This window comes from Pseudorca crassidens, chromosome 2 (assembly GCF_039906515.1).
Source record: "Pseudorca crassidens isolate mPseCra1 chromosome 2, mPseCra1.hap1, whole genome shotgun sequence".
NCBI classification, from domain to species: Eukaryota; Metazoa; Chordata; class Mammalia; order Artiodactyla; family Delphinidae; genus Pseudorca; species Pseudorca crassidens.
The window spans coordinates 73,352,211-73,558,832 of NC_090297.1; the positions used below are offsets into that span (position 1 = coordinate 73,352,211).

General features: G+C 36.5%; 1 protein-coding gene and 1 long non-coding RNA gene across 10 annotated transcripts; both read left to right on the forward strand.

Moving 5' to 3' along the window:
- The first annotated feature begins 33,637 nt into the window (after positions 1 to 33,637).
- On the forward strand, positions 33,638 to 47,281 carry LOC137210855 (uncharacterized). The gene is made up of 3 exons (XR_010936749.1): positions 33,638 to 34,195; positions 41,570 to 41,644; positions 46,858 to 47,281. It is a non-coding gene; the product is annotated as an uncharacterized lncRNA (long non-coding RNA).
- A 15,531-nt stretch (positions 47,282 to 62,812) lies between these two features.
- Positions 62,813 to 205,928, forward strand: PRKACB (protein kinase cAMP-activated catalytic subunit beta). 9 transcript variants are annotated; one of them, XM_067726707.1, is made up of 12 exons: positions 62,813 to 63,139; positions 151,164 to 151,187; positions 152,867 to 152,890; positions 157,143 to 157,204; positions 159,260 to 159,388; positions 171,307 to 171,405; positions 172,437 to 172,519; positions 175,235 to 175,361; positions 176,711 to 176,806; positions 180,394 to 180,516; positions 197,649 to 197,813; positions 203,691 to 205,928. In XM_067726707.1, exons 1-12 carry the CDS (start codon positions 63,094 to 63,096, stop codon positions 203,814 to 203,816), a joined length of 1,104 nt encoding a protein of 367 aa, XP_067582808.1. In that variant the 5' UTR covers positions 62,813 to 63,093; the 3' UTR covers positions 203,817 to 205,928. The 9 variants fall into 9 exon arrangements, with proteins under 9 accessions (XP_067582808.1, XP_067582811.1, XP_067582807.1 ...); XM_067726708.1 differs by lacking the exon at positions 62,813 to 63,139 and adding an exon at positions 142,568 to 142,674; XM_067726709.1 differs by lacking the exon at positions 62,813 to 63,139 and adding an exon at positions 142,936 to 143,268.
- The last annotated feature ends 694 nt before the right edge of the window (positions 205,929 to 206,622 follow it).

The window sequence follows — 206,622 nt, forward strand, 5'->3', positions numbered from 1 at the left end:
CTCCGGATGTGCAGGCTCAGCGGCCATGGCTCACGGACGCAGCCACTGCACGGCATATGGGATCTTCCCAGACCGGAGCACGAACCCGTGCCCCCTGCATCGGCAGGCGGACTCTCAACCACTGCGCCACCAGGGAAGCCCTCTCTGCCTATTTTGCTTACCTCTTCCCAGGGCACCCCACCCGTGCCATTGCTCCTCATTCTTTCCACAATTCAAAACCAACCAAAAAGCGAAAGTATTTTTGTACCCTGTATAATGAAATATTTGTGAATCATAAAGAGTTTTTCAAGTGTGTGCAATTATTGAGGAGAACTTTTTGCCTGTCAGATAAGTTTTTCAGATAAAGTTTTGGTGTTTTTTTTGTTGGTTTGGTTTGGTTTGGTTTGGTTTTGGTTTTTCTTTCTTTCTTTTTTCTTTTTTTTTTATTTGCCACACCATGTGGCTTGAGGGATCTTAGTTCCCCAGCCTGGGCCCTCAGCAGTGAAAGCAGAGTCCCAACCACTGGACCACCAGGGAATTCCCCCACATAAGTTTAACATTGTGTTTGAGGTGTGAAGAAGAAAAGGGTTTCCGTTCTCCAGCAGTGAGCCTTAGTGTCAACCTTTATTTTAAGAAAAATAATGGGGCTTCCCTGGTGGCACAGTGGTTGAGAGTCCGCCTGCCGATGCAGGGGACACGGGTTCGTGCCCCGGTCTGGGAAGTTCCCACATGCCACGGAGCGGCTGGGCCCGTGAGCCGTGGCCGCTGAGCCTGTGCGTCCGGAGCCTGTGCTCCACAACGGAAGAGGCCACAACAGTGAGAGGCCCGTGTACTGCAAAAAAAAAAAAAGAAAGAAAAAGAAGGAAAAAGTACACAATTTTTTGTTTCATGAGCACATCAGTGCTTTGCCTTTGGCCGCAGCTGTGGCTTTCTTGCTATTTTCAGACTTGGGAAAGGAGGAAGCTGTTGTAACTGCTGATCCTGTGAGAATGTGAAACTGGATAATATATGAAATGTAAAATAAAAAAAGCATCCAAAGGTAAAAAAAAGAGAAAGAGAGAGAAAGCTTCACTTCCAAGGCCCAGCTGCACAGGGCTTGCCAAAGAATAAGGCTGGAACAGGACAACAGAGAGTTGTTGGAATGTAGGCAGAGACTGACAGGTGAGGGAGGAGCAGAAACATCAAGAGAAACCCTCCAGCACTCAATCTCTCATTGCAAGCACAAGAGAGTAGTAGCCCAACTGCTAAAAGAATCTGAAGGCTGTGGTGCACAGAAGACAACAAAAGCAAAACAATACCTAAGCCCAATTCAATTCCTGACTATGTTGACTCAACCCCACACTAATGGTCTGACAGAAGAAAAGGTATTCCCATATCCAGGACTAAATACTATTTACCTTAGTCTCTACTGTCCTACACATGATATTCAGCAGTCAATACAAAATTATAAGACAAACAAGCAAGAAAAAACAACCCACTGAGAGGAGATAAAACAATCAACAAAAATAGACTCAGAGATGACCCAGATGTTGCAACTATCAGACAGAATCTTTAGAATAATTATGCTTAATATACTAAAGGATCAAATGTAAAAGTTGGAGAACGTACAAAAATCAATGAGGAATTTCAGCAGAAAAATAGACCAAGTGCCTTCTAAATTTTTGAAGAAATTATATTGTTAAAGAGATTATGAACTCTGACTAAAACAACATTTAACTATTTGAGATTTAACACAACCTTCAGGCTCCCAAACTTGCAACCAGAAAAAAGGAGCAGTGAAAGCTGGACAGGGCTGTCCTGAAGGATTTGCTTAAGGATTGGATGTGGGATGTGAGAGAAAGAGGGGAGTCCTGACTAATCTGATATATAGGATGGAGATGCGTCAAGTGATCTGCAGAAGTGTACTGAAGTAGAAGGTCTGGTGATGGTGTGGGCAGGGTTTGGGGCGTGGCAACAAGGAGTTCCATTTTATTTTTTTATTATTATTATTATTATTTTTTTTTTTTTTTTCTGTATGCGGGCCTCTCGCTGTTGTGGCCTCTCCCGTGCGGAGCACAGGCTCCGGACGCACAGGCTCAGCGGCCATGGCTCACGGGCCCAGCCGCTCCGCGGCATGTAGGATCTTCCCGGACCGGGGCACGAACCCGTGTCCCCTGCATCGGCAGGCGGACTCTCAACCACTGCGCCACCAGGGAAGCCCAGGAGTTCCATTTTAGACACATTAAGCTTGATTTGTTTATCAAACATCCGAAGTGGAGAAGTCAAGTAGAAAGTTGGATGTCTGAGTTTGGAACTGGGGAAATATATCTGGGCTTGAGAAGTAAAATTGGGAGTTCAAAATATATAGATGAGATTTAAAGCCATAAGTCTAGCTGAGGGTACTGTGAGAGGGGATATTCATTGAAACAGAAAAGGCCCAAGGACTGAGCCCTAAGACATTCCAAACTTAAGAGGTTGAGAAGAAGAGGACCCAGCAAAGAAGGCTGATCCATTATCCCTAGACACACCTGATTGTATGAGTGGATTGTATTAATACTGACAGACTGACAATTATCACTGAGCCATGTTTGACTGGTCACCTTGAAGATCCGGAAATACGATTCTTTTTAATGAATAGTCATAATATTCTTTTACTTGCACCATATTTTTGAGCTTTTTGGGGGGCAAGGCTAAACAATTTGGTAGGAAAAATGTCATTTTCTGTTCATATAGTATTTTTTAAAAGGTACATCGTAGTTAGTTTTTAAACAAGTTGCTTTTAGCCAGCCAGATGTCATGCCATTGTATAAATCTATGAATGTAACAAATGACGTAAGAAAAGTATAAATTAAAAGTTTTACAATATTTATACTTATACTGGAACTACTCCAAATGGTACTAAAAAAGGTAAATTTGCAAATAAAATGAAACTATGGCTTTTCATACTGAGAACTTCAATGTTTTTCAGGGTTTTGTTTTTTTTCAATATGAAGTTTGGCCATATTTTTATGCACTTTTATGATTTTTTCAGTTATGAAGTGTGACATATTTCTGTGTAATAACCATGTTTTCTAGTTTCTGTATTTTGATGTTTGACATCTGAGGTCTTGCTGAACCAGAGGGACTACCCCTCCCAGAGATAGTTAATTTCTAGAGCTAGCAAGCAACTCACCAGCCAGCGTGTCTTTCACATGCAAACTAACCCATCCAGAGCCCACACCCCTAACCCCTTCCTCTAATGGGCTCTCACACTCAGGGCCACTATTACCCTGCCCTATCATCCCAGGGCCAGGGACCAGACAACCAGCCCCTGTCCCCCACAGCCTGCTGAAATTCTTGAAACTAGCCTATCCCAAACCTGCTCAGCCCGCCTCACCTGTTCCTTCCCTCAGAAACCACAATAAAGGTTCTTGCCTGCATTTTACCCTCTGCCTTTTATTCCCTGTGTGGCCCTGTGGCACGTGCTGTGCCTTCTCTCTCTAGGGATCAGTGAGCGTAAAGCTCCTTCATGACAACCATTTCTGTGTCTGCATCTTACCATACAGGAGTAAAGCAAATCCCGTGTGCCTGATTGAAACATTCTGCATTTCACCTCACAGCAGGACCTTTACTATATAGCAACACCCTAAAACAAAACACCAAAAAGCAAACAAAGAAAACTAGCTCAGAAAGGGCAAAATCCTCCCAATTCTTGTTTTCCGTAATGTCTGGCTGACTTCTTCCTCTAGGGAACAAGCAATACATTGTCATCTCTGGTTTGCTGCAGGGAGTGTTAACTAGGAAAACAAAGCTTCATCATGCAGCATAACTGAAGATCTCAAAATATAAGGTTTTCAGGAGATAGAAGTTTGGTTGCTTTTCCCTTTTTCTTTCAGCAAATTTGTTATTCATCTTTGAGATGGTTCAGAGCTTTGCTCTGGTACTAACATACTTTCCAGTTTTCTGATAATTCTGTGCAGCCACTTTATTTTTACCCCTCTTAAGTAGATCTCAAATTAATGCCGGTTGAGTCTTATTGAATTGCTCCTTTGACATCCTTTTATTGAAGTCATTAATGGAGGGATTAATGACATTTTTCTACGGGGAAAGGGATATGGAGAGCTTTTGCCCTTAGCTCATCTCTTGTGAGATGGGATTACAGGCAGCTTGAATGTTTATCTTTTGTGAGTGGGTTTTTCATGATGACAGGACTTACAGGCTATTCTTTTTTTCATGTCCTTACGTTCTGGCATAACTCACTGGAGCAATTTGCCCCAACATCATGCGTGGAGACACCCTAAGGCCCCAGAAGGTTTGACTGCCATGTCTGAAGATCACTCTGGTGTGTCCTTCCAGGGCCTCTGCCCCTTCTACCTCAGAGTTGCTGAAACCACGTGGTGCATATCCATAGCTGGAGCATTCCCGAGTGTTCTTGCCATGCCACGCCATGCTCTGACTTGTGTTCAGTGAAATGCCAGGAGTTAGAATCATCAAATTATGCTGGTTTCAGAGCGGTTTGGGTTGAAAACTTTATGAAGTGATAGATCAGAAATAGCAATATTACTAATAATATTAATAACATTATCATTCGGAAGTTCAGAAAGAGATTGTCTGAAAGTAGCCAAGAAGGGGGTGCTATTGTTCATACTGGGCTGAAGACAGAATAAAATTCATCAACACATTAGTTTTTATTTTATTATTAATTTTATAATACAGATTTATTATTAATTTAAAGAGTTCTCTGCTAAGTGGTTGGGACCTTCCGTGGAGAGGATATGACCAAAAGAATACTCAAATCATTGAGAAAATATAGAGTGCAACTTTTTTTTCCTATGAAGTGGCTGATGTATGTAAATGATAACGGTTATCTGTTTCTAATCAGTTTAGATTCTGAATTAGGTGCTGGGCTGATGTCAGCCCCTTTGTCATTTTGAACATTAAGACACTAATTCTGGAGTGAATCATAGCTCCTCCCAAACTTAATCATATTCTGCTGTATGATTATCATACCATATCATGTCATATCATGTTATGCCATACGAGCCAAAGCTGATAGACATTTTAGGCAACTGAGGCTTTTTCAGAGTAACGAAGGGTAGGCTGTCAAGGAGGCTAGAGACATCATGAAGAAGGGCTGGAAATATATAGCTGCAGGCACCTCATTGTCTTACAAACAGGAATGTCTGCCTGCAGAGGTGTGGGAGCAGCTGGGAGAGTGTGCTGTTGGCTGACTTGGGTGGAATACAACATTCTCTGATCTAGTTATAACTGAGCCAAAAAAGCTTTCTCTTGCCTCTCATTGAAGTCTTTGTGTCATTCCTTTTTAAGTTTGTTCTGTTTTGCCAACTCATATTCTTTGGATCACTGTCAGAAATTAAACATGTCATGACTGACCATAGGTTTATATTTGTGTTCAAATTATATCAAGTGTACATCTTGCTGGAACAGCAATTGGGTGGCTGCAGGTCCATGTCCCTCAGGCTGGGCTCTGGAACATATGCTGGAGCTCCCCCAAGGGAAGCTTGAGCAGAGAGACATGGGAGCAAGAGCTCAGGGAAGCTTTATGAAGCCCCATCTTGGATGTTTCTGATAAACCACAGAATGCTTGCCAGTTTGCAAATTTAAAAATTTCTCATGCCCCTCAGGACTGCTTTACTGATAACAGGGTTCTTGGGGACAGCTGGGAGATTGATATCAATGCTTGACTAGACCCAAAGACACACAATACTCTTCATTAATGGCAATTATAATGGTAGTTAGTATAATGATTGTGCTAGGCTCACCAGTATCTCATTCAATCCTCCTAACAATCTCATGAAGTAGGTACTATCATCATCCCCATTTGATGGTTAAGAAAACTGGTTTAGAAAAGTTACCCAAGATGACACAGTGTGTGGCAGAGCTGGGATTCAACCCAGGTGTACATGACCTCTGAGCTCTACTTCCACACAAAGGAAATGGTCATTTATTCCCCAAAAGTCAACCTCAAAATTTACGTCTTTTGCTTTATAACATCACTGTCTCCTACGCTGATTATCCTAAGCCCACTAATTATACACTGCCAAAGCCTTCTCTACTTCTCCCTCAGAACACTCATCATGCATGTTATTACCTTTTTTTTTTTGATATCTACCTTTCCTGAACTCTGTAGGGGACAGGACCATGTCTGATTTACTCCCCACTCTATCTCTAGCACTTAGCAGACACTCAATAAAAGTTTTTTGAATATTTTTAAACTCTCATGATTTTGGAATTTTCATTTTAAAACATATTCAAATATATGATGCATACACTCTCTCCAAAAGAGTCTGCCTTTACATATGTTCCTCAAGAGCTGAATATGCTAAAACAAAAATTTAACTCCATGTGGATAGAATCCCTCTTATAACATACGTATTTGTAGAATCACAGAACATGGCCCTTAGGAAACCAGTTAGTTCTATTCTTTCATTTAAAGATTAGGACCCAAACTGATTATGTGACTAAAGTCACAAAGTTATGCATAGCAGAGCTAGAACCAGAAGCCTGACTTCTAGGTTAGTGACCTTTTGAAGTCCACCTGTCATTAATTCAATTGGCAGCTTTACATTTATGGAAATATAAATGCAGGGGTTTCTTGATTGCAGGGGAAAAAATCTGGTCAGTGGAGTTTCAGAGGTCCTAGTATCATGTGTACATTTAGAAAACTTGGGAGATGAAAGAAGTATCAGAATAATACTAGCTGAATCCTCTGATATATTTAATACATTCGATGTCAAAACATAGTGAAGAAAAGACCAGGTGCTTGGATGGGAGTGTCTGTAATAAGCCAACCAAAGAAACATGGCCTTCTTTGTGAATAGAAAAGTGCTTTTTCTCATTTTAACTTTGCATTTATCTCCCCTGCAGCTTCCGCACTATGGCCATCATTGCATTATGCAGCTTGAAACCTTTCCTACACACCCAGTATACCTGATGTGGGAGCAGACTTCATGCCTTGTCCGGACAAAAAAATAAGGGTCCTGTTGGTGCTGGTACCAAGGCAAATATCCTGTGGTCTGATTTCTGAGGACTGAGAGAGCCATAACCCTCACAAAGAATGTGAATCTTTAAAAACGTACTTGAGAATCCCCTACCTTCACTCACAATGTATTCATTCACTCAAAAAGTGAAATAGCCTTGAATGTGTGAAATTCAAGCAATATATATATGCACAATATGGAAGTGTGATGACTTCTGTACCCAGAGAATTAAAACTCAATTATAGTCACATTTTAGACACCATCTTTAATGGTACATTTTAATCATTTAACCTTTTTAAAGTGTGTTCTTTTCTTTTATAGTTGATTGGCACTGTACCAGGCATTTTATTTCATGTATTACACTAACTTGCTATAAATGATGAAGAGACTCAAACATTCAGTGGCTGAAACAAAATGGAAACTAGTAGTCTCCCATGTAAGAGGCTGGAGGTAGCTGGGCTATTAGTGGTTTTGCTCCACAAGGCCATCCAAGTCCTTCGGGTTCTTTATCTTTGTTTCCCTTGTTTACATGGTTGACAGTCACTCAATTCTCATGAGAAAAGGAACAAGAAAGTGAAGGGCAAGGAGCTTCCTCTCAAGCATGTGACCTGGAGACTGCACTTCCCACTCATACTCATATCGTTGACCAGATGGTCACATGGCCAAAACTTGCCACAGAGTGGATTGGGATATACAGTCTTTGGCTGAGTCTAAAGTTAGGGAGTTCTATGACTAAGAGAAAGAAGGGGAGAATGAATATTGAGGGATAAATAGAAATCATCATTTTATGTATCCAGAGTAAATGGATACAAACATATTTTTCCAGTTTGACTTTTCCCTTTTGATTTTTTTATGTACCTCAAGAAATCTTAATAGACTTTGTCAAGACTTCAATTGGCCATCTGTCCTTCATCATCCTCATTGTCACATCACAAAAGTAATAGCTTTTGTTGCTTACAATGGGGTGGGCAATCAGTATTAGGGTGATATTAAGGCATTACAGTTAAGTACTCTGTGATTCATCACTAAAGTATTGGGGTTTATTGTCATAGTTGATCCAAAATTTTAAAAATTTACTGCCTACTTTCTATGTAGTTTCCTTTTCTGTTAAGCAAATCACTAATCCTTAAATGTGTCACCATTCCTCCCTAGTGGATGTGTAACATCTATACTAATTCTGAGTACTGAGAACCTGGAGTTGGGTGAAGGCTCCAGCTCTAAGGCATCTAGTAAGGAACTAAAGAGAGAAGAAAAGTCTTCAAAGATAAACATTTGTGAGGTCAACCCGAACTGACACAGTGGCAAGATGAAAGTAAAAGTTTTTAACATTTAGAAAGCATTTATTAGAATATCCATTTTGAAGCAAGACTAGAGACGTTCATGCTCCGTTGTCCATGTGGCCTATCCATTCCAGCAATAAAATGGCAGTCTAGATGGCAGACTGGTCTATCTTAACATGTCCACAAGTCTCAAAAGTGCCTTAAAGGGTCTCTGAAAGCTGGCACTGGTCACAGTGTGTAACTTCTCACAATAGTTCTATGATCGGAGTATTATTATCAGCTAAATTTTACAGAAAAGGAAATGGAGGCTGGCAAGATAAAATAACTTGTTCAAGGTCACAGATCTAAGAAGTAGCAACAAGGGCTTAACCCTAAGCCTGAATTTTTATACTTGCCCAGCTGCACCAAGCCCCAAATTTGGCAATTGTCAGAGTCCTTCTCATTCAGCCTTCTCATCCATCAGTCACCAAGACCTAATCTTTTTTTTCTCTATAATAGTTTTCCATTTGTTCTCATTTTTCTATTACTACTACTCTGGCCTAGTTTCAGGGTACTTCACTTATAGCCAACATTACTCTAATTATAATAATTACTCAGCCTTGTCTCAAATGTTTTTCCATTTCCAATCCACCCTCCATATTTTTGTCGGAATAGTTTTGATCCTGTCTCTTCCCTGCTTAAAAGTCTCCCTTAGCTCTTTATAGCCTCCAGAGTAAGTCCAGACTATTAGTTTGACATAAAAACACTTTGGATATCTTCTGTTTTCTTATCTCTTTCATTCTGGTCTAATTCCAACACCAGCTCCTCCACTCAGCTGCACAGTCCCCACATGAAACAGAGTCATATCTGCCATGACCCAAACAGTTCTCGTCATGGACTTACAGAGAATTCTTGATCTCTGTGATTAATTATTCAAAATTTTATTTTTAAAGTACAAAGGCTTTATCAACTACATGTAGGTAGCCATGAATATTAATATTTCTGAAAGGCAATGATGGAATAAATGGAGATGATTTCTTCCTGCAACTCTGCAAGTATACCTTCTATAAATGCCTGGGAGTTCCATTTTCTCTTTCTGCAGTGAAATCCATCATAGGTTTTTAGATTACTCTGCCTTTGAAGGAAAAAGCACTTCCAAAATATATGCTATACAAAAAAGGTTTTTCTTACTCCCTAGAGATCATTTATTTCATTGTGTGGGATTGTCAAATGTCAAACCATGACTACAAGATTTGATGTAGTATATTTAAATATAGCTAAATTATTTCCTCCCTTTCAGGGCCATCTTTCCTTCCCTTTTGATGGCAGGCTTAGCCAAATGTCTTGCTGTGACCAAAGAAATGGAATGGAAGTGGTGATATCAGCTCCAAGAAGTTTTAATAGCCTCCATGTGGTTCCATAATTCCAGCAATGTCTAGATACAGGCTTCTTTTTCAGCCTGGACTCCAAGAGTAGAGTGGTCTAGACTTCAGTCAATCTTCAGCTAACATGTAAAGAGAGTAAGAAAGAAATCTTTATTATAGTAAGCCACCACGATTTGGGGATTGTTTGTAACTGCAGCATATCTTAGCCAAAGTGAACTGATACCTTGGGGCTTTGACATTTTCCTGCTCCATACTCCACCATGTGGATTATTTACACACTCCCATCCATAATCATTTAAGCATCTTGGGTTGGCTTCCATACATATGCATATATCTTCAAAGCTCAAGGAGGAGGACATTGATTCTTAAAAGTCTCAGGTTTGGGAAGGACCCTAATGTCATTTGGTCTGATTCCCTATACAGTTGGCCCTCAATATCTGCAGATTCAACCAAGCTCAGCTCTAAAATATCCCCCCAAAAAATTCCAGAAAGTTTCAAAAAGCAAAACTTGAATTTCTGCACAGTGGCAAGTATTTATACAGCATTTACATTATATTAGGTATTATAAGTAATCTAGAGATGATTTCAATTATATGAGAGGATGTGAGTAGGTTATCTGTAAATACTACACCATTTTATGAGACTTGAGCATCCCCGAATATTGGTATCCACGGGGATCCTGGAACCAACCTCCCTCAGATACCAAGGGACAATTGGATAACACTTGCATATTCTATTTGATATCTGTGACAAACTTCTGCTTAACCAACTGTAGTGGTGAGAAACTCACTCCTTCACAAGGCAGCCCACTTCATTTAAGACAGCTTTACATGTTAGAAAATTCTTTCTTACTTTTAGTGGAATTTAATTTTCCTTTAACTTCATATAGCCAGTGGTTCTAATTCTACTCTCTGTGGCCGCTCCCATCTCTCTCTTCCTCTGCTCTCCTCCTCATGATCCATGAAAAAATAGTTGAGGGCTTCCCTGGTGGCACAGTGGTTGAGAGTCCGCCTGCCAATGCAGGGGACACGGGTTCGTGTCCCGGTCCAGGAAGATCCCACATGCCGCGGAGCGGCTGGGCCCGTGAGCCATGGCCACTGGGCCTGCGCGTCCGGAGCCTGTGCTCCACAATGGGAGAGGCCACAACAGTGAGAGGCCTGCGTACCGCAAAAAAAAAAAAAAAAAAAAAAAAAATAGTTGATAACCTGGACTTCATTAAAATTAAAAACTTCTGCTCTGCAAAAGACAAACTTAAGAGGATGAGAAGACAAGCCACAGACTGAAAGAAAATAACTGCAAAAGACACATCTGATAAGGGACTGTTATCCAAAATATACAAAAACAAAAAACCCACAACTCTTAAACCTCAACAATAAGCAAGCAAACAACCTGATTTAAAAATGGGCCAGGGACTTCCCTGGTGGTGCAGTGGTTAAGAATCCACCTGCCGGGCTTCCCTGGTGGCGCAGTGGTTGAGAGTCCGCCTGCCGATGCAGGGGACACGGTTTGTGCCCCGATCCGGGAAGATCCCACATGCTGCGGAGCGGCTAGGCCCGTGAGCCATGGCTGCTGAGCCTGCATGTCCGGAGCCTGTGCTCCGCAACGGGAGAGGCCACAACAGTGAGAGGCCCGCGTACCGCAAAAAAAAACCACCAAAAAACAAAACAAAACAAAAAAAACAAAAAAAGAATCCACCTGCCAATGCAGGGGACATGGGTTCGAGCCCTGGTCCAGGAAGATCCCACACTCCCCGGAGCAACTAAGCCTGTGCGCCACAACTACTGAGCCCACGTGCCACAACTACTGAAGCCCGTGTGCCTAGAGCCCGTGCTCCACAACGAGAAGCCACTGCAATGAGAAGCCCGCACACCACAGCAAAGAGCAGCCCCCGCTCGCTGCAACTAGAGAAAGCCCACACACAGCAAGGAAGACCCAGCACAGCCAAAAATATCAATCAATAAATAAATAATAACTTTTTTAAAAAAGTAATTTAAAAATGGTACAAAGACCTTAACAGACACCTCACCAAAGATGATACGCAGATGGCAAATAAGCATAGGAAAAGATGCTCCACATTATATGTCATCGGGAAAGTGCAAATTAAAACAACAATAAGATACCACTCCATATCTATTAAAATGGCCAAAATCCAGAACAGTGACAACACCAAGTGCTGATGAGGACGTGACGCAGCAGGAACTCTCATTCATTGCTGGTGGAAATGTCAAGTGGTACAGCCACTTGAGAACAGTTGGCTGTTTCTTACAAAACTAAGCATACTCTTACCATACAATGCAGCAATCACACTGCTTGATATTTACCCAAAGGAGATGAAAACTTATGCCCACACAAAAACTTGCACGTAGATGTTTATAACAGCCTTATTCATAATTGCCAAAATATGGCAGCAACCAATATGTCCTTCAGTACGTGAGTGGATAAATAAACTGTGTTACATTCAGACAATAGGGTATTATTCAGCACTAAACAAAAATGAGTTATCCAGTCATAAAAAGACATGGAAGAACTTTAAATGCATACTACTAAGTGAAAGAAGCCAATCTAAAAAGGCTACATATTGCATGACATTCTGGAAAAGGCAAAACTATGGAGACAGTAAAAAAAAAAGTCATTGACTGCCAGTGGTTGCAGTTGAGAGAGAGATGAATAGGCAAAGCACAGAGGATTTTTAGGGCAGTAAAAATACTCTGTACGGTACGATAATGATGGATATGTGTTGTTATACATTTATCCAAATACATAGAATGACAACACTAATGTAAACTCTGGACTTTGATTGATAATGATGTGTCAATGTTGGTTCATTGATTGTAATAAATGTCCCATTCTGGTGGGGAATGTCGAAAATGGGGGAGGTTATGCATATGGTGAGGGGGGCGGAGATATACAGGAATGTCTGTACCTTCCTCTTAATTTTGCTGTGAACTTAAAATGGTTCTAAAAACATAAATCTTTAATTAAAATAATATTTTATTCGAGACTCAATTCCCACATCTATAATATTTACCACAAAGGATTGCTGACAGCTTATTTCTTCTTCTTCTGGTATGCGCATAAGTGTGTGTAGGCAGCACAGGTAGAGGGTAGGGAACGGTGGGGTTGGGAAAGAAAGGACTATGGTCAGGTAAATTAAAATAAGTAGGGTTACTAGTGGCTTCCTTATTATTCAGTTTTCTGAAGCAGGTAAGAAGGCTAGGCAGGTCCCCACCTCCCCTCCCCCGATAATCTATTGTAATAACTTTGAAAAGAATTGGTGTTTTAAGAATCTATGCTAGTGAATTAAAGTTTTATTTTATGCCTTTCCACTGAAATATGCCATGCTCTGATAGTGGTTGACAAAATATTAAATGAAATTAAATGGAATAACTTAACAGGGTTTATAACAATTTTGGTTAAAAGCTTTTAAATAAACTGAGGAATAAGGAAAAAATGGAGAGGAATACTTTGCTTGATTTGAATGGTTAGCCCAGAAAAGAAATGGTCATAACCAAGCAAATATAGGGATTCCCCAGGGCAAAGGAAGTAATCCAGATGAAAGTGGAGCAACAGGCAGGGATGTGGACTATCATGGACTAAATATCCATGTGTCCCTCAAAATTCATATACTGATGCCATAACTCCCAGTCCCCCAGTGTGTCTGTGGGGCCTCTAAGGAAGTAATAAAGGTAAAATGAAGTTGTAAGGGTAGGGCCCTGATCCAATAGAATTAGTGTCTTTATAAGAAAAGATACCAGAGCTCGCTCTCGTGCACTCTCCCCCTCTCCCTCTCCCTCTCCCTCTCCCTCTCCCTCTCCCTCTCCCTCTCCCTCCCTCTCTCTCTCTCTCTCTCTGCACATGCACCAAGGAAAAGCCATGTGAAGACATTGTGAGAAGCTGGCTATCTGCCAGCGAGGAAGAGGGCCTTTTTGCCAGAGACCAAATTGGCATTAACCTTGATTTTGGACTTCTAGCCTCCAGAACTGTGAGAAAATATATTTTTGTTGTTTTAAGTCACCCAGACTCTTGAATTTTGTTATGGCAGCCCAAGCACACTAATACACCAGGTAATAGGCAAGTGGTAGCAGCAAGAGCTAAAAGTGTACATTATAAGGCAAGCAACCAATATCAGAAAAGTGCAGCTCCACTTTAAAAATTCAGTGCCAGGAGTGACCATTGGGATAAAGCAGACACCTGGAATTTTAGTATAAGACTCCTGGGTAGGGAGCCATGAAAATCTGCATGGTCGGAGGGATATTGTTTTTATTGTATTATTAAGTATTCTATAAATATTTACAACAATAACAATTGTAAATATTTATAGAATACTTACTATGTGCCAGAGGTTTATATGTGTAGCAGTGTCATATGTGTACAGATGAGCAGCAGTGTAACCACTTTTATTTCTTTGTAACTGAAATTAACTCACTCATGTTTCCCCTGCAACTCCCACTTACGTCAGTCCAGAGGAAAACACTCAATCTTGTCACTAAGTAGCATAACACATTGGTTCCCTGACTTGTAGAGTGAGAGCCATTATGGTAGGAAATGCCAAGTAGCAGCTACTAGAACTGCCTCTACCTAGGAAAATAGTAAACCAAAAGCAATAATATATTCTTGGGGTAATTGCAGAGATTAGTGCCACCATCGTGGCAGGCATCGTGAAGGATGCAGGGGTGGTGATTCCCACACGTCTGCATTCAACTTGCTTATTTGGCCTGTGAGGGGACAGACAGATCTCAGAGAATGACAGTGGATTATTGTAAGCTTAACCAGGTAGTGACTCCAATGGCAGCTGCTGTACCAGATGTGGTTTTATTGCTTGAGCAAACTAACACACCCCCTGGTAACTGATATGCGGTTATTGATCTGGCAAATGCTTTTTCTCCACCCCTGTCAATAAGGCCCACCAGAAACAGTTTGCTTTCGGTCGTCAAGGCCAGCAATACACCTTCATTGTCCTACCTCAGAGGTATATCAACTCTCTGGCAGTATATCATCCTTTAGTTCACTGGGATCTTGATAGCTTTTCTCTTCCAAATGATAACACATTGGTCCATGACATTGATGACATTATGTTGATCGAACCTAGTAAGCAAGAAGTAGCAATTACTCTAGAATTATTGGTAAGACATTAGTATGCCAGAGGGTGGGAAACAAATTTGATAAAAGTTCAGGAGTCTCCGATCTCACTGAAATTTCTAAGGGTTCAGTGGCGTGGGGCATGTCAAGACATTCTCTTCTAAGAGGAAGAAAAACTTGTTACATCTGGTTCTTCCCACAACCAAAAAAGAGTCACAATGCCTAGTGGGCCTCTGATTTTTGGAAGCAATATATTCCTCATTTGAATGTGTTACTCTGGCCCATTTACTGTGCCACCCAAAAAGCTGCTAGATCAGAGTTCTCTGAATGGGAAAAATATGGGGAGGTGTTTGTGTATTTGTGTCCCATGTGAATGCTCGCTATAGGATGACTTCAGCAGAGGAGGATTTTAGTAATCAGGTGAATAGGATGACTCATTCTGTGGCTATCAGTCAGCCTCTTTCCCCAGCCATCCCTGCATCACCCAATGGGCTTATGAACAAGGTGGCCATGATGACAGGGATAAAGGTTATGCATGGGATCAGCAACATGGACTTCCACTCACTAAGGCTCACCTGGCTACAACCATTGCTGAGTGCTCAATCTACCAGCAGCAGAGTCTAACACTGAGCCCTCAGTATGGCACAATTCCCCAGGGTGATCAGTCAGCTCCCTGGTGGCAGGTTGATTACATTGGACTGCATCCATCATTTTATTCTTATTGGCATAGATACTCTGGATACAGATTTGCCTTCCCTGCACATAACATGTCTGCCAAAACTACTATCCATAGACTTACAGAATGCCTTACCCACACAGTATTGCTTCTACTCAAGGAACTTACTTCATAGCAAAAGAAGAGTTGCAATGGGCCCATTCTCATGGAATTCACTGGTTTTATCATGATCCCCACCATCCTGAAGCAGCTGGTTTGATGGAACAGTGGAATGGCCTTTTGAAAATTCAGTTATGGTACAAGCTAGGTGGCAATACCTTGCAAGGCTGGGGCAAGGTTCTCCAGAAGACTGTGTATGCTCTGAATCAGCATCCAATATATGGTACTGTTTCTCCCATAGCAAGGATTTATAGATTCAGGAATCAAGGCACAGAAATGGGAGTAATAATGGCACCACCCTTTATTACCCCTAGTGACCCACTAGACAAAATTTGTGCCTCCTGTTCCCAGGACCTTGTGTTTTGCTGGCCTAGAGGTCTTCATTCCAAAGAAAGGAATGTTTTCACCAAGAGACACACAATAATTCCATTGAACTGAAAGCTAAGACTGCTGCCCAACATCCTTGGACTCCTCATGCTGCTGAATCAACAAGCAAAGAAGGGAGTTACTGTGCTGGCTGGTGTAACTGATCCTGACTACCAAGGGGAAATTGGACTGTAACTCCACAGTATAGGTAAGGAAGAGTATGTCTGGAATACAAGGGATCTCTTAAGATGTCTTTTAGTATTAGCATGTCCTGTGATTAAGGTCAATGGAAAACTACAACAATCCAATCCAGGTAAGACTACTAACAGTCCAGACCCTTCAGGAAGGAAAGTTTAGGTCACTCCACTGGGTAAAGAACCATGAAATGCTGAGGTGCTTTCTGAAGACTGTGGGAATACAGAATGGATAGTAGAAGAAAGTAGATGTAAATACCAACTGTGACCATGTGACCAGTTAAAGAAATGAGGACTGTAGTTATTACGAGTATTCCTCCTTATTTTGTTATAAGTATGTTTCTGCAAGTATGTATTTATCTATATATATACATATATATAAAGCAAGTATCTCTGTTTTTTTCCCTCTCTTATTCCCTTATCTTGTAACATAAGATGCACTGACTTATTATCACAGTATTTAAGTATTATTAATCTTACATCATAGTATTTAGGTTATGGGATATCAAGGATGAAAGTAAATATCACTTAAAAACATTAGCTCCTTTTCTGAGAAAGGGTTTTAGTGCATTTTCAGTTGTAGGCAGAATAGTTGTGTCATGTTAGGTGAAATTATGACCTTGAGTTGTCTTTACTTGGAGATTAAGTATAACTTAAGGAGGTGTGTATGGATGCCAAGTTGACAAAGGATGGACCTGTGATGCTTAATTTTATGTGTCAACTTTACTGGGCTAGGGATTCTCAGGTAGTTGTTAAAACGTGATTCCTGGGGCTTCATTGCTGGCACAGTGGTTAAGAATCTGCCTGCCAATGCAGGGGACACGGGTTCGAGCCCTGGTCTGGGAAGATTCCCACATGCCGCGGAGCAACTAAGCCCGTGCGTCAAAACTACTGAACCTGTGCTCTAGAGCCCACGTGCCAAAACTACAGAAGCCCGCGCTCCTAGAGCCCGTGCTCTGAAACAAGAGAAGCCACAGCAATGAGAAGCCTGTGCACCTCAACAAAAAGTAGCCCTCTCTTGCTGCAACTAGAGAAAGCTCGCATGCAGCAACGAAGACCCAACAGAGACAAAAATAAATAAATACAATTAAAAAAAAAAAAGAAGTGATTTCTGGGTATGTATGTGAAGGTGTTTCTAGATGAGATTAACATTTAAATTGGTAGACAGAGTAAGGAGATTGCCTTCCCCAACGTGGGTGGGCCTCATCCAATCTGTTGGAGGCCTGAGTACAACAAAGGCAAGGGATGGGAAATTTTGTTCTAAGTACATAACTGTATGAACTAGGACATCAATCTTCCCCTGCTTTTGAACTGGGACCTATACCATGGCTGTCCAGGTATCAGGCCTTTGAACTCAGAATGGAATGATAACACCAGCTTTCCTGTGTTTCCAGCTTGTAGACAGCAGATTGAGGAACTTCTCAGCCTCCATAATTATGTGAGCCAATTTATTATAATAAATCTTTTTATTTAAAAATGTATATATGTGTGTATGTGCATGCGCATGCTCAGTTTCTCTGGAGAATCTTGACTATTTGGGGCAATTTTCTTCAGGATCTAAATTGAGTCATTTTCGTTTTGTTTTTTTTTTTAACATCTTTATTGGAGTATAATTGCTTGACAGTGTTTAGTTTCTGCTGTATAACAAAGTAAATCAGCTATTTGCATACGTATATCCCCATATCCCCTCCCTCTCGCTTCTCCCTCCCACCCTCTTTATCCCACCCCTCTAGGTGGTCGCAAAGCACAGAGCTGATCTCCCTGTGTCATGCAGCTGCTTCCCACTAGCTATCTATTTTACATTTGGTAGTGTATATATGTCAGTACTACTCTCTCACTTCGTCCCAGATGACCCTGCCCCCTCCCTGTGTCCTCAAGTCCATCGTCTATGTCTGTGTCTTTATTCCTGTCCTGCCCTTAGGTTCATCAGAACCGTTTTTTGTGGTTTTTTTTAGATTCCATATATATGTGTTCGTATACTGTATTTGTTTTTCTCTTTCTGACTTCACTCAATATGACAGACCCTAGGTTCATCCACCTCATTACAAATAACTCAATTTCGTTTCTTTTCACGGTTGAGTAATATTCTATTGTATATATGTGCCACATGTTTTTTATCTTCTTTATCCATTCATCTATCAATGGACACTGAGGTTGCTTCCATGTCCTGGCTGTTGTAAATAGTGCTGCAATGAACATTGTGGTATATGACTCTTTTTGAATTATGGTTTTCTCAGGGTATATGCCTAGTAGTGGGCTTGCTGTGTCATATGGTAGTTCTATTTTTAGTTTTTTAAAGACCCTCCATACTGTTCTCCATAGTGGCTGTATCAATTTACATTCCCACCAAAAGAGCAAGAGGGTTCCCTTTATTCCACACCCTCTCCAGCATTTATTGTTTGTACATTTTTTGATGAAGGCTATTCTGACTGGAGTGAGGTCATACCTCATTGTGGTTTTGATTTGCATTTCTCTAATCATTAGTGATGTTGAGCATCTTTTCATGTGGTGGTTGGCAATCTGTATATGTTCTTTGGAGAAATGTCTATTTAGGTCTTCTGCCAACTTTTGGATTGGGTTTTTAGATTCTTTGATACTAAGCTGCATGAGCTGCTTGTATATTTTGGAGATTAATCCTTTGTCAGCTGCTTCATTTGAAAATATTTTCTCCCATTCTGAGGGTTGTCTTTTCGCCTTTTTTATGGTGTTCTTTGCTGTGCAAAAGCTCTTAAGTTTCATTAGGTCCCATTTGTTTATTTTTCTTTTTATTTCTATTTCTCTAGGAGGTGGGTCAAAAAGGATCTTGCTGTGATTTATGTCATAGACTGTTCTGCCTGTGTTTTCCTCTAAGAGTTTTATAGTGTCTGGCCTTATATTAACGTATTTAATCCATTTTGAGTTTTTTTTGTGTATGGTGTTAGGGAGTGTTCTAATTTCATACTTTTACATGTAACTGTCAAGTTTTCCCAGCACCACTTATTGAAGACTCTGTCTTGTTTCCACTGTATATTCTTGCATCCTTTATCAAAGATAAGGTGACCATAGGTGCGTGGGTTTATCTCTGGCCTTTCTATCCCATTCCATTGATCTATATTTTTGTTTTTGTGCCAGTATCATACTGTCTTAATTACTGTAGCTTTGTAGTATAGTCTGAAGTCAGGGAGCCTGATTCCTCCAGCTCTGTTTTTCGTTCTCAAGATTGCTTTCTCTATTCGGTGCTTTTGTGTTTCCTTACAAATTGTGAAATTTTTTGTTCTACTTCTGTGAAAATTGCCAGTGGTAGTTTGATAGGGATTGCATTGAATCTGTTGATTGCTTTGGGTAGTAGAGTCATTTTCACAATGTTGATTCTTCCAATCCAAGAACATGGTATATCTCTCCATCTATTTGTATCATCTTTAATTTCTTTCATCAGTGTCTTACAATTTTCTGCATACAGGTCTTTTGTCTCCTTAGGTAGGTTTATTCCTAGATATTTTATTCTTTTTGTTGCAGTGGTAAATAGGAGTGTTTTCTTGATTTCACTTTCAGATTTTTCATCATTAGTGTACAGGAATGCCAGAGATGTCTGCACGTTAATTTTTTATCCTGATACATTACCAAATTCATTGATTAACTCTAGTAGTTTTCTGGTAGCATCTTTAGGATTCTCTATGTGCAGTATCATGTCTTCTGCAAACAGTGACAGCTTTACGTCTTCTTTTCTGACTTGGATTCCTTTTATTTCTTTTTCGTCTCTGATTGCTGTGGCTAAAATTACCAAAACTATGTTGAGTAATAGTGATGAGAGTGGGCAACCTTGACTTGTTCCTGATTAGTGGAAATGGTTTCAGTTTTTCACCATTGAGGGCAATTTTGGCTGTGGGTTTGTCATATATGGCCTTTATTATGTTGAAGAAAGTTCTCTTTATGCCTACTTTCTGCAGGGTTTTTATCATAAATGGGTGTTGAATTTTGTCGAAAGCTTTCTCTGCATCTATTGAGATGATCATATGGTTTTTCTCCTTCAATTTGTTAATATGGTGTATCACATTGATTGATTTGCATATATTGTAGAATCCTTGAATTCCTGGGATAAAGCCCACTTGATCATGGTGTATGATCCTTTTAATGTGCTGTTGGATTCTGTTTGCTAGTATTTTGTTGAGGATCTTTGCATCTATGTTCATCAGTGATATTGGCCTGTAGTTTTCTTTCTTTGTGACATCTTTGTCTGGTTTTGGTATCAGGGTGATGGTGGCCTCGTAGAATGAGTTTGGGAGTGTTCCTTCCTCTGCTATATTTTGGAAGAGTTTGAGAAGGATAGGTGTTAGCTCTTCTCTAATTGTTTGATAGAATTCGCCTGTGAAGCCATGTGGTCTGGGGCTTTCGTATGTTGGAAGATTTTTAATCACAGTTTCAACTTCAGTGCTTGTGATTGGTCTGTTCATATTTTCCATTTCTTCCTAGTTCAGTATCAGAAGGTTGTGCATGTCTAAGAATTTGTCCATTTCTTCCAGGTTGTCCATTTTATTGGTATAGAGTTGCTTGTAGTAATCTCTCATGATCCTTTGTATTTCTGCAGTGTCAGTTGTTACTTCTCCTTTTTCATTTCTAATTCTATTGATTTGAGTCCTCTCCCTTTTTTTCTTGATGAGTTTGGCTAATGGTTTATCAACTTTGTTTATCTTCTCAAAGAACCAGCTTTTTGTTTTATTGAACTTTGCTATCGTTTCCTTCCATTTTTTTCATTTATTTCTGATCTGATCTTTATGATTTCTTTCCTTCTGCTAACTTTGGGGTTTTATTGTTCATCTTTCTTAATTGCTTTAGGTGTAAGGTTAGATTGTTTATTTGAGATCCTTCTTGTTTCTTACGGAAGAATTTTATTGCTATAAACTTCCCTCTTAGAACTGCTTTTGCAGCATACCATAGGTTTTTGGTCATCGTGATTTCATTGTCGTTTGTTTCTAGGTATTTTTTGATTTCCCCTTTGATTTCTTCACTGATATCTTGGTTATTAAGTAGTGTATTGTTTAGCCTCCATGTGTTTCTATTTCTTACAGATCTTTTCCTGTAATTGATAGCTAGTCTCATAGCATTGTGGTGGGAAAAGATACAATTTCAATTTTCTTAAATTTACCAAGGCTTGATTTGTGACCTAAGATATGCTCTATCCTGGAGAATGTTCCATGAGCACTTGAGAAGAAAGTGTATTCTGTTGTTTTTGTATGGAATGTCCTGTAATTATCAATTAAGTCCACCTTGTTTAATGTATCATTTAAAGCTTGTGTTTCCTTATTTATTTTCATTTTGGATGATCTGTCCATTGGTGAAAGTGGGGTGTTAAAGTTCCCTACTATGAATGTGTTACTGTTGATTTCCCCTTTTATGGCTCTTAGTATTTGCCTTATGTATTGAGGTGCTCCTAGTTTGGGTGCATAAATATTTACAATTGTTATATCTTCTTCTTGGATCAATCCCTTGACCATTATGTAGTGTTCTTCTTTGTGTCTTGTAATAGTCGTTATTTTAAAGTCTATTTTGTGTGATATGAGAATTGTTACTCCAGCTTTCTTTTGATATCCATTTACATGGAATCTCATTTTCCATCCCCTCACTTTTAGTCTGTATGTGTCCCTAGGTCTGAAGTGGGTCTCTTGTAGACAGCATATATATGGGTCTTGTTTTTGTGTCCATTAAGCCAGTCTATGTCTTTTGGTTGCAGCATTTAATCCATTTACATTTAAGGTAATTATCGATATGTATGTTCCTATTACCATTTTCTTAATTGTTTTGGGTTTGTTATCGTAGGTCTTTTCCTTCTCTTGTGTTTCCTGCCTAGAGAAGTTCCTTTAGCATTTGCTGTAAAGCTGTTTTGGTGGTGCTGAATTCTCTTAACTTTTGCTTGTCTGTAAAGGTTTTAATTTCTCCATGGAATCTGAATGAGATCCTTGCTGGGTACAGTAATCTTGGTTGTAGGTTTTTCCCTTTCATCACTTTAAATATGTCCTGCCACTCCCTTCTGGCTTGCAGAGTTTCTGCTGAAAGATCAGCTGTTAACATTATGGGGATTCCCTTGTATGTTATTTGTTGATTTTCCTTTTAATATTTTCTCTTTGTATTTAATTTTTTACAGCTTGATTAATATGTGTCTTGGCGTGTTTCTCCTTGGATTTATCCTGTATGGCACTCACTGTGCTTCCTGGACTTGACTATTTCATTTCCCATATTAGGGAAGTTTTCAAGTATAATCTCTTCAAATGTTTTCTCAGTCCTTTTCTTTTTCTCTTCTTCTTCTGAGACCACTATAATTCTAATGTTGGTGCGTTTAATGTTGTCCCAGAGGTCTCTGAGACTGTCTTCAATTCTTTTCATTGTTTTTTATTTATTCTGCTCTGCAGTAGTTATTTCCACTATTTTATCTTCCAGGTCACTTATCCATTCTTCTGCCTCAGTTATTCTGCTATTGATCCTTTCTAGAGAATTTTTAATTTCATTTATTGTGTTGTTCATCATTGTTTGTTTGTTCTTTAGTTCTTCTGGGTCCTTGTTAAACATTTCTTGTATTTTCTCTATTCTATTTCCAAGATTTTGGGTGATCTTTACTATCATTATTCTGAATTCTTTTTCAGGTAGACTGCCTATTTCCTCTTCATTTGTTAGGTCTGATGTGTTTTTGCCTTGCTCCTTCATCTGTTGTGTGTTTTTCTATCTTCTCATTTTGCTTAACTTACTCTGTTTGGGGTCTCCTTTTTGCAGGCTGCAGGTTCGTAGTTCCTGTTGTTTTTGGTGTCTGTCCCCAGTGGTTAAGGTTGGTTCAGTGGGTTGTGTAGCCTTCCTGGTGGAAGGGACTAGTGCCTGTATTCTGGTGGATGAGTCTGTATCCTGTCTTTCTGGTGGGCAGGTCCACGTCTGGTGGTGTGTTTGGGGTTTCTGTGGCATTTTTATGATTTTAGGCAGCCTCTCTGCTAATGGATGGGTTTGTGTTCCTGTCTTGCTAGTTGTTTGGCATAGGGTGTCCAGCACTGTAGCTTGCTGGTTGTTGAGTGAAGCTGGAGCTTGGTGTTGAGATGGAGATCTCTGGGAGATTTTCGACATTTGATATTATGTGAAGCTGGGAGATCTCTTGTGGACCAGTGTCCTTAACTTGGTTCTCTCACCTCAGAGGCACAGCCCTGATGCCTGGCTGGAGCACCAAGAGCCTTTCATCCACACTGCTCAGAATAAAAGGGAGAAAAGTAAGAAAAGAAAGAAAGAAAGAAAGAAAGAAAGAAAGAAAGAAAGAAAGAAAGAAAGAAAGAAAGAAAGGGAAAGAAAGAAAGATAAAATAAAATATAATAAAGTAAAATAAAATAAAGTTATTAAAGTAAAAAATGATTATTAAGAATTTTTTTTTTTTTTTTTTTGCGGTACACAGGCCTCTCACTGTTGTGGCCTCTCTCCCATTGTGGAGCACAGGCTCCGTGCGCGGGCTCAGCGGCCATGGCTCACGGGCCCAGCCACTCCGTGGCATGTGGGATCCTCCCGGACCAGGGCCCGAACCCGTGTCCCCTGCATCGGCAGGCGGACTCTCAACCGCTGCGCCACCAGAGAAGCCCAAGAAAAATTTTTTTAAAGTAATGAAAAAAAAATTTTTAATGGACAGACAGATCCCTAGAACAAATGGTAAAATCAAAGCTGTACAGACAAAATCACACACAGAAGCATACACATACACACTTGCAAAAAGAGAAAAAGGGAAAAAAATATACATATCTTTGCTCCCCAAATCCACCTCCTCAGTTTGGGATGATTCGTTGTCTATTCAGGTATTCCACAGATGCAGGGTACATCAAGTTGATTGCGGAGACTTAATCCTCTGCTCCTGAGGCTGCTGGGAGAGACTTTCCCTTCTCTTCTTTGTTCGCACAGCTCCCGGGGTTCAGCTTTTGATTTGGCCCCACCTCTGCGTGTAGGTCGCCTGAGGGCATCTGTTCTTTGCTCAGACAGGACGGGGTTAAAGGAGCAGCTGATTCGGAGGCTCTGGCTCACTAAGGCCGGGGGGAGGGCAGGGTACGGATGCTGGGGAGCCTGCGGCAGCAGAGGCCAGCATGACATTGCACCAGCCTGAGGTGCGCTGTGTGTTCTTCCGGGGAAGTTGTTCCTGGATCACGGGACCCTGGCAGTGGCGGGCTGCACAGGCTCCCGGGAGGGGAGGTGTGGAGAGTGACCTGTGCTTGCACACAGGCTTCTTGGTGGCTGCAGCAGCAGCCTTAGCATCTCATGCCCGTCTCTGGGGTCCATGCTGATAGCTGCGGCTCGCGCCCGTCTCTGGAGCTCCTTTAAGCGGCGCTGTTAATCTCCTCCCCTCGCGTACGAGGAAACAAAGAGGCAAGAAAAAGTCTCTTGCCTCTTCGGCAGCTCCAGACATTTTCCCGGACTCCCTGCCGGCTAGCCGTGGTGCACTAGCCCCCTTCAGGCTGTGTTCACGCAGCCAAACCCAGTCCTCTCCTTGGGATCTGAACAAAGCCTGAGCCTCAGCTCCCAGCCCCCGCCCGCCCCGGCAGGGGAGCAGACAAGCCTCTCGGGCTGGTGGGCACCGATCCTCTGTGCAGGAATCTCTCCGCTTTGCCCTCTGCACCCCTGTTGCTGTGCTCTCCTCTGCTGCTCCGAAGCTTTCCCGCTCCGCCACCTGTAGTCTCAGCCCGCGAAGCGGCTTCCTAGTGTGTGGAAACCTTTCCTCCTTCCCAGCTCCCTCCCACTGGCGCAGGTCCCGGCCCTATTCTTTTGTCTCTGTTTTTTCTTTTTTCTTTTGCCCTACCCAGGTATGTGGGGGAGTTTCTTGCCTTTTGGGAGGTCTGAGGTCTTCTGCCAGCGTCCAGCAGGTGTTCTGTAGGAACTGTTCCACATGTAGATGTATTTCTGATGTATTTGTAGAGAGGAAGGTGATCTCTGCGTCTTACTCTTCCGCCATCTTGAAACTCCTCACCCCTAGTTTGCCATCTTGACTCTGCCCCCACAAGTCGTTTTCAAATTCAAACTTCCATCTTGCTTTTCATTCCTCTAAAGGATTTTCTCCTTATTTCTCCCTTTAGTAGGGTCTGGATACATAGGGACTTAAACCCTGAATCTACCAAATTCTAGCCATATGACCATACATTTTCTGCATTTTATTGCCTCATCTTTAAAATAGAGATAATAACACCACCAATCTCATAGGTTGTTACTAGAATTAAATTAGATAGGGAACGTGAATGCTAAAAACAGGTTCTAACACATAGTAAATTATCAGTAAGTATTATCCATTATCACTGTAGTGGAAGAGGGGCTTCTGGTTCTCTTGATGCCCTCTGGTCCTTACTCGTCTCCCCTACTAATAATGTAGCTTGTTGTTTGATGTCTGGGATTGAGTAGGACTGGATGATTACCCCAGGCATCACTCTGGCTCTCACAGGCTTGCTAATTCTTTGAGGCTCAGCTGAATCCTCCATCTGGACCCCTTTTGGGGTGGTCTACCTGTAGGTTCTGCTACAGAGTTCCCTTGCCTCCTGCTGTAGTGACTCCCTTTAGATATACTGACTTTTTTATTGTCATTTATTTTCTGTGCTTCCTCTAAGGGGCTAGTACTGTACTCTCTATTTTGCCCTACTCAACATTTATCTTTTATAATATCTATGCTCTAGTCCTGCAGGCTCTAGCTTTGATGATCCAAGCCAAATCTTTTTAGAAATCAAAACAAACAACTTTCCTCTGAAGTCCTAGCCCTTGCAAATCAAAAGCTCTTTGGTTTCAGACTGTGTGCCTGCTGAGTGTTTAAAAAATTCCACTTAACATCTCTACAAACGTCTTTGTTGTAGAATTTTATCTGCTTTACCCTGAGGCAATGAATATTAGTCGAGTTGGTGGAGAATTTAGGAACAAAGAAAATAATTTCAAGGAAAGAAGAAAAATTCCCAAATAATAGAAATGTGGTAAATGTGATGAACTGATCTGACATGGAAGATACACCATGTACATGCTTTCAACATGTAAAAACACTGCAAAAAATATATTTTTAATTTTTTTAGTGAACTCAAAGTTAAGAAAAGGAAAATCCAAAGTGCCAGAAGTAAGCAGGAAATCAGTTCGAATCGTGAGTAATAGCTTATAAGCTTATCAGAACTGAATATAGTCCTTAAAGGCAGAGAGCTGGAAATTTAATGTTTGTGTGAGGAGGCAAATCCAGGTCATGGGTGCCATGCATGGGTGACAACAGAGTTGAGGGAGCTACACAAAGCTGGGGGAAACTATACTGCCTTCTCTAAGGACTTCCCAGTGTTTTAGGGTAAAACAAAACAAACATTCATATGGAACAGACATATGGAACCAAGTGAAAAACTCAGAAACAGATGCATGAATATATGGAACCTTGGTAAGTGACAAGGGGGGAATAAGAAATCATTGGTGAAATGATGGATCTTTAAATAAATGTTGCTGAAAAAAATTGCTAGTCACATGAAAAAATTCTATATTTACCTACTCCATATACTCAAAATATAGTAAATTCACTAAGGGATAAAATCCCTTAAAATACTTGAAAGAAAACATGAAAATAACACGAGGTGTTTCTTAGTCTGAACACCTAAGGCTGAGGCTGAGGATTTTCGATTTTGTCCTGTAGGCTGAGGGAGACATTGGAGTGTTTCAAGCATAGGAATGACGTGACCCATACAGAAGATTGATGGACCTCAGAGAATGACAGTGGATTATTGTGAACTTAATCAGATGTTAGCTTCAACTGCAGCTCCTATTCCATATGAAGTTTGTTGCTGGTGCAAATCGACATATCCCTGATGCCTTGCATGCAAGCTGTTCATCCAGCTTATGTTTTTATTCTCTAAACCTACTACGAAAATGATCAGAAATAGTTTCTTTTTAACTACTAGGGCCAACAAGGTTCCTACCTCAAGGTTATAGCAATTCTTCAACCCATGCCAAGATCTGGTCCTCAAGGACCTTGACTGCTCCTGCATTCCATAGGATGTTACTATGGTCAATTTCGTTGATGATATCATGATGATTCGCCTGGTATGCAGGAAGTAGAAACTCTTCTAGACATTTTGGTAAGATGCATGAATGTCTGGTGGTAAGAAATAAAGTCACAAGAGACTTCCCTGGTGGCACAGTAGTTAAGAATCCGCCTGCCAATGCAGGGAACATGGGTTTGAGCCCTGGTCCGGGAAGATCCCACGTGCCATGGAGCAATTAAGCCCGTGCACCAGAACTACTGAGCCTGTGCTCTAGAGCCCACGAGCCACAACTACTGAGCTCACGAGCCACAACTACTGAAGCCCACATGCCTAGAGCCTGTGTTTCACAACAAGAGAAGCCACCACAATGAAAGCCCACGCATCGCAACAAAGAGTAGCCTCCACTTTCCACAACTAGAGAAAGCCTGAGCAGCAACGAAGACCCAATGCGGCCAAAAATAAATTAAATAAATAAATTTATTTTTAAAAAAGAAATTAAGTCACAAAACCTCAGAGGCCTGACACCTCAGTAAATTTCTAGGGTTCCAACGTTCAAGGCACATTAAGCTACCCCTTCCAAAGGGGTAAAGAACAAATTGCTATATCTGGCCCCTTTACTACTAATAAAGAAGCATAACAATTAGTGGGTCTCTTTGGATTTTGGAGGTAATACATATATTCATTTGGGTATACTATTCTGAAGTATTTACTGTGTAATTGGAAAAGTTGCCAGTTTTGATGAAGTGTAGAAGAAATAAAGGCTCTGACATGGGCCAGGCTGCCATGCAAGCTGCTCTGCCACTTGGGTCATATGACCCAGCAGACATGATACTTAAAGTGTATGTGGCAGACAGGGATGCTGCATGGAGGCTTTGACAGGTGTCTATAAATGAGTTACAGGGCAGACATTTAAGGTGTTTGAGCAAAGCTATGCCACTCTCAGCACATAACTATACTTCTTCTAAGAAAGACCATCCAGTTTGTTACTGAGCCCTGGTAAAGATAGAATACTGACTTACCCTGGGCCATAAAGTAACATGCAACCTGAGCTGCCCATCATGAACTGAGTGTTGTCTAATCCACTAAGTCATAATATTGGGTATGCACAATTGTGCTCTATTGTAAAATAGAAGTGGTGTATATGAAGCTGGACTTGAGAAGGTCCTGTAGGTACAAATAAGTTGCGTGAGCAAGTAGCCCAGGTTCCCAAGGTCCCTCTTGTTGCTACAGTTCCTCCTTCTTACGGAGTGTTTTCCATTGCCAGTTAACTTAGGGGAAAAAGGGTTTAATTTTACATTCAGTTCTGCGTTGATATCTGACACCGCAAAAGTGAACTGTGGATGACTTAGCACTACAGATCCACTCTGGAGTGGTCTTGAAGGGAAATCCTTCCAGTGGGTGGGACTTCAACCAATCTATCTGGTTTTTTATTTTTCCTGGAATACCAAAGGTAGAAATCTACTCTAAGTCATGGACAAAAGCTAATAATTTGGCTGGATTGTCAGAGAATTGGTAGGAACACAGCTGGAAAACTGGTGACAAAGAGATCTGGAGAAAAGGTCCATGGATAGTTGTTTCTGGAAGCAAAGATATTTGTGTCCCAGATAGATGCTTATCAAAGAACAAGCTCAACAGAAAGAGCTGTTAATTATCAAGTGCACAAGATGACCAATTCTACAGACATCAGTCAACCTCTTTCCCTAACTACCTCATCCTTGCCCAATGCAATCATGACAAACTGTCCAAATGGAGGTTATGTATTTGCTTAGTAATACAGACTTCTAAGCACTAAGGCTGAGCTGGCTACGTAATCTACTAAACATATGGGACCATTCCACAGGGAAATCAGAGAACCTCCTGACTGATTACATTGCCTATTTCTGTCATGGAAGATAGATCACTTTGTTCTCATTGTGATAGACACTTACTCTGGCTGTGGACTTGCTTTCCCTGCCTACAGTGCATCTGCCAAAGTCATCACCAGTGAACTTAGAAAACGTCTTGTTCACCATCATTATATTCCACACAACATTGCTTCTCACCGAGCAGTTCACTTTAGAGCAAATGAAATGTGGCAATGGGCCACATCGAATCACCCTGAAGTAGTCAGCCTGATAGAATGGTGGGATAGCCTTTTGAAGACTCAGTTAAAAGGACAACACCTTGCAAGGCTTGGGTAATGATCTGTAGGATGCAGTGTATATTCTAAATCAGTGACCAGTATATGATGCTCCTCCTCCCATTTCCAAGAATTTATACATCTGGGAATAACTGGTTGAAATGGGAATGTTTCTTCTCAGTATTGCCTCTAATCAGGGCCAGAATTAAGATGAGATGAGTGAAGCACTCACTGATGGTGCAAAATTTAACTAGGTGCTGAAAATGTAATAATCAGTGTCAACAATATTTTAATGTAATATTTTAAAATCAAAACAAAAATCATGATAAATGATAACACAAAAATTTTAAAAATAACATCTTTGTTTGCCTTATGACTGTTATGATGCAAAGGGAGCAGCCATTTCCCATCAGATTAGAGTTCCTAGTCCATAAGGTCATCACACCTCTACCAGGCAGAGTTACAAGGTTGAGAAGGGCATCTGAACAGATTAGACAACCTGGGGCTACGTATATAGTCACGTTTTTAAATTATTTTAATTGTTGCATATTTTTCTTTTTCACACAGGCACTTCCCTTTGTGATACTCTATGAAAAGTTTTGCTTCCTGTGTCCATGACTTTGGGCTCTGCTGGTCTAGCGTTCCTAGTTCTTAAGGATGGCATATCTCCATCCAGACACAGCAATAGTTCCATTAAAGTAGAAGTTGAGATTGCTACCTGCCTGTTTGAGGTTTATTAAACCTGTGAATCAACAAAGAAGAGAGTTAAATGTATTACTGGAGTGATTGATCCTGACTATCAAGGGGACACTGATACTGTACAATGAGGTAAGGAAGAGCATGTCTGGAATGCAGGAGATCACTGCGAGCAACTCAAAAAACTTTCATGTACTGTGATATAAGTCAAAGAAAAAAAATACTGATACACACTACAATATGGATGATCCTCAAAAATATTATGCTACTTAAAAGAAGCCAAATGCAAAAGATCACATACTGTACAATTTCATTTATATGAAATGTCCAGAAAAGGCAAATCTACAGAGTCAGAAAGTAGATTAGTTGCTTCCTGGCTGTGAGGGTGGGAATGGGGATTATTTTCCAAGGAGCTCGAGGGATCTCTTTGGGGTGATGGAAATGTTCTAAAACTGAAGAGTGATGATGGTTAAACAAATCTGAAAATTTACCCAAAATCACTGAAATGTGTTAAATGAGTGAAAATTATAGACATGTAAATTAAACTTCAACAAAGCTTTTTAAAAATAATTCAGTGGAAAACTACAACAACCCAATATAGGCAGGGCTCCTAATGACTCACACCCCTCAGGAATGAAAATTTGAGTCACCCAGCAAAGAAGGAACCATGAGCTGCCAAGCTACTTACTGAGGGCAAATAGGTAGCAAAAGGAGATGCTACACAGCTACAACTACATGACTAGTTGTAGAAAGAAACAGTATAAAAATTATGAGTATTTGGTCCTTGAGTTTGATATGAACATGTTTGTGTATATAGTAACCAATCTTTCCCCCTCATCCATTTCTCTCTTATCTAACATAGGATGTGTTAATAATAGTCTGATATCTTAGAATTTAAGTTATCAACTATCAAAAGCATATGTGATTCAGCTAGAAGAGAAATGTACATGATCTATAAAAATATATACGGGGAATTTGTATCCTCTTTGGAGAGAGGGTTTGCATGATTTTGGTTATGTAAGAGATATTTGCATCATGTTAGATGGATGCTTGATTTTGCTGTCATCTGTACTTGACCATGAAGTAGAGTTCAAGTAGAGTTTTAAAGAAGTGTGTACAAATACCAAGTTGACAGGAGGTGAACTGTGATGGCTTTTTACTGTTTCAGCTTGGCCAAGCTGGGTTGTTTCCCATAATTCCCTTTCCTGTGTAGTCCCATGTTAGGGTTGGTCACAAAGAAATTTGCTCAAAATTTATATGGCAGAAACATTTTAAAGCTGCCATTTTTGTGTTCTAAAATTTGGTATAGGGTGCCAGGCAGTATGGCAGCTCACACTTGTTGTTGCTGATCTTCTAGTTAACCTTGTTGTTTGGGATACCACCAGGGCTCACAGCTTCTCCAGCTCCCCCCAGATCTCTTCTTAGTGTTCAGGGCTAGGTATGTATGAAAGTCCACAGTAAAGAACACCATCTTCTCCAGTAGGTCCCTCACACCACTGAGGTTCCAGGTATCCTCATGGAATCCAGTTTGTTTTCATGGGTTCCCTTCATCATTGCAAGATGTAGCTTGTCCTTGCTCCCCTCGTCTCCCTACCCCACCCCCAACATTCTCATCCAGCTCTCTTCAACTGCCAGCCCAGCTAACCTACAGTGACTTTGCCCCAACACCAGGTACAAAGGCCACCTAGTCTGGCATAGATATCTTGACTAGCTTCTGCATTTGTGTAAGGTCCATATGATCTACATAATAAATTCCTTATTCTAGGTAGCTCATAGTGGCTTTTCTTCTCTGAATGAACCTGGCTGATTACAGAAACTACAGCAACAATGCTGGCAAAATGTAACCAACATTTTTATTTAGCATTTACTTTGCATCATATGCTATGCTAAGTACTTTGCATGATTTATCCCATTTTAATCTTTTCAGCAATATCATAAAATAGGCACTAATTTCTCCCATTTTATGATGAGGGAAATGAGGGTTAGACAGTTGACGGAATAGAAATGCAGAGCATCTGATCCAGTACAAAGACTGGCCTTTAAAGCAGTGTCTGTGTCTTTGTCTCCAGAGTTCCAGCTCTAAACCTATGCTCCACTCATCTGAACATTTCTCTCGTCATTTTCTCCTTTTTAGTAGACTTGAATTACTTCTGAAATTTCCAGAACTAGACAGAGCCTATGATTGTGTGCCTTTAAAGACTTATTTTGAAGAATACTTTACCTAGCCTTCCAGATATTATCAAGCTTCTTTAGGTCCTGGCCCACGGCTACCCCATGGTCATCCATCTGCTACCCCAGAAATGTAGTTGTTCCAAACTACCATCTTAAAAGGATGCATGAACTAAAAATTCATGAACCTGACCTCAATCTCTTTATTTCACAAAATATTTTTATACAGTTATTGAGTCTATGGAGGAAATTACACATAATGCCCTTTCTAAAGACAGAATGCTTTTCTCTAATTGAATTATAATTTTCCAGATATGTTAGTATATTCACACTTTTCCTTGCCTTGGTATTGCTAGAGAAACATTTATTCAGATCCTCTTATTTAAAGTCCAGAAATTGTTATTTTTCTATTTTTCCCAATTATTTTGGCCACTTTCATTCTCTAAAGGTAAAAATTGAAACTTTTGGTAGTTTTAGAAGAACAAGAAAAATTATACAAGTTACTTACATGCTCTGTCAACTTATTTCTCTAAAACTAGAAAAAAATGAACTTAGAATTCAGAAATTAGACCTAGAGAGTCCAAGAAATCACAAAACTCCCACTGTGGATCATCTTTCTTATAAACATTATATGTCTTTAATTGAAGAGAACTCTTGAGCTTGTTAAGCCCAAAGAATATATGAATTTTATTTCATTCAGAAACTATTTTTCATCATTAAAGCAAAGCCTTTGAGAGTATTATGAAAATGCGTGTTGTTATAAATTAGCTAATGTGATACTGCAAAGGGAACTTCAAATGCATTGTGTCCTAGTTAACTTTAACCAGTATCTACATTAACTAAAGCCAAAAACCAAAACTTTCTTGCCCTTATAATTGTTCTCAAAACCTAGTATCACACACACACGCGCGCACACATTCCGTGGAGGATGACTAAATCAATCTTCATTCTTATTTTTAAGCTTCAGAGAAAAGGTTATTTTAAAAATACACCAGGGGACGGGCAGGGAAGATGGCGGAAGAGTAAGACGCAGAGATGACCTTCCTCCCCACAGATACACCAGAAATACATCTACACGTGGAACAACTCCTACAGAACACCCACTGAACGCTGGCAGAAGACCTCAGACCTCCCAAAAGGCAAGAAACTCCCCCACGTACCTGGGTAGGGCAAAAGAAAAGAGAATAAACAGAGACAAAAGGGTAGGGACGGGACCTGCACCAGTGGGAGGGAGCTGTGAAGGAGGAAAGGATTCCACACACTAGAAGCCCCTTCGCGGGCGGAGACTGCGGGTGGCGGAGGGGGAAAGCTTTGGAGCCGCGGAGGAGAGCACAGCCACAGGGGTGCAGAGGACAAAGCGGAGAGATTTCCGCACAGAGGATCGGTGCCGACAGGCACTCACCAGCCGGAGAGGCTTGTCTGCTCCCCCGCCGGGGCGGGCGGGGGCTGGGAGCTGAGGCTCGGGCTTCGGTCTGAGCGCAGGGAGAGGAATGGGGTTGGCGGCGTGAACACAGCCTGAAGGGGCTAGTGCGTGACAGCTAGCCGGCAGGCAGTCCGGGAAAAGGTCTGGACCTGCCGAAGAGGCAAAAGACTTTTTCTTCCCTCCTGGTGCGCGAGGAGAGGGGATTAAGAGCGCTGCTTCAAGGAGCTACAGAGACGGGCGCGAGCTGCGGCTAAAAGCGCGGACCCCAGAGACGGGCATGAGACGCTAAGGCTGCTGCTGCCGCCACCAAGAAGCCTGGGTGCGAGCACGGGTCACTATCCACAACCCCCTTCCGGGGAGCCTGTACAGCCCGCCACTGCCAGGGTCCCATGATCCACGGGCAACTTCCCCGGGAGAACGCACGGCGCGCCTCAGGCTGGTGCAATGTCTCGCTGGCCTCTGCTGCTGCAGGCTCGCCCCGCATCTGCACCCTGCCCTCCCCCCGGCCTGAGTGAGCCAGAGTCCCCAAAGCAGCTGCTCCTTTAACCCCGTCGTGTCTGAGCGAAGAACAGACGCCCTCCGGCGACCTACACACAGAGTCGGGGCCAAATCCAAAGCTGAGCCCCGGGAGCTGTGAGAACAAAGAAGAGAAAGGGAAATCTCTCCCAGCAGCTTCAGAAGCAGCAGATTAAAGTTCCACAATCAACTTGATGTACCCTGCATCTGTGGAATACCTGAAGACAACGAATCATCGCAAACTGAGTAGGTGGACTTTGAGAGCAAGATTTATTTTTTTTTCCCCTTTTCCTCTTTTTGAGAGTCTGTATGTGTATGCTTCTGTGTGAGACTTTGTCTGTATAGCTTTCCTTCCACCATTTGTCCTAGGGTTCTATCCGTCCGTTTTGTTTGTTTCTTTAAAAAAATATTTTTTCTTAATAATTATTTTTTATTAGAATAACTATTTTATTTTCTCTTACTTTATTTTATCTTCTTTCTTTCTTTCTTTCCTTCCTTCCCTGCTTCCTTCCTTCCTTCCCTCCTTTCTTCCTTCCTTCCTTCCTACCTTCCTCTCTCTCTCCCTCCCTCCCTCCCTCCATCCCTTCTTTATTTCTTTCTTTCTTCTATTTATTTCCCCTTTTATTCTGAGCCATGTGGATGAAAGGCTCTGGGTGCTGCAGCTAGGAGTCAGTGCTGCATCTCTGAGGTGGGAGAGCCAACTTCAGGACACTGGTCCACAAGAGACCTCCCAGCTTCACATAATATCAAATGGCAAAAATCTCCCAGAGATCTCCATCTCAACACCAGCACCCAGCTTTACTCAATGACCAGAAAGCTACAGTGCTGGACACCCTATGCCAAACAACTACAAGACAGGAACACAGCCCCACCCATTAGCAGAGAGGCTGCCTAAAATCATAATAAGTCCACAGACACCCCAAAGCACACCACCAGACGTGGACCTGCCCACCAGAAACACAAGATCCAGCCTCATCCACCAGAACACAGGCACTAGTACCCTCCACCAGGAAGCCTACACAACCCACTGAACCAACTTTAGCCACTGGGGACAGACACCAAAAACAACAGGAACTACGAACCTGCAGCCTGCAAAAAGGAGACCCCAAACACAGTAAGTTGAGCAAAATGAGAAGATAGAAAAACACACAGCAGATGAAGGAGCAAGATAAAAACCCAGCAGACCTAACAAATGAAGAGGAAATAGGCTGTCTACCTGAAAAAGAATTCAGAATAATGATAGTAAAGATGATCCAAAATCTTGGAAATAGAATATAGAAAATGCAAGAAACATTCAACAAGAACCTAGAGGAACTAAAGATGAAACAAGCAACGATGAACAACACAATAAATGAAATCAAAAATACTCTAGATGGGATCAATAGCAGAATAACTGAGGCAGAAGAACGGATAAGTGACCGGGAAGATAAAATAGTGGAAATAACTACTGCAGAGCAGAATAAAGAAAAAAGAATGAAAAGAACTGAGGACGGTCTCAGAGACCTCTGGAACAACATTAAACGTGCCAACGTTCGAATTATAGGGGTTCCAGAAGAAGAAGAGAAAAAGAAAGGGACTGAGAAAATATTTGAAGAGATTATAGGTGAAAAATTCCCTAATATGGGAAAGGAAATAGTTAATCAAGTCCAGAAAGCACAGAGAGTGCCATACAGGATAAATCCAAGGAGAAACATGCCAAGACACATATTAATCAAGCTGTCAAAAATTAAATACAAGTAAAACATATTAAAAGCAGCAAGGGAAAAACAACAAATAACACACAAGGGAATCCCCATAAGGTTAACAGCTGATCTTTTAGCAGAAACCCTGCAAGCCAGAAGGGACTGGCAGGACATATTTAAAGTGATGAAGGAGAAAAAACTACAACCAAGATTACTGTACCCAGCAAGGATCTCATTCAGATTTAATGGAGAAATTAAAACCTTTATAGACAAGCAAAAACTGAGAGCACCACCAAACTAGCTTTACAACAAATGCTAAAGGAACTTCTCTAGGCAAGAAACACAAGAGAAGGAAAAAACCTACAATAACAAACCCAAAAAAATTAAGAAAATGGGAATAGGAACATACATATCGATAATTACCATAAATGTAAATGGAATAAATGCTCCCACCAAAAGACACAGACTGGCTGAATGGATACAGAAACAAGACACATATATATGCTGTCTACAAGAGACCCACTTCAGACCTAGAGACACATACAGACTGAAAGTAAGGGGATGGAAAAGGATATTCCATGCAAAAGGATATCAAAAGAAAGCTGGAGTAACAATTCTCATATCACACAAAATAGACTTTAAAATAACGACTATTACAAGACACAAAGAAGAACACTACATAGTGATCAAGGGATTGATCCAAGAAGAAGATGTAACAATTGTAAATATTTATGCACCCAACATAGGAGCACCTCAATACATAAAGCAAATACTAACAGCCATAAAAGGTGAAATCAACAGTAACACATTCATAGTAGGGGACATTAACATCCCACTTTCACCAATGGACAGATCATCTAAAATGAAAATAAATAAGGAAACACAACCTTTAAATGATACATAAGATGTATGTAAGTCCATACATAAGATGGACTTAATTGTTATTTATAGAACATTCCATCCGAAAACAACAGAATACACATTTTTCTCAAGTGCTCATGGAACATTATGCAGGATAGATCATATCTTGGGTCACAAATCAAGCCTTGGTAAATTTAAGAAAATTGAAATTGCATCAAGTATCTTTTCTGACCACAATGCTATGAGACTAGATATCAATTACAGGAAAAGATCTGTAAAAAATAGAAACACATGGAGGCTAAACAATACACTACTTAATAACGAAGTGATCACTGAAGAAATCAAACAGGAAATAAAAAAATACCTAGAAATAAATGACAATGGAGACACAATGACCCAAAACCTATGGGATGCAGCAAAAGCAGTTCTAAGAGGGAAGTTTATAGCAATACAATCCTACCTTAAGAAACAGGAAACATCTCAAATAAACAACCTAACCTTGCACGTAAAGCAATTAGAGAAAGAAGAACAAAAAAATCCAAAGTTAGCAGAAGGAAAGAAATCATAAAACTCAGATCAGAAATAAATGAAAAAAATGAAGGAAACGATAGCAAAGATCAATAAAACAAAAAGCTGGTTTTTTGAGGAGATAAACAAAATTGATAAACCATTAGCCAGACTTATCAAGAAAAAAAGGAGAAGACTCAAGTCAATAGAAATGAAAAAGGAGAAGTAACAACTGACACTGCAGAAATACAAAGGATCATGAGAGATTACTACAAGCAACTCTATGCCAATAAAATGGACAACCTGGAAGAAATGGACAAATTCTTAGAAATGCACAACCTGCCAAGACTGAATCAGGAAGAAATAGAAAATATGAACAGACCAATCACAACCACTGAAATTGAAACTGTGATTAAAAATCTTCCAACAAACAAAAGCCCCAGACCACATGGCTTCACAGGCTAATTCTATCAAACATTTAGAGAAGAGCTAACACCTATCCTTCTCAAACTCTTCCAAAATACAGCAGAGGGTGGTACACTCCTAAACTCATTCTACGAGGGCCACCATCACCCTGATACCAAAACCAGACAAGGATATCACAAAGAAAGAAAACTACAGGCCAATATCACTGATGAACATAGATGCAAAAATCCTCAACAAACTACTAGCAAATGGAATCCAACAGCACATTAAAAGGATCATACACCATGATCAAGTGGGGTTTATTCCAGAAATGCAAGGATTCTTTAATATACGCAAATCAATCAACGTGATACACCATATTAACAAATTGAAGCAGAAAACCCATATGATCATCTCAATAGATGCAGAGAAAGCTTTTGACAAAATTCAACACCCATTTATGATAAAAACCCTGCAGAAAGTAGGCATAAAGGGAACTTTCCTCAACATAATAAAGGCTATATATGACAAACCACAGCCAACATCGTCCTCAATGGTGAAAAACTGAAACCATTTCCACTAAGATCAGGAACAAGACAAGGTTGCCCACTCTCACCACTCTTATTCAACATAGTTTTGGAAGTTTTAGCCACGACAATCAGAGAAGAAAAGGAAATAAAAGGAATCCAAATCAGATAAGAAGAAGTAAAGCTGTCACTCTTTGCAGATGACATGATACTATACATAAGGAATCCTAAAGATGCTACCAGAAAACTACTAATCAATGAATTTGGTAAAGTAACAGGATACAAAATTAATGCACAGAAATCTCTGGCATTACTATACACTAATAATGAAAAATCTGAAAGCGAAATCAAGAAAACACTCCTATTTACCATTGCAACGAAAACAATAAAATATCTAGGAATAAACCTCCCTAAGGAGACAAAAGACTTCTATGCAGAAAATTATAAGACACTGATGAAAGAAATTAAAGATGATAGAAATAGATGGAGAGATATACCATGTCCTTGGATTGGAAGAGTCAACATTGCGAAAATGACTCTACTGCCCAAAGCAATCTACAGATTCAATGCAATCCCTATCAAACTACCAGTGACATTTTTCACAGAACTAGAACAAAAAATTTTCACAATTTGTATGGAAACAGAAAAGACCCCGAATAGCCAAAGCAATCTTGAGAAGGAAAAACGGAACTGGAGGAATCAGGCTCCCTGACTTCAGACTGTACTACAAAGCTACAGTAATCAAGACAGTATGGTACTGGCACAGAAAGAGAAATATAGATCAATGGAACAGGATAGAAAGCCCAGAGATAAACCCACGCATATATGGTCACCTTATCTTTGATAAAGGAGGCAGGAATGTACGGTGGAGAAAGGACAGTCTCTTCAATAAGTGGTGCTGGGAAAACTGGACAGGTACATATAAAAGTCTGAGATTAGATCACTCCCTAACATCATACACAAAAATAAGCTCAAAATGGATTAAAGACCTAAATGTAAGGCCAGAAACTATCAAACTCTTAGAGGAAAACATAGGAAGAACACTCTATGACATAAATCACAGCAAGATCCTTTTTGACCCACCTCCTAGAGAAATGGAAATAAAAAGAAAAATAAACAAATGGGACCTAATGAAACTTAAAAGCTTTTGCACAGCAAAGGAAACCATAAACAAGATGAAAAGACAACCCTCAGAATGGGAGAAAATATTTGCAAGTGAAGCAACTGACAAATGATTAATCTTCAAAATTTACAAGCAGCTCATGCAGCTCAATAACAAAAAAACAAACAGCCTAATCCAAAAATGGGCAGACCTGAATAGACATTTCTCCAAAGAAGATATACAGACTGCCAGCAAATACATGAAAGGATGCTCAACATCATGAATCATTAGAGAAATGCAAATCAAAACTACAATGAGATATCATCTCACACCAGTCAGAACGGCCATCATCAAAAAATCTACAAACAATAAATGCCGGAGAGGGTGTGGAGAAAAGGGAACACTCTTGCGCTGCTGGTGGGAATGTGAATTGGTACAGCCACTATGGAGAACAGTATGGACGTTCCTTAAAAAACTACAAATAGAACTACCATATGACCTAGCATCCTACTACTGGGCATATACCCTGAGAAAACCATAATTCAAAAAGAGTCATGTACCAATATGTTCATTGCAGCTCTATTTACAATAGCCAGGTGATGGAAACAACCTAAGTGTCCATCATCGGATGAATGGATAAAGAAGATGTGGCACATATATACAATGGAATATTACTCAGCCATAAAAAGAAACAAAATTGAGCTATTTGTAACGAGGTGGATGGACCTAGAGTCTCTCATACAGAATGAAGTAAGTCAGAAAGAGAAAGACAAATACCGTATGCTAACACATATATGTGGAATTTAAGGGAAAAAAATGTCATGAAGAGCCTAGGGGTAAGACAGGAATAAAGACACAGACCTACTAGAGAATGGACTTGAGGATATGGGGAGGGGGAACGGTAAGCTGTGACAAAGCGAGAGAGCGGCATGAACATATATACACTACCAAACGTAAAATAGGTATCTAGTGAGAAGCAGCCGCATAGCACAGGGAGATCAGCTCAGTGCTTTGTGACCACCTAGAGGGGTGGGATAGGGAGGGTGGGAGGGAGGCAGACTCAAGAGGGAAGAGATATGGGAACATATGTATATGTATAACTGATTCACTTTGTTATAAAGCAGAAACAAACACACCATTGTAAAGCAATTATACTCCAATAAAGATGTAAAAAAAAAAAAAAAGTACACCAGGGCATAAGTTCAGGAAAGACATTGTATTGATTGCTCACTATCATATTATGTGTGTTCCCCCACTGAGACTATATACGAGGCTTCTCAGTTCATCAGAAATGCAGTACTAATCAAAAGAAATAGGGCTTCCCTGGTGCTGCAGTGGTTGGGGGTCTGCCTGCCGATGCAGGGGACGCGGGTTCGTGCCCCGGTCCGGGAGGATCCCACATGCCATGGAGTGGCTGTGTCCATGGGCCATGGCCACTGAGCCTGCGCATCCGGATCCTGTGCTCCGCAACGGGAGAGGCCTCAACAGTGAGAGGCCCGTGTACCGCAAAAAAAAAAAAAAAAAGAAAAAAAAAAGAAATAGATACATGGGATTAAATCAACTACAAATGTTTCTTGGTGTTTCTGATTTACTTTACTAAATTGGAAGCCTCAGAAAGATAGTACAGTCTCTGGACCAACCTAACCTGCCAATTATAGTATGAATCATATTCCTAAAGGAGAAGCTTTATCATTGTGTTCCTCTTTTCAGATGCCATAAAAAGCTCTCCAAATACTAGTTCATGTCAATTAAAAGACCTAATAAAAGCCTTATAGGCCCTCTAGAATTGAATCCCACACAACTTACTTTCTTCTGTATTCTAGCCTATGTTTTGCACTCCAGTCCCAGATATGTTTGCTTATCAACTGTTCAGGCTGTTCCCACCACTGAAAGTTCTCCCCTAACCCCGCCCCCTTATGTAACCATGTACCCAGTCATTTCAAAAACATCACTCTTGAATCTTCTTCTCTGTGGTGCACCAAAGACTAATATTCCTGTGCAGGCTGAAATGAGGCTATGGAGTTTGAAGTTGTTTTTATAATCAGAGAGAAAAATAGTAGAGGTAATTAAGCAAGGGAGTAACATAATATGCTTATAAATTTCCTGTCTTATACTACAGTATAGTAGCGTGACAAGTAAAAGACATTTTTGAGAAAAGTGATTTAAATTCTGAGCTAAAGTAAATAAATAAGAATTTGGTCTAAGACCATAAGAAAAGATCGTTTAAGCAATCTTACTGGGAATGTAAGGCAAACTCTGTATTTAACTATATTACCAATTTTCTTATTATGACTGGTTATTTCTTAATATAATATCTACTAACATTCTAGCAGTATTTATCAAAGTAAATTTTGACTGAATCACAATGAAAGTATTGAAAGAGGAGTCAGTGGAATAGTATTGGCATGAGAATTTAATCTCAGTAAGTTCCCTGGATGAGTAATATATATCAAGTTTAGGTGTAGGTCTTTGGAAGGTTTATATTCTTCTAAAAAATTTACTATTTGCCTTTTCTTGTCCCTATTCTACTTGGCAGGTGTCATGCTGGTCCTGATCCAGCCTCTTTTGAGGAAGTATTGTTCAACGAAAAAGACATTACTCCATCGTTAAGGTCAGTACTTGCCTCCTCTTGAGGAATCAGGAAGCAGGACATAAACCTTCTTTTTATTTCCTAGGGAGTACAGCAGATGATGAAGAAAAAAAAAGAGGAGAGAGGAAAGAGAGAGCTACAGGGAGGGAGAAATTTTGGTCTGTTGACAGAATTTGAGGGTGAGACATTAATTTTGGGTGCAGCATGGACTGAGATGTCTCCCTAAATATCTTCTAGACAAGTGTTTCAGGGAACTCGTGCCAGGTTCTTAGGTGTAATGATAAAAGTCCTGTAAGAGACCTGTACATTAGGGGCAATTATAGCTCTAACCTTTCACCTGAGCTCCAGACTCCCATATACAGTTGTCTCCTTGACAACTTGACATAGGGTGTTTAATGGTCATTTCTAAACTTAATGTGTCCAAAATGAAACTCTTGATTTCCACTCTCCTCAATGCCCTCCAGCACTTCCCCCTCCCCCTCACTTCCCTTGCCTTAATACATAACAAATTTTACTCTTTTGAGTTGCACTGTCTAAAAAAGCTGTGTGTCTTCCTTGGTTCCATTCTTCCTCTCACATCATACAACCAATTCATCAGCAAATCCTATCATTGATTTCTTGTTTCATACTATTGTGATTGGAAGAGATACTTGGTATAAATTCACTCTGCTTAAATTTGTTAAGACTTGTTTTGTGATCAATTATATGATCTGTCCTGGAGAATGTTCCATGTATACTTGAGAAGAATGTGCATCTGCTGCTGTTGGATGGAATGTTCTATTTTGTCTGTCAGGACCATTTGGTCTTACATACGGTTCAATTTCACCATTTCATTGTTGATTTTCTGTCTGGATGAGCTATCCATTGTTTAAAGTGGCGTATTAAAGTCCCTTATAATTAGTGTATTGTTGTCTAATTCTCCCTTCAAATTTGTTAGTATCTGCTTAATATATTTAAGTTTTCCTATGTTGGGTGCATATATGTTTACAATTGTTTTATCTTCTTGATAAATTGACCCTGTTATCATTATGTAATGACCTTCTTTGTCTCTAGTTACTGTTTTTGGCTTAAAGTCTATTTTGTCTGATAAAATTATAGCTTCCCCTGCTTTCTTTTGGTTTTACCTCCACGGAATACCTTATTCTATCCCTTCACTTTTAACCTATGTGTGTCCTTAAAGCTGAAGTGAGTCTCTTGTAGGCAGCATATAGTTTGGTCTTGGTTTTTTTTTAATCCATCCATCCACTCTATGCCTTCTGATTGGAGAATTCAATCCACTTACATTTAGAGTAATTACTGGTAGGTAGAACTTCTTAATGCCATCTTATTAATTATTTTTTGGCTGTTTTCAAGTTTCCTTATTCCTTTTTTTCCTCTCTTGCCGCCTTTGTGAATTGATGATTGTCAAAGCTTACATAAAACATCTTATATATATAACAGCTTATTTTACACTGATAACAACTTAATTTCAACCACATACAAAAGCTGTACCTTTTTACCTCCTCCTTTTCTGTTTTTGATGTCACAATTAACCACATTTTATATTGTATATTGATTAACAAATTGTGTAGCTATAGTTATTTTTAATCCTCTTGTATTTAACCTTACACTAGAGTTAACACACCACCATATTACAACATTAGATTATTCTGAATTTGACTATATACTTACCTTTATGAGTGTGTTGCATACTTTCAAATGTTTTATGTTACTAATAAGCAACCTTTCATTTCACCTTGAAAAACTCCTTTCACCATTTTTTACCTCTTCCTTCTCAGTTGCCAGCTTTCTTCTTCTTTTTTTTTTTAATTTTAATAATTGAAGTATAGTTGATTCACAATATTTTATTAGTTTCAGGTGTACCGCATAGTGATTCAATATTTTTATAGATTATGTTCCATTTAAAGTTATTGTATAATATTGGCTATATTCCCTGTGCTGTATATTATATCCTTGTAGTTTATTTATTTTATACATAGTAGTTTGTGCCTGTTAACCCCTCACCCTTCTCTTGTCCCTCCTCCCTACCCTATCCCTACTGGTATCCACTAGTTTGTTCTCTATATCTGTCAGTCTATTTCTGTTTTGATATATCCATTCATCTGTTTGTATTTTAGATTCCCCACATAAGTGATAACAGTATTTGTCTTTTTCTGTCTGACTTATTTCACTTAGCATTATACCCTCCAGGTCCATCCATGTTGTTGCAAATGGTAAAAATTTATTCTTTTTTACAGCTGAGTAATATTCCATTATATATATATATATATATATATATATATATATATATATAATGGAATGTATATATGTATATACACACACCGTATCTTGACAATTGTAAATAATGCTTCTATGAACATTGAGGTGCATGTATGTATTTGGGTGAATGTGTAAGGTACTGGCACAAAAACAGACACATACATCAATGGATCAGAATAGAGAGGCCAGAAATAAATCTATACACTTATGGTAAAGTAATCTATGACAAAGGAAGCAAGAATATACAATGGGGAAAAGACAGTCTCTTCAACAGTGGTGCTGAGAAAACTGGACAGCTATATGTAAAGAATGAAAATAGAATATTTTCCAACACCATATACAAAAATGAACTAAAAATGGATTCAAGACCTAAATATAAGACCAGAAAACCATAAAACTCTTAGAAGAAAACATACACAGAACAATCTTTGACATAAATCATAGGAATATTTTTTGGATCTGTTTCCTAAGGCAAAGGAAACAAAAGAAAAAATAAACAAATGGGACCTAATTAAACTTAAAAACTTTTGTACAGCAAAGGAAACCATCAATAAAACACAAAGACAACCTAATGAATGGGACAAAATATTTGCAAACAATATGACTGATAAGGGGTTAATATTCAAAATATATAAACAGCTCATAAAACACAATACCAAAAAAAAAAAACCCACTAAACAATCCTATTAAAAATGGGCACAAGGCCTGAACAGATATTTTCTGAAGAAGATATATAGATGGCCAACAATCACATGGAAAATACTCAACATCAGTAATCATCTGCAAACCAAAAACACAATGAGATACCACCTCACACCTGTCAGAATGACTATCATCAAAAAGACCACAAATAACAACTGTTGGCAAGGATGTGGAGAAAAGGGAACCCTAGCACACTGTTGGTTGGAAAGTGAATTGGTGCAGCCAGTTTTGGAAAGAGTGTGGAGGTTCCTTAACAAACTAAAAATACTGCTATATCCAGCAATTACACTCCTGGGTATATATCTGAAGAAAATAAAAACACTAAAATTCGAAAAGATACAGGCACCCCAATATTCATAACAGCATTATTTACAATATCCAAGATATGGAAGCAATCTAAGTGTCTATCAAGAGATGAATGGATAAAGAAGATGTGACATATATATATATATGTACACACACACACACACACACACACACACACACACACACACACGCACACTGGAATATTACTCTGCCATAAAAAAGAATGAAATTTTGCCAATTGCAACAATATGGATGGGCCTAGAGGGTATTATGCTTACTGAAATTTGTCAGACAGAAAAAGACAAATGCTGTATGTTATCACTTATGTGTGGGATCTAAAAAATAAACAGATGAGTGGATATAACAAAAACAGAAAGACACTGACAGATATAGAGAACAATATACCAGTGGGGACAGGGTAGTGGTAGGGGCAGAATAAGGATGAGGGGTTAAAAAGCACAAACTACTATGTATAAAATAAATAAGCAACAGGATATACTGTACAGCACAGGGAATATAGTCAATATTTTATAATAGCTTTAAATGGAGTATAATCTATTGAAATATTGAACCACTATGCTCTACACCTGAAACTAATATAATATTGTAAATCAACTATACTTCAATTTTTAACAATTAAAAAATAAATAAGCTTTCTGCCCCCTTTTTCTCTTCTCCCTCGGGAAGTCCAATGATTTGAAAATTGGCCATTTTGATGGTATACTATAGATTACACAGACTTTCATTATTTTATTTTCCCTCTTACTAAACAATTTAAAAAGTCTTATCTTCAATTTCAATGATTCTTTCTTCTGCTTGATCAAGTCTGTTCTTGATGCTGTCTATTGCATTTTTTATTTCATTCATTGAATTTTTCAGCTCCAGAATTTCTGTTTTGTTCTCTTTTTATGACTTACATCTCTTTGTTAAATTTCTTATTTTGTTGATGTACTGTTTTCGTGATTTTGTTGAATTGTCTTTCTGTGTTTTCTTGTAGCTCATTGAGTTTCCCTCAGACTATTTTGAATTTTTTATTGGGTAAATCATAGATCTATGTGTCTTTGGGTTCAGTTACTGGAAGACTACTGTGATCCTTTTGTGGTTATGTTTTCTTGATTTTTCATGTTCCTTAGAATTTTGTGTTGCTGTCTTTGCATACGAATAGCAGTCACCTCTTCCAGTCTTTACTAACTGCTTTTGGGTGAGAATTACCTTCCATCAGCCCTGCTAGAAATTTTGAGGCTTTCTCAGACCTTCTGTGGTTACACCTGCTCCCTCTTGTGGCAGAATTCTTAACCTGTATGCCTTCTCTCAATCCTGCAGTGCACCAGGTGGAGTGCCTGACAGCCTCTCTTTGTTTCTCCAAAACTGGTGTTACAGCTTAAGTTTGTGGTCTCTTCCTGACCCAAAGATTCGGGCCTGCTTTCTGTGCATGCTCACTAGCCATCCTCTAAAGCTTGTTTTTGCTCACCACCTTTGGGATCATGTACAGTGTGCTGGCTGCAGAGTGGAGAGGGTGTGTGGGAAAAGCACAGGATGTGTTAGGGTTGCCCGTGGCCCAGTCAGGGGTATCCACAAGTGGTGCTTCCTCAGTGTTTTGTGGGCAGGCTTCTTGATGGAGTCTATATTTAGTTAATAGGATCAGTGTCAGTTTAATGCCCTACAAACATTCTCTGTGTGACTTTCCCAGATTCTTCCTGTCCCCTAGTCATGGAGCTCTTCATTTAGTTTTGTAGATGGGCTGAGGGAGAAATGAGCCTCTTTGGAAGAATCCACACAGCTGGGGAAGCTGGGTTCTCACTCACATGCTCTCCTTTTCCCCCATGGGAGAAACCACGGGCCAAGTAAGAGTTCTCTTAACCCTAAATTGTGCCTCCCTTGGGGGAGGAGTGACTTTGGTAAAATCAAACTGTTCCTCTTACCCACACCAATGCATCCAAACTCAAAACTCGTATTTTTTTCTCCAGTGGCATGTTGGATCTTCTCCTCTGGAAACCTGGACTTCAGCAAAGTCTCTCTCATCCATGGGTGATTGCCTGAGTCAATGTTCCCCTGGGGCTTCCAGACTGGTTGAGAGGGGCTAGAGCTAGTATGTGGGTCACATCAGTGTCCACAGCTGGAACCAAGGTCCCTCTGCCTATATTATCTGATGCATGGGTGGGTGAGATTCCTCCTGTGTGTGCTGGCCCAGGACTGTGGTGCTGGACCCCCAGCTCCCACAAAGTCACTTTTATTCAACAAATTCAAATGAATATTTGTTGGTGGTGGTGGTGGGGAAACAGCATGTTGAACTCTCAGCCAACTGCCCTATAACTTATGCCTGAATGAAGCTTATCTAATACACATTTTCTCCATAAAGCCCATCACACCTTTCTTGCACTTAGGAACACTTTTAACCCCCTGAGATCTGAGGAGAATTCCCACCCCTCCCACCCCCACCCCCCGCCTGCCTACTTTTTAACAACATTCTGGGTGGGGAGGGGAAGCAGGCTCTCAGGAGATTTTCCTATCCTGATTGAATCACCTACCCCCAGGGTCATGACTCAGCTTATCCTGACTCAGACACTATCACCAGTACTGAAGTCTGAAATAATGACAACTTCAATTTTTTTACCAATTCCATTCTGCAATCCAACACTCTTCCCATGAAGGGACTGGAGGGTGGAATATCAGGAAACCTCATTAAGAGAGATGGTTACAGAAGAAAATGATTTTAAATGGTACTAATATTTTTTAAGCTCAAATCATACCACTGCCCCCAAACTGGGACAAATTAAATAACCCAAACAAGTGGTCATGGTGCAAGTCAAAGGGAACTGATGCTGTCTCCTTTGTTGTGTGTGTGTGTTGGGGGTGGGGGACAGAAATGACCACAGTGGTCTTATGCTGTCATGATGCTGACATAACTCTACCTTGGCTTTAAATAAAAATAAAAGGAACATTTTTCCTTTTCACCAAGAACTTTATGGAACAACCTATTCACACTTTTGTTCCACTACCTTTTGCCATTTTTCAGGCAGCTTCATAATTTCATCTTCCCAACTTTTTATCTTTTTGAGAAAAGAACTCTTCCAGGTGCCTTTTACAGTCTTCCAGGTAACTGAAATTTTTTTGCATTAAGAGAATTTTGTAAAGATCTAAATAAATGGAAATCCGAAGGTGCAAAGTCTGGTGAATACGGCAGATGAATCAGAACCTCCCAGCCAAACTGTAATAGTTTTTGCCTGGTCAACAAAGAAACATGTGGTCTTGCGGTATCCTGATGGAAGATTATGCGCTTTCTGTTGACTAATTCCGGGTGCTTTTCATCGAGTGCGGCTTTCAGTTGGTCTAATTGGAAGCAATACTTGTTAGAATTAATCGTTTGGTTTTCCGAAAGGAGCTCATCATAGAGGACTCCCTTCCAATCCCACCATATACATAACATCACCTTCTTTGGATGAAGACCAGCCTTTGGTGTAGTTGGTGGTGGTTCATTTCGCTTGCCCCACAATCTCTTCCATTCCACATTATTGTACAGTATCCACTTTTCATGGCCCATCACAATTTGTTTTTGAAACGGAACATTTTCATTACATTTAGGTAGAGAATTGCATGTGGAAATATGGTCAAGAAGGGTTTTTTTGCTTCTTACGTGGAACCCAAACATCAAAGTGATTCACATAACCAAGCTGGTGCAAATGATTTTCAGCGCTTGATTTGGATATTTTGAGTATGCCGGCTATCTCCCACGCGGCGTAACGTAGATTGTTCTCAGTTAATATCTTAATTCGATCACTATCAACTTCAACTGGTCTACCCAGTTGAGCATCGTCCAGAGAGAGATCTCCAGCACGAAACTTCGCAAACCACTTTTGACATGTTTGATTAGTCACAGCACCTTCTCCATACACTGCACAAGTCTTTTTTTAAATCTCAGTTGCATTTTTACATTTTTTGAAATAATAAAGCAGAATATGCTGAAAATGTTGCTTTTTTTCTTCCATCTTCAATATTAAAATGGTTACACAAAAATTCACCAGTTTTGATGTCTTTTTTTAAATGCATGCTGATATGACAGCTGTCACATACAATCTAACAAAATTATTTTGAATGAAGTTAAAGACAACTAAGTGCAACTAGAGGAAAAAAACGAACGAAGCTTTTGGCCAACCCAATAGTTTTTTAATCCTGTTACTCTTACATTCAAATGTCTCACATGCATCCTTTCTTTTCTCTTCCACTGCTGCTACACCACTCAATGATTTCATGTCATTCTTCTATTACAGCAGCTACCTTACAAGTCTGTTTGCTGACAGTCTATTGATCATCCAATATATCCAACACACTGCTATCAAAGTTAGCTTACTAATAAAATGTGGATTATATCACTCCTTTCTTTAAATATCTTCAGTGTTTATTGCGTAGTGAACGAAGTCCACATTTCTTAAAAGGCATGCAAGGTTTCTCCAAATGAGCATGATCTTAGTCTGAAACTACAATTCATTCACTTATGAATAAGCACCTACGTTTTTTTCAGACATCACTCTGGATACAGTAGATATAGTGATGCCAAAGTAGCTTATATTCCAGTGGGAAGGTTGCAACTCTTACAACTCCTTCCATAGCATCTGATTTTGATCTAAGGACAGTCATACAAGCCCCTGCTCCGAGTTTCCTGTTCTTAGTTTTCAATGATTTTCCCCACTTAAGAACAAAATCCAATGCTAAATTCTCTATGCGGTTGATCATTTAACAACACTTTTCTTATGTTTCCTCAGTGATTTATTTACATTATAGTACAAAGTTAATGAGTCTTGCTTTACATAATTACTTACTTGCTTAAGCAATTGCTTAATGTGTCTTTTTTGCCTTAAACAAAAACTTCTTGAGGGCAGGGCACAGGTGTTATTCACCTTTGTAAGCCCATCATGCTTTGCATATAGTAAGGACTCATTAAATTTGTTGGAATCATATTTGTTGAATGATTGTTATTGAAACATAAATGCAAGAAAACATAGAATGTTATTGGGTCATTGTGCCTATTATACAAGTTATCCTAGGTGCTTTTCATAGGTGCTTTAATTTAATCCATATAACTTCACACTTTAGGAAACTAAGGCAAAGGGGAATAAAGTAATTTATGTGAAGGTCTTAGATAGCGGCCGTACCAAAAGACGTACTCAGATTTTTCTGACTACAAAGCTCAAACTCTTTCTACTTTACTACATACCACTCTGGTTTGTCGCTATCAATAATATGAATATATTTTTAATTTAGTGGGCCAGATTCACCTTGGTCACAGATGGGCTTCAGTTGGAAAAGCTGAGATTTCATGAAAGTTCATGCCCCATTTGTTTGGTGATTTCATAAAGAAGAAAAAGTTTTGTAAATTTGAGTGTTATTTTTTGATCAAGTTACTCTCTAAAAATGCATAGTGCCAAACTGAAAGAGCAGAAATTTAGTCATAGTTTTGACAAAACACACTGGTAAAATCCGAATATCCCAAACATATACTTTTCTGAGTGTATTACATATTAAGAAAGGAAAAAAAGTTGTTGGTTTTGTTCTCCCCTCCAGGTTTTCCTTAATGTTTTCAGTTTGTATTCTAGTCCCTATCCAAGAGATAAGCTACAACTCCACTCTGGTACAAGTTCATTTTTGTTGACTCTGAGCAGGTTACTTAACCACAGTCAACTATTTTAGTCACCTCATCTGTAAGGGAATACCCAAAAAGGTGAATATCAAACTTCAGATAATAAATTTATGAACCAAGGGATTAGGATTATGCTCAACTGGAAAACTTTGCACTGTACTAGAATGATATGAACAATTATCATATTTGTAATTTATTAACTATAAAATAACTTCCTCACTTTGGAAGTACTATTCTGCCCTTTGATACTTAATGTGGTATCATTAGGTTCAGGACATATAATACTGTATAATAATGAAATATTAGACTGTGTGGATTACTAGTTATTCAAAATAATCATAATTTTATGATGGTTAAATAAATTCTCATTTGCACTTACTTGATGTAAAATACAATATAAAAACAAAATGACCTGGTCATATTTTCCAACGATTATCAATTTCAGTTTACCTGTCCTGGTGATTGTAAAGGAAAAACAAGTGTTTTTGACATACATTGTTTTTGAGGGTGTTTACTTTTTAAAAGGACTTGGAAATCTAGTATAAGTAAAAACTACAAAATAAATAGGAATAACAATTTACTAATTTTTCCCCCCTTTCTCACTCCTTTCTGAAAAGGTGACTCTAGGAAGAATACAGGGCTGAGACCCTTTGTTCCTAAGGCTCAGTTTTCTCATCTGCAAAATGTGGATAATAAAACCTAATCCTAATGAGACTGAGATTACACTTGTTTTGTTAGACCTGCGCGGTCTCCTAGGAGTTTCGACTCGCCCAGGAAACAACAAGAGTCGGAAGTCGATGCAAAACGCAAGAGGTTTATTGAAGGCCGGTGCACCGGGGTTCCTTGGTCCTCATGCAGGAGGTCGAAGAAGAAACCCTTTTGGGCGCGAATATGTCAGTTTTATAGGTTCCCACTTCCCCGTATGTAAATTATAGATTTGGTTGTGTTCTCCTGCTGATTGGTCCCGGCTTAGGCTCGGACCAGAGAGGGAACTTGTCCCCAGCTGCCTGATTGGTCTTTGACAGACACCTTTTTTACATTTTGTTATCTCCCTCCTTCTCCCCAGCTGCCTGATTGGTCTTTGACAGACACCTTTTTTACATTTTGTTATCTCCCTCCTTCTCCCCAGCTGCCTGATTGGTCTTTGACAGACACCTTTTTTACATTTTGTTATCTCCCTCCTTCTCGGAAGGGGGCCGGACATCCTGGAAATTCACCCATTGTCTAAGAAGCCCCTATTGTCTGGAGAGTTCTTAATCATTAGCTGGAACAATGTCCCTCGAGTCCCACATTCCCCCCTTTTTCTTGTGACTATTGATTCCAATCATGGAATCTCAACCTTCTGTTCGTAAACTTTGGTACTGTTGTCTTAACATTAGAACTTGTACAGTACTGATACGTTCTCTAATAAATGCTATCAAGCGATTTAGAACACATGGTCCAAAAGTTAAAATCAACAATAAAACAATAAGAGGTCCCAACAGAGTAGAGATTAAGGTGGTAAACCAGGGGGACTTATCAAACCATGATTAAAACCATCCTTTTTCGTTTTCTCTCTCCTTTTGCCTTTTATCTAAGCGTTCCCTTAGTTTATCCATGGTTTTGGTAATGGTTCCTGAATGATCAATATAAAAGCAACATTCTTCTTTTAGAGCGGCGCATAATCCCCCTTCTTTAAGAAACAGCAAATCTAGGCCTCTTCTATTCTGCAACACCATTTCTGAAAGTGAGGTGAGTGATTCCTTTAGTTGAGTTATGGAACTTTCTAATGCTCGAAGGTCGATGTCTACAGCCTGTCTTAAACTTGCATAATACTGGGGTTGTTGTATGAGGGCTGTGGTTCCTGTTCCTATCCCGGCAGATATTCCTAGTCCTAGAAGGACAGCCAATGTGAGGGTTACAGGCTCTCTCTTCCTTCTCGTTTTTCCCTCGTATTCATCTAAGAAGGACGAATCTGAATGATAGATAAGTCTAGGAACTAATTGCACTAGCACACAAAAATCAGCTGAATTGTTGAGAACCTCTAGAGAGACACAAGGGGTTAGCCCCGTGTTACATGCCCACCATCCATCTTGGGGAGGTACAAGATATCCCGAGCCTGAAGGGAGGCTGAAATCATGACAAAGGTGTCGATGGGACTGGGGAGGTGTTCCTATACAAGTACCATTTCCAGAAACCGAAGACAGAGTTAATTTACTGTTCCCTTTCTGTTTCCATCGACAATGGTCCGGGGAGCTGACATTAGTATAATTAGAACTATATCCTATAGCATCATAATAAGGGGGAGGGGCAGCATAACAGAGCCAACATGATTTTGTAGCCTCCGGGTTTGTAGCATTAAGGACCGTAAAGGCTGCCTGCACCAAAGAAAGCATCCTATCCTGAGGAGTCCCAGGCTTAACTGTGGGTTCTTTGGATCCAGAGGTTTCATTAGTCTCATTCTTTGTTGACGTAGTTGGAGGGGCCGGGGGAAGCAAAGGGGGGCCAAGTACGGGATTTGGGCCTATTGATATAGGAGCAGGAGTCTCAATCTTTAGCTTAAGGGTCATTAATATTCCCAAATCATATCCATTCTTGTAAAATCTAATGCCCCATGAGTGGCCATTTACCCATTTTTTATCTCTTTTTCCAGGATTACTAAAGGAAATTTTGAGGGGGTGGCACCATCCTGAACATTCGGGGGCGACGGGTCGTGGACCCCTGTAAGAAGTATGAGTGTAGTTGGCTGTTACTGTAATAAAATCCCAAGTTGAGGTGGGTCTCCAATAAGTATCTCCTGTGGTTTCACATCCCCAGTTTTGGCAATATAAATTTTCAGTTCCCCCACATTTATAATTCAGGGATCGGGGGCGATGGAACCCAGGGCATACATAGAAGGAGAGGGTTCTGAGCCAACTTCTTCGGACCTGGTTTTTACAACCCTCTCCGGAGTAATCAGCTTTAGTTAGAAGTTGGGACGGAGCATTATGCTGATCATAATAACTCTCTAGATCCCAATAGGGAGCTCCTATGGCCAGTTTACAGACATCAGGAAAAAGGTCTGGCCACCAGGTCCAGGGAGGGGCAGTATGGCTAATGGACCAGGTTATATCTCCAGTTAGAGAAATTACCTGCCAAGTTAGACGTTGGGGCAGGTGAGGGCTAAAATCACTTACAGTCAGTAAAGGCAGTAAAACCAAAATTATAAGTCTTAGGTTCGTAGACGCTTGAGTTTGAGCGGGTTGTCTGTTCTTTGGGCCTGCCATCCTGATGATGCCGCCGCTGGTGCAGCTTTCACGTGTGAAGCATGGATCCAGGCAGCGATGCCGTCCACTTTTATGGCCGTTGGGGTGGTTAGGAGGACGGTGTATGGTCCTTTCCATCGAGGTTCCAACGTCTGGGTTCGATGCCGACGGACGTATACGGAGTCTCCGACTTGGAAAGGATGAGTTTCTCCCAGTGTTCCCGGTTGGTAGGCCTCGGCGAGTTGGGACCATATCTCCTTTTGGACCAGTTGGAGTCCCAATAGCCTAGCATACAAGTCAGTGTTATTTTGACAGTCTGGTTTTATTTCTTCTCCTAAGGTGAGAAGGGGAGGTGGGGCCCCGTATAGCACCTCAAAAGGAGTAAGATGGTACCGGGAAGGTGTATTCCTAACCCGGAACAGGGCTAAAGGACGGAGCACCGTCCAATCTGTACCGCCAGTCTCCAAGGACAATTTGGTTAGGGTCTCTTTTAGAGTTCTATTCATTCTTTCTACCTGACCTGAACTCTGGGGTCTATATGCACAATGTAATTTCCAATCAGTCCCCAAATATCTGGCCACATCCTGACTTACCTGGGCGACGAAGGCTGGACCATTATCAGACCCTATTACCTTTGGTGCTCCAAATCGAGGAAAAATTTCTTCTAAAATCTTCTTGGCTACTACAGCAGCTGTTTCTTTCTTTGTTGGGAAAGCCTCTATCCATCCTGAAAAAGTGTCTACAAAAACTAAATGGTATTTATTACCGCACCTTCCAGGACGCACTTCGGTAAAGTCCACCTCCCAGTAAGTTCCTGGGCGGTCCCCCCTGAGTCTCTTTCCAGTTTCAAGTTTCCCTTTGTGAGCATTTACCTGTTGACATGGGACGCATTCCTGCACAATTTGTTCAGCTAATTTTGTCATTCCAGGGGTTTCGTACCCAGCTTTTTGTAACAAGGCTACCATCTTTTTAGTCCCCAAATGTGTCCATCTGTGCATCTGTTGTAACATGGATTCTGCTTGCTGAGGGGACAAAGTTCCTTTTGTTGTGGCCGGGATGATTTCTTCGTCGCGGCCTGGTTTTTCAGGAACTTTATCTGACAGTCCTAGAATGACTTCTCCCGATGCTATTTCTCGGGCCACTTGGTCAGCCATATTATTTCCCCTAATTATTGGGGTATTTCCTTTTTGATGTCCAGGGCAGTGGATGATACTGACTTTAGTAGGAAGCATAAGTGCAGTCAACAAAGCCATGATTTCGTCTTTGTTTTTAATTTCTTTGCCACCTGAAGTTAGTAGCCCTCTCTGTTGGTAAATGGCACCGTGGATATGAGCGGTAGCAAACGCATATCTACTGTCTGTGTAGATGTTTACTTTTTTATTCTCTGCCATCTCTAATGCCCTCGTCAGGGCAATTAATTCAGCTCGTTGGGCTGAGGTCCCTTGTGGTAGCGCCGCTGCCCATATGACTTGTTTTCCGTCTACCACGGCTGCCCCAGTTCGACGCTTACCTTCCTCCAGGAAACTGCTCCCATCCGTGAACCAGGTGAAATCAGCATCAGGGAGGGGCAGGTCCATCAGATCTGGCCTACTGCCGTGTGCTGCGGCCAGTACTTCCTGACAATCATGTATGATGGTGGAGCCTTCCAAGTCAGGATCAGGTAGCAAGGTGGCTGGATTGAGTCCTGTGGCTGGAGCAAACTTGATGCGATCTGAGTTTAGCAACAGGGTTTGGTAATGGGTCATCCTGGCATTAGTTAGCCACCTATCCGGTGGTTGACGGACTACATTTTCCAGGGCATGAGGAGCTGTTATCGTTAGATTTTGTCCTAAAGTTAGTTTGTCAGCATCTTTGACTAGAACAGCCACTGCAGCGATTATCTTTAAACAGGTGGGCCATCCTGATGCCACAGGGTCCAATTTTTTTGACAAATAAGCATCTGGGCGATTCCAGGGACCCAATTTCTGAGTCAATACTCCTTTTGCAATGCCCTTATTTTCGGCCACATATAAATGAAAAGGTTTGGTTACATCTGGCAGTCCTAGGGCTGGAGCTGAAAGTAAAGCTCGTTTGATTTGGTCAAAAGCCCGTTGTTCCTTATCGCCCCAAACGAAAGGAGTGCTGTTTTTGGTTAGGGGGTACAATGGGGCTGCCAGCTCAGCAAACCCTGGAATCCATAGCCTACAGAATCCGGCCGTCCCCAAAAATTCTCTAACCTGCCTGGCGTTTTTGGGAGCCGGAATTTGGGCCACCGTATCCTTTCTGCTCTCCGTGAGCCATCTTTGCCCCCCTTTTAATAGATACCCCATGTAACTGACCTGTTGTTGGCATATTTGTGCTTTCTTGGCTGAGGCTCTATATCCCAGGGTTCCAAGTTCCGTTAACAGTTTTTCAGTACCCTTGATACAATCTTCTTGGGTCTCAGCAGCTAATAAAATATCATCAACGTATTGGAGTAATGTTACCTGGGGATTTGATTCTCTATATAATGCCAAATCCTGATGGAGGGCTTCATCAAAGATGGTCGGGGAGTTCTTAAATCCCTGAGGTAGCCGTGTCCATGTCAGCTGACCAGACATTCCCGATGTTGGATCTTTCCATTCGAAGGCAAAGTAGGGTTGGCTCAGGGGAGAGAGTCTTAAACAAAAAAAAGCATCTTTAAGGTCCAAAACAGTATACCACGTATGTTGAGGTGGAAGAGTGCTCAGGAGGTTGTAAGGGTTTGGAACTGTGGGGTGGAGGTCTGCCACCCGTTTGTTTACCTCTCGTAGATCCTGCACCGGCCGATAATCATTTGTTCCTGGTTTCTTTACCGGCAGGAGAGGGGTGTTCCATGCTGATTGACATCTTATTAAGATGCCCAAGTCTAGTAGCCTCTGTATATGGGGACGGATACCGTCTTTGGCTTCTCTACTCATGGGGTATTGACGGACCGTTATTGGGGTGGCAGTTGCCTTGAGTTCCACTAGCACCGGGGGCCGATTTTTGGCCATCCCCATTCCGGCAGTTTCTGCCCAGGCTTGAGGGAACCGAGTTACCCAATCTGTAACATTAACTCGTGAGGATGAAGGCTGCTCGTATAATTTATATTCATCTTCTAATTTCATAGTCAATATTTGAAGTAACCTTCCTTTATTATCAGTTATGGTGGGACCTTCTGGCTGAAAGTGGATTTGAGCCCCTACTTTGGAGAGTAAATCTCTTCCCAGCAAAGGATAGGGGCATTCCGGAATAATCAAAAATGAATGGGTTACTCGTCCAATCCCAAGATCTACTGTCCTTCGTGTGGTCCATGAATATTGTTTATTCCCAGTGGCTCCTTGTACCCATGACCTTTTAGCTGAGATAGGACCTTTTGAGTGGAGAAGGACGGAGTGCTGGGCTCCGGTATCTACCAAAAATTGAACAGGTTCCCCCTCCACTTTAAGAGTTACCCGGGGCTCGGGGAGAGGGTTCGAGCCCTGACTTTCCTAGTCTTCTTCTTCCAAGGTTAAGATTTTGTTTCTGGTTGGCCTTCCTCCATTCTTTTTCTTAGGGCATTCTCTCGCCCAATGTCCTTTTTCTTTACAGTAGGCACATTGGTCCTTGTCTAATGGTCGCCTTCTGTCTGCCGTTCGCCCTTCCTGCCCATTTCTATCCCCTATATTTCTTCCTCCAACCACAGTGGCCAGTATCTTACTTAAATTCCTCTCTTGTCTCTTATCTCGTCTTCTTTCACGGGCTGCCTGCTCTTTCTGCTTTCTTTCTTCCTTCTCTTCCTCTGTTTCTCTTTTGTTATATACTTTATCTGCCTCTTTTACTAACTCCTGAAGCGAAAATCCCTGCAAGCCATCTAGCCTCTGTAATTTCTTCCTAATATCAGGGGCCGCTTGATCAATGAAAGCCATTGCTACAGTAGCCCTATGTTCCTCCGAAGTTGGATCATAAGGGGTAAAGCGTCTAAAGGCTTCCATTAAACGTTCCAGGAACACAGTTGGCGATTCCTGGGGCCCCTGAGTTACTTCCCTTACCTTAGCCAAATTAGTGGGCCGTCTGGCCGCTCCATGGAGACCCGCCACCAGAGCCTGGCGATACATTTTCAGGCGCTCCCTACCTTCCGGGGCATTGAAATCCCAGTTTGGCCTGACGAGTGGGAAACCAACATCAATCTCATTAGGCAGCTGGGTAGGTTGCCCATTGGCGCCTAATACATTTTTTCTGGCTTCTAAAAGAACCCGTTGCCTCTCCTCAGTCGTTAGGAGAGTCTGAAGCAGCTGCTGACAATCATCCCATGTGGGCTGGTGGGAGAAAACAAGAGATTCTATTAAAGCGGTAAGGGCCTGTGGATTTTCGGAAAAAGTTGGGTTATGCATTTTCCAATTATAAAGATCTGCAGAGGAAAAGGGCCAATATTGGAGAGGTCTATTCCCTTGGCCGTCGGGGGGGCCATACTCTCTAAGAGGTAGGGCAGTGGAGTCCGGGGAGATAGCCCTCCGGCTCCTAGTGCCCGCTGAGGGACCCCTTTCTTCTTCCATCATGGATGGTTCCCTTTGTGCCGAGGGCAGTGGAGCTGGGGGTCCTCTAGGTGGTAGGGGATTTGGGGCCGGAGGATAAGGGGGTGGGGAATCCAAAAGAAGCAAATCGGACTGTGGGTCAGGATAAATCGCCTTCGGTGGATCCGGGGCGTCAGGTAGCTTTTCCGTGTTGGGGTTTTTCTTTAAGGCTAATATCTCCGACGCTGCTGATGTGTGCGCGGACGTACCTGTTGAGGAAACAAAGGGCCGGACCCACGGAGGTGGGGAGAGAATTAAATCTTCCCAGACCAAGACATATGGTACTTGGTCTGGGTGTCCGTGGGGATCTATATTAAATATTTTAGACTTCAGCAGCTTAATCTTGTCTAATAAAAAGGATCCTTCGGGGGGCCATCCTATCTGAAATGTTGGCCATTCAGAGGCACACAAAGTCTGCCACTTTCCTTTCTTCACCTCTACCGAAAAATTATGGGCTCTGGCCCGAACTTCGGTCCAATGGCTTAGGGTAAGGGAAAGAGGAGTCGTCACAGTTTGTCCCATTGTCGTCCGTCAGAGAAGAAGAATAGACCACAATACAGAAACAGTTAAAACTCCATGAAACACATATACGCATGGGCCACCGCGAGCTCGCTTCAAAACCGAAACTTCTTCAGATGGCAGTTATCACCAAGGGAACTGCCGAAACCGAGTGAAGGGGAGACAGAGTTTGCCTCTCCTTCCAGATGAGCCACCAGGGCGTCCCCTAGGGCTCATGGACGCCGGCTATTAGCACGTCTGCCTAGCCAGAGGTCCGATACAGATTCCATAATAAGCCGATTCTTACGGCTTTCCTCCGATAATGGCCCACAAAGAACAAGGGACAAACAGACAATCAAGCTCGAGCTTACCTGGTACCTCCAACTCCCGATGTTCTTGTGGTCCGGGGCGAGTGGAATCCCGGACGAGCCCCCAAATGTTAGACCTGCGCGGTCTCCTAGGAGTTTCGACTCGCCCAGGAAACAACAAGAGTCGGAAGTCGATGCAAAACGCAAGAGGTTTATTGAAGGCCGGTGCACCGGGGTTCCTTGGTCCTCATGCAGGAGGTCGAAGAAGAAACCCTTTTGGGCGCAAATATGTCAGTTTTATAGGTTCCCACTTCCCCGTATGTAAATTATAGATTTGGTTGTGTTCTCCTGCTGATTGGTCCCGGCTTAGGCTCGGACCAGAGAGGGAACTTGTCCCCAGCTGCCTGATTGGTCTTTGACAGACACCTTTTTTACATTTTGTTATCTCCCTCCTTCTCCCCAGCTGCCTGATTGGTCTTTGACAGACACCTTTTTTACATTTTGTTATCTCCCTCCTTCTCCCCAGCTGCCTGATTGGTCTTTGACAGACACCTTTTTTACATTTTGTTATCTCCCTCCTTCTCCCCAGCTGCCTGATTGGTCTTTGACAGACACCTTTTTTACATTTTGTTATCTCCCTCCTTCTCGGAAGGGGGCCGGACATCCTGGAAATTCACCCATTGTCTAAGAAGCCCCTATTGTCTGGAGAGTTCTTAATCATTAGCTGGAACAATGTCCCTCGAGTCCCACAGTTTCACACATTAATGGTATATAACCTAGTGCTCTGTCACTTACAATTTGAGTGAACTTGGCCTAGTTACTTCACTTCTTTGAACTTTTTTCTCATTTGTAAAGTGTGGCTAATATAATCTGTCTTGCTCATGCAGGTTTGTTGTGGGATCAGATAAACAACGGCATGTGAAAGTGTTTTTATAAAGTACTAGAAAATGTAAGGATAATTCTTTCCAAAGCAACTACCACTGGTCCAATTTTTCCTGCTACATAGTGTTGTATGTTCTTAGATACAATATTATACAGAGGGGAACTCAAAGTCTTTTCTCCGTTATCACTTCCTTTTTTCTGCATCTGCTTTCCTAGGGAAACAAGATTTAGTTCTACCTTTGTGCTTGTCCAGGTTATAGAAAAGGCATTAGTGGCAAAGGATAGCAGTTGCCCCATTCTAGCTCCAGTTATTCAAGAATAACTGTACAGTTAATGAAATTTCTGCCCTTTCTAGGTGTAAATAAACAATTCTTGAAATATAGTCTTTTAGATGCTATATAAACAATGGATTCCTAAAGAGAACTCTTCTCTAATAATGAAAAAGCAACTTGTATATAATTACAGCTAGATGATTGTGAATGTTTACTAATTGAAAACGATTCATGAAACTATACTCTTGAAGTATAGTCTTCCTAGAATCAGAGCAGCAGTGTAAATTAATATAAAAAAAACAGAAATAGGGACTTCCCTGGTGGCGCAGTGGTTGAGAGTCCGGCTGCTGATGCAGGGGACGTGGGTTTGTGCCCCGGTCCGGGAGGATCCCGTGTGCTGCGGAGCGGCTGGGCCCGTGGGCCATGGCCGCTGGGCCTGCGCGTCTGGAGCCTGTGCTCTGCAACGGAATAGGCCGCAGCAGTGAGAGGCTAGTGTACCGCAAAAAAAAAAAAAAAAAACAGAAATAATAGTATACAGAATAAAAACCAAGATATTTCCAATTGTTGATGATATTTTCCTTTCTTAACAATTAATTTAATTTCTTAAACAATGAATGATAAAGTTAAATTGAGAGAGAAATTTGTAAAGCTGAATTTTTTATTAACTTTCTAGGATGTAGTTATAATGCATCTTAATTCTGTAATCCCTGTCAACTGTCTCTTCTGCAAATTAATCATTTACAAAACAGATGGCTACCCTCTTGTTAGAGACCTAGAATTCAAAATTATATTAAGGATAGAGACAAATTATGCATATAACCACTCTTTTATTATTAAAGCTGGTCTCTAAAAAGGAATACATTTCAAAACTTACCCCAATGAGGGCAGTATGAGTCTCCCAGGATTCTAGAAAGATTCCATCCAGAATAAAGTATATCAAAAAGATTTTTTTTATTTCATATATGGCTTAATGCTATTTATTGAAATTCCTATGTATGTAGGGCAAAATATCACATCCACAACACAAAACTAAATGTGATTGGAAGGATGTGACATTGTTGGAACATTGTTGCATGCTGACACAATACCTCACAGCTAGTTCAAATCCTTCCTTCTCTACAATTTTTATATTACTTGGATTTAATGGAAACCCAGAAAACAATAATGAATTTCCCCAAGAAATAAACTCATTATGCATCCATCTTTTCAAGTCAAGGTATTTTTAAATGGAGAGAAAGCAATTTACCATAACATCTACATAACATTATGGACAAAAAGTCAGACTTTAGAGCCCAACTACCTAGGTTCAAATCCTGCTTCAAAGAGGTAATAGCTGTGTAATCTAGGGTAAATTGCTTAACTTCTTTGTGCCTCAGTTTGTTCATAAGTGAAATAATGAGAGTAAAACTCCATATCTCATAGGGTTCTTGAGGATCGAATGAGTTGCTACCTGCATGGTAGTACTTGGAATACAGTATACATGATATAAACCTTTGTTAAATTAATTTAACAGAAATAGTGATAAGAAACAGCAGGAAGAACTTACTGAGAAACTTCTACAGTTACCACTCTGTTTTTGTCAGTAATGAAAGCTACTTCAAAAAAAATTCTGAGAGATTTCCTCTGCTTACTTTCAAGTCATCAACTATCCATTAAATACCTACTGTGCCTGGTGTCTTGGGGACACAAAATAAATTTAGTAGTCTCTGCCCCTCGGGAAGTTACAGTTTTTCTACACTAAATTTAGAATAAATGCTCACGACGCAAAATTCAAAGAAACATGCAACAAAAAATACTAGAATGCCGCAAAAAATTAACCTGGTAAGTAAAACTATTCACAAATTCAAGATGTATGTTAAGAAAAACGCAGTTACCAATTGGGAATGCATTTATTTTGACATCTACACAGAGAGCTGCTAAATACAATGATTCACATCAACAGACATTCTGTAGACATTCTGTAGAATGTAGAATCAACAGACATTCTGTAGAAATAGTAATACTTTCCTTTCTCTCTGGGGTATTTGACAAAACCTGAGGGCGATCCCGCAAAACCAGAGAATGAAAACTGCAGTGGGAACATCAAAGGTCTTGTGACTGGTGCCTAAGAACCAGGATGACAACGTGGTGGGCTCGGTGAACACCTGGATCTGTGAGGCAAAGACAGGCTCGGAACCACGATCAGGATTAGGGACGAACTTGTTCCCTCGGCTGATACTGACCAGTCCGCAAAACCCAGTGGCGCGAACCAGGGGACTCCCCTCGCGTGCGACCTCCAGGGCGTGGGGGAGGCCAGGCTGAGAGACGACAGGTTACTCAAAGCTAACGGTCCCCACGCCGCCTCCCAGATCTTGAGGATGGGCATCCGAGACCAAGTCCGTGCCACCACGTCCCGGCTCGGTGGGCCGCTGAGGTGCCAGCCGAGGTTACCCGAGTCCGCTGCCCCCGGCTCGGCCCCCCTCAGTCCGCCGCCCTTGTACCCGGCCGACACGTCACTTCCGGCGCGCGCGCCCGCTGGTGAAGAGGGACAGGGTCGGGGCCCCGGCGCGCTGCTGCCGGGGGGCGCGCAGGGGGGGCGGGGCTGGGTAAGGGGGAGTGTCTGCCAGCCACAGCCGCCGCCGCCGCCACCGTTGCTGCCGTTGATATCGCTGCTGCCGCCGGGGCTGAGGAGTTTGCTGAAGCCTTGGCCTCAGAACCGGCCCAGTCTTCCCGCCCGCACTTCGGCCGCCAGCGCCGAGAGCACTGACCGCGCTGACCGGTGCAGAAGCAGGAGTTGCCTCAGTCTGTGGAGCGGCGGGGACGGCCCCGGCTCCTCTTCCCCTCCCTGACCCCTTCCTTTCATCGTCTCAGTCATGGGGAACGCGGCGACCGCCAAGAAAGGCAGCGAGGTGGAGAGCGGTGAGTCAAGGGCTGGGTCTGGGGGCCCGCCGGGCGGGCCGGAACGGGGCACCGAGCGCCCCTCCGGGTCGGAGCCCGGAGGCCGCTGACACGGTCCAGGCCTCGCAGCGGCCGCCGGGAGCCACTCTAGGGGACCCTGGGGACCCGCTCCCTTCCTCTTCCACCCCCTCCCCCCAGCTCCGGCGCGAGGGCTGAGCGCCGAGGGCCGGATGGAGAGGGCGAGGGAGGAGAGCGGTCCCTGCAATTCCGTCTTTCACTAGAGCGCGCGCCGGGGGTGGGGTGGGGGGGTCTCCCATGCTTAGATGCTTCCCCAAATATGGTCCGGATAAAGAAGTCTCTTGGACCATCCCAGCCCTCGCTCCCCCCCCAAAAACGCGGGCCCCCTCTTTGGGAGCCACAGGTAGTGTTGTGAGCAGAGTTGGCTCTTTTCCCTCCATCACTTGGGTCCATCCCAACCTTATCATCAGGTGAGGGGCTGCGGGTCTGGTCCTCCGCAGGTGAGGTTAATCCTAAGTGGGCAACTACGTTTTAGAGATCCTCCGTCTTTTCAGATTAGGAGTGGAAAATATAATAAGAGTAAACAAAAACTTTTCCCATTATAGAAAAAAAGCAAGGCAGGTTTGCCTTTTCTTGAGACATGCAAGAATTTGCTACAATGTCTATAAAACTTAAAGGTCACTCTGAATTGAAGTGCTTCCAGAATACGGTGGATTTCTTCTGAGAGCTGAAAGTGCAGGCACTCTACACTTTACACCAAACAGTAAAAAGTCATGAATTTCTGTATGGCTATATGGTTTTATTTATTTATTTATCTATCAATCAATCCGTCAGTCAGTCTGGATGGTTTTTGCCTTTGCCAGGTTCAACTCAGATTTGATGATTCAGGATGAACAGAAAACAAATAGTATTCGTTGTGTGACCGGGAGTAAATGACATCTCAGCACTTGAGGGAATGCCTGATGAATTTATTACAGTTTGTGTAAATATCTTTTAATGCTTCTATGTTTTTACTACGTTTTAGGTTAATTTCATAATTTAGCATGAAGGAAATAGCTTTTTTCGGTATCAGTAAAGCAGAATCGATTGGGAAATATCTAGTCATTCATTTTGTTTAATGTGAATAGTTAGATCAGATTATGTGGTTTGTGTTTCACCAATAAAGTTTTGGTGTTAATTTTCAGGAGCTCCAGAAAAGTTTAATGTCTTTAATATGTGATATGGAGATTTTAAAAAACCAATATAGAGGTAGAATTTTAGTGTTTTTTTTTCTTTAATTGCACAAATGTAGTAACTAACTGTACAAAAAGTATTAATGCGGAAAGTAAAGAATTACTTGTGCCTTTCATCATTTTCCTTTTTAATTTAAAGCTAAAGATAAAACATGTGCTAATTGTATTACAAAGAGTGTGCTTGGTAATGGAATCATATCAGTAATTTTTATTAACAAGTGCTGGCCTGTACAGTGTTTATATTTTTAACAGTGATAGTAGACTCTTTTGTGATTTATATATTTCCATTATTAAGTTACCAAACTAATTCTCCCCTAGACAGTATTAATTTGAAGCTCGTAGCTATGGGATAATCTTGGAATATTTACAGGAAACAGAAAGGAAACTTTAGATGTTTATCAGAATATCTTGAAATTATTCCTATGAATAAATTCTTTCCTAAGCTTTAACTGTTAGTGATAGCCTAGTTCTTAAGTATGTTAGCCAGCTTTTTATATAAGTTTATTTATGGAAACTGAAGGTCATTATAGTAGTTTGAATAAATGTTGTGAAGTGATAAAAGAAAATAGCAAGCTATGTCTCATTGGGACAGTCATTGCAAGTGTCACATGTTGATCAGTTTGTAATTTCATTTGGAGCAATGGTATCAGGTGCATGTTGCTGCTGTTCTACTGTGGCGAACAAAGAAATTTTATCAATATATCTTAAAACTTAATGAAAGAACAACTTTTACCATCATATACGTAACTGTTCTGTATAGTTTTTAAAAACTACTTTTGAAAATATATACCTTTCAAAATTTGAATGTAGTTATTTAAACTTCAGCTGATACATAAAAGCATAAACTTTTAGAAATATAAGTGATTCTAGAGATCAGCCTGTGTAATCATTCCATTTCAAAGCCAAAGTGCCTGACCTCTGAATAAGCTGGAGCTGAGATCATGCTATTGGTGATATCAGAGTAAGGAATAGAATCTGATGCCCTGACTCAATACTGTATCACTAAATAATCAATTAATACGAATATTTTCAAAATATCTACAAAGTGTATTAGTTTCATATGGAGACTCTGTAAGTAAAGCTCAAGAAATTTTACTATCTAGTGTGAGAGAGAAAATGTACATATAAAAGTTAAGTGAAAAGCAAAATATGACAAGTGCTAACATTATGGAAAATGAACTTAAAACTCTGAAAACTACCAATAGGAAAATGTTTGATTTGAAATGATGATATAAAAATATCAGGCCAGTTAGGATTTGAGGTTTGGCCCTTGCCTCATACAGGTGACTCTGGAGCTTAGTTCTAAAAATATTCCAGAAGAATGAAGCTGGGCATAAAAATATTTGAGAACGGTCTTAGTTAGCTTTGACCATCTGGTGCTTATGTTGTACTCTATTGAAATCTATCCCCCTACACTTAGAATAAAACATTTTCTGGGGTAAGACTTGAAAGCTGGGGAGATTTCATTTTCATCTCCACAGTTTCTGGAGATCACATTAAGTTGGGTACCTATTATTCTACTGTAGTGAACTAGGAAATTGTATTGATATGTCTTAAAACTTAATGAAAGAGCAACTGTTACTTTTACATACCTGTTCTGTGTATTTTTAAAAATTACTCTAGTAAAAAATATGTGTCTCAAAATCTGACTGTAGTTATTTAAACTTCAGCTAATATGCAGAAGTATAAATTTTAGAAAAATAAGTGAGTGTACAATTCTCTGAGAAATTTTAAACTTGTCATTCAAAATTGTTTTACTTATCCTGTCTCCCACTTTTTACTTTACTCACAGCCCCCAACATAAAAACAGATGCCACCTATTTTAGCCTAGGAGGGGTTTTTTGTTTGTTTATTTCATTAAAAAACAAACAAACATTAGATGTCCTCTACCCCCCACCACATGTTGCTTGGGGCTTTATGTTACACTCTTAGCGCCAAGGTGTTGAGACCTATGGGTAAAGTGTTGGTAGAGATTTGAATGCAGATTCTCCCATGACTGCAAGTGGTAGAGCCACCTGTAAGCCAGTGTTCATATAATGAGTTTTGAATGTTTTCCAGAGTCTCTCTGTCTTAAGAACTTTTGAAGATGAATGGAAGTTAAAGAAAGTCACCAGTAGACTAGTTTCAACCAAAATGCAAGTTTCATAAAAACTAGCATTTTTTTAAAGGCTTACTGTGTGCCAGGTTCTCTAGTACTTTGCATTCATAATTTCACTTAATCTTTTCAACTGTATGATATAGTTTAGTTATTTCTCCATTTTATAGATGAGAAAAAGGAGGCTTAGAGAGCTTAAATGACTTGTCTAAGGTTGCACAGCTAGTAAGTCAGGGAGTAACGTTTGAACTTAGGCAGGTTAACCCCAGAACCTGAAATCCTAACCACTGTGCAAACAGCCTCTGTATCCAATGGAAAATCTGATTCTAAGATACACAGAATAGCTTATACTTCATTTTAATCTGTTTATTATTATAGAAAATTTTGGTGGTTTCCAATAGTATCTTTATTTGGATATAGTAGATATCTTAAATGAAAGAGTTAATTTTTCCTTGTACTGTCTTCTAGATTCAATTTCTGTAAATTGAGGATGAAGGATTAAATTACCTTGAAAGTCTTTTCAGATTCAATGTGGTATAATTTCAAATTAAGCCATAGAAAATTAATTTTATATACTTAAAGCATTCATTAATATTTGTGTTTAATCCTTTTTTTCTCATTTGTAAATGTACTTTCCCTTTCTATGAAATAGCCAATTGAAAAATTACTTTTGAACTTATATTGCCATTTTAAAAGTACTTGGAAATTTGCATTTTACCATGGTTTACAATAGCACTATCCAATCAAACTTGCTGCTGTGATGGAAATGTTTATATTGTCTCATGTGGTAGCCACTAGCTACATGCAGCTATTGAGCACTTGAAATGTAACCTGGGCAACTGATAAACTGAATTTTTAACCTACATGTGGCAGTTAGTGTTTGGTATATTGGACACCACACGTTTAGAGCATAGCTGTCTTTACATGTAATAAAAACGCCAACCCATCTTTCCATCATCTTGGTAATTTGTGGATCCTCACAAGTTTGTACAGATGAACAAAATGCTGTATTTGTCTTTTTTCATACTAGAAATTAACTTATTTCTTCAGTATTTCCTCTGAATAAGCATTTATACACCTAGTGAACAGATTATTATAGTTTAGTAATTTGTGTATAATCTGTAAAGTTAGGTACAAAGTTAATTTCCTTATTGGACTCTACTACAATTAGAATTTATTAGTTTTTAATACTGAATCCCAGTGAATACATTTTTATTGAAAATTTTTATAGATTTAAATGTTGACTAGGAACAAGTTCAGTGATCTCATATCTTATGTCTTTAAACTTTTCAATTATCATATTTTTTTAAAAGAAAATCAGCAACAGATATTTATTCCATTTTAATAGATTGCCAGAAGAATTTTGGAGTAGTCTTCCTTAGGTTAAAAAATAAAGAAAAAAAAGTGAAAATAAACAGCCACACTATTTGGATGATAAATACATATTATCTCATACAGTTCCATGATTCTCTGATTCATTTTGTGCAGATCATCTACTGTGTAAAATTACCCTCCTGCTCAGGAACCATTTTTCCCATTCTCCTGGCCAGTGTCCTCTACTTAGGATATAAACAGATTGTTGCTTTTCATTGCCAGCAGCAGGATAATTAGAGGCATGAAAGCCAGTTTAGAGAAGTAAGCCATGGCTGAGTGGCAGAAGCAGCAGATGAAAAGATACTAGGTAAGCCAACATAGCTATTAAGATTCTTTCAGATAGTAAGGAGTTGACCATAAGTCATTTTGATATTCCATTAAATTAATAAAATAATTAGTATAATTTACAAAATTGTCTATATATCTATGTGATAATAAATGTTAGTACACATGTGTCCACATTTCCTCAAGGGAATAAATCTTAAGTTTTTAACGGAAAAAAACTATGTTAAATAGGAAAATGTGGAACTTATAGGAGGTAAATATACCTAGGTCAGTACCATATTATTTGGAGTATTTTATCTTAATTTAAAAAATATTCCTCAAGAGTCCCTGTATTGTTCTTTTCTTTGTTCATTTGTTCATTCATTCTACATATTGAGTTCCTAATATGTGACAGACTTTATGCAAGTCTATGGGAATAAAGGCTGAATCGGATACAGTATCTGCTCCAAAGTACCTGTGTTTCAGAAGGGGGAGACAGACATGTCAACAACTTAATGAAAAACAAAAAACAAAACAAAACAAAAAAAAACTGTTACAAATGCTTTTGTAAAAGTTCACTGGGGGAACCAATAGAAAGTATGGTCATTTCCACAGAGGTGGGGGGAAGTGAAGTTCAAAAAGGACTGCAAAGACGAGGTGAGCCCGGAGTTGAACATTGAAAATCGTAAATGTTCAACAGCAGGATCACAGGAGGAAGTATGTTCTGAGTAGAGAGAGCACACAGAGTGAGCAAAGATACAGAGGGGTGAAACAGCATGACATACTCAGGGACGAAAGTAAGTTGTCCATTATGACTAAATGATAGAGGATGGGGTTCGTGGTAGGGAAGAGGGGAGATTGTACAATGAAAGATGAGACTGAAGAAATGGACAGAGACCGTGAAAAGAGTTTGAATTTTATCCTATGGACATTAGGGAGCTACTGTGAAATAAGAGAAAGATATGATAAAATTTGGGTTTTAGAGAGATTACTTTGGTGGTAATGTGAAGATGTCACCATGGAACAAGTGAAGTGTTTGGAGGCAGGAAGATCAATTAGAAGGCTCCCTCTCTCAAGTGAGGGACTTTGAGGGTCTGAATCAAGGTGGTAGAGGTAGGGATACAGGAATGATCTGAAATGTGAGAAATTTGGAAACTAAAAATAAGCAGACTGTACTGTACTGAGTGCATGTTGGGAATGAGGAAAAGGAGGAATTGGGAATAACTCCCAAGTTTTTAGCTTCTGTGTCTTGGTGGCTGGGTTGTAATGCCAGTAATGGAGTTAGGAAATGGATATAAGGGGAGGAACAGATTTGGGGGGGCATATTGAACTCAGGGTGCCTATGGCATTTCTGAAAAATGATTTCTGATTGGTTGTTTTATGTGTGGATTGTCTATAATTCTCCCAGCTGTGAGGGAAAGAATGACCTTGGATGGTCAAAGGATCTTTTCCAAATTTCATCCTCATTTTGCTCCCCTTTTAAGGCCAGCTGTTTAGAAGCTATAAAACTATATATGACATCTGACATGACTTCTATAAATTAAGAACTGTAGCCACTAAAAATTTAGCTTCTTTGTTTTGAAAAAAGTAAAAGCCAAAGCACTGATGAGAACAGCGTAACTTTTAAAGAAACAAAATAATTTAAAGTCAGATAAAATGTTACTTTTATAATTAAAGTAAGCATCCTATATGCTGTTGAGTTTTGTAGAGTCATGTGGAATAGTGGAAAAAACATGTAAAATATAGTACCAACATATATTGTACTAAGTAAATATCAATATTCTTCCCTTAGCGTTCTTTAAAATTGATATTAAAAAGTTAAAGTGTGACTTAATAGTAGGAATATGAACTTAGAATAAGAAAAATCTAAATTCTCTTTTCTAATTCTTTCCATTAGTTTGCTTTAGACAAGTGTTTTAATACCTCCAAGCTGTACTATAAAATTGAGAAGGATGAATTTGATAAAGAGGCTGTGGCCTTTTCCAGGTTTATAATTCAATTTTTCCCATATATTTATTAAAAGAAAGAAGGTATATTTTAAAAGTAGCAAGACAGGAATAAATTATAGAGGAGTCTTACGGAATTATGTGGGTAGAGAAATGGCAAATGATCCTCAGTGTGAGCAAATACAAGGTAATTTATTTAGGGGAAATTTTTGATCTGTACTTAAATAACGATAGCCTCTGAGTTTTGGCCTAAGAAACAAATTTTGGAATCACTGTATTGATCTTTGAAGATATTTTCATGTTCTGCTGTAGGTAAAGGGACCACTTAAATGTTGGTCATCAAGGGAGTGTATTAGAAACAAAACATAAAACAGTCTACTCTTAGTGTAAAATCCTTAACGTATTATGTGTAGTTATGATGTTTTGTTTATAGCAGAACTGGAGAAAGTTAAGATCAGGGCGGCTAATGGGAGTAAGTGAATTGGTCTATTGTATGAAGATAAACTTAAAACAAAAAAACAAACAAAAAATACCCCCCAGAACTCTTCATTCTAGAAAGATTAGGGCTACACGATTGAAGTGTATAAACCAAATAGTATAGACAGAGAAAATCTGGCATTATTCACCTACATTTAGAACACTAGAACTCATGGGCTATTCCTCAAAACTTATAAAAGCTAGTTGTAGAGCAAATAAAAGGAAGTACAGTGAAACCTTCATAAACTTGGCTTAGATAATAAATATATTTAACTGATTATTTATGTTTAAAGGTAGAAACATTTGTGCTTACAAATTCAGCTAGTATTTTTATCAACTTAAAAATTGCTGGAAAGTGTTGATGCGCTTTTATTCTTTTTATAGGTTTTGTAACCCTTTCAGCCCCTTACAGCTTCAAAAAGACTCATCAGTATTAGTAGACCTCTTTCTTGATAATATTGAGGTTTACTACCATAATGCAAAAAATAAATTATTTCCCCTGATATGGAGGTATAGCTTAAAAGTTGCTTAAATATAGAGGTATAACTTAACTTGCTTAATTAGAGATGGAGGTATAGCTTAAATTTTTATATTTCAATCCATTATAATTCATCTATTCATTTTTTTTTAATTTCTGGGGGGGCGTGTAGGAGATACAGAGTTGTCTTCATGTAGCTCATAGTCTAGTGGAAGCTTTAGACAAGTAAATGCATAATCATGAGAATTTTGTAGGAAGTATATTATAGAGTATTTCCTGCAGTAACAATTTGGTTTTTTACTTTTTGGTTATAATAGATTCAGTAATGTTCTGTATCTATGTGGATAATTTTCTGAATCAAATTCGGGACTACTTGGGACTTCCCCGGTGGTCCAGTGGTTAAGACTCTGCGCTTCCACTGCAGGGAGCACGGGTTTGATCCCTGGTCAGGGAACTAAGATCCCACATACTGAGTGGCGTGGCCAGAAAAAAAAAAGGGGGACTCCTTTAAAGAGAGAAATGAACTAATTGACAGTTCACAATAAAGGATAATTCAGTAGCACATTTGACATTAGGGCTGCCTTATAAAATCCAATGTAAATGCCATATCTTTAGCTGATTTGCTGTTACAGGTATAAAGTCCCAGGCTTTATGGCTATGGTTTAAGATTGTATTCCCTGTTGCCTACTATTCATTTAATGTTAACTTTTCAATGACTTCTGAAATTTTTGTTTTCTAGTAAAACAACTGTTGAATCTAAACCTATGAGTCCTTGGCAAGTCTGTATTCTCCATCTGGACTTTGACTCAGAAACAAAGATACTGTCTTGAGATCTCATTATTTTAAGGTTCTACTTAATGGGTATTCAATTTCCACTTATTCAAGTAGAAGACCATATAGCATCAGCAGACCGTTGTGGTATGTGAGCCACAAAATTGAAAGAAACTGTTTATACAGATATTACTTAGCTTCTTTTATAAGAGCCAATTCTGCTAATTTAGCTCCTCCAGTCCTAGCTCAGCTAGGATCCTGTCCTAGCTCAGCTCCCTAGATGTATAGAAGCCATGAAAGGTTAAACTGGGGAAGAATATGAATCTCTCTTTAGGCTGTAGTCTTGAGGTTACTAAATAAGCTATAGTTCAACTGATAGAATGATGCAGAGACAGAATAGTCATTTGTTTGTCATTCATTCAATCCTTAAGTTATTCTCAATCAGTACTTAGTACGTGCCTACCTTGTACCAGGCATTGTGCTAGTCCATAAATGCAAATATGAGGATAAATGTAAGACTTAGTTCCTATCCTTAAGCTAGGAGACAGATACATTCAGATATTTATGATAAAAATGTACAATGATACACAGGTGCCTGAGATTGATACTAGGGTGAAAATACAACATAGGAGTTTATATGGGAATAAGTATAGAATTTCTGAGATCATCTTGGGAAATAGACTGTAACTGACTGAAATAGAAATTGGTTTTGAGTCCATTTTGGAGATGTTTACATCTGTAACTCTAGCACTTATACTAGCATTGATTTCTCAGCTGTTTCTCCTACTACACATTGTGATATGTAAGGGCAGAGACAATATCTACCTTGTTTAGGTAGATATCCCCCAAACACAGTTCCCAGCTCATAGTGGAAGCTAAAACTATGGATAATTAAATGGATAAAAAACCTCAAGCTTCTTTTAGAAATGTTTACCCTCCCCCCTCCCCAGTTAGCAGGTACTTTCTCTGTAATATATTGACTATTTGGGTCTAGTAGTTGACTTATTTGATAAGAGGGTACCTCTTTCCCTCTCTTCTTAGCACATAGTAGTTTATTCGACATTTATATGTCAAAATTATATCACTTTTAATTGGTAGGGAGAGATTGGTCTCAGGCTTCAGCTAGGAAGACATTAGATTAGGAAAAACTGTTATGCTCCCAACCTCTTAAAAAAACTCTCCTCGTTTGAGGCCTGAATGTTTGTGTATCCCCCAGATTCATATGTTGAATCCTGACTCCCAAGTTGATGATATTTGAAGGTGGGATCTTTGGGAGGTGGTTATGTCATGAGGGCAGAGCCTCATGAATGGGATTATAAAAAAGGCTGAGAGAGCTCCCTTGCCCCTTCAGCTGTGAGGTTAACAGTGAGAATACGGCTGTCAATGAGGAAGTGGGCTGGTACCAGACACCAAATCTGCCGGCACCAGATCTTGAATTTCCAGCTTTCAGAACTGTAAGAAATAAATTTCTTTTATTTATAAGCCACCCAGTCTATGGTATTTTGTTATAGCAGCCCAAACAGACCAAGACAAGACCTATACCATTCAGCTGTATCACCATGTTCCTCGTCTATGTTGCTGTCATTTACCAATCTCTGGCTCACTTACTTTCATTCATCAAAAACTTTGGGTCACAAAGTTTCTCTATACTGTAAGCCCTGTATTCATCCTTGATGGCTTTAACTTCTGCTTGATGACTCATCCATTATCATTGCATCTCAATTCCTTGACCACATTATCGTTATCCCCTTCTCTTCACTTCAGTTCAGATAGCCAGTCTCACCAGCAACCTTGTCATACTCATTAACTGCGCAAGAATCACTATTGTAGGCATGTCATTCTCTGATTACAGTGTCCTCTCCTTATTGTTTGCTTTTTAAATATTCCCATTATGATCATTCTTCATTAGAACCTCTCGCTTCATTTTTTCTTAACCAGTTTAGATTACGTGGTCCCTGAAATCCTTTGCACTTTTCTCTTTTTATCACATCCTTCCTTACAGAAGTCCAGTTGATAAACTTAACTTGCACTTTCTTAGTGCTTTTAGCCAGGAGCTAAGCACTGCTGGAGAAAGCCACATGGAAGGGGCACTATAAATTCAACCTCAAATGGGCTGTCAACATGACTTGACAGTTGAACCACATTTCTCTGATTAACTCTGTTTCCCATTCATTACAATTTCTATTTCATTCTCTTCTTTACACTTCTGAAATCCCCATTATGTCTCTCATTCTAAGCAATGGTCTTGCCTCGTATTTCGCAAAGAAAATAAAAGGTATCAGACAAGAACCCCTTCAACTTCTTATATCAAACATCCAGATGTCCTATATTTTAACTTTATCTTGTTATTCTGTTATAATAGAGGAGTTGTCTATTCCATTTATCTATTGTTAAATCACATCTCTCGTTTAGTGGCTTAAAGCAATGACAACATTTATTTTGCTTAGGAAAGGGCACTTTGGTCAGAGTTCTACAAGGACATCTCATCTCTGCTCTGTTTGACAACAACTAGCTCAGCTCAAAGGTTGGGGCCTAGAATCGCTTAAAGACTTGCTCATTCACATGTCTCCTTGTGCTGGCTGTAGGTGGTTGGAACCTCAGCTGGGATTTTCAGCTGGAATATCTACAGGTGGCCTTTACACGTGGCTTGGGCTTTCTTATAATATGGTGGTTGAGTTCCAAGGGAGAGGGAGAAGAGCCAGGTGGAAGCTGTATCCCCTTTTATGACCTAGCCTTAGAAGTCAAGCAATGTCACTTCTTCTGCATTCTGTTCGTTAGAAGTGAGTCACTGAGATGAGTCCATATTTGAAGAAGGTGTATTAGATTGCACCCTTTGATGGAAGGAGTTCAAAGAATTTTTGACATATTTTAAAAACCCACCACGTCACACATCTTTCTCTGCAAGGCAAACCCGTCTACCATTACTTTGGATCCCATCCTCTCTTGCTTTCCCAGGAACCTTATGCAATTGTGTATTTTTCTTTTTTTATATTCAACCTGTCTTCTCATTTGTTTTAACAATGTGCACCCCTTTTTCTTTAACTTTCTGTTTTGCTTTTTGACTACATTTTCTTCCCTTTTTCATCTCTCACCTAAAGTAAACTGGTCTATGACTTACTGTACACGTGGCCATTTCAGTTGCCTTCGGTGGCTAGGCAGGTAATTAAAATCTGTGTTGGATAAAACGTGAAGCCAGGATTAAAAAAAAAAGAGAAAGTGTTCTTTTTTTCCTCTTCTTGCTGTATTATAGTTACTTACAGTCATGACGCAGAGAATGTAACCTACACTTAATGCAGTTCAGCTTTTAGAATACAACACGTTTGAAAACTTGGTCTGCCGGTAAGTAAATCAGTATGTAACAACATAAAAACATAAAAAAGTCTTAAAATGAGAGAGGGGCAAGTGGCTAAAAGTTTGTGCAAGGAGGTGATCATAATGCTTGGCCTTGGGATTTATGCTTTTAAGGAGGAAAAAGGATATAAGGATATGAAGTAGAGTGAAAAGAATTGGAGACCTTGATAAGGTCTGAAGATTGTTGGAGTTGAGATATTAAAGTGAGTGAGCTAAAAAGATAGATAGATGGTCGTCAGAGAGAGGATAGAATGAAATGGGTCTAGGGTATAATCTTTCAAGTAAGTGTCTAAGATAGGGTAGTGTGTAAATGTATATATTAAGTGGATATAGATACTAAACTAGAAAGGTTGGAGTATATACATACTAAATAAACATGTATATTAAATGAACTACAATAGCCTAGTTTTATTTGTAGTGTTAAATATAAGAGATATAGGGCTTCCCTGGTGGCGCAGTGGTTGAGAGTCCGCCTGCCGATGCAGGGGACACGGGTTCGTACCCCGGTCTGGGAAGATCCCACATGCCGCAGAGCGGCTAGGCCTGTGAGCCATGGCCGCTGAGCCTGCACGTCCGGAGCCTGTGCTCCGCAACGGGAGAGGCCACAACAGTGAGAGGCCTGCGTACCACAAAAAAAAAAAAAAAAAAAAAAAAAAAATTAGAATTTAACAATATAATTTTCAGATAAAAAGGCAAATATTAAATGTATTTTAGTGGCATGAGTTTTCAATTAATAGTGATAGCCAAAGACCAAGTGGGATCATGTTGGTTTATATATTCTGTAGATTAAAATATACTTCAGTTTAAATATGTATCTCTTCTTGAATTTAAAAATATTCATACTTGCATAGTTAAATGGGAATGTGTTCTTATTCTCTGTGGAACTATAGCTTTTATTAACAGCTGATTTAAATTTATCTAATTGAGAAAGGAATTGAATTATTCCCCTCCCCCTTTTAAAAAATCAATTACCTGAAAAGCCTTTGAGAATTTAGAAGCTAGCTACTTAGGTGATCAGAGGTTACTTGCCTGGACACTTAATATTATTAACCTGGTGTCTGGATCACACTGAGATCTAGAAAGTAATAAAAGTGTTCTCAAAGAAATAATAATAGATGTTACAGCGTATTTATATCAGTTCACACAGGTACTTTCAAAATCTTTCCTAATCTGCAAAATGGAGATAGTGCTGAGTTATGAGATTTAGGAATCGTATATGATGTGTTTCTCATGGCATCTAGAAGATGGTCAATAAATATAGCTATAGTTTTTAAGGGAAATCCTTAATCACTTTGTGTATAGATTGGGCACATTTTTTAACAGGTTGTCTGAATTGCAAGTTAATGGACAACTAGAAACAGCAAATTAATCTACTGGAGTAATGTTATATTAGATTATAAGGAGCTGACATATTCATAACCTCAGGATCATCAAGAATAAAAAGATATAAAAATACAGTGGGAAATTTTAGCGTTATCCACCAAAACTTTAAAAATTGCATAAAGCAGCTTATATCGTTTATTTCTCACCATAACCCTATTAGTAAATACTATTATTATCATCACTTTTTTTTTAGTATGAAAATTAAGGCTTAGAGAAGTTTAACAAGGTCACACAGTTAAATGGCAGAGCTTTGTGCAATGCAAACTTAGTCAATTTGTTCTAGGCCTTCTACTCATAATCACTAGTTATTCTGCTCTCCTAACATGGTAATGATAATTTTCTTTAAAAATTGTATATTTGAAACTGTCCTAGAATCCAAAGAGCCCTTAGAAGATCTGTCTACCTACCATATCACTTTTTAGACTATTACTTAGCTTTTCCTTTGTGCCAGGTACTGTTGTTGGTGCTATATGTATAATAACCCACTTAATCTTCACAACCCTTTGACATAGGAACTATGATTGCTCTTATTTTATACAAGAGGAAATTTAGGCACAAAGAGGCTAAGTAATTTGTCCAAAGCCACATGGTTAGTAAGTAGTCAGGCTGGGATTTGAACCCAGGCAGTGTGACTCTAGAGTCTGTGTTCTTAACCACTATGCCATATTGGCTGCTTTTCTAAAAAATCTGTAAATGTTTTACTTTATTTACTTATCTCTTGCATAATAATCTTACCAGTGGTAGAAAACTCAGTACTCTATCAGCCAGGGTTACACCAGACAAACAGAATCAATAGGCTATATATTAAGAGATATATTGCAAGGAATTGACTTATTGATTATGGGGGCTGGCTAGGCAAGTCCAAAATCCATGGGGCAGGCCGTCAGGAAGGGCAGGCTGGAACTCTCAGGCACAGGCTGAAGCTAAAGTCCACAGGCTGACTTCAGGGAAGCTTCAGTTCTGCTCTTCAAGGGCTTTCAGTTGATCGAATCAGACCCACCCAGATTATCTAGGATAATCTTCTTTACTTGAAGTGACCTGATTGTGGACTTTTCATCACATCTACCAAATACCTTCACAGCAACACCTAGATTAGTGTTTGATTGAATAACTGGAGACTATACCCTAGCCAAGTTTACACATAAAACTGATCATCACAGACATTGTTTTTTTTCTTTTTTAACCCTGGGGTGGTGGGTGGGGGGAGCTTTTCATTTTCCTAAGCCAGAAATGGAACTTTCTATTCAACCTTCATTTATTTATTAATCACTCTGGTACCTCCTCAACACCATCCACCCCCCACCGCGATTACCACAGCCAAAAAAGATTTCAAGTGTTTTGTGATAGAAGGCATATACATAAATCATATTGTCTTTAAAGTAAAATTTTTAAAATAAACAGGACCCTCAAAATAAAGTAGATTAAGATTGAACCAGAAAACTGATGGTGAGGCTAGTTATTATATTTGAGCATAAAATTTAGCACTTTTTACATGGCAAGGGAGTATACAGTATAGAACCTCTTCCGAATTCACTGAAATTCTAACAGAAGTTTAGCATTGAATTCTAACAGGAATTTAATCTATATAAATATAAGGAGCATTGGCCTACATAATTCACAAGAGAACTATTGTTTGATAAAAGAGATAACTCTCTTTAGATTACTAGGTGCAAGAAGAAGGGTTTCAGAAAGCTGCCTGCAGTTATTATTATTATTTTTGGGCAATTTTTATTTGTATCTTGACCATTTTATCCTCTTTTGATAAATACGATTTAAAATGCCATAAGATCCTTTACTAAGAAGAGGATTTAAAGTGCTACATCATAGACCTTCAACTAGACTAAAAAGGCTTATAAGAATCTTGAGTGTGTGTCTTACAGACCCTGTCAATTAGACAGTTGGGGTTTCTAGAAATGAGGACTTTGTCCTGTAACACAGCAGTCCCCAACCTTTTTTGGCACCAGGGACCGGTTTCATGGAAGATAGTTTTTCCACAGATGGAGCAGTGGGGGGAGGTTGTGGGGGGGATGGTTCAGGTGGTAACGCGAGTGATGGGGAGCGGGAGATGAAGCTTCGCTCGCTCGCCCGCTGCTCACCTCCTGCTGTGCGTCCAGGTTCCTAACAGGCCTTGGATTGGTACTGGTCTGCAGCCTGGGGGTTGGGAACCCCTGCTATAGCAGCCTTACATGAGGCCCAAGGTAGAGAATGGCCTTTCAGAGAGAAATGTGAACATGGCTTTTGTCTATTGGAGTTGATTATAATATGATAACATGAAATCTAGGGTTTTAAAAGGAAAGGGGCAGAGAGAAGTCATAATGAAAAGAAGTCTCTGCGCCCTCAACCTCCTGTGGAAAGGAAGCAGGCTGAGAAGCTACTCAGCTCTAAACATAGGCCATTTGTTATGGAAAATGAAGGATGACTCAGGATGCAGCCAAGAAGCCAGAGAGTAGAGCTAAGAGATATGGAGAACCACTTCCAGGACTAGTCAAGGAACTGGTGACTTGTGCCTAACTGGATTTCAGACTTGCTATTGACTAATGACTGTTACGTACCTCTTGTTTTCTCCCTTTTTGGATGGTAGTGTCCCTTGCAATTTTCCTGTTCCTTGCTTCACCATTGTATATTGGGTTTGTATTGGGCAGATAGCTTGCATCTTCACAGGTCGTCAAATTAGAGGAATCATACCTGAGGAGCTGCAGACAAGAAACTGGATTTGAGGAGCCTTCTCTCCATCTGCACCTGATTTAGACTAGGTCCTGGACTCTGAGCTGATGTTGTAATGGGACTTTGGGGGGGCCTTGGGAGGGGTTAAGTGTATTTTGAAAATGGAGAAGTGTAAATAATATGTGGCCAGAGGATACTGTGACAGAGTAACGATGGCTGCAAATTTTTAACCACACTTTCCATCCAGAGGCATAGTTGATTTCTTCACTCCCTTTAATCTGGGCTAGACATATGATTGTTTAAGCAATAAATATGGTGGATGTGATGCTGGGTCAATTCCAGGCTTATGCTTTTAGAAGATTTAATAGCCTGTGCTCTTATAGAAACCAGCTGCTGTGTAAGAAGCCTGACTATTTTGAGACCAGCATGCCCAACTAGCCACTTGGAAAGAGAAAGAGAGAAAAGTGACCGAGAGAGAAAGGGTGGGGGGGGGAGACAGAGACAGAGGGACAGAGGGAGTTAGAGATAGGCCATATGGAGTAGCACCTAGGCACTAGACAAGTGAGTGACGCTTTCTTAGCCCTTTCAGTCAGCCCAGGCTTCAACTGAAGCCAGATGAGTGAGTGACTCAGCCAGCAGTGAGAAGTGAGACACCAGACGTATGACTTCAGCTGGGCTGTTCCAGCTATCCTCCAGCTGTTTGAGTCACCCAGCTCAGACCCCAGACCCCAGATAAGCAGTTCCTACTGTACCTTGACCAAATTCTTGAACCACAGAATTGTGAGCAAAATATGCTCACAATTAACACTAAGTTTTGGTGTTTGTTACATAGTGATAGACAACTGAAACACATGCGAAGGAACTGAAATACAGAAAAGTTCTATCACCTGTCCAAGTTCAATCACATTTTAAACTGCCTATGTCCCTGTTCTTTCCAGAGGACCCCCTGGAACCTCTTTTCCATTATTAGCAAACCTGTCCGCACCTACAGGTTTTCCATGTAATGTACATTTTTTCCCTACTACCTCACATTGATAGTTGGACAGTTATGGTTAGCATACCTCCTTGATTTAATTCTAGAGTAATGATAGAATCTGAGATACAGCTGGGTACTATTCCTTAGTTTAAAATATCTCAAGTGGGATCTTCTCCTCTGAGTGTTTCATAAAAGAAATCCCTCACGCAAAAGCATTTAGTTATTAGCAAAGTACAACTGACTGAAAATTGCTTAAAGGAAATTCAGGATCATTTATATAATATACCAAAAGGTAAACAATTTAGTACTCATGAGACATTAAAGTTTTTCTCAAATGTCCTTCTGATTGTACTCTTGATTAGAGGTCTTCTTTCTTGACCATTCACTAGAACAGAATGCTACCCTGATCACTTCTCCCTTCTGGATATTTTTCTCTGGAACATCTAATTCCTTCCCACCACCTCATTATTCAGAGAAACTTCTTGCTTTCACAGAAAACCCAGGCACTGACACTTGCTTTTTTTTTTTTTTAACCTGGAGTGAGTGTATTCAACCATTTCTTTCAACAAATGAATTTTCATAATAACAATTATGGGAAATTTTCTACTCACCATTACTTATATATAATAAAAAGAAAAGAAAAATCTCAACCAGAATCCCACCATTCACAGATAACCAGTTAGCATTTTTTTCTTCAATATATCCTTTTTAAAAATATATGGGTTAGTTTTAACAAAAATGGGATTATAATAATATTGGGTTGGCCAAAACGTTCGTTTGGTTTTTCCATAAGATGGCTCTAGTAGCGTTTATTTGTCTTTAACTTCATTCAAAACAATTTTGTTAGATTGTATTGTGACAGCTGTCATATCAGTGTGTGTTTATAGAAAAACCATCAAAATTGGTGAATTTTTGTGTAGCCATTTTAATACTGAAGATGGAAGAAAGAACATTTTCGGCATATTATGCTTTAGTTTTCAAGAAAGGTAAAAACGCAACTGAAATGCAAAAAAAGATTTGTGCCGCATATGGAGAAGTTGCCGTGACTAATCAAACGTCTCAAAAGTAGTTTGCGTGCTGGAGATTTATCGCTGGACGATGCTCCACGGTTGGGTAGACCAGTTGAAGTTGATAGTGATCAAATCGAGACATTAATTGAGAACAATCAATGTCATACCACGCGGGAGATAGCCGACATACTCAAAATATCCAAATCAAGCGCTGAAAATCATTTGCACCAGCTTGGTTATGTTAATCACTTTGATGTTTGGGTTCCACATAAGTTAAGTGAAAAAAACCTTCTTGACCGTATTTCCACATGCGATTCTCTACTTATACATAATGAAAATGTTCTGTTTTAAAAACAAATTGTGATGGGCCATGAAAAGTGGATACTGTACAATAACGTGGAACGGAAGAGATCGTGGGGCAAGTGAAATGAACCACCACCAACCACACCAAAGGCTGGTCTTCACCCAAAGAAGGTGATGTTATGTATATGATGGGATTGGAAGGGAGTCCCCTATTATGAGCTCCTTCCAGAAAACCAAACAATTAATTCCAACAGGTACTGTTCTCAATTAGACCAATTGAAAGCAGCACTCGATGAAAAGCGTCTGGAATTAGTTAACAGAGAACGCATAATCTTCCATCTGGATACTGCAAGGCCACATGTTTCTTTGATGACTAAACAAAAACTATTACAGCTTGGCTGGGAAGCTCTGATTCATCCGCCGTATTCACCAGACATTGCACCTTTGGATTTCCATTTATTTTGGTCTTTACAAAATTCTCTTAATGGAGAAAATTTCAATTCCCTGGAAGACTGTAAAAGGCACCTGGAACAGTTCTTTGGTCAAAAAGATTAAAAGTTTTGGGAAGATGGAATTATGAAGTTGCCTGAAAAATGGCAGAAGGTAGTGGAACAAAAGGGTGAATATGTTGTTCAATAAAGTTCTTGGTAAAAATGAAAAATGTGTCTCTTATTTTTACTTAAAGCTGAAGGAAGTTTTTGGCCAACCCAATAATAGTATGGTACTTACCACGTGCCAGTCACTATTATAAGTGCTTTAACCTGGTTTATTTTATTTGATCCACCTCACTACCCAGTGTAGTCTGTACTTTTGTTAACACCATTTACAGGTGAAGAAACTGAAGCAGTTAAGTAATTTGCCCAACAGCACATAACTGGGATTCAAACTTAGGTAGGCTTGATTTTAGAGCCTGCAATTTTAACCATTACCCTAATCTGCCATCTAAGTATACATTCTTATACTTTGTTTTGTATTTTTTCATTTTTACAGCACGAATTTTTCCATGCAGTCAGATGTTATTCTGTAGGGAATATTTTTTTAACATTCAGTTTGTTAAGTTTATTGAAATAATAACATGTATAGAACTAATTTTTTTAACTCTCCACTTCAATAGTAACCATTCTTCCTACTTCCAATAGCGTTAATTAGTTTTGCTTGTTTTATAAATGTTATCATACAGTAGGTACTCTTTTGTGTCTGATTCATCCCTATGGTTGAGTATAGTTAGAAATTGTTCTCTTGGCTGTATTGTATTCCATTGTTTGAGTATATCATAATTTATCCATTCTGTTGTTGGTATATGTTAAGTTTCCATTTGGGGGCTATTATAAATGGTGCTGCTATAAACATTCTGGTACATGTATTCTGGTGAAAATATGTATGAATTTCTGTTGAGTATATATCTAGTTGTGGACATTCAGCTTTAATAGATACAGTCGATAGTTTTCTGAAGTTGTACCAATTTGCGTTACTGTCAGCATCATATGAGAGTTCTCATTGTTCCACAATCCCAACAACTTCTGGTTTTTCCTTCCTTGTTTGCTTTAGCAAAATACTAGTGTTCCATTGTATGATTATTTACTGTCTTTAAAAAGGCAGCTCCTGTTGTTGGGCATTTAGGTTGTTTTCATTCTTTTTTTGAAAAGTGTTGAGACTAGTATTCTTGTAGATTTATTTTTTTAGACTTCTGGTACATGTTTTCCATGCACATAATAGTACAAATAACATGAGTGTTTGTTTCACTGAAACATTATAAGAATGAGTTATTGTAAGTTTCACAGCTTTAGTTAATCAGCATGAAATAGCATCTCATATTTTTAATTAATTTTATTTCTAGCAAAAATTGAACATTATGTTTATTGGCAATTTTTATATTTTTAATAAGTAACCTGTTCTCATCCTGTGCTCATATTTCACCTGAAATATTTGTGAGTGTCTTTATTATCATTATTAACCCTTCTCTGGCTATATGTTATAAACTTTTACTATTTATCTTTCAGTTTTGCAAAACTTTAAGTTTTTATGTAATCAAATGTATATTTTACAGTTTTTGTCTTTGATATCATGCTTTAAAAGATCTGCTCATAGTTTCAACTATTCCATTCCATTCTCTTCTTCCCCTTTGTGTATATATATGTGTATGTGTACATATATGCATATATTTGTACTGTATACATACATATATATGTTCAAGTTTTACCATTTGAAAAATAATATGAAAATGTAAACTTTCTCCCTCTATGTCATGTCATCTTCTTTTTCTCAGATCTCTTTTAAAACTAAACTTCTTAATTAATAGGCTAATTTCACAGCTTCTACTTTCTTTCTGTTTATACCTCAAATCCTAAGGTTGATTTCTGTTCCTACCTGCTTTGGTAAGCGTCATCAATAATCCTGTTTGTGACCTTTTTTCTTTAGTTTCTCTCCTCCGTAATGTTTCCCCAAGTGAGTCATCCACTCAGTTACCTCAGATACTGCCACTTCCTATTACTTCTTTGTGACCAACACATATCTCTCTTCAGTTCTCCAGGCATATTTAATTTTTACTGGGTGTGTTACCTGGAAAGTCAAATTGAGGAAATTGTCTTTTCCCTAAGTCTGTATCCCCTATTTAGGTGAAAATGGGGAACTTTCTTAGTCATGTAAGCCAGAAATCTGGGAGTCTTTCTAGATTCTTTCATTTTCCTTATCCCCTACCTCTCATTGGTGACTGCATCTTATCAGTGATTTGTCCCCTCATTTCTACTTCTGCTGCTTCTGTCTTAGTCAGTTCTTTATCATCCCTTTCCAGGATATCTAAAATATTTGCTTAACCAATCCCCTTACCTATGTTTTCTTAGCTATCTCCCAAAACTGATCTGGTTGCTCCCTGCTTAAAATCATTTTTTTGTCCTCCATTGAATGCCGTATAGAATCTGTTCTTAGCATGGCATATAAGGCCTGTCATGATTTGGCCCCTGTAACTTATTTGATTTCCTTCCTATCACTCCTTATAGTGCGTTTTAAGACACAATAAGACACTGTTATTAACTATGATTGCTTTGGCATTTGTTAATGACTTTAACACCCAAAGCTGTAGTGTTCAGAAGTATGCCCCAAACACAAAATGAATCTTTCTGTATTGCTAGCTAATGTTTATTAAGATATTACAAATAAACATTTTAATTAGTTTGAGCAAAACAAATCAATCTACTATGGGAAAAATGTATTGGATTAATTCAAAACTAAATCAAAATAATTTTGTCTGTTTTTTGCTTGAGATTATCTATATTAATATTTCCCATTAGTATGGATTATTGAAGAGTTACTGTACCTGATCTCTTCTTCCATTATTGATTTTATATAAACTTCTCAAAGGAATTAACCAAGGATATAAATAGTACCCATACATAATTACCAAGTTCTTGATAATGAAAAAAAATTGGTAAGTATACCTTTTTTTAAGCTATAATTTCTGAAATTCACCCTGCTACTTTTCTTTTGTAAGACCTTTACGCCTACTCTTTCCTGTCTGGAAATCTTTTTATCTCTTTTCGTTTCACCTAATTAACCCTTTATCACATCCCTCATATTTCATTTCAATTATTATGCTTTTAGGAAGGTGTTCTCTGATCTTCCCACATTAGATTAAGGTCTCCTGTTATATATTTTCATAGAATCATGCCATTTTTTTATAGTACAGTCTTTCTCACTGAATTATAATATCTGTTTTTGCTATTAACTGAAGTCTAGCACACAGTACTGTGCTTGGCACATAGTAGGGACTCAGGAAATACTTGGTGAATAGATAAATACAGTTGCTTGATAGGCAAAGAGGATAGATTGGAAATATTTTTTCTGAGAGATGCTTGTTTTAAATATAGCCATAACAACCTTGATATATCTAAAATACTATAAAAAGAAAAAATCTAATCCTATAGAATGATGTGCCAACTGGTGCTTTTAACTTTTATTTTGTATTTATTCCTAATATAAGATTGGGAAGATAGCCATCAAAATACTTCTGCTAGGTAGCAAAGAAGACTAATTATGTTCCTGGAAATAACTACAACTATATACTTTCAACTTCAGGCCTGGTTTACATGTTATATTAGAAGCAATGTCTTAACAAGAAACTAATATTGCAAGCGGTCTTGTGAATTTGACTCAAAACAGAAGATCAAATGGAGATTTATTTTGGAGAATTGAGAATATAGTGGTGTAGCAATGAATATCCATTGGTGGCATTGCCATGAAGGTGAGTGTCCATTTCACAACAGACAGTGTCTTAAGTGCATTGCTTCTCAACTGTGGCTTACCTCCTTTGGTTCCTCCCTTAACCTGGTTTTCAAGTCTTCCTAACCATTCTATATTATACCCATTTCATGAATTCCTTTTCTTCTTAAAATAACTAATATCCGTTTTGTTGTTGTGGTTTTTTTTTTTTTTTTTAACAACAACCTGACTAGTACATGTCCTAAAGGGGAATCTAATTCACATGTCCTCCCAGGAAAGGCAGCTACAGGTCTTATTTGTATGCATATTTCATAGGGCTCCCAGGGGAACAATGAAAAGTACTCTTAGGATGGATAGTTAAGCCCTTAAGCACAGGAATCAAGGATCATAGAACTGTAATTGATAGTTGGGAGTAATGTTTTTGCATAGAAGAATTCTGAAAGATAGTGCTCCAAAATTTCTTAAAAAGATTGACAGGAAATATTTTCAGTGCAGAAAACTGACAGGATTAATATCCAGAATAAAAAACACTTTAAAAGTCAACAAAAAGACAAAAAATGAGAATGGAGAGAAAAATACAGTAAAGGATGTGAATAGGTAAATTACTGAAGATGAGATTCAGATGATCAGTTGACATATGAAGAGATATTTGATATCATTAGTAATCAGTGAAATTTAAAATAAGATGTCGTTTTTCATTTACCAGATTAGCAGAGCTGAACAAACCACACGTGTGTATTATGTATTGCAAGCATGTTGAGTGTAAATTGGGATAGCTCCTCCTGAGATGATTTGGCTGTATCTATTAAAACTGAAACTGCGTATAAACAGCAACTCAGGAATTCCTCATTTTGGTATCTTCTGAATAGAAACACACGTGCAAAAACAAGTATGTATTTTTTTTCAAAAACGACAACTATTGTTAACGGTGTGAAAAAATTGGACCCTCATACATTGCTGGTAGAAATGTAAAATGGTGTAGACACTTTAGAAGCTGTCAGTTTCTCAAAACGTTAAGCACCAAATTACCATAACCAGCAGTTTTTACTCTTAGAAATCTGTCCAATAGACTTAACAACATATGTCTACACCACTTGTACACAAGTACTCATAGCAGCATTGTTTATAATAGCCATAAAGTGGAAACAACTGGTGAAACAGAATGTGGTGTATCTGTACAATGGAATATTATTCAGCAATAAAAATTAGCAAAGTATTGATACATGCTACAACATAGATAAACTACAAAAACATTATGCCAAGTGGAAGAAGTGAGACAGGAAAGATTGCATATTGTATAATTTCATTTATGTGAAAATGACAAAATCTGTAGAAACAGAAAGTAGAATAGTGGTTGCTCAGGGCACATAGTGGGAATGGAGAATGACTGCAAATGGGCATGAGGTTCCTTTTGGGGTGATGGATACTCTAAAATTAAGTAGTGGAGATGATTGTGCAACTATAAATTCACTTTAAAAATGCCACCGAGGGCAGAATCAAGATGGCAGACTAGGAGTAGCAGCATTCATGTCTCTGCACAACTAGGGCCCCTACCAGGCACTGGTGGGGGACCATGGAAACCTAAGGGGATAGAGAAACCCCCAGCGACCGGCTTGCGGAATCTTGGTTTCCAGATCAGAGATCAGGCCCGAGCTTCTGTGGTAGGAGCTCCGAGTCCAAACTACTGAACTAACAGAGAACCTCAGACCCCAGGGAATATTAATCAGAGTGAGGCCTCCTGGAGATCCTAATCTCAGCATCAAGACATGACTCTCTCCAACTGCCTGCAAACTCTAGTGCTTGACACCTCAGGCCAAACAATGAATAAGAGGGGAATAAAGGCCCACCCATAAAAAAAAAAACAAAAAAAAAAACGACAAAAAAATATGTTACAGACGAACGAGCAAGGTAAAAACCTACAAGACCAAATAAATGAAGATGAAATAGGCAACCTACCTGAAAAAGAATTCAGAGTAATGATAGTAAAGATGATCCAAAATCTCAGAAACAGAATGGAGAAAATACAACAAACATTTAACAAGGATCTAGAAGAACTGAAGAGCAAACAAATAGTGATGAACAACACAAAAACTGAAATTAAAAATACTCTAGAAGGAATCAATAGCAGAATAACTGAGACAGAAGAATGGATAAGTGAGCTCAGAGATAAAATGGCAGAAATAACTGCCAGGGAGCAGAATAAGGAAAAAAGAATGAAAAGAATTGAGGACAATCTCAGAGACCTCTGGGACAACATTAAACACATTAACATTCGAATTATAGGGGTCCCACAAGAAGAAGAGAAAAAGGGTCTGAGAAAATATTTGAAGAGATTATAGTCGAAAACCTCCCTAACATGGGAAAGGAAATAGTCAATCAAGTCCAGGAAGTGCAGAGAGTCCCATACAAGGTAAACCCAAAGAGAAACATGCCAAGACATATTAATCAAACTATCAAAAATTAAATACAAAGAAAAAATATTAAAAGCAGCAAGGGAAAAACAACAAATAACATACAAGGGAATCCCCATAAGGTTAACAGCTGATCTTTCACCAGAAACTCTGCAAGCCAGAAGGGAGTGGCAGGACATATTTAAAGTGATGAAAGGGAAAAACCTACAACCAAGATTACTCTACCCAGCAAGGGTCACATTCAGATTAGACGGAGAAATTAAAACCTTTACAGACAAGCAAAAGTTCAGAGAATTCAGCACCACTAAAACAGCTCTACAACAAATGCTAAAGGAACTTCTTTAGGCAGGAAACACAGAGAAGGAAAAGACCTATAAAAACAAACCCAAAAGAAATAAGAAAATGGTAATAGGAACATACATATCGAGAATTACCTTAAATGTAAATGGATTCAGTGCTCCTACAGAAAGACATAGACTGGCAGAATGGATACAAAAACAAGACCTGTACATATCCTGTCTATAAGAGACCCACTTCAGACCTAGGGACACATACAGACTGAAAGTGAGGGGATGGCAAAAGATATTCCATGCAAATGGAAATCAGAAGAAAGCTGGAGTAGCAACTCTCATATCAGACAAAATAGACTTTAAAATAAAGACTATTACAAGAGACAAAGAAGGACACTACATAATGATCAAGGGATTGATCCAAAAAGAAGATATAACAATTGTAAATATTTATGCACCCAACATAGGAGCACCTGAATACATAACACGAATGCTAACAGCCATAAAAGGGGAAAATGACAGCAACACAATAATAGTAGGGGACTTTAACAGCCCACTTTCACCAATGGACAGATCATCCAAAATGAAAATAAAAATGGAAACACAAGCTTTAAATGACACATTAAACAAGATGGACTTAATTGATATTTATTGGACATTCCATCCAAAAACAACAGAATACACTTTCAAGTGCTCATGGAACATTCTCCAGGATAGGTCATATCTTGGGTCCCAAATGAAGCCTTGGTAACTTTAAGAAAATTGAAGTCGTATCAAGTATCTTTTCCGACCACAATGCTATGAGACTAAGTATCAATTATAGGAAAAACATTGTAAAAAATGCAAACACATGGAGGATAAACAATATCTTACTAAATAATCAAGAGATCACTGAAGAAATCAAAGAGGAAATCAGAAAATACCTAGAAACAAATGACAATGAAAACTCAACGACCCAAAACCTATGGGTTGCAGCAAAAGCAGTTCAAGAGGGAAGTTTATAGCAATACAGTCCTACTTTGAGAAACAAGAAACATCTCAAATAAACAACCTAACCTTACACCTAAAGCAATTAGAGAAAAAAGAACAAAAAACCCCCAAAGTTAGCAAAAGGAAAGAAATCGTAAAGATCAGATCAGAAATAAATGAAAAAGAAATGAAGGAAACAATAGCAAAAATCAATAAAACTAAAATCTGGTTCTTTGAGAAGATAAACAAAATTGATAAACTATTAGCCAGACTCATCAAGAAAAAAAGCAAGAAGACTCAAATCAACAGAATTAGAAATGAAAATGGAGAAGTAACGACTAACACTACAGAAATACAAAAGATCACGAGAGGTTAATACAAGCAACTCTATGCCAATAAAATGGACAACCTGGAAGAAATGGACAAATTCTTAGAAAAGCACAACCTTCCAAGACTGAACCAGGAAGAAATAGAAAATATGAACAGACCAATCACAAGCACTGAAATTGAAACTGTGATTAAAAACCTTCCAACAAACAAAAGCCCAGGACCAGATGGCTTCACAGGCGAATTCTATGAAACAATTAGAGAAGAGCTAACACCTAACCTTCTCAAACTCTTCCAAAATATAGCAGAGGGAGGAACACTTCCAAATTCATTCTACAAGGCCACCATCACCCTGGCTACCAAACTGACAAAAATGTCACAAAGAAATAAAACTACAGGCCTATATCACTGATGAACACAGACGCAAAAATCCTCAACAAAATACTAGCAAACAGAATCCAACAGCACATTAAAAGGATCATACACCATGATCAAGTGGGGTTTATCCCAGGATTGCAAGGATTCTTCAATATACACAAATCAATCAACGTGATACACCATATTAACAAATTGAAGGAGAAAAACCATATGATCATCTCAACAGAGAAAGCTTTCGACAAAATTCAACACCCATTTATGATTAAAAACCCTCCAGAAAGTAGGCATAGAGGGAACTTACCTCAACATAATAAAGGCCATATATGACAAAAACACAGCTATCATTGTCCTCAATGGTGAAAAACTGAAACCATTTCCACTAAGATCAGGAACAAGACAAAGGTTGCTCACTCTCGCCACTATTATTTAACATTGTTTTGGAAGTTTTAGCCACAGGAATCAGAGAAGAAAAAGAAATAAAAGGAATCCAAATCAGCAAAGAAGAAGTAAAACTCTCATTTTTGCAGATGACCTGATACTATACATAGAGAATCCTAAAGATGCTACCAGAAAACTACTAGAGCTAATCAATGAATTTGGTAAAGTAACAGGACACAAAATTAATGTACAGAAATCTCTTTCATTCCTATACACTAATGATGAAAAATCTGAAAGAGAAATTAAGGAAACACTCCCGTTTACCATTGCAACAAAAAGAATAAATTACCTAGGAATTTATTACCTACCTAAGGAGAGAAAAGACCTGTATACAGAAAGCTATAAGACACTGATGAAAGAAATTTAATATGATACAGATGGAGAGATATAACATGTTCTTGGCTTGGAAGAATCGACATTGTGAAAATGACTATAATACCCAAAGCAATCTACAGATTCAATGCAATTCCTATTAAACTACCAATGGCATCTATGACAGATCTAGAACAAAAAATTTCACAATTTGCATGGAAACACAAAAGAACCTGAATAGCCAAAGCAATCTTGAGAAAGAAAAACGGAGCTGGAGGAATCAGGCTTCCAGACTTCAGGCTATGCTATGAAGCTACAGTAATCAAGGCAGTATGGTACTGGCAGAAAAACAGAAATATAGATCAATGGAACAGGATCGAAATCCCAGAGATAAACCCACGCACATATGGTCACCTTATCTTTGATAAAAGAGGCAAAAAATATAATGGAGAAAAGACAGTCTCTTCAATAAGTGGTGCTGGGAAAACTGGACAGCTACATGTAAAAAATGAAATTAGAACACTTCCTAACACCATACACAAAAATAAACTCAAAATGGATTAAAGACCTAAATGTAAGGCTAGACACTGTAAAACTCTTAGAGGAAAACATAGGCAGAACACTCTGTGACATGAATCACAGCAAGATCCTTTTTGACCAACCTCCTAGAGATATGGAAATAAAAACAAAAATAAAGAAATGGGACCGAAGGAAACTTAAACACTTTTGCACAGCAAAGGAAACCATAAACAAGACGAAAAGACAACGCTCAGAATGGGAGAAAATATTTGCAAACCAAGCAACAGACAAAGGATTTATCTCCAAAGTATACAAGCAGCTCATGCAGCTCAATATCAAAAAAACAAACAACCCAATCCAAAAATGGGCAGAAGACCTAAACAGACATTTCTGCAAAGAAGATGTACAGATTGCCAAGAAACACATGAAAGGATTCTCAACATCCCTAATCATTAGAGAAATGCAAATCAAAACTACAATGAGATATCACCTCACACCGGTCAGAATGGCTATTATAAAAAAATCTACAAACAATAAATGCTGGAGAGGGTGTGGAGAAAAGGGAACACTCTTGCACTGTTGGTGGGAATGTAAATTGATACAGCCTCTATGGAGAACAGTATGGGGGTTCCTTAAAAAACTAAAAATAGAACTACCATATGACCCAGCAATCCCACTACTGGGCATATACCCTAAGAAAACCATAATTCAAAAAGAGACATGTACCACAATGTTCACTGCAGCACTACTTACAGTAACCAAGACATGGAAGCAACGTTAAGTGTCCATCGACAAATGAATGGATAAAGAAGATGTGGCACATATATACAATGGAATATTACTCAGCTGTAAGAAGAAACGAAATTGGGTTATTTGTAGTGAGGGGGATGGACCTAGAGTCTGTTATACAGAGTGAAGTAAGTCTTAAATTGAAAAAAAATACCATATGCTAACACATATATACAGAATCGAAAAGAAAAATGGTTCTGATGAACCTAGGTGCAAGACAGGAATAAAGATTCAGACGTAGAGAATGGAGTTGAAGCCATGGGGTGGGGGAAGGGTAATCTGGGACGAAGTGAGAGAGTAGCACTGACATATACACACTACTAAATGTAAAATAGATAGCTAGTGGGAAGCTGCTGCATAGCACAGGGAGATCAGCTCGATGCTTTGTGATGCCCTGGAGTGGTGGGATAGAGAGTGTGGCAGGGAAATGCAAGAGGGAGGGGATATGGGGACATATGTATGCATATAGCCGATTCACTTTGTTATACAGCAGAAACTAACACATTGTAAAGCAATTATACTCCAATAAAGATGTTAAAAAAATGCCACTGAATTGTACACTTAAAAGTGGTTAATTTATGGTAAGTTATATCTTAGTAAAACTGTTAAACATGATTAATAGCTGGGCACTTTATAAACATTGTAACCTAAGATGGTGGTCCAACACTTGCATGAAGGATCACTGGAGGAAATTAAGACCAGAGGTGTTTTATTAGGAGAATTAAAGAAAATGGAAAACAGAGGGGGTGAGGATGGAGGGGAGAGAGGAAGAGAGAGAGGAGGGGAGAGGGGAGAGGGAGGAAGATCACGATGTTCATTATCACATTCTTTGTAATAATGGAAACTGAAATAGCATAAGGGCCCATCAGTAGAGAAATAGCTAAGTAAAATATGGTACATATGAAATAAGTAACTTGCAAACAGGTATTCAGAGCATGATACCATTCAGGTATATTAAAAATTTAGTATATATGATATCTGTGGAAATATATGTAAAAGTATGAAAAAAAAAGAAAATTTAAGGCTACAAGTAAATTTGGAATAGTGGTTGCTTCTAGGGAGCAGAGCAGGGGAATCAGGATGAGGGTAGAAATCAGGAGGGCCTTCAGTATTGTATATAATCTAATTTCTAAATAGATACTACATTCAAAATTATATAATTTTTGAAAGTATAAACAGGGGGCTTCCCTGGTGGCGCAGTGGTTAAGAATCCACCTGCCAATACAGGGGACACGGGTTCCAGTCCTGGTCCAGGAAGATCCCACATTCCGTGGAGCAACTAAGCCCGTGCACCACAACTACCGAGCCTGTGCTCTATATTCCCTGATCCACAACTACTGAGCCTGTGTGCCACAACTACTGAAGCCCGTGCGTCTAGAGCCTGTGCTCTGCAACAGGACAAGCCACTGCAATGAGAAGCCCGCGCACCGCGCTGAAGAGTGGCACCCCCTCGCTGCAACTAGGAAAGCCTGCACACAGCAACGAAGACCCAAGGCAGCCAAAAAATAAATAAATAAAATAAATTTATTTTAAAAAAAGTATAAACAGAAAAATGGACTTGAAGCAAGTATTCCAAAATATAAATAGTGGTATTTCTGGATGGTGGGAGTAAGGATGAGGAAAAAAAACAAATTTAAGAAACAAATATAAAAAAGCATCCTTTTCTTTGATTAGCTAATATAAAGCTATAAAAAAAAAAAAAGAAAAGAAAAATATAAAAGTGAAAAAAAAAGCCTGAAAAGTGGCAGTGATAACCCTGCAAGCCCAAAGCAGACCTGAGGAGCAGCAAGAGCAGAACAACAGCTCACCATCAAGGTCACTGACCTTTGGAATAGAGCATCAGTGACCACAGTAGGAAAACCTAGGATTCTGCCTGGAAACAGAGGGAACTTAGGGATCATGGTATTTTATTGATGGGGGCCATAATAATCCAGATTATAATACTTTAAACATCTTATATTCACATGTGACACACTTGCCATCCTTTTTTGGTTCTTATTCAACAATAATCTTGCTTATAAAATTTGACAGTGTTTTTCAAACCACTTACAATGTTATTCACTTTTTCAGTTGAGGAAGTTGGGAATTCACTTCTCCTTATCTACCCGCTCTTAAAGGGTCCTGTTTCTATCTTATAAATATCATAGAAGGACATCTAATGGGGAGAACTTTATTTGCATCCCCAACTTTAGGAATAGGAATTCCAGGAAGTATTTTATAGCTTTCTAGCTTCTACTATTATAGTTGGAAAAGATGGAAAAAAGCAAATACGTTTTAAAGTTTTTAGCCTTGCCTGTTATTATAGAATGGAAAGGATGTTGCATGAACCAATTAGCAACATCCAAGACAGTCTACTCCTTTGACTGTTCATCACCTACATATACCCTTCTACTGACATTTCCATACATAATGGTAATCACAGTATGCTACATCTAGATTTAATGCTACTATCCTTCATATAAATGAAAACACACTCAGCTTCTACCTGGAAGGAGAGACTCAAAATTCCGTCAGTCCCTGTATCAATCTCTGGATTATACTCATTTAGTCATAATATCAGTGTAATTTTCTGCTACCCTGTGCTAAATTATAAAGTCCACAACCACTAACATACCTTATATAAAATTACTGAGGAACGAGGAGAAGGATATTGATGTGTTAGATATATACATACATACATATGTGTACACATACCAGAACAAGGTGGTATTTATGAGTAGCTGCAATAGTCCTTGTCGTTCTGTCTAGAAGTTGTGATGGGGGTGAGTATGTGTGTGTATACGTATGTAACATCTCCACAGCTCCTTCATTGTTGTTCCCTCTGTCAGTATATAAACTAGAAGGGGTTCTATTCCAGGATAGTTGTTCAGAATTGTAGTTCAGACCATCATTCTTGAATTATTGAGACCTTGATAGTGTTTTCTATGTTGGATTGCTGAAGTAACCTATCCTTTTCACCACTCAGTGGAAATTAAAAGAGTATATCCCCACAAAATTTCCTGGGTTCCAGTCCTGTTCTTCTCTGCACACATTTTATAGCAAGAACCTATGTTTCACTGATAACCAAGATTAAATACCCAAACAAAAATAATAACTCCTCTATTTTGCCTTTTCTCTTAAAGAAAAATAAAAATTGTAACAAAGCATTATCTTGTAGTTTAATTGCTGCACTTACTTTTTTCTTTCTTAGTGGTATATAAATGATGATGATTCTTACAATTGGTAGTCTTAGATTCAACGAAATAGAGTAGTGAGGTCTACCACTCTCAGCTCTATTCCAGTGGTTCCCACATCTGTGTCTTCTGTGGTTGAAGAAACACCACCATACACTGGTGGCTGACAGATTTCTTTCGTATATGAACTGTAAGGTTTCAGGACATTTCTGATTTTCTTGGCAATAATTAATCTTAATTTTCAAACTAACAATGTTCATTAATCATTTTTTCTTCAGTGTCCTCATTGTACTGGCTATTATGAATTTTAGGTATCTCTATCAATGTTAGAATTCTGTGTCAAATCAGCAAGAAACAAAAATATTTTATTCTCTTCATTAATTTGATTATGAAACAAAGTACCTATTCATTATTTTTATTTAGATTTTTTTTCTTTTTAATAATTTAGTGCTTTGTGGGGGTAGTGGTGGTGGGATGAACTGGGAGATTGGGATTGACATATATACACTAATGTATAAAATAGATAAGTAATAAGAACCTGCTGTATAAAAAATAAAACAAACAAAAATAATTTAGTGCCTGTGTTTGATCCAGAAAAAATTTTGTTGTAATTCATCTTTCTAAATAAGAATAATTTTGTTGATTTCATGGCTCTATTTCATCTTTGTTTTTATATTCCATTATGTTTTTATCTAAGTTTTATCTTATTTTTTTAAATACATAAATTTAAAGATGAAAAACGAGGTATTCTTCAAATACGTTCAAATCACGAGTCCGTAATTTCTTTTTTATTGAAAAATTCTAAAACTTCTTCCCAACTGCAGCTAGAATGGCATATTCCTATCTCAATTTCCCCTTAGCAAAGTCTCTAAAATGCTTGCAGCCATTCTTTTAGCACCTGACATAATAGGAAGTGTGAAGGAGGGGAAGTTGGAATGAAAAGAACAGTTTTAATGGATTGTAGTTAAAATATCTTTTGCAAATCTTACAAAAGCATATAGCCTGTGAACACAATGCTAAGAGTCTCTCCCAGGGTGTTAGAATCCCTCTCCCCTACCCCGACTGGTTTTCTGAATTTTAAGCTTCTTTAGCTTCATAGTAAATCTGCAGTGGATCTTGGGTTTTCGTTCTCTTTATGAGGGAAGGCGTCTCCTCTGGCTGGCCACTTATGACTCCTTTGCTCATGTTCCTTTTTCTGAGATCCAAAGGACAGAGATGCATTTCCCCTGCCATTGCAAATGGAGCTCTAACAAGTCTTTACTCTGCCATTGGGCCTAGGTGGCTTCATCCACCATTAAGTATCTACATTTGGTACATTTAGTGAGTCCCCCATAGCAGCCCCTAACTATTGTGGACTCTAGAGAATGTCAAATCTCTGAGTGGTTCCCTAGAAGCACCCCATTTGATTTGAGGTGAGGGTGAAACACCTCTTCTCCTAAATGGTGTTGCCTGTCTCAGCTTGATTCACTACAGTTCTCTCCAGGACTCTTCAACCTCTACTTCTGATGTAAATTGGCTAATGTTGGCATATCTGGTTTGATGATCTGTTAGTTTGTCTCTGTAGGTAGCCTGGTCCTTAACTGAGGGCAATTAGCACCTATTGTTTTGTGTTCAGTTTGAAGGGACTGGTCACCTGATGGAAAAATAAAGAGAACCATTTTAGTACAGATTGATGTCTTAGGTATCTGCTTAATTGCTTTTATCCCTCTGTTTTCTCCTTGAAATCCTGCTTATGTGTTCTAGGTCCTATGATAGGTACCAGGAGTGCAAAAGTAAACAGATCTATTGTAAACAGTCAAATGCAATACAAAGAATAATGTGGTTTGCCTTCCATATATTAAACCTTAGTGCTTAAACCCCATTTAAAAAACCCAGTATAAAAACTGTTTTCTTTAAAGTTATATGAGATTTTGTAAAAGATTTCACTTTGCCACTATGTAGTAACTACGATTGAACTTATGAAATTAAATATATTACATGATAAAAGATTTAGTAGTAATTCTTCATTAAAGAATTCAGATGTGATATTGGAATAATATGGGGGACTTTGGAGGACTACATTTTTCATAGCGTTGTGGAAATAGGGAAGATTTATCAAAAGGGAGAATGGGGATTCGTTTCTACTATGGTAATCTATGTGGGAAATTTATAGTTTGATTTGTATACATGAAATAATGCTCTTGCCTATCTCTAGTACATAAAATTCTTACTTGTATAAGGATCTAAAATTGTGATTTTTGTGTACTGCTAAAACCTAAGGTAATGATAACAAAAAGATTTTTCTGGATTTGTATGTGAAGCCTAAGTGGCCTCATTCTGCCACCTTCTGGCTGACTCCATATCTTATAGTGCTATGAATTAAGTGTCATCTAACTGTTCCTGCTATTGTTGGCACCAGATCATTTATTTTGGGGCCTGGGAGATTACAACTGGAGTCAAGTTAAGCTATAATGTAGTTCTAGTGCCTTAGGCTCACGATTATTTCTTAATTCTAAATGTGTCAGGGTTTATTGGAATAGCTTACCCCATGATGATGTGTCAGGTTGTTTCCTCTAACAGTATGTACTTACAACTACTACTGCTTTTCCATTGATATTAAAACTATATCAAGTTTGTTAGCTATTTATCGTAGTCACAATAAGAAAATTATATGGAGAATGATAGAGAAATCAAAGTTTTTGAAATCGCTCCTAAGTTCTTATAGAGAGAGTTATGTTGGGTTTAGTAATCACTTATCAAAGCTCTAAAATAAAAGCAGAAACCATGTGACTGCTAATGAAATCTTAGTATTTTATACCCTTGGTTTTATGACTCTGCAGTCTATTTTCATTTATTCAAAAAAGATTTTGGTAAAGCCTTAAAACTTTTGAAAATGTAATTCATTTTTAAAAAGTATGATATACTTCTTGGGGGAAGGTAGGGAGAAAGAATTAACATGGAATATTGCAATTTTGTCACCTTTTATAACATACTTTACCTCTCTGTACCTCTGGAAAATTCGATAATAATACTCATCTTAAACATGGGTTGTTGTGAGGAATAAATATGTTATTTCATATAAAATGCTTAGAGCAATGCCTAAGAAGTTAGCATTATCATCAATCTTACAAAATTCAGAATATATTACATATTTTTATATAATTTATAAGTAAGTAGATTCCAAAATATCCTAGACAATGTTTTATATTTTCTTACAGTTTTATATCCAGTATTTTAAAAAGTAGAAAAATTGAAGATAGTGGAAATATTCTTCTAAAGTAGTGTAGAAGTATATGTGATACACCGGTGCCGAATAAAGGCCCTCTGTTTCTGTGTGAGACTCATCTTTGACTTGAGAAACCTAAAATTATCTCAAAAAAGAGCTATGGTGCTCTAAAAATTTAATCAGTTCTAAAACATTTATTGAATGTATACTATGTGATTACCATTGTGTTAGATTCTAGAGGTAGAAAATTATGGGAGAAGCTCAAAGAAGAGTTAGAAGTATAAGCATATAGTTATTGTACAGTGTGGTCAGTACAATAATGTGGGTATTAATATATTTTAAGAGCTAGAATAGAGGAAATAATATTAGACTTTAAGTAACAAGTAGGAATTTGCCAGGAGAAAGTCATCTTACATAAATGGAACTTTTATGTTGATTTTTTTTGACTACTGGTTTATCTGTGCATTCTAACATTTCATATTAGTACTGCTATACTGCCTTTCATATCCAGAATGCTTTGTCACACATTCCCTGAAGAATGAGATTTTCAAGCATTTGTATTTTAGTAGGGAAGACCAGGTTTCCATCATGGTAATTCTAGGTAAAGGTAAACTGTATTTTTCTGGGTGGATATTTGCAGTGCTGCTCTCTGAGCCTATAGCTCACTACATTCACCACCCTATTCTGTGGAGCCAGATCTACCCTGGTGGCAGTCAGATACCTGAGGCCTGGAGCTTGCCCTTGTCTATACTGATGAGGACTCTAATTTGAGTGAAAAGAGTGACTCCATTTGTATAGTGGTAGTGGGAGTTGAGGCGATAATTTTCATCTTCTTTATTTCTGTTCCAGGTATTTAGAAAGTCCTTACATGGACATTTAGATACTGGGCTGCCTGGATATAATCTTGGCTAATGAGTCAGTAGTGAGTCAATGGGAAGGTTCTAATTACCATAAAGAACTAAAGGGCTAGAGGGAGAGAGTGCCTGCATCAACCATGATTAGAAGTTTTATATTTTCATACTTCATATATTTTAGTACTCTGCAAATAGAATCCCACTTTTCCCACCCCTGTCACCTTATTACATTTAAGTCTGGTATTAGTTTACTATTGCTGCTATAACAAATAACCATAAGTTTAGCAGTTAAACATAATACCCATTTATTATCTCACAATTCTGTAAGTCAGCATTCTTACAGGCTCTTATCTGCAGTTTCTAGGGAAGAATCTACTTCCAAGCTCATTCATATTTTGGCAGAATAGTTTCTTTTGACTATAGGATTGAGTTCTCTGTTTCCTTGCCATCTGTCATTTTGGGGCTGCCCTTATCTCCTAGAGGCCTCTCTCTAGTCCTTGCATATGGACCCTGATATTTCAGAGCCAGCAGTGGTGCAATGAATCATTTTCATGCTTGCAATCTGACAGTTTTTTTGCCTTGGCTCTCTTCTGCTTCAAGCTGGAGAAAGTTCTCTGCTTTTAAGAGCTAATGTGATTAGATTGGGCCCACCTATATAACCCACCGGAATCTATTTTCAGGTCGTTAATTAGTAATCTTAATTATATCTGCAAAATTCCTTTAGCCATGTATTGTAACATATTTACAGGTTCCAAGGAATAGATGGAACAAATTGGGGGAGGGAAGGAGGATTCTGCCTATCACAAATCTGTTAGCTTTCAAGTATGGTTTTTGAACCAAAGTGGGAGATTGTGTATGCCAAGGCATAAAGTTAGGAAAGGGCATTTTGTTCTCAAGAAATGGCAGTTAATTTAGTAGTATTATTGTTGAGATAATAAATTGGTGAAATGGAAGCCTGTTGAAAATTGGCAAAGGTCCTTGATTACTATGCTAGGGGTTTGGATTCTGTGGGCCATGGGAAATCACTTGAGTTTGTTTTTCTTGGGAAGACCTGGAATCGCGTTTTAGTAGTATGACAAATATGATGAGAGTCAGAATGAAAATGTCGGGAGTTTGGAGAGAAGAGGAAGTACAGAGAGACTGACCTTTGGAATGCGTATCAGACTCTCAGTCACCATTGAGAGGAGGATTTATTTAATAGTTAAATGAAGCCATTCTTTCTTTCCCTGGAAAACCAGAAATGTAAAACAGTTGATAACAGATATGCCTATAATTAAAGTAAAATTTAGAACACAGTAATGTGTTCTAGACTCATATCCAGATCTTTTTGTAATCTCCAATTTGATGTCTAATAAATGTCTAAGAAAATCTTTCATTATTAGAACATCCTTCCAACCTCTTCCTTCTTCACCCTTCCTCCTCTTAGTAATTGGTATCACTATTTACCCAGATGCTCAAGCCAAAAACATAGGTAATTTTTTTTTTTTTGTGGTCCGCGGGCTTCTCACTGCTGTGGCCTCTCCCGTTGTGGAGCACAGGCGCTGGATGCGCAGGCTCAGAGGCCATGGCTCACGGGACCAGCCGCTCCGCAGCATGTGCGGTCTTCCCGGACCGGGGCACGAACCCGTGTCCCCTGCATCGGCAGGCGGACTCTCAACCACTGCACCACCAGGGAAGCCTGGTAATGTTTTTTGATAACTTCCTTTTATTCATTCTCTAGATTCAAACTATCAGCAAATCTCCCTATTTCTCCAAAATATATATAAAATTTGTCCATTTCTCTCTCTCCCACCACTATCTCAGTTCAAGTGGCTATCATATCTTGCCTGGACTGTTAACAGTAGTCTCAATGGTTTTCTCTGCTTCTACTCTTACCCTAAACTTAGACCATTTCCCAATCCATTCTCTGCCCAGTAGTTATACTGTTTCTGCCTCTTTTTTCTTTCAGTCTTTAATTCATTGTTCCTTCTGCCTGGTGTACTATTCACCCATCTTCCCTCAACTTGCTCCTTTTATTAATACTTCAGGTCATACAACTCAAAAAAAAGTCATGTTCCTCAGACATTTTTGACCTCTCTATACAAAGTAGACCTCTCCCTACAATTAATTTCTATCATGTCTTCTCTTATATTCTTTATGTTTCTTAACGTGAAAAGGAGAGTAAATGGGAGGAATAGAGCATGTCATATTTATTCTTACCTTTAAGCCTTTATTCATATAGTTTTATCTTCTTGAATTAGCCTTATTACTTTTTCTGGCCTATCTAAATTCTACCTGTCCTCCAAGACTCTTCAAATTTCACATATTCCATTGCATTTTCCTCAATACCTAGTATACACTGAACTCACCTTCCTACTCTTTATGGTGCTTTAAAGTTTCCTTAGTCCTTTAAATTCCCTTAAGCTGAACATACTAGTAGTCAGGGATGTTAGGGTTCTAAAATGGTCAAACTTTATATTTGCTGTGGTGTCTTCCATATAGATCAAATGGCTGGAGTTCCTTGGTATGTGAGAAGTATTTCACAAATGCGTTTGAGTTAGTGTATCAGTAGGGTTACTTTGTTAAAAATTCTTCGAGAACAATCATTTGCCATAAACATTTAATTATTCCTAGTATATTACTGAACTAGTTTACTGTGTCTGACTATGATATAAATGAAAATTTTGTGGTTTTTTTCTTATATTTGATAGCTGTACACAGCAAATTTAGTTCTTATTCCCTGTTGGACTCTGACTCTTGAAAAGTTATTTTAACAACACATTGAATTGTCTGTATTGACTCTTTTCCTATCTGGAGATTTATTAGTTTGTTTTAAAAGTACTTTCAGTGAAAACATTTCATGTTTTGAATAAAATTTAACATTTCCTATTTTTAATACCATAAAATTATATTAAAGATACATATATGTTCAATGGGAGTTTTTTATTTAAAGAAAACCGATTTGCAAAATTTTTCATTATGCAAACAAAAGTCTTTGCCCAGGACTGTTTAGAACCTAATCTATTTTTCATTAAAATTATTTTTATAATATAGATACCTTACCATCTAAAAAGCATAATTTTAAAAAGAATGTCTTGTATACAAGATATATTAGGCAGTATGGGACACAATGAACTGACACCTTTCATATTTTAAGAGCAATATTGCCTTGATGTCACTGGATTGTCCAGTCACATCTACAGTGTTCTGTCCAAACTGCATAAATTGACTGTTATGGCACACCCATTGCTTCCTCATAGAGACACTGCAATATTATAACACAATAGTTTCAAAAAATCTTATTTGTATATTTTGGTGTTTGAATGCTTCCAGTGTTTAGACATTAAAAAATGATGCTGAAGTATACCTTGACCTTCCTTAATCTAAGTAAATAATAGCAGTGTGTTATTAATCAAATGTTTTAATGTAATACCAGTCTGTATTTTTATAATATTTACAATCTACAAAGCCATTTCACTTACATCATCTTATTTGAGTCACACATAAAACTAGTGATATAGTCAGGGAAAGTATTAATAATCTTGTTTTGCAGAAGAGAAAACCAAGGATTATTGAGATAACTGACTAGTTTAAAAGTGTCATAAACCCATCTATCAGCAAGTGTAACAGATCGTGGTTTCTTTAAAATACTCAGCATGAAGGAAGACAGTTAATTCATAGAAATAACTAACTTGAATTGCAGTCTCCACAATTCTTCCCATCTACAATATTCTCTTCAAATCTTCTATTCAGAACTGTTTTAAGAAAAGTAGTATCTATCAGCAGTTTTGTTTAATACTATCAATATACCTATCATTATTCAGTGGTTAAGTGGATAATCAGCTAAGATAATAGAACTCTTACCATCTTTTTTCCTATATCTTTTGATCCTGGGTATTTAATCAAACAACTTTTGCCATTACTTTTTCTTTCTTTTTCTTGTTCAGATGGTCCCCTGACTTACGATGATTTGACTTGATTTTTCAACTTTACGATGGTGCAAAAGCAATATGCATTCAATAGAAACTGTACTTCAAGTTTTGAATTTCCATTTTTTTCCAGCCTAGCAGTATGCAGGTACGGTATTCTGTTGTAATGCTGGGCAGCGGCAGCAAGCCGCAGCTCACAGTTGGCCACACCATCATGAGGGAAAACAACTGATACACTTATATCCATTCTGTGCCTATACAACCATTCTGTTTTTCACTTTCAATATGTATTCAAGAAATTACATGAAATATTCAATACTTCATTATACAGTAGGCTTTTTGTTAGATGATTTTGCCCAACTGTAGACTAATATAAATGTTCTGAGCACGTTTAAGGTAGGCTCTGATGTTTGGTAGGTTAAGTGTATTAAATGCATTTTCAACTTACAATATTTTCAACTTACAATGGGTTTATTGGAGTGTAACCCCATAGTTAGTTGAGGAAGATCTATTATTTTAAAATTTAAGTCATTTTGTATCTCCTCAGTAAGCCTTGAATCAAATCAAATATATGGCTTGATGAAATCATGGTTCAAATAAATAATAACATACGTAACTCCTAAAAATACTTCCAACTGGGAAACTTAAAATAAGAAGTTCATATTTAAAAAAATAATAATGTAAAATTTTTTTCACCATAAGCATAAACTAATAAGGGCTAACACAGTTCTGGCCTATAGATATCTCAGGAACTGTGCTTGCATAAAATTTTGGATGTTCCTGTTGCCCAGTTCTGTCTAATAGAACTTTCTGTGATGATGGAAATGTTCTATATCTACACTATTTAAAAGGTAACCACTAGCCACATGTGGCTATTGAGCACTTGATATATAACTAGTGTGATTGAAAAATGGAGTTCAATTTTGTTGAATTTTAATTTAAACAGCCATGTGTTGCTAGTGACTACCATATTGGACAGTGTATTCCAGACTCAAATATCTGAATAAAGCAGTTTAAAATCTTGAAAAAGAAATTACAGAATGTTTCCCTTTCAATGTAGAACGTTTTGAGCAATTATATATTCTTACATTAATATTTCAAGACTCAAATAAGCTTCAACTTCTCTTTTGATGTGGATTAGTAAAATAAAAACTATCTTTGTATCTTGTATTAATTTATCTTATTACTTACTATTTAGCAAGATTATAAACTTTTTTAGATTGTTATACATTGAGATTTATGTGTTATATTAGGTGTTATGGATAGCCTAAGAACGAAAAATATGGAGTAGGATCATGTAATTTTGTTTATATATTTGAAAATATATCAGTTTGCCAAGTGTGTAAGTTAATTCCATATTAATGATGGTACCATCTTTCTTATTAGTAGTAATTATTAAATTTTATATAAAAATCATATTTTTCAAAGAAATATGTGCATTTAACTTTTTTGTCACATGAAGTACAGTAACAAAATACTACAGCATTACTGTGGGTTTATTTAGAGGACATGTTTGTTAATTTTACACTGAGATCAAGGTGGAGCATATTGAAAATCTAGCTGTATCCTTTAAATTTTTTGTTTATAAATTGATTATTAAATCGTTAAAATGAAAAGTGGTAAAATTGGTTTCTAGTTCCAATTAAGATGGAATAAGCACACATCACCCTATCTGTCCTACTGATTACACGTAAAATCGTTGAACAGAACACATGATATAGTTATGGGAAGACTTTGAAAAGTAAATAATAGCAAGCAGACTGGGGATGGAAATCCAAACTTGGAAGAAAGATACAGCAGTGAATTTCCTTGTTTTTCTGTTTCCTCCCACGTCTCCCAGTTTAGATTCAAGGCAGTCTGAATCCAAGAACTGAAGCTTCTTCAGGAAGGAACACATGAGGGAAATTCTGTTTGTTTTTTTTTTTTTCCTAGTCCTGTCTCTGAGTAAGACACACTCCTAAAACTGCACTCCTGTGGCAGTTGTGGGAGCAACAGTGACTGTACAGGCCTAAAGCTCTGAGAGAGAATAAGATGACAGAGGAAAGAGTGAATTAGTATAGAAGATCAGAAGAAATTTTCTAAGTAAAAAACAGAAAACAATAATTTTAAAAGAACAGAGCTTTAGGTACCTGTGGAACAATATAAAAACTTCTAATACACACATCATTTGTTGACTGAAAAAAACTCACAACCTGAAAGTTGAGAATTAAGTTTTATTTGGCACACAAAATAGGACTTAAGCCTGGGTCGCAGCCTCTCAGACCTCTTTGAAGAGGTGAAGGAGGAGCCAGGATATATAGGAAGTTTTGCAACAAAGACCAGGCAGTAGGAACATCAAAAGTTCACTGTTAATTAAAGAAAACTAGACATCTCAAGTTAATGAATTCAGCATTTTTCTATATATGGGAATATGCAAAAGTCAGGGCTCATTGAAATCATTCCTTTGATATGTACCTCAGCTACCTGGGGCTAGTATCCTGTGCTGTCTCATCCTGAGTCTTCTCAGGGTGCACCACTGGGAGGTGGCTGCAGTGGCTGATGGCTTGATGGGAGGCATCCTGTTTCTATCCTGAGCTCCCTCAGGGCTCACTGTCAGGGCAGCTGTAATGTGATGGCTCGATGACTGCAACATCCTTTGTTTAGTGATATGGCAGGCAACATTTTTTCATTGACACATTAAAATTTTAGTAGGAGAGGAAAGAGATTAATGCAGAAGAAAATGAAGACATATGGCTGAAAACTTCCCAAGTTTGGCGAAGCACATACATTTACAAATTCAAGAAGCTCAGTAAGCATCAAGAAAACCACACCCAAATACATCGTAATTAAATTACTAAAACCAAAGATAATTCTTCACCAGAAGTCCTGTTCTAAAGAAATAGTAAAGGAAGTTATTCAGGAAGAAGAGAAATGATACCAGAGAGAAACTTGGAACTTCATAAAAGGAAGAAGAGCAACAGAAATGGTAAATATCTGTATAGATATAACAGACAGTTTTTCTCTTGGGTTCATTAAAATATGATGGTTGAAATAAAAAATTGTAATATCTTTTCGGGTTTCCAATGTATGTTGATGTATATACATGACAACTACAATATAAAGGAAGAGTTTAAAGGGAACCAAATATCTATAAGCTTTATAAATTTCACTTGAAGTAAAATTTTAATTCTAAGTAGACTATGAAAAGTGAAGTATGTATTGTAATCTGTAGAACAACACCAAAAACCCCCACAACTATACAAATATGAAATATTCAAATAATCCAAAAGAATGCAGGAATAAGGAAACAGGAATATAAGAGGAAGGTAAGAGACTTCTAGTTTCAGCTCTGACATATAACAAAGCTAGAAGTCATCACTCCTGTTTCTTTTTTTAAAAATTTTTTAAGAGCTTTAATTTATTTATTTATTTGGCTGTGCCACGCAGAATGCAGGATCTTAGTTCCCTGACTAGGGATTGAACCCGTGCCCCACTGCAGTGGAAGCACAGAGTCTTAACCACTGGACTACCAGAGAAGTCCCATCACTCTTGTTCTTATAGGAGCAACCACCAACCTGAAATCTGGAGTGAGGCAAATCTAGAGAGTTGCAGCAGAGATCAGCTTACCAAGAGAGCAGGAGCCACTGGAGCCATAAATTGTTAGGACCATTTAAATGATAATTTTGATAAGTTGCTGGAGGCTGAGTATGGACTTGCATGAGGGTGTGAAGCTCATGGGAGCAACAGTCTTAGGGAGGCCCTCATACTCCCATAGGTTTTACCTCCAGAAACACCATCAGGTTCTCAAGATGAAGATCCTGGAAAAGGTCCCCTTGTGGCTTTTGAAGGAGGGAAGGGTAATCATTGTGAAATATGCCCAGAGCATATCTGGGGGAAAAGATATTACCAGAGCCATATCCCAGTTTGAGGTGGACATCCCTCCTACTCCAGCCCCCTCAGCCTTCCTAATTCATCTTAAGGGGGCTATACTGCTGGAGAAACACCTATGAAGTTCACATCCCAGAAAAATAAGCCAAGTAAATTATTGAGATTTAATCCTAAAATTGTAGAATGCTTTTCCTCCCCCCCACTTTACCCTCATACCAACACCAAAAAAGATAAAAACAAAATATGCAGATGTATAACAGGGCTCCAGTATAAGAACAATGGGTTACAACTGAATAGCTACAAGGCATGGACTCTCTCTTGAGTAGTACTGAGGGAAGCCCAGAGTCAAAACAAGGATACTAAGGGAATTTGAAGCTTCTGACACCTATAGCAAACATTAAACACAGTTCACCTCCTTGGACAAATTAACAGATCCACCCAGTAAATGCCTGTTTACCTCTGTTCTTATTACCCAATGCTGTGGGTATTTACCCATGGTAAAGTTTACCCATGGTAAACTTTCAACAAAAAATTAGAAGACATGCCTAAATGCAAGAAAAAATAGTCTGAAGAGGCAAAGCAAGCATCAGAACCAGACTCAAATATTGTAGATGTTGGAATTATCGGATAGGGAATTTAAAATGACTATGATTATTATGTTGAGTCTAATAGAAAAAGTAGGCAATATGCAAGAACACGTGAGTAATGTGAGCAGAGAGAAGAAACTCTAAGAAAGAAACAAAGGGAAATGCTAAAAGTAAAAAAACACCGTAATAGAAATAAATGTTTTGATGGGCTCATCAACAGATTGGACACAATGGAGGAAAGTATCAGTGAGGTTGAAGATAGATCAATAGGGACTGGCTAAACTGAAACGCAATGAGAAAAAAGAATGGAAAAAAGTAACCCAGAACACAACATTTAAGAATTATGGGACAATTTTGAAAAGTGTAACATATGCATAATTGGAATACCAGAAGGAGAAGGAAAAGAAGCAAAAGAAGTATTTGAAGTAATAATGGCAGAGAAAGTATTATAAAATTAATGACAGACATCAAAATACAGGCCTGGGAAGCTTAGTTTAAAAGTACCAAGCAAAATAAATAACTGCACCTGGGCACATGATATTTATACTGCAGAAAACCAAAGACTAAGAAAATCTTGAAAGAAGTCAAAGTCTTGAAAGAAGTCAAAGAAATCTGAAAGTCAAAGAAGTCCCCCAAAGTCAAAGGGATGGAAGAAAACCTTACTCGAAGAAGAACAGAATAAGAATTATGGCAGACTTCTCATCACCATGCAGGCAAGAAGAAAGTGGAGTAAAATATTTAAGAGTTGAAAGAAAAACCCACTAACCTATAATTAATTCTGTATCCAGGAAATTATCCTTCAAAAGTAAAGGACAAAGACTCTCTCAGACAAACAAAAATGGAGGCTAGGGACTTCCTTGGTGGCACAGTGGTTAAGAATCTGCCTGCCAATGCAGGGGACACAGGTTTGAGCCCTGGTCTGGGAAGATCCCACATGTTGCAGAGCAACTAAGCCTGTGCACCACAGCTACTGAGCCTGTGCTCTAAAGGCTGTGAGTCACAACTACTGAGCCCACACACCACAACTACTGAAGCCCGCATGCCTAGAGCCCGTGTTCCGCAACAAGAGAAGCCACCACAATGAGAAGCCTGCACACCACAATAAAGAGTAGCCCCTGCTCACTGCAACTAGAGAAATCCTGCTCATAGCAATGAAGACCCAACACAGTGAAAAATAAATAAATAAAATTAAAAAAAATATATAAACAAAAACGAAGGTTATTCATTGCCAGCAGATCTGTCCTGCAAAAATCATAAAAGAAGTTCTTCAGTGAGAACGAAAATTACATAGGTTAGAAATTTAGATGTACATAAAGAAAGGAAAAGCATCAGATAAGAAAAAATGAAGGTAAAATAAAATATTTTTATTCATCATTGATCTAAAAGATTACTGTTTAATAATAGTAACAATATACAGGGTGATTGTAGAATATGGGTAAGTGAGATGAATGACAGCAGTGTCATAAGGAATAGGAGAAAGGATTTAGAAATATACTATTATAAGGTAGCTACACTACAAGGGAAGCGTTATAGTGTTATTTAAATATGGACTTAATTCAGTTAAAAAATGTATATTGCAGACACTAGGACAACCACTAAAAAACTCTAAAAAGAAGTATACTATCTTAAGAGAGGAGATGAAATAGAATCATATAAAATGTCAATTAAAATCAGAAGAGGCAGAAAAATAGGGGAAAAAAGAAAATAAGTGCTGCAACAAGTAGGAAACAGTTACAAACAATAGTGGATATTAATCTATGTTAATAGTCACTTTAAATATGAATCTTATAAATACATCAATTAAAAGAGATTGTCGGAGTGGATTAAAAAACAAGATCCTTATATACAAAAAAAGACCCAGCTATGGGTTGTCTGTTAGAAACTCACTTTAAATATAAAGAACCAGGTAAAAAGGAAATGAATGGAGAAAGATATACCATGCTATCATTAACCAAAAGGAAGCTGGAGTACCTATATTCATATTCAAAGAGATTTTAGAACAATGAAAATTATGAGGGATGCAAAGGAATATAACGTAATGATTTGGTGGTCAGTTCTCCAAGATTTAACAATTCTTTTTTTTTTTTTGCGATATGTGGGCCTCTCACTGTTGTGGCCTGTCCCATTGTGGAGCACAGGCTCTGGACGTGCAGGCTCAGCAGCCATGGCTCACAGGCCTAGCCGCTCCACAGCATGTGGGATCTTCCCAGACTGGGGCACAAACCCACATCCCCTGCATTGGCAGGCGGACTCTCAACCACTGCGCCACCAGGGAAGCCCTAAGATTTAACAATTCTAAACATTAGCTTTTAACAACAGAGTGTCGAAACACATGAGGCAAAAGCTGATAGAATTGGAAGGAGATATAGACAAATCCACTACAACATTTGGAGACTTCAACATCCCTGTTTTGATAATTGATAGATCAAGCAGGCAGAAAATCAGTAAGTATGTAGATGACCTGAACAACAGTATCAATCAGTCAACTTGATCTAATTAACAGACTATGCCATTTAACAACAGAATCTACATTCTTCTCCAGCTTGCCTGGAACATTCACCAAGATAGAGCACATTCTGGGCCATATACCACACCTTAACAAGTTTAAAACATAGTACTCATACAAAGTATATTTGCAGACCCCAATGGAATTAAATTAGAAATTGAAAACAGGGACTTCCCTGGCAGTGCAGTGGTCAAGAATCCGCCTGCCAATGCAGGGGACATGGGTTTGAGCCCTGGTCTGGGAGGATCCCACATGCCACAGAGCACCTAGGCCCGTGTGCCACAACTACTGAGCCTGCACTCTAGAGCCCACGAGCCACAACTACTGAGACTGCATGCCACAACTACTGAAGCCCGTGTGCCTAGAGCCTGTGCTCCACAACAAGAGAGGCCACCACAATGAGAAGCCCATGCACCGCAATGAAGAGTAGCACCCGCTCACCACAACTAGAGAAAGCACACGTGCAGCAATGAAGACCCAACGCAGCCAAAAGAAGAGGTCTCAAGAAATTTTAAAATATTTTGAACCAATTTTTTATTATCAAAATACAGCTTCTCAAGATTTAGGGGATTTAGGAAAAGCAGTGCTTAGAGGGAAATTTATAACCTTAAATGCATGTACTGGAAAAGAAGAAATATCTACATTCACTAAAGATACTGATGGCAAATTAAGCATATGAAAAGATGCTTAACATTATTAGTCACTAAGGAATATTAAAACAACGAGATACCACTATACATCTTTTAGAATGATTAAACACACACACACAAAACTGACTGACAATTGCTTACAAGGATACAGAGCGATAGGAACTCTTTATTGCTGATAGTAATGAAAAATGGTACAGCCATTTTAGCAATTTCTTGCAAAGCTAAGCATAGTCTTACCATACAATCCAGCAGTCACACTCCTAGGAATTTATTTTACTGATTTAAAAACTATGTCCACACAAAAACCTGCATGTGAAAGATTATAGCAGCTTTACTCATGATTGCCAAAAACTAGGAGCAACCAAAACATCCTTCAGTAGGTGAGTGGTTAAGATGTGGTACATCCATACAATGGAAAATTATTCAGTGATTATTAAAAAATGAACTGTGAAGCCACAAAAAGATATGCATGAATTTAAATGCATAATGTTAAGTGATAGCAGTCTGAAAAGGCTGCATGGAATATGATTTGAGTTAAATGACATTCTGGAAAAGGCAAAACTCTGGCAATGGTAAAAAGGTCAGTGGGTGCCAAGGATCAGGGAAGCACAGGGGATTTACTAACGTGGTAGACTATTCTGTGTGATACATAATTGTGGATACATGACAGTAGGTATTTTTCTAAACCCATATCACTTAAAGTACAAAGAGTAAACTTTAGTGTATGCAAAATTTAAAAAAAATCATTTAGAAGTTTGGGGAATCCAAGAATGAATGCAGAGTGTGACAAAACAATCTAACTGTATTACAAATGTATGAAACAGCTTCACTGAAGATGACACAATAGGTGCTGACCTAAGTAAATTTGGAAATAAATGAAGACTCTAATAGTAGAGGCAAAAGAAACTACATAGTAGTGTACTCTAGTTGATAAAGTTATTTCCCACGAGAATAAAGTTTTTAACTGTATCAAGTTCACAATGCTGGTATTGCCATCCTTGTATACCAAAATTAAACAAGTAAGTAAATAGATGGTGGATGGTGGAAGCTAGGTTTCTCACTGTTGGAGTGGGAGTTTTCAGATAATAAAGGGGAGGAAGCTAAAATGAATTGTACAGTAATGAATTAGAGTTGGCAATACCAGAAAGAACTTATGTTTACCTTACTATAGACATAGGTGGTTACATGTAGAAATACTTACAGATTTGGGTATACATACATGTTAGTATTCACATATATTTCTCTGTTCTGATAGCTGAGGGCCTAGAAGCAACACCCCAGTAGCAGCAAGCATACCTAGTTCCAAAGTATTAGTTTCTAATACCATTCTCCAGCAAAAGGAACTAGGGCTTCTTGCAGAAATGGCTGATTCTGGGACTGGGGCAGGAAGTATAGAAAATGAGCATGGGCCATTTTATAGCGGTAGAAAGTAAGTGCTCAAACACACATGCATGCACGTGTGCATGTACACACACACAATTATATGTCAGAGGGACATAGAGACAACTGAAAGAGTTCCCAATGACCAAAGCTTGAATAATTTGAGCAAAAAAAATAATGTAGTATTGGATTAGAGCCCAAAGTATAAAATAAATATCCATGAGTCCGTATTGCTGTTAATGATGAATAAATAAATAAATGGGGGAAAAGAGACACATTGCCCAGGCAGAGGAATTCCACTCTTTCTTCAAGGAGGTAGAGTAAAACTCCCTATTCTTTAAGTGTGCAATGGGTATAGTGACTTTATTCCAAAGAGTACAGTGTGGAAAGGGAGGAAAAAGTGTAATTATACAGTGAAGACACCTGACAAACCCTACCTCAACCAGGTGATGAAGGTCAGCATCCACAGTCATAAGCCATGTTGATAGTGTGTAACTTTGATACAATATGATATAAATGGCACTTAACTTCTGTTGTCATCTTCTCAATAACCCATAACCCCAGCTAATCATGAAAAAAACACCACAGAAATACCAACAGAGGGATACTCTACAACATACCTGAGCAGTACTCCTCAAAATTGTCAAGGTCATCAAAACAAGGAAAGTTTGAGGAAACCATCACAGCCAAGAAGAGGCTAAGGAGACATGAATACTAAATGTGGTATCCTGGATGAGATCCTGGAATAGAAAAAGGACATTAGGTAAAAACTAAGGAGATCTGAATAAACTTTGGACTATAGTTAACAATAAGGTAACAATGTTGGTTTATTAATTGTACAAATCTACCATATTAATATAAGATGTTAATGATAATGGAAACTGGACGTTGGGTATGTGACACCTGTCTATACTACTATCTTTGCAATTTTCTGTAAATCTAAAACTTTTCAAAAAGTTCATTTTGGGCTTCCCTGGTGGCGCAGTGGTTGAGAGTCCGCCTGCCGATGCAGGGGACACGGGTTCGTGCCCCGGTCCGGGAAGATCCCACATGCTGCAGAGCGGCTGGGCCCGTGAGCCATGGCTGCTGAGCCTGCGCGTCCAGAGCCTGTGCTCCGCAACGGGAGAGGCCATGGCAGTGAGAGGTCCGCATACCGCAAAAAAAAAAAAAAAAAGTTCATTTTAACAAAATCCCATTTTATATAAAAGTCTTGAAAAATGTAAATTATATTATAAAAAATACCCATTGCCTGGGGATTTGGAATGTCAGGAGGGAGAGATCATGAAGAGTTCTGAGAAAAGTTTTGGAGGTGATGGATATATTCATTTTCTTGATTGTGTTGATACTTTCACCATTGTATTTATACAGCAAAACATCAAATTCTACACTTCGAATATTTGCAGTTTATTGTATGTCATTTATATTTATTAAAGCTTTTTCTTTTTAAGAATAGGGGACAAACAGAAAATAACAGAACAATAGACCTAAATCCAATTATACCAACTATTACATTAAATGTAAATGGTCAAGACCCAGCTATGTGCTGCGTAGAAGAAGTCTAAATATACTGATAATTGGGGGTGGGGGGAGAGATATGCTATCCAAACACTATCAAATGAAAGCTTGTGGTGCCAAGATTATCCAGGATTAAAGACAGACATTTATAATGCTAAAAATGTCAATTCAATAAAAAGAACAATCCTAAATGTAAATTAATCTAATAACAGAGCTTCAATATATGTGAAACAAAAACTAATACAGCTGAGAAGAGAGAAGTACCAAAATCTACAAAGTTGAAGACTTCTGTAATCATCTCTCAGTAATCTATAGACCAATTAAACAAAATCCAGAAGGATATAGAAGACCTGAACAATACCATCAGCCCAATTGACTTAACTGACATTTGTAGTGTATTCTACTTAATAACAATAGAAGACACTCTTCAAATGTACATGGAACATTCACCATCAGAGACCATATCCAGGGTCATAGACAAACCTTAACAGTTAAAAAAAAATTAAAAATCATGCAGAATATGTTCTCTGACCATAATGGGACTAACTAGAAATCAATAACAGAAAGATATGAAGAAAATTCTCATATATTTGTTAATTTAAACAGCACACGTCTAAATAATCCAAAGATAAAGATAAAGTCTTAAGGGAAACTAGAAAATATTTTTTGTACTGAATGAAAATGAAAATGCAGGAGATTGAAGATGGCGGGAGATTGGATCAAAATGGCAGAGTAGAGAGACGTGCTCTCACTCCCTCTTTCGAAAACACCGGAATCACAACTAAATGCTGAACAATCATCAACAAGAAGACACTGGAATTCACCAAAAAAGATACCTCACTTGCAAAGACAAAGGAGAAGCCTCAATGAGACAGTAGGAGGGGCGCTATCACAATAAAATCAAATCCCATAACTGGGTGGGTGACTCACAAACTGGAGAACACTAATACCACAGAAGTCCACCCACTGGAGTGAAGGTTCTGAGCCACACTTCAGGCTTCCCAACCTGGGGGTCTGACAATGGGAGGAGGAATTCCTAGAGAATCAGACTTTGAAGGCTAGTGGGATTTGATTGCAGGACTTCAGCAGGACGGGGTGGGGGGGGGGGCGGGGGGGACAGAGACTCCACTCTTGGAGGGCACACACAAAGTAGTGTGCACATCGGGACCCAGGGGAAGGAGCAGGGACCATGTAGGAGACTGAACCAGACCTACCTGCTAGTGTTAGAGGGTCTCCTGCAGAGGCGGGGGCAGCTGTGGTTCAACAAGGGACAAGGACACTGGGAGCAGAAGTTCTGCGAAGTACTCCTTGGTGTGAGCCCTCCCAGAATCCGCCATTAGCCCAACTAAACAGCCCTGGGTAGGCTCCAGTGTTGGGTCGCCTCAGGCCAAACAACCAACAGGGAGGGAACCCAGCCCCACCCATCAGCATACAAGCAGATTAAAGTTTTACTGAGCTCTGCCCATCAGAGCAACAGCCAGCTCTACCCACCGCCAGTCCCTCCCATCAGGAAACTTACACAAGCCTCTTAGATAGCCTCATCCACCAGAGGGCAGACAGCATAAGCAAGAAGAACTACAATCCTGCAGCGTGAGGAACTGCACACACATTCACAGAAAGATAGACAAGATGAAAAGGCAGAGGGCAATGTACCCGATGAAGGAACAAGATAAAAACCCCAGAAAAACAACTGAATGAAATGGAGATAGGCAATCTTCCAAAAAAAGAATTCAGAATAATGATAGTGAAGATGATCCAGCACCTCGGAAAAAGAATGGAGGCAAAGATGGAGAAGATGCAAGACATGTTTAACAAAGATCTAGAAGAATTAAAGAACAAACAAACAGAGATGAACAATACAATAACTGAAATGAAATACACACTAGAAGGAATCAATAGCAGAATAACTGAGGCGGAAGAACGGATAAGTGACCTGGAAGACAGAATGGTGGAATTCACTGCTGCGGAACAGAATAAAGAAAAAAGAATAAAAAGAAATGAAGACAGCCTAGGAGACCTCTGGGACAACATTAAACGCAACAACATTTGCATTATAGGGGTCCCAGAAGGAGAAGAGAGAGAGAGAAAGGACCCAAGAAAACATTTGAAGAGATTATAGTCAAAAACTTCCCTAACATGGGAAAGGAAATAGCTACCCAAGTCCAGGAAGTGCAGAGAGTCCCAGGGAGGATAAAACCAAGGAGAAACACGCCAAAATACATAATAATCAAAATTAAAGAGAAAAATTATTGAAAGCAGCAAGGGAAAATCATCAAATAACATACAAGGGAATCCCCATAACGTTAACAGCTGATCTTTCAGCAGAAACTCTACAAGCCAGAAAGGAGTGGCATGATATGCTTAATGTGATGAAAGGGAAGAACCTACAACCAAGATTACTCTACCCGGCAAGGATCTCATTCAGATTCGATGGAGAAATCAAATGATTTACAGACAAGCAAAAGCTAAGAGAATTCAGCACTACCAAACCAGCTCTACAACAAATGCTAAAGGAACTTCTCTAAGTGAGAAACACAAGAGAAGAAAAGGACCTACAAAAACAAACCCAAAGCAATTAAGAAAGTGGTCATAGGAACATACATATTGATAATTACCATAAACATGAATGGATTAAATGCTCCAACCAAAAGACACAAGCTCGCTGAATGGATACAAAACCAAGACCCATATATGTGCTGTCTACAAGAGCCCCACTTCAGACCTAGGGACACATACAGACTGAAAGTGAGGGGATGGAAAAAGATATTCCATGCAAATGGAAATCAAAAGAAAGCTGGAGTAGCAATACTCATATCAGATAAAATAGACTTTAAAAAAAAGAATATTACAAGAGACAAAGATGGACACTAGATAATGATCAAGGGATCAATCCTAGAAGAAGATATAACAATTATAAATATGTATGCACCCAACATGGGAGCACCTCAATACATAAGGCAACTGCTAACAGCTATAAGAGAGGAAATAGCAGTAACACTAATAGTGGGGGACTTTAACACCTCACTTAAACCAAAGGACAGAGCAACCAATAAAAATTAATAAGGAAACACAAGCTTTAAATGACACAATAGACCAGATAGATTTAATTGATATTTATAGGATATTCCATCCAAAAAGAGCGGATTACACTTTCTTCTCAAGTGTGCACGGAACATTCTCCAGGATAGATCACATCTTGGGTCACAAATCAAGCCTCGGTAATTTTAAGAAAATTGAAATCATATCAAACATCTTTTCTGACCACAACGCTATGAGATTAGAAATCAATTACAGGGAAAAAAACGTAAAAAACACAAACACGTAGAGGCTAAACAATACGTTACTAAATAACCAAGAGATCACTGAAGAAATCAAAGAAGAAATCAAAAAATACCTAGAGAAAAATGACAATGAAAACACGATGACTCAAAACCTATGGGATGCAGCAAAAGCTGTTCTAAGAGGGAAGTTTATAGCTATACAAGCTTACCTCAAGAAACAATCTTAAATAAACAATCTAACGTTACACCTTAAGGAACTAGAGAAAGAAGAACAAACAAAATCCAACGTTAGCAGAAGGAAAGAAATCATAAAGATCAGAGCAGAAATAAATGAAATAGAAACAAAGAGAACAATAGCAAAGATCAATAAAACTAAAAGCTGGTTCTTTGAGAAGATAAACAAAATTGATAAACCATTAGCCAGACTCATTAAGAAAAAGAGGGAGAGGACTCAAATCAATATAATTGGAAATGAAAAAGGAGATGTTACAACAGACGTGGCAGAAATACAAAGCATCCTAAGAGACTACTACAAGCAACTCTATGCCAATAAAATGGACAACCTGGAAGAAATGGACAAATTCTTAAGAAGATATAACCTTCCAAGACTGAACCAGGAAGAAACAGAAAATATGACCAGCCCAATCACAAGTAATGAAATTGAAACTGTGATTAAAAATCTTCCAGCAAACAAAAGTACAGGACTAGATGGCTTCACAGGTGAATTCTATCAAACATTTCGAGAAGAGCTAACTCCCATCCTTCTCAAACTCTTCAGAAAAATTTCAGAGGAAGGAAAACTTCCAAACTAATTCTACGAGGCCACCATCACCCTGATACCAAAACCAGAAAAAGGTACTACAAAAAAGAAAATTACCAATATCACTGATGAATATAGATGCAAAAATCCTCAACAAAATACTAGCAAACAGAATCCAACAACACATTAAAAGGATCATACACCATGGTCAAGTGGGATTTATCCCAGATATGCAAGGATTCTTCAATATATGCAAATCAATCAATTTGATACACCATATTAACAAATTGAAGACGAAAAACCATATGATCATCTCAATAGATGCAGAAAAAGCTTTTGACAAAATTCAACACCCATTTACGATAAAACCTCTCCAGAAAGTGGGCATAGAGGGAACCTACTTCAACATAAAAGGCCATATATGACAAACCCACAGCAAACATCATTCTCAATGGTGAAAAACTGAAAGCATTTCCTCTAAGATCAGGAACAGAGCAGGATGTTCACTCTCACCCCTGTTATTCAACATAGTTTTGGAAGTCGTAGACACAGCAATCAGAGGAGAAAAATAAAAGGAATGCAAATTGGAAAATAAGAAGTAAAACTGTCACTGATTGCAGATGACATGATATTATACATAGAGAATCCTAAAGATGCCACCAGAAAACTACTAGAGCTAATCAATGAATTTGGTAAAGTTGCAGGATACAAAATTAATGCACAGAAATCTCTTGCATTCCTATACACTAATGATGAAAAATCTGAAAGTGAACTTAAGGAAACACTCCCATTTACCATTGCAACAAAAAGAATAAAATACCTAGGAACAAACCTACCTAGGGAGACAAAAGACCTGTATGCAGAAAACTTCAGATACTGATGAAAAAAATGAAAGATGATACCAACAGATGGAGAGATATACCATGTTCTTGGATTAGAAGAATCAATATTGTGAAAAAGACTATACTACCCAAAGCAATCTACAGATTCAATGCAATCCCTATCAAGTTACCAATGGCATTTTTTATAGAACTAGAACAAAAAATTTTAAAATTTGTATGGAGACACAAAAGACCCCGAATAGCCAAAGCAGCCTTGAGGGAAAAAAACGGAGCTGGAGGAATCAAATTCCCTGTCTTCAGACTACAGTACAAAGCTACAGTAATCAAGACAATATGATATCGTACAAAAACAGAAATAGATCAATGGAACAGGATAGAAAGCCTAGAGATAAAACCACGCACCTATGGTCAACTAATCTATGACAAAGGAGGCAAGTATATACAATGGAGAAAAGACAGTCTCTTGTAAGTGGTGCTGGGAAAATTGGACAGCTCCATGTAAAAGAATGAAATTAGAACACTCCCTAGCACCATACACAAAAATAAACTCAAAATGGATTAGAGACCTAAATTTAAGACTGGGCACTATGAAACTCTTGGAGGAAAACATAGGAAGAGCACTCTTTGACATAAATCACAGCAAGATATGTTTTGATCCACCTCCTAGAGTAATGGAAATAATACCAAAAATAAACAAATGAGACCTAATGAAACTTAAAAGGTTTTGCACAGCAAAGGAAACCATAAACAAGACGAAAAGACAACCCTCAGAATGGGAGAAAGTATTTGCAAATGAAACATCGGACAAAGGATCAATCTCCAAAATATATAGACAGCTCATGCAGTTCAATATTAAAAAAAAAAAAACAACCCAGGCTTCCCTGGTGGCGCAGTGGCTGAGAGTCCGCCTGCCGAAACAGGGGACACGGGTTCGTGCCCTGGTGTGGGAAGATCCTACATGCCGCGGAGTGGCTAGGCCCATGAGCCATGGCTGCTGAGCCTGTGTGTACGGAGCCTGTGCTCCGCAAAGGGAGAGGCCACAACAGTGAGAGGCCCGCGTACTGCAAAAAAACAAACAACAAAAAACAACAACCAAAAAAAAAACCAATCCAACAATGGGCAGAAGACCTAAATATATATTTTTCCAAAGAAGACATACCAATGACCAAGAAGCACATGAAAAGCTGCTCAACATCACTAATTATTAGAGAAATTCAAAGCAAAACTACAGTGAGGTATCACCTCACACCAGGTAGATTGGGCATCATCAGAAAATCTACAAGCAACAAATGCTGGAGAGGGTGTGGAGAAAAGGGAACCCTCTTGCACTGTTGTTGGGAATGTAAATTGATACAGCCACTATGGAGAAAGTATGGAGGTTCCTTAAAGAACTAAAAATAGAATTACCATATGACCTAGGAATCCCACTACTGGGCATACACACAGAGAAAACCATAATTCAAAAAGATAGATGCACCACAATGTTTGTTGCAACACCTTTTACAATAGCCAGGTCTTGGAAACAACCTAAATGCCCATTGACTGATGAATGGATAAAGAAGATGTGGTATATATATACAATGGAATATTACTCAGCCATAAAAGGAGTTAAATTGGATCATTTGTAGAGACGTGGATGCATCTAGAGACTGTCATACAGATTGAAGTCAGAAAGGGAAAAACAAATATCGTATATTAACGCATATATGTGGAATCTAGAAAATAGTACAGATGAACCAGTTTGCAGGGCAGAAATTGAGACACAGAAGTAGAGGAAAAACGTATGGACACCAAGGGGGGAAAGTGGTGGGGGGTGGCGGTTGTGGTGTGATGAGGTTGGAGATTGGGATTGACATTTTATACACTGATGTGTATAAAATGGATGACTAATAAAATAAATAAAGATTTAAAAAAATTCAGTGTTTCAGAATTTTTTAGATGTACTATATCATTGTTCAGAGGGAAATAATCTGAATTTCCACATTATGAAACTAGAAAAAGAGCAAAATAAAGCCAAAGAAAGTAGAGGGAAGGGGAAAAGATAAGAACAGGAATTTATGAAACTGAAAATGGCAAAAATGGTAGAGAAAATCAATGAAAACAAAAGGTGGTTCTTTAAAAAAGATAAAAAATTAGAATCCTTTCACCAGACTGACCAAAAAAGAGAAGGCAAATTACCAATATCAGGAATGAAGGAAGGGATATAACTACAGATGCCACAGACATTTAAAGGCTAATAAGGGGATTTTAGAAACAACTTTATGCACGTGAATTTGACAACTTAGTTGAAATAGATCATTTCTTGAAAGACAAAAACTACCAATATTCATTGAAGCTGATATAGATTACTGAATAGTATATCTATTGAAGAAATTGAATTAGTATTTGTGGCCTTCCAAAAACGAACTACTGGCCCAAATAGTTTTCCTGACAAATATTATCAAAAATTTCAGGAAGAGGTGATACCAGTTCCCTACAGTCTCTTCCAGAAAATAAAAGACAGAATACTTCCCTACTTATTTTATGCAACCATTTTTAACCTGATATCAAAATCGTGCAAAGACAGTACATAAAAATAAGTTCACAACAGTGTATCTTGTAAACTTATATAAATCTTCAATAAAATATTCATAAAGTGAATCCAGCCACATATAAAAAGATTAGTACACCAAGAGCAAGAGGTGTTTATCCTGGGAATTCAAGGCTGGTTTAATGTTTGAGAATTAATTGGTAAGTGTCATACACCATATTAGCAGACTAAAGAAGTAAAACCATATGATCATATCAACAGATACTGAAAAAGTATTCAATAAAATTCAACATCCCTGTAATATATGAAAACACTGAACTAACTAGGAATACAAGGAAACTTCTTTATCTCAATAAGAGGCATCTACAAAAAATTTCTACAGCTGACAATGATGAGAAAGTGAACCATTTCTTCCTAAGATTGGGAATAAGGCGAGGATCTTCACTTTTACCACTTGTTTAATGTACTACTGGAAGTCCTAGCCAAACTATCTGTTTGAAAATGACATGATTTTCTGCATAGAAAATCCCAAGAAATCTACAAAAAGAAAAAGATTCCTAAATATAATAAGTGAGTTTAGCAAGGTTGCAGTATACAAGGTTAGCATATAAAAATAAGTCATATTTCTATATACTGGCAATGAACAATTGTAAATATCTTTTAAAGCACCATTTACAATAGCTCCAATTTAAAAATAATAAATGCTTAAGTATAAGTCTAACAAAATATGTATAGGATCTGTATGCTGAAAGCTAAAACACTGATGAAAGAAATCAAAGATTGAAAATGAATCAAAAAATGAAATACATAATATGATCATGGATTGAAAGACTCAGTATAGTTATGATTTCTCTCAATAAACATAATCTCAAATCCTAGCAAGATTAGTTTTGTAGAAATAGACAGACTTTTAAAATTTATATGGAAAAGCTAAGAAACTTATAATAGCCAAAACAATTCAGAAAAAAAAATGTTGAAAGATTTATACAGTCAGATTTAAGACTTACTAAAAAGCCACAGTAACCAACACAGTACGCTATTGATGAAAAAGAATCGACACATAGGTAGATCAGTTTTCAACATTGAAAATTTTCATTTTTCAACATTTCAAAATTCCAAAATTTTCAACATTGAAAATCCAGAGTAGACCCACATAGATATGGTTAACTGATTTTTGACAATGGAATACTATTGAATAGTACCATGGAATACTATTCAATAAAAAATTAGTAAGCTCTTAAAACACACAACATGGATGAAGCTCAGTTAGTTATGCTGTGCTAAATGAAAGAAGCCAGTCTTAAATAGGTGAATCCATTTATAAAATGTATGAATCCATTTTGGGAAAGGCAAAACTATTACTGTAAACGCTTTATTTGAATAGCAGGGGTCATGGTCATATCATTTGCCCTCCACATGGAACAAATGCATTATTTACATATAAAATATGCTTCCATGTTTTTTTCTTTAACCTTCAAACTCTAAAGTACATACTTCTACTTGGCCCCAAGGTGATTGTAAACATAAATGTGGACAATGAAATTGCATGGCTATAAGGTGACCATCTGAATGAAAACATTCTCATAGCAGAATCTCAGACTCTGGACAGTGTGTCCAAGAACCATTCCCACCTCCTACCATCCTTTTATCCCTACTTCCCCACCGTTGTTTGAAAAAGTCTTTACTTTTGGTAATCATTATTGTCAGTACAAAGGAGCCTTGATTTAGGAGACAGAAGACATAGGTTACTTTGCACAAGTCACTTAATATTTATGTTTGTTTTCTCATCTGAAAATAAGGATAATAATACCTGTCCTGCTTACTTCATTTGTAAAGATCTGATGAATCAATGGAAACCATTTTATGTGTTGTAAAATGGTTTGTAAATGTAAGGTATCATTACTATTATTAAACATAAGAAATAAACTAATATTTTGTGATACCTTATGGCAATCAAAGGAGTTTCAACTCTGAAAATTATTATAATTTCTAAAATTAATGCAGAATGAAAAATAAGGACTTGATAACTTCAAAGTTGATTACTCTCTAGTTTTATTACCATACACTATTTAAACTATTAATAGGATATAAGATATGTTATTACAGGAAATTTTTGGGTATATGGCTAGATATCAGTACAAATTCAAGTTCTGAAAATACCATCAGGAAGGATAGCAAGCAATATACTTATTAACAATTTGAATTATGAAAGAATTCAGTTTTAGTTAAAGCTGTAATTGTTTCTTTCTAGCAGTAGATGCCAGTAGAGTTCTTTTTAATAAAAATCAAATTGCCTAAGTACTTTGATAGCAACAGTTTGCTGGTCACAATACCATATATAGAAATATTGCTCTAAGGACTAAAGAGTCTACTTTTTCTAAGGACTTTGTAACAGATAAAGAGTTTTATTGAAGAAAAATGAATAAATTTTAAATGTAGTATTTTCTAGCTCTTCATCTAGTGAAGATTACTTTCTTCTTCTTGATATAGTAATTTTGTTACAAAACTTATACATTGCTTTAAATAAATTAATCTTCGTTTCTAATTAGAAATCTGGAATATCTGTATGAAACTTAAGCAACATTGGATATAAGTCTGGCTAGACATGTGTTAAAAACAAATATCGTGGGGCTGAAATGTTAGAATTAGCTTGCACTTTTGGCAAGGGAATGCCATGAGTGTAGTATTTTGGGGAAGTTAATATGTCAGAGATGAGTGATTGAAAGGAGTGACTGGAAGCAGAGAAAAAAAGTTATTTTAGAAATCCACATTTTCACTAATAAAAATGAAACTCAAAGAATGAATAAATTTAGTAACTGACTGAACGTAGAGAAAAAGAAGTTAAGTGACATTACTTCTATTGCTGTTGTCTTTATATATGAACAACTAGGTGGTCGTTGGATAATTTACAAATATGATCCTATCATAAATATAATTAAAATATTTTCAAGTGTTTGATTCTACTTAGACCTTTAATTTATTAAAACTGAATACTTCATATATTTGTTGAGTATGTAACTAGCACATGCACTGCATTTATGAATTCAAGTAATTCACAATTTGAGACATAAATTTATAAATAGCAAATTTTAACAAAATTATAAGATCATTGGAAACAGTGGAGAGAGCAGTTTATTTTTCTAGAAAGTATGTGGGAAACTTCAGTGAAAATGTGACATTTTTGGTGAGCCTTGAGGATGAATAGAATTTATACCAAGAGAGCAAGTCAAAGAATTCAGGAATTTTATGCACTTATGCCCATTCAGAGACAGTTCATCCTCTGTAGATGTTTATTGAAGACTGCAGACACCTGTTCAGGGTCTGTTTTGTATTAAGTCAGATGTTAATAAAGAAATTATTATTATATACACACATATTTATCAGAAAGCTACAATTTAAGAAGTTTGGTGTTGTAGATACTGTTACCTGTTTGTTCAGATTGATCTAATTTTATTATACAAAATAAAATGTACACAAATGAGCTGTTATTTGGCAAAATTCATTAGTCAATGTTTCCTCTGTGTGTGTGTGTGTTGTGTCCTAATTTGATTACATTATTATTCCTATTTATTCTATTTGTCATTATTGTCTCTATTTATTCTGTTTGTTAAACAGTAGGCACAAAATCTTGATGAAGACTTTTTTTAGATAGATTTTAAAAAATATCCTTCCTTCCTTCTTTCCCTCCTTCCTTCTTCCCTCCCTCCCTTCCTTCCTTTTTTTTCTTCCTTCTTTCTTTCCTTTATTTAAAGCTTCCAAAGAGAAAACCACACAAATTTCTCATCCTTTAATAAGTATCAGAAGGCAAGTACTCAGAATCATTGTTAAATGTCACAGGTTACTTTTTTCATGCAAATGGACAGTTTACTTTTAACCAAAGGAGCTGTTTCTAAGTGAGACCCCTAAATCAGGGATAGGTAAGCAGTAGTCCTCAGTGTTAAGTTTAAAAATTAACATGTCTCAGTCAACTAGAAGGATTTTTTTCCCTCTCAATTGAAATTTCTTGCTATGGCTGATTTTATATAATTTTAAATCTTATATAATTTTTTCAAATTTTAGAATGTTTGAAAATGTACTGCTGATACGCACTTGTCAGCAGGTTATGTTTGGTAAACAATACTGACACACTAAATATAGTTTTATATTAGACTTTAGTCAGTGAGTTAGCAACATTGAGTTTTTTAAAGTGCTAGTTCAGATTTTTTTCGTTAAAATTTATGTGTTAAAATTTGTTTTGCAGGTGTTTTGTGATATCCCATACCAGCTTTCAGTGAAAAGTTAACTATTTATAAGGATTCATAAAATCTGTACTAATCTGTATTAGCTGATTTCCTGGATAAAACACAACCTTTTCAACATATTATATTTGGAGAGTGGTTTGGCCTTCAGTTGTTTGTATAGGGTTGTAATACACGTTTAACTTTTCCTTTTTAAAAATTTTTTTTCAGCCTACTATCCATATGTAAAGCTTTATGTTTAATGTTCTCATTAACGTGTATATTAATATTAAAACACTCTTAAACATAGCCTTTTAGGATGATATTGCAAGTCTTTAAAATCTTCATCTCTAGTTGAGATGAACAGTTGTGCTAAGAAAGGCTCAGTAATGTGCTGTTTTATATTAACAGGAAACAGAGCAGCAGTAGTGGTTTGAATACACTGCAAACAGGAAGTTTGATACATGCATAGCTCTTGGCTTCTGTGTAAGAAGTTGTTGAGCTCCTTCTGGAAATATTTTCAGTTACTTTAAATTAAGTGTAAATACACATGAATGGCAGCTTATAGAGAACTACCCTGTAATCAGTACACAGGTACAACTGCTCTTCAGAAATTGGAAGGTTTTGCTAGCCGATTATTTCGTAGACACTCCAAAGGTACTGCACATGATCAGAAAACAACTCTGGAAAATGACAGCCTTCATTTCTCTGAACATACTGCCTTATGGGACAGATCAAGTAAGTTTTTTTTTTTTTTTTTTTTTTATGATACACTGTAACTAGAAACTAAAATGCTAATTGGAGTTTTAGAATGAAGCACAGAACTGTGTGTGTGGGCGGGTGTCTTTTTATGATTTGCCCAAGGATATTTTGCAAGGTAAAGTTGAAAAAAAATTACAAAAACTTGATTATAAGTTGAGCTGGATCACATAGCTCATCGTTTTGTTTTAAATGCGATTAGTTAAGTTGAATATCAGTGGGAAAATTTTCTACAAAATTCTTACATCATTTCTAGTGTATGTTTTCTTTTAATTAAAAAAATTTTTTTTTGTTCTTAAGTGAAAGGCCTACATTTAAGAAAAATAATCATTTTATTTTAAAAAATATCTTGGATTTATAAGCCTTAATATTCAAAAGGGGCAAAAGGACTCTTGAATTTATAATTAAATTTTTGTTATGTTTGCCATATTTTATTTTTAAATGCATGTGTGAAAGTTACTTGAGTTTAACAAGCAGGATTTATAATATGAAAGCATAGTATGATTATTCTATGTGAAATCTTATATTTATAACATTATAAATATCAGAATCTTTCATATGGGGGGGAAAACTTGTTTATGCATGCATCACATTCTTTCCAGGCATGGTAAAATGTTTGGACTTAACTGCTTTGCTGAAATGGTGATACGTAATGATTTTTTGTGACATGCACTTTTTAAAGGCTACATTTCACATATAAACAATACCAGTGCCCTCATTCCACATCTCACCTTGGACCCTCCCCAAGGTATTTTTGTTATTCTAATTAAAGGAACAATATAATTACTCTTGGTACTTTTTAGTGTGTTTGATCACCAAATAGCACTGTTTTGCCTCTTTCTGTTTACATACTCCATAGCAGTTAAGGAAGAAAACTCAGCTAAAAGAAAAGCAACAAAAAACCAAGAATGGCTTACAAAATTGACTCTTTTGTTTATATAGTACCTTCATAGTTCCGCAGAAGTTTATTTGAATTTTTTTTTTATTGCATTAGAATTTTTTACCTTAAGCTATTTTAGGGAGAAAGTAAAGAACATATATTTGTACAATTTTTTTTTTACTTTATAGGTTTTGATTATTTATAATTAATCCTTACTATATAGCAAGTTGATGGATGAGGAATCTCAAATATCTTCAAGGTTATGAACTGTTGAGTATTGAAATAATAGTATATTATTAAAATTTACCATGAAACAAAAGTTTTTTATTCATTTTACTTGCCCTATTCTGTTAAATTGCAGTCTTCTAAGCCCTTTTGGAAATCATTTTTATGCATTTCAAGGACTTTTAATTAAACATTCAGTGAGGAATGAGGACAGTACTGAATTAGTACACTAATCCCTGTTTCTACAAATAGTGGGTGTTTAGTAAATGTATCTCAAATGGATGAATATCATGGGCTTTTAATATTTAAAAGTTATGTTTGAATTATACTCTCACCATTTTTAAATGTGTGGGGCTTGTAACATTTTCTGAGACACATTTTAAAATCTAGCAATTGAAGATAATATCATGAGCTATGATTTCTTTTGGAAAAAACAGACTGATAAAATGCTGTTAACATTTTTCTTTATGGTGATGCCACAAAATAAAATAAATAGAATCACAGTGCACAGTGAAATTAGGTGCAAACCTTGTAGCCGTTCAAATGATAGGTATGTTATAAGAAATGCTTAAAGAGTAACTAAATGTTCATGAATCAAGCATTCTTTCACTTTCTCTTTCATATCCTCAAATATAGAAATAGACACAATAATTTTTTATATGTAGTGATGAGAATGGTAAGCATGGTGTTCTAGTTTCTTATTATGGAATGTGTTGATATAGAGGAGAAAATATGGATACAACAGAAACAGAGGAATCCTTTTGTATCAAAATTCCAAGGTTTATTTTCGTGATGAAAACACAGATTTTTATTCATTTATAGTGTGAGTTATGGAAAGAATTTTGACAGTATGAAGTTTTCGTACAAACCACATTCTTCAAAGCTACTTAAAGCAGTTTACTTGCATGACTTGTTTGACAAGGAAAAGGAATGTAATATCTCCTGATGATAAGCTCTCTGAGTATGCTTGTTCCAAAAGTGTGATTTAAGAAATCAGCTAAGCACAGAAACTACATGTAATTTTATAAAAATTAGGTTTGTGAACTACTGAGTAAAGATTAATTACCAATCTAGGCATGTATGAAATGTAAGAATTTTAATCCAAGTTTCTTTATTCTCCAGTGACATTAAATATAGGAAGAAATACAAAATAAAGGCCACACAGTGGTTTCCAGGTGCCTTAAATGTTTTATCTTTTACTGCTAAATTAAGTAATAGGAATTCCTGTTTGATAACATAAATATTTAACAGCTGATTCCATGCACATATAAGTACTTGAAGTTCACAACAAAAACATAAAGGAATTCTTTTTATTCTGACTCAGAATGAATGGGAGTATTGACATTCATTGAGTCCTCTTTCTAGCCAATTTATTTTGGTTCGCTTTTAAATCTTTCTTTGATCATAAATGGTGTGTTGAGTTATATAGTGCTGAACTTAATGGAAGTTTTGCACATTTTAAATCTTGGACTTTATAAATTTAATGTCTAATTACAATATTTTAAGGACTGAATAGACAAACACCATCAAATGCTTTACCTATTCTCCTTTCCCATGAATTGACAGGCTATTTCTGTGGCAGATACAAATCCATATCAGTGAAGCTTAGATTGAAATACTATATTGAACAAATGAACAGTTTTGAATATGGATTTTTTTTAGGTAGAATCAGAGCTAAAGTGGTTGTAATAAACCACTTTATCTAGTTAGTTTTACCTTTCCAAAACTCATACAGTCTTTAAGGCAGTACACTCCCATGCTTATTTCTTAGTCCACTAAATCTGTATCATTGTAACTTCTAAGCTAAAAGACCGCCTACATTCTCTTTTCTTTTCTTTTTTTTTTTTTTTTCGGTACGCAGGCCTCTCACTGTTGTGGCCTCTCCCGTTGTGGAGCACAGGCTCCGGACGCGCAGGCTCAGCGGCCATGGCTCATGGGCCCAGCCGCTCTGCGGCATGTGGTATCTTCCCGGACCGGGGCACGAACTCGTGTCCCCTGCATCAGCAGGTGGACTCTCAACCACTGCACCACCAGGGAAGCCCTTATCTTTTCTTAAAAAAAATTTATTGGAGTATAGTTGATTTACAATGTTGTGTTAGTTTCAAGTGTACAGCAAAGTGAATCAGTTATACATATATCCACTTTAAGAATCAATATTGTGAAAATGACTATACTACCCAAAACAATCTGCAGGTTCAATGCAATCCTTATCAAATTACCAATGGCATTTTTCACAGAATTAGAACAAAACCTTTACAATTGGAATGGAAACACAAAAGACCACGAATAGCCAAAGCAATCTTAAGAAAGAAAAACGGAGCTGGAGGAATCAGCCTCCCTGACGTCAGACTATACTACAAAGTTATGGTCATCAAAACAGTATGGTACTGGCACAAAAACAGAAATATAGATCAGTGGAATAAGATAGAAAGTGCAGAGATAAACCCACACACCTATGGTCACCTAATCTATGACAAAGGAGTCAAGAGTATACAATGGAGAGCCTAAAGAATTTTAACTAGCATAATACAGGAAAAGTTAACTTGCTTATTCTACTATAGGGAAATGTATTTAGCTACTATACATCTTCTGTTGGAGCTGGACACTTATTTAGAATTAGCACTTTTCTTCAGGACCTTTTTTTTAATTGAAGGGTAGTTGATTTACAATATTTTTGTGTTAATTTCAGGTGTACAGCATAGTGATTCAATATTTTTGCAGATTCTATTCCATTATAAGCTTATTTCAAGATAATGGATATAATTCCCTGTGCTATACTTTAAATCCTTGTGGCTTATCTACTTTATATATAGTAGTCTGTATTGGGTTGGCCAAAAAGTTTGTTCGGGTTTTTCCATAAGCTCTTACAAAAAAACCAGAATGAACTTTTTGGCCAACCCAATATATGTTAATCCCATATTCCTAATTTGTCCTCCACCCCTTCCCTCTCCCCTTTGGTAACCACCAGTTTGTTTTCTGTGTCTATGAGTCTGTTTCTGTTTCTGTCTGAGTCAGACTTGTCTTTCTCTAAGCATAATATTCTCTAGGTCCGTCCATGTTGCTGCAAATTGCAGTATTTTATTCTTTTTTATGGCTGAGTATTATTTTATTGTGTGTATATATATACACACACACCACATCTTCTTAACCCAGTTGTCTGTTGATGGACATTTGGGTTGCTTCCATGTCTTGGTTATTGTAAATAGTGCTTCTATAAATGTTGGGGTGCATGTATCTTTTCGAATTATTGTTTTCACTTTTTCTGGATATATACCCAGGAGTGGAATTGCTGGATCATATGGTAGTCCAATTTTTAGTTTTTAGAGGAACTGCCATACTGTTCTCCATAGTGGCTGCACCAAATTACATTCCCATCAACAGTTTATGAGACTTTCCTTTTCTCCACATCCTCTCCAACATTTGTTATTTGTAGATTTTTTGATGATACCCATTTTGTCTGGTATGAGTTGATATCTCATTGTGGTTTTGATTTGCATTTCTCTTAATAATTAGTGATGAGAGCCAACACTTTTGGTCACTATGTGAACATGGTAATGAAGAGTCAAGACAATGGAATCCTTTTATAACAACAGTGGTTATTTATGATGTTTCTTCTACCTGGAATTTCCTGTTCCTACTACTGCCAATGGTGAGATTTGCTCATACTTTAAGACTCTGCTCACATATTATCTTTGTAACAAAATCACCAAAGCATTCTTCTGTTCCTCTGTTCTTTATCCTTTTTAGAATTCATGATCTCTTCCTGTGTTCTCATATCATACTCACTTCTATTACGTTTTATTTTATAGTATTAAAATTGTATTACATTAGTCCTCAAGTTACCTCTCTCCCCTATTTGACTTTGAACTCCTTGAAGGCATAGAATTTGTCAATTTATTTTGGTATTGCCAGCATAGTTCTCAATAAATGTTGAGTTGTTTGTTAGATTAACATTAAATATCACTACAGTCTTACACTAACAAGCTTTCTCTCAATTTTTTCTATTATGATCTTTGCAATTTATTTTAAAGGCCTGTGGCCATAACCAAAAACAGTGAAATGCTGATCTGACCCTGGTAAATAAATATCACATTTCAGAGGCACTGAACTTTTCAGTGTTACCTGTACATTTTTATCATGATTGTTTATAAGAATCTGAGTAATCAGCAGCCTTTATAGTAAAACTAAGAAACCGGGATATTAAATGATTTGAAATTAGAAAATGTTTCCATGGAGTGTTTAACAGTGCCAAGTACTATATCAAGTGTAATAATGAGAAGCTTGTACTTGCTTGTGTTTTACAAGAATAGCCATACTACATAGTTAGAGAAGGAAGACTGAGTATATACTCTTGATAGTGTCTTGCTCAAGTGTGGTCCCAGTCTAGTAGCATTAGCATCATCTGGGAGCCTGTTAAAAAGGAAGACTTTCAGGCCCCATCTAGACCTCCTGAGTCAGAATCTGCATTTTAACAAGATTACCCAGCTGATTCATATGCACATTAAAGTTTGAGAAGCCCTTTTTCCCTAATAACATTTTAATCTGATTACTAAATACTGTGTCTTCATTGGAGAAAATTTGCAAACCATAGAAAAGAACAAACAAAAAAAGTAAAAATCACACATAATCCCACCAAAAGATAAACACTATTAACCTTGTTCTATATATAGTCTATTTTGTGCATAGATACACAAATTTCCACTGGCCCTTAACTTTGGATCTCTCCGTAGTGTTTCATAACATTTTTCCTTATTGTAAAGATTTGTTCCACAATATCTTTTTTTTTTTTTGCCGTACGCCGGGCCTCTCACTGTTGTGGCCTCTCCCGTTGCAGAGCACAGGCTCCGGACGCGCAGGCTCAGCAGCCATGGCTCACGGGCCCAGCCGCTCCGCAGCATGTGGGATCTTCCCGGACTGGGGCATGAACCCGTGTCCCCTGCATCGGCAGGCGGACTCTCAACCACTGCGCCACCAGGGAAGCCCTACAATATCTTTTAAGATGGCTGTTTTGTACTGTCTTAAGGATGCACCACAATTTAAAGTCACTAGCCATCTAGATTGTTTTTAATTTTTTGCTATCATATAAAAAAAACACTGTGATAAACATTCTTGTAGCTAAATCTCTGTGCATATCATTATTTTTATATTTTATAGGACAAATGTAGAGAACTGTTATAACCATTTTAAGCTTTTGTATTAAATAAATTGTATCCCAGGTATACACATAATATATTCTCTTGGAGTTAAATTTGTTTCGATATTCAGAGAAGACATGTTTAAATTCCCTCATATAATTTTCTGGCACAAAACATGATTTACTTTCTTATTAGTGTTTATCAAAAATTTTCCACTTTTCAAAATTGGTCAATTATTAGTAGCAAATGGTCTGAGAGACTTGTTTTAGTTGTTGAATAGAGCATTATCTTTGGTAATCAACATACTATAATCTGCTTGGGTTGGAGATTCAGATTCAGTCATATTATAAAGTATATCCTCTAAATCTGATTCTGCAATATAGTGGTGACTCATACCACTTCACTCCCACGTTTCCTGGGTGGAATATTGTCATATACACTATCACATGAAACATTTATTTACTATCTGTCAGGCATTGTTCTAAGCACATTGCATATATTAGTTTATGTAATCCTTTAAAAACCCCAATAAGATGGATACTATTATTATTCACATCTTTCAGATAAAGAGACTAAAACACATTGAGGTAAAGTAATTTCCTCAAGGTAACATAACAAATAGATAAAATTTGAACCCAGGCAGTCTGGCTCCAAAGCCAACACTCTTTTTTATTTTTATTTTTTGCGGTACGCGGGCCTCTCACTGTTGTGGCCTCTCCCATTGCGGAGCACAGGCTCGGGACGCGCAGGCTCAGCGGCCATGGCTCACGGGCCCAGCCACTCTGCGGCATGTGGGATCTTCCCAGACCGGGGCACGAACCCGCGTCCCCTGCATCGGCAGGTGGACTCTCAACCACTGCGCCACCAGGGAAGCCCCCAAAGCCAACACTCTTAATCACCATTCTGTGAAATCTTTCTATATGTTTGTAAGAAAAACTGGGCTTTGGGTCCTATAGCAATGATTTCTGTCTGAGGTTTTCTGTTAGTTGCAGAGACCTAGTGCATATTATGAGGACCCAGAAGACTAACAGGCTGGTCAGAGAACTTTGAAAATAAAATGTCGTCCAAAAAGAGCTAGTAATTTGAAACTGGAAGGATGATGCATTTTCTGAGGGAGTGAATATTACTTGCAAGTCCCAAAACAATGGCTGATTTTAGCTCTGGGGTCTGGTTATGGTTGTATAACAAGTGTAGCCCACTAGGGATACATATTAGGTCTTGTCTTTGAAATGTTCAAATTAATCACTGTACTCATCTGCTCAAATTAGCAGGACTTCTAAATGGCAGTTTTCTTGGGATCTTCTTCCAGTCCCCTTCAAGTATTGCTAAACTTCTGGGAGTTTACTCATTCCAGAGAAGCTAATCTTCTTTCCAAAGGTTGGATGAAGAAAGAGATGGGTATTTTGATTAGTATAGAGGCTAGTAATCTCATTTTCAGCTGCTATTGATTTTGCCAGTGCTACATAGTTTCACGGTTTAAACTGGTCCCAAAGAATTTGATGTATCCTTGCTCTTGATGCGGTGCCACTGATACTTGTGGAGACTGGATTCTTAATGGAAGGATGTCTCCTTGTGGAGACACTGATTCTATTTTTCTTTTTTTTTTAATTTTGAGACACTGATTCTTTTTTTTCATATTTTATTTAAATTTTATTATTTATTATTTTACAACAATCATTAAGAAATCCTGTACCCCTTCATTTAAAAAATTTTCTTTTATTATTTTTCTTAACATCTTTATTGGAGTATAATTGTTTTACAATGGTGTGTTAGTTTCTCCTCTATAACAAAGTGAATCATCTATACTTATACATATATGTATAAATATGCATTAATTTTTATTGGAGTATAGTTGATGAGACACTGATTCTTAATTGAGACACTGATTCTTAATGGGAGGATGATCCACCCTTTCCAGTGTTATACTCATTCAAAGCTTATATCACAGATTTAGTTTCCTTAATTTATACTTACTTACTTACTTAGTCATCCTGGCTTCATGCCAGGTTGAATGTGAGAAGGTGCTTTTGACTCATCCCCACACTGTACCAAAATTGGCCTTCCTTTCTTGAACATCTTTCCAGGGATAGCAAACTGGTTGTCTGTGACCCAGATGTAAATCACAGATATGTTTTATTTAGTTCTCATGATAATTTAAAATAATTGAATGTGATACCATTATTTTATATGTAAATAAAAATATTGATTTTAAAACAAGATCTTTCATATTAATATCTGGACTTTCATATTCTATTTTTAATAATTTTATTTTTTTTTATTTTTATTTTTTTGGTTTTGTTGGGTCTTCATTGCTGTGCACAGGCTTTCTCTAGTTGTGGCGAGCGGGGGCTACTCTTCATTGTGGTGCATGGGCTTCTCACTGCAGTGGCTTCTCTTGTGGAGCACGGGCTCTAGGCGTGCAGGCTTCAGTAGTTGCAGTATGCAGGCTTCAGTAGTTGTGGCACACAGGCTTAGCTTCTCCGTGGCATCTGTGATCTTCCCGGACCAGGGATTGAACCCATGTCTCCTGCATTGGCAGGCAGATTCTTAACCACTGCACCACCAGGGAAGTCCCTGGACTTTCATATTCTTGAACCATTTGAAAAACTGATTTCAGTGGCCTCTTATTCCCATATGAGAACAAATGGGAATTTGCACTGAATAACTGTTCTCTTTAGCCAGGATTTATACTATCTCATTTGCTCTAGCCTTCACTATTTCACTACTTCTGTTGTTTTACCTGCCTATCCTCTGTAGGCACTTGAATTTGACCTACAGAGCCCCTAATGTGAGCCTAAATCACCAGATTCTCCTTTATTCTTCGATAAAGCTTATTTAGTGTGCCTTCTTACTCATGGGCCTCAGATACTATCACTAAAATTGATAAGAAATTCTCGTAATTCTGAACCTTAGAAAGAATGGGGTCTAGGTTTTGATCCCTCCTTTTCAAATTCCTGTTTTATTTTTAATGCAGATCTACTTACCTCCTTCCCATTTGTTAGCTCTCTTTACCATAGGGTATTGAGAGGAACAACCTTTACCAAGCTCCAAAGGGTTTTGTTAGATCATTCCCCCAAGGTAATAGATGCCTACCAGCCTTAAATTTACATAATTAAGTTGTCGGCTGAAGTGATTCTTCCCACAGCAAAGAAGATCTGCCTCAGATTGACTCTACTCATGTAGAGAAGCACTTGACAACTTTTTTAAAAAGAGAAATATAATTTACATGCCATAAGGCTCACTCATTATAAGTGTACAATTCAGTGTTTATTAATAAACATACAGAGTTGTGCAGCCATCACTACAATTCAGTTTTAGAACATTTTCATCACCCCCAACAGTTCTTTTGTTCTCTTTTGCAATCAGTCCCCACCTCAGACAAACACGGATCTGTTTTCTATCCCTACAGGTTTCCTTTTCTGGATATTTTATAAAAATGGAATCATATAATATATATATATATAATCTATTGTTGCTGGCTTCTTGAACTTACAATAACGTTTTTGAGGTTCATCCACGTTATAGAACATATCAATAGTTGGCTCTATTTTATTGCTGAATTGTACTGTATTGTGTGGATGTAACATTTTTGTTTATCCATTCAGCAACTGATGAACATTAGGATTGTTTCCAGTTTTTGGTTTATTTGGATAATGTTGCTCTATCTGCATGCAAGACTGGGTGGACATAATGCTTTCATTTCTCTTGAGTTGATGTCTAGGGGTAGAATAACTGGGTCATATGGTAAGTTTATGTTTATCTTTTTAAGAAATTTCCAAATTGTTTTCCTGAATAGCTTAATATTTTATATTCCCATCAACAATGTAGGAGGGTTACAGTTTCTTCACATTCTTGTTAATACTTGGTATCATCAGTCTTTTTGATTTTAGCCATTCTGGTGTGTGTGAATTGGTATTTAATTGTGGTTTCAGTTTGCATTTCCCTAATGATTCATGATGTTGAGCATATTTTCATGTTCTTATAAACCATTCATGTATCTACTTTGGAAAAATGTATTTTCAAATCTGTTGCCCACTTTCTAAATTGAGGGGTTTTTTTCTTATTATTGTCAAGTCTTTAAAGTTCTTTATATATTCTGAACACAAGTTCTTTACCAAATAAATAATTTGCAAATATTTTCTCCCCATTGGGCTTGTATTATCTTCTTAAATGATATCCTTGAAGAGCAAAAGTTTGTAATTTTAATGAAGTCCAGTTTATCATTTTTTCCCTTGATGGATTGTACTTTTGGTGCCAAATCTTAAGAAATCTTTATCTAACCCAAGGTAATGGAGATTTTTATTCTATGCTTTCATCTAAAAATTAATTTTTTGTGTTGTTTTGTGTGAGCTATGGAGTGGAGTTCTTTTTTTTAACTCATATAAATATCCAATTTTTACTGCGCTGTTTGTTGAAAAGACTTTTCTTTCTCCATTAATCATCTTGGCACCTTTTGTCAAAAATCAATTGACCATAATTGTAGGGGTTCACTTCTGAATTCTCAATTTTGTCGCAGTGATCAATGTATGTCTATTCTATGCCAATACCACATTGTCTTGGTTATTGTAACTTTAAAAAAAGTTTTGAAATCAAGTAGTGTAGGTCCTCGAACTTTGTTCTTTCCAAAATTGTTTTGGCTATTCTGGGTCCTTTACATTTCCATATAAATTTTAATCAGCCTGTCAGTTTCTAAAGAAAAGCCCACTGGGATTTTCATAGAGATTTCATTGAATCTATAGATTAATTTGTGGAGACTCTTCTATTAACAATACTGAGCCTTGAAGTCCATGAAAATGAAATAGCTTTCCATTTATTTTGATGTTCTTTAATTTCTCTGCAATGTTTTCTGTTTTTTTTTTTTTTTTTTTTTAGTGAGTAAATCTTGTTAAAATGGATTCCTAAGTTTTTTTTTTTTTTTTTCTGTTAATACCATTGTGAATGGAGCTGTCCTTTTAATTTCATTTTTGGATTGCTTGTTCCTAGTATATTAAAATGTTATTGGTTTATATATATATTATATCCTATGATGTTGATAAACTTACTTATTAGTTCTTGTAGTTTCTTTATAGATTCCTTAGAATTTTATACATATAGAATCATGTCATCTGCAAAAAAGACAATTTTATTTCTTTCTTATCAATTTATATGCCTTTTATTAAAGGCATATAAATATGCCTTTTTAAATATCTTTTTTCTTACCTCATTGCACTGGCTAGAACCTTTCATAAAAAGTTGCAAAGAAGTGGTGAGTATAGATATCCTTGCCTTATTCCCATTCTTAGGAAAAGCATTCCATCTTTCACCATTATATATAATGTAAGCTATAGGATCCCCCTCTCCACCTCACCCCCAAACTCACCCTTTATCAGCTTGAGGAAGTTCCCTTCCAGTCCCAGTTTGTTGAGAGGTTTTACCACAGGTACTGGATTTTGTAGAATGCTTCTGCTACATATATTGAGATGTTTATGTCGTTTTGTCTTTTATTCTATTAATATGGTGTATTCCATTAATTAATTTTCAATGTTGAACCAACCTTGCCTTCCTGGGATAAATCCTACATGGTCCTGGTGTATAATCCTTTTAATATACTGCTGAATTAGGTTTGCTAATATTTTGATAAATATTTTTGTGTTGGAATGGATATTGATCTGTAATTTCCTTTTGATCTTTGTCAGTTTTGTCATCAGGCCTCATAGAATAAGTTGGGAAGTATTACATCCTTCTTTATATTCTAGAAAAGTTTGTGTCAGATTGGTATTATATCTTTTAATGTTTCATAGAATTCCCCAGTGAAGCCATGTGGACCTGAGCTTCTCTTTGTGGGAAAAATTTTAATTACTGGCTTAATATTTTTGTTTGTTTGTAAGTCTTTTCAGATTTTTTATTTCTTCTTGAGTTAGTTTTGGTAATTTGTGTCTTTCTATGAACTTGTCCATTTCATCTAAGTTATATCATTTACGTAAAGTTGTTCATAGTATTCTCTTTTAATCCTTTTAATTTCTCTAGCATCAGTGGTTATACCATTTTTTCATTCCTGATTTTGGTAATTAGTGTCTTCTCTGTTTTATTTTGTGTTAATTTTGGTCAGTCTAGCTAAAGGTTTATCAGTAAGACTTTTGGTGTCTTCATTTTCTCTATTGTTTTTATCTTCCATTTCATTGAATTCTGCTGTGACCTTTTTGGCTTTGGTTTAATTTGCTCTTCTTTCTAAGTTTCTTAAGGTGGAAACTTAAATTATTGATTTGAGACCTTTCTTTTTTTCTAATACATGTGTTTAAAGTTTTGAATTTCCCTCTAAGCTATGCTTTATCTATATCCCATAAATGTTGATTTCTTGTGGGGTTTTTTCCATTCAGTTCAAAATATTTTCTAATTTCCTTTGGGATTTCTTTGTGATCTAAATCCAGATATTAGGATTTCCAAAATTTCTCTCTGTTGTCGATTCCTACTTTAATTCTCCTATGATAAGAGTTCATTTTTTGAATGAATTTTCTATCCTTTCAAATTAATTTGAGATTTGTTATATTGCTTAGCATATTTTTAATATGGAGAATTTCCATGTGTACTTGAAAAGAATGTGTATTCTGCTGATGTTAGATGCTGTGTTTTATAAATGTCATTTTAATGATATTATATTCAAGTTTTCTGTAACCTATTGATTTTCTTTTTTCCATGAATTATTGAGAAGAATATTGAAATTTTCAACTATAATTTCTGAATTATTTAGTTCTTTCTTTAAGAAAATTTTTTTAAATTAATTAATTTATTTTTGGCTGTGTTGGGTCTTAATTGCTGCGTGTGGGCTTTCTCTAGTTGTGGCGAGTGGGGACTACTCTTCGTTGCAGTGTGTGGGCTTCTCATTGCAGTGGCTTCTCTTGTTGCAGAGTACGGGCTCTAGGTGCTCTAGGGCTTTGGTAGTTGTGGCACGCAGGCTCTAGAGCACAGGCTCAGTAGTTGTGGTACGCGGGCTTAGTTACTCCACGGCATGTGGGATCTTCCCAGACCAGGTATCGAACCATGTCCCCTGCATTGGCAGGCGTATTCTTAACCACTGTGCCACCAGGGAAGTCCTTAGTTCTTCCTTCAATTCTGTCATTTTTGTTTTAGCATTTTGGAGACTATTTTGTTCATTGCATATACATTTCTAATTGTTAAATCTCCCAGAAGTATTGGCCCTCTTATCATTATGAAATTTCCTTTTTTTGACTTTACTAATATTTCTTGTCTTAAAGTCTATTTTGTCTGATATTGATATAGGTATTCCACCTGTATTATGGTTACTGTTACATGGTATAACTTTTTCTCTCCTTTCCCTTCAACCTATTTTTATCTTAAAATCTAAAGTGTGGCCCTTGTAGACAGCATATAGTTGGACCTTTTTTAATCCAGTCTGATAATTTCTGCCTTGTGATCTGTTTATTCACATTTAATGTGATTATTGATATGGTTGGCTTTACATCTTCGATTGTGCTGTTTGTTTTCTATATATCTTAAGAGTTTTTGTATTGTTGTTCCTCTCTTCCTTCTTTTGTGTTAAACAGATACTTGTAGGATGCCATTTTAATTCCTCTTTGATTTTTAAATTACATTTTAAAAAGACATTTTCTTAATAGTTGATTTAGGGGTTAAAATATGCATTTTATCTTATCACAATCTACTTTTCTAGTAAAATATAGCGACTTTGATGCAATATAGCTCCATTTCTTCTCTAATTTTGTGTTATCATTTTCACATGTTACCTTTATGTTTTTATAAACCTAGAAATGCAGTGTTACAATGATTGCTTCATACAATTTTAAGGTCTTTAAAGAAATTTTAAAAAGAAAGATAAATGTGTTTATATAGTCTTTTACTTATATATTTATCATCTATACTCTTTATTTCTTCCTGTCAATTTGAGTATTGTCCAGTGTCTTCATCTGGAACAACTTCCTTAAGTATTTCTGCTTGAAGCACATATCCTCTGTTGTTGTTTATCTGAGAATGTTTTTATTTTACCTTTGTTTTTAGAGGATAGTGTTCCCGGATAGAGAATTGTGAAAAGGTTTGTTTCTTTTAGCACTTTGAGTACATTATTCCACTGCCTTCCGACCTCTCTTATTTTCATGAAGAAGTCATCATTAATCATATTGCTTTTCCCCTGTACATGATTAGTCATTTTCTCTTGCTTCTCTCAGTATTTTTTCTTTGTCTTTGAATAACTTGAATATGAGGTGTCTAGGTATGAATCTCTTTGTACTTATCATACTTGGCATTGGTTGAACTTAGATTGCAGGTTAACATTTTTCATCAGATTGGACATTTTCAACCATTATTTCTTCAAATATTTTTTCTTTGCCCTTTGTCTCTCTCCTCTCCTTCTAGGATTCCTATTACATGTATGTTGATACCCTTGATATCCTACAGGCTTCTGAGGGTCTGTTCATTTTTTTCCTATCTTTTGTTCTCTGTATTCTTCAGACCGGATGATTTCGATTGATCTATCTTCAAGTTCACTGACTGAGTCTTTTGCCCTCCTCAAATCTGCTATTGGGCTTATGTAGTGAGTTTTAAAGTTTGGGTTATTGTACTTTTTAAGTCTATAATTTTTATATCTTGAAAAGTTTCTCTTTCTATCATTATATTGAAATTCTCTTTGTTGTATCATTGCCATCATATTTTCCTTGAATTCTTTAAATACAATTTCCTTTTATTCTTTTGATATATTTCCAATAGTCTTTTCTGCTAAATCCTATATCTGGGACCATTCAGAGACATTTTCTATCCTTTTTCCTCATTATGGATTATATAATGTTTTTGTCAGAAATTTGACTTTTTAAAATAATATTTTGTAGCAGCTCTGCATTCTGATTATTTTTTCTTTCCTCAGGATTGTTTTTATTTATATTGTTTTGTTTTAATAACTTCCATGGCTTTAATCTATGGGCTGTATCCACCATGTTGTCTGGCTACTGATTTCTCTGTTAAGGATTACCCTGTGCCTGCATAGCTTAGTTATTATTCAGTGATTAATCAGAGTTTGTGCTCAAACATTCTGAGCCAGTCTGTGCTGATGGAGCTCTTTGTGGGTTGGAAAGCATATTCAATGTTCAGGCAGTTTTCAAGCCTGTACCAGCTTTAACTTTCCTTTGGGTCCTACGGAATAGCTTCCTTGTCAAGCTGGGGTATGTGGAGAGCTTATTTAGGCCCTCTCTGCCTCTCTCATTTACATTTTCTCTACTAAATTTTTTGCTAGACCATCAGTCTACTGCTCACCCCTACTACGGCCACAACTTCAGGTTAGCAAAGCTGGATACTTGCCCTGTTCATTTGCTACAGTTTGCTTTTTTTTTTTTTAATAGATGGTATCACTTGTATGGGGTTTTTTGGCTTCCTCTCCAAATCATGTCAGCCCTCTCTGGCAGTAAAGCTCCTGGTTGTCATGGAGCCCCACCCTGACAGAAGTACTGCACTGACTGAGCTGTGGGGGAACAGGAGCAGCACCAAGCAAGAATACCACAGACTCCCACTGTTCTCATGCAAAGTGTAGCAATTTTTCATGAATAAATGCTTCTCAGTTTGTTGTTTGTGATTACTAGATGTCCAGAACCATGAAGTCATTGTTTTTGATAATTTTGTCCAACTTCATAATTGTTTCTTGGAGAGAAGATTTGCTAACTTACTCATTCTTTCTTCACCAGAAGTCCTGTGTCACCTGGCGACTTTTAAAATGGCATGTTCACTTGGTGACATTCCACTTAACAAGGAACCATTCTATAGATCCCTTGTACCATTTTGGTACAAATTTTGGGTCTCTGGGAATCAGAACAGTTGTTCACCATACCATCTACCTTGCTATACAATCTGTCATCTTAATCCTGTTTAATGTAAGGGATTTTACACTTCAACAATAATTGTCAGTAACTTTTTTGTGTACTTCCCTCTTTTGAAAATCACATAAGTGGCATCTGACACTGTTTGTGATACTGAATATAATGGAAGTTTATAAATAAGTTGTTTTACAATTCTCCTTTATAAATGAAGATATATAGTATTATATTTTGTCTCCTCCATAATAACAGAATGTTTAAATGGTTAACATTTGTGCTGCAGTATAGCTTTCTGGCTCATGAAAAATGAAAGCTATCAGCGATCTGGGCAATAAGATTCATCGCCAATAGTCACTAGCAACAGCACACAGCATTTTAATATCAGTGAGGTCCACAGCTAGCAGTAAGAGCTGGTGTAATTGAAAGACGTTTAGGTGCAATCATTCTGCTGTTTGTTCCTTGCCAGGTTCAACATGGGATTGTGTGAGTATTTGAAGAAAACAGCAATTTTTAAAATATCTTTGAAAGATGTAAAAATGGTAGATAAGTGCTTAAATTTAAGAAACGTGGTAATTTTTAAATCATGTGGCTCTAAAATAAAAAGGCATTTTATTTGTCTTGGTTGATTAAAGCTTTAGAAAAGCTACTCCTTGGTTACAAGTGAACCGATAATTCTGCTCTAATGTTGCCGTGGTAACAACTCATGCTGATATAATTGAGAACATCTTATACATCCTGGTTCGAACATTTTCTCCCTGCCATTTTGAGTTGTTCTAGTGGTATATGAAGAAGCCTAGGATAACTAGCTTGAAAGAAATTAAATCTAGTTATACACATCTTTGGCATTAATCTGATGTTTACTAGTGATATCTCGCACTGAGCAGTTATGCTTTGCTTCTAGGAGCTTCTCTTTTTAAAACAAAAGAAAGCTCTTTTCATTTTCTGTGTGCTGCATGCTCTAATGTATGTGTTTACACCATCGGTTCTTATACCTCTAGAGATTAGCATAACTCCCTTTGCTGTTGGATTGTTGTTTTGAGCAGTATGTTTTGGAAAGGTTGATTTTCATCATGAGTGGTAAGTATGCTCTCTGAGACTCTGTAGGTTTGTATTTTTAAAAAATATTTAACTATAAAAGCAAAAAAACGTTTTATAGAGGGGCAGTTGTAAAGCCAGAACTACAGTGGATTACATTTTCTCTTGATGCTTTTGCATTTAGGGATTATAGTAATTTGCTTTTTAAATCCATTAACAACTGTGAATAATTAATATCACTATTAATAGTCAATACCAGTAATCAGTTTCTAATCTATTTTATGGTGTGATTTATTGTATTCATTATATTCATTAATACATTGTTATTAATTGTGTTATAAATTAGTGAGTAAAAGACCCACTGTGGTAAAGGAGGAATTATTTTAGTATCTGATCCTGAAGATAATTAAACTTTCCTTTTATTGGCTTTGTCTTTCTAATATTAATTTTTGTTAGCTTCTTTTTGGTTATATAAAAAATACTCAATTTTGCATAAGATGTTGCCAAAATTTTATTGATTTATTTGTTGCTTTTAACTATAATTCATTGAGAAATGGGAATTTAATGATGAAATAAATATATGCATTTTGGTTTTGGAGCCTTTGTTAAAATTTTTAGAAATAATTTTTTGGGAAATAATTTGTTAGAACAAGTACTTTTGTGATAGTTTCCTTTTTGTTTTTGTAAATATGATTTTTTCTAAACATTTCTAAAATTGTTTTTTGAGAAAATATACTACAGTATATACTGCAGTTTATCATAGGGTAAAAGCTGTTCACTTTAAGCCAAACCTGCAGCTAAAAATAGATATCCTGTTGTTAGAGGCAGAAATATTTGCTTAGAGCATAATTCATTAGCATCTTTTTGCTTAACTAAAAAAGAGGATGTTTATTAAGTTAACCTTTGAATCAGATACATGTTTAGGAAAAGTGTTATGGTTTTTCTCTTAAAGCAGTCTATAGTTTATACTTAAAAGATTTGGAATTGGAATTCAGAACCTGAGAGAGTTGGATTTTTGTGGTATAGTGGTAGAATTCCAAATAGATGAACATTTGCTTCCATAATTGGAGACCATCTTATTATTGCCAATAAACATTTTTTATCCTGCTGCTGTATAATATAAACCTCTTCAACACTGTTAGGTATTTATTTATAGAATGATATTAGACGTTAAAAGAACAATTTTGCATGTAATATATTAAGAATGATTTGTTATTGTTATTATCCTGTTATTCTTCTGTTAGATAGATCTTTCTGTTCGAGTGTTTTAAATTTGGGCTAATACTACAAAAGCAACATGTTAACATTTCTTAGGATTTCTTGGATATCAAAACTGAATATACCTGGTTATCACACTTAAAATACTGGATTTCTTTGAATACAGGCAGTGTGTTTTTTCTCCTTGAAAGTGTTCTAGAGGTTTTACAATTGGATATGTTGGTTTTAGCTGAAGAAAATTGTTACTGCTTCTCTATTGCTTTTTCTTTCAAGAAAGCTATGGATTATTCAGATAGTATTTGATATACTTGATCATATTGGTCTGCCCTTATAGCCTTTTTTAACCGTAGGAATTATAGTAATGACAACTAAACATTCTGACTTTTTCAGGATTGTCCAATTTCAACTAATGTTACTCATAAGTGGTTAAATGCCTCAGCCATTTCAAAATGTGGAAAATTTGAAATGAAGTGTGGTTTTATTTGTAAAAATGAGCAAATGCCAGACCTTTTTATCTAAGTCTTTAGCTATACATGTGATATTTATGTGTATGTGGTACTTTCCTAGTTAAAAAGCTATTTCTTTTCTCCTTCCTTGCCTATTAAATATCAGCTTTTGGGGGGAATAGTTTTCTCTGGAATCTATCTTTAGCCCTCTTTTAATGCTGCATTCTCTCTGAATGATCTCATCCAGTCCCACATCTTCAGTTGTTACCTGAATGTTCAGTGCAAAAGTGAATTTTCTCTTTCCATCCCAAATCTGCTCCTTTTTCATTCATCCTGATTTTTGTTAATGATCCCACTCGCCATGCAGGAACTTAAAACAGAAGCCTTGTAATCACTGAACTTGTTTCTTACTCCCCAGACATGCACTCAGCCATAAATTTCTATTGATTCTACATTAGAAATGTCTCAAAATCACTCAATTTTCTCCATTATCACTGACACTGAGAATGCTTTTGGATCAGGAATTCTGTATCTTTTCAATCCTTTTGCAGTAACAGCTTCACTGGTCTCAACTTCCAGTTTTATATCCCTCCAGACCATTTTCCATGCTGCCATTTTAAAACTGCAGATACACCCATTTCTTAACCCAACGTGAAAACTTTCAGTTACTCCTTAGTGCCTCTCAAATAAAGGTTAAACTCCTTAGTGGGGCATATGAGAGCAGTGCCCTGCCTTTCTGGCTTTATTTGCACCACTCTCATAAAATTCTGATCTAGTCATATTATACTACATATTATTCCTTGCTCCCTTTCCATATTTATATCTTTTATTATAAAAATTCTGAAAACCAGCTATGCTTTTCAGTGCCTCCATTATTGACTCTGTAGAGTCAGATGATTCCTCTATACTCCCAAAGCAAACTTATATAAACTATAACAATTATTTATATTATACTGAAATTATATATTTGCATATCAGTTTCCAATCACCATCCTTTGAACTCCTTAAGTCAAGGATAGTGCAGTGTTCATCTCTGTGTTTCCAGTGGTTACCCTAGTGCCCCAAACACAGTAATGAACTCATAAATTCTTGTGAAATAAATGAATGATTAAAACTTATCCATTTTTTATATAGTACAACACTTTTATTACATTACTGATGAAGAATATCAATCATGTATTTTGATTTTTTTGGTTCATGTGCTTATCGGAACATAACTAGCATCATTATATCAAAATCTCAAATGAAAACTCTGATTGGCCTTGTGGTAGTTGAGGGCAAATCTCTGAAAAAGATTTGCTATGCTTTGAATTACAGGAAAGTTACAGACTTGAGCAAAAGCATTTGAGTAATTCCCCTTTTTAGATCAATATTTTCTAAATTGAAAATTTAAGAACACAAAATTGGAAAAACAGTATATCAGTGGAATTAAGGAAGGGTACTTGCCTAGAAATGTATGTATCAGATTGAAGATCAGATGCCAAAGTTTAGCAGTTTTATTTTGAGTAGTTTGCCTTCATGGAAAAGAAATAAAAATAATTTCACCCTTACTAACTTGGATGGATGAAGCTTTTAAGAAAGACTGTGGGAGAGATGAGTGGAAAATCCAACACTGCTGATTTCTTTCATTCTAAAACAATTAATAGTGGGACAACCAGAAATTTGTTAGTCTAATCAAACTGAGAAAGTGGCTTTTCTTCTTCCAGATATAACAGGGCTCTTCCCTGATGTGATGGGCATCACAAGTAGTAAGGAACCCTATAGTCCTGGCTCCATTCCCATTTTGGATTATTTAAATGATAATATAAATATGTATATATATATATCAACTAAAAGATCTGAGAAGTTGATTCTAACATACCCAAATAGGAGGTGGGAGGATCCATCTTATTTGGGGGGAGCATTTGTAAAGTTTTGAAAGGCTTCTCATTGTTCATGAATGAATAAACAAGAAAAGTACCAATGTGGAACCTATAAAAGAGATCGTGCTCAAGGATAAGTTCACAGCCTTCAAGAGGAAGAGAATGAACTTATGTTTCGAAAATATTTATGAAGGAGGGTTTACAATAGGAAATTATAGATAGCGTCTATGTGGAATTCTTAAAAATTTCAAGTGAACATGGACTCTATAAAATAAGACGTTAAAGATAAAAAGATGAAACAAGAGACTAGGATGAGAGGAGAGCTGGACGAGAGGCAGGAATAGAAAAGAAGCAATAATGATGTAAGAAAAGGTTATAAGAAAATGAACCTGGCATTTGTAGAGTATAAAGCTGCATTAGAAGCAGTAAAGAGCAAAATAATCACTGCAGGAAGGTAAATTGAACATGTAAAGAGCTAACTTGATAAAAGCTACCAGAATGTAGGGAAAATGGACAGGATAAAAATTATGAGGTGAAAAGTATGTTAGATAAAAGTAGGAACTCTACAAATTGAATGAATAACATTCCTTCAGAACAGATAATGACTAATAGAACAGAAACAATCATAAAAAATTATGATTCAGGGAAACTTAGAAGAAAATCCTAAAAGTATACACTGAAAGAGCTCATTGTGTGTTGACAAAAATTAACAAAAATACCAGCACCTAAATATATCCTGATGGAAGTTTGAATTACGAGGATAAAAAATGAATTCCACAAACATCCAGCTCTCCTTGCATCTTACAACTTAACACACATTTTTTTCTTATACAGAAAAAAATCCATAAATTGCAGACTGGATAATTTGAAAATCCTTCTAGACCAAAAATTAACGAAGATACAACAGCACATAGAAATACTGAATAAAATATAACAAGCGTCCCTTTAAATGAATACTTGAATTTACAAGAATATAATAGAAATCCCCAGTGTGCAAAAAGTCAAATAGTAAGTGAAAAACCAGAGCTGTAAGGGGGAGCATACTTTGACTACCCTGAGGAAATTTTCATACCTTGGTGACAAAATGGCTTTTGTTTTAAATGGCCTCACAGAGACAGAAAAGTTCTTTGATCCATACAACTTGGGATTTCTTAGACTTGTGTATAAAGCCAGGATCCTCAAAGGATCATAACCTCAGGGAAAGCATAGACTAAAAAATAAAACATCTCCACTGACACGGGGAAAATAAGGAAGCTCACATTTCTTGGCTTGGGTTCCTGGGGAGGGGGGAGGGCTGTGTGTGCATGTGTATGGGATGCTTTTCCTGAGAGTTTGTAATCAACTGCTGCTTCTTCAGTAGCTTTCACGTTATAATCTGTATTAATTGTGTGGTTTAATAATTTTAAATAAAATACCTTAGAGTAACAGTTCCAGGCTGGTAACATCTATCGGATGCCAGGCAGAAGCTAATACAAAACATATCCTCATATCAAACCCTGCAGTTTTCTCACAGATAAAACCCCACTGAACTTTGAGTTCAGAGTCCAAAGCCAAAATGGATACATAACACACACAAACAATCTACAACAAAAGATATTTAGCAGATAAAACAGCATTAGACCCTACCAAGAATGTCAGAGTAGAATTGTCACATACAGGCTACCATTTAAATTAATCACATAAAAAAGAAATATAAGAGAAAAAAATTGTATGCACTTCCCACAGAGCCTCAAAATATATAAAACAAAATTGACCCGTTTAGAAGGAAAAATTATAACTATGTAAGATTTATAGATATATATAAAGAATTCTCACCCAGTAATTGGAGAATACACAGAAATATATAGAACACTTACAAAATTGATTTTTTGACTACACATATTTGATATACTTTAAAGAATTGATACATAGGCTGTGGTCTCTGACCACAAAGCAATTAAGTTTAATCAATAATAAAAGACTAATTAAATAAGTAAACACAAATGTTATATTTGGAAATTAAAAAAACTCAAATAACACACAGGTCAAGAAATAACTCATAAATTTAAAATTCAATTATGTATCAGAACTTGTGGGGTGCAGCTAAAGGATTTAGAGCCAAAATCTTAAATGTGTATGTTAGGAAAAGAGAAAGACATTTGTGATGTAAGGATGCAAGTAAACAAGTTAGAGAAAGCACAGTATGGTTAATCAAAAGAAGGAAAAAAGCTAATAGAGACATGAGCAAAAGTCAGTGGAATAGAAAATATTCATCAGAGTCAACGCGTAGTTCATGGAGAAGGCTTTTAAGAGAACTGATTAGAACTGTACCTATTTAAGATTTAATCATAGTTAAAATGTTTATTCAAAACTTAGCATGGGCTTCCCTGGTGGTGCAGTGGTTGAGAGTCTGCTTGCCAATGCAGGGGTCACGGGTTCGTGCCCCGGTCCGGGAAGATCCCACATGCCGCGGAGCGGCTGGGCCAGTGAGCCATGGCCGCTGAGCCTGCGCGTCCGGAACCTGTGCTCTGCAGCGGGAGAGGCCCGCGTACCGCAAAAAAAAAAAAAAAAAAAAAAAAGAAAGCAAAATTGGGACTGGACAGTTTTATAGTCAAGTTCAAAAAACAAAAATTTTAATCTTGTACAAAATTTTTCAAAGAATTAAAAAGGAGATATTCTTAATTTCTTAAATATATGTATTCTAGTAATAGTTTCACAAGTAAAGTATGGGAAAGAAAAGCAGTTAGAAACATGTTCTTTGAAGTTAGGAACAGGAGTAGAATGCTCATTGTCTTTATCTGTACACTATAACACTGTGAGTCATAACCTACACGGTAGGACAAGAAAAAGTTGGAGTAAAAAAAATTATCATTATTCACAGATATGTGATTATCTACATAGAAAATTCAAGAGAATCTACTAGTGTTATTTTAGAATTAATGAGAGTCTGCCAGTCTGCCATATAATATCAGTATATAAACATCAACTATGTGCTATACATCAGCAACAAACAAATGGTAATTTTTTAAAAAGTCTCCCTTTTACAATAGCAACCAAAGCTCTAAAGAACGTAGGAATAAATCTAATAAAAGAATAAGACCTTTAAGAGAAAAAAGGTATAAAATTCTACTGAGATATTTAATATTTAACAAGCAGATATCATTTTATACCCATTAGATTATCAAAAATTAGAACGTAAAAATTAAACAGTAACATTTTGTTGAGGATATGGATCATCAAGGATAGAGTGGTAGTATAAACTAGCACAACCATTTATTGAGCCACTTACTATTTAGTTAAGTTGAAAACGTGCATACCCTATCATCTAGGGATCCACTCCTATCTCTGTACTTTCCGCAACAAGACAGAACATTTGAATTCAGGACCAAATGGAAAATCTTTAGCATATGCTTCTGCCAGATAAAATATCCTCTGAGAAAAAGCCTCAGTGAACAATTAAGGAAGTAAAGTACATTTCAAAGAGCATTTCAAAAATTGCCTGGGTCATTAGTTTTATGACTATAAATTTACTTTAAGTTTTATCACAAAATCCTTTAGGGAACATCTTCAGTCAAACATGGCTTGGATGGCCTAGAAAATCCACAGCATCCCTAGACAGAGAGCAAGTTTGGAGAGAAAGCATGTACATGTGATTTGTAGTGAACGAGTACACTGTGTGAATTCATAGTGTATCCATCTGTCCATATAGATACTAGTCAAATAAGTTAATGTGTTTCTTTCTATAATTTGATCATTTAAATATATATGTCTCACCAAAAGTTTAAAATTTTTTTAACAGTGTAGTGAAAGAGTGGGTCAATTATAATGTTCACTTGTAACCAAGACTTGATAAAGAATTAACTAACAAAAAATTGTAAGGAGAGGACAGAAGAGTAAATGTAAGCAGTATTGCAATAAGAATAGCCTTTATTGCCTATTAAATTTTCAACCACTCATTCATGTGTGATTTTGTGCAAGACTAATTAATATCTTAGAAAAGAAAAGTAGGCCCATTTGTGCTGTTATGTGGTCCCATCCACTGAACTACACAAATAACAGTTATAGTAATTAAAGTTGTTTTTTATACCCACTGTCATTTTCAGGTTACAGTGAATTTGCTTTGAACGAACATGTTTGAATATGGTGAAGCAAAGTGTCTCTTCAGCAAAGTGAACACAATTGCTCTTCAGATTAAAGGGATAGAAATATGATATTTCATTAATACATTTCCAGAGTAGGGTTTTGACTGGTTAAAAAGATATATGTATCCAAAGAATTAATTGTAATCATTGTATAAAACACTTTTGAATATGTGTTTTTCATTCTATTCCTGTGTGTGAATATCTAATGAACATGTATGGGTTGGTAACTTCTTGTGTGTATGTTATTTTATGTGTTATTTAATCTGTTTAATTTATTCTTTTTGATCAAGCACGCAAATCATCAGAAGCATCTGGTAGGAAACCACTTTTTACAGAATAATTTGTTTGCTTTGTTGCTATAAGTTGCATTTTATGAGGCATTCTGTAGCAACTAGAATATTTTGTATTTACTGAAAATATTTGTACTACAGCATGTATGTGTGTGGGGAGGTATACTTAGAAATAACATATAGAGTTCTAAAGAGGTGAGTGTTTGAAGTAGGGGTGCCAGAAGACAGTATTACAGTCTACTAGATTTACACTTCCTACAGGTTTTGGAAGAGACTGTATTGTTATTTGTTGATAGAACTTGGTATTTTCATAACTAATTTACCTCCGTTCCCATCCTGTTTTGTGCTTTCTGACATACACTAAATAACCTAAATAGAATAATGCTTTTATTTAGGTAAAGAATGAAGATGAAAATAATTTAATTACATGAGATTAGGGGGACCATGAATTATAATCTGCTCAGTAAAAAAAATTTTTAACTTATTACAAAAAAAGATACTATTAAGAAACGACTGCTTATAGTACCTAATACTTGCTCTTTCCCTTATAGAAAATTTTAGAGGAACAGCTCCTTCTCTTATTCCCTAAATGGATAGCCATCAAGATTTAAAATATTCAGACCTGTAACCCCCACTGTTCTTCCTCCTTACTCTGGCTCCCCTCTTTCTTTAGCCAAGTGATCTTGCCTCCTATTTCCCAGAAGAAATGGAGTACAGCAATTGTGAATAACTCAGTTTACTCCTGGGCCTTTCCACATACTGAAAAGCGTCGCTGTGGCGAGTAGCTACCTCCCTGATTGGGCACTTTCTTGCCCATACACTTCACCTCCCACTGCTGCTGTACACTTTTACCCTATGCTGAAGCTATTTAGGTCTGTTGACATTTCCTGAGTAAACCATGCTCTTTCCTTTATGCATTTGATTCAAGATCATCCCAGCCTATCTTTGTCCTCAACTTCATCTGCCAGAGGAACTGTTTATCCTTCAAGATTCAGCACAAATGCTGCATCATCTTTTATGCCTTACCTTACTACCCAAGAATTTCCTCTTTTGAGCTTGAATAGCACCTGTAGATTTCTTAGTTGTAATCCTTGTCACATTCTATTACAGTGGTTCATCTATTTCCCCTTTAGCTTCTCATCTCCTATATAGTGGAGATATGTTCATTCTTTGTTGTGTTCCCAGAGTCTAGCTCAGTTTCTGGTACCATTGAACAGTGCTCAATAAATGTTGAGAAGATTGTTAAACCAGCACCAATGAAGTAAAAATACCTGGAAGACACTGTTGTCTCTCAGAAGGGACTTAATGAAGTATTACAATTCAGAGTGTCTTTCCTACAGTAGAGTTTTGAAAAAGAATAGAAGTCCAGAGATGGCATTGCAGTAGTTATAGGATGTATATTTCAGTATATGCTACTTAATATTATTAGCGCTATTGCTATGAGGAGTTAAATTTTTTGTTAGCTGTTTTAAGGAAAATTAGAATGGTATTGATTTTGGCGCTGAACAGTAATTATTGATTTTATTTCCTAACCATTTAATTTAAAAATATTCTATTTGAATATGTTCAGTCAAATAATCATTTCTACATTGTTTTAGTCTGTACATAATATTTTGTAAAAATGTGCATAAGTGATTTCATGCTAATATGCTGTTTTTATGAGTGTCATTTAATCATTGTTTAATTTATTTTTCGGATACAAGCTTGCTCCTCTTCAGAAGTATCTGGTAGGCAATTACTTTTAATAAAACAAATGTTACCTTTTAAAACTTTTTATTTGGTTGTTTGCAAGTTGTTATGCTCCTCTTAAAGTTATATTTTTATAAAATATTTTGAGTTAATAAAATATTTTAGTTGGTGGGAGAAATGGTTTAGTTTTATGTTGAGTTTTATCCACAGAAATTATTTATATTGCAGTTTCTTGTGTGATATTTTAGAAACAACAAATATAGCACTGTGAAATAGTGGGAGCTGTACAGGGTAACATAAGACAAATTAATACACACCACTTAAATTAGATAACCCAGGTTAATGAAAGGTTTTTGAAAGGAAAATATAGTTGTAAATCTTGAGTAAAACAGCTAATATTTTAATTGGGTATTTACCCTAGGAAGTTTATATTCTATTTTGTTCTGTTTTCTATTTGTTTCCCTTCTATTTTCTGACATCCATTAAAAGAAGTTAAATAAAATTGTGCTTTTATTGTAAAAGAGGTGTCAAAGAGAGAGGTGACATTTATCACATTACAAAGAAAACTGGAGAATTCAACATCTGGAGTAGTTATAATCTGTATAGTAATAGATTTATAAACCCTTCTTATAAAACATGAATGATAACCTCCTTTAAGCTTTGCATAATGGCATACTGTAATGAACAACATGCCCTTTTTATAACCAGTAGCAATCTAGAATCTAGCAGCAACACAGAACCAAAAATTGCCCAGTAAATAAATTTACTAACTATAATTAGTGAAACATTTCAGAATTATCTGAATAACATGGAATAAAGATATGCCATACTTGAATTTTTAATAAATTTTCCTAATGTTTAAAATGAACTCTCTAATTTTTAACAATGTCGTGTGTATAAATATATTCAAAGATATTTTGAGGGTGGTAAGATTTAAGTTTTTTTTAATGTACTTGTAGATATGCATAAAAATTATCACTTTGTTTCTTCTTTCTTCATCTCATGAATGTGGGTAAATATTTCTACAAACCAACCCTGGGTGAACATATAGATTCCTTTGGTATTTCTTAAACTGAAGAGAAAATAAATTTATATGGAAAATAAATGTAATTGAAGTATATACTTCTGGGAAGAAATTGAGGTAATTTTTGGTGTGTCCTCATTTTTTTAGTACTTAGTTTGCTCCATTATTGACCAGTACAGAACAAAATATATTTGCAGAAAAATCCTTTGTTGAGATGTTTTTTCCTAAGGAGTGTTACTAATCACTGTGTTTTCAGATAGGTACTGATGATTACTAAGAAGCATTACAACCAATATTATAACTCATGTGTTGAGCTCCAAAACCTGTGGCTGTTGCAGGATATCACAAGGGTTTAAATTGAGTGTAAATGTAGATATGGCTTATATATGAACACAAGAAAACAATTGAGAACTTCAAGTGTATGCTTTATAGGGAACTCCAGATTAAATGTGCTGCAGTGTTTGAATTTGGCTTTCTCCCACTACTCGTTTTATTAATTAGTTGCCAACACCTTATGTCAGTGGATATAAACTTTAAAAATAACTAGAGAAAAGCATTTAGAAAGTTAAATTCACCACTGTGTAAAAATAATAAAATCCAAAGCAAATACATATGGTTCTAGATTGCCTATTTTTTTTAGAGTTATTCATAATCTAGCATGTTATAAAATATTTTATTTTTTGTGTTTATATTTATAAGGTATATATTTTGGTTAACCAATATTTTTACAAAGAGTTAACTGTGTTCATCTTTGCATCTAAGTAGTACACATATAAACCAGACATTTCATGTGTATATGTATACTTACGTGACAAAAAGTGTTGCAGGAAGAGTTTTCTTTGTGGAATTATTTAATGACATTATAATTAATGCTTATCCTTACTCTAAAAAGGAATCTATTTGTTGAAATAATTTGCAAAATTTAACATCTTTAATTCACACCATTTCTGATAATTTTCATCTAAGACCTTTATGAGAACTGTTATTTACTTTCTACAGTGTTACTTGACAGTAAACTCAGAATACTGATGAGTACAGAGAGTATTTCAAAGATTTTCCTGAATATCCTATTAGTGCATGAAATTCAGTAGTACTTAAAATTTTTCCTTTAGTTTATTCACCAAGCAGGAAAAAAGGAAATTTTCCTTCAACTTACCATCTTTGGCAAATACTGCCAGTCCTTCCTTTGACCAGTTAGTTTTTTCTTAACTCAAGATCCAATTAGCAAAAAGTGACAGGAGAAGCTGAAACAGGATGTTAGGGATTTTTTCCTTTTCCTGATTTTCTTCCATGTCTCCAAATTATCTGTACTCATGCAGGCATCTGGAGAGTTTATACTGCAACTTGATGTGCAAGTTCTATAGATAGAAAATAACTAAAAATATTTTTCAAAAGAAATCAGAGGTATATTTTGGGAATCACAAGTTGTTTCTTAAAAGCCACAGTTGCATTTAGCAATAAATTATGTTTTTAATTTATTTTATAGCTGTCGTTTCCAAGTCAATGGCATGTGCAGATGTCTGTTTCATGCAAAAAAAAAGAGATCTTACTTATAAAACCACTCTTCTTCAGTTGTAACTAGTATATTAACTTTTTAGAAGTAGGATGACTTGAACCTTCCTAAACTCAAAGGAAATGTAATAATTTTCCACCCCCAAATCCACCCCCAGGAAGAATTAGATCATATTTGCATAAGTAGTTGCAATTATTTGATTCATTGTTTTGGTGAATGAGATTTTCATATAATGGAAAGATTCTAATTTTAAAAATTATTTTTCTTAAATTTTCTAAAATAGGTATTTTGGGAATATTTTGCAAAATACAAGTGACAGTTTATATAAAGTAGTAAAATAATATGTTCAGAAATGCACACTAGTGTTACATAAAAACTAATGTCTGCTGTTGGTGCCTGTGAACACCATTTTGAAATCTCAAAGCACTTAAAATGCCAACAGCTTTCTTGTTTAACAGTATTTTGCCAAAGGTACTTCAGTGGGGGTAAAGGAGGAAATTACAATATATCTTACATGCCTCAGTTTAATACTACTGCATCATTAGAAGATCTTATTAAAGTATTTGTGAACCCCTCATTGAACTTTTGTCTTTTTATCATCATTATCATCATTCTTATTATTACTTCTGAAATAAATGCCACTGTGCCATTTGTTTAGCCTTTTACTATTTCAACACTATTTAAATCCTACTTTCATCTTTATTTATAGATTCAGATATGAGAGGAATAAAGGGAACTCCCCCCCCCCCCAAAAAAAAGAAAGACTAAAATAATTACTTCTTGTGTAGTTAGGTTTTGCTCTCTCAAACCTAACTATGGGAAAAATAATACATTTTATTAATGCCATTTTATCTCTCTGGAATTTTTTTTTACTATTTGTTTCTAAAACCCTGAAGTTATTTTGTAAACAGAAATCATTGTTAGTAGCTTTGTGGGAAGACAATGAAAAGAGGAATCCTTTTAAATGATTCATCATTTATCAAATCTAAAACTTCAAACCACAGCTCTATAAAATAATGTGGCTACTATTGATCATTATATAAACATCTGGTTTTGAATTGCTTTACTTTAGTTTATATTATAAATTAGGCATTCAGGCATTTCGTTTGCTCCAAATTTAGAATGAGAGCTTTAAGCTGTTTGGGTTTTTTGGTTGTGGTTTGTTCTGTTTTATTTTTAAGTCTTTGTGGCTATTCTTTGTGTTAGTCTGTAGTTTTTCCCTTTCTCTTTACCTTCAGTAGAGAGGATACAAATCTAATAATATAAATCCTTATACCTGAAAACAGCCCTTTGTCAAAGTCAGTTAGTTTTGAAACTCCACAAATCAACAAATTCACATTCTCCAGATTTTTTACTTCTTAGGTTTACTCTGTTAATATCTGCTGGCTTATTTATTTACAATAAGTATTTTGTCCTATATTGATTTCTAACTTTTTTCATTACTTTCAGGTATGTTTTCAGGAACAGTATTTTTATTATTAAATTTGAAATTAGCAAAGTGACCTCCATAGAGAACAGTATTAGATATTCTTAGAAATTGGAGAAACTGTTTGCTTCTTCTTTAGAGAAACTAAATAGCTCTCTAGTCTAATCATGGTTGTGAATACATGTTTCATGGCAACCATAGTTGACTTAAGTCTGTGTTTTTTAAGCAAATATATTTATGTGTAATGTATTTATGTATGTAGTATAAATATTCTTAGAAGTCAAAATTTGGTTTTTTTTTTTTTTTTTTTTTTAAATATATTTTCAGTGAAAGAGTTTCTAGCCAAAGCCAAAGAAGACTTTTTAAAAAAATGGGAAAATCCTGCTCCGGTAAGGAACATTTAAAATTTTCTGTGATTTAAAAATCTTGCTTTAAGTAAAATCATGATTCTCACCTAAATAATTTACTACTTCAGAAAGTTTAATTTTCAAATAGCATTAGTAAATATAAGCTGAACGTGAGAATTTTGCCATAATATTATGTTTTGATTTATTAATAATTTTATGTATACCTAAATTGGAGAAGGAACTAATTTCTGATATAATACCTGATTATACATTTTGATACTAATTCCAAGTTGCTACAAACTCTTGATATTTTCTAATATTCTAGTCATTTTGATTTATGCCTTCGATAGCATATTTATTATTTTTATTAATTATGACAATTAGGGATCATATTGTGCAGTTTCAAATTCTTAATCACAAATACTTGGCTACTGACAACATACCAAGTACACTAGGATCCTTTCATAAATGTTTTGATGAGTTAAGTTCTATATAATTTAAGTACTTTAGATCTTAACTAAGATCTAAAAATTATATATAAAAAGAGCCATCTACACTTGCCAAAAACTCTTTTTCAATTTATTTTTATAAATAATTAATGACCTTTAATAGTAGGTGAAATTTTGAAAACTTTTCCTAGCATAAAAATCCTTTTGAAGTATTTTTTCACTAAAAAATATTTAATTTTAAATAAAATGTTACGTTTTATGAAGATGCCATCATTACCAAGATTTAGAGCATGAGCTATATAATTTATGAGGAAGATAGCATATTCGTATGAAAAGCAGTGACTAGCAGAAAGAGATGTTTTGTTGTCTATTAATGATGTTTATTTTCATTATTTAGTTGGGAACTTTATTAAACATTTCAATCCATTGTTGTTGATAAAACCAAAAATTAAATATTAATCCATAAAATTAAATAATTAATTCAGTCAGAATTATAAGGACTTTTTCTTTCTGTATCCATACAGAATCTCATGGCAATTTAAAATTATTAGAAATAAGAATGAAAACAAGTTTTATAAATAAAAACTTAGAGTTACTTGCTTCCTCCTTAATGATTCAGTAAGAAGCTATGATGTGTCTCCAAAGGCAAGGTTGATTTGCAAAAGATTAAGTCCAACTACAGTGAATTCCAGTAGCAATCCAAATTCCTCACTTATAAAAGAACCATATTGCATCACATTTTTCTAAAGCTTAATGCTATACAGAATGGCCCTTGGAAATATTTTTTCCAAGATTTTCATGAAGATGTTTATAATGAAAACCTATTAAACAAATGGGTTAGCAATTACTATTTGGTGCCACTTAGCACATAATTTGTTCCTAGTAATTTTCATTTTGTTGTGGCAGCAACAAATTCAATAGATTGATGCCTCCAATTCTTTGCTTCTATGCTATAGTCAAAGCCAAAGATATTTGCTTGTAACAAAGCATCTTTCAAGGAGAAAGAGAGTGATTATTCTTCTGGGACTCTGACTTTTGGTTATCTTTGTGGGAGTGAGAAACTCTTTTTACCTTATTGTTACTTTTTTAGGTAATACTGGGTTGTTATCACATCAGAGAGAGAAAACCATTAGTATCTCTCATGCTGTTATTATCTAGTTCATATAAGGATAGAAAGGAAGTAAGACAGTGTTTCTTCAGAGGTAACTCTAGTGAAAGGACTCTGATCCTCAGCTTATCTATTCATTATAATTATTTGTAAGTGCACTAAGACTGTGTGGCTTCCATGATTGCATACTTCTGGTCAGTTTGTAATTATTAAAATATGGAGCTAATTTATTAGAAGTCCAATACTATGAATTCATATTAGAATATGGCCTTTCATATTTCAACTGAGGATCTTACTTCCTCACATTACTATTATGCTTTGTTTTGCGATGTAAGTCTCTTCTCAAATATTAGATCCTTTCTTATTCAAAGGGAAAAATAGAACCAATAATCTGCAATTTCAGTAGTCTCTTTGTATTGTTTTTAAATGGATAGTTATAAATTACCTATTCTGATAGCATATCATTAAATCTATTATAGTTTTCATAGTCTTCTTATGAAAATTTCTAATTTTAAAGTTTATTTTTTCATGTATATGTAGAATAATGCTGGGCTGGAAGATTTTGAAAGGAAAAAAACCCTTGGAACAGGTTCATTTGGAAGAGTCATGTTGGTGAAACATAAAGCCACTGAACAATATTATGCAATGAAGATCTTAGATAAGCAGAAGGTTAGTGTATGCATTGGTTTGGGGTTTTTTTTTTTGGAATTTAAAAAAAATTTTTAATTTTAAATTGAAATATAGTTGATTTACAATGTTGTGTTAGCTTCAGGTATACAGCAAAGTGATTCAGTTATATACATATATATTCTTTATTAGATTCTTTTCCATTATAGGTTATTACAAGATATTGAGTATAGTTCTTTGTGCTATACAGGTTCTTGTTGGTTATCTATTGTATATATAGTGGTGTGTATATTTTAATCCCAAACTCCCCATTTATCCCTCCTCCCCCACCTTTCCTTTTGGTAACCATAAATTTGCTTTCTATGTCTGTGAGTCTATTTCTGTTTTGTAAATAAATTCATTTGTATCATTTGTTTAGATTCCACATATAAGTGATATCATAGGATATTTGTCTTTGTCTTGCCTACTTCACTTAGTATGGTAATCTCTAGGCAGAATACTCTTTAACATAAATTGCAGCAATATTTTTTGGCCCCATCTCCTAGAGTAATGGAAATAAAAACAAAAATAAACAAATGGGATCTAATTAAACTTAAAAGCTTTTGCATAGCAAAGGAAACCATAAACAAAATGAAAAGACAACCTACTACAGAGTGGTAGAAAATATTTGAAAATGATACGACTGACAAGGGATTAATTTCCAAAATATACAGCTTATTACAGCTCAATATCAAGAAAACAAACAGCCTAATCAAAAAATGGGTAGAAGATGTAAATAGACATTCCTCCAAAGAAGACATACCAGTGACCAACAGGCACATGAAAAGATGCTCAATATTGCTAATTATTAGAGCAATGCAAATCAAGACTACAATGAGTATCACCTCACACTGGTCAGAATGACCATGATCAAAAAGTCTACAAGTAATAAATGCTGGAGAGGGTGTAGAAAAAAAGGAACCCTCCTACATTGCTGGTAAGAATGTAAATTTGTACAGCCAATATGGAGAACAGTATAGAGGTTCCTTAAAAGACCAAAAATAGAGCTACCACAGGATCCTGCAATCCCCCTCCTGGGCATATATCTGGAGAAAACCATAATTCGAAAAGGTACATGCACCCTAATGATTATAACAGCACAATTTACAGTAGCCAAGACATGGAAGCAACCTAAATGTCCATCAACAGATAAGTGGATAAAGAAGATGTGTGTATATATACACAATGGAATATTACTCAGCCATAAAAAAATGAAATAATGCCTTTTGCAGCAACATGGATGGACCTAGGGATTATCATGCTAAGTAAAGCAGTCAGACAGAGAAAGACAAATATCACATAATATTGCTTATATGTGAAATCTAAAAAGATGATACTGGTGTATTCATTGTTATTTACCTGAAGAGTAAATTTTATCTGCTAGATTATTAAACACATGCGATAGAATAACTTACCAATGACACCTTCAGATAATTTTATTGTTGTGTTTAATTTGCATTCCTCTTTATTGTGACTATATGACACATACAATTAATAGTTTGAGTGTAGGGGGGTACATTATGATTTCAATAATTATTTATACATAATAGGTATATATATGTTTACTAACAAAATATTGAATTCTATATGTAAAGAACAGGCATCTCTATTACATTCTGCCTTGTGGAAAAATGCAGGGGCCAATTACTTGATCCTTAGATTGAGGTAACAGAAATTTAGTGATTTATTTTATGACTTAATTTAATTGACAGTTGAAGCCCTGTTGTTTAACATGATTGAGCTGTTTAATTTAAAATGTAAGTTAAAGCAGGAAAAAATTTGAAAACCTGCATACTGTAACAAATATCAAATCATTATATTATGCACCTCAAACTAATAATGTTACATGTCAGTTATAGCTAAAAGAAATAAATTAATTAAAAAATGAATTTTAAGTATTTATCATATATTAGTGTTATCTAATGAATCAAGGTGTCTGAATAATTCACGCTTTAAATATTAAGCTTCTGTTTTCCTAGTAATGACTATTAAGGGAAAGTAAAAGAAAAATGGCGAATCTTGATTTGTTATCTTACAGATATTATGTACTCAAGAATGACATTTTGGCTTGCTGGGATACAGATAGGAAAATGTGGAGGAAACAGTACTGAACGAGTAATCAGGGTTACAGATGGTGGGTAAATTAGTGCTATCCAATAGAAATATAATGTGAGGCACATATGTCATTTTGAGTTTTTTAGTAGCTACATTTTTAAAAAGTAAAAAGAAATAGTTAAAATTATCCTTAATTAATAGATCTTTATTTAGCCCAAGGTATCTAAAATACTATCACTGCCACATGTAATTAATATAAAAATTACTGAGATGTTTCATATTCTCTTTTTCATACCAAGTTATCAAAATCTGATGTTTATTTTACACTTACAGTATATCTCCATTCAAATTAGCCTCATTTTGAGTGTTAAATAACCACATTGTGGCTAGTGGCTACCATATTGGACAGCACAGCATTAGACTGGTCTGAGGTTTCAGTCCAACCTCTATTTTTTTTTTTTTCGGTACGCGGGGCTCTCACTGTTGTGGCCTCTCCCGTTGCGGAGCACAGGCTCCGGACGAGCAGGCTCAGCGGCCATGGCCCACGGGCCCAGCCGCTCCGCGGCATGTGGGATCTTCCCGAACTGGGGCACGAACCTGTGTCCTCTGCATCGGCAGGCGGACTCTCAACCACTGCGCCACCAGGGAAGCCCAACCTCTATTTTAAAACAAAAACCAAAACTAACCCCTAATATGAAAAGTAGTAATGGATTAAGTCTCTCTAAAATTAAATTCACCCATACACACATTTGTGCATCTTTGTCTACTGCCCTCTTTCACTTTATCTTTTCTAACCATGCTTCTTGAAAAAATAGTTTAATCACTCACCGCTAACTCACTTCCTTTTAATTCTTCAACCCACAACAATTTAGCTGCCTCCTTGTTTATCTCCTGCTTCTTGCTACTCTACTGAAATGGCACTACCATGGATCACCAATCCAGTGACTTAATCACCAAGTCCAGTGGACTCTTTTTGCTCATCTTATGTGACTTTTTTAGAGCCAGGACTGTAGTGATACTCCCTTGAAACTGTCTTGTCCCTGGACTTCTGGAACCCCATGCTCCTAATTATAGTATTTCCTCTCTGGGCTCTTCTTTTTCATGTGCCTTTTCCTGTTTTGTTCTATTTTTTCCTTCTGTCTGCTCTTTAAAGATTGCTAATCTCAATCGCTGGACTATCCACTCTTCCTGTTTTCTTGTTCTGTACCCTCTTCCCGTGTACTCTAATCCAAGCTTCAACTCATCATTGAACTCTACACTTCTGATTTGTACAATCTGAGCATGGAGCTCTTAGAGATCAACTAGTCCTTACCCTAATTATCTAGATGAGGTAATTGGATCTTAGGGAGGGTAAGTGACCAGCATACTTGTATTGCTAGCACAACAACAAAATGTCTCCAATTTGCTTGCTTGCTTGTTTGTTTGAAGCATAATAGACTTACAATATTATATTAGTTACAGGTGTACAACATAATGATTTGATATTTCTATACATTACAAAATGATCACCATGACAGTCTAGTTACTATCTGTCACAATACAAAGTTATCATAATATTATTGACTATATTTCCTATACTGTATTTTAACCTGTGATTCATTTATTTTGTAACTCTTAATTTATCCTGTAAACTCTTAAAGTTCGTATCTCTTAATCTCCCTTACCTATATCATTCATCACCCCACACCTCCTCCCCTCTGAGTTCTCTGTATCTATGAGTCTGTTTCTGTTTTGTTATGTTTGTTCACTTGTTTTTTTAGATTCTACATATAAGAGAAATCATATGGTGTATTTCTTTGTCTGTCTGACTTATTTTACTCAGCATAATACCCTCATACCTCTAAGTCCATCTATGTTGTCACAAATGGCAAGATTTCCTTCTTTTTTTATTGCTGAGTATATTCCGTTTTATATTCCATCTTCTTATCAATCCATCTGTTAATGGACACTTAGGTTGCTTCCATATCTTGGCTATAGTAAATAACACTGCAGTGAACATAGGGGTGCATATATCTTTTTGAATTAGTGTTTTTATGTTCTTTGGAAAAATACCCAGAAGTGGAATTGCTGGATTGTATGGTAGTTCTACTTTTAATTATTTGAGGAACCTCCATACTGTTTTCCATAGTGACTGTACCAGTTTACATTCCTACCAACAGTGCATGAGGGTTCCATTTTCTCCACATCCTTGTCAACACTTGTTATTTGTGTCTTTTTTATAATAGCCATTCTAACAGGTGTAGGGTTATATCTCATTGTAGTTTTGATTTGCATTTCCCTGATAATAAGTGATGTTGAGTATTTTTTCATGTACCTGTTGACCATCTGTGTGTCATCTTTAGAAAAATGTCTACTCAGGTCCTCTGCCTATTTTTCAATAGGGTTGTTTTTTGATGTTGAGTCTTATGATTTTTTTTTAATATCTTGGATATTAACCCTTTATCAGACATTGTTTGCAGTTATTTTCTCCCATTCAGTTGGATGCCTTTTTGTTTTGTTCATAGCTTCCTTCACTGTGCAGAAGTATTTTAGTTTAAGGTAGTCCCATTTGTTTACTTTTGTTTTTGTTTCCCTTGCTTGAGGAGACATATCCAAAAAAACATTGTTAAGACAGGTGTCAAAGAGCATACTGCCTATGTTTTCTTCTAAGAATTTTATAGTTTCAGATCTTACATTTGAGTCTTTAATCCATTTTGAGTTTATGTTTGTATATGGTGTGAGAAAATAACCCATTTTGATTCTTTTGCATATAGCTGTTCAATTTTTCCAGCACCGTTTATCAAAGAGACTATCTTTTCTCCATTGTATATTCTTGCCTTGTTTGTTGTAAATTAATTGACCATATAAGCATGGGTTTATTTCTGGGCTTTCTATTCTGTTTCATTGGTCTATGTGTCTGTTTTTATACTAGTTTCATACTGTTTTGATTATTGTAGCTTTGTAGTATACTTTGAAATCAGCAGGCATGATACCTGCAGCTTTGTTCTTCTTTCTCAAGATTGTTTTGGCTATTCAGGGTCTTGTTTACATATAAATTCTAGAATTATTTGTTCTAGTTCTGTGAAAAATGCTGTTGGTATTTTGATAGAGATTGCATTGAATCTGCAGATTGCCTTGAGTAGTACGGCCATTTTAAGAATCTTGAGTCTTCCAATCCATGAGCTCAGTGTATCTTTCCATTTGTTTGTGTCATTTTTAATTTATTTCATCAATGTGTTTTAGTTTTCTGAGTACAGGTTTTTACCTCCTTGGTTAGATTTATTTCTAAGTGTTTTATTGTTTTTGATGCAGTTGTAAGTGGGACTGTTTTAATTTCTCTCTCTGATAGTTTGTTGTTAGTGTATTAAAACACAAAAGATTTCTATACATTAATTTTGTGTCCTGAAACCTTACTGAATTCATTTATTATAATAGGCTTTTTTGTGGCATCTAAAAAATGCAGGGGGGAAGTAAGAATGCAGAGCCATTAGAATGCATTCAAACTTAAGAGATTATCAACTTAAATAACCACATATATGTATAGGTTGTTATATATAAACCTCCTGGTATCCACAAACCAAAAATCTGTAATAGATACACACACAAAAAAAGAGAAAGGAATCCAAACATAACAGTAAAGATAGACATCAGATCACAAGGGAAGAGAGCAAAAGAAGAAAGAAACAAAAAAAAAACTACCAAAAAAACCCACCTGAAAACAGTTACCAAAATGACAATAAGTACATATCTACCAATAATTACTTTAAATGTAAATGGACTAAATGCTGTAGTCAAAAGATAGAGTGGCTGAATGAATAAAAAACAAGACCCATATATATGTTGCCTACAAGAGAATCACTTCACATCTAAAGACACACACAGACTGAAAGTGAGGGGATGGAAAAAGGTATTCCATGCAAATGAAAATGAAAGCTGTGGTAGCAATATTTATATCAGACAAAATAGACTTTAAAACAAAGACCATAACGAGACATGAAGGACATTACATAGTGATAATTGGGTCAATGTCAGAAGAAGTAATAATAATTATAAATATATATGCACCCACCATAGGAGCAGCTAAATACATATAGCAAATATTAACAAACATAAAGGGAGAAATTGATAGTAACATATTAATAGTAGGGGACTTTAATATTCCACTTACATCAATGGACAGATCGAGATAGAAAATCAATAAAGAAACACTGCCCTTAAGTGACACATTATACTAGATGGGTTTAATAGCTATATATAGAAAATTCCATCCCAAAGCATCAGAATACACATTCTTTTTCAAGCACACATGGAAATTCTCCAGGGTAGATCAATGCTAGGCTACAAAACAAGTCTTAATAAATTTAAGAATATTGAAATCATATCAAGCATCTTTTCCAACTACAATTATATGAGACTAGAAACCAACGACAAAAAAAAAGTACAAGCAACACAAACACATGGAAGCTAAACATAGTGCTACTGAGCAACCATTGGGTCACTGAAGAAATTAAAGTGGAAATCAGAAAATACCTGGAGACAAATGAAAATGAAATGCAATGATCCAAAATCTGTGGGACACAGTAGAAGCATCTCTAAGAGGGAAGTTTATAGTGATACAAGCCTCCCTCAGGAAACAAGAAAAATCTCAAATAAACAGCCTAATCTTACACCTAAAAGAACTAGAAAAAGAAGAATAAACAAAACCCAAAGTTAGTAGAAGAAAAGAAACCATAAAGATCAGAGCAGAAATAAATGAAAGAGAGACTGAAAAAAACAATAGAAAAGATAAATGAAACTAAGAGCTGTTTCTTTAAAAGATAAGAACCTTTAACCAGACTCATCAAATAAAAAGGAGAAAGGGTCCAAATAAATAAAATCAGAAATGAAAAAGAAGAAGTTACAACTGACACCACAGAAATACAAAGGATCATAAGAGATTACTACGAACAATTACATGCCAACTAATTGGACAAACTAGAAGAAGTGGATAAATTCCTAGAAGAGTACACTCTCTCAAGACTGAATCAGGAAGAAATAGAAAATATGAACAGACCAACTACCAGTAATGAAATTGAATCAGTAATTAAAAAAAAAAAATACCTCCCAACAACAAAAGTTCAGGACCAAATGACTTCATGGGTGAATTCTACCAAACATTTGAAGAAGAGTTTACATCTGTCCTTCTCAAAGTATTCCAAAAAATTTCAGAGAAAGGAATGCTTGTGACCTTATTGAATGAGGCCAGCATCACCCTGATACCAAAACCGAAAAAAGACACCATAAAAAAAGAAAACTATAGGCCAATGTAACTGATGAACACAGACGCAAAAATCCTCAACAAAATATTAGAAAACCAAATTCAATATATTAAAAAGATCATACACCACGATCAAGTGGGATTTATCCCTGGGTGCAAGGATGGTTCAGAATCCACAAATCAATCAATGTGATACACCACATTAACAGATTGAAGAACAAAAATCATATGATCATCTCAATAGATGTAGAAAAAGTTTTTGACAAAAAAGCTTTTGACATGAACATCCATTTATGACAAAAACTTTCAACAAAGTAGGTATAGAGGGAACAATACCTCAACATAATAAAGGCCAAAAATGACAAGCCTACAGCTAACACTTATACTCCCTGGTAAACTGAAAGCATTTCCTCTAAGATCAGGAATGAGATAAAGATACCCACTCTGTCCACTATTATGCAACATAGTATTGGAAGTCCTAGCCACAGCAAACGGACAAGAAAAAGAAAAAGAATCCAAATTGGAAAGGAAAAAGTACAACTGTCACTTTTGGGAGATGACACGATACTATATTAAATTTATATGTTTTTTATTAAACCTATTATTAAAATGTTATTATCTGTATAGTCCCTCATATTTTTTGTTAAGATGTTAACAGAATGTACTCTAGTCATAAAATATTAAAAGGATTACAAACGATACCATTTTTATGCTTTAAAGTATTTAGGGAAGTTTCAAATTTCTTTTTTAGTAAGGTAGTGAGAAGTAAGATAAGTTACTGAGAAGATTAACTCGTTGATTAAATATTGGTGAAAGAGCATTTTCCAGAAGAATAGCTGCCATTTGAAGTCATTTCTACTGCGGCAATGTTCTGGATCTATTCATAATTAGGACAAAGTGTTTATGTTCTGAATTTTTTTCAAGTTTATTTACTGTAATTTGCTAAAGATAAGTAATAAAATAACACTCCATAATAACCTTTTTGCCATAAATCTTTCAATTAACTCTTTTTGGCTTCTATCTTATAGTGTATGGAGCATGGGGAAGAAAATCAGTGCAGAAATCAAGGAAATCTCATTTCTTTATTCCTTACTATATGTCTAGCATTGCTAGGTACTTTATATTATTGTATCAGTGAATCTTCCCAACAACTTTGTGTGACATTAATTTCCCTTTTAAGCCCATAACCTATTTAAGTAATTTTTCCAAAGTCAAACAGCTAGTAAGATGAACTAGGAATTTGCACAAGCTTTGTCTGATTTCTATGCCTCCACTCCTTGTTTAATTTTTCCTTTGAAATGTATTTGTTATCCCTAAGATTCTTTCTACCACCACATAATTTGGTCTCTCACTAACGTTAACTGGGCTTTCACAATAGCATCTTAATTAATTTTCACAACCCCACACTTTTCCCCCTGTACTAATTCACCCTCCTCGTTGCCAGTGAAGTTTTCTTACCATATCATATCATTTCACTTAGTCAGAAAGCTTCCTGATGTTTATTAAATGAAGCCAGAGCTCTGCAGCCTACTTTCAAGCACTTTATAATTTTCTTCCAGACTCCACTATAGGCTTATTTGACACTTTTCCTACATGTCCTCTATTCTCTACTTCTCTGATTGAAACTTGACTCACAGGAGTATTTGGTGCTCTGCTGGGTGGTGCAGGGTAATATGCGGTGATACATGGCCTATCTTCTATATTAATATCTTCTCAAGTGTTTGGCTAAAAAAAAGTCAGCTGATAAGTAATTATTTAGAAGTGCTTTTAAATATATATATTTAAATTAACATAAATATTAAGAAGTAAATATAAATTTTATTTGAATTTTGAAAATAAAACATGGGCTATATTCCCAGGGGTACTTGTTAATTTTCTCTGCCATTCTGGCATACTTCATCACCAAATTTTGAGAAGCACTGTCCTAAGCTATTACCAAATGGAGTTAGCAATCAGACTTACCTTTTTTTTTCTTTCCAGTTTTAATGATATATAATTGACATATAGCCTGTATTAGTAATGATTTGATTTATATAATAACATCATGAAATGATCACCATAATAAGTTTAGTGAATATCCATCTTCTGATAGAAGCAAAATAAAAGAAAAAGAAAAAAATTTTTTTCCTTGTGATGAGAACTCTTAGATTTACTCTCAGCAGCTTTCATATGTAACATACAGCAGTGTTAATTATATTTATCATGTTGTACATTACATCTCTAGTACTATTTATGTAAGTATAGAAGACTTATCTTTCTATATTTTCCCCCTTCAGGTAATGGTTCTGGATATTAACCCTGACTGTACTACTCCTCTATGTTTTTCTAACCTTTGATATCTATCCATCTTTAAGACCCAGCTGAGCTCTCACCTTTTTTAATAGATTATAATAACAATTGACATTTATTGAGCTTTTACTTTGTGTAAAGCACTGTGTTAATCACTTGACATGTATTGTGCTACACAGTCACTTTCAAAGTAGGTATTATAATTATCATCAGCATTTTATAAAGAATCTTGGACTCAGAAAGATTATGTACTAGGCCTAATGTAAACATTTTCTCCTCTGAAGAGTTATAACATCATAACTCTCATTTGGCAGTTATTCATAAATTGCTGTTCTCATATTTATGCATCATACTTTCAAGTAAATTTTATGGAGCATGAAGGGAGATACTCTCTTGTCCTTATCTCTGTTGCACTTGTGCCTTACATGTAGTAGATATGCATATTTAAAAGTAAATTAAAATTTAATTAGTTAATTTTAAAAATTAATTTAAAAATTAACCAACATTATTTGCTTTGCCAGCTCATATGTCTTAGATTCATTTTAATTGTTATGCCCCCCAACATACACACACATTTGGCTTAAGGCTATAATGCAGAAAGCCTCTCTGTTACAGTTTTCATTACTTATTTCACAAGGTAACACATTGTCTATGCCTAACTAAAAACCCAGTGTATATTGTAATACATAAAAGTAAACACTGGTATATCCTAACAATGGAATGTTATTCAATGCTAAAAAAAAGAAAAATGAGCTATCAAGCCATGAAAAGACATGGAGGAAACTAAACGCATAAACTAAGTGAAAGAAGCCAATCTGAAAAGGCTAAATAAATACTATATGATTCCACCTATGGAACATTCTGGAAAAAGCAGAACAATGGAGACAGTAAAAATACTAGTGGTTGCCTGGTTTTGATGGGAAGGGAGGGTTGAATAAGTGGGACACAGAGGATTTTTAGGGCAGTGAAACTACTCTGTATATTATAATGGTGGGTTCATGTCATTACACATTTGTCCAAACCCATAGAATGTACAACACCAAGAGTGAACCCTAATGAAATTAATGGGTGATAATGATGGGTCACTGTAGGTTCATTAATTGTAACAAATGTGCACTCTGGTGAAGAATGTCGATAATGGAGGAGACTATGCATGTGTGGAGGCAGGGGGTATATGGGAAATCTCTGTACTTTGTGTCCAGTTCTGCTGTGAACCTGAAACTGCTTAAAAAAAACCAGTCTATTAATAAAAAGTAAACACAAAGCAACAATAATTCTCCAGCTAATGTTATATAATTTATTGTGATAAATATGAACTAATTGGTTCTGTAACCAGTTAGAATGTGGACAATAGTGATTCATTCACTTCATGTTTTCAGGTAAAAAAAAGCAGCTGAGGTCCGACGAGTTGAAATAACATCTCCAGTGTCACACACTGGTTGAATAGAAGGTCTAGAGAACACAGGTCTTCTGACTCTTAGTCAATTATTCTTTACTCAGCATTATTTTTATACTATAATTTTATATCCTAATAATGGATGGTATCTTTGATAACCTTTCTTATTCATGTTCAACTTCTCGAGTTCTGTGACTACCCCACACTGACAATAAGCCTCTGTCAAGAAAAAATGCCACTTCCTAATGATTTACACATATACAAAACCCTGTTTTTCTTAAATTCAGAATAGAATCACATGTGGAATAGAATCACAGTCTTCATGAAGTCAAGATAGGTTTCTTTCCCTACTATGTACCTGATTGATTAGACAATCCAGTGGAAGCTTGATTAATCCTATATGACCTTATTTGTTATAAAGACATAGTCATTTTTGTCAATATTTTATGGCTCTGCAAATGTTCTTTTATTTATTCAGGTATTATGAAATTAACAGATTGTTCATTTTTACCTCCTGTTTTTTAGTTATTGACTTTTCCTCAATCTTTAATTTTCTTGCTTATCTTCTCAAGATTTAAAATCAGTACCTACTTATTACAGTAATTTGTGCCAGCTCTTTTAGTGGACTATAAGTCATTAGGACCTAAGTATTTTCACATATTAATTTTTTAAGTAATTTATTATGAGTCCCTTTTTTCTTAGCTCTTGCTTCTTTACTGAAAATTATAGTTAACCTTCCGAAGACCAAGTTTTAAACCTCTGTTAGGTTTTTCATTTGAGTCTGATAAGCCTAGTTGGTAGTTATTATTATTATCCTTATCTAAGATAGCAATTTTGTTTATCCAAGTTCATCATGATATGGAAAACTTTTTTTTCTTTTAAAATTATAACAGCTTTTAAAGTTTGTTCAAATACATAAATATATCTTTTTTTTGTCAATTACAGGTTGTTAAACTGAAGCAAATAGAGCATACTTTGAATGAGAAAAGAATATTACAGGCAGTGAATTTTCCTTTTCTTGTTCGACTGGAGTATTCTTTTAAGGTAAATTTTACTTCTATCTAAATGAGATATTTTCAACTTCATAGTTTTTAAATTACAAAGTTATAATAGGATTCTAATCTATATGATAAACCTGGAGAAAATGAATAAACAAAAAAGTAATATATTTAGATTTTATGTAATTAAGTCCTATTGTGCTTAAAAACTTAGGTGACATTTGAAAAGGTTTTGATTCTTATTGAGGAAATTGTTAAAGTTAATGTGTAATTAACTTTGTTAATGTGTAATTTTTCATGAAATGGTATTATAAAATCAAGTATTTTAATTTATCAAAATTCATAGTGACATCTTATTAAGCAAATCTTACACTCATACTAATGAATACACCCACATACCTTCTTCTCTTGAACCTTTGCTGCTGCAATCTCACTGTCGTCTTTTACTTAGTAATTTGTGCTCTAGCCTTTTCATTTATTTGAAGCAGAACAATCTTTGGCCCTCTGCTCAAGCACCTCATAAAGTTGCACAAGGTTTATTCTTTAAGTTGGCAGCTTTTCAGCTTTTTGGAATGATACTTAGCATCTCTCTACCAATTGATTAATATGGAACATTTTAGCCTTTTTCCTTTTTCCTCCTTTATTCTTTAAATCAAATGAAGATCTGTGTATTTAGGATGATGTTAAAAATCGTTAATCTCTCTGACCTAATTTAGTACATAAAATGTAAATATTCTTACTAACTTTTTCAAATTGTTTTTTAACTTTTGCTTACACTATAGCATTACGTCATTGCCACAGTGTTTAAGTGTTCAAGAGTTAAGTGTTCCCTGCAAGAGCAGGAACAGCAAAAATCCCATACTAATCTGTGGCAAGAGTACCAGGGGGGAGAAAATAAGTGCCCCAGTGTAGAAAAGTTAGGGCCTTTTCCATTTATTCTCTATTTCCCAATGTTAGTAATGTATCAGATTTTTTAATTTGTCTTTTTCTAATTGAACATGGTGTTATCTTAAAATATTTTCGTGCAAAATAATGTTTCATAATTTTGATTTAGTTATCCTTTTTATTTGTTCATAGGATAATTCTAATTTATACATGGTTATGGAATATGTCCCTGGTGGTGAAATGTTTTCACATCTAAGAAGAATTGGAAGGTTCAGGTAACTAACACTTTACACTCCTCAAATCTTTATATGCTGTGTGTTTGTTTTAAACCAAACTTTTAAGTTATTGTCAATGTTAAAAATTTATTTCATTTAATTTAGTAATATTTTAGCTATATGAAGAGTTACATGGAAACATTAATAAGAGGCCACATCATACTGAGTTTTAAAAATTAAATAAAAGCACCATGATAGCAGTATAAATATTCTAGCATTGGTAGGTATCATGAGGGTCCATTATTTGAAGACTATCCAGATATTGCAAAAATTTATTGAATTTAGACCAGTGTTTACTGAATAAATATTAATAATACATCTCTGGGGAAGAGGTTTGTGTAAGGATGAAGATAAGAAATAAATATATAGAAAAGATAATCATTGATATCATAGTGATAAAATTATGAAAGTTTGTTTTGCACAGATTTATTCTCCTTAACGTTGTTGCCATGTTGAGTTTTAAACATATATATGTAATTTAAAAGGAGTTTGTACCTTGTCATTAGGTTATTACTAATAAGGTCACACAGTTATTAAAAGAGTTTATACATTTTGTTAACTTTACCTGTGTGTAATAGTTTGTAAGCTACTACTGTTCCTTTAAAATCACTATTAGAATGAAGCTGAAACCAAGAGCAGGTCCAGCTTTGTTCAGTATACTGTATATTGACATTAATTAAAACATCAGTATGAATTCAAACAAGACTGTAGATGGTAATTCAATTCATGAAAACATGATGGTAGACTTGGATTACCATGAGATCATATTCAGTAATGGGCCAGAATGAGAGTTATTTTAGTTACCTGAGGCCTAAACCAAAATTCATTTATTGACCTAATATGTACAGGACACCTAATATATGTCAGGCACTGTGCTGATACAGAGTAACTTCTCTTTAATGATTTTTTTTTAACTTGCTGTTGTCCTCTCCTACACTCCTTGTCCAGGCAGGTCCAGAATTCTCATGTTGCCCTATGATAATTTAGAGTTTTACACTGAATTACCACACCTTAACCTGTCTTCAAAAAATATTTTATCCATTTTCTGTGATTATTTCTTTTCTTTGCAACTCCCCACACTCTTATTTCTTTAATACTTAACTTGATACTAAGAGGAAAGCAAGTTGATTGACATAATTCACACACAGGCATTGTCGTTTCTAACCTTTCACACATACTATTTATATACTTGAAAGGTTGCTAACTCCCACCTTAGAAACTTTGAGGCAACAGGAAGACTGAGTTATTGTTGAGCATGGTTCTAATCAGAATCAATGGAGTCATTACGATTCTCTACTTAAATAGTAACTGTCTAGACTTAAAGCTGCTACAACATTAAATGTTCCTTATAGAATATTTTGCTCTGACCTTTCAACAGTTTGATTAAAGATCTATGTAATGTTTGTGTACCTCCAATCAAACACCAGTGTGGAGATAAACGTAAAATGCTGAGTGCATCTTATGTTTATGATGATAAGATGATAAATGCCTCTTATATTAAGGGGTGTATGAAGAAAATGAGAGGGGACTTCCCAGGTCAAACGTTTCCAAAATTAGGGATAAATATTTCAGTGACCTGGATGATTCTTTTAATCTCCCTTTACAGTATTCTCATTCCTTGTCATAGGACATATGGTATACCTTGTAACAGTGTCATGATAGGGCTGGAACTGGAAGGATATTATAAAATATTGCCACAAAAGTGTTTTTCTTCACATATTCATTCATTTAACAAATATTTTCTGAGCACTTGGTGTGTATCAGGCTAGGACCTTGGAAATATAGTGAGTGACAAGCAAAAGGAGTAGCATATACAATCTCTTTTTAGAATTCCTATTTTTGGTGCTACCAGATCAAACTCATGTCAACCATCTTGAGGGAAATTCTATTCATAGTTAAGGTTGTTCATTGAGGACACAAATCTGAAAGTCATTGCAATATATCAGGAAGATTAGAAGAATTCAGTGTATACACTACAAGATGAAATAGAAACTCAAACTAGAAAACAGTACATCCTTTTGGAGTAATACCCAGAATATGGCATCAAAATTACCATAATCTATCAGTTAATCTGTGTATCCAGAACTGTGTGTATTTACCTAAATATACAGATTATACCTATGTTCAGGTATCTGTATAAATATGCATAGTAGAAGATTTGGAAATTTAGATACCAGGATTGAATCTGGTTTCTGAATGGGATTATTGGTATCTTTATTCTTCATTAATATTTTATGGCTTTTTTTCTATAATGAGCATATGTCACTTTTGTAATAGTAACAGCCTGGGTAAAATGGCATAAATCTGCAGATTAATGCAGAAATTCTTTAAGTACTTGAAATTTATGAGAAAGGTAGATGAGATGAGCCTATCATTAATAGCAATTGCCCTGACAGATAATCTAACTGGTGCTTTTCAGTCATTCTCAATGTCTTCTAACATGGCCAATAATAATTTAAATTACAATGACAATCTGAGAGTTAAGTTTTCTTCAACATATGCTGCCCACTAAGTATATCAAAGCATTATTTGAAGATGATTTATAGATTTAGTAAATATTTGGAAACTAACATGTTTCTTTACATATGTTTAAAAGAAAAAAAAATTTTTTTGCTCCCAAAATGCCTCTACCTCATGTTATTTTTTTTTTGTAAAATCTACTAATTACTATATGTTAACCCATTTTACTGAAATCAATGTTTTGTTTCTTTGTAGTGAACCCCATGCACGGTTCTATGCAGCTCAGATAGTGCTAACATTCGAGTACCTCCATTCACTAGACCTCATCTACAGAGATCTAAAACCTGAAAATCTCTTAATTGACCATCAAGGTTATATCCAGGTATGACTTGAACACATTATATATAATGTATTTGAGAAATACTAGGTAAGAAGTTATATGTATTTAACCACAACTACCAATATTGGATTCTTTTTTTTTTCTTTGAGGGAGACAATTCTTCCTAACAGTTTAAATTGAGCTCACAGTTCTGTTGCTATTACAGAACCAAAAGTTCCATCAAAGATGGAACCTGGGGCTTCCCTGGTGGCGCAGTGGTTGAGAGTCTGCCTGCCGATGCAGGGGACACGGGTTCGTGCCCCGGTCCGGGAAGATCCCACATGCCGCGGAGCAGCTGGGCCCGTGAGCCATGGCCGCTGGGCCTGCGCGTCCGGAGCCTGTGCTCTGCAATGGGAGAGGCCACAACAGTGAAAGGCCCGCGTACCGCAAAAAAAAAAAAAAAAAAAAAAAAAAAGATGGAACCTGTTTCTATCTCCCTTAGTCTATAGTTAAATATAATTTTTAGTGTGACAGTTTCTATAGCTCAGGAAGGCGAGCTAGAATCTGTTGAGTCAAGCAATCTATAGTATGTACCGTAAGCATTAGACTTCCTTCTTTGGAGATTTTTTTTCTCCCTACATGTGACGTAGGGGCATGTATGGGGCATCGTGTACTTTTGCCAAGATGGAAGGTCAGTAATAGAAATTAGAAGTTGTAAACTGATTTCAGGCTCCTGCGTAAAGAAATAATAGCTAAATTTGTGAGTACTCACTTAGTGCCAGGCATTATTCTAAGTGTTTTTACATGTATCACCTCTTTTAATTCTGATAACACTATGAAATGTAAATACTATTGTTATCCTCATTTTAAGATTAATGAAACTAAGGAACAGCAAGGTCACACACGTAGAGTCATAATTGAACCCCGTCAGCCTGTCCCAAGAGTCCATGCTTTTTAACACTACAGTACAGCTACGAAAGGAGGCCCAGCTACCAATAATGGACTGGTGGTAGTGTTTTCTTTCCATTTGTACTATCAATAGAATGAGAGCATTCCTTTTTACTCAGTTATTAAGATTCTCCCAGTGATGCTTTTGCACTTCTGAGGATGTAATTAAGGGCAGAGGACAATGCTGGACTTAAGGAACACTCCTAGCACTGCTTCATTTTTATTAAAACTATTTTTTTTTTTGGTTCATTTGTTTCTTTGTTTGTGTCAGGGAAAGGTTCTCCAGCATGGGTTGCTTTAACCTTTATTCACTAAACAGTGCCTTCTTGGATTAGTGTCAATTACATTGACTTAATTTTTTTCATGGTGTTAATTTTAACTCTGATTTTTAACTTTCAACTTAGGTACAGTAGTACATTTATTATGAAATAATAAATGTTTACAAGTTTTTTTGTCTTTTATAGGTCACAGACTTTGGGTTTGCCAAAAGAGTTAAAGGCAGAACTTGGACCTTATGTGGCACTCCAGAATATTTGGCTCCAGAAATAATTCTCAGCAAGGTATATTTATAATGTAGTTATGTAAGAAGTAGAAATATAAGGCATGCATCACTGTGGACTTTTATAAAAAAAAAGTTTATTGATCTAATTTTACATGTTTAATCTAAATATGAATTTAAATCTATTTGTTCATAATTACTAAAAAGTAATTGTTTAGAGTCTACCAGTAATCCCATTAACTGGTGATTTTAACTCTGAATCTGAGAGAATTAGTATGAATAAATCTGACCTCTAGACCCATGTTTTGAAGCCAAAAGCATAGCCTATTCATAATTATTCCCAATACAGGAGGGCGAGGAGGCCCTTGCTCTGGGTTACACCAAGAGGCAAACTAAAGACGACATGTACTAGTTGTCAATTCTTCCTTTGTTTCAACTTTACCACTTAAATGAAAAAAAATGTATGTGAATTATTTTTTAAAATTTTAGTTTAAAAATAGGAATATTATAGCAATTGAATAGTTATAGTCTTATTGAATACAGTTCTGCTTTTCTAAACAGTGCAAAATGTGGTGAGAGAAATTTTTAATCGTATCACAAAGAATGATTTAACTTTTGTTTTCCTTTCTACTGCCATCCCTTGGTGGAGAAAGCCAGAAAGGAGCGACTGATAATAACTGGGCACAGGAGCCAGGAAAGAGAAAGGGATAACACAGATGCTTTGATAATTACACATTGAACAACTACCCCCTGAATCATTGAAATTTGGCTAACCTACAGAAGTATTAGAATAAAATAATTCTTTCAGCGTTCCTCTCATTATCTTACATAATTTATATCATTTATAACTTTTACTCTTTTATAATCTAAATATCATTAACATATTTCTTCTTTAAGTACATTTAACAAATAATGATAACATAGTAGGGACCAAAACTTTAAAAACTGTATGTGTGTATATATTTATATATATATGTGGTAAAAGAAATAGCTATTCACTGTATGAAATTTGGAAAATATAGAAAAATATAAAGAAAGAATCAAAAAACCTATAATCTCACCATCCAGAGGTAGCCTTTTAAAAAAAACATTTTAATATATTTTTCTATGCATGTTATAGTGAATGTACAGTTTTGTATTCAGCTTTTTCACTTGAATGATAATAAGCATGCAAATATAATTCTAATGGCTTATTTGAAAATGTACCATATTGTATTTTGCCATTCTTCTATTGTTGAGTATTTAGGTTATTTCAGTTTTTTCGATTATAGATCACTGTGATAAACATCTTTGTACATAAAGCTTTTTCTATATTTTAAATTATTTTTTTAGGATAGATTCCTAGAAGTGGAATTACAGGGTCAGAGAGTATGAACATTTTTAAGGCTTTCAATACATGTTGCCAAAGCACTGTCCAAAAAGATTGTAGCAATTTTGCACTTCTCAGCAGTGTTTGAGAGTACCTGTTTCACCACACTTTCTCCAGCATTGGGTATTCTTGTTTTAAAAACCATTACTAATTTGATAGACAGTAAATGATATCTAATTATTTTAAGTCTTATGTCTGATTATTAGATTGTTTTAATGCTTAATAGCCATTTGGTATTTCTTTGTGTGTATGAATTATTAGTTCATGTCCTTTGCCCATTTTTCTATTATAATTTAGTTTTTCTTACTGATTTGTTTTAGTTTTCCATACCTAGGGTATTGAAAGCATCTGGAATACTTATTATGAACATTAGTACACAATCCAAAACATAGAAATCAGTTTGGTAAAAGGATCTGTTTCAACGTTACATGCTTTCATTATAGCAAAAAAACATGCTAATTACATTATTAATGAATTGAATTTAAAGAATTAAAGCAAAGTTGATGCCATTTCTATTAGCAAAACAAAGTACTATTACTATTTTACTAGTCTCTCTCATTTTAAAAACATACAGAAGCAGGAAATAAAAAGAAAAAATCTCTATATTATTATATTTTAGCCAGTAATTTGAAAATTAAATAGTTTATAAGCTAAATTTTTGAAAAAAGGTTGGACTAGGGGGAGTGGCGAAGGTAATTAAAGGCTGTATGTGATGGCAGACCAAAAGATCTGGCAAGAACTCAGCTCATTTCTCTCCATGATCAAGTTGTTTTGTTTTTTTTCATAATCTTTTGTGCCAGTTGACACTGATTATGGCTGATAACAAACTTTATATAAACATGTTAATATTTTATTCTTATTTATTTTCTTATCAATACTTCTAAATCTTAATTTTTTTTTTTTTTTACTTTTTAAATGTCTTTTTAATTCACTTTTTATATGCAGTAACATTATTCTTTTCAGTGAACAGCTCTATGAGTTCTGACAAATGCATGTAGTCATGTAACTCTCCCCACAATCAAACTATAGAACAGTTGCAATTTACTTTTTTGAAATGAACTCTATCTTGAACATCTTGCCATATTGGTTTGGAAAAAATCTGCCTCTTTCATTTCACCGTTGTATGGTGTTCCACTGTGTGGATGTACCATAACGTATTTACCAACCCCTAGCGATGGACATTTAGACAGTTTCCAGATTTTCACTTTTACAAACAGTACCGTAATAAATATACAATACGGGCACACGGATATTTGCATCCTTGTGTATTACCACAGAATTAAATTCCTAAAAGTGGAATCGCTGGGTCAAAGGAGATTGTGCATCTTGTTGAGAGATAGCACACAGCTAAATCATTCTTTTACAAGTGTGCTTCGGTGCAGAGTCCCACCAACAGTCCATGAGAAACTGTCTCCTTGTGGACAACTATGGTTGTCATCAAACATTTAAATATTTGCTAATCCAGAAGATTAAAAAAATCATAACTTATTTCAATTTAGAGAAATCTTAATTTTAATAGGCTTAACATGAAAAAAAAAAAGAAACCTTAGAATTGTACATTTGGTTTGCAACACACTCTTTATACACATCATTTCCTTTCATTTGATGTAGTCCCCACAAAATCCCATGAATTAGTTATCTTTCTTGTATACCTTTTAGAGATGAGAAACAAAACACTAGATGAATAAAGTATACTTAAATATTTACATTTATTATGTTCCACATTAAACTTTTAGCTTTCATAAGATCCTGTGAAGTGGATGGGATTATCCCGAGTATATTCACCCTCTTAACCCCAACAATATAGAATATTTTGAAGTCAACTCCACTGTTTATTATGAAGTACAATATCTACTCTTTCATTTTAAAACTTTTGACCTTTCTAAGTATTCTCTAGAAAACCTGATTCATAATATTATGGAACTAGATTGGGCTTTAAGGGGTAATTTGGTCCAATTCCCTTCCTACTGTTGAGCAACAACTAAATTATCCCAATTAAACAGGGCATTTTTTATTGTCTTTAATAGTCTTAATGATTTTAGGAAGATTTAATAATATTTCCTAATATCCAATTTCAGTATCTGGAAATTTGCCCCTTTGTTTAATTCAAATCTGACCTGATACATTTTGTTTATTTTTTATTTTATCCTGAATTACTGCTCAGCAACTGCTTTTTAAAAATTTTCATATGCTTGAAGATCACTTTGAAATAATTTATGACTTCATTCTCCTCTGAGTGAATTAAGTAATAATTGACATTTGGTGTTGGTTTATCTTAGGGCTACAATAAGGCAGTGGATTGGTGGGCATTAGGAGTGTTAATCTATGAAATGGCAGCTGGCTACCCCCCATTCTTTGCAGACCAACCAATTCAGATTTATGAAAAGATTGTTTCCGGAAAGGTAAGTAATACAATTTATTATTCCTTTATTATTCATTATTTCTATAAATGAATTTTAAGCTTTGTAGATTGAAACCATTTGATGTCATCAGAATATTACCCTAAATTGGGAAAAAGACAGAAATATCCATAGTTGCTGCCCTTATATTTAGCAGCTCAAATGAGCAGCACTCATTTAAGATAGCGTAAATACTGAATCGTTGAAGTCTTTTAAGTAAAAAAGGGCAATTTTACAAACATATTAGCAAAATAATAAAGCAGTTTCCATTATTAGCATTTTTATCACTTGTAAAACACAGGATCATAGCCCTAATTCTTCCATATTCCTTCAAATAAATAAAAATTGTTAGTTATTTCATGTGGGTATCTGCTTGGAGAGAAGTTTTAGGGGCTGTTTTTATATGCCGTTGCTTTTTTAGGAGAGACTTGTTTGAATTATGTCAAACATTACAAAATTGGAAGTAGACATAGAATAGATAAGCCTTTTTAAGATGGGACTTCATAGAAATGATGTAAACAGTTTTTCATGTTAATGTGATTATAATTGCCATTGATCTTTAGCAAGTATGAAAATAACATTAATTCTTCTTGAATATGAGTAGATGTACTATAAGTCAGAGTATTTTACATTTTGTAATTACTCCATAAACCTTTCTTCTTTAGCATTTATAATCCCTAATTTTGTTTCCAAGAGTATTTTGTTTAAAGTCAATCATTCACTCTTGCCGTAACTCATGCATTAGATCCTTTTTAAAAATACTGCAGTCAGTTTTAATAGAGATGAGCCTGATTCAGTAGGCTTTCAAAAATTCCCAGAAGGCCTTCTATGCATTTATGACAGAGTTCATGGGAAGGGATAGTTTCCTTATATTTCCTTATTTTTCCTTTTCCTACATGTGGTACGCTCTATTAGTTTGTTTTGTTTGTTTGTTTTTGATCATATAACATCAGTCTTGACATGACATTCCCTGAGATGTGATATAGTTGAATTTTTTGTATTTTGTGAAAGGCAGAGATAAGCCTAATCAACCTAAAGAATCTGGAAGGAGATAGAAGAAAAATCTGGTTTTTTATATCTCAGCCAGATTCATGTTCTATATTTCGTATGAAAGCTGACCCTTAGCATTCATGAACTTAAAATTTATAATGTCAGCTATTCAGAAGGTACCTTCAATGTCCATAATATAATAATTTATCTTTGTTACTAAGACCCAAATTTAAATAGCTGGATGGAACAAGACACCAATAGAATGAGTCTCTCCAGCCACCTAGGACCCACATCTCAACACAGTGTTGTTCCATATGTCATAGTGCATATGCAGTCTATAGGGATCACAAGATTTTCAGTTATATTTTACTGTATTTTATGGGAGGAAGTTTTATATTATGGCAGGTTCACAAACTAGGGGACTAACTAAAGAATGCATACTTCAACTATGTCAAAGGTAAAAAATAAATACCTCTTACAGCTAACTAAGCTAGGTTTTTGAAAGATTCACACTAAAGTAATATAGAAAAGCAGACGAAGTATTGATATTTAGGTAATTAAGTATTACTGCTGTCCCTGCTACATTTGTAGATCTCTAAGCTTCAGGTTTCTTATCTTTGTAATTGTTTTCACCCAGCAGAATATTAAAGCCAAAGTAAGAGAACTTTTGAGATGAACAAAACAAAAAATCAAGAAAAATTAATAGACAAGGCAGTGGTTTATTATTTAAGAATTTGAGAAGTGATTATGTAAAATCTCAAGAGAAAATAAGGCCAAAGGTCATATGAAGAATGAGAGGACTAAAATACTTTTAAATAACTGAATGGGAGAAGCATATTTTACTAGTACAAAGACTAAGAATGCAGAAATTATAGTAATAGTTCCAAATAATTTAATTACAGTTAATTACAGAGTTCCTGAATCTTTACTATATTGCTTTTATTTATACTTAATTTCATAGGAGGAATCAAATTTTCTGACAAGGATGCTGTCATAACTAAATTTTATTTACTTAGAAAAATTGTTTTAGCTAAAACAAATGTATCTTCATCTGTATGAATTGGCCTCTGTTTGCCAATCATTGTACATTGTGTAATTTTTTTTTGGCTACTTATGAATATGTTTTTATTTCATATCAAACTTTAACATTTAGAATCCAATGGTAGCACACGGTTTAAATTTAAATCTGCATAAATTCTAAAATTGTAACAGTTTAAATCCTGGTCACCTTAGAAGAGAAGAGTAGCAACATAAAATTTTATCATATCACAATATCTGATTTTTTTCCTTTATTTATTAGAAATACTATAGGGTGTTTGGTGTACTATTGTTTTTAACTAAAGGTGCCAGATTATCTCTCCCCATATTGTAAAGTTTTCATTCCTTGTTCTCTTTATGCATAAAGTAGAACTCGTGAAAACAAAATAATTGTTATTAAGTGATCTCTAGGATCTGTATTATTTGAATGTAAAATCATATTCACATTTCCCAATAAAACCATCTGTTTCAGCACTCAAATCCAAACTAGAAGTTATCTCTATCCACATTACAGAGTATTATTGTCTCTCTAGTTAGTAGCTAAAAGTCAAATTGGAGACGAACTTGTTTTCAAATTTTTTAATTGTTCAAGTCATTGAAAATCCACTTTTGGTCTTACAGATCCTGTATTTGTATTTAAATTTTTTAATGGTTTTAATGATATCAAATAACATTTAAAAATATACTTTGCATTCAGAATTTTTTCTTTTTTTAAAAAGCATGGTATTTTATGCAACAATATTTTATGTTGATTATATTTTTGGAAACAATGTTATAAAGATTATAGGTATCATTGACTTATCAAAGTTAAATGAAATGTGTTTAATGAAGTGATTAATTATTAAAGTACATATATTTGAACATTAGATTTTTACGTTCTTTCTCTATTTACAATATTTTAATTCAAACTGGTATTTATAAATGTACAGAAAGATGATCAATCAGCTTGTTAGATCCTCTCCTACACATATTTTGCCTTTAAAAAAAACAGAGGAGGTGGTATTTATTTATTTATTTTTATTGGGGTATAGTTGTTTAACAATGTTGTGTTAGTTTCTACTGTACAGCGAAGTGCATTTCCCTGTGCTATACAGCAAGTTCTTATTATTTATCTATTTTATACATATTAGTGTGTATATGTCAATCTCAATCTCCCAATTCATCCCACCACCCATGCCCCCTACTTCCCCCGCTTGGTGTCCATACGTTTGTTCTCTACATCTGTGTCTCTTTTTCTGCCAGCAAACTGGTTCATCTGTACCATTTTTCTAGATTCCACATATATGCGTTAATATATGATATTTGCTTTTCTCTTTCAGACTTAACTTCACTCTGTATGACACTCTCTAGGTCCATCCATGTCTCTATAAATAACCCAATTTTGTTCCTTTTTATGGCTAAGTAATATTCCATGTATATATGTATCACATCTTCTTTATATATTTGTCTGTTGATGGACATTTAGCTTGGTTCCATGACCTGGCTATTGTAAATAATGCTGCAATGAATATTGGGGTGCATGTATTTTTTTGAATTGTGGTTTTCTCTGGGTATGTGCCCAGTTGTGGGATTGTTGGATCATATGGTAATTCTATTTTCAGTTTTTTCAGGAACCTCCATACTGTTCTCCATAGTGGCTGTATCAATTTACATTCCCACCAACAGTGCAAGAGGGTTCCCTTTTCTCCACACCCTCTCCGCATTTATTGTTTGTAGACTTTCTGATGATGCCCATTCTAATCGGTGTAGTTTTGATTTGCATTTCTCACTAAATAATTAGTGATGTTGAGCAGCTTTTCTTGTGCCTCTTGGCCATCTGTATGTCTTTGGAGAAGTGTCTATTTAGGCCTCCCACCCATTTTTTGATTGGGTTGTTTGTTTTTTTGATATTGATCTTCATGAACTGTTTATATATTTTGGAGATTAATCCTTTGCCCATTGATTCGTTTGCAAATATTTTCTCCCATTCTGGGGGTTGTCTTTTTGTCTTATTTATGGTTTTCTTTGCTGTGCAAAAGCTTTTGTTTCATTAGGTCCCATTTGTTTATTTTTGTTTTTATTTCCATTACTCTAGGAGGTCAAAAAAGATCTTGCTGTGATTTATGTCAAAGAGTTTTCTTCCTATGATTTCCTCTAAGAGTTTTATAGTGTCTGGTTTTACATTGAGGTCTTTAATCCATTTTGAGTTTATTTTTGCATATGGTGTTAGGGAGTGTTCTAATTTCATTCTTTTACATGTAGCTGCCCAGTTTTCCCAGCACCACTTATTGAAGAGACTTGTCTTTTCTCCATTGTATATTCTTGCCTCCTTTGTCATAGATTAGTTGACCATAGGTGCGTGGGTTTATCTCTGGGCTTTCTATCCTGTTCCATTGATCTATATTTCTGTTTTTGTGCCAATACCATATTGTCTTGATTACTGTAGCTTTTTCTGCATCTATTGAGATGATTATATGGTTTTTATCCTTCAATCTGTTAATATGCTGTGTCACATTGATTAATTTGTGTATATTGAAGAATCCTTGCATCCCTGGGATAAATGCCACTTGATCATGGTGTATGATCCTTTTAATGTGTTGTTGGATTCTGTTTGCTAGTATTTTGTTGAAGATTTTTGCATCTATATTCATCAATGATATTGGTCTGTAATTTCCTTTTTTTGTAGTATCTTTATATGGTTTTGGTATCAGGGTGATGATGGCCTCGTAGAATGAGTTTGGGAGTGCAGTTCCTTACACTGCAATTTTTTGGAAGATTTTGAGAAGGATGGGTGTTAGCTCTTCTCGAAATGTTTGATAGAATTCACCTGTGAAGCCATCTGGTCCTGGACTTTTGTTTACTGGAAGATTTTTAATCACAGTTTCAATTTCAGTACTTGTGATTGGTCTGTTCATAATTTCTCTTTCTTCTTGGTTCAGTCTCTCAAGGTTGTGCTTTTCTAAGAATTTGTCCATTTCTTCCAGGTTGTCCATTTTATTGGCATATCGTTGCTTGTAGTAGTCTCTTAGGATGCTTTGTATTTCTGCACTGTCCGTTGTAACTTCTCCTTTTTTATTTCTAATTTTATTGATTTGCATCCTCTCCCTCTTTTTCTTGATGAGCCTGGATAAAGGTTTATCAGTTTTGTTTATCTTCTCAAGGAACCAGCTTTTAGTTTCATTGATCTTTGCTATTGTTTTCTTCATTTCTATTTGATTTATTTCTGATCTTATTTTTATGATTTCTTTCCTTCTACTAACTTTGGGTTTTGTTTGTTCTCCTTTCTCTAGTTCCTTTAGGTGTAAAGTTAGATTGTTTATTTGAGATTTTTCTGGTTTATTGAGGTAGGATTGTATTGCTATAGCCTTCCCTCTTCGAACTGCTTTTGCTGCATCCCATAGGTTTTGTGTCATTGTGTTTTCATTGTCATTTGTCTCTAGGTATTTTTTGATTTCCTCTTTGATTTCTTCAGTGATCTCTTGGTTATTTATTTAGTAAAGTATTTTTTAGCCTCCTTGTGTTTACATTTTTTGTTTTTCCTATAATTTATTTCTAATCTCATAGCATTGTGGTTGGAAAAGATGCTTGATATGATTTCAGTTTTCATAACTTTACCAATGCTTGATTTGTGACCCAAGATGTGATCTATTCTGGAGAATGTTCCATGTGCACTTGAGAAGAAAGTGTAATCTTCTGTTTTCAGGTGGAATGTCCTATAAATATCAATTAAACCTATCTAGTCTATTGTGTCATTTAAAGCCTGTGTTTCCTTTTTTATTTTCATTTTGGATGATTTGTCCATTGGTGAAAGTCGGCTGTTAAAGTCCCCTAGTATGATTCTGTTACTGTTGATTTCCCCTTTTATGGCTGTTAGCATTTGCCTTATGTATTGAGGTGCTCCTATGTTGGGTGCATAAATATTTACAATTGTTATAGCTTCTTCTTGGATTGATCCCGTGATTATTATGTTGTCTCCTTCTTTGTCTCTTGTAACAGTCTTTATTTTAAAGTCTATTTTGTCTTATATGAGAATTGCTACTCCAGCTTTCTTTTGATTTCCATTTGCATGGAATATCTTTTTCCGTCCCCTCACTTTCAGTCTGTATGTGTCCCTAGGTCTGAAGTGGGTCTCTTGTAGACAGCATATATACAGGTCTTGTTTTTGTATCCATTCAGCCAGTCTGTCTTTTGGTTGGAGTGTGTAATCTATTCACATTTAAGGTAATTATCGATATGTATGTTCCTATTACCATTTTCTTAATTGTTTTGGGTTTGTTTTTGTAGGTCCTTTTCTTCTCTTGTGTTTCCCACTTAGAGAAGACTCTTTAGCATTTGTTGTAGAGCTGGTTTGGTGGTGAATTCTCTTAGCTATTGCTTGTCTGTAAAGCTTTTGATTTCTCTGTCGAATCTGAATGAGATTCTTGCCTGGTAGAGTATTCTTGGTTGTAGGTTGTTCCCTTTCATCACTTTAAATATATCATACCACTCGCTTCTGGCGAGAATTTCTGCTGATAAATCAGCTGTTAAATGTATGGAGTTACCTTGCATGCTATTTGTCATTTTTTCCTTGTTTATTTTAATATTTTTTTTGTCTTTAATTTTTTTCAGTTTGATTACTATGTGTCTCGGCTTGTTTCTCCTTGGGTTTATCCTGCCTGGGACTCTCTGTGCTTCCTGGACTTGGGTGGCTATTTCCTTTCCCATGTTAGGGAAGTTTTCTACTATAATCTCGTTAGGTAAGCTTTCTACTATAATCTCTTCAAATATTTTCTTGGGTCCTTTCTCTCTTTTCCGTCTGGGACCCCTATAATGTGAATGTTGGTGCATTTAATGTTGTCCCAGAGTCTCTTAGGCTGTCTTCATTTCTTTTCATTCTTTTTTCTTTATTCTGCTCTGTGGCAGTGATTTCCACCATTGTGTCTTCTAGGTCACTTATCCATTCTTCTGCCTCAGTTATTCTGCTGTTGATTCCTTCTAGTGTATTTTTCATTTCAGTTATTGTATTGTTCATCTCTGTTTGTTTGTTCTTTAATTCTTCTGGGTCTTTGTTAAACATTTCTTGCATCTTCTTGATCCTTGCCTCCATTCTTTTTCCAAGGGCCTCAATCATCTTCACTATCATTATTCTGAATTTTCTGGAAAGTTGCCTATCTCCACTTCATTTAGTTGTTTTTCTCAGGTTTTAGCTTGTTCCTTCATCTGGGACATAGTCCTCTGCCTTTTCATTTTGTCTATCTTTCTGTGTTTGTGGTTTCATTCTGCAGGCTGCAGGATTGTAGTTCTTCTTGCTTTTGCTCTCTGCCCTCTGGTGGTTGAGGCTATCTAAGAGGCTTGTGCAACCTTCCTGATGGGAGGGACTGGTAGTGGGTAGAGCTGGGCATCCCTCTGGTGGGCAGAGCTCAGTAAAACTTTAATCTGCTTGTATGCTGATGGGTGGGGCTGGGTTCCCTCCCTGTTGGCTGTTCGGCCTGAGGCGACCCAGCACTGCTGCCTACAGGCTCTTTGGTGGGGCTAATGGCGGACTCCAGGAGGGCTGACTCCAGTGAGTACTTCCCAGAACTTCTGCTGCCAGTGTCCTTGTCCCTGCAGTGAGCCACAGCCACTCCACCCCGCCCCCCGCAGGAGACCCTCCAACACTAGCAGGTAGGTCTGGTTTTGTCTCCTATGGGGTCACTCCTCCTTCCCCCGGGTCCTGATGCACACACTATTTTGTGTCTGCCCTCCAAGAATGGAGTCTCTGTTTCCCCCAGTCCTGTCAAAGTCCTGCAATCAAACTCCATTGGCCTTCAAGTCTGATTCTCTGAGGATTCCTCCTCCCATTGCCAGACCCCCAGGTTGGGAAGTCAGAACCTAGGGCTCAGAACCTTCACTCCAGTGTGTGGACTTCTGTGGTATAATTGTTCTCCAGTTGAGAGTCGCCAACCCAGCAGTTTTGGGATTTGATTTTATTGTGATTGCGCCCCTCCTACCATCTCATTGCAGCTCTCCTTTGTCTTGGATGTGGGGTATCTTTCTTGGTGAGTTCCAGTGTCTTTCTGTCAATGATTGTTCAGTAGTTAGTTGTGATTCCAGTGTTCTCGCAAGAGGGAGTTGGAGGTGGTATTTAAATGTCAAATTATTCACGCAATATTAAGATTCAGGTTTAGAAATGCATAGTTAACAGAAAAGTCTTATAATTCCCACATTAACTGTGCCTCATCCTAGCAATACATATGCTGAGTTTCTGTATATAGTCTTTAAATTTAATACTTCAGTGCCATATACTCTATACAAGAATCAGTTATGGTTTCCACAGCAACTCTATCTGGCTGCATTACCCTTGTTAATACAAAAGTTAACGTTGTATTCAAAAATGACATTTGCAGATAAGGTGGCAGGCAAGTAACAGCTGTGTGGAAACCTTAAAGTTAGAGTTCTTTGTTTTTTGGGTTTTTTTGCGGTACGCAGACCTCTCACTGTTGCGGCCTCTCCCGTTGCAGAGCACAAGCTCCGGACGCACAGGCTCAGCAGCCATGGCTTACGGGCCCAGCCGCTCCGCGGCATGTGGGATCTTCCCGGACCGGGTTACGAACCCGCATCCACTGCATCGGCAGGCAGACTCTCAACCACTGCGCCACCAGGGAAGCCCTAAAGTTAGAGTTTTTGGCTTACGTAATTAAAAAAAATTCTTAGCTCCATTTTGTATGAAGTAAATATTATTCCATTTTTAATGAGCACCAAAAATGTACAAGGAGACACTATACAAAATATAAAGTTGTAAACGTATGTATACACAAAATGATCCAAGAGTGAGTTAATTTTTTTTTTTTTTTTTTTTTTTGCGGTATGCGGGCTTCTCACTGTTGTGGCCCCTCCCGTTGCAGAGTACAGGCTCCGGACGTGCAGGCCCAGCGGCCACGGCTCACGGGCCCAGCCGCTCTGCGGCATGTGTGATCCTCCCGGACCAGAGCACGAACCCATGTCCCCTGCATCGGCAGGCGGACTCTCAACCACTGCGCCACCAGGGAAGCCCCCAAGAGTTAGTTAACTTTTTCCTAAAGAGCAATCCACATTCACATGAAGTGTAGTTGATTAGCAGCCAGATGGCTATTCCCTTCTATGTCCAAGGTCCCCAAGACCATTCCCAGGTTAGGTGATTCACTAGGACGACTCACAAAATTCAGCATATAGTAATACTCAAGGAATGAATACCTTTCATTGTAACAAGTACCTTACAAAAAAGTTTATAAACTAAAATCAGCAAAGGCAAAAGTCACATGGGGTAATGTCCAGAGGAAGCCAGCACAAGCTTTCAAGAGCCCTCTCCCAAAGGAGTCAAAAAGGATGCTTCATTCCTCCAGCAACAAATTTGGCAACATGGATGAAATGTTATCTATCAGGGAAGCACAGTAAAGACTCAGTGCCCAAGGGTTTTATTGGGATTACATATACACCCTCTACCTAACACATAGCAAAATCCCAGACTCCCAGAACAAAAACAGATGTTCAGCATAAACCATATTATTTGTACCAACAGTCTAGGTACAGTGAGCCACTCATGTCATTTAAGGAAGTTTCTTTTCAATGTCTGGCACTTTGAATCACCATTCCAATTCCCAGATACCTGCCATTTGCCAAACTCGCAGGCAGGCCTTCCTAAAGGGTACCAGTCTCAGGCCTGCTATATTTTCTCTTTTTTGTGTATTCCTAAGTAATATACACATATACAGATATACCACTACACTTTTTCTAAGGCACCATTGTTAATGCTTTTGGAGAAATTAAAATGCCATTTTCAATTTGGCATGGCTACAGTTAAAGAGACTTAACAGTATGCAGGAGTTATTTTCATGAAGTACAAAAGCAGTTATACCATTTACATAAAATACAGGGCCGTGTTTTAACACCTTGCTGTGGACATTTAAAATTCTTCTTAATACCTGCTTTGAGACAGTCCTTACCTTAGGGGTCCTATGGGCAAATGATTCCAACTTGTTTTGCAGGGGATGGAATGAGGATGGGGTGGGTAATAACCTTTTGCAACCATCTGAATTCATTATGTCTGTGCACTGTTTCTGCATAGGTAAGAACAGATCAGAGAGCCCACAATCATGGTACTAATATTTATAAGTATTTTGTTAATGTCCTAGATGTTTCTTTTTATATATAGGATCCAGGTTGATTAAACTTTCCCTGGGTCCTATGAGGCAGTGTGGAACTTAGCACCATATCTATTAGGAACCCTAATGTATGAAAAGTTGTTATGTGTTTTGAAAAATTAACTAATGTATATGCTCAGTTTTTCTAGATAATTTTTTTACTGGGATGGTAGATTTCTTGAACTGTACTAATTTAGAGAGAGGATTTCTCAAAATTTATTCCAGTATGCATGTGGACAGAAGTTAACAGATTATTTACTGTATGCAAACTCTTTTGAGTCATTTAAGCCCAGTAAATTTTACCCTGATGCATAAAAGATAATGTTACTGGTTGAACAATCTTTTCCTCTATAAATTGCAGAAGAATAGTGGTAAAATTTTTCTCTTCTTCAATCAAAGATCAACTTTGTAATTTCTGTGATTAAGCTGAGTGTAGACAAACTTGATTTTGGTCTTATTTTATTTCTAAAGTTAAAAAAGAGTCAGTGAAGTTAAATCACCCAGTATGGATACTATAATAACATGCACTGATTTGCTTTCTGGATGTAACTTCTTACATTTTTAGAAAGTAATAGTTACTCCTAAAACTAAAATGTACAAGACTTTATAATCAGTGCTGAAAGCAGAACAATACTCCGTTTGCTTAATTCAGAGTAAATTTCACAGTTGTTTTAACATATTATGTAATATAATTTGACAAAGTTGTTTAAGGTATCAGCTATATTCACAATTCTGTCCTTACAAAACGGTTATGGCTGTCCATTTTCTCCCTGCCTCTATCAAATTTAAGAACCTTAGGAAAAGAAGAGAGTGTTTGTTGTACAAATTTAACAGGTGGAGCATGAGACAAGAAGAAAAGAGGAACCTCTTACACTCTCCAATGACTTTTCTAGCACAAGTGCCCTTGGGTAGTCTGGAAACATAATGATAGATATTGCTGACTTCCAGGTTCCTTCTTTGATTCAGAAATTCAACTTCAGTTCATTAAAATATTATCCTAATGAAAAGACTTAAAAATGAAACATGTATTGAATTGGTGCCTGCAAGATGCAAGGCAGTTCCACAGGGAGTTCTCTGGCAGTCCAGTGGTTAGGACTTGGTGCTTTCACTGCCTTGGGCCTGGGTTCAATCCCTGGTTGGGGAACTAAGATTAAGATCTCATAAGCTGCATGGCACAGCCAAAAAAAAAAAAAAAGGCCGTTTCATAAAAGTTAACTAATTTATTTTCATACTTGCCAGATGAAATATACTCTTATCATTTTATAGATGAGGTGAGACTCAGAAAGGTAAAAGAGTTAGCCCTAAAGCGTAGAGAATGTATGTAACTGGAGTTGGGATTGGAACCCAGATATTCTTTCTACTAAAGAAATAGCTTAGTAGAATTTTTAAGATGACAAGAATGTTCCATTTTACTTAATTTAACTCCCTTATCCTATGTGTAGGTAAATCAAGGCTCAGAATTGCCCAAAGATAAAAGCTAGTTTGTGGCAAAAAGAGAAACAGAATCTAGTTCAGTGGTTCATTCATTACTCCTTCACTTGGCTTCAGTGACTCTTCATAATCTTAGTTTTATTCCTGAATTACTCATCTTTCCTTCTAAATCTCTTTGCCTTGATCCTCTTCTTTTCCTGCATTTCTTCTATTGGTGGTCTCATTCTCGTTATGACTTTTAATGCTAGCTGACAGCTCCCAAATTCATTTTTTCCGTCCATACGTGACTCATTGAGTTGCAGACTTTTGTATCCAACTTCCTACCTGAAATCTCCACTCAGCGGTCTAATAAATATCTCAAATTCAACCTAAAACTGACAGATTTTTCTTTTCCATAGCTAATCTGTTCTTCCCACCATCTTTCCCATCTCAGTTGATGGCAACATTATCCTTTCAGCTACTTTCAGTTACTCAAGACAAAACACCCTGGAGTCCTCACTCCGTATTTGATGCACAGGAAAACCATTTTGGCTCTATCTTTAAAATATATGCAGAATTCAACTACCTCTTACCACCTGCTCTCTAACATTAAGTCAGATCCTGTTACTCCTTTCAGAACTTTGCAGTGATTCCCCATTTTCTTCAGAGTAAAAAAATAAAGACCTTACAAAGCAAGGTTTTGTCAGGATAACAACATTTTTAAAGGGTCACTCTCGTTGCTAAGTTTCTTTCTCACTAGAATATAAACACTGTGGAGGCAGGAATCTTTGTCTCTCTTTGGTTTACTACTCTATCCCAAGCACATCAGTGCCTAGCACATAGATGGTATTGAATCAGTGTTTGTTGAATTTAAGTTCATGCATTCATTAAATATTTATTAAGCTCATGGTATATGACAGACCAGTGCTGGATACAGCAAATCAGCTGTGGTCTCTGCCTTCATGAAGCTTTCATGAAATAGATGCCCATTCTCAGAGATACTGATTCTGTTGGTCTTCTGTGTATTCCAAACATCTGTATTTTTTAAATTATTACAGATGATTTTGATACACATGATGTGTTAAAAGCTTGTTGTGTGTGTCTGTACCTCACTGTAGAAATAGATTTATTCTCAAGAATATATCATTAGGAAACTCAGAAGTAACTTGGTCTCTAAGGGTTGAAAAACATTCCTAAACAGGAAATATTAGGGGAAAGAAGACCCAATAAACACTCTAGGGAGTACATATTGCACAAACACCTCTTTCATGTTAAATAATGCCAGTTTCCAATAACCTTATCACTCACCTCTACTGGTTGAAAGGGGTTAGACTGTCTCTTTTCCATATCTAGCTCTTTACAGCTATTTTCACATTATTTGCCCTGTCATATATTTTGTGCTATCATGGACTGCAGAAACACGTAGGAGTCAAAAGAATTAAGTTATTTTCCCAACAACGAAATTAACTGAGTTGGTAGTCTCACTGAAGCTAGGGTTCCTTATCTTTCTTTAAAAAAAAAAAAAAAGAAGGTTCCTCATCTTTAAAATGAAGGTTTAGACTAAATTAAGCTCCCTCTAGCTGCAATATTCTATAATTCTGATTTTACTTTTGACATCTACAGCAGTTATAATTGATAACAGTGATAGAAACAATACAGTATCAAAATTTGATACAGTTTTGAATCATCCCATTATAGAAGTCTTTGGTGTTTCCAGGTTAACATACTATAAATAAAGGTCTTGCATTTAAAACATAATTTCATTTATTTTCTAGTTTGCTAATTTCAGTTGATACATCAACATAGCACTTTGGAAAGTTCAGTCAACAAAGAAACTCCATTTCTGATTACATTTCAGAACAATCATGGAAAAAATACTTTCACAATGATTCTCATTATTTCCCCTCCAGTAGACTTTAAGGGTATGACAGATTCCCATCATTAACATGGTTTACTATGGGAGTGTGGACTACCTATCATAATCTCTGGGGAAGAAGAGGGTGTGATGTGGAGATGAGGAGGACATGTCTAGAATTTGAAAAGATTCCCAAATGGTTCTGATATCTACCATCACAACCCTCTACCACCATTCCCCATTTGAGAATCACTGTTCTGGGGAGTAACCAAATAAATGTTCTCATTAACTAATTCAAGACCATCACTGTATCTGCATTCTACATAAAAAACTACTTTATTCAGGTGTATATATTCTTTATCCATTGCATTGCATATTACCTGAATTCAGAAGATAGTTTATATGTAGTACATCACTGTCTGCCATTCCGAACATCATGAAGTGGAGAATAACTGATACATTATATTGAACAGTTCATGCAAACTCTATTCTAAATGAAGATAAGTATACTTCAAATGAGTTATTCCTTTGGAATCTAAACAAAATTAGAATATAACCATTGTATAAATAATCGTGGTATTTTTCAAGTGGACAGTGTGTCTTTGAATACCCTATATTCTCTAGTTTTTACTCCAAGTAGGATAAATGAGGAAATGTGCAGCAAGTATTTTTTTTTTTTTTTTTCTTTTCGGTACGCGGGCCTCTCACTGTTGTGGCCACTCCCGTTGCGGGGCACAGGCTCCGGACGTGCAGGCTCAGCGGCCATGGCTCACGGGCCCAGCTGCTCCGCGGCATGTGGGATCTTCCCGGACCGGGGCACGAACCCGTGTCCCCTGCATCAGCAGGCGGACTCTCAACCACTGCGCCACCAGGGAAGCCCTGCAGCAAGTATTTTTAAGATGAAATTTTCATTCTTTTATAAGGTTCCTGACAACAACCTGAAACTAGAGTATATACCCTGGAGTTGGAGAGCCTGGTTTGCAATTATAGCCTTACCACTTATTATCTCTGCAATCTGGGCCAATTACTTAATCTCTGTAGGTTTTAACTGCATCACCTGTAATGTGGGGATAATAATCGTATTTACCTCGGTGTTATGTTCTGGATTTTATGAGCCAGTGAATATAAACTGTTTGGCATAGTGCCTAACTTCTAATAAGCCATTGTGTCAAAAGCAAAAACTAGAGAGGGTGGTAGTTCACATCTTTTTTTTTTTTTTAGAACATAAAACCTCTAATAATCTGTAATAATATAGGCTTTGCAAAAATGAAGTTTTTTTAGTTGCTAATATGAGTTGACCCCAAACCTTCAGCCTTCAAATAGTCTTTGTTTGCTTGACACAATACTACTTTTCCTCTGGTATGATGGTGACTTAGTTTATTACTTACACTAAAATTGTTTTTTGATCTGTCACTAGAAGAAAAAATAAAACTTCTGTATAAATAGTAAATAGTGTTACAAATAGTGCTTCTCAAGCTTTCATGTACAGATGAATTACTTGGAGATAGAAGCTCAGATTTTCAGGCCCAATACCATTAACATCTGAGATAAGCCCCAGTTATCTGCATTATCATCCTCTACTTCCCAGTTGATTTAGATGAAAGTGGTCCCTAGGACCACACTTTGAGAAACATTTATTCACAGAATAGCATGAGAGTGGCAATCAGAAGACTATGGTTATGAATCTAGCATTGCCATAGATTTCTAGCTTTGCATCCTAATGATTTAACTTCTGCTTTGAGAACATGAGAATGTATATCAAGTATGTTGAACTTTTTCAAAGTCAGAATATAAATTAAGAAGTTCTATATGTGTGAAGATAATGTAATAAAGAGCAAAATTCATGAGGCTGGGAACTGTAAGACAAGATTTCTCATCCCAGCTCTGCTACTTTATAGTGTCATGATTGGGTAAGGTATATAATGTCTCTGAAATCTTAGTTTCTCCATCTTTAGAACAGAGTTAATACCATATTCACCAAGTATGTCATATCCAACTAGGATGTAAGTACCAAGAAATCAGACTTTGTTTTTGCTCACTGTTGTATATTCAGCACCTAGAACAGTGCCTGGTACATAGTAGGTACTCAATAGGTAATTGTGGAATGGATGAAGTATATTATTTGAAGTGATCTAATAAATCCTGGGAATAGAAACACAAAAATAGCATAGTACCTTCCCTCCAGAAGCTCACAGTCTGGGCGAGACAGACATGCACAAATACTTCAGCATAGTTAAATGAATGAGTGCACTGTGAAGATCACCTGAGGTAATGTAATGATGCACATTGCAAGTTATAAGGTGATGGTGGCACTTGTAGAGAACAAAAGAAAGAATGCAAGTTCAGAAATGGATCTGTTAACCCTTTAAAGCATTTCTTCAGAGATTTATGGTCAGTTTGAAGTTAAGGCCATGATAATCCAGAGAATAATGTTTGTATTTAGTGAAGGTGGGAACATGAAATGGGACCTGTAAGTGCACGATAGGAAAATGGGATTAAAATGAAAGTGCATGTGCTCACACACATGTAGATATATGCACATACATACCTGTGTGTGTGATGGGGAAGAGGGCAGTGGAAATGCTCGAACACAAGTTGAAAAGGATAATGGAGAGGTGGTGGTAATGAAGGAAGAGTAAGGAGACATAGATGCAGCTGTTTCTTCTAATATCATCCTTTAGTAGTACTCATTTTAATTTAATTTTTCAGTACCCATATTAATAATAGGGTGAAAAATGGGAGTTAGGTTGGAGTAGAGAGAGGAGAAGAATGTGTTTAAACAAAACAAAAAGTAGACCTAGGTCTCCAATGACTGGTACTTTATTTTATTGATTACTTGATATATAACATCTTCAGTTATTTGGGGGTTTTTTGTGTTTTTAAGCCTGGGGGCCAGTCAACTAATTGTAAAGTCTTCACAGTTTAGAAAGTGGAAAATGCTTTTAAACCAATCTAAATCATTTTTTGCACTATTGCATAATAGCAGAATTATTTTTAAAAGTCACTCATAAGTAAAAGAAAAGTAGTTTCCTATGCTATGAAAGGCAGTGTGGATTTTTATAGTCATTTTTAGACTTCCTTTTTGATCATCTCTTTCAAAAATGTACATACTGATATCTTTCATATGGTGTTTTTCTATTTAAGTTGCAAGTTTAAATTTGTATGTTGCTAAGACACAAGATTTATCATGTGGGATCCAAGGGGTCTCTCTTGAAGATGGGTAAACCTTCTGACATTGCTGGAAAAGTTCTGTAGTTATGCACATTTTTCTGGAGAGGGGCCCATGTTCTTAAAGAGAGTCCATGACCAAAACAAGGCCCTAAGAGAACAGTTTTAATTCATTGACTCAGTTCTCTTTTTTAAAGACTACTATGGAGACTGAAGTGTGTAGTTAAAAATATCTGAAGGTCATCACTACATTTTTTTATTTTTTTTATTATTTTTTTTTTTTGCGGTACGTGGGCCTCTCACTGTTGTGGCCTCTCCCGTTGCGGAGCACAGGCTCCGGACACGCAGGCTCAGCGGCCATGGCTCACGGGCCCAGCTGCTCTGCGGCATGTGGGATCTTCCTGGACCGGGGCATGAACCCGTGTCCCCTGCATCGGCAGGTGGACTCTCAACCACTGCGCCACCATGGAAGCCCCTATATTTTTGTTTATATAATGATCTATCACCTCAAAAAAAAATTTTGGAATGTGTGTTTTACCACATGGTCTGTTTTGCAGGTTCGATTCCCTTCTCACTTCAGTTCAGATCTCAAGGACCTTCTAAGGAACCTGCTGCAGGTGGACCTGACGAAGCGGTTTGGAAATCTAAAGAATGGTGTGAGTGATATAAAAACTCACAAGTGGTTTGCCACAACTGATTGGATTGCTATTTACCAGAGGAAGGTGAGCCTTTTCTTTCTTTAATTTAAAAGCTTTTTAAAAGTTGCTGTTTAAATTATATGTAGTAGAGGTATCTTTAACTTAACACATGGTTTTATTTTTTTTTTACCTTTTGAATTAATCTTATGCAGGACTTAACCTTTATAGCCCACAACTTAAAAATGAGTTTTCTCCTTGATAGAAGGGAAAGTGTATATTCTATTTTGACCACCAATTGAAATGTTTTCCTGGTTAAATTTTTCCTACCCATGCCTCTTTTCATAATGCCATGACAATTATATATTAGACAATGTCGTAATGGTTTGCACTTCAAAACTGATGTGAAGCCACACTAGTAGGATGATATGTAAGCAAATATATTCTCGTACCCAGAATTGGCATACAGCCAGATATAATAACGTTTAAGTGCTGGATTCATCAGATATTTTTCAGTCATTATTACTTTACCTTTGTAATAAATTGAGACATTTAAGAAAAGATTTTGCGGTGCTGAATTACTTTCATCTCTCCTTTTGCTTCTTAAATGCCCAGTTAAAGATAGTTTGTATGAATAAAGTGTCTTCATCTTGAATATGTTAATTTTTTCTTTTTTTTCATAAAACAAAAACTTCTAATGTTTCAGAAATTTGCCATATTTAATAATGCCATGCAGCCACATGAGTGAATTTCCTTAGGAAAAAAATGTAAATGCTCAAATTATTAATAGCACAGTTTTTCTAATTTATATTTTTTATAAAAGATTTTTTTAAAAACATTAAAAGAATTTTAGAATGCAGCAAATAGAAAATATATCAAGACCAAGACAATGTGAGTGCAGTACAGCCTTTGCATCTCAAAGGGGTTCAAAAACTCTCTAACCATTAAAGTCATTGAAACATAGCCGTTAGCATCATTATCTCAGCTGGTTGTGTTATGTAGTCAAGAACAAGGTCCAAAGCAATTTAAAATAGATTTTAGATCTAATAAATAAATATTTTATATTTTCATGTTTTTTTTCTAAATTTCCTAGCACCAGTGCAGTACTTTCAAATTAATGAAAGCAACTCTGTAACCTCTCATTTTAATCTTTGAAGTAATCCTATGGGATAAGTGGTACCATTTTCCCCATTTTACTGATAAGAAAATCAGCTCAGAAAGGCTAACTGCTTTAAACATAATCATACAGCTGCTAAATAATGCCTATGTTTGATTCCAAGTTCTTCAGATTCCCAATTCCAAGATCACATTACCCCCTTTGAAGGCCTTTTAACATGGTTATTAAAATAAAGCCCCAAACCACTCAACAGTACATTGTTTCATAAGATATTCATAGATTTTACATATTACATGCTTAACTTTCATGCTTTGAGCAATTTTGGAGTAGGAAGACTCTGCCTCAGAAGGCAGAAGAGAGCGAGCATGAACTCTGGGGTTAGGTAGACATTGATCTGAATCCCAGATCAGACAACCATTAGGAGTGAGATCTCAAGCAAATTACTTAACCACTTTAAAGCATCAGATTTCTCATCCTTAAGATTTGTATTAAGGTAGAGGATGCAAAAGGAAGAGTAGTTTGGAGAGAAAGATTAAATAGATTGGTCCAGGCTCTATTTTTCTTTCTGGTTGAGGTATGTTTCATATAGTTATCATCAGGTAATCTGTTAAGTAAATAGATTTGAAATCATCATAATCCCATCATCCAGACAGCACCTCTATTAACAGTTGGCATATTTATTCCTTTTCTCTGTGCTTTTCCTCACCACAGTCCATTCCCATGACTTCAGTGACCACCTTCAGTAGTAGATCTACTTCTTCCGACCCTGCATTTTCCCCTTAGCTTCAGGCCATTACATCACAATTACTACCTACTACAAGATTCTATTTGGGTGACTTATTTAATCTACATTTTCTTTTAGTGCTTTTTGATCTAACTTCTTTTTGTTATTGTTGTTTAATAGTTAACGAATTATCCTCTTAGCATTTGTTGAATAATAATTATCTGACTGCTTATTTGAAACTCTACCTTTCCTAATACTAAATTATTATATACTTCAGTCTGTTTCTGAACTTCATTTTTTATGAGCTCTTTTTGTCTCTTCTTGTACTGTATACCACACCACCACACCATTTTATGTAGCTTTATAATGTTTTTTATTTCAATTTTCAAAATACTTATATATTTAATATGTGGAATTCTTATAAATATTTATGAAAAATACATAATTCAATTTTTTCCAGTTTTATTGTAGTAAAGTACACATAACGTAAAATTTAATATCTTAACCATATGTAAGTGTACAGTTCAGTGGCATTAAGTACATTAATATTGTTGTGCCACCATCACCACCATCCATCTCCAGAACTTTTTCTTCTTGCAAAACTGAAACTCTGTACCCATTAAACAATAACTCCTCTGTTTTATTGGTCTTTCCAAATATTTATGTTGTACTGGGGGATCTTAATTGGGATTACAGTATATTAATTAGAAGAGAACCAAAATCTTTAGGGTTCTTTTTAATGAGCATGTTATATTTCTGCAGTTATTCAGATATTTTCTGTCATTTGATAAAGTTTTAGAAACCCCTTCCCTCATACAGATCCAATTTCTCTCTCAAAGTCATTCCTTAAATTTATATTTTGGTTGCTACTGTGAATGTGTTTCTCGTCCATTGTAAGAGCACAAGGGAGAAAACATTTCTATGTTTGTTACAATTGGCTACCTTACTAAATAAATTCTGTTATTGATTTCCTTGGATTTTATTGACAGATAATCACAGTGGGTGGAGGTGTCATTTGCCTCTTCTTTTTCAATATTTGTATCTTTTATTTCCATTTTGTTTTATTATATATGCTAGAATGTCTAGAATAATATTTTAAAACTGTGGGCCTGTTGAGCTGTCTTATCTTGTTTCTCTTTTGAATGGGAATGCCTTTTATGCTTTACCACCAAATATAAAATTAGCTATTTGTCTTGGATAAGTATTCCTGATCAGCTTAAGGAAATATCCTTGATTGCTAGTGTACCGTATTTTACCTTCTTTGACATATTAGTATAAGGAGTTACATCAGTGAGATATCCTAACATTCCTGAAGTGAACATCATTTAATCATAGGGTATTATTATTTTAATATCTGCCTAAAATCAATTTGCTAAAGTTTTATTTAGGATTTTTACTTCCATAGTCATAAGTTTTATTGATCTATACTTTTTGTTTTCTGGAGTTGAGATTATATGGATTCATAAAATGAGTCTGTAAATTTTCCATGTTTCTTATTCTTTGGGAAATTTAAGGAACATAGGAATTATATTTATACCTTGGAAATTTTAAGAAATTAATTCTCCTGTGGATATTGGCCTCTTCAAATTTTTGCCTCTTATAAAGTCAATTATAGAAATTTATATTTTCCTATAAAATCATTTATATCCCTTTGTAATTAGCACTATTTATATTATATTTATTATATTATTGTTAGTTAATGCTATATTTAGATGAATTGATTAGACTTTGTTGAAGTTTGTACTTTTTATTAGTATCTTAAAGATTTATGATGTATAATGAATATTTTCAATTTTATTTTAGCCAACATTTACTAATCTTTACATATCATGTATTTTAAACAATTATTCTTAAAATGGGTAGAACTTCTACTGCTCAGTGCTTTCCAAGGGCTGGATTTATCTCAGGTAGTAAACAGCTTATCTGCCAAGAAGTAGCACACTAAAACAAACAGGTTATTTTATTGGGCAAATTGATCAATAGCAAATCTTGATGATTAACAAAAATGGACTTGGGGCTCTCTGGATAATTTACAAACAGAAATAATTCAGTACTTTAACATAGCCATTTGTTTTACTATCATCTCAATTCTAAGTATGTAGAGAAGTACAAAAATGATAGTAAATTTGAATAGTTTTCATAGTCCTTTTTTATTCTCTGACCAAGTGCTCATGAACAACGAAATAGACAAAGGCATCTGGCAGAAAGACAAAAAATGGGAGAAAATGGCCTGGACAGCTCAAACTGTACAATCGTTTTCCAGAGATTGTCTCAGTAGGTGTGATCCTAAACTGCTGCCTTGCTAGTAGACATGAGGCGACTGTCTGCTTAGCCCATTCTTCTGTGCAGTGCAGAACTGCAGGCCCCAATGCAGGGCACATAGGCAACCATCTGGCAAACAATAAGATATTAGACTTCCCATTCCTACTTATTTTTTACCTTATTCTTTTTAGATGTCTTGTTTGTGTGTATCTTATAATAGTTCAGCCATGTGTGTAAATAATTTATAAATAAATAACTATACATTTATTGGTGATATATACTCAAAAATGTTTTACTAAAGGGCATATAAATCAAAAAACTTTGGAAACCACTGGTATAAATATTAGAAACAGCTCTGGACTGGAAGTGGAGACCTAATGAATTTGAAACCTGCTTTAGCCACTTATTAGTCACATGAATTTGGTCAACTTTCTGTCTTATAATCTGTAAAATGGGAATAAGGCTACCTTCCCTGCCTCCCTCACAGTGTTATGTTGAGGAAGAAATGAAACAGCCTGCATATAATTGTTAGTAAACATTATAGATGCTGTGTAAATTGTGGTGTTATTGTTTCAATTTTTCACATCTTTTCCTCAAACATATTCAGTACACCGCATTATCTTTATACAGACCATATTTTAAGTAATGGAAAGACATTTTATTTTTAGGATCCAAAGAGAAAACTGTTCAGAATTTAACAATTTTGTAATTCTAAAAGAGATTTTTTTCAAATTTCTCAGAAATTTTTGATAGCCAGCTATTTTAACAAAATAGTGTTGGGAATTTAAAAAAAATGATTAAAAATAAATCTGAATTATCTGTAACCTCAGGAGGAAGGAATTAAGGAAAAGGGGATAGAAAATGGACTTTAGAAGTAAAGAACTGATACAGGAAAAACTGGAGTTCTGTAACCTTAAGTGCCAGCATTTTGATGCCAGCAGTTAATTATCCTAGAAATCTCAAGTATTGTTGTTGGCCTGTACCATTCCTTGAATGAAAATATTGAGATAAATAGCAAACCTATAGTTTGCTTCTTCTTTTAATGTTGTGATCTTTTAGGGACTTAAAGGCATTTAAAGATTGCCACTGTGTAGTAAATAGGCGGAATTTATTTTCCTTAGTGTTTGTTTGGAAATTCTCTGGCATTTGTTTTTCCTCTTTTTCCATATCACCAAGCAGTTAACACTTCTGACACTATCTATCTGGAGATACCAATTGCCAGTCCAGTTTTTGCTTCTGACTAATGGGCTATAGGTCAAGATTCCCACAAACACCTGGGGGTCGATTAATTTGCTAGAGTGGCTCACAGAACTGAGAAACTACTTACTGGGTGACCAGCTTATTATAAAGGGGTATAACTCAGGAATAGCCAGATGGAAGAGAGGCACAGGGCAAGGTGTGTGGGAAGGGGCTCAGAGCTTCCTGCTCTCTCCAAGCCACTCTCCCCAAATCCCCACTTGTTCACCAACCCAGGAGCTCTTCGAAACCCAAACCCCTTCCTTTTGGGGTTTTATGGAGGCCTCATTACATAGGCATGATTGATTCATTCATTGTCCATTGGTAACTGAACTCAGTCTCCAGTCCCTCTCCCCTCCCAGAAGGTCAGGGAGCGGGATTGAAAGTTCCAACCTTCTAATCACAGGGTTGGGTCCCCTGGGAACCAGCCTCCATCCTTAGGTTACTTAGGGGCTTTCCCAAAGACACCTCATTAACATAACAAAAGACACTTTTTGCCACTCTCAACTCAGGAAATCCAAGGGTTTTAGGAGCTTTGTGCCAGTAACTGGCACAAAGACCAAATATATATTTCTTATTATAAATCACAATATCACTCTTGTTTCTCTCTCTGTCTCAATTATAGGTTGAAGCTCCATTCATACCAAAGTTCAGAGGCTCTGGAGATACCAGCAATTTTGATGACTATGAAGAAGAAGATATCCGTGTCTCTATAACAGAAAAATGTGGAAAAGAATTTTGTGAATTTTAGAGATGAGCAACAAGATGACATCAGAGCTCACACTCAGTCTTTGCACTCTGTTAAGAGATAAGGTAGAGCTGAGACCGTTCTTGTCGAAGCAGTTACCTAGTTCCTTCATTCCAGCGACTGAGTGAGGTCTTTATTGCCGTCATCCGTCTGTGCACTCTACATCCAACTATGTAACAAGGCACCGCTAAGCAAGCATTGTCTGTGCCATAACACAGAACTAGACACTTTCCTGCTTCTCTTTGGTTCGTCTTTCTCCTCTTCTCCTAAATCCATTTCTTCCCGTTTCATTTTCATTAATTTTTCTGCAAATAGTGCTTCATTTTATTTTGCTGGTGTTGCAGATGGGCAGTGTTACGGCTATGTGACATTGGAAGGGAAGGATATATGTTGCTTTTAGTAGTTCTTACCAATATTTTTGTTAGTTGCTTAAGGATATACTTTCTAATAATTATTTTTACTTTGAGTAGCTCATATTAGGTTTTGCCAAAACGCTGGACAATTTTTGAAGATAGAATGTCTTTACACCAAGGATATTTATACAAATAAAACAATAACTTTCCTAGAACTAATACAGAGTAGCTAGACCCAGCAATTTGGATTCCTACAGATCAGAAGCTCTATTTCACTTCACCGCCTTTCCTGTCATCCTCCCCTCGAGTAAATAAGCGACCAGCCTGTGCAGTATGACAAGCGTGTCTCCTTTGCAGGAAAAGCTAATGATATGGATCATCATCGCCCAGGTTCTCTCACTTGATACCAGCATTTATGTAGGTATCAGAGAAGAGTTCTAAGATTTCTAAACTTTAACTTTCCATAAGGGTTTTAGCCAGTATTTTAATAGAACATGACTAATGAAAGTGACACATTTTTAAGTTTCTCAAATAGTCCCCATTGTAAACTTTTGAAAGGAAGAGAAATGAAGTAAAAAGAACATTAAGTGAACAAATACTTAGCTAAGTCAAACAAGTGGCTTGATTCTTGTAAACAATATAGAGGCACTTTTGTTTAAATATAGAGGTTTTTTTGTTTATTTTGCTTTGCTTTGCTTTGTTTTGTCACAGTAAGAACAAAAGTTGTTGTCAGGTGATTATGCTGGTGTACTGTATTTGTCAGCCTGAGGTAGAGGCCCTGTTGCAACTTTGGCTTTCATCCTATGCCTCAGCAATGAGGAAAGGGGACAAAATTTATAAAACTACCACAACTGTGTTTTAGTTTTGAGGTGTGGTATTTTTAGATATGTTGTAATTTCTTGCCTCTTCTTTCAGTAAATGGAATTATGATCATGCAGATACAATTTTAGTATTTGAGTTTAGTTTTTTTTAATATACTTTTTTGCCAATTGACTTATCATTGCTGTCATGTGGAAATTTCAAGCACTTTTGCACATTTCGTTCACTGTTTGTTGAGACTCCACGGCTTAACTCAGTTTTTTAAATATGTTTTTTCTTTGCTTTTAAATTTCCTGTCTGGTTTTATCTCTATGTGTCAGTGACCTATCTTAAAACAACACACCAAAATAGTTGAAAATAAACTGTGTTCATTTTTTATGATCAATTTATATGCATATAAGATGAGTTGTGTTTAATCAAACTGGTCTTAATGTATATAAGCACTCTATTTGCTTCATTATCGGTGCAGGTAGGTCACTGATTCTACTTCTTTTCATCTGTACCACACCCTTGTAAAACCTTTGAAGACACTGAAAAAATCTGTCTGAGATATTCTCCTTATCAGTCTGTACATCTTTTGGTTGTCAAGTGTTTCTGCATGGTCATGTCACTTAAAAGCTGATACTGATTTGTTGGTCACCTATATTTAAAATGTGCAAGAAAAATATGAAATACTTTGCTGTAGCAAGTTTTATGTAACAAAAATATATCATGTTAATAAATCTAAAAAATTTTAATTACTTTTTTTGTATTTCATTTAGACCCAAGAACATGCTCATCATGTATTCTATATGTATGCTATAAATGCTATGGTACCTTTGTTGTATATTATTGTAAAATTATTACAAAATAATTTTAGTAAATCATGGGGGTGACATTTTGATTATTACATTTTTAGTTTTCAGTAATTAAAAAGATTTCTATGAATTCTAAGAAAAAAAAATATGAAATTACTACTGCCCGGCACAATTTGCTATAGAATCTACCTAGGTCGATTACCCTAGGCATACATTGGTTTTGAGGGATATTTAGCCGTTCCATTTTAACTCTCCATTTAAAGGACACCAGCAAGCTTTCAAATATATCAACGGAGTCTATTTCTGACCACTCAAGTACATTGAATTAGAATATCTTAGAATTATATAAAACTCCCAGTTTCAGCCACAATTGAGCCAAAAATAAGATAAAAGTTTGATTAATAAATAAGTGGAATGAATCAGTATTTAATATCAGATTACGTTATTTGAAACAGAAGAAATAATGACACGGCATTGTCGAGGAAGGAGCCCTAGACTGAAAGTCAAGGCATCTGTCAAGCCTGGTCTGTCACTATCAGCAATGACCTTGGCCTCAGTTCTCTTATCTATGAAATGGAAGAGTTCCATTAGGCAGTTTCTAAGGTCCCTTCTAACTTTCACATGTTGTGACGACTCTTTTTGACGTTTTGAAGGGATAACATGCTTAGAAGCAAGTCTCAGTAAGGCTATATTTTAGGGCATCTTTCTTCTCCTTACTCTACAGTGTTCTTACAATTCTTTGAATATCATGAGAACCTCGTGTCTGTTCTGATTCCTTCCTCCTTCACTGATGCTAAATATCCAATTGATATCAAACTGTCAGCCTACCAAAAAGATATT

Excerpts from the sequence above, each read along its gene's own strand:
- PRKACB (XM_067726706.1), top strand. The coding sequence starts at position 125,938 with ATGGCAGCTTATAGAGAACTACCCTGTAATCAGTACACAGGTACAACT. Across the intron at positions 171,406-172,436 it reads GACTGGAGTATTCTTTTAAG|GATAATTCTAATTTATACAT; the intron begins GTAAATTTTACT and ends ATTTGTTCATAG. Across the intron at positions 180,517-197,648 it reads AAAAGATTGTTTCCGGAAAG|GTTCGATTCCCTTCTCACTT; the intron begins GTAAGTAATACA and ends TCTGTTTTGCAG.